Consider the following 278301-nt stretch of genomic DNA (forward strand, 5'->3'; position numbering starts at 1 on the left):
ACATGGCGGGGAAGCTGGGTAATGTGCAGAGACACTTGCTTTATTTGGTGAACTCACTCCCTCACTTTGGCACCAGCCTCAGTACTAAGCAAAGGCAGAAAACTAGGATACAATCTTTAACAGTTTCAGAATGGATCTTAATTTGGGGATTTTTCAATCAATTAATGTTTGTTTAGCTTCTACAAGGTGAGGATCCATAAGGAAGATATTAGGAAACATCTAATTGAAGTTCGAAGAACCAAAATGAGGAAGGCAGAATTAGGAAAGACCCTGTCCGGTGACGCCTCCCCTTCTGGTTTCCATCTGTGCCCCCTCTCAGGAGCCGCGGGAACACAAGTCTCGAGCAGGCAAAGGCTCTTTGGATTTAAAATATAAAACGGTTAAGTGAGGTCCGACCAGGTCGCCGCCCAGCTGTCGCCTTCTTTCTCTAAAGCAGTCATCTGGCAGCTGTTTGGAGAGTCTGAACGCGTTAACAGTTTTTGTTTTTCAGCGCATCCGTGTGCTATCTTCTAATTGGCCAGAAAAGCCATTAATGTGATGAAAATTCTGAATGATCCGTTTTGCTAGAAAAGCTTTTCACTCCACTTTTAGAATCCAATCACTTGATGATTCGAAATCACCACAATGCCATGGAATGTAAAAACTGCTCTCTCCACGTCTAGAGACCGATGCCTCTTCCTCCGCTGGGAACACGGTTCATCTCCACTCTCCGATTTCACGGTTTTATTTGCCCTCTGGGACGCGCTGACATTGTTCTAAGCACATTTTCTAAGTAATTGTGTGAGTGTGGGTGTGTTTTGTTAGACTCGAAGGGAGTCTAATTTCTAGAAGTTCCTTTCAGGAGTCTGCCTTTACTGCAAAGTTGATGTATTCGAAAACATAGTAACTCTTGAGGGCAACAGATTTTGTCACCTAATTAAGTGCAATTCGGTCATAAAAGAAGCCACGGGGTCTGCACAGCTGGCTCTGTGGCTTAGTTGGCTAAAGCGCCTGTCTCGTAAACAGGAGATCCTGGGTTCGAGTCCCAGCGGGGCCTTAGGGTACGCCTGTTTTTCTTTCTTTCCCCTTTTAATAAAGGCCGTCTGTTTTTGTAAATTTATCACAATTCTTAGTCTATAATCCTAATCACAATATCAAATCCACTGCATAGAGCTTTAATCTCTCCAATCTCTCTTCATTACACCTGCATCCTCAAAGACTATTAGTTTCTGATGATCTCTCAGACAGTTATATTGGAATTTCACCAAACTCAGGGGTTCAATTTCAATCACGGATAAAAAATCTCTAAAATAAAATTGTAAAACTTTTAATTCAAAACATTAAAAATATATTCTTCTGGTTTCTCAGACTCCGTGGTAACCTTACTTAAAGTCCACATGGATGAAAAATGGTTGCAATTTAAGGAACATTTACTAAGTTGCACTTTGTGTATTTTCTCACATGCTTTTAATTCCTAGAATATTCACTGAAGTAAACATTATTATGCCAATTTTACAGATAAAAAATGAAGTATCAGAAGTAAATAAACTTGCCCAAATCTTACAGCTGATAAATAATCAAGCTAATATTTAAATCCAATATTTCTCAGTTACTTAAGTCAAAGTTATTTAAGTCAAAGTCTTAAGTAACAAAAAATATTATTTATAAAAACGAACAGTATCCAGTGTGATTTAGAATAATGGTTCTTAAAATTGTATGGCACATGAACTCATTACATTATCTAAAAAAAACTTTTGTCTATAAACACACAGACACACAGACTTATGGACAAATTTTGCATATTCTTTTGAGATTTTCTCTGACCTCCTGAAGTTCTTGGGTGTCCATGTGCCACTGAAAAAAATCCATGACTTTCATAAATCAATAAACAGTAAATCACAAATGAATGTTCAGAAAAATAAGCTGTTTTAGGGACAGGGGTCACATTTTATTTCTTGACATTGATTTTTATAGTACTATCACTCCCTTCTCTTGGTTGATTTAAAGTGGGTTATTAGAAGCAGATGTCCCAACAGGGGTGTTATGATTCTGAACCAGCATGCCAGTTTCAAAAAGTTATATTTCTGGATGTGAGATCACTGAAGTGAATTCTGAAAAGAATTCTATGTGGCCCACAAACACCTCTTAATGCTAACTTCCAGCAGTGGAAGATATGCCTTCATCTGTTTTACGTGATAATTACAGAACTCTAGTCATCCCCTCATTCATTCCCAAAATTATTAGTTCTATGCCTACTCACACCAAGGTGTGGAAAGGCAAGCTGAACAGGCCTGGTCTCTATCCCAAAGGAGATAAGAGCTTAGTTGGGGGTGGGTGAATGGATAGAAGTTATTTATATAATGACAAACATAACATTGTGGCTATGATAAGTGCTGCAAAAAATGAATGACTGTGATTTAGAACACACCGGTGGGATTTGGTTTCATCAGGGAGATAAGAGGAGAGTCTTCAGTTGCAAAGTGTAGGAGAGGGAGACACAGCATAAGAAAACCCAGGCAGAGGAAGTTGGACAAAGTGCACTGGACTGGAAAAAAGCTGGTATGAGTACAGTGGGAGGGCCATGGGCAAGCAGCCTGAGAGATGGGATGCAGAAGGATAGGACCAAACTGTGTCAGAATTTTAGAGGCCATGCCAAGGAGTTTTAATTTTATATTAAGAGCAACCAAAATCCACGTGTAATTGAACATAAACACATTTCAAAAATTATGAGTGAAGAAAAAAATATAAGGTTTGAGATGTATTCTCCTATTTATTGTGTTCTTTTTGGAAAATAAATTTAAAATTAACTAGAAAAGCAGATGACCAGTAACATAATCAGAAGTAGAGAAAGTATAAATGTAAGAAATAATTAAAAGGAATTGGCATCAAGTTCTAGGGGGAAAACCCCCCAAATTGAGATAAAGCCTGTATCTGCAACCTCAGGGGAGTTATTGCTCACAAATGACTCCTTTTCCAGATGTTTTAAGAGTAAAACTTCAGCAGACAAGTACATCAATGCCTTTGTTTAATATTTGATTGATAAGAAATAATCCTATCCTCTTTCTCTTTACTTAGTGGTGATGAATTCACTAATGTTTTAATGAGAATTTGGTTGTGCTTACTGGGAGTTCTCTGGAAAGTTTAGCTTTCTATTCTGTTTCTTATATAAAGTTCCTAGCTGCCAAAATAAGAGATGTTGGAGTCAAGTCCTCTAAGGTCTTTTGATCCCCAAGATGAATTATCTAAGGAGCCTTAAAAGAGCTTTGCAGTCCCCTCACACTCAGCAAAGAGCTGAGTCAGTCTCTGTGCAAACTTAGCAAACAACTTCTAAGTTTATGTACTGGAGCACAGATTGAAAAGTGAAGTGGCTCTCAACTCAATCCAAAGATGCTTTCCTCCCTCTAGTGAAAGCAATGCTCATTCAATGGATCAAGTCACACCAGAGAAAAATCTGTTCACATATAAATGCAGAGAAGAGGCTGGCAATAAAGTGACTGACTGTGCACAGGAGTGAAAGGAGCATGGAGTTGTCAGTGACAAAGTCTGTATGCATGTCCTGGATCCTTCACTACCAAATGTGGACCTTTGGTAAGCAACTTGACTAGCCTGAGGTCTATCTCATTCTTTTCTTTTTAATTTTTACTTTTAAAATAATTTCATTTTTACAGAAAAGTTGCATCCTTCACTCAATCTTCCCAAATATGGACCTTATCTCATATATGTATATATATGTATACATATATATTTTATATATATGAGATATACTTTTACTCATATACATATGAGATATGCTTTTATCTCATATACATGTGAGATATACTTTACATGTGAGATATACTTTTATCTCACATCTCATATGTATATATGTATACATATATATTTTATACATATGAAATATACATATGAGATTAAAGTTCCTATATATATGTATACACACACACACACACACACACACACACACTAAACCATTTGCCATTTAAGAATAAGTTGCCAGAGTGGTGGCTCATGCCTGTAATCCCAGCACAGCACTTTGGGAGGCCAAGGTGGGTGGATCACAAGGTCAGGAGTTTGAGACCTGCCTGATCAATATGGAGCAACCCCATCTCTACTAAAAATACAAAAATTAGTTGGGCGTGGTGGCACGTGCCTGTAGTCCCAGCTACTCAGGAGGCTGAAGCAGAAGAATCGCTTGAACTCGGGAGGCAGAGTTTGCAGTGAGCCAAGATAGCGCCACTGCACTCCAGCCTGGGCGACAGAGTGACACTCCGACTCAAAAAAAAAAAAATAAATACAAATAAAAAAGAATAAGTCGTAGATATAATGATGCTTTACCCCTAAATACTTCAATGTATGTTTCCTAACAGGAAAACACCCTCTTACATAACCACAGTACAATGATCAAAATCAGAAATTAACATTGATACAATACTATTGTCCAATATACGGGCCTTATTCAGACTGTGCTAATTGTCCCTAAAATGTCCTTTTTAGCAAAAGAAAATCTTTGAACATATGTTGAATTGTCATGTTCTGTAGCCTTTCTTTTTCTTTTATAACATTGGTATTTTTAAAATAGTACAGGCCAGTTATTTTATCAAATATTCCTCTATTTGGGTTAGTCTGCTATTTCCTCATGATTGAATTCAGGTTATGTGTTTTGGGTAGGAATACCAGAGAACTGACATTGTGCCCTTTTCAGTGCATTTTATCAGGAGATATTTGATGGCAGTTGTCCCATTACCAGTGGTATTAATTTTGGTCACCTGGTTATGACAGTGTTTGCCAGGTTTCTCCATTGCCATTAATAAGTATCCTGACTTTGAGACTATGTAAATATCCTGTTATCATTCAACTTTTATCAACTTAATTTAGCACCCATTGATGATCCTGGCCTGAATCAGTTAGAAGTATGATGGTTGCCAAATGATGATTTTGTAAATCCATCATTTATTCTACATTTACAAGTTATCTTTCTGCTATAGGAAGAAAAATATTTCCTTCCCCTCCCAGCCACCGGGCCCAGCCCAGTAATGTACTTTCTATTCAACAGTTGACTTTAAATATGATCACTTGTGGCCTGGCGCGGTGTTTCACGCCTGTAATCCCAGTATTTTGGGAGGCCGAGGCGGGTGGATCACGAGGTCAGGAGATCGAGACCATCCTGGCTAACACGGTGAAACCCTGTCTCTACTAAAAAAAAAAAAAATTAGCCGGGCATGGTGTAGTGCCAGCTACTCGGGAGGCTGAGGCAGGAGAATGGCGTGAACCTGGGAGGCGGAATTTGCGGTGAGCCAAGATTGCGCCACTGCACTCCAGCCTGGGTGACGGAGCTAGACTCCATCTCAAAAAAAAAAAAAAAAAAAAAAAAATACATATATGTATATATACACGTGTATATACATATATACATATATATATATAATCACTTGTAAAATAGAAGGAATGAGAAATAAAATACTTGGTTTTAGCCTGGAAACCTAGAAGCACTGTGAAAAGATCAAAGAGATCGGTGAAACCCCGTCTCTACTAAAAAATACAAAAAATTAGCCGGGCGTGGTGGCGGGCGCCTGTAGTCCCAGCTACTCGGAGAGGCTGAGGCAGGAGAATGGCGTGAACCCGGCAGGCGGAGCTTGCAGTGAGCCGAGATTGCGCCACTGCACTCCACCCCGGGCGACAGAGCGAGACTCCGTCTCAAAAAAAAAAAAAAAAAAAAAAAAAAAGATCAAAGAGATGTTGAAAAAACGAAGGGCAGAGGTGGAAACAAACCAATCCTTTTTTCTGCCTAACCTCCTTTCTTACCCCTCCCACTTTCCAGAAAAGGAGTTACAGCTCCAGGGCCTGAGAGACCTTGGCAATAACAGTGAGCGAAAGATTTGCTCGGCAGCACATACATTGAACAAGAATCAGCACTAAAATTTTGGCGTCAATTGGAGATGCCGGGGATCGAACCCGGGACCTCATACATGCAAAGCATGCGCTCTACCACTGAGCTACATCCCCACATATGCAAGATTGCTGTTCCGAAAAAAGTTTTTAAAAAATATACTATATTCGATCAGTTTTTTTTCCCCAAAATAAGTTTTAAATTGTTGTGCAAGAATTGTGTGAATTTTGCAGGTCATGAGTGTGAGAAAGAAGACTTAAATCAATGTCACTAAGTCCTTTAGAGTAATTGGAAACTCACCAGGCCCAACACAGAACAAGGGGTTGCAAAACTGGCTTTTATCAGAGCAGGACTATGTATATAAGCCATTCAGATCCAGTCATTTGAAATGGCCAGAATAAAGAAAAGTAGAACCATAGATGGTTACGGTAAACCACTGGGAAATTTCCTGATGTATTATACAAAGTCTAACTGTAATCAGAAGCTAGTTCAGTGAGTAAAGTACTGGGATAGATTCATCTTGTAAGGCGTACCCAGTCTTAGGTTTTGGGCTTGGAATTATCCACAAACCAACCCTCCACCTAGTCTAAGAAGAAAAATCCCCACTCAGTAGACTGGGTGAGTAAATCTGTATCTTGTTGAATAAAAAGCGTAAGAGAAATGTGAATATTCAAATATAAATCTGGGTTACAAAATGTGAGAAACAGAATTCAGTGTCAGACAGTAGATCGCAAAGTGTGGTCCTCAGAACAACAGCATCAGCATCACCTAGGATCTTACTAAAAATGCAAATTCTCTGGGCCTACTCCAGACCTATGAGTCAGGGACTGTGGAAGTAGGGCTCAATAATCTGTGTTTTAGTAAGCCCTGAGGGTGATTCTGGTACATGCTTAAGTTTGAGAACCGCTGATGTAAGGTATTGATGAATACAACATTGCTGTTTCATTTTCTCTTTTTTTTTTTTGAGACGACGTTTTTGCTCTTGTTGCCCAGGCTGGAGTGCAATGGCGCGATCTTGGCTCTCTGCAACCTCCACCTCCCGGGTTCAAGCAATTCTCCTGCCTCAGACTCCTGAGTAGCTGGGATTACAGGCGACTGCCATCACGCCCGGCTAATTTTTGTATATTTAGTAGAGATGGGGTTTCACGATGTGGACCAGGCTGGTCTTGAACCTCTGACCTCAGGTGATCCACTCACCTCGGCCTCCCAAAGTGCTGGGATTACAGGCGTGAACCACCGCGCCTGGCCTGCTGTTTCATTTTCTAACAGTAACACAGTACTAAGGTGTTTCTAGCATTCAAAAATAAAATAATTTGACATATTAGACCTGAATTTTTATGAGTGTGTATTAAAATATTTAAACGTGAGGGAAATAAAAATGATTTTTAATATATTGTGAAAATAGTATGTGACTTTTTAAAAATTACTTGTGTATTAGACAAACAGTAGCATATATTTCTGTTTATATTTGAAAGCTTTTGAATATTAAAGAATCTATCCACCATATTAAGAGAAGAAGAGGAGTCCGGAGAGAGAGAACTTGTTTCTGGACCTCAGTTATTTTCCCAATTTTGGTTGTTTTGAAGCAGCAACGTTTGTCTCAGTGCACGTGCAATTTGGGCTTTAGAGAGGATGTCCACCAGCTGGCTTCCTAGAGAATTTAAACTTTTGTTTCTTTAATGTGCTGTCCATGGCTGAGTTTATGCAGTAGTACATGGGTTTAGCAACCACAAAATATTTTACCAAGAAACTGTTTAAAAAATAAACAGTTTGGCTCTGCTCTTCTCCATAGAGCAAGGACAACATCGTAAAAGAATCCTATTTTTATTTTAATTATGCAGTGCAAGATGTCCTTGATAGAAGTCTTGTGATATGGTTTGGATCTGTGTCCCAGCCCAAATCTCACGTCTAACTGGAACAGGGTCCTGGTGGGAGGTGATTGGATCATGGGTGCAGTTTCCACCTTCCTGTTCTCCCGATAGTGATATCAGATCTGGGGATCTGATCGTTTAAATGTGTGTGGCACCTCCCCCACCCCTCTGACCTGGTCCGTCCGGTAAGATGTGCTTGCTTCCCCTTCACCTGCTGCTATGATTGTTAAATTTCCTGAGGCTTCCCAGTCATGCTTCCTGTTAAGCGTGTGCAACTGTGAATCAATTTAAACCTCTTTTCGGCCGGGCGCGGTGGCTCACGCCTGTAATCCCAGCAGTTTGGGAGGCCGAGGCGGGCGGATCACGAGGTCAGGAGATGGAGACCATACTGGCTAACACGGTGAAACCCCGTATCTACTAAAAATACAGAAAAATTTAGCCGGGCGTGGTGGCGGGCGCCTGTAGTCCCAGCTACGCGGGAGGCTGAGGCAGGAGAACGGCGTGAACCCGGGAGGCGGAGCTTGCAGTGAGTGGAGATCGCTCCACTGCACTCCAGCCTGGGCAATAGAGCGAGACTATGTCTCAAGAAAAAAAAAACAAATAACCTCTTTTCTTCATAAATTACCCAGTCTCAGGTAGTTCTTTGTTCCAGTATGAGAACAGACTAATTAATCTTCACTCTTGTGTTACAAGGGAGACCTCATTTGAGATCAGCCTGCTGGCACTGCAATGAAGTGCTTTGTATCAGGAAACTGTACACTATTGACCTTTTTTTCTGTTCACAGCTGAGCCACATGTATATAATCTACATTTTGTTTTCATAGTTTTGTACTTTTACAGACTATTTTTGAAGATTAACACATTTGCAAAATGACTGACACGATCTTTGCCTAACCCAATCAATGTTACAGAAAGCTTGCTATAACTAGAACTGTAAATCTTTTTTTTTTGAGACGGAGTCTTGCTCTGTCACCTAGGCTGGAGTGCAGTGGCACGATCTCGCCTCACTGAAACCTCCACCTCCCGGGTTCAAGCAATTCTCCTGCCTCAGACTCCTGAGTAGCTGGGATTACAGGCGACTGCCATCACGCCCGGCTAATTTTTGTATATTTAGTAGAGATGGGGTTTCACGATGTGGACCAGGCTGGTCTTGAACCTCTGACCTCAGGTGATCCACTCACCTCGGCCTCCCAAAGTGCTGGGATTACAGGCGTGAACCACCGCGCCTGGCCTGCTGTTTCATTTTCTAACAGTAACACAGTACTAAGGTGTTTCTAGCATTCAAAAATAAAATAATTTGACATATTAGACCTGAATTTTTATGAGTGTGTATTAAAATATTTAAACGTGAGGGAAATAAAAATGATTTTTAATATATTGTGAAAATAGTATGTGACTTTTTAAAAATTACTTGTGTATTAGACAAACAGTAGCATATATTTCTGTTTATATTTGAAAGCTTTTGAATATTAAAGAATCTATCCACCATATTAAGAGAAGAAGAGGAGTCCGGAGAGAGAGAACTTGTTTCTGGACCTCAGTTATTTTCCCAATTTTGGTTGTTTTGAAGCAGCAACGTTTGTCTCAGTGCACGTGCAATTTGGGCTTTAGAGAGGATGTCCACCAGCTGGCTTCCTAGAGAATTTAAACTTTTGTTTCTTTAATGTGCTGTCCATGGCTGAGTTTATGCAGTAGTACATGGGTTTAGCAACCACAAAATATTTTACCAAGAAACTGTTTAAAAAATAAACAGTTTGGCTCTGCTCTTCTCCATAGAGCAAGGACAACATCGTAAAAGAATCCTATTTTTATTTTAATTATGCAGTGCAAGATGTCCTTGATAGAAGTCTTGTGATATGGTTTGGATCTGTGTCCCAGCCCAAATCTCACGTCTAACTGGAACAGGGTCCTGGTGGGAGGTGAGTGGATCATGGGTGCAGTTTCCACCTTCCTGTTCTCCCGATAGTGATATCAGATCTGGGGATCTGATCGTTTAAATGTGTGTGGCACCTCCCCCACCCCTCTGACCTGGTCCGTCCGGTAAGATGTGCTTGCTTCCCCTTCACCTGCTGCTATGATTGTTAAATTTCCTGAGGCTTCCCAGTCATGCTTCCTGTTAAGCGTGTGCAACTGTGAATCAATTTAAACCTCTTTTCGGCCGGGCGCGGTGGCTCACGCCTGTAATCCCAGCAGTTTGGGAGGCCGAGGCGGGCGGATCACGAGGTCAGGAGATGGAGACCATACTGGCTAACACGGTGAAACCCCGTATCTACTAAAAATACAGAAAAATTTAGCCGGGCGTGGTGGCGGGCGCCTGTAGTCCCAGCTACGCGGGAGGCTGAGGCAGGAGAACGGCGTGAACCCGGGAGGCGGAGCTTGCAGTGAGTGGAGATCGCTCCACTGCACTCCAGCCTGGGCAACAGAGCGAGACTATGTCTCAAGAAAAAAAAAACAAATAACCTCTTTTCTTCATAAATTACCCAGTCTCAGGTAGTTCTTTGTTCCAGTATGAGAACAGACTAATTAATCTTCACTCTTGTGTTACAAGGGAGACCTCATTTGAGATCAGCCTGCTGGCACTGCAATGAAGTGCTTTGTATCAGGAAACTGTACACTATTGACCTTTTTTTCTGTTCACAGCTGAGCCACATGTATATAATCTACATTTTGTTTTCATAGTTTTGTACTTTTACAGACTATTTTTGAAGATTAACACATTTGCAAAATGACTGACACGATCTTTGCCTAACCCAATCAATGTTACAGAAAGCTTGCTATAACTAGAACTGTAAATCTTTTTTTTTTGAGACGGAGTCTTGCTCTGTCACCTAGGCTGGAGTGCAGTGGCACGATCTCGCCTCACTGAAACCTCCACCTCCCGGGTTCAAGCAATTCTCCTGTCTCAGCCTCCCGAGTAGCCGGGATTACGGGCACCCAGCACTGCGCCTGGCTAATTTTTGTATTTTTAGTAGAGAGGGGGTTTCACCACGTTGGCCAGGCTTGTCTCGAACTCCTGACCTCAAGTGATCCCCTGCCTTGGCCTCCCAAACTGCTGGGATTACAGGCGTGAGCCACCGCACCCAGCCTAGAACTGTAAATCCTAAAAAAAGGTATGTGATAATAGAAGCCTGAAATTAAAACCTGCATTAAAAAAAATCACCAAATCTATTTGAAAACAAGTCAATTTGTGTTGAGAGGTGACAACATGCTGGCAGTCATCACAGCCCTTGCTCGCTCTCGGCGCCTCCTCTGCCTGGGCTCCCACTTTGGCGGCACTTGAGGAGCCCTTCAGCCCGCCACTGCAGAGTCCCTTTCTGGGCTGGCCAAGGCCGGAGTCGGCTCCCTCAGCTTGCGGGGAGGTGTGGAGAGAGAGGCGCGGGCAGGAAGCTGGGCTGCGCGCGATGCTTGCGGGCCAGCGCGAGTTCCGGGTGGGCGTGGGCTCGGCAGGCCCCGCACTCGCAGCGGCCCCCCAGTCCGCAAGCCCGGGGTAGTGAGGGGCTTAGCACCTGGGCCAGCAGCTACCGTGCTCGACTCCTCGCCGGGCCTTAGCTGCCTCCCAGCGGGGCAGGGCTCAGGACCTGCAGCCCGCCGTGCCTGACCCTCCCCTCCCCGCCGTGGGCTCCTGTGCGGCCTGAGCCTCCCTGACGAGCACCGCCCCCTGCTCCACGGTGCCCAGTCCCATCGACCACCCAAGGGCTGAGAAGTGCAGGCGCACGGCACCGGGACTGGCAGGCAGCTCCACCTGCAGCCCTGGTGCGGGAACCACTGGGTGAAGCTAGCTGGACTCCTGAGTCTGGTGGGGACGTGGAGAACTCTTATGTCTAGCTTAGGGATTGTAAATACACCAATCGGCACTCTGTATCTAGCTCAAGGTTTGTAAACACACCAATCAGCACCCTGTGTCTAGCTCAGGGTTTGTGAATGCACCAATGGACACTCTGTACCTAGCTACTCTGGCGGGGCCTTGGAAAACCTTTGTGTCGACACTCTGTATCTAGCTAATCTGGTGGGGACGTGGAGAACCTTTGTGTCTAGCTCAGGGATTGTAAACGCACCAATCAGCGCCCTGTCAAAACAGACCACTAGGCTCTACCAATCATCAGGATGTGGGTGGGGCCAGACAAGAGAATAAAAGCAGGCTACTCGAGCTAGCAGCGGTAGTGGGTTGGGGCTTTTCTCCATTCCGTGGAAGGCTTGTTTTTTTGTTCTTTTGCTCTTCGGGTCCATACTTCCTTTATGAGTTGTAACACTCGTTGTTAAGGCCTGTGGCTTCATTTCTGAAGCTAGCGGCCCCACGAGGTCACCATGGAAGAACAAACAACTCCAGCTGCGCCGCGTTAGGAGCTGTTAACGCTCGCCGTGAGGGTCTGCAGTTTCGCTTCCGAAGTTTAGCGAGACCACGAGCCCACTGGAAGGAAGGACAACTACAGAGTAATACTCACCGTGAATGTCTACGGCTTCGCTCCTGAGCCAGTGAGACCGCTAACCCACCAGAATGGAACAAACTCTGCATATGCTATTTTTAAGAACTGTAATACTTATCGCTAGGGTCTGCGACTTCTTTCTTGAAGTCAGTGAAGCCAAGCAACCGCAACTTCCGCATGCAGCGTTATGCTGAAAATTTGCGGGGCTGTCAGAGTTCTCCTTTTAGCCATGTTTCTGAATGTATACAAATACCAATATTTTTCCATAGCTCTTTAGCCGTTTGTATTTAAAAGTACATTTTGTTTCCTGTTTTTTTGTTTTGTGTTTTTCTCTTTGAGATAGAGTTCCGTTCTCTCACCCAGGCTGGAGTGCAGTGGCAGGATTTCGCTCCGTGCAACCTTCATCTGCCGGATTCAAGTGATTCTTATTGCCTCAGCCTCCCGAATAGCTGGGATTGTTAGACACGTGCTACCACACCGGGCTCGTTTTTGTATTTTTAGAGATGAGGTTTCACCATGTTGGCCAAGCTAGTCTGGGACTCCTGAGTTGAGGGAATCCACCTGCCTTGGCCTCCAAAAGTGCTAGGACTACAGCTGTGAACCACTGTGCCCATCCATATTTTTTTTTCTTTGAAACAATTACATGTAATAGAGGTACAATTCATTGGGACTAAAAAAAAAAGTAAAACAGTAAAAAGTTTGGATTTCCAGTTTGGGGTTCTGCATGTAAGTAGCGTGGATGTTGCCACTTTGCTCTGACAACTGAAAAGCTGAAGGAGGTGAAAAATCAGTAACTTTAGATTCAAAAAAGATAGGTCACAGAGGAAACTGGTGTCCCCCCAAACTGGAGAGACAGGCACTGAAAACCACAGCACACTGGAGCAGAAATATCTGTGGGAACCATTGTGTAGGTAAGAAAACCTGAATTCTGATCAATGAACTGCTGGAAGCTAGGTGTGGACAAGTCAGAGTTAAAAACTCCAGGGGGACCCAGTCACAGCAAGGCCCCCATGCTTTTGTGTGTTTTACTTACAGGAACTTGACCAGATTCTTGAAGTAAATATTAGAGAAAAATACCCTTGTGCTTCCACATGGGGAGAGGAAAAGGGACTATTCTGAATAGCACCTGTTTGTCTTAATAAATTCTGCCCTCAGGAGAAACTAGTTAATCAGAGCCTAACCTGCTGAGGTTTTATCCGCTCTTGGAGGAAAATACCCAACCCAGACAGCTCTAACCTTCCATGTCATGGAAGGGAAATATTTAACTCCAGCCCACTCTAGCCATCCTGTCCATCTAAGGGAAGAGAAAAACAATTAAGCAACACTTGTATGATTCACAGTGCAGAGGTGCAGGCTTACTAAAAGACAGGCCTAATTGGAGGACTGCAGAAATCTTCCTGTCCCCCTGCATCTTGCTCTCACATTACTAAAGCTCTATTTGCAGCAGTTCCTTTAACCCAGTGCATCATTTTGAGCTATCAAGAAAAAAGTTACAAGGCAAACTGAAAGGCAAAAAAAAGCTTGAAGATGGAAAGCAAGCATCAGAAACAGACATGGGCAGGGATCTTGGGATTACCAGATGGGGAATTCAAAACAACTAGGATTAATATGCTAAGGACTCTAATGGTTAAATTAGACAGCATGCAAGAACAGATGGGCAATGTAAACAAAGAGATGGAAATTCTAAGAAACAACCACAAAGAAATGCTAGAGATAAAAATAAAATGCTGTAACAGAAATGAAGAATGCTGTTGATGGGCTTATTGGTAGACTTCACATGGCTGGAGAAAGCAGCTTTGAACTTAAGGATATATCAGTAGAAATTTCCAAAACGGAAAAGCAAAGAAAGACTGAAAAGAAATATACCCAGAACAAATAGCAACTAAGCCTGTGAAAAGATGCTCCACACCATATCCCATCAGATAAGTGCAAATTAAAACAAGAGACAACACACACACCTATTAGAATGACCAAACTCCAGAACCCTTACAACACCAAATACTGTTGAGGATGTCAAAAAATAGGAACTCTAATTCATTGTTGATGAAAACACAAAATGGTATGATGTGTTTGGAAGACTTTAGCAGTTTCTTACAAAACTAAACATACATTTATCATACAAGCCAGCAGTTATACTCCTTAGTATCCAGAGAAGTTGAAAACATATGTACACATAAAAACTTATATATGTCTATAGCAGCTTCATAATTGCCCAAACTTGGGAACAACCAAGATTTCCTTCTGTAGGTGAATAAACAAACTGTGGCACATCCAGACCATGGAATATCATTCAGTGCTAAAAAGAAATGAGTTATCAAGCCGTGAAAACACATGGAGGAAACATGTACCATATTATTAGGTGAAAGAGGCCAATCTGAAAAAGTTTACTGTATGATTCCAACTGTATGGTATTCTGGAAAAGGCAAAGCTGTGGAGATAGTAAAAGATCAGAAGTTGCCAAGGGTTAGAGGGAGAGGGAGGGACTGATTAATTGGTGGAGCACAAAGGATTTTTAGCTCAGCGAAAATACTCTGTATACTATAATGGTGGATGTATGTCATTATATATTTATCCAAACCCAAAAAATGTGCAACACCAAGCGTAAACCCTATTGTAAACTATGGACTTTGAGTAATACTGATGTGTCAATTTAGGTCATCAATTTTAACAAATGCACCGCTTTAACTAAACACGCAGGGCTAAACAGTAGACAGGGATTGACATTCCTAGAACCTGCATTGGCCTGTTGGTTACTAGCGTGTCGCGCAGCCCAGGCCGGGGGATGGACGCGCGAGTCAGGTCACCCAGATCTCTCCGCCACCCGTTGCGGTCTGTTAAGGAACCACTTGCGGCAGCGAGGAGCGGCAGATGATGGGTGGAAGGGAGTTAGTCTAGGATGCTAAGAAGCGCGGCAAGAGAAATAAGCAAAGAGCCAAAGGTTTTATCCTCCAGTTCGGCTTTCTTTGCTTATTTCTAGAGATTTATATTTATTTATTTGGGGGCCTCTTTTACTTGATTCAAAAGGTTTCATCTTAGCTTTTGCCTTTTTTTCACATTGGTTTTCTATTCTCCCTTCCCCTCCTCAACACGGCTGCGGCCAGAGGGGTACCGGAAGGGGCAGGGCACCCACCGCTGCTCTCTGGTATTTTTGGGGAGATTTCGAGTGCTGCAGGGGACCCAAGAACATCCACACTGACGACCGAGCAAGGCTTGTTCCAATGACAGAGAGAAGAGGTCCTCCACAGGGAGGTGAACCGGCGAGGACAAGGAGTCCGCGGCGAGGACAAGGAGTCCGCGACATGGAGGAAGGGGCGGGATGGAAGGCGGGGAATAGTATCTCTGCCCGCCACACTTAGGCGGGCAAGAAAGAAAACGGGGATGAGAGGCAGGGCGAGGCATAGGTTGGAGATGTGACGCGGCCACAAAGGCTAGGAGCTCCCCGGAGAAGTCAATGGACCACCCCAAGCTGAATCCTAAGAAGGCAGAGACGAGGCTTGGTCTGCGAGGAATGTTAGTCCGCTGAAACTGCGATCTGCGGGTTAAAATTAACCTCCCGAGAGCGGGGGGAAAGGGCCATGTTTTTATTGCTGAAGGGTAAAAGGACATAGGTCCAAGGCCAAGCTGATAAACGGTTCCGGAAAATACTCAACGGTCCCCTCCTGCTAGCTCAGTGAGCGTCCGACCAGGGAGAAGCGGTGCTGGAGCTCGCATGTCAGCGCTTAACGGTGCCTTACCCATTCTGTCTCTAGCGGGATTATCAAAAAAATCACTCCAGCCTCGCTTCTATATCAGCGTCACTGGGAGGCCAGAGCTGTTCCCTCCAGCGGCAAGCTGGATCTCATTTCTCGGTAGGTCTCTGCTAAGCGTAAATTCAGTGAAAACCAGCTAATGCATTTTAGGCCCGCAAGCTCCTGCCTGAGACCTGCCGTCCGCAAAGCCGCAAAGTTAGCGGGACAGATCGCTACTGGGTGTTCATTTCGGGCAAGGAAGCTCCACCCACCGGCTCAGAGAACTTTGGCCTGAATCCGAGAAGCACAACCCATATTGGTCCTCGTGCGTAACTCTCGGCCTTTATTTATTTGGTCAAGTCTTTCAAAATTCCTGGAGTCGTCAATTTTTGATCAAGAATGTGGTATACTTTCTGCTTAATGCCGTAGTTATATATGCTTATCTTTGCCAGAGCACTTGTCATACGCTATTGGAATGCTCTGTTTATATAATTTTGAATCCTCTCTCCTCAACCTTCACACTTCATTGCAAGTCTCCGTACTGTGAACTATATCCTGAACAGAGGACACCTGTAATTTATTTCTCCCTGCTCTGTGAGTGGCCGCTGTACTCCACCTCTATACTAAGGGTGTGGGAAGCCTGATGAAAGAAAAATAGCCTCTGCCCTCCAGAAGCTACCTTACTAGAGAAGGCAACAAACTTAACATAAATCTACTCTTATAAGCTGTTTGTGGTAAATGAAATTTAGGGAAAGTACAAGGAAGTTATGTATGGCATTGATAATAATTTGTTGAACCGACTTGATTTTCTATGAATATAAATTGAAAAAGCCAACGGAATTGGGTAGCGCTACTCTATATTGTTAAGAGCTATATGAGTAAACAAAGGGAAAAGAAGGTCTCATGTGTAGGGGGATGTAGCTCAGTGGTAGAGCGCGTGCTTTGCATGTACGAGGTCCCCGGGTCCGATCCCCGGCGTCTCCACTTTAGTAAGCCTAAGAATGAGAATACTGGTTTGTTAGTCCTGTTTCTTTAGGCTTGGGCAGAACTTCTGACGTCTTCAAATACTTGAAAATAGGTCGGTGGCTTTAAAGGTCAGATGTATTTAACATGGCACACTTGCATAGTGCCAAACTTTCTCCAACTGTCAAAATCCTGTAACTTCTAACTGCTTTGGAACACCTTTAAATCTTACCACTCATTAACAAAATTGGGTTTACATTGTTATGACTGAAGGTACAAGATTTGTAACCAGAAATATAGTTATTTGGAGCACAGTTGAAGATGATTCTACCTTCTCTCAGCCACGAGGATCAACTTAAGAGTTTTGAGGCGGAAGGGTTGAGCAGGGGCGAGGGCAGAGCAGGCGCCTCCTCGTGGCAGGGGCTCCAGCGCAAACCATTCCTCACCTGCTCTGGAGCTCACGCCGCTTGGCCTCACCTCACTCACGCTGTCCCTCCCGTTGGCTTGCCTGGCTTTGTCTTACCTGACGCGCCACGCCTCGTCTACCCGGGCTCTGTCCTCAACTCTGCCACCACCGCTGCATGGTCCTGCTCGCCCTGCAGCCCGACCCCTGCCTTGCCCACTCTGAGCCTCCGCGCCAGCCCATGTACGCCACGGAAATATGGCTGTTGGAATTGTGGCGTTTTACGACCTTCTTAACACCGTTCTGCATATGTGCTAAGCAGTCTGAGCCAGTTCAGAAAGGAGTAAATGGAAGAAAATGTTGAGCGCCTGTTAATGTCCAAAAAACTTTCAGAAAAAAAAAAAACTGTCTTCATAAACTGTAATACCACATTACAACCATTGTGGTATTCAGTTTCATAACCATCTTTATGATAAAAATTTTGGACTTTTTTAGTACTGTGCATTATAGAGATGTATAGTCAAAAATGTTTTGCTTAAGTATTAAATACAACTGAAGCACTTTAAAAAATTAGCTTTGAGCTTTATATCAGGAACTGTCCGAAGTATTTGCCTTAAGATACATTTTCTGCGGTTGTTACCCTGGTCTTTTCACCAATATGCTACTTTTTTTTGGTGGGGGGGTGGGCTGTCATATATACAATCTATAGTATCGGTTTATATAGCGTATATTGTATTGTAAGCCATTTTTTCAGTTGCTTGTTGAATGAGACCTGGTCTGGTTCAATTGAATTTAAGGTCATTTGAATGACCTAAAGGGTAAACTTTTTCTTCTCAAAAATAAGATCTGAATTATTGACACAACCTTGAAGAAACAGCTATGCAAATTATGTTTATGAAAATTTTTTGGACTCAAGATTGGGGAGAGAACAGAGATGGTTGCAAGGATATAATAAGTGCTAGAGCTTACAATTTGCATGCCTAGGGTTCCCAGTTCGATCCTTGGTATCTCTAATTTGTCTTTCCCACAAGGAGCAAAATGAAGCAAGACTTATTCGGTTTGTTCATAGGTTATTTCATTCCTTTTTCGATGTCACTGCTAGTGTTTACTTTTCATCTTCGTTCCCACTTCCTGCTAGTTATTCTACAAGAAACTATATAAAGACACCATTTTTGTGGCAATTTTGGTCAACAATCAGAACAGTCAGTAATACCTATAGTGGGGATGTGGTTCAGTGGTAAAGATTGGAGGACCCAGATTTGATCCGCAGAACTTCCTCTTCCCACCTATCTCTTTAAAGAGTGAGACATTGCATGAATTCTGTAAACAAAACAAGGCCTTTGTCTTTCTCCCCTTAACAATTTTGAAAATAGATTAAAACACCAGAAGTTGAGGCAGTTGAATACAGACATATATTTAGTTTTTTATTGATGTATCATTCCATGTGCTGGCTGGCTTAGTAGATTAGATGCTGATACTGAGTGGATTTTTGATCTTTGCAAGGAGCTTTTTTTGGTGTGGTGAATTTATTTATTTATTTATTTATTTATTTATTTAGAAAAAGTCTTGCTCTGTCGCCAGGCTGGAGTGCAGTGGCACGATCTTGGCTCACTGCAACCTCTGCCTCCTGGGTTCTAGCGATTCTCCTGCCTCAGCCTCCTGAGTAGCTAGGATTACACGTGCAGGCCACCACGCCCGGCTAATTTTTTGTACTTTTAGTGGATACGGGGTTTCACCGTGTTAGCCAGGATGGTCTCGATCTCCTCACCTCGTGATCTGCCTGCCTTGGCCTCCCAAAGTGCTGGAATTACAGGCATGAGCCACTGCGCCCAGCCTTGTGTGGTGAATTTGATTCTTTTGAAAAGCTCCCAATATCTCCTTATGTCCTGTCTAATATCACATGATGAATGTTTTCTCCCTTTTGGTTCCAGCAAAGAAATTTCTTTATTTTCAGTTATTGTCCTATTATTTCTTTCTTTCTTTATTTTTTTAGACAGAGTCTCACTCTGTCACTCAGGCTGGAGTGCAATGGCGCGATCTTGGCTCACTGCAACCTCCGCCTCCTGGATTCAAGCAATTCTGCCTCAGCCTCCCAACTAGCTGAGATTACAGGTGCCTACCACCACGCCCAGCTAATTTTTTTGTATTTTTAGTTAAGACGGGGTTTTACCATATTGGCTAGGCTGGTCTCAAACACCTGACCTCAGGTGATCCACCCACCTCGGCCTCCCAAAGTGCTGGGATTACAGGTGTGAGCCACCGTGCCTGGCCTGTCCTATTATTTTATTTTCAGTATAGCACACTTGCTCTGGTGTACCAGCTGTTGACCTAAGGGATGAGAACTTGACAAATTACTGATATCACACTGACCCTATATGCCTGTGAGTTCTTGTGTTCTATGACATGTAAACATTGAACATTTCCAAGTAATTTAAATGCAAAGCAACTAAGTCACTACCACCTTTCTTTATCTTAGTTTTAAGTAGGAGTGCATGCAGATGGTGAAATAAAGCCACATTGCTTTCAATGCAAGGACCTCTGGCTCCATCAACTTCTTGGTGGTGGAGGGAGCAGGATAAGGGAGAATAGTGCATGGGTATGTATCCCACTCAGCCATTTGTCTTTTAGTAACAGTATGATTGTTGCCACTGTGTCATTTACTCGTTTCTCCTCTTCCTGGTTTCCCATTATAGCCAACTGCTTTTAAAATATATGTACCATGGAACACACATAAGCTGAAGTAGAATGGATTCTCATGATAGATTAGAACAGGACTTTAATGAAGAGAACTGGTTCTGAAGGAAACAAAAAGCTTCTCATGAGAAAGGTAACTTTGCCAAGCAATAACAAATCTGCCAACTCTTGACATTAGATTTCTTTAAGAAAAACATTTATTGGCCGGGTGCGGTAGTTCACGCCTGTAATCCCAGCACTTTGGGAGGCTGAGGCGGGTGGATCACAAGGTCAGGAGTTTGAGACCAGCCTGGCCAACATGGTGAAACCCCATTTCTACTAAAAGTACAAGAATTAGCTGGGCGCGGTGGCAGGCGCCTGTAATCCCAGCTACTCAGGAGGCTGAGACAGGAGAATGACTTGAATCCAGGAGGCGGAGGTTGCAGTGAGCTGAGATCGCACCACTGCACTCCAGCCTGGGCAACAGAACGAGACTCCATCTCAAAAACAAAACAACAACAACAACAACAACAAAAACAGATTTATTGAGGTATAATTGATATACAAAGAACTGCACACAATGTGTACAATATGATGAATTTGGGCATAAGGAAATACCCACCCATGATCCATCACCACAATCAAGGTAATAGACATATCCACCAATCAAAGTTTCCTTATGTCTCTTTGGGTTTTTTTGGTTTTGTTTCGTCTTTATTTTTTGTATGTGGTACAAACATTTAAAGTGAGAGCTGTCATCTTAACACATTTTGAAGCGTACCATACCTTATTGTTAACTATAGGTACTATGTTGTACAGCAGATCTCTAGAACTTATTCATGTAGCATAACTGAAATATATCCATTGAGCAACAATTCCCCATCTTCTTCAGCCTCCCAGCCCCTGACAACCACTATTGCATTCTCCGTTTCTGAGTTTAACTGTTACAGATACCTCATGTAAGTGGAATCATGCAATATTTGTGCTGTGACTGGCTTATTTCAGTTCCCATAATGTCCTCCAGGTTCATGAATATTGTTGCAAATGGCAGGATTTTCTTCTTTTCTAAGGCCTAATAATTTTCCATTGGATATATATGCCACACTTTCTTTTTTCATTCATCTGTCAATGGATACAGGTTGTTTCCATATCTTGGCTATTGTGAATAATGCTACAATGAACATGGAAGTGCATATATCTCCTTGAGATCCTGATTTCAATTTTTTTGCAAATATACCCAAAAGTGGGATTGCAGGATCACATGGTAGTCTTATTTTTAATGTTTGGAAGAACCTCCATATCGTTTTCCATTGCTGCTTCACTATTTTACATTCCCACCAACAAGTGTACAGGGGTTTCAATTTCTCCACATCCTTGCCAACACTTGTTATCTTTGTTGTTTTTTATAATATCCATCTCTACAAGTATGAAGTGACATGTCATTATAGTTTTGATTTGCATTTTCCTGATAATTAATGATGTTTAGCATCTTTTTGTATACTTGTTGGTTATTTGTATGTCTTTTTTGGAGGAATGTGTGTTCCAGTTTTTTGCCCATTGTTTAATTAGGTTATTTGGTTTTTGTTTGTATTCTTTTTTTGCTATTGTGTTGTATGAGTCCTTTATATATTTTGAAAATTAGCTCCTTTACAGGTATATGATGTGCAAATATTCCCTCCCATTCTGTAGGTAACCTTTTTATTCTGTTGTTTTTGCTATGAAATTATTGAGACTTCTAAATTTTGCTTGTTTCAATAGTGTAAAATGAAGTTTTATTGTTATTTATTGTTCATTACTAACGAATACTGCATCTTCACATCCTCATTAGCTTCTTGTATCTTTTCTTTTTGTAAATGCCTGTTTATGTCCTTATTTGACTTTCTATTTGTTTGTTTTTGGTTTGCACTGCTGGATAAAGTGCAGAATAATACACAGCCATCCTTAGAGAAATTGGCTAGTATTTAGGCAATCATGTTAACACATTCTGTATGACCAAATGTAATAGACACAGATGCTCTGCCCAGATCTACCTGCAAGGAAGGACTTGTTGTTGCCTCCGCTATTACAAGTGCATTCAGCAGACAATCCACAACTGTCAGGACTTTCAGGAATTGTTTCAGCTGCAGAGCTGCCTGCCCAAGATCACATCCTTTTTGAGGCTGTTCATATCAAATGAGTGAAGGGGCAAGAATATATATGTGTGTATATATATATACATATATATGTATAGATATATATATATATTTTTTTGAGGCAGTTTCACTCTTGTTGCCCAGGCTGAAATGCAATCGTGCGATCTTGGCTCACCACAACCTCTGCCTCCTGGGTTCAAGCAATTCTCTTGCCTCAGCTTCCCAAGTAGCTGGGATTACAGGCATGCATCACCACGCCTGGCTAATTTTGTAGAGACGGGGCTTCTCCATGTTGGTCAGGCTGGTCTCGAACTCCCCACCTCAGGTGATCTGCCCGCCTCGGCCTCCCAAAGTGCTGGGATTACAGGCGTGAGCCACTGTGCCCAGCCGAAGGGGCAAGAATATTAAGGCCCCAAAGTAGAACAGATGGACCACTTAGCCTCAGACCTCCCCATAGTGTTAGCTGAGGCTGTCAGGCATGCATCCTACCTTGCATGCATCCTAGCTTGACTTCTTCTCAATCTTGAGTCTACTCTCTGCCTTCCACAGATGTGGATCTCAAAGATACTGCATAATAAACATCCTGCACATTAAACTCTATCTCGCTGGGCACAGTGGCTCATGCCTATTGGGAGGCTGAGACAGGCAGATCACTTGAGGTCAGGAGTACGAGACCAGCCTGGCCAACATGGTGAAAGTCCGTCTCTACCAAAAAAATACAAAAAAAAAAAAAAAAAAAATTAGCTGGGCGTGGTGGCGTGAGCCTGTAATCCCAGCTACTTGGGAGGCTGAGGCACGAGAATCGCTTGAATCTGGGAGGTGGAGGTTGCAGTAAGCTGGGATCGTGCCACTGCACTCCAGCCTGGGTAACAGAGTGAGACCTTGTCTCAAAAACAAAACAAAACAAAACAACTCTATCTCAAGGTCCACTTCACAGATAATCTAACCTGTGACACCAAGCCACTATGCTCCTGTGTATATGTGGAAAATTGTAAGAAAATTCTTACCCATACATGTAGAGGGACATGAGGAAATATTTTTATTGCATCATTTATTATCAGATATTTATATATTACATTTTTATTTATATACATATTTATATATTAGTATATATCATTTATATTTATATACTATTATAAACTCTGTCCTTCTGGGTTTTTATGGAGGCTTCATTACATAAGCATGACTGGTTAAATCATTGGCCATTGGTGATCAACTCAGCCTTTAGTGCCTCTCTTCTCCCTGGAGGTTTGGGGTTGGAGCTGAAAGTTCTATCTCTCTGATCACATGGTTGGTTTCCCTGACAACCAGCTCCTGAGGCTATCCAGGAGCCCACCAAGAGTCTTCTCATTAGAAAAAAAGGTCTTAGGAGCTCTGTGTCAGGAACTGGGGTCAAAGATCAAATATTAGAACAAAAGATTTTCCTACTGCCCACCTAAGGGTTTCAGAAGTTCTATGTCAGTAACCAGGAGCACAGATATATTTTGTTTCAGAAGTTCTATGTCAGTAACCAGGAGCACAGACATATATATATATATATATATATATATACACACACACACACACACGTACATAATACACACACATAATATATATATATACACACACACATATCTGTATAATATATATATTTCTTTTCTTTTTTTTTCTTGAGAGAGGGTCTCTGTCACCCAGCCTGGAGTGCAGTGGTATGACTGTAACTCACTGCAGCCTCAATCTCCCAGGCTGAAGCGATGTCCCACTGCAGCCCCCCAAATAGCTGGGACTACAGGTGCGCACAGCCAGCCATGGCTAATTTTTAAAGAAATTATTTTTGGTAGAGACGGAGTTGCCTAGGCTGGTCTCTGAATTCCTAGGCTCAAGCAATTCTCCCGCCTCGGCCTTCCAAAGTGCTGGGATTACATGCGTAAGCCACTGTGCTGGTCTGTATTTCTTATATCAAAATATCATAGTGGTAGACCTACACATGAACTACTCTGTATCCATTATGCGACAGGCCAGGTTTCACCAACTCAGGCCTGCATCACAACTGTTTCAGTACTGACTGAGTGGTTAAGTTAAATATTGAAAGCTAAAAAAAGCCAGTGCCCTTATACAAAGGCTGGAATGTACCAAAAGCCCCTCAGAGTTTTGCCTAGGACTTTCGTGGGCCTTAAAGCATGACAAAATAACGAAGGAGTTCTTAACAGAACCCATTTAGGATTAAACAAGTTTTATTGGGAGTCTGAAGAAACTCACCAGGCCTCCACAAACAAGTTTATTGGAGGTCTGAAGGAACTCCCCAAACCTCCTTGATTTAGCAGGAGACAAGATAAGGGTAATTTACCCCAGCACCTAGACCCATTTAGATTAAGTAAATTTACTGAGGCTCCAGAGGAAAGTCTTCAAGACTCAGACCTTAGTTATAGATTGAAAGAAGTTAATCGCTTATGTCTTTAGATGAATGCACACTTACACGTAGACATATAGCTTAAAAGGTATATAAGCTCTGGAAAACTTTGACATTTTGAGTTGGTCTGGCAATAATTTCCAGGCCTTCTTCCTGTAACCGGTTACAGGAATAAAAACTCTCTTCCTCTCCAGTTCATCTGCATCTCGTTATTGGGCATAGAGAAACAGCAGCCAGACCCTTAGTTTGGTCCAGAAACAATTAGAAACAATGAAGAAAATATACATGTAGTAACATACAAAACATCATGTTTAAAGAGTAAGAAATAATACTGAACTCTATAAATCACAGCATTTACATATATAAAAAATATATGGACAAAAGCAACACAAGCTACAATAAGACATACAAATAAAAAGGCACATTAAATACATTCAAATTATGGGAGAAATCTGAGACAAGAAAGGCAAAATTAGATTTTTTAAAAGGAACAAATAGGCGGAGCGCCCGTGGCTCACGCCTGTAATCCCAAAACTTTGGGAGGCCCAGGTGGGAGGCTCTTGGATACCAGTCTGGGCAACATGGGGAAACCCCATTTCTACAACAAATACAAAAAAATTAGCCGGGCATGGCGGTGCACGTCTATAGTCCCAGCTATTCAGAAGGCTGAGGTGGGAGAATCACCTGCGCCTAAGAGGTCAGGCGGCAGTGAGCCGAGATAAATAAATAAATAAATAGATAGGCCAGGCACTATGGCTCACACCTGTAATCCCAGCACTTTGGGAGGCTGAGGCGGGCAGATCACTTTAGGTCAGGAGTTCAAAGCCAGCCTGGCCAACATGGTGAAACCCCGTCTCTACTAAAAATATAAAAAATTAGCTGGGTGTGGTGGTGTGCGCCTGTAATCCCAGCTACTCAGGAGGCTGCGAGTGGTGACAGCATGCTGGCAGTCCTCACAGCCCTCGCTCGCTCTGGGTGCCTCCTCTGCCTGGGCTCCCACTTCGGCGGCACTTGAGGAGCCCTTCAGCCCACCGCTGCACTGTGGGAGCCCCTTTCTGGGCTGGCCAAGGCCAGAGCTGGCTCCCTCAGCTTGCAGGGAGGTGTGCAGGGAAAGGCGCCAGCGGGAACCGGGGCTGCGCGCGGCGCTTGCAGGCCAGCTGGAGTTCCGGGTGGGCGTGGGCTTGGCGGGGCCCGCACTCGGAGCAGCCGGCTGGCCCTGCCGGCCTGGGCAATGAGGGGCTTAGCACCCGGGCCAGCGGCTGTGGAGGGTGTACTGGGTCCCCCAGCAGTGCCAGCCCACCGGCACTGTGCTCCATTTCTCACCGGGCCTTAGCTGCCTTCCTGAGGGGCAGGGCTCGGGACCTGCAGCCCGCCATACCTGAGCCTCCCACCCCCTCCATGGGCTCCTGTGTGGCCCGAGCCTCCCCAATGAGCACCACCCCCTGCTCCAAGGTGCCCAGTCCTATCGACCACCCAAGGGCTGAGGAGTGCGGGCGCATGGCACCGGGACTGGCAGGCAGCTCCACCTGCAGCCTTGGTGTGGGATCCACTGGGTGAAGCTAGCTGGGCTCCTGAGTCTGGTGGGGACGCGGAGAACCTTTATGTCTAGCTCAGGGATTGTAAATACACCAATCGGCACTCTGTATCTAGCTCAAGGTTTGTAAACACACCAATCAGCACCCTGTGTCTAGCTCAGGGTTTGTGAATGCACCAATGGATACTCTGTATCTACTCTGGTGGGGCCTTGGAGAACCTTTGCTTCGACAATCTGTATCTAGTTTAATCTAGTGGGGACATGGAAAACCTTTGTGTCTAGCTCAGGGATTGTAAAGGCACCAATCAGCACCCTGTCAAAACAGACCACTAGGCTCTACCAATCAGCAGGATGTGGGTGGGGCCAGATAAGAGAATAAAAGCAGGCTGCCCGAGCCAGCAGTGGCAACCTGCTCGGATCTCCTTCCACGTTATGGAAACTTTGTTCTTTTGCCCTTTGCAATAATTTTTGCTACTGTTCACTTGTTTGGGCCCACGCTGCTTTTGAGCTGTAACACTTACCGCGAAGGTCTGCAACTTCACTCCTGAAGCCAGGAAGATCATGAGCCCACGAAAAGGAACAAACAACTCCAGATGTACTACCTTAGGAGCTGTAGCACTCACCATGAGGGTCCGTGACTTCGTTCTTGAAGTCAGTGAGACCAAGAGCTCACAAATTCCGGACACAGCTGAAGCAGGACAATCGCTTGAACCCGGGAGGCGGAGATTGCAGTGAGCCAAGACTGTGCTACTGCACTCCAGCCTGGGTGACAGGCACCATCTCAAATAAACAAAATAAGAGATGAGCATTCTACCAACTGCTGTGGAAAAGAAGGGAAAACCATGGTTATCTTAAATCTACCTGAAGTAAAAAGAGAATAAAATGAGGCAGAGTAGAAAAGGGGCTTGGCTTCAGGCTACCCCCACTAGAGCATTCCTTCATGCATCTCCACTGATCACAAAACCTACCCCACTGCCTCATTGACGCCATAATGTTAGAACTGCATTTAGAAGAATTCCAGGAACTGACCTTAAGAGACAACCAAGGTTGCCAAGTGTCCCACTTTGGGAAGGAATGTTGAACAATCAATTGATTTACAGTCTGTTGCCTCCGGCCAGACCACAGGGGTGGCTCATTAAGTCAAGATAACCAGAGCAACTTAGTATGCCGCCCTGCACGCCCTACCGCCGATGTCAGTTCCCCCGCTTTGCTTCTTAAAAAAGACTTGGGCTCTGGAGCTCCAGCAGAGGCCGCGGCCTCGGCTCCCACCCGTCGGGCCCCGACTTGAAGCAGCGGGGAACCTCTCCTTACACCTCGGTGACCGGGTGGCCGCCGGGACACAGAGCCTTTGGGTGGCGGCGTGTGTGCGGGGCGGGAAGAACCGCGCAGAGGCCACTGGGGCGCAGGGCCCGGGAAGGCGGAGCTAGGGACTGGCCCGGCCTCCTTTTTAGGCCACGGCGCAGCGCGGATCCTGTCCTCGGGCGACCGCTCTGTCCCAATTGGGCAAGACTACCTGGTCCTGATGACAATGGACAACGGCTTTAACGGCCGGAAGGTCAGCGGAGTCCCGGATGAGGACTAGTGGAACGGTAACGGCCATGGGGCGGTTGGCCTTCCTTCTACCAGACCTCGATGTGGGAAGAGAAAAATGGAGTAACAGGCCACATTTGGCGCTTTGGAGATGCCCACCACGCTTTGGGAAGGTGTACCTATAATGTGAGAAAGCTGCTCTCAGCTTCACCCAAAACTTTTACAAGAAAACATTTGCCACATCTAGCCCTTCCAGATGTAAAGAAGCTGCTGACGTATGATAGACTAAGAATATTACACATCTTGTAAATTCTCATTTGTTTAAAAAAATCGTAGAAAATAAACATCTTCTGGAGATGACTTTTTGAAATGGAGATGTTGCATCACCTCTGGAAGCAACATCAGGAGCAGACACATACACGTTTGTTCACTGGGTTAGACTAGGACATGGAGAAGATCTGAGAAGGAAGAGAAGAAGGTCCTATGCCAGACTGGTCATATTTAGAAGACGTTTACATATTATAATCATTGTCCTGTGTGTGCATTTTATTCCTCACTACTGTATATGTAGCTGACAACTCCAAGTACTTTTTGAAATGTCTAGTCTTTTTTTTTTTTTTTTTTTTGAGATGGAGTCTCTTTCTGTTGCCTAGACTGGAGTGCAGTGGCACGATCATGGCTCACCGCCCATGTACAAGTGATTCTCCTGCCTCAGTCTCCCAAGTAGCTGGGATTACAAGCACGCACCACCATGCCCGACTAATTTTTGTATTTTTAGTAGAAACGGTTTTCACCACGTTGGCGAGGCTGGTTTTGAACTCCTGACCTCAAATGATCCGCCCACCTCGGCCTACCAAAGTGCTGGGGTTACAGGCCTGAGCCACTGCTCCCGGAAATGTCTAGTCTTTCTAGATGTTCTGAAGTGTCTAATATATGTTAAATTTAGAGATAGTAAAATATTACATTTTGTAAATATCTTTTGGTTAAAATTCATATGAAATGTTTTGAGAGGGGAATGGCCAACCACCAGTTCAGTAACAAACATTGTGTTTATGCACTGGTTCAGGGGAGGAGGAGAAGGAGGCTGTGCAGAGAGCGCTATGCCACCAGTGTGCTTATGGTGAGGCAAGATTAACTATTGTCTCTCATGTCTGTGCACTTTGTTTTCCTTATCTGTGTATATACAGTGCTTATAGAGGAAAACAAGTCCTAATTTACATCTAGACTTTCTAGACATTAAAGAGGTTTCCAGTATATGACAAAAGTAGAGTTAGTAAACTAATATATTTTGAACATTTTGTTTTAAAATTCCTTGGGAAGATTGTCTTCTGAAAATTTGAGCATTATTGGCCACTGGGTTGACTGAGATGGGAAGGGTTCTAGGCCGGAATATTTTTATTTGGAAGACTCTTTCAGATTTTAACTATTGTTACATGTGTACAGTTTATTCAAGACTGCTTTGCAGGACCAGCACGGTGGCTCACACCTGTAATCCCAGCACTTTGGGAGACTGAGGTGGTTGGATTGCTTGAGGCCAGGATTTCGAGACCAGCCTGGCCAACATGGTGAAATCCCATCTCTACTAAAAATACAAAAATTAGCTGGGCGTGGTGATGCACGCCTGTAATCCCAGCTACTTGGGAGGCTGAGACAGGAGAATCACTTGAACCAGGGAGGCAGAGGTTGCAGTGAGCCAAGATCACACCACTGCACTCCAGCCTGGGTGATGGAGTAAGACCCTGCCTCCAAAAAAAAAAAAAAAAAAAAAAAACCTGCTTTGTATATGATGGACAAATAAATATACTCTTTACCTGAAACATCTAGCCTATCTAGATGTTTAGAAGTGCCCAGCATACATTAAATGTACAGGTAACATTTAACCTCTAATGTAAAAGTAAGAGTAAATAATCACTTAAAAATATATTTTTGCTAAAATTCATAAGAAATAGTGTCTTTTGAAAGTGGAATTGTTGCCGGGCGTGGTGGCTCACGCCTGTAATCCCAGCACTTTGGGAGGCCGAGGCGGGTGGATCACCTGAAGTCAGGAGTTTGAAACCAGCCATGGTCAACATGGTGAAACTCTGTCTCTACTAAAAATGCAAAATCAGCTGAGCGTGGTGGTACATGCCTGTATTCCCAGCTTCCTGGGAGGCTGAAGCAGGAGAATCGCTTGAACCTGGGAGGCAGAGGTTGCAGTGAGCCAAGATTATGCCATTGTGCTCCATCCTGGGCAACAAGAGCGAAACTCCATCTAAAAAAAAAAAAAAAAAGAAAGTGGAATTGCTAAACTGCCCCTGTGAGCGATATAGTAGGGTCTATACTTGTTTAATGGTTTAGTGGAAGTGGGAGGGAAGATATTGCAAAAGGTAATATACTAGTGTTCTTAGACTTTTTAGACACCATTTTTCTGTATGTTTTGTGGATTCTGTTTTGCCATGTATAAATTTATAATAAACAAATGAGTCATAATTCTGCAACATCTAGTCCCTTAGATGTTAGAGGTTGCCAGTGTATGATAAAGTACTCAGTAAAATTAGCACATTTTGTACACTTTGTGTTGAAATTCACAGGACAGCTTGTCTTCTATAAACGACTTTTGGATGCAAATTTGTTCAACCATCTCCAAGCATTACACGTGCCTGTACATGTGCACTGAATTAAAGGCAGAGAGAAGGAAGTGAGGAGGGAATGGTTCAAGACCAAAATGACCATATTTGGAAGATACCTCAGATTATAACTATTGTTACATGTATGCAATTTTATTTAACAGTGCTGTGTCCATGGTGGAAAAGTTGTATGAAATATCTAGTCTTTTCAGCTGTTTACAAGTGCTTGATGTATTTAAAAGTAGAAGTAGTTGAATAACACTTTGTAAATAGCTTTTAAAGACTGATGGGAAATACTGTATTTGGAAGTGGAATTGTTAAACCACCTCTCTGAACAGTGTGCTCTCTACTTGTTCGTTGAGTTGAGGGAGGTAGGAGGAAAGAAACTGCAAAAGGTGTTTTGCTAGTGTGTACTAGAAAATTTCAGCTTATCCATTGCTTTATATGTTATGTGCTTTTCATTTAACTTTGCTATACTGTGCATATTGTGTGAATACTGGGCAAATGAGTTGTTGAGTGTATATTTTATAATATACAGTCTCTAGATATTAAATTTTTTAATATCTAGTCAATTTTATAACATCTAGTCTCTAGATATTAAAGAGGTTGCCAGCGTATGACAAAAGTAGTGTTAATAAACTAACATATTTTATACACTTTGTGTTAAAATTCATTTAAAGACTGTCTCCTGAAAAGGACTTTTGGAAGTGAAATGATAACATCAGCTAAGTGACACAAGTGCCTATATCCACTGAGTTTGTGGTGGAGGGGAGTGGGAAGAAATTAAGGATTTTAGACTAGAACGTTTCAATTTAGAAGACACTTTCAGATATAACCACTGTTACATATGTGTGGTTTATTCAACGCTACTGTGTATATAGTGGACAAACTTAAGTCCTTAATTGAAACATCTAGGCTTTCTAAATGTTTAGAAATGCACAAAATACATTGTAGACATTGTTTTGATTCATATGAAATATTGTCTTTTGAAAATTGATCAAACTACTTCCCTGAGCAGTACACATTATTATATTTGTGCTGGTTCAGGGAGGAAGGAGAAGAAAGTGCAAAGGGCTTTATACCAGTGTGTTTATGGTCTTTTACTATGCTGTGTATATAGTGTATATAAATGCACAAACGAGTCCTAATTTACAACATCTAGTCTTTCCAGATGTTAAGGAGGTTGCTAGTGTATGACAAAAGTAGAGTTAGTAAACTGATACATTGAGTACACTTTGTGTTAAAATTCATAGAGTGTTCTTAAAAACACAGAAGTGATCAGGGCCCAGTGGCTCACCCCTGTAATCCCAGCCCTTTGGGAGGCCGAGGCGGGCAGATCATGAGCTCAGGAGATCGACAGCATCCTGGCTAACACGATGAAACCCCACCTCTACTAAAAATACAAAAAAATTAGCCGGGCACTTAGTGTCACATGCTTGTAGTCCCAACTACTCGGGATGCTGAGGCAGGAGAATCGCTTGAAGCTGGGAGGCAGAGGTTGCAGTGAGCTGAGATCGCGCCGCTGCACTCCAGCCTGGGAAACAGAGTGAGACTCCGTCTCAAAAAAACAAACAAACAACAACAACAACAACAACAAAAAACCCCACAGAAGTGAAATTGTTAAAATCTCTAACTGGATGCTTATACCTCTTCTGGATGCTCATACCTGTCCACTGGGTTAATTTAGAGGTGAGAAGGGGAAGGATTCTAGGCCATAATGTTCCTATTTAGAAGACACTTTTAAATTATAGCCTGTTATGTATATGCACCATTTATTCACTGCTACTGTATATACAGTGGAAAACAACTCCTATTTGAAACATCTTGTCTTTGTAGATGTGTAAAAGCACACAACATAGGTTAAAATAGATACTAAAGTAACACCTTTCACCAAAATTGCCTAGGAGTGGTTGTATTTGGGAATGGAATTGTTAAACTTGATGTTTTGGAGAGTACACTGACTTTTCACTGGGTAGTGGCAAGTTGTGGAGGAAGAAGTATGTAGGGGGAAGAGTTCTGTGCAGGTGAGTTAGATTAGTTCAGATGGTCTAACCATTGTTCTATATGTGCATTTTAGTTAATATTGTTGTATATTAAAATGTAAGTCCTTTTGCTCAAAGTGTGTTGGAAGTAGAGGTAGCAAAACAATCCATTTATATCCTTTTGTTAGTTTTTAGGAAGGCCTGTCTTCTAGGAGTGACCTTTGTTAGTCCACCTCTTGGAGCTGGACATAGCCACCTGGACGGTGGAAGAGGGAAAAGAGGAAAGGTGAAGGGAAGGGCTCTTTGCTAGTATCTCCATTATCTAGAACATGGTTTTAGATGATAACCATAGGTCTATATAAGCACTTTACTTTTCAGTAAACATCTTTAGAAAAGATGTATCTTGGACATGGAATTGTGAAACCACCACTGGGTAGTGTATATCAGGACTTGTTCATCAGGTTAGCAGTAGAGAGGCAGAAGGAAGTATAAAGGGAGAGATGAATGCAGATGTGTCCATATTTCCATTTTGACAATAGCCATTGATATATGTGCATCTCTTTTGGCTGTACAATAGGAATATATGAAGTAATTAAAAGGAAACATATCTTCTTGCTAATATTTTAATGGTATAGATCTGTTAATGAATTCTCTTAGAAACATTATACTTAGTGTATTCAGTTGCTTTATGTTTTATTTTAAATTGAGCACTAAGGGAATGCAGTATTTTAATCAGAACTCTGCTAATGCTTTTATCCAGAGGCATGTCTCCATTTTTGCCTTCTATAAAATTTTTGTCCCAAAAAAAGCAACATTACATTTTTTTTCTAACAGACTGAGTTGGTGCTGTATATTCTTGGTTATCAGAATACTCATATAGCTTTGCAATTCTGAATTGGTAAATATTTATGATGTGTAAAAAAGCATAAGATATACTATATACTGTAAAATCTCAATCCCATATAACTGGATGTTATGTCTACACACACAAGACCTAGAAGGACACATCAAAGTATAAACTACTTGTGATCGTCGATGACTTTGTTCTTTGTTTCTTGTGTTTTACTTTTTTCTCCCTCCTTCCTTCCTTCCTTCCTTCTTTCCTTCCTTCCTTCCTTCCTTCCTTCCTTCCTTCCTTCCTTCCTTCCTTCCTTCTCTCCCCCTCTCTCTCTTTCTTTCTTTTTTCAGAGTTTTGTTCTTGTTGCCCAGGCTGGAGTGCAGTGGCACGATCTCGGTTCACTGCAACCTCCGCCTCCCAGGTTCAAGCGATTCTCCTGCCTCAGCCTCCTGAGTAGCTGGGATTACAGGCACACACCACCACACCCAGCTAATTTTTTGTATTTTTAGTAGAGACAGGGTTTCATCATGTTGGCCAGGCTGGTCTCAAACTCCTGACCTCAGGTGATCCACCCACCTCTGCCTCCCAAAGTGCAGGGATTACAGGCGTGAGCCACCATGCCTGGCCTCTTGTGTTTTTTAATTTCCTATAATGCACATATTACCTTTTAAAAAAATAAAGGTTATTTTTAAAACCTGGGGAAAAAGGGTCCTACTGACTTTAAGCCATTCTTGTACCTCAGCCTCCTGAGTAGTTTGGATTACAGGCGCCTGCCACCATGCCCGGCTAATTTTTGTATTTTTAGTAAAAACAGTGTTGCAGCCTGTTGCTAAGCTGGTCTCGAACTCCCAACCTCAAGTGATCAGCCCACCTCACCTCCCAAAGTGCTGGGATTCCAGGCATGTGCCAACGTGTCCGGACTCCATGCCATTTATTTCTTGAAGGTCAGTTTGTCCAGGAGAATTTTCCACATTCTGGATTTAGCTGATTGCATCATTATAATGTTATTAAACACATTTCTATATCTCCAATATTTAATCTAAACAAATGGTTTTTATCTATTTGATTATAGAAATTTAATTTTCAATGCAAGTATTTTATTGTGGTCCTGGGTATGTTCGACTTTATTATGGGTTACGTGATATGTAGTTGTCTCACATTTGATGATATAAAATTTAGCTTTGGTTTTAGATGACGTCAGCCTACTCCGACCATTCTAGAGTCCTTCATCCAATTTCACCTCATGGTTACAGCAGCCATTGCCAATTGTGACCTGGATGTGTTATAGCAATACCAGTTGCAAAATGTTGACTCTAATTTTATAATCTCTCCTGCATTTATTAGCTGTTATTTCCTGAGAAGAAAAATCTTTCCCTCATCAACTATATGTTTATCCTGAAATACATTCCATACAGGAGAGATAGGATAAATACTTGATTCTTTTCCTTCATGTGTTAGCTTTCAAAATAAAACTGATATTCAAAAACCTTCAAAGGTTGAATATGGAAAAGCTATTGTGTGTATGTGTGTGAGTGAGTATGTTTATGTTAACTTTGCAACCAGCTTCTTTACCAAATTCTCTATTTATAGTAAGTTTTTCATTTTGAGGGGTGGCTTCCAGATACATAATCCTACCAAGATACATAGATAGCTTTATCCCATTCTATCCAGTAGTTAATCCTTTAATTACTTTTTCATGTCTAAATGCTTTGGCTAATACTGCCATTACAACGTTAAGTAGTAGTGAAGATAATGAATATCCTTGTCTTGTCATGAAAAACAATTTAAATGTATTTGATCACAAAATACCATAAAAAGACTTAAATAGGGAATACATACCATAAACCGTGCCCCCCCCCCCCCAGCTTTTTTTTTTTCAGACAGTGTTTTCCTCTGTTTGCCAGGCAGGAGTGCAGTGGCATAATCACAGCTCACTGCAGCTTTAACCTCCTGGGTTCAAGCAATCCACCTGCCTCAGCCTCCCAAGTAGCTAGCTGGGAATACAGGCATGCACCACCATGCCCTGCTAATTTAAAAGAGATGACGTCTCTCTGTGTTGCCCAGGCTGGTCTGGAACTCCTGGGCTCAAGCAATTCTCCTGCCTCAGCTTTTCAAAGTTCTGGGATTACAGGCATAAGCCACCATGCCCAGCCTCATAAACATCTATTAACATTATATATTATACAGAATAATTTATCAGAATAAAACATAATTTCTAGAAATCAATAAGTTAAAAAGGGAAAAACTGGTTTCTTTCCTCTCATATTATGTATTTGATCAATATTTCATACTAGCTCTGGCATAGGCAAATCACCTTTGATTTGGATTGATTAACATATGTAGGTGTTGTGGCATACTTTTTTGTGTTAGGGGCAGTGGAGGTGGTCATCTAGTTAAATGTGTTTGTAAAATGAGTTCAACATGTGTTGAAGACCAGCCTCAACACCACTCGTAGGGTACCCAAAGTCCGGTGGCGACAAAGGATTGAGAAGAGACAAGTTAAGAGTAAAGGTGGGGAGCCAGGGGGCCAGTTGCAAAATGGAGGCTGCAAAAGGCTCAGAGCTCTGGTCTCCACACTCTTTATAGAGTACAATCACTTAGATCTAAGAAGCAGATGTTCAGGGCGAAACAGTGAAAAGGTGGCAGTGCGTCATAGCTGTAATCTATAGCAATAGCGGTTTAAATGAATCTCCTTTGTGCTCAAACAGCATATCTTTAACCTATCGGAGAGTAGCTAGTGGGAGCGGGCTTAACCTGGAGTCTGTCCACATTCCATTGTTTCAAAGGAGTGTCTTTCTCCTTGAACACAGTGTTTACAGATAAGAGAGGTGGTCTCGCTCTGAGCATGGGAACGTGATGGCAATTAGGAGGCTTTCCTCCTCAGAGGCCTCTTGTGGCTTTCCACAACATATTGTCTCATATTTTTATAGCCAGTTTATGCAGGCACCCCACAAGCCCTTTTCCCACAAGCCCTTTTCCCAAAAACATGTCATTTATTTTTACTGAAATTTTCTTGAACAAGAGATATTTGGATGCCTGGTCTCTCACACTCCCACTAAGCTATTTCAGCAAAGGGGCAGTAGTTCTGGCTTCATTTAACCAGCCAATCCCATCTGTCTCATTCAGGTTAGACTTAGGAGGCACCCCATGCTATGACAGACAGCATTTTATTGTCCTTCGTGTACCTATCACCCCACAGTACTAACGGGGCCCACCGCTTCCATATCTGGTGATTCAAGAAAAGGTAAGATACAGGGTAGTTGGAAGCTCAGAAGAAAGACATCAATAAGATATGTTTCTGCTATTCCACCTCCATGCTGTTCTTTGCTCCAAGAATTCTTCAGAATTCAAAAAAGAAAAGAAAAAAACAGTGAATAAAACAAAGGGTATCTTATTATTTTTATATTTTTTCTGGTTTTTTTTTTTCTGTTTTTCAGTAATACCATAGCGTGAAATCCAAAGAAACCAGGCTGATTAATTAGCAAAAATGCTTGTTACAGAGGGTTGAAGACTTTCCTGGTGTGGCAATGCTGTCGATACAGATATTTAACACCACAAAGACTGTACAGACAAGCAGAAAATTGAATGAATGAGACTAGGTTTATTTAACAGGAGGGAGAAATGAAAGTGGAAAGCCGGTCCATTGAGAGGAGAAAAGTGCGCACTCCCAAAACTGGTGGAGGTGCCGGGGATTGAACCCGGGACCTCGTACATGCTAAGCACGCGCTCTACCACTGAGCTACACCCCCAACCGCAGACAGCTTCCTTTGCATTTCTTTCATGATTTATAATCAGTATTTCTCAAAAATTCAGTAAATTGAGTGAAATCATGAATGCAAACTCCGCAATTTGTGAAACAGCTAGGCTGGGTCCTGCACAAGCAGCGTCCAAAGAAAGCAACACAGTGAAATTACAAAGGAAAGAGCCTGAAAGCAGACAATCTGTTGTCTCTCGCTTTTTCCAGCTTCATTTCCTGCTGTTTTCAACCATAAGGCCCCAGGAGGCCAAAGCCAGTAGCGCAGCCCGGGTACCAGCTGAGACCTACGAGTTTGAAGAGGAACTGTAGGGGGGCGTCAAAGGGGATCCTCGCCTACCGAGTTCCAGTCCCCGCGCCCAGCACCGCCTTTCTTGGAACAAAGACTCTCAAATCACTACTGTTTCCAAAAGCCCCAAACGTCCGCTGAACATTTAGTGGTGATGGCAGGGAACGTTCTTGCGAGCTCAAGATGTAATGAATCAATCACAAGGACAAACTGGAAATCTGGGCCCGGGTGAGAGGCATCACGTAGGTACCCAGTTCCGCACGTCTAGAGTAGTTTACCTCCGACAAAACTCTGAGGGTCCCCTGCTAAGTCAAACTGGTGGCGGTTGGGGTGGGGTAGTAGTGTTATTTGAAAAAAAGATGAATTAGGTAAGGCAGGGCTGGCATCTGTTGCTTGGCGACCAATCTGTAGGAAACCATGGAGCAATGAAAAATTATTGGTTTCTCGAATGCTGAGGGGAGGTGGGGGAAGCTTCCCATATTTTAAAGAGCTGGCCCAGCCCAACGCAGATTCACAACTATTGACTTCTGAGGCACCTCCGTTGAAATCTCTCCCTCTCTCTTTCTCAGTTTATAACTCACTAAAAAGTTGAAAAAATAAAAATGATACAAAAATACCCTTCTATCCTTTACTCAGATTTAGATATTATTAATATTTTACCCCATTTGCCTTATGATTTGCTTCTTCTCTCTCCTGTACGTTGCATACATCACGTCCATTTCCTTTACTTAAAGTACTTTACTGTATACTCACAGTACTATTAGGAACTTTTGTAAATTTAACGTTGATACAATAGCTGTATTTAATCTACAGTCTGCATTTCAAGTTGACCAATTGACCTGATGTTTTCCTCTAGGGTCAGGCGTTGCATTTAGTTGTCCCATCTTTTTTAGTCTTCTTTAATGAAAAATATTTGCATAGTCTTTATTTTTTATGACATTGATATGTCATTTAAAAAATAGTGTTATTTTCATTTCTTTCTTTCTTTCTTTTTCCGAGACAGAGTCTCACCCTGTCGCCCAGCTGGAGTGCAATGGCACGATCTCGGCTCACTGCAACCTCCGCCTCCCGGGTTCAAATGATTCTCCTGCCTCGGCCTCCTGAGTAGCTGGGATTACAGGTGCCTGCCACTACGCCTGGCTAATTTTTTTTTTGTATTTTTAGTAGAGACGGGGTTTCACCATGTTGGCCAGGCTGTTCTCGAACTCCTGACCTCGTGATCCACCCGCCTCGACCTCCCAAAGTGCTGGGATTACAGGCATGAGCCACCGCTCCCGGCCTCATTTCATTTTTAAAAATAGAATGTCTTTCACTGACTGATACTTTCTCATGACTGGGCTCAGGATGTACGTTCTCCATTGGAATACTAAATAGATAATCTTGCGTGCTTATATATTTTTCAGCCATTGGCCTGTACTTTTTGGTTCTTGCTTTAAAAAAGTCTTCTCAACAAAGTCTCTAGATAGTACACTTTTTGTGACATTTCTGGTTTCACAAAGGATTAAGGAATTCTTTAGAGGTCACTCAAAACAAAAATAAACGAATATTTTCTGGGCGCTAAAGTGACTTAGAAACACCTGGAGCCCAGGTCAGTGTAGTGAGTAGTCAAAGCCATAGCTGTGGGAACTCTGCCTAAAGTTCCTGGGAGTTGGAACAGTTGGGAGCAAGAACTGCTGGAAGCCAACTTGGACCAACAGAGGAGTGGGTTTAACCTGAAGTCAGATACCAATAGAAATACAACTGTGAGGATGAATATTTATTATCAGAAAAGCACAGAGTTGGAGGAACTGAGCCTGACATTCTTGTTATAGGCCAAAACCTATAGTGAGACCAAGTGGTTCAGGGTCAAGTTTGTTGCCTACCTCCTGGCAGAAGTAGAAATATATCCTCTCTGAAAGAAAACTTCCCCAAGTTAGGCCTGCAGAACTCTCTTATGTTAAGATCACACAATAAGGTTAATAATAAAGATTACTACAAACCTAAGAAGGTAAATTACTATGCTTGAGACTCAACAGATACAAAAAAGTCATATTGAAACCTAAAGAACTGTAGATGTTAAATTTTAAGATACAAAATGTATAATAGCTATGTCTGACATATATCAATAAATTAAGGATATGATTACAAATAGAAGTATGCAAAACAGTGAGTAAAATTATGTAAAAATTTAGATTCAAGAAATAAAGACATAATAGTTAAATTTTTTTTTTTTTTTTTTTTTGAGACAGAGTCTCACTCTGTCAGCCACGCTGGAGTGCAGTGGCACGATCTCAACTCACTGCAACCTCTGCCTCCCGGGTTCAAGCAATTCTTCTGCCTCAGCCTCCCGAGTAGCTGGGATTACAGGGGTGTGCCACCACACCCGGCTAATTTTTGTATTTTTAGTAGAGACGGGGTTTCACCTTGTTGGCCAGGCTGGTCTTGAACTCCTGACCTCAGGTAATCCACCCGCCTCGGCCTCCCAAAGTGCTGAGGTTATAGGTGTGAGCCACCGTGCCCGGCCAAAAAAAAATTCCTAATAGGCAAGGCTAAATAGCATATTAGCTACAGCTGGGGAAGGAATTACTAAGCTGAAAGATAAAGCCAAAACATTAACCCAGAATACAGCAAAAATAGTTAAGAACATGGAACATATGAAGCAAGCTGAGATAGATAAACATGACTGCGAATTATTTGCATCTCCTCCCATCAGAAGGTGAAGCCAAATCTTTTTCCCCTAACCCGGAATGTGGGCTGCCTTTGTGATCTGCTTTGACCATGGGAACACAGTGGCAGTGATGCTGTGTTACTTCTAAGTGCAGGTCTCAAGAAAGCTTACAGCGTCAGTTCTCAACATCTTGGAACACTATCACTGTATAAGAAAGCTGGGCAGTCCTGTTGGGGAGATCAAATGAAGGAAAACTGATAACTCCAGAAAATAGCCCTTGCCAAGTATCAGACATCCAGGCATTAAGGGCATCCAAGAGCAGGGAGTCCCAGCTGACCTGCCAACTCACACTGAATTTGTAAATCCAGGCGATTTTACAAGGAGATGAGATGATACATTTCAGCTGAGTTCTATGTTCTTTTAAGCCACCGAGTTTGTAGTACTTTATTACACAGCCACAGAATACTGATTTAAAAAATAATAATAATGGAAATGGAAGATTATGTGAAAATTCTGAAGTATATATGATTAGAGTTCAGGAATAAAAGAAGAGAAAAAAATGTAAGTAAGATAATATTTAGATATAATATACCTGGAAAATTTCCCAAACTGGAGAGAAAATTTTCACTTAGAGAGTCAGAAAGCAAATGTGTCACAAGCACGTTAAAGAGAAACAACCATAACTACACATCTCATACTGAAACTGTGTTATACCAAACATAAGAGGATGTCTCAAATCAGCCAGAGAGAATGTATAGATTTTCTGCAAAGAAAGAACAATTAGAATGTTAACAAGCATCTTCATGATAAAATCCAGGAAACAATAAAATATATTTTGGAAGTATTGAAATAAAACAATTGCCAATCTAGACTTGTGTACCCATCAAAGTAAACTTTAAGAATGAGAAAGTGTTTAAAATTTTATGTAAAATTTATTTTGGCCGGGTGTGGTGGCTCACACCTGTAATCCCAGCGCTTTGGGAGGCTGAGGTGGGTGGATCACGAGGTCAGGAGATCGAGACCATCCTGGCTAACACGGTGAAACCCTGTCTCTACTAAAAATACAAAAAAAAATTATCCGGGCATGGTGGGGGCACCTGTAGTCCCAGCTACTCGGGAGGCTGAGGCAGGAGAATGGCTTGAACCCAGGAGGCGGAGTTTGCAGTGAGCTGAGATCGCGCCACTGCACTCAAGCCTGGGTGACAGAGTAAGACTCCATCTCAAAAAAAAAAAAAAATTTATTTTTGGTGCCTATAAATGGGTAAATCCCAAAGTAGCAGCAATACAGAGTATTTAACAATATTTTAATATTTTCTTTTACTCAACAGTCCATCTTTGTGATTTGCTTTCCATAAATACACTAGATTAAAGCAACAATACTCCAAGTTCAATTTGAGTTTATTGAATACTTTATTTCCATTCAGAGTTTAGTAATTACATTATTCTGTCACCAGCGATAATCAAATGGCCTACCTAAGTAGCAAAAATCATAAAGCTATTATAAGCCAAGTCAATGGAATTTATAAAGTTAATATAAAACAGTAACTAGACTAATACACATACGAATTGGGCCCTACTAGAAACATGCCAAAGTCATAAGCTTTATTTAAAGAATGCGGTATTGGGGCAGAGAAGAAAGAGAGGCCATTATCATCAAAAATTATTAGGAAGATTTAGGCAAAAAGAGGCTGGGCACTGTGGCTCACGCCTGTAATCCCAGCACTTTGGGAGGCTGAGGCAGGCAAATCACCTGAACTCAGGAGTTTGAGACCAGCCTGGCCAACCTAGTGAAACCCTGTCTCTACTAAAAACACAAAACTAGGTGGGTGTAGTGGTGAGCACCTGTAGTCCCAGTTACTCGGGAGGCTAAGGCAGGAGAATCACTTGAACCTGGGAGGCCAAGGTTTCAGTGAGCTGAGATCATGCCACTGCACTCCAGCCTGGGTGACAGAGCAAGATTCCGTGTCAGAAACAAAACAAAACATCACTATTTAAGTGTCATGAATTATCATCATCATATGTAAGAAAAGAACCCATCAGAAAAAATAAATAAAAATTAAATTAAATTAAAAAATAAACCAAAGGACCTATACAGATCAAACTTTCAGTGAGTCTCTCTTTCTTCTTCACAGGCATTAGCTGCACTATCAGCACAGCCATAGTTCCCATAGCTGCCAGAATGTACTCCTTCACTCAGGCCTGCATGCCTCATTATGTCAGAAGAGAGAGGGAAATGGAGGGCATAGAGGGGTGGGTGGGTAGGAAAGAGCTAGGGGTTACCCAGATCATGTCTTCAGTACCAGGATCCCACAGAACAACAACTTTCCCCCCCTCAAACACCTCAACATTGGTGGAGCCTTAAGAGTGAGAGTTCTGCCTGGGCACAGTGATCCACACCTGTAATTCCATCACTTTGGGAGGCCAAGGAGGGCGGAAAGCCAGGAGTTCAAGACCAGCCTGACCAACATGGCAAAACCCCATCTCTACTAAAAATACACACACAAAAATTAGCCAAGTGTGGTGGTACATGCCTGTAGTCCCAGCAACTTGGGAGACTGAGGTGAGAGGATCATTTGAGCCTGAGAGGCGGAGGCTGCAGTGAACTGAGATCACACCACTGCAGTTCAGCCTGGGCGACAGAGGAAGACCCTGTCCCCCTTCTCCCCTCAAAACAAGAGTGAGAGTAATTTTGAATATCATTGACAAAAACAGGTAGTTGACAGCTAATGCTTGCATCGAAAAAAGCTCTTCTAGTTTTGTTTATTAAAGCTTTCAAACTTATATAAAGTTAGAGAGAATCGTGTAATGACTTTCCATGCACACATCAACCAGGTTCAACAACAATTAGCATTTACCATTCTTATTTCATTCATCTCTCCTTTTCTCCACTGAAGTATTTTACTTCTAAGCATCATGTAATTTGATGTTTAAATACTTCAGTATATGTCTAAGAGAAAAGAACATTTTAAAAAATGGGCACATGTGGCCAGGCGCCGTGGCTCATGCCTGTAATCCCAGCACTTTGGGAGGCTGAGGTGGGCGGATCACGAGGTCAGGAGATCGAGACCATCCTGGCTAACATGGTGAAACCCCATCTCTACTAAAAATACAAAAAGAAATTAGCTGGGCGTGGTGGCGGGCACCTGTAGTCCCAGCTACTCCGGAGGCTGAGGCAGGAGAATGGCATGAACCCCGGGAGGTGGAGCTTGCAGTGAACCGAGATCGCGCCACTGCACTCCAGCCTGGGCGATAGAGTGAGACTCCATCTCAAAAAAAAAAAAAAGGCACATGTTGTCAGGACCTCCTGAGGCACAGAAAACAAAAAGAACGAACAAACAAAACCATAATTTTAATAACTTTATCACTTCTAAAATATTTAACTAAAATTCTTAATATTATCTAATACCTAGTCCATGTTCAATTTTCCCAGTTATGCAAAAATTTTTTTATAGGTGAGTTGTTCGATTTATGATCCAAAGTAGGTTCATATATTATTTCTGGGTGATAAATTTCTTAAAACTCTGTTTTTTTTTTTATATTTTACTTTTTTGAGACACAGTCTCACTTTGTCACCCAGGCTGGAGTACAGTGGTGCGATCTCAGCTCACTGCAATCTCCTGGGCTCAAGCAGTCCTCTCACCTCAGCCTCCCAAGTAGCTGCGACTACAGTCACGCACCACTGCACCTGCCTAATTTTTGTATTGTTAGTAGTGATGGGGGTTTGCCATGTTGGCCGGGCTGGTCTCAAACTCCTGGCCTCAAGTAGTCTGCCTGCCTTAGCCTCCCAAAGTTCTAGGATTACAGGCACGAGCCACCACTCCCCACCTGCTGTTTTGATTTTCATTTCCCTAGTTACGTATGATGTTGAGAATCTGTAAATAAGCTTAGCTGCCACCTTCTTTAGTGAAGTGTCCAGATCTTTTGCCTACATTTTAACTGGGTTGTTTGTTTTTTTGTTAAATTATTGAGAGTTCTTTGTACATTTTCTTTTCATTCCCTTAACAGTGTATTTCACAGAGAAGTTTTTAATTTTAATAAAATCCAACTTATTTTTTTTTCCAGATGTTTTGCTTGTGGTGTTGTCTTTATAAACTAATTGCCAAAGCCAACACTACCTAGATTTTCTCCTATGTTATCTGCTAGAAATTCTAGAGTTTTGTGTTTTACATTTAGGTGTATAATCAATTTTGGGTTAATTTTTATGAAAGTGTTAAGGTCAATGTCTAAAGTCTTTTTTTTAACATATAGATCTCCAATTGTTTTATTAAAATTTGTTTTAAAAATCATGCTTTTCTCCATTGAATTGCCTTTGCTCCCTTGTCAAAGATAAGTTTTCTATGGGTCTATTTCGGAATTCTCACTTCTTCCCATTGATTTATTTTTCTATTATTTTGACAACTGTATTAGTCTATTTTCACACTGCTGATAAAGACACACCCAAGACTGGGCAATTTACAAAAGAAAGAAGTTTACTGGACTTACAGTTCCATGTAGCTGGGGAGGCCTCACAATCATGGCAGAAGGTGAAAGTCATGTCTCATACGGCGGCAGACAAGAGAAGAGTTTGTGCAGGGAAACTCCCCTTTTTAAAACCATCATATCTCGTGAGACTTATTCACTATCATGAGAACAGCATGGAAAAGACCTGCCCCATGATTCAATTACCTCCCACAAGTTCCCTTTCAAAACACGTGGGAATTCAAGATGAGATTTGAGTGGGGACACAACCAAACCATATCACACCACCACACTGTCCTGATTACTGTAACTTTGACATTGGGTAATGTTAGTTTTTCAGCATAGTTCTTTTGCATGGTGTTGGCTATTCTGAATCTTTTGCCTTTCCATATGAATTTTGAGTTTGTTTGTTTTTTCTACAACTAAGTATCTCACTGGGGTTTTCATTAGGATTGTGTTGAATCTATAGATCAAATGGAAAGAACTGATGTCTTGACAATATTGAGTTTTCCTATCTATGAACATGGAATATCTCTCCATTTATTTGGATTCTCTCTGATGGCTTCAGAGTTTGTAGCTTTTCTCACATAGATCTTGTACATATCTGGTTAGATTTATATCTCAGTATCCTTTTTCTTTTTTGTTTTCTCTTCTGTTTCTTTCTTCTTTTCTTTTTTTTGTGCTAATATAAATAGTGTTGCTTTCTTAATTTCAAATTCCAAATGAGTATTGCTAGTATGTAGAAAAGGAATTGACTTTTATATATTAACCTTGTATCTTGCAACCTTGCTATAATTACTTTCTTTTCTTTTATTTTTTTTTTTTCTTTCTTTCTTTTTTTTTTTTTTTTTGAGACAGAGTCTCACTCTGTCACCCAGGCTGGAGTGCAGTGGTGTGATCTCAACTCACTGCAACTTCCACCTCCCGAGTTCAAGTGATTTTCGTGCCTCAGTCTCATGAGTAGCTGGGATTACAAGTGTGCGCCGCCGCACTCAGCCAATTTTTTTTTGTATTTTTAGTAGAAACAGGGTTTCACAATGTTGGCCAGGCTGGTCTCGAACTCCTCACCTCAAGTGATACACCCACCTCGGACCGGAAAATCGTAACAACTGTCCTCATTCAAATAAATAACTACGATTGTTTGAATCATTAAATAAACAAATCTTTAGTCCTCTAACCCAGGTCAGTTTTCCATGTTGGGTACTTGTGTGGTGAGGATGGATATATGAAATTTGGTAAAGGAACATGATGGGGAGAGAAGACAGTCCCTTCTGCCTAAACAGAAGTAAAGATTTCAAAGGAAGGAAAAACAATACAAAACAAAACAAAAACAAAAACACCCCAGCATTTGGGCAAGAAATAATCTCTCCAATATTTTCCACCAAATATAGAAAAGCCGAGAAGCCCTAGTGAGTAGATGGGTTCCTTGGTGCTGGGTTTATTTGAAATTGCCAAAGTCAGCTTCTTCCTGGATAGATAAAAACTATGGGATGGAGTTGAAGTGGCCCGCCCAGATCACACGGTGAGTGGGACAGAACCCCGACGCAAGCTAGCTGGCTCCTGCTCTAGGAAGGATTGCCCCACCCGACCCTGTAAGTGCTGGTGGCAGCCAGGCTAAATCATCTTAAGCAGTAACATTCCAAACTACTTTAGAACGAAAATGTTCGCATAGGGGAGTCTTGCTACTTTTTTTCCAACCCCGTTTTGACCCATTGCTGCATATCGCAGCAATGCAATAATTCCAAAACCCAGAGAAAGAACAAGAGAGAAATGAAAGCGTCTCCTTGCTGTCCGGCATATTTCCGAAGCAAAAATGTATAAGGGAATCGCAGAGCCGGTTTGTTGTTCGTTATAGTTTACTTGCTAATTTCTGGCACCTCCCAGAAAACAGGAATCCCTGGAGATGTTCTCATCAAGAGAAGGAATAATCCGGTCCCTCCAAAGGGAGAACACAGAGCAGCTAGCTGGAGCCAGGTCAGCAAACCAAGGTTCAAATCCTATGTCCATTCATTCCGGTGTTCAGCAAGGATCTACGTGTTTAATACCTAGGCGTACTGTTTTTATCTGTTCGTTTGATGTGTGCCAAGTAACTGAACTGAACTAGGTGTCATTTATCACTTTTGTGGTTGCTGCGAAATGTACCTAAAAATACCCGATCCTGAGTGTGGTTGTAAGGACTGAATCAGGATTAAGCCAGAAAAAGAGCGATTAAAAATAGTATTATTACAGGACTAACTGTGCGGAGGAAGAAAATGACTTTGCCACGCTTGACATGTGACGAGGTGGCCGAGTGGTTAAGGCGATGGACTGCTAATCCATTGTGCTCTGCACGCGTGGGTTCGAATCCCATCCTCGTCGTTGCCTAAGGTTTTATTTAACCCTCTAAAAGGATGGGTCTGAATGCTGCCTAGTTAGCGTTTATCTTGGGTAGATTAATTTGCCAAGAAACCAAGTAAATTACTAAATGTATCTTAACTGGCCTCTGCTAATTTTCAGTTCTGAGTACAAGATTCTCTCAAATCTCAGGGACAGTTCTTCCTCAGCAACATTGATCATACTTGTAAGTTAAATTAGCCAGTTGAGACATTTGGGTAGTGTTTGCTTTTCCCTCCAGATGGTAACCTTCTTAATGGCGAGGAATATTTGTGTTCTCCATAGAGTTTCCAGCTCTTCTGAAGGAGCAACTGAATAATTAATTGAGGGCTATAGAAAAATACTGTCAATAAACTTAAAATAAATGATAAAAATCATCCACATAAACATGTACAACAAATTATTGATACTATGTGTTGCAGGTATTTTCAGCCTAATTTTAACCTTACTGAAATTTTTACTGTTTGCTAACTTTAAAGTGCCCTCCCCCAACAAAATTCTTAAACATTATTGTCTGCTGATCTCTAGCTTTGAGGAGGATTTGTCTCTGTTTAGAGATGTGACAAAGCTGAAAAATATACTCCTCACGACATTCCCAGTTATATTTAAAGATGCCTCTGAAAGCAAGACAGAGAGTAATGTCCATATGGAATAGTTTCTACTTGTGATTTCCATCGTGGGCCTTCGGAGAAAAAAATATATTTTATTTACTGTATTGAAGTTTTTGAATAGTCACTGCATTCACATGATTCCAAAAGTATAAAGCTATATAAAATCTTGCACCCACCCATAATTATTCCCCAACCACCTAATTACATTCTTTACAGATAACCACTGTTATTAATTCTTTCCAGGATTATACTAAGCACATATGAATATATATTACATAAAATATATATTTCTATTCTTATCTCAAAAAAATCACAAAATGAATATTGTTCCTTATCCTGCCCCATTTCCCTAACCAATATATCCTGGAGAGCTTTACCTATCATCACAAAAAGTGAAAGCTTATTCTTTTTTAAGGATGCATTTATCCCAATGCATACTTTACCATATATTATTTAACCAGCTCTCTACTGGACAATTTGGGTTTTCTGTATCTTTTGCTATTATAAACTATGCTGCAACAAATAACTTTATATATACATACATAAAATTTTGAATGTATATATATGTAATACTGCAATATAAATTTTTAAAAGTGAGTTTGCTGTGTCTTAGGATATACTCATTTAAAATATTTAAGATATTGCCAAATGGCCCTCCAAAAGGATTTTATTAGTTTACACTCTTAACCAGTAATGACTAAAATTCTTGTTCCTCTCACCCTCCTCTGGGCTGTTACATCAGAATGACCCAAAATGTGTGTTATGAATGAAGAATTCTGGGCCTCGATCATGATCTATTGCATTATAACCTCAGTGGCAGGGCAGTGGGGGATGGGATGTTCCTGAATCTGTGATTTAATAAAGTATTCAGATGTTTCCTATGTTGGTCTTAAGGCTTGTACATGGCTGAAGTATCTACATGTTATCTCCATTCATCTAGAATTTTCTTTTTCTTTCTTTTTCTTTTTTTTTTTGAGACAGAGTTTCACTCTTGTTGCCTAGGCTGGAGTGCAATTGTGCAATCTCGTTTCACTGCAACCTCCACCTCCTGGGTTCATGCGATCCTCCTGCCTCAGCCTCCCGAGTAGCGGGGACCACAGGCACGTGCCACCAAGTCCAGCTAATTTCTGTATTATTAGTAGAGACGGGGTCTCGCCATGTTGGCCTAGCTGGTCTGAATTGCTGACCTCAGGTGATCCACCCGTCTCTGCCTCCCAAAGTGCTGGGATTACAGGCGTGAGCCACTGCACCTGGCCTAGAATTTTCTTTATTTCTGTAAATGTTTGCCTCAGGAAAGCTGCTTTTTTCTTCCTCCTCCTCCTCCTCCTCCTGCTTCTCCTCCTCTTCTTCTTCTTCTTTTTTTTTTTTTTTTTTTTTGTTTGAGACTGGGCTTTGCTCTATCACCCAGGTGGGAGGATCGCTTGAGTCTGGGAGGTGGCTGATCTCTGCTCACTGCAACCTCCACCTCCCAGACTCAAGCGATCCTCCCACCTCAGCCTCCGGAGTGGCTGGGACTGCTTTTGTTTTGTTTTGTTTTTGGTAGTGACGGGGTTTCACCATGTTGCCCAATCTGGTCTCGAACTCCTAGGTTTGACCTGACCCTCTCAGCCTCTCAAAATGCTGGGATTGCAGGTGTGGGATTACCGCTTCTGACCAGTTTCTATCTTCGATGTTCCCAGGTACACATCTCATAACTTGGACAGGTTTTTTCTTTTTAATTTAATTTCACTTTTTAAATTATTGTCTATAGCCACCCTACTGTGCAATAGATCTCAAAACATTCCTCTTGTCTATCTGAAACTTTGTACCACTTTAACTAACAACTCTATTCTTTCCCCAACTTCCACCCCATCTATAACATCTGGTAACCATTATTCTAATCTCTCTATTTCTATGAGTTCAACTTTCTTTTTAGATTCCACATATAAGTGAGATCATGAAGTATTTTTCTTTTTGGGTCTGGCCATTTCTTTTAGCATAATGTCCTCCAGGTTTATCCACATTGTGCAAACTGACAGAATTTCTATCTTTTTAAGGTCTGAATAGTATTTCATTGTATATATAGCACATTTTCTTCCTCATTTTTTTTTTTTTTTTTGGAGTTTTGCTCTTGTCACCCAGGATGGAGTGCAATGGTGCCATCTCAGCTCACTGCAACCTCCGCCTCCCAGGTTCAAGCGATTCTTCTGCCTCAGCCTCCCAAATAGCTGGGACTACAAGCATGTGCCATCATGCCCAGCTAATTTTTGCATTTTTAGTAGAAATGGGGTTTCACCCCATTGGCCAGGCTGGTCTCAAACTACTGATCTCAGGTGATCCACCTGCCTCGGTCTCCCAAAATGCTGGGATTACAGGCTTGAGCCACTGTTCCCGGCCTAGCACATTTTCTTTATATATCCATCTGATGATGGACACTTAGGTTGATTCCATGTCTTGGCTATTAACTGCAGTGAACATGAGAGTACAGATATTTCTTTGATATATTGATTTCAATTCCTTTGGATATATTCCTAGATGTGGGACTGCTGGATCATAAGGTAATTTTATTTTTAGTTTTTGAGGTATCTATATACTATTTTACATAATGGTTGTACTACTTTACATTTTCACCAACAATGTACAAAAGTTGCCTGTTCTCCATGGCCTTGTCAACGCTTGTTATCATCTTTCATCTTTTTGATAAAAGCCGGCTTTTATAAAAAAGATTTTGTCAAAAAGATGAAAGATTGTTACAGGTGTGGTGGGTCACGCCTGTAATCCCAGCACCTTGGGAGGCCAAGGTGGAAGGATCGCTTGAGCCCAGGAGTTTGAACCCAAGTGTTTGAGAGCAGTCTGGCTAACATAGGGAGACCACCATCTCTACAAAATAAATAAAAATCAGCGGGGCGTGGTGGTGCATGCCTGTGGTCTCAGCTAATTGGGAAGCCGAGGCAAGGGGATCGCTTGAGCCCAGGAGTTTGAGGTTGCAGTGAGCCGTGATCTTGCCACTTCACTCCAGCCTGGGCGACAGAGCCAGGCTCGGTCTCAAAACAAAAAGCAAAACAAAGCAAAAAGCAAAAAAAAGTCATTCTAATGGGTGTGAAGTGATATTGTGGCTTTAATTTTCATTTCCTCAATGCTTAGTGATGCTGAGCATCTTTTTTTCATATGTATTGCCATTTGTATGTCTTCTTTTGAGAAATGTCTGTTCAGTTCCTTTGCCTATTTTGTAATCAGGTTGATTGTTTTCTTGCTATTTAGTTGTTTGAATTCCTTATATATTTTGCATATTAACCCGTTATTAGATATAAGGTTTGCAAATGTTCTCCCATTCTGTGGTTTGCCTCTTCACTTTGTTTCCTTTGCAGTGCAGAAACTTCTTAATTTGATGCAATCCCGTCTGTCTGCTTTAGCTTCTGTTGCTTGTGCTTTGGAGTCAAAAAAAAAAAAAAAAAAAAAAAAAAAAATCATTGCCCAGGCAACGTCATGAAGCTTTTCCCTTATCTATTTATTTTTCAGTATATAGGTTTATAGCTTCCAGTCTTGTATTTTAATCCATTTTGAGTTGATTTTTATATATGGTGTAAGATAAAAGTCTAATTTTATTCTTCTTCATGTGGATAACTAGTTTTCCCATCACCATTTATTAAAGAAGCTGTCCTTTTGTGTGTTCTTGGCACCTTGTCAAAAATCAATTGACAAGAAATACATGGGTTTATTTCTGGGCTTTCTATTCTCTTTCAAAGGTCAGTATGTCTGTTTCTATGCCAGTACCATGCCTTATTACAATCACTTTATAATAGATATAAATAGTGAATGTGATGCTTCCAGCTTTGTTCATTTTTTTTTTTTTTTTTTTTTTGAGACAGAGTCTCGCTCCATCGCCCAGGCTTCAGGCTGGAGTGCAGTGGCGCGATCTCAGCTCACTGCAAGCTCCGCCTCCCGAGTTCACGCCATTCTCCTGCCTCAACCTCCCTAGTAGCTGGGACTACAGGCGCCCGCCGCCACACTCGACTAATTTTTTTGTATTTTGTTTAGTAGAGACGGGGTTTCACCATGTTAGCCAGGCTGGTCTCGAACTCCTGACCTCGTGATACGCCTGCCTCGGCCTCCCAAAGTGCTGGGATTACAGGCGTGAGCCACTGCACCTGGCCAGCTTTGTTCATTTTGCTCAAGAGTTTTTTGTCTATTTGAGGTCTTTTGTGGTTCCATACAAATTTAAGAATTGTTTTTTCTATTCGTGTAAAATATGACATTGGAGTTTTGACAAGGATTGCATTGAATCTGTAGATAGCTTTGGGTGCTGTAGACATTTTAAAGATATTAATTCTTTCATTAACATGGAATATTTTCCATTTATTTGTGTTTTTGTCATTTTATCAGACTTTTATAGTTTTCAGTGTACAGGTCTTTCATCTCTTTTGTTAAATTTATACCCAAGTATTTTATTTTGTTTTTCTTGCTATTGTAAATGGGATTGTTTTTTTAATTTCCTTTTCAGATAGTTCATCATTATATAGAAATGCTACTGATTGTTTAATGTTGATTTTGTATCCTGCAACTTTACTGAATTTATCATTTCTAACTTTTCTGTAACATCTTTAGGGTTTTCTATTTGCTGATCTTGTCATCAGCAAATGGAGTTAATTTTAATTCCTTTCTTATTAGGATGACTTTTATGTCTTTCTCTTATCTAATTTCTCTGGCTCTATAAAACTAATTTTTGAGAGTTTTTATGATGAAAGGGTGTTGAATTTTGTCAAATACTTTTTCTGTATCTATGGATATAATCACGTGGTTTTTATCCTTCATTTTTGTTAATGTGGTGTAACACATTTTTTGATATGGACAGATTTTAAAATCGGTTTTAATTTCCTCAGGAAATCAGCTACCATTAATTGGCTTGGTCCTCTATTCTGAACACATCTTCTCTGGGCAGCTGATCATATTCTCAATCCTTAGCTGGATGTCTTCTTTGGAAAAGAAGTTTTCCCAGGATATGCCTATACATTCTTTGATGAAACTGTCAAAGAAAAAATGTACCAGATGGAGTTAAATAGGCAAGGAAGACTTTATTCCAGACAATTGCAATAGGGGAGAGAGATTAAATAAACTCAGATCCAAATACATCAGGGGCAGCTGGGGATCTATAGCCAATAGTAAGGGTTAGACAACCATTTGATAGAAAATGACTACGAGGAACTTGATTAGATATCAAGGGTGGAAAAAGGAAACTTGATAGGATTTTGAGGTGAGGAATTCTTACTGAATTGGCTTAGCAGGATTTTTGCTAAAACTAGGCTCAACTGGATTATTTGCTGAAATTGGGCTGGGCAAGCCAAGGATGGGACCTAGTTGAGAGGAGGACTCAGAGGAACCTAACTAAAGTTTGTTCAAGGATGGGGTTTTTATAATACCCACGGGAATTTCTTCAGCTTTCTAAAGGGATTGGAGACCCACAGAACATGTAAGGCATCAGGGAGAGCATGTATGTATGCTCCCAGCCTCTCCCAGTGTTGGTGGCTGCTTCTGCCTCCTCATAGCAGCTGCTCCTTGGCCTTCTGTTCAGTTCTGGGTCACGTTGTGCAGGCACCATCTCCAATCAGGTCTTGTCCATTACCTTAATTTAGAGGCTTGGGATAAACTCTGAGTTACTGGTTTCAGCTAGGATAAGTGGATGCTTGATGATGGGTGTGATCATAATGATTAGGTACAGTACCACAGGCTGGCTATGGTGTTAGGTGGAAGGATGGCTGGACTTATAAGCATCCCAAACAGGTAGAAGAGGCTGTTAGGCCATTAGGAAAAGGGAGAACACTTTGGGTGATATCTCATCATGCTAACATCAACAAAGTGGAAAGAAGGTGGGGCCACACTAGCTAAGGCAACACCACAAGAAAATGTTATTTCCCTCTGCAATTAGCACCATTACAGACCATATGAAATACAATCAAGCACGCCTAATGGGAGCCAAAATAATGCTTTCATAAATTTTGTAAACTTAGTTACAGAGTCTCTGTGTAACCAATGGTAATTCATAATATGAGCTAATGAATTATTAATGGTTTAATGGACTTGGTGAAAGTAGGATTCGACTTGCTTTTTTGGTATGTATGCGAAAATCAAAATGTCAAAGTAAGAAATCTGAAAATAAATAATTGGATTTAAAGGTTGTCTCTTACATCATAGAAGAGATTAATTTGTACAAAACACAAATGCTTGTTTCTAATTTAGTTCTTGTTCTCTCTGTCCTCTAGGGCACATCTTTCCCTCACCTTGCCACCTCACATTTCCCACCTCATTCTAACAGCTAAATGAGTGTCTATCAGGAATTTTCCAGACCTTCCAGGTTTCATCACCTCTATCTCCAATTCAATCCTGGTCTACACACACAGTTCAAGGGAGGCAAGATAGCGGGTACATTTTCTGTTCTTGACCTTCAGCTCCAAGGGACTGTTTCCCGGGTGCTTCGGACCGAGTGTTTGGGAGTGTCTGGGGAGGACTCTGTCAGGGATCCCCCTCCTTTCACCCTGGTACTAGGAGCTGAAGAGGCGAGATGCCAGGCGAACGGCCGAAGGCAGAGGTCTTTTTACCCCCATCTCCCTTGTCTCCCACACAAGTTGTAGGGCCCCTCCACCGTGTCTAGTCCTGAATTGGGAATGCCAGCTCCCGGCGCGGCGAGGCCAGGGTCCGGTCCCTAGGTGAGTTTTCTCTCCGCTGGAAGACCCGACACCGTGGATACCAGGGACCCGAGCCCTCCAGGGCTGCTGGCTTTGGAGGGATTTCCAGAGGTTGCAGTCGGGGTGAGCGGAGAGACTAAGAAGTACAGGGGACTAGAGAAAGCAGATGAGGGTGAATTGTCTCATCAAGATGGGGGATAGGGAAAAGGGCCGAGAAGTAACCCGGGGCGCGAGGTCCACAGAGAAAAAAAAAAAAAACAAAATAAAACAAACAAACAAAAAAACACGCCCGAGACCAAGGCTCAGCCACTTTACACGCAGGACTTAGTTGTGGTAGCGAGGAGGGCTTCGAACCTAGGCACTTTTGAGGAAGCGTTTGTCTCCATCACAGGAATTGGGTTTCCACGTTGCTGCTGGAGCGTTTCGTAAGTAGGTAAGAGGAGCATCTTTCTCTTTGTCTCCAAACCCGTGAATTTGATACGCTTTGAAAGCGTTCTTCTAGGCGAAAGCGCTTGGTACTTAATTCATGCTTGGATATAAGGGGAGAGTCCAATACCGTGCACGCGGCCACAAAGGTGTTTTCGACAAGAATTCGATGGGAAGCGGAGGAACGAGTTTTTCCCACATTCAGAGGCCAAGCCAAGAACTGTAAAACGTTCACCTTTGAAAGGTCCCACCGAGATTCGAACTCGGATTGCTGGATTCAAAGTCCAGAGTGCTAACCATTACACCATGGGACCAACCGCAAGCATAGAATAGGTATATACAGTCGTGCTTAAATACCTCTTTGATAATAAACTTTCTAGTTGCTCCAATCCGGAAGAGTTAGGTCAGGCTTCAGTGAGACCACGCTGACAGGAAAGCTGACGCTTTGTTGCTGAAGAAGGAGTAACTGTCAAAATAAAATTCAGGGAGATCTGTTCACTCTTTCCTGTGCTTTTCTTGGGAGCATAAATTAGCTTTCAGAAATCAACCGGGGCAGATTTGTGAGGTCTGAAACTTAACAATTTAGAATGTCCTCTTTAAGAAAAAGAATAGCTGTTATCAACATAAAATTATGGGTACTCTAAGGCCTGTATGATGTATCTGAGGATAGGCTGGAGTAGGGAGAGGCAAGTGTCTTAACTAATTTTCACCATACTTGCATACTTTTGCAAATTTTACAAAATATGTTTCATATAGAGCAACCTCTTCCCAAGGCCTTGGAAAGCACAGCGCAAGGAAAGGATCTTAACACACTCATGTGTGTTAAGACTCATGATAAACATCCTTCTGGGGTGCAGATCTTTTAGCAATATCTTGTCAAAATAGTCTCTTCTACAGCCACTAAAAAGAATGGGATAGACATGTAACACATGTTGGCTTGGCAGTTTCTGGGGGAGGATTTAAATTTAAAACAAACAAAAAAAGCCCAGTAACTTGGTGAATTGTAGTCTAGTATGATTTAAGTTTTGTAAATTATAATGAATTATAATTGTGACTCAGTTATATTTGTACATAATAATATTGTACTCAATTTTATATATACATTTTAAAAATAGGTTGGAGGTACATACAACAAACTCTTGGCATCAATTTTTCTGAGGAATGGAACTGAGGATGAAGAAACTTCACTTTTTGCCATGTTGACTTTTTAAATATTTGACTTTTTTATAAGTGTCTATCACTGTTGTAGTAATTAACAAATGCAAATCTACAAAACAAAACAAAAAAAGAGTAAGGCTCGTCAGTAGAGGAATTAGAAGTCATGTTTACTCCATGTTAACTGCCTACTGTGCTCAGCATGGCAGAGATCACTGCCTTGCAGAATGAGAAAAAGGTAGTAGAATCCCTGACTGCAAAGGATAGTTAGGGGGGAAACACAAAAGATAAGTTCAGCACGTTAAAAGTGGCTGGGAATATGATCCTTTCAGGGTTGGATGACACAGGCACACAGACAAAAATTTTATACACCATGTTACTCAAGACCATTCACGGACTCTAAGCGTAAGATTTCTTTTTTATTTAGAGATTTCTGAAAGAAATGTTCTGATTATTCAAAGCCTCTCTACTCAGAAATGCCAAAATACGAGAAATCAACATGAGGACCACAGCAGAAGGAAACAGAGAATGGAGAAGGGAACCAGGCAGCAATTCAACAAATATTCCTTGGGCATCTCTGCGCTACCAGAGGTATGGAGGATCCCAGTGACTGCTTGAAGGGAATGTTCTGGTTACTCCACTCCAGTGATTCTCTAGGCGCTGATCAGCCGTCCAGATTTTGTTAGATTTCTGGGACCAGTTTCCCACAGTTGTTTAGTCACGGCTCTGTGCTCCGGGACTAAACAACTGAGGCTCATTCTCGGTAGTCTTGGTTTTCTAATCCGTAAAATGGAAACAATGGACTAACTCTTACATTTCTTTTTAAGTCTGATTTAGGGTGAAAGGGAAAGGTGAAAGTGGCCCCAAATTAACGAGGAAAGGCGGGGGAGGAGCCTACAGATTCGCTGACGTGGTAGTCCTTAGGGATGCTCCTCTCCGTTTTGTTTCAGGTTGCTGCGGTGAGCACCGCGGGTCTGAGTGCTAGCGGTGGTTTATCATGGTGACAGGAAAACACAGACCAGCAGCCTCTACTCCAACACTACTCACGCTGTGAAACTCTTTTCACCGGGATGCCAGATAACTAGGTAATTCCGGAGTTAATTCTCCGTAGTTTCCAGAGTACTTGCCTCCCTAGAATTACTGGTACCGTAGGTGTTTGCACAACCAGTGAGAAGACTGCACCACCTGGAATCCTAGAGCGGACCGGAAGTGAGCGTGGCTCACCGGGCCCGGCCGGAACCTACGGGCACAGCTGCGGGTGTGTCTGCGGAACTGCCACCTGAGCCGTAGAGTGTTTCCCTCGACCCACTAGTCTGGGTTCGACAGGGTCTGAGCTCCTCAGAGGTGGGAGCTGCGGCCGAGGGAAGGGTGCATGTGCGCGGCGACAATCGGGCCTCTTCCCCAGGCAGCTTGTGAGCCCCTCTCCCTCTCCGCCCTCGCCCAGGCTGCTCCGATCTTCGTTTCCTTGCCTAGGCTCATACACCCAGGCTTTATTTAGGGCCAAAGTATCCTTCATAACCTCAGTTTTCTGTCTCGCAAGTATCTTGCCGCTCACTTTGTGACCCTGAAGCTTTAGTGAGTCGCTCTGTGCTCACTATTTCTGGTCTTTTCAGAGGATGGCTTCACTTTCAATGGAATTGCCCCAGTAACTTGCCCTGTGTTGTCACGTAAACAAGTCCTTTTAAACGGAGTCTGTAGTTGTCCTGTGTTGAGTGTTTTCTTATATAAAAAACTTTCCTGACCAAGAACAAAAAAGGAGCTCAAGTAAAATCACCCATTTGCCTAGACCCCAACTGGAGAGAGCCTTTCCCTGAGCTGTCTAAGCTCGGGATGGAAGCAGTCTCTAGGGTCTTCCCAGCCTTGGCTGGCCAGGCTCCAGAAGAACAAGGGGAGATTATCAAAGTAAAGGTTAAGGAAGAAGACCATACTTGGGATCAGGAATCAGCCCTATCCAGGAATTTGTCTTATACCAGGGAACTCTCTCGTCAGCGCTTCAGGCAGTTCTGCTATCAGGAGACACCTGGGCCCAGGGAGGCTCTCAGTCAACTGCGGGAACTTTGCCGTCAGTGGCTGAACCCAGAGGTACATACCAAGGAGCAGATCCTGGAATTGTTGGTGCTGGAGCAGTTCCTGACCATCCTGCCTGAGGAGCTCCAGTCTTGGGTGCGGGAGCATAATCCTGAGAGTGGAGAAGAGGTGGTGACTTTGCTGGAAGATTTGGAGAGGGAGCTTGATGAACCTAGACAGCAGGTGAGAAATTGGAGGTGCCATCTTCTGTGGATGGATCCAGAATGGAGTAATGGGAGTAATTTCGCACTGGCGGTTGCAAACCCTGGTTTGGGGCATTATTTCTTATTTGATCACTGGTGTAGTTGAATAGATGCGTGCATATGAGATAACAGTCTTTGTGTATGATACAAATAATTAAATGATTTAACCAAATGGAAAAGCTTGATCTATTTTTTACCAGTAGAAAATATATTTTATGTAGTGACTATGAGATTAAAGAAATATACAATAGTAAATTTTTTTAAAAAAATTACTGTCTTTTGACGCTATCTAGGCTCTGTCACTAATTAGCTGTGTAACCTTGGGCGTATTACACCTTCTCTGGGACATTAATGTCTTCATCTGTACAATGGAAATACTAATTGCATGATTTCCTTGGTTCTTTTCAGTATCTAGAGTTGGTATGTAAAATGTTTTGAGCTCAAAATTATTTTTAGAAGAATTTTAAAAGCTTTTTGCCATTACAGTGGAGTTGTTTCTAAAGGAGTATATTTGCCTTCTTTGACAGTAATTTTAGAACATGATGGATATTGCCAGACATTCTTATATTTTTTAGTGATACTATTCATACATTTATCTGAACTCTTTCAGAATATGAACCCTTTATGTATACAGTGTGATCTGTTAAAAACGCATGTTTCTGGGATGCAAAATCTTTTAAAATGAGGTCAGTATGCCGGAAGTGAGTCAGTATAATGCTGAAATTATGTAGGCTCATGTATGAGTTTTCCCAGCAAGTTGATGTTTGGGGCCACCAGGTGGGAATAGCTGAATTCAGAGTATCTGATTTAGCTGAGCACAGCAAGTCCTGAATACATACAGTACTGTACATAACTCCCGTTTGCCCCCACATCCTTCCTCTGGCTGTCTTGGAAGCGCTTATTTACATTGTTCCCTCCCATCTTTGTGTATTTTTTGCTAAACTTTTTTGTATTCCAGAAAAGGAGCAAGCAGAGGTTTTGTAAGTGCCATGGAAGTGTGCTTGTGATAAAATTTCTGCTAGTGAGTATAAAGGAAGAAAAGCTTTAACAATTGAGGACAAGTTTGAAACTATACAGTGTTTTGAAAGAAAAGAAACTGTGAGATTGGTCATGCGACTGGCATAAAGGAGTAAATGTATGTACAATTAGAGACAATGATGGGGAAAATAAAAGAAAATTATCTAGCTGGAACAACTGCCAGTGTTAGGAAATCTACTGGAACAAGGCATAAGGAAATGGAGGAAGTGGAGCATTTGTTTAGTGTGTGGATTGAATTCCAGACAAGGAAGCAATCCAATGCAGTCTTTCTCAGAGTTAAAGAAAATACCTTCACAATGTATGGAGACATTAAGAAAAAAAGATGAAAGTCCCGCAGAAGTGCCTTCATTTAGTGGAAGTAGTGGCTGGTTTAGTGGCTTCAGGAACTACTGTACTTTCCACAGTGTTAAAGTGTCTGTGCAGACAAAGTAAGTGCAGATGAAGAAGCTGCAAAGACATTTTCCCCAGCATTAAGAAATTAGATTGATAAGGAAGGCCATTCCCTGGCTCAGATTTTTAGTTTTTATGAAGCCAGTCCCTATTGGAAGCAGATGCCCTCAAGGGGATATGTGGAGAATTTGGGTGCATGGATCCACAATGGAGTAAGCAGGACTGGAAGTACTCTAGAAACACACTGTGGGGTTTAAGGCTGCAAAGGATCAACTGATGGTGATGCTGGGTGCAAATGCCAGTGGAATTTTAAAGCTAAAGCCTGTGGTTATCATTCTGCCAATCTATAAGCTTTAAAATGAATTGTAAAGACTAGCCTTGGTGCCTACTATAGGTCTAGCAAGAGAGACTGGATGACAGGGCAGACATTTTCTGATCTTTTGGGTGATTTTTTTTTGTAAATTAAAAAAAAAAGCATTGCAAGAGAAAAAAAATTGTCTTTTAAAATTCTTATAATTCTCAGTGATACACCAAGCCACCTTCCAGTAGTCACTGAGCTTTCCTCAAATATCACAGTTCTCATTTTACCTCTCAATACAACTTCTTTACTGCAGCCCCTTGATCATGGTGTGATTGCAATCTTTAAAGCTTATTCTTTAAAGCAAACATTCAAGATATTGATTGCCTATACAGGGGGTGAGAGTGCCCTAACATTTTTTGAATTCTGTAAATGATTCAACATTAAACTTATTATTGATATTATTGTAGAGGCCTGGAATGATTTCACAAAAGCCTGTTTGCATGGGGTGTGATATACAATTCTCCCTGATTTAATTTATGATTCCAAAGCCTTTGAGCCTTCAGAAGAGCTCCCCAAAACCAACCCAAGCTGTATTGCTCTTGCAAAGGGGGTTGGATTTGAAGAAATTGCTTGTGAGGATAATGCGGAGCTGCTGTAATCTTGACACCCAGGATCTTTCTACAGAAGAGTTGCAAGTTAGTTGCTGAGGCACAAATGGAAGGTGTGGAGGAAGAAGAACATGCAGTTCCGCAAGCTACAAGCCGCCTCCCAAGAGCTTTTCACTTCTCAGTTATCTTCTGCTTCAAGTATGATAGAGAAGCAGTTGGAGTGGATAAAAGGTAGTGACTACAATGCAGAATGCAGCATGATTTCACTTCATGACATAAAGTCCTATTTGGACCCATATAAAACAGCTTCTTTATGAAAGAAGGAAAGTGTTAAAACAGCAAACACTGGGTATCTTTTTATAAGCCGGTGTCAAATAAATAAAAACAAGATGATGAACCGGAACCCACATCATGTTTCTTGTAGTATCACTATATCCAAGGGTGGAAGGATATAACATCAAATGTTTAAGCCTCTTCACTTGGACTTTTGATGATTATGTCTTTCCACCTTTGAATTTTTGTTGTTGTTGTTGTTTGTTTGTTTGTTTGTTTTGAGACAGAGTCTTGCTCTGTCCCCCGGGCTGCAGTGCAGTGGCCCGATCTCGGCTCACTGCAAGCTCTGCCTCCGGGGTTCAACCATTCTCCTGCCTCAGCCTCCCGAGTAGCTGGGACTACAGGTGCCCGCCACCATGCCTGGCTAATTTTTGTATTTTTAGTAGAGACGAGCTTTCATCCTGTTAGCCAGGATGGTCTCAATCTCCTGACCTCATGATCCACCCACCTCGGCCTCCCAAAGTGCTGGGATTACAGGCGTAAGCCACCGTGCCCGGCCCACCTGTGAATTTTTGATGATTATATCCTTCCAACCTTGCCTCGCCCTTTCCTCACACTTGTTTCTAACAAGATAACATCACCTTTCTAAGGTAAAATCCTATACTTAAAGTAAGATTTATTAATGTCTTATATTTTTACTAGAGTTGTTATAGTGTTTATTTTATTTTATTTTATTTTTATTTTTTGAGACGGAGTGTCACTCTGTCCCCAGGCAGGAGTGCAGTGGCGGGATCTTGGCTCACTGCAGCCTCTGCCTCCCTGGTTCAAGCGATTCCCCTGCCTCAGCTTCCTAAGTAGCTAGGATTTACAGGCACGTGCCACCACGCCCAGCTAATTTTTGTATTTTTAGTAGAGACATGGCTTCACCATGTTGGCCAGGATGGTCTCGATCTCTTGACCTTGTGATCCGCCTGCCTCAGCCTCCCAAAGTGCTGGGAGTACAGGCATGAGCCACCACACGCCGGCTGGGAGTTGTTACTGTTTCAATAGTGCTCTGGTGACAAAGTTGTGTAGGTGTTAAAATAGTCCACCCTTTAACCATATTTTCCCCATAAATCTTGTCACTTTTCTGCAGTTTTACAGAAAGCATGTTTTTTAAAAATACATTCATATATTACGTTGCAGCACAAATGCCTATATAAGCAGTTTCTCACGTCTAGTCAGCACACCCTTTTCCCTTTGCTTTAAATAACAAATACTGTGGGGTTTTTTTCCCCTTAAGATATGCCTGTTACTTTAGAATAGGGGTATCCAATCTTTTGGCTTCCCTGGGCCACATTGGAAGAATAATTGTCTTGGGCGACACTAAAATACACTAACACTAACGATTGCTGATGAGCTTAAAAAAAAATCACAAAACAATCTTACAATGTTTTAAGAAAGTTTACAAAATTGTGTTGGGCCACATTCAGAACCGTCCTGGGCTGCATGTGGCCCGCAGGCTGCAGGGTGGACAAGCTTGCTTTAAAATTTCCCCTTCTAGCTTTGTTGAAAAATGTAACTTCTGGTAGGACTTGGTGTTTGGTCAGTTCCTTGGGTATTGTTCAGGTTATACGCTGATCATGTTTGATAGTTTTTTTTAATGTGGTCAGAGTTATAAATATCTCTTAGTCTTGTTGGATATCAAGTTTGTATAAATGTTTCTCATTTTTCTTGTTTTTGTGTGATTTCCCCCACAGGGGAAATACCACTGTGGCAGACACTTTTAGCTGCCAACCCAGTGTCTATTCTACCCTTCTTTCTTCCCGACAAAATGTTGGTTTTGTTCATACTGGCAGTATATCTAATTAAATTCTTTTCCAGGCATCCTTGTTCTAGAGTTAACTATGCAGCAGAATTCTGGCCAGGGAGAAATAAGCATATTTTGGGGAGGAGGTTCCTGGGGAAGCTTTTATTTTCCTGATAAAATAGGGGAGATGAGTTTAGTTTCACCTTTTCCCACTTCCAGTCTTGAACATTAATGTGATATCTGGCCATCTTGTGACCATTAAGTGATGGTAAGCATGAGGCCAAATGCTAGTGTTAAAAGTGACAGAGCAGAAATATGAAGACAGCTAGGGCCCCTGACAAAACTGTTAGATAAATGAGTTGGTGCCAGCAACTACCTTCTTCTAGACTTCTTGTTATGTAACAAAAATAAACCCCTATTTGTTTGTGCCACTATAAGTTAGGTGTTCTAACTTATTGGAAATATGTGTATTTCTAATGAACACAGCAATATTTACTCTTACCATATTACAACCAAAAGTTTCTTTCCAGCATTTTTATTTATTTATTTATTTATTTATTTGAGATGGAATCTCACTCTGTCACCCAGGCTGGAGTGCAGTGGCACGATCTTGGCTCACTGCAACCTCCGCCTCCCAGGCTCAAGCAATCCACCCTCCTCAGCCTCCTGAGTAGCTGGGACCACAGGTATGTGCTACCACTCCTGGCTAATTTTTTGTATTTTGGGCAGTGATGAGGTTTCACTATGTTGCCCAGGCTGGTCTCAAACTCCTGAGCTCAAGCAATCCTCCCACATTGGCCTCCCAAAGTGCTGAAATTATAGGTGTCAGCTACTGTATGCAACCTCTTTCCAGTATTAAAAAAAAAAATCAAACCCAGGAATTGAATACTGAAAGACTAATGACTGTTGTGACCAGTTTGAAGTAACTTCAGTTTTGTAATTTATTACCGTCCCCCAAGGTACTCTTCAAACTTCTGTGGTAGAGGCAGAAGTGGAGTTCCTCCCAGTTCTAAGACCAGGCCCACCCATTTTGGTCTAGTCCAGCTGGTGGAAAAGTAGAGGAATCAAGAGGCTAGACTTGTGTTTGTGCTTAGAGGGTGTGGGGGGGTGGGGGAGAGTCAGTGAATAATTCAGCACAATGAACCATATCCGTATTTTGTTTCTTAGTTGCTCCAAAAGCTGGGATTGTGTGTACTAACATTACAGAATTGATACATTGTTTAATTATAAACAGCAGGTGGCCCTCTTTCACAGATTCTGTTTCTGGCAGTTATGCCAAGATTGAGACGAATTGAAATTCATGCTATTATATTATACAAAGCAATTTACATAAGATACCTTATTAAGCTCAGAGAAGGGAAAAACATACCAAAGGGAACTGGCTTAACCATTTTATGAATTTTGAGAAAATTGATTTTTTCAAATGTGCTTTGCACAGTTTAAGAATTTTTTTTTTTTTTAAGACGGAGTCTCACTTTGTCGTGCAGTGGCATGATCTTGACTCACTGCAACCTCTGCCTCCTGAGTTCAAGTGATCCTCCTGCCTCAGCCTCCTAAGTAGCTGGGACTACAGGTGTGCACCACCACACCTGGCTAATTTTTGTGTTTTTAGTAGAGATGGGGTTTCACTATGTTGGCTAAGCTGGTCCCGAACTCCTGACCTCAGATGATCCATCCACCTCGGCCTCCTATTTATTAGTCCCAAAATGCTAGGATTACAGGTGTGAGCCACCATGCCCTGCAAGAATAAATTTATAATGTGGTATCCAAGTTGGAGAAAAGGAGCATGACACAGAATCTTAAATCCCAACATGATATTCTAATAATATGTAGGCTTTCATCTCCTCCTATGTCATTGGATATTCCCTTTTAGAATATTCTGGTTTATGTGCAATTTTGGGATTCACTATCCATGGACATTTTCCAACTTGATGTAGCAGGATGAGTGTAACCATTAATAACTCTGTAATCCTTTAACAATTTGAACGTTTTCTTAGGCCTGGTGAATCTGCATTATTAATAGTAGAGACAGGATTTCGCCATGTTGACCAGGCTGGTCTCAAACTCCTGACCTCAGGTGATCCACCTGCCTTGGCCTCCCAAAGTGCTGGGATTACAGGCATGAGCCACTGTGCCCGGCCCAGTATTTACTTTTAATTAACCACACTGAAACTCATTTACAATTTTTTTCAGTCATCACAGTTTAGGAGATATTTCTTTAACATGCTTTCATTGTTATTCCCAGAAACAGAAACCAAAGGGATGTGTTTTAACTCCTGTGCTATAGAGATATCAGTTTCTGTTGTATGGCTCTGGCTTTATTAGTCCCAGCATTTTTCATTTCTCTTCATGTTTTATCTTGTGCTTAAGAATTCAGTAAAGACTGATTTTTTTTCTTCTTACATTCTATTTTAGTGGAAGAATACAAGTTTAGCTATGACAAACCACAATTATTTATATTGTTTACCAAATGCACTTATTTGTCCACAGGTCTCACAGGGCACATATGGGCAGGAAGTTTCTATAGAAGAAATGACCCCTCTGGATTCTGCAAAGGAGTCTTTAGGCACCCAGCTTCAGTCTATAGAAGATAGAATGGAATGTGAATCTCCAGAGCTACACCCACTTCAAGATAATGGTGAGAATAATTTAGTTCTAAGAAAGAAGGTGAGACTTGGAAGAGTAAAGGGTCTAGTATTGAAAATTATCAAACCTCATTCCATTTCAGCTTCTACTGAATGTATTAATAGTTGAAGGAAAAGTCAACCAGTATAGTGTAATGTTATTAAGGGAGTTGAATTAAAACAGTCAGGTAATAATGTCAAAAATACTTGAACATAAGATTTTTCATGGATACTTTGTAATGAAGTTAGTAAGTGCCTGTGGATAAATCAGATACCTCTGTATGTAAATACTGAGCACTTGTCAGTGTAGTCATGGGTCCCATTGCTGTAGCCTCTGATTACAGTTTTTGTCACATAATGACTGTGTATACTATTTGGAAATTCTACCTTAGAATATGGAATTTCTGAAGTCTATGTTTATTAGTGTTCTAAGGTCTGTTATTAGTGTTCTAAGTCTATGTGTAGAGGCGGAGTCTGGCCTGGTTCTGGAACAGCTATCTTTTCCATTTAAAAAGGATTAGGTAAACTGGATACAATGTTTTTCTCCTCTTACAGCCCTAACAGTTTTCTTAGACATTAATATTGATTCTACAAACTTCTGGGGCTCATATTTTCCTGATTCTCTTGACATTGCCCTGTATTTCTTCTTCTAATTCATTCTTGTTTGTTTTCCTTCTCTGCTTCTAGTTCTATAGCATGGCACAAAATGGATCAGCATGGAAAGAAATGCTATCCATACGATGGTCTTTTTCAGTCACATTTTGAGATAGCACTTACCATTATTGTTATTTTATTATAAAGTTAATTAACAATTTTCTATTGAACACTCGATGTAGTAACGTGTTAGATAATGTGAAAGATTTAGAGAAATAAGTGATCTCTGTTTCTTTAGAAACTTACAGTCTTGTTGCATCCACCTATCAAACAGTTAAAGAAGAAAGTGCTATAGTGCTAACTTGTGTTGTAAATAGATTATGATTTTCAGGAAAGGAAAACTCACAGTGAGTTTAAACTCAATGATCAAAGAAGCCTTACGGGAACAATTGAGAGTTAAATGAGGCCAAACCACACAGTAACATATCATTAATTTTAACCTAGTTTTAGAAAATATAAACATTTTAGATGATTTAAATTTACTAGTTCACTACTGCTACAGAACCAAACTGGGGTTCACTTGCCTGGCACACGAAAGCCAAACATCCACATCAGCGGGAGAAAGGAGGGCATTTATTTGCAGAATGTCAAGCAAGGAGAATTGGGCCCCTCAAAATTAAGACCCAGTCTCCCCGATGGTTTGCAAGTAAAGGTTTTTTAAAAGAAAGGAGTCAGAGGTTACAAGCAAGGTCATAAATCAATACGTGGACACTGTACATTTGTTTGACCTAAAAAGGTAGGATGGACATCTCAAAGAAGGGGCTTACAGGTCATAGGTAGATTCAAAGATTTTCTGATTTGCAATTGGTTAAGGAGGCAAAGCTTTGTCTAAAAATTTGGGATCAGCAGAAAAGAAGGTTAGTTCTGGCTTGTGGGTGTGACTTCTTCCAGGCTGCACAGGAAGAACTTTAGAACAAAGCAGCAGTTGGAGTTTAGTCCTCAGTTCCCCATTATCTGAGGTCTTCAGACCAGTGGATCCATTTGGTGGAGGTATGGGTTTCTGAAAAACAACTTAGGGATATATGTTAAGATGCTATCTTTAGCTAATATAGGGAACATCTCATGACTAACTTTTTTGGATGTTGTTTTAAGGTATTACCTTCTTGTTTATCAAGTTGCTCATTTACTTCTTAGAGATAGTTAGATGCCTGGAATTTCCCTTGAAGGAACTCAAGATTTTCTGTTATTACCATGCTTGGGGTTAAGGGTGGCTGACAGGCCCCTAAGAGGGGTCCCTGCTCTGTCTCACTATTTGGTATGCAAATTGATAGTATAAATGATGTTGACTTGAGTGAAAGTATTTTTCTAAGCAACTATAAAACTATCTAGAGATGTTGTGCTAATTCTAAATTATTTGTTTTTATTTTTTCCAAAATAGTTTTTTTCTTAACGCTTAGCCAAATTTGAAGTATTCTTAGTGTTTCTGTTATTATGAGTATTCTAGAAATTTCTTTTAATAAGCTTTATTAAGTCAGAAATTTTTCACGGATTTTGACTCATCCACTACTCTTATTAAAATTAGTAATGAAGCTATTTGTATTAAGTTTGTAGTTAATAGCCCTGAAAGGGAGCTGATATGAATATATTAGGTTGGAACTTACTCCTCAAATGTTGATATAATAGCTACTCTTATTAAAATTAGTAATGAAGCTATTTGTATTGAGTTTGTAGTTAATAGCCCTGAAAGGGAGCTGATATGAATATATTAGGTTGGAACTTACTCCTCAAATGTTGATATAATAGCTAACCTGACTGAATAAAAGAGAAAATGTGTAGTGTGGAGATTTTTAAAAAAATCTATTATTGTCTTGCTGAGCTTCCTCCAAAAAAAAAAGTCTGGGCCCGGGCACGGTGGCTCACGCCTGTAATCCCAGCACTTTAGGAGGCCAAGGCGGGTGGATCACGAGGTCAGGAGATCGAGACCATCTTGGCTAACATGGTGAAACCCCGTCTCTACTAAAAATACAAAAAAAAAAAAAAAAAAAGTCTTTGCATAGTAAACAAACAAATAAACGTGAATTTGCATCCTATTTTACATAAAACAGTGCTTCAATCCTGAAAACTGCTCTGGAAAGTCATGTCCTGGCTTTCTACTCTTTATTGTATGAAACTTTTTGTTACTGGCTGGAGTTTCATTTATGCTCTTCATTCCACTAAGGTTGGATTCCTTAATCAAAATGGTATCCCCCGGTCTGGTGCAGTAACTCACGCCTGTAATCCCAGCACTTTGGGAGGCTGAGGCTGGCAGGCAGATTGCTTGAGACCAGGAGTTCAAGACCAGTCTGGCCAACATGGTGAAACCCCATCTCTACTAAAAATAAAAACATTAGTCAAGTGTCATGGTGTGCACCTGTAGTCCCAGCTACTTGAGAGGCTGAGATAGCAGAATTGATTGAATCTAGGGGGCAGAAGTTGCAGTGAGCTGAGATTGTGCCACTGCACTCTAGCATGGGCAACAGAGTGAGACTCTGTCTCAGAAAAGAAAGAAAATGGTATCCCCTTTTGTGTGTCCATATTCCCTGCTTCTACCTCAAGCACTACTGGCTCCTTTGGCAATATATGTATTTTAAATTATATTCCTGAATATTCTAATTGATTTTTTTCCGTTGTTTTTAGGGTCATTTTTGTGGTTTTCCATGATGTCTCAAAGCATGGGTGATGATAACCTCAGTAGCTTAGATACTAATGAAGCAGAAATTGAACCAGAAAACATGAGAAAAAAGTTCTTCAGAAGCTTAGCAATGTTACTGGAAAACAAAAGTAATAATACTAAGATATTTTCTAAAGCAAAGTACTGTCAGTTGATAAAGGAAGTGAAAGAAGCTAAAGCTAAGGCGAAAAAGGAATCAGTTGACTACCGTCGCTTGGCTAGATTTGATGTTATCCTTGTACAAGGAAATGAGAAGCTAATTGAGGCTGTAAATGGGGAAACAGAAAAAATACGGTATTACTTACACAGTGAGGACTTATTTGACATTCTGCATAATACACATCTCAGCATTGGACATGGTGGACGTACTCGCATGGAGAAAGAGTTACAAGCGAAATACAAGAACATCACAAAAGAAGTTATAATGCTGTATCTGACCCTCTGTAAACCATGCCAACAGAAAAATTCAAAACTCAAGAAAGTTCTAACATCAAAACCAATTAAGGAAGTTAGTTCAAGATGCCAAGTAGATCTTATAGACATGCAGTTGAATCCTGATGGGGAGTATAAATTTATTATGCATTATCAAGATCTCCGTACAAAGTTAAGTTTTTTGCGGTCATTAAAGTCTAAAAGGCCTACGGAAGTTGCACATGCTCTTTTAGATATATTTACAATTATTGGAGCACCCAGTGTCCTACAATCTGACAATGGAAGGGAATTTTCAAGCCAGGTTGTCAGTGAACTCAGTAATATTTGGCCAGAATTGAAAATTGTCCATGGGAAGTCTCAGACCTGCCAAAGCCAGAGTTCTGCAGAACAAACTGAGGATATCCGAAAGAGGATTTTCTCCTGGATGCAAACTAACAACTCATCACACTGGGCTGAGTTTTTGTGGTTCATCCAGATGTCCCAAAATCAGCCCTATCACAGAAGCATGCAACAGACTCCATGTGAAAGTGCATTTAGCTCTGAAGCTAAACTGGGCTTGTCCCATTCTCAGTTAACTGAAGAACTTGTTGCCAGCTTGCATACAGAAAATGAATTAGATCAAGTTGACAAAGAGTTAGAAAATACTTTAAGGGCCCAGTATGAAGAAAACATTGAGACTGGAACAGATAGTAGTGATATTGAAGAGAATCTTTCTGTCACTCCTAAGGTGGCTGAAAAAAGCCCTCCTGAGAGCAGACTAAGATTTTTATCCTGTGTAGTTTGTGAAAAAGAATGCACAGGTGTTAATAGTTGTATATCATGTGATGGAAATATCCATGCAATTTGTGGAGTGCCCTCTCAACATGGGACTGAGGGCTGTGGTCGGCAAATAACTTGTAGCCTTTGCTGTGAAACCAGCACAATGAAAAGGAAACATGATGAGATTCAAAGAAGTTTGCCTGCTCAACCTTCCAAAATGCTAAAGCCATCAGGGACACCATTTTCACCAGACAAAGCAGGAGATTGGGTAAGATTGAATATCTGCCATAGATGAAAGCAGGGGAAGAATCTCATTACACTTTACTGTGAATAAGTGTTGTGTTACAAGGTATATGAAAGCACATTTTTATTACCTTGGATATATTTTCCCCAAAGAAGGCCTAATTACTTTTAATGCTTCCTCTCTTTTTTTCCAAGTTGGAAGTTGTAAAGTTGTAACCTTGAATGCTGCCTTTTTTATTATTCTGGGGGTGATGAACAGTATCTCTTTTACTCCTTTTTGATGTCACACATTTTTTGGGGGAATGAGAAAGCTAATATTGAGGGAATAAGTAGTGTGTATGCTGGTATGTTTCTACAGAGAATGAATTTGGTAACAGATGAATTTAGTGTTTCTCTGTTTCAATCATGTGAGTTTGGGTTGGGGGTAAGCTAAGAAAGGACATGTCAAGTGAAGTATTTGTAGGGGTAGAGGATGATAAATTTGCTTGGAAGATATGGGTTTGTGTTGGGAAAGACTTCAGTTTGGGAATTTAAATGGAAAGCATGAAATAGAACCAAAAAAAATTTAAAATCAGTAGGCTTTATGAGGTGGGGTTAATGTTTTGAAATATGGAGGTTACTCATGACTTAAACTAGTGGTACTCAAAGTATGATCAGTAGACCAGTACTGGTATAAAAATTCTAGTCCATAAGGAAATAAGTATAAAAATTAAGCATAAGTATTTAGAAACCTTTATAACAATTGACATTACTGCAACATCCAAGCACATGATTAATGGACTCATCTTACTGAATAGAATATAGACCAATTTAGATATTGTTAAACTCTCAAGGTGAGTCACTTGTGGTGGCAGTTACACATAGGTCCCCATTACAACCTGTGATACTTTATGCTTCGTTTATCAGCCATAACCCAAAGATGTATAAAACTCTGAGAAAATATAGGCATTTATTTATTTTTATAACTTAACTTTAAAATAATTTTTTATTTTAATCAAGTCTAGTTTTTAACTTGTGGTTTAACATTGTTAGCTAAAGGAAGAAAGTAAAATTCATATTATTTACTTTTATTCCTAATTTCAGATGGCGAAACAAGCTTCACTGGACTTTTTTGTCAAGAAAAGACATGCCTTTTCTGAACACGGTAGTAGTAATAAAAGAAATGTTAACAATAGAAGTTATCCTGAAGAAGGGAGAACCAAAAGAGTTCATGCTAGTTTCACTCGGAAATATGATCCTTCATATATTGAGTTTGGTTTTGTAGCTGTAATTGATGGTGAAGTACTAAAACCACAGTGTATTATTTGTGGAGATGTACTGGCTAATGAAGCAATGAAACCATCAAAGCTTAAGCGACATTTATATTCAAAACATAAAGAAATAAGTTCACAACCAAAAGAATTCTTTGAAAGAAAAAGTAGTGAATTGAAAAGCCAACCAAAGCAGGTGTTCAACGTTTCTCATATAAACATTAGTGCTTTGAGGGCTTCGTATAAAGTAGCACTTCCGGTTGCTAAGTCTAAAACACCATACACAATTGCTGAGACACTGGTGAAAGACTGCATCAAAGAAGTTTGCTTGGAAATGTTGGGTGAATCTGCAGCAAAGAAGGTAGCTCAGGTACCACTTTCCAATGACACCATAGCTCGACGTATTCAGGAACTGGCTAATGATATGGAAGATCAACTCATAGAACAAATAAAACTAGCAAAGTATTTTTCATTGCAACTTGATGAATGCAGAGATATTGCTAACATGATAATTCTTTTAGTGTATGTGAGGTTTGAACATGATGATGATATAAAGGAAGAGTTCTTTTTTTCAGCGTCTTTGCCTACAAACACAACTAGCTCAGAATTATATGAAGCTGTGAAGAATTATATTGTTAACAAATGTGGTTTGGAATTTAAATTTTGTGTAGGAGTATGTTCTGATGGTGCAGCTTCAATGACAGGAAAACATTCTGAAGTGGTAACCCAGATTAAGGAACTTGCACCAGAATGTAAAACAACACATTGCTTCATTCATCGAGAAAGTCTTGCTATGAAAAAAATATCAGCTGAACTAAATAGTGTACTGAATGATATAGTAAAAATTGTGAATTATATAAAATCTAATGCATTGAATTCAAGATTATTCTCTTTATTATGTGATAATATGGAAGCTGATCATAAGCAACTGTTACTGCATGCTGAGATACGGTGGTTGTCACGGGGAAAAGTTCTGTCAAGAATGTTTGAAATACGAAATGAACTCTTAGTGTTTCTGCAAGGCAAGAAACCCATTTGGTCCCAACTTTTTAAAGATGTGAATTGGACAGCCAGACTTGCTTATTTGTCTGATATCTTCAGTATTTTTAATGATCTTAATGCTTCTATGCAAGGGAAGAATGCAACTTATTTTTCAATGGCAGATAAAGTTGAAGTACAAAAACAGAAGTTAGAAGCTTGGAAAAACAGAATTTCTACAGATTGTTATGACATGTTTCATAATTTAACAACAATTATCAATGAAGGAGGTAATGATCTTGATATTGCACATCTGCGAAAAGTTATCAGTGAACATCTTACAAATTTGTTAGAATGTTTTGAATTTTATTTTCCATCAAAAGAAGATCCACGCATAGGAAATTTGTGGATCCAAAATCCATTTCTTTCATCAAAAGATAACTTAAATTTAACTGTAACTCTACAGGATAAGTTGTTGAAGCTGGCTACCAATGAAGGATTGAAAATCAGTTTTGAAAATACAGCATCACTTCCTTCATTTTGGATAAAAGCTAAAAGTGAATATCCTGAGCTTGCCGAGATTGCTTTAAAATCGCTTCTTCTTTTCCCCTCAACATACCTCTGTGAGACCGGATTCTCTACTTTAAGTGTTATTAAAACAAAACATAGAAACAGTTTAAATATACATTATCCCCTGAGGGTAGCATTGTCATCAATCCAACCTAGATTAGACAAATTAACAAGCAAGAAGCAAGCTCACTTATCACATTAAAAGCTTTAAATATTGATAGGTATTTGTTCAAAGTATGCATATAAGCATTGAGTGTGAGGAATTTGCTATTTCACTTTAAACTTTGTCAAGTTACAGTTATGGAAGTATGAAAAGTTATGAGTGAAACAGCAATTTTCTATATAAATTGCCTATATGTATATTTTCAATTAAGAATGTGTACAGCTTTTATAATTCTTTAATTTTTCCTGTTATATTTGTCATATTTATTAAAATATAATTTTAAATCTGTTGATTCTACTATTAAAACATTTGATCTTATATTTTGTGTCTTATTGTATTTCATTAGCATGTTAAGATTGTAGGACAACTTCAGGATGGGAGATGGTTTCTTTGAAATAGACTAGGCCAGTGAAGGGAAGTGAATTCAAGGGGGTAGGCTTAGAATTCGAATGCAGGGGACAGGTCAGTAGCATATGAAGTTTGTTAAGCTGATCCAGAGTGGTTAGGTTGGAAGTTGATGTTAAGTTTGTTTTGTAGGTTCATGTTTAGACAAAGTGTGTGAGTGGGATGGAAGGAAACACTTATTTTGTAATGGTGTTATGGCCTTAGATTCATATTGATAAATTCTGATTTATTTTTATTTATTTTTATTTTTTTTTGAGGCAGGGTCTTGCTGTGTTGCCCAGGCTGGAGGGCATTGGTGCAATCTCTGCTCACTGCAACCTCCACCTCCCGGGTTCAAGTGATGCTCTTGCCTCAGTCTTCCAAGTAGTTGGGATTACAGGCACCCACCACCATGCCTGGCTAATTTTTGTATTTATAGTAGAGACGGGGTTTCACCATGTTGGCCACGCTGGTCTCGAACTCCTGACCTCAGATGACCCTCCCACCTTGGCCTCCCAAAGTGCTGGGATTACAGGCGTGACCCGCTGCACCCGGCCAATAAATTCTGATTTCATAAGGATGGGCGATTGGGCCATGCTGACAAGTTTATGTTAGGAGGTTTCTAGATTTTGCTAGAGCTGATTGCCTTTAAGGTGCTCTGGGACAAAGTCAGAAATTATTGGCACCTCGATTAGATTTAACAACTTCTATTTTGTTTGGAGATGATTCAGAAAAATGCCACAAATATCTGCTCTTGTGTCTGAACTCATTTAGAATGATCGAAAGCAAATTAGTCAGATAAAACAGGTTCTTTAGCATAAAAACATGACAGAATCCATGAAGAAAATATCTTTTCCTAGACAGGGTAGCAATTTACAGTAAGTGCTTCATTTCAAATAAATGTAATATTCAAAGTTAAGGAAAGGAAGGCTATTTAGTGATTCAGAATGTTACTAATAATTTAACCTTTTGGTAATGAAAGTTTCAATAATCCTCCAAACCTTTGAAAATAGACGAAAGGTTCATATTTAGTCCTGAAACCTTGATTGGATTATGTTTTATTGTGTGTTTGTTTTAATATAATCTTACAGCTTTTCAAAAACAAAAAACCTTATAATGGTGGATAGATTTAGAAGATAGTGGTTTAATTTCTCCCACTGACAAATTATATGCCCTCTTTCCTATCTGACCATATTTTGGAACTAAGGGATTTTAAAATGTTTTACCATTTGTTTTATTGATTGAATAAAGTATTGTGTTTCCCATTTTTAATTTCAAAAGGCAACGTGGTGATTTTATATTTATTTCTATAAAAACTTAAAGTAGTCTGGAAGAAATTAAGAGGGAATTAAGAGTACATATTACAAGAGAACTAAATTCCCTTACTTTCTCTCTAAGAAATATAAAGTATTGGATGTCTGAGATTGGTACAAAGCCTTCACTTTCTCTCTAAGAAATATAAAGTCTTGGGTGTCTGAGATTGGTACAAAGCCTTCTAATATACTTGAACACCTATTATTATTTTTTTCTGCAAATGATTCAGTGCCAGGAGGCTAACTTGCTTTACCTTTTTTTTAAGACACAGGAATATTTGTCTTTCCTCCCTTACCTCCCTGTTTTATTGTATCAAAGTAAATTTTTTTAGGGCAACAGCTTTATTGAGATTTTTATTGAGATCATGAAATCTTACTGCCTATTCTTAACATGAATTTGATGACTAGTGATTCTGTAGATAACCTGATTTTCTCTTCCTATTTTCTGCTTGTTTTGCAGCAAGTTCACATGTCTATAAACGTGGTATATGAATACACTGCAAAGGTATCTTTATTTGTGTATACTTATGACTACTCTATGCAGTAATGTTTATTTCCATCTATCATGTATATATGTGCTGGTTTTAAAAAATTGTATTTATATATAACAGGAGGTTGTGTTGGGCTTTTCCTATTACTCAAAGAACAGCAACTAGGGAGGAGTCAAAGATGGGTGAAGGAGATGCTAAGTACTTCACTTTTTAAAGAAATCTGACAATGACTAGAATCAGAAAACCCCACCACCCACTGCCTCCATGCACAAACCCAGACTTAACTTGGATGATTAAGAAGTGGTAGAACTAGCTCCCAAAATCGTGCTTTCTGCCAAGGGAATCACTGGTAGTGATTGAAGATGCCTTCAGGAAGGAGAGACTTGTATTTTATTTCCAGATTGGGTGTTAATTTAGGCAGCAAACTTGTTCATCTGCTTTCTGCCTACTTGATCAGGAAAATAAAAGGGAAGGTAGGGTGGGGAGGGGAGGTGATTAGACTTGCAGTAGTTCAGTCTGTAGTCTCACAATTTGGGGTGGCAAAGATATGCAAGTTTCCTGTGGGTCAGGTGACACCAAGGAATGTAATTAATTCTGACCTCTCGGCTAGTGTCACATTCAGGAAAACTGTCCTTCAGCCTGGAGAACTCTCCAAAAAGCCTGTGGGCATTTATAGCTATTGACAGATGAAGGAGGTAAAAGCCATTAAGTTACCTATCTATTTATATATTTGTGGGTAAGTCCCCCACAGATATCTTGGAGAATTCTCACATGGTCTCCATGAAAGAACAAGAAAGCTTGAATTCTGGGCCTTGGAGGCAAATTACAAATTTACGCTTGGTGCCCGTGTGTGTGTGCGCGTGCACATATTTTGAAGTCTTTGGTCTAGCCCTGGTTTGCGGAAGCAGGATACAAGAGGGAATTGCACCTAAAGGGCCTGATAGCCTTTGCAACTTTACACCCAGATTCCTCTATATTGCCCCAGCCACCTGGGTGAATGACCACTTCTTCAGCTCTGCTGGTGAGAAACTTGAGAAAGAACCAAAGTGAGGGGAAACCCAGGGTGGGGCTTTTATGGCAGAGGAAGGAGGGTAGAGATTACTTGAGTGATCTCAGTGGTACAGTCAAACTCTGGGCTTTTGGAGTTTGGCTGTTCTGGTTTGGCTGGCTGCTTAGATATTTCAAAGACAAAAGAATCTTGAGTCAGGTTCTAAAAGGATCCCTGTTAGAAAGTGTCCCTTCTCTGATGTATGGCTGTGTACTTTCTGCAGTGAATCTCTCCTGAACAACTCCCAGAATGTCTTTGCCAGTGTTCACCAAGATAGAAAGATTGCAAAAGTTTCAAACATTATACAATTAGAAATTATTATGATAAAGAATAAGACATGTATTTACTGGTTCAAAGAACATACTATGTGCTTTGTATTCTGACATATGTGTGTTAAATCGAATTTATGATCAATTTGTTATTATGATTGAGAGAGTTATAGGAGTTATAGTCGTTTTCATAATCAAACCTTTGGCTCATTAAAATTATATAAAGGGGAAAAGCCTGAGGTTGTTATGGATTGAATGACTTTTTTTCTTTCTTTTTTTTTTTTTTTGAGATGGAGTCTCACTCTGTTACCCAGGCTGGAGTGCAATGGCACGATCTCAGCTCACTGCAACCTCTACCTCCCAGGTTCAAGCGATTCTTTTGCCTCAGCCTCCGGAGTAGTTGGGACTACAGGCATGCACCACCACACAGGCTAATTTTTGTATTTTTAGTAGAGACAGGGCTTCACCATATTGGCCAGGTTGGTCTCAAACTCCTGACCTGGTGATCCGCCTGCCTCAGCCTCCCAAAGTGTTGGGGTTACAGACGTGAGCCACCATGCCTGGCTGGATTGCATGACTTTTAAGAGTTTATGCTGAAAGAATGCTGTGCTTTATTTTAGGATTTAAATGCAAATGAATTTGTGGCTGAAATCTCTTTTGCATTTTGGGAGAGCAAATTTTTCAAATTGCCATTTTCTTCTTCCACTTGAAAGCAAAAAAACCTTCTTTCAGTTGAAAATTAGCAAAATAGGCACTTCAAAAAAGAAAAAGTCTGTATGCCCAACAGACATATAAAAATATATTTGAAACCAGGTTGGGTGTGGCGGCTCATGCCTATAATCCCAGCACTTTGGGAAGCCGAGGAGGGTGGATCACCTGAGGTCAGGAGTTTGAGACCAGCCTGGCCAACGTGGCGAAACCCCATCTCTACTAAAAATACAAAAATTAGCTGTGCGTGGTGGCACACGCCTGTAGTCCCAGCTGAGGCTGAGGCAGGAGAATCACTTGAACCCAGGAGGTGGAGGTTGCAGTGATGCTGGGCAACAGAGTAAGACTCCATCTCAAAAAATAAAAAGATATTCAAAATAATTTGTAATCACAGAAATACATATTTAAATTACAATTACACTCACCAGACTGGCCCAAATTAAAAGTATCAAGTGTTGGTAAGAATGTGAATCAAACTCAAGCTCTTACACTCTGAATTTTATGTACATGTTGGTACAAGCATTTTAGGAAACAATATGACATTATCAAGTAAAGTTGAAGATGTGCATGCCCTACAATCTTTCAAATCCACTCTTATTTACATACATCGTGAGGAGCCATGTCTTTGAGTGTTTATAACATCAATATAAAACCCATATTGGGAACAACCCAAATGTTCATTCACAGGACAGTTGTAATATATTTATTCAACAACTAAAATTTGTACTATATTCAACAACTAGAATATAGTAGTAAAAATGAATGCTTACTGAGAATTTTGGGGGGTAATGAAATGGACTATAGCTTGATTAAGTAGTGGGTATATATATATGTAAATGCATATATGTCAAAAGTCATCAAAGTATATAAAATGGGTGCATTTATTCTATGTAAATTATACCTCAATAAAGTCAACTTTAAAAATAAATGACCTACATTTACATGCATCAACGTGGATTAAATTTAACAATACAATATTGGAAAAGAAAACCAAGTTGCAGAAGAATACACAAATATTGTACCATTTATATTAAAAAATCTTTATAAAAATTTTATATATGTGAAGAAACTAAACAGCATAAATTAGAGATGCTACGTGGTAAAACTATAAAGCAAGAGAAAGCCCACAAAATACAAAAAGAGAATTTTGGATAGGGATTATCTCTCTTGGGTGACAGAAGAAGGGAGGGATTGTGATTTTGGCAGAGCCACCAAGGTCATATTGTTTCTTAACATGGGTTGGGGGAACGAGGATGTTCAGCTTATTATTTTTTGTAAATGGCTTATAAATATGTTATAAATATTATTTTATATGTTTTTGAAGTTTAAAATATAAAGGAATTAGTTAAATATATATCTGACAAAATTATGCTGAAAGCAGAATAGAAAGAATAAAAAATAATGAAAGAAGTGAAGTTATCAAGGAGAAACCAAAGTGTTCCAGTATCTGCTCCTAAGGAGAGAACAGGGAGAAGTAATTGTCAAGATAAAGGATAAGAATATTCTAGAATTGATCAAAGTAGTTTAAACCATAAACACATATTTTATGTCACAAGATAAAGTGGTCTGAACATTATTTCAATGGCCCAGAAATGTATGTCAGCAGGGACAGAGTGTTTTTGTCCTGTTTTCTCTTCCTTCCTCCATCTGTTGGCCTTTGCCCTCAGGTTCATCATCAGAGGTCACAAGCGGGCTTTGTCACCCTCAGTGTTAGCTACTCACAAAAAAGTAATTAAGAATAGGAGTGTTATGAGGCAAAAGAGCTTTTTCTTGGAACTCTCTTCCATCAATAAGGAAAGTCTTTTTTAAAAATCTCTAGCAGATTCCCCCTTCAACTAAGTAGCCATAATTGTCTCACATAATTTACCCTACACATCTTTACTTAAGGGGAATAAGATTGCCATAAAAAATACCTTAGCAAAATCATGATTCACCCCCAATGCCAGGGTACTTTACTATGCAGTAGGAATCCTGTTTCCAAGAAGAGTAGAAAATAGCTCTCGGGTTGGCAACCCTCAGTGTCTGTCAACATTGATAAATACAAGGGCAAACGTTTTCTGGACACTTGCTGGACAGAGTGAATTTTTACAGCCTTTCAGGAGGATGATTTAGAAATAAGTATAGAAAAGTTTTAAAACAGTTGACCAACTATAATTGTTAGAATTATATAATATATATACAAATCTAATTATGAGATTAAAACATTAGGATAGTTTATATTAGTCTAAGACAGAGAAGGAAAGCATCTACACAGGCCAACTTTAGAGGAACTGCTTACTCAAGTAGTGTTTCTTTCATATATTTAAATACTAAGCAATCCTAATAATAAAGATTTAGATGCATTTTCTTCCATGAGAAGCTGGTCAAAATATTGTGCTGACTGGGAAAAGGAGATTATAAAACAGTTTACACAGTACAATCTTAATTTGGAAATTGTATTCTATGTGTATTAAGAATATCTGAAAAGTTATTTCCCAAAAATGTCAACAGTGCAAATCAAGACTGAGATAGCAGAGTTTGCAAAATCATTAAGTGATGGATGGGTCTAATGAATATACATTTATAGGCTTAAAATACTCTAATTGAGCCAGGTGCTGTGGCTCACACCTGTAATCCCAGAACTTTGGGAGGCTGAGGCGGGCAGATCACGAGGTCAGGAAATCGAGACCATCCTGGTGAAACCTCATCTCTACTAAAAACACAAAATTTAGCTGGTGTGGTGTTGTATGCCTGTAGTCCCAGCTACTCAGGAGGCTGAGGCAGGACAATTGCTTGAACCTGGGGGGCAGAGGCTGCTGTGAGTCCAGATCACACCACTGCACTCCAGCCTGGGCAACAGAGCAAGACTCTGTCTCAAAAAAAAAAAAAAAAAAAACTGTAATTCAACTTTGATTAAAATAAAATTTACTTTTAAAACTATAATTACAATGAGTTTAAAAATCTTGAAAGATGATTGTTGACTCAAGTACTTTTGAAAAAACAGTCACTACTCTTTGTTATAAAGAAAGGGGAGAAGTTGGGGAAATATTTATATCCTAATTGTCACAAAAGTATAGTGCATTTACCAGGTGAGGTTCCAGTCATACTTAAGTTTTATATATATAGTCCTCATGAAATTTAATTTCTGGCTAATTTATTTGCTGAGATGACCAAGAAGTTTTTATGTAAAATTTAAAGATTTTAATATTAATTGCCTTCAATATTTGTTAGTAAAATGTTTTATCACAGGAAACTGTGTTTGTTAAGGATACATGTTAAAGAATTTGGAGATTTTTCCTTAAAGTTATAAATTATGCTTTTTTCATGAATTTCGATGCTAATCCTGGTTAACTAACCCTCTACGAACTTACTGATAGTAGTATAATTAATTCTACTGTATACAAAACCAAAAATTATCTTGTAGGTTAGGAAAAGTATACTGTCTAAACCCTTGACATAAATACATGTCTTTCATTTTTTAAAGGAGAAGAAGATTTTCTTTATGTTGAAAGAGAATAAGCTGAAACAAGTGTCACAGAGATGAAAATCTACTTCACAAAGAAAATATCTGTAATTATATGTATAAGTGGTCTCTTTTAAAAAGCTTCAAAATATCTGCTTTTTTAACATGGATACTTCCATCATACCAGCATAAGAATTTTGCCTCGTCCTTATGATGGCCTATATTTTACCTCAGTGCAGTTATAGTTGCTATTTCACTGATTTGGGATCAGAGAACAAGGGAGGAATTGATAGACAAAAGAAGGTAATCTTGGCTGGGCACATATAGAAAAAAGAGGAGGATGCTCATGCCTGTAATCCCAGCACTTTGGGAGGCTGAGGCAGGTGGATCACGAGGTCAAGAGTTCAAGACCAGCCTGGCCAAGATGGTGAAACCCTGTCTCTACTAAAAATACAAAAGTTAGCCAGGCGTGTTTGGTGGGTGCCTATAATCCTAGCTACTTGGGAGGTTGAGGGAGAGGACTGGAATTGCTTGAACCTGGGAGGCGGAGGTTGCAGTGAGCTGAGGTCGCACCATTGCACTCCAGCCTGGGGGACAGAGCAACAGAGCGACTCCATCTCAAAAAAAAAAAAAAAAAAAAAAAAAGAAGAAGAAGAAGAAGAAGGAAACCTTTCTCTGACTTGATGAGTTTGGAGCGTTTGCTGGGAAATTCAGGTCTCCAAACAGAGTCTACATCATGAGTTTGGAGCTAGGGGGAAAATTTTTGGTTAGCATGAAACTGAATTAAATAATCTAAGATAGAATGTATGAAGTGATAGGAGAAATATTCTAGGACCAAACACTTGATAACACCACATATAATGTTCAGAAAGAAAAAGAAGACTCAAAAAAAAAAAAAAGATACCGAGAAGAAAATGGTAAGAAGTCAGAAGACAGCTGGGAAGTAATAATTTAATGGTAGCCATGAAATGAGAGATATGCATGTGAGTAATTGTCAACCATATAAAATCCTTGATAAGATAAAGTCTTGGTAAGATGGGTCTAAAGTGAACTTGGACAGCCGCTCAGCAATTCTCCTGCCCTTCTCCTGGGAACCCTTATCTCCTACGTACCCCACTCACATCCTCTTGGATACTTTGGCAAGTACCTTGATCTTACACAAATCCACTGACCTGACCAGAATTGATTGTTTCATGTTGCACAGCTGATATAAGCTAGGCTTGTGATGGACTTTCAAGGATTTTGGATGTGAGAGCAAATAAAAGGATCAGGATACATTCTGTGTCTTGGCTTAAGTCAAGATGTAAAGCTTGAGAGTTTCTTTTTCATGTTAAGACAGCGATTCTGTAGAGAGTACGGAATAGAGATAATTCAAGAGACGGAGTAAAGCCAACTTGCAGAAGGACGTAGATATAATAGAAAGCCCTTGACATCACTAGAGTTCCAGGTTTCAATTGATTCAATTGATTCACCAAGAATCAGCTATATTCTTGTTCTTTCCAAAGTTCAATTATTTGAATTTTCCTTGGATTCTATCAATAGGACCTAGTAAATTCTCCTTTTTGCTTAAGCTAGTTTAGGATTTGTGCCATTTGACACCATAAGTTTTAATTAATACAGTTTATTAATTTGGTAAAAACAGAGGTCATTGATTACTCTGTTCAATTCAAAGTGGTTTCAGTGGAGTAGTAGAAATGAAAACATTACAGTGAGTTGAATTACTAAGAAGAAAGAGGTAACAGCTAGTGTAGACAGATTTTAGCTTTGTTCATTTCCTTAATAAATATTTATTGAGGGCTTACTATATGACTTTACCAGGGATAAAGATGAATCAAAAGATGAGTATGATATAGTCCTCTATTCAAGAAACTCTCAGCCTTTTGAAGGAAGCTGATAAGAAGGTATTTTCAATGCAGTGTATAAGAGTATGGCTCAGAGAGGAAGGGGAGAGAGAGAGAATGACAGGAAGAGACTGGAGACAGAAACAGGGATTACTGATGGATTTAGACTTCAAGGAGGCAAGTAAAAATAGAGTTAAAATTACAAGTGGACAGATTTACTTAGATGATGAAAAAGGACCTTCTTTTGAAAAAGGAAGTCTGAGTCTAAGATGGCATAAAAAAAAAAAAAGGAAAAAAGAAAAAGGAGGGAAGCAAGGATACTTGGAATCCACTGAGGATCACTTTAGAGACTATATTCTCTGCAAAAGTTGCTGTGGTAATTAATCCTACTTTTCTGTCTTATGAAATGGCTGTTCCTCTTCCTAAATAGACTGTCCTTATTCCTGTGAGCACTTCTACCCAGGTAGCTTGCCTCCTTATGTGCAAAGGGAAGGAGAGAGCAGAAAACAAATACTTCCTAATATTCCAATACTGAAAACCAGGAATAACTTTTTCATATTCACATGACAGTATATTGTCAGTAAGAGCAGGATCTCATACTTTCCTTTACACCATCTATCACATTAGCAGCAATACCATTCAGTAAGCACTCAACAAAAATTTAATCTAGTGATACCCCGTGGATTAAAAAAAATTTAAGTAATACTGGTGGAATGAATGCCCCTTCTCAGAAATCCTTGTCTTTGCTGCCAACTTCCTATCCAGATGGTAGAGCTCAATTATCTGTGTGGAAATGGGTAGAGACCAGGGAATGGGGTGACGAGGGTCACAAATACACTGTTTCAATAGGATCATGATTCTCAAAGGGTGATCCCAGATCAGTAGCACTTGGAAATTTGTTACAGATACAAATTCTTGGGCCCCACCCCAGGACCTAATGAATCAGAAACTGCAACATTTGTTTTTAAAAGCTCTCCAGGTAATTCTGCAGCATACTGCCTTGTCTGTTCTGGCTGGTATAACAAAATATCTTTGGGTAATTTATGAACAACAGGAATTTACTGCTCATATTCTGGAGGCTGGGAAGTCCAAGATCAAGAGGCCAGCAGATTTGGTGTTTGGTGAGAGCCTTTTCCTCATAGATCACACTTCCTATGTGTCCTCACATGATGGAAGAAGCAAACAAGCTCCTCAGGCCTCTTTTATAAGGGCACAAATCCCATTCATGAGAGTGGAGGGATCATGACCTAATCACTTCCCAAAAGCCCCATCTCATAATACCGCCACACTGGGCATTAGATTTCAATATATGAATTTTGTGGGGATGCCAACATTCAAACCATAGCACACATCAAAATTTGAGAACCACTGTTTTTGGGCAGTGATTCTTAACTGTAATGGGTATATGAATCACCTGGGAGTTGTTGAAATGCACATTCTGATTCTTTTGGTCTGGATGGAATTCAAGATTTTGCATTTCTAACAAGTTCTCAAATGGTGTCGACATTTATTTTCCGCAAACTATGCATTGAGTAGCAAGACATGAGGACCCTGAAGTGGGGAGGGTAGTTCAAAGCCAGGAGTAGTGACAAGGCTGCTGCTCAGCAGCAACTGAGGTACCTATTGGCTTTATGCAAAGTTGTCAAGCAAGGTTTCAGATGGGGATGCAGCTGGATGTACAGGGGACAGCAAGGTCTCAGATGGGGATGCAGCTGGATGTATAGGGGACAGCTGCCAAAACAACCTTGTTTTTTATTCCTCTTAGTTAACTGCAATTCCATTTATCATCCTTTCTTCTACTCCTCATCCAAGACACATATCAACAATAGATTTTGTTGACTGAATTTCCACAGTGCCTGCACTAGCCTAGTTTATCAATTTACAAAACTGATACTCATATTTTCCAAACTACAAGCTTAAAAGCCCCAAAATTGAGCATTTTTAAACACAGGGAGATGAAAAAATGTAAAAAGAGGCTGGGTGCAGTGGCTCATGCCTGTTACCAAGGCTCCACTCATTAACTAAAATGCCGTGATTTCTTTTCAAACATTTTTCCCCTGGAGTATGTTGGCAAGAATTAATTATTTTGAGAACAGCCAGTGGAGAAATTTCCTAGAACTCAATTTTGATAAATGTCAGGTTGCTATTCAAGGACTTGTTTTTTCAATGACAAATTGTAGGGTTGGAAAAGAGCCCCAAATCCTCTGTTTCAAAAAGGGATTTAGATTTATTTGAGCATCTCTGAACTCACTGTGTTTGCATGGCTTTGCCCAGCTGCTGTACTTCTTGGGCCAACTATGGTTTGGTAGTATTTTTTTATTTATTTTATTTCATTTCTTTTTTTTTGTTTTTTTCTGAGACGGAGTCTCGCTCTGTCGCTCAGGCTGGAGTGCAGTGGCGGCGTGATCTCGGCTCACTGCAAGCTCCACCTCCTGGGTTCACGCCATTCTCCTGCCTCAGCCTCCCGAGTAGCTGGGACTACAAACGTCCGCCACCAAGCCTGCTAATCTTTTTTTTTCTTTTTTTTTTTTTTAGTAGAGACGGGGTTTCACTGTGTTAGCCAGGATGGTCTCGATCTCCTGACATCAGGTGATCCGCCTGCCTCGGCCTCCTAAAGTGCTGGGATTACAGGCGTGAGCCACCGCGCCTGGCCTTCATTTCATTTTTGAGATGGAGTCTTGCACTCTCACCCTGGCTGGAGTGCAGTGGTGCGATCTCGGATCACTGCAACCTCGTCTTCCTGGATTAAAGTGATTCTCCTGCCTCAGCCTTCTGAGTAGCTGGGATTACAGGTGGGTGCCACCACGCCTGGCTAATTTTTTGTATATTTTAGTAGAGATGGGGTTTCACTATGTTGGCCAGGCTGGTCTTGAACTCCTGACCTCATGATCCGCCCGCTTCAGCCTCCCAAAGTGCTGGGATTACAGGTGTGAGCCATCACCCCTAGCCAGTAGTATTTTTAAAATTGTCTTCTAAGATAGGCCATTGATAATATTCAGTCATATCCTGTACCTCATTTGGGTATCCAGGTGGCTGTTGTCCAACCAGATTTTAGCATTTTCCCCCAAATCTTCCATGTCATGCTCTAATTAATTAATAAAAATAGGAACCACAATGCCACTCCCATTTGTATTGGCATCTGTAATTCTAGAGTATTATAAAAAGATCTGAGCCAAGAAGAGTCTTTGTAAAGAAAATCCTAACATCCTGTAGGATCTGGGCTCCTTCCTTTATTTCTCTGATTTCATCTTCTATCCTACCCTCCTTTACTCCACCCCAACCTCATTGTCTCTTTGGGGTTCCTTGGACACTGCAGGCTCATTCTTGCTTCAGAGCATCCTCACTTTTCTTCCCTCTGCCTAGAATGCTCTTTTCTTAGATATCTTCATGGCTGGCTCCTCTATTTTTTTCAGTCTTTATTCAAAAAATCATCTAAATGAGGCTTTTCCTCATTTAGATAAAATTTCCTCATTTAGATAAAACCACACTAGATAAAATTTCAAACCTCTCAGCATATCTTATTCCTCTTTTCTGCCTTTTCTCATTAGAATTTATTATTATTTAACATAATATATTTCATTTTTATCTGATTTACTTATTCTGTCTTCTTCACTAGAATATCAGCTCCATGAAGGCAGGAAATATATCATTCATTTCACCCTACTATTGTATCTTTAATGTCTAGAAAAATGTCCAGCACATAGTTGGTGCTCAATAACATTTACTACTGAATGAATATATTAAATGAAAAAGTAAGGTACAGAGAAGTGTAAATAGCACTCTATCATTTGTGTAAACATGGGGAAGATAATATACACATGTTTGAATTTATATGCCAAAAATTGCCCTGTAAGGAGACACCTGAACCTGATACTAGTCATCTGAGGTTTTAAGAACCCAGGACTGGCAAGGGCACTGGGGTGGGGGAGAGAGGAAGACATTTTACTGACTATTGTTTTACATTAAAAAAAATTATAAACTATGTCATATTATCTATTCAAAACATTAAAGTTAAAAACAATAAGAAAGAAAATAATTTCCCTGGCCAGGTGTGGTGGCTCATGCCTGTAATTCCAGCACTTTGGGAGGCCGAAGCAGGAAGATCACTTGAGCCCAGGAGTTCAAGAGCAGCCTAGGCAATACAGTGAGACTCTGTCTCAACAAAAAATTTAAAAATTAGCCCAGCGTGTGTAAACCCAGCACTTTGTGAGGCCGAGGCAGGTGGACTGCTTGAGGTCAGGAGTTTTCAAGACCAGCCTGACCAACATGGTGAAACCTCGTGTCTACTAAAAATGCAAAAATAAGCCCAGCGCAGTGGCGGGTGCCTGTATTCCCAGCTACTCGGGAGGCTGAGGCAGGAGAATCGCTTGAACTCGGGAGGCGGAGATTGCAGTGAGCTGATATCATGCCACTACACTCTAGCCTGGATGACAGAGTGAGACTCTGTCTCAAAAAAAAAAAGAAAAGAGAAAAAAATTAGCCCAGCATGATGGTGAGTGCCTGTGGTCCCACCTACTTAGGAGGCTGTGGTGGAAGGATCGCCACTGCACTCCTACCTGGGAGACAGAGTGAGACTCTGTCTCAAAAAAAAAAAACAAAAGAAGAAAAAAAAGAAAGAAAATAATTTCCCTTTGGACTCAATATAGGACCCTCTGATATGTAAGAGAGGAAGAGATTGTAATAGATTATTTCCCTTTGAATTTTTAAAATGTATACATAATAGATGCACCTGTTTTCAGGATACATGTGATAATTTCATGCCATTCATATAATTGGTAAAGATCAAATCAGTGTATCAATTAATTATTTTAGAAAATATGTTCCAGGAAATTTTTTAGTAATCTCATAGCAATAAGAGTGCCAGGAGCAGCACAAATGAGAAGATAAATCTAAGCAACCACATCACCTCACTTTCTATGTCTCAGGTAAGCATCGGTTCCTGAGACATTGGCTGAAGGCTGTGGTGAGGACCTCTTTGACAGTCTTGTTTATTTACTCCCAGAGTGTGGGAGAACTAGGGTCATGCTTGCTCAGGAGGAAAAAAGAACAGCACATTATCCTCACAGGGCAGGCCAGCTGATTCAGAGGTCGTTTTTGCCAGCTCCTGTGTGTTTCATCTGAAAAGGGGGTGGCATATCAGCAAGACAACTCTCTTTCATAAGCTACTTTCTTTCATTTCACTCTAAAATTACTGATCAACTATGATGCACAAGAAGAGGACTTCATCTCCATGGGCATCAAATAAAAGAGAAAATGATTCTATCCTTTGTAGAGTTAAGGAGCTGAACTAAGATAACTCACATTCACTACACTGTGGCTATATTCTCAGAAGGAGGCTGAAAGACTCCTTCTACGGACTTGATTCTGATCCAAAGTCAGAACATTTTCCATCAAGCTGTATGGACCCATACTAATCACTTCAACTTTCTACTTTATTTCTTTTGCCCTCCCTTTCATTTTTCCTTCTCTCCCAGCTTCCTGCTCTGTTATCCACTACTTAATTTAATCAGTTAAGATCTAGCCAGAAGGCAGAAACCTCATGGCAATTTGAACAAGAAATGTTCAACTTAAAGAATTATTAACTAGTAGCAGGACACTGTCTAGTAAGAGTAGAGAACTCTCCGGAGCAGCCACTGCCTCTAGGCCTGAGGCAGAGCATCCAAGACAGGAACAAAGCGGAAGAAGCACTTCCCACTGCCATTGGCTGAAAAGTTCTCTGTGCCATAGGCTGGAGCTGGCATGCAGGCAATCACCCATTATTAGAGTGTGGAATGAGCTCTCTGGGGAGCCGCCTGCTAGGGCTTGTGTAAGGTTCGTTGGAAAGTCGTCAGGCGGGAGTTTCACAAACTCGCTGGGCATGGTCACCCTGGGTGTCCCACAGCCCCACCGCACACAGCAGTGTTATTGACCTGGTTTGTTCTGTCCACGCACAGAAAATCAATCACTGTGATTAGCAGTTTGCGCAAAAGAGAAAAGATTTATTCACAGGGCAGCCCAGGGAGAAGGCAGAAGAGCAGCTCTCAGATCCGTTTCCCGAAAGAGAAGCCTTAGGGATAATTACGAGTTAGGGAAGTGGGGTGGTCTAAGGTATGGGGAAAAGTGATTGGCAGTTAGGGAAAATGAAGTAACAGGTTCGTTCTGCGCAAAAGTTCATGGTATTGCATTGGACATAATGTACAGAAAATGGCGGTGTTAGTATGATCTGAGGGTGGAGTTTTTGGCCACCTCTTGGGCACTTGCGCAGGTCCAGTTGAAAGGTCGGTGGTCTCAACCGGTTTAAACTGGACAGGAGTTGCTCCAGGTTACTGAAAAACAACTGAAGCGACCGTTACCATGGTGCCTTATAGACGTTATCTACAAGGTCGCCGGTAAGGGTTAAGTTCTAATGTTCAGCGGAGCGGCCCTCAGCTTCACAGGGGAAAAAAAATCACAAAAAGACAGCGGCCAAAAGCAAGCAGGGCAGGGTAAGTTTGGCATACCCGATCAGATTAACACCTTGGTTTCAGCAGGAACAAGCAGAAAAATCATGGGGTCCGGAGGCCCCTTCCTCTTGCAGTGTACTCCCGTAGCACAGCTTAAACATTACTATTTGGCCAAATAGAAATGTTTTCAGGGTCCACCTCCAGTATCACAGAGCAGGGCAAGGAAGGGGCGATTTGGAGCTGGCAGCCAATACATTGATAACTGGGCACACTGTCTTTCCCTTTGTTGCTCTTTCCTCCCTTTTCTTTCTGTCTCATCCCTCTCGCCCTCACTTTGTTCTCTCTTTCCCTCCTTCTCTGTGTAGCTTCCCGCCTTCTCCTTCTTCTCTCCCTTGCGCTCTGGCTCCAGTCATCGCTCTCACTATCCCTCTATGTCCTTTTCTTTCACTGTCTCACCTTCTTTTCCTTTACCTCCCTCTCTCTTCGTTTTCCACTTTGATATCAAAACTTTGTGTTTCACCTTGACTCTCCTCCTCTTTTTTCTATATGAGCTTACTGAATTAAATGATAATCTATTGCGCTTCACCTATTCAACCCTCCTCTCCTCCCCACAAACTCCTGGCAATCAAGAATCATTTAACTATCTCTGTAGTTTTGCCTTTTCAGAAGGTCAGTGTCATATAATTGGAATCATAGTCCGTAAGCTGTTCAGGCTGACTTTTTTTTCACTTAGCAATATGCACATAAGGTTTATCCATGCCTTTTCACGGTTTTATGGCGCATTTTAAATTTCTGTATAAAATTCCAAGGCATGAATGTACTACAGCTTGTAAATATATTTGCCCATTGAAGGACATCTTAGATGCTTCCAGTTTTTGAAGAATACTATGAATGTTATGAATAAAGCTACTATAAACATTCATGTATAGGCATTTCGTGTGGACAAGAGTTTTCAAATCAGATGGGCAAATACCTATCTAGGACTGTCCTTTTTTCCAATGAATTATATTTGCTCCTTTGTCAATGATCACGTGGCTATATTTGTGTGGGTCTATTTCTGGAGTCTCTATTCTCTTGTTCTACGTGTCTGTTCTTTTACCAATACCACACCGTCTTGATTACTGTAGTTTTACAGTAATTCTTGAAGTCTGGTAATGTGAGTCTTCTTACTTTTTTATTCTTCAATATTGTGCAGAATCTTTAAGAGCTAAAGAGAATGATTTACCAAACAAATCTTTGTTTCACTTATTTTCAATTTTACTTTTGAACATTGGAGTTTCTGTAAAGCTCCCAAAGATGAGACAGGAATCCACATAGGTGACTTCCTGGTGTTTACCCAACTCAGCAACAGGAGGTGTGGACAGCGGCGATGGGGAATTCAGCTCCATGGGATAGGGCAGAGGTCGGAGTGGGGAGGACAAGGAAAGCTGTCTCACTATTGTCCTATTCAAGTGGTACCTATGCATCAGGAAAAACATCTAGGACACCTTGTGCCTTAGAACTGCAACTGTTTTTCCTCTTCCTTCTCTTTGTCTTATCTCCTTGTGTCAGAATTTTTTTCTTTCTGCCCACTACCATTTCCTCAAACTGTGACAGCTTAACAAATATGACAAAGCTAGTTTATACATGACAAATTAATGTTCCTATACCAAAGTTCTTTAAAACATTTCAATTTGAAACCTCATCTCTTTTCTCATAAACCCAGATTCATCTTTATAACTTTGTTTGCTTATAATCAATATATTTATTGCTAGAGCTGGAAGGTGACCTATAAGTCAGTTATTTTAATATCATCATTGCATAATTGATAAAACAGAAATAATGTTAACTGCTCAATGGTATCATCTCCTGTCATATTAAATGGAATATATCACTCAAAAGAATATGTGTTTGTGTGTGTGTGTGTATTACATAGGTAACACTTGCTTATTCTTCCCTAAATCCACAGCATGTCTCTCTAGGGCCACTCTTTTAGAGGCAACCATATTCAGCAGTTCCTTGGTTTTCCTCTCTGAGATTTTTAATTTATATATTAAAAAGTATCTAGGTATATATAAGCTCCTAAAAGATCCTGCTTATTGCTTAAGAAGATAAAAGTGGAAGGGCTCACACTACCTGACTTCAAAACTTATCATAAAGCTACAGGTAGAAAGTTAGGTCACTGATTTGACATCTTTCTTCTTTTTTGATACAGGCATTTACAGCTATAAATTTTCTTCCAAGCACTGCTTTATCTGCATCCTATAAGTTTTTGTATGTTGTGTCTCCATTTTTATTCATCTCAAAGTATTTTCTGGTTTCCTTTGGTATTTCTTATTTGACCCACTGGTTATACAAGAGTGTTGCTTAATTTCCACATATTTTTGTGTTTTGCACATTTTTTCCCTGCCATTGATTTATAATTCCATTACATTATGGTAAGAGAAAATACATCGCATCATTTTCACCCTTTTAATTTTTTGAGGTTTGTTTTATGGCCTGGAATGTGGTCCTCATGGCGAATGTTTCATGTGTGCTTGAGAGGAATATATCTTCTGTTCTAGGCAACTCAACAGGAGAATGTCTGTACCTGCCAAAATCAGTCTATAAGATTGGAAGAAGTTTTTCTTCCTTCAAATGCACAGACACCAATGCAACGCCACACAGATTGTGAAGAATTAGTCAAACATGATTTCACTGAAGAAAACTATTAATGCTTCAGTAACTGAACTGTAAGAAATAAAGATCTACACATTACTTGATAGTAACTGAACTGTAAGAAATAAAGATCTACACATTACTTGATAAAGAATTCAAAATAATCATCTGAAACAAGCTCAATAAGCTATAAAAGAATGTATATAGACAACTAAATAAAAATGAGGAAAACAATGCATGAACAAAAGGAGAAGTTTAATAACTAGAAACCATGAAAAGGAACCTAACAGAAATACTGCAGCTGTAGAATACAATGACAGAACAGAAAAATTAAATCAAGGATTTCAATAGCAAACTCAATCATGCAGAAGAAAGAATCAGTGAACTTGAAGACAGATTATTTGAAATTTTCCAACTAGAGGAATTTCTTGATCCGTTTTATGTTGCTATAACAGAATATCACAGACTGAGTATTTTATAAAGAAAGGAAATTTTTTTCTTACAATTCTGGCAACCGGTAAATCCGAGATTGAGGGTGCCATATCTGGCATGGGCCATTGGGCTGCATTATCTCATGGCAGAAGGCAGAAGGGCAAAAGAGTATGCACGTGAATGACAGAGAGTCAAACTCAACTTTTATAACAAATTTACTCTTACCATAATGAGCCCACTCTTGCAATAATGAGCCTACTCCTGTGATAATGACACTCATTCATTCATGAGGGCAGAGCCCTAAGACCTAATCGCCTTTTAAAGGATCCATCTCTCAACAGTATTGCACTGGGAACTTAAGTTCCCAACATGTGAACTTTAGGGGACACATTCAAACCATAGCATTCCACCCCTGAATTTCAAAATTTATGTCCTTCTCACATGCAAAACACATTCACTCTATCCCAATAGCTCTAAGATCTTAACTCCTTCCAGCACCAACACAAAACTCCAAAGTATCATCTAAACAAGATATGGGTGAGACTCAAGGCATGATTCATCTTGAGGCAAATTTCCTACAACTGTGAGCCTATGAAATCAAAACAAGTAATCTGCTTCCAAAATACAATGGTGGCCCGGGTGTAAGATAGATGTTCCCATTCCAAAAGGGAGAAATAGTCAAAAATAAAAGAATAACTAATGCCAAGTAAGTCTAAAACCCAACAGGAAGAGCACATTAAGTATTAAAGCTCCAGAATTCTCTTCCTTGACTCCATGTCCCTCCATCTGGGCACAGTCGGGTGGTGGTTAGGTCCCAAGGCCTTGGGCTGCCCCACCCCTATGGTTTTGCTGGGTGCAGGCCATGTCACAGCTCTCACATGTTGGAGTCTCATGCTTGAAGCTCTCCCAGGCTGGAGTTACATGCTGGTTGCTCTACACCTCTAGGGTCTTGGAGGCAGTCCTGATCCCACAGCTCCACTAGGCTTTGATCTAGTGGGAACTCTCTTTGGTGGCTCTAACCCTACAACAAGTTTCTGTCTGGGCCCCCAGGCTGCCCATTTGAAATCTGGGTGGAGGCCCAACATCTCTTGCACTATGCATGTCTGCAGAATCAACAACATGTAGACATCACCAAGGCTTACCATTGCACCCTCCAGAGCCATGGCTGGAGCATCCAAGGAGCTCTGTGCCAGAGTGTGGCAAGCAGAGTCCTGAAGCAGCCCTGGGCAGCAAATGCTGAAGTCTCCAGAGCACCTCTCTGGAAATTTTGCCCTCAATTCCCTGCTCTGGGCCTATAATGGGAGGACAGACTCTTCCACATGTTGGGAAGACAGCACATCCCAACTTCATAGGAAGGAAAGCTCTTGTGCTCTGGACCCTTTCAGATCACACCCTGTTTATCTCTTTATCTGGCTGTTCGTTTGCATCCTTTATTATATCCTTAATAATCAACCTGTAAACTAAGTGTTTCCTTGAGTTCTGTGAGCTGCTGTAGCAAATTAATCAAACTCAAAGAGGGGGTCTTGGGAGCCCTAACTTGAACCTGGTTGGTCAGAAGTTCTGGAGGCCCAGACTTGTGGCTTGTGTCTGAAATGGGGGCAGTTTTGTGAAACTGAGCTCTCAACCTGTGGGAGCTGAAACTATTTCCAGGTGGATAATGTCAGAATTGAACTGGGTTGGAGGATGCTGAGTTGGTTTCTGCTACAAAATTGATTGCTTGTTTGGTGTGTGGGGAACACCCCCCTACACACAAACATTTGGTCACAAAAGACGTTGGTTGGTGTTGAGGCTGCTGGGTGAGAGAATAGAAAAAAACAACACTTTGAGTGTGTTTTTTTTCCACTGACAAATACAAAGGATTGTAATCCACTACTATCAATAATTATATGCCAACAAATTGGATAACTTAGAAGAAATGGATAATTCTTAGAAACATACAATCTACCAAGACTGAATCATGAAAAAATAGAAAATTTGAACAGACCAATAACAAGTAAAGAGGTTGAAGTAGCAATCAAAACCTCCCAACACAGAAAATCCCAAGACCTTATGGCTGCACTGCTGAATCCTACCAAACATTTAAAGAACTGGTACCAATCCTTCTCAAACTCTTCCAAAAACTCAAAGAGGGGAAAATACTTCCAAACTATTTCTATGAGGTCAGCATTGCTCTGATACCAAAGCTAGACAAGGACATTACAAGAAAATTGTAGGCCAATATCCTTGATGAAAATAGATGCCCAAATCCTCAATAAAATAGCAGCAAACTGAATCCAACAGTACATTAAAAGGATCATGTGCCATGATCAAGTGGAATTTATCCCTGGAGTGCAAAGGTAGTTCAACATATACAAATCAATGAATGTGATATATCACATTAATGGAATAAAGGATAAAATAATATGATAATTTCAATAAATGTAGAAAAAGTATTTCACAAGATTCAACAACTTGCATGATAAAAACTCTCAGTAAATTAGGTATAGAAGGAATGTACCTCACCATAACAAAGGCTATATATGATAAGCCCAGAGCTAACAAACTCAATAGTGAAAATCTGATTTTCCTCTAACATCAGGAACAAGCTGAGGAGGCCCACTCTCACCATTTCTATTCAATATAGTACTGGAAGTCCTAGCCAAAACAATTGGGCAAGAAAAAAGAAATAAGATATCCAAATCTGAAAGGAAGAAGTTAAATTGTATCTGCAGATGACATGATCTTAGTATTGTTTTTTATTTCAATAGGTTTTTGGGGAACAGATGGTCTTTGGTTACATGGATAAGTTCTTTAGTGATGATTTCTGAGATTTTAGTGCATCCATCACCCAAGCAGTGTACACTGTACCCAATGTGTAGACTTTTATCCCTTACCCTCCCCCCACACCTCGTGAGTCCCCAAAGTCCATTATATCATTCTTATGCTTTTGCATCTTCACTTAGCTCCCACTTATAAGTGACAACACATGATGGTTGGTTTTCCATTCCTGAGTTACTTCACTTAGAATAATGGTCTCCAACTTAATCCAGGTTGCTGCGAATGCCATTATTTCATTCCTTTTTATGGCTGAGTAGTATTCCATGGTGTATATTTAATACATAACACATTTTCTTTATCCATTTGTTGATTAATGGGCACTTGGGCTGGTTCCATATTTTTGCAATTGCAAATTGGGCAGCTATAAACATGTGTATGCAAGTGTCTTATTCATATAATGACTTACTTTCCTCTGGGTAGATACCCAGTAGTGGGATTACTGGATCAAATGATAGATCTACTTTTAGTTCTTTAAATAATTTGCATACTATTTTCCATATTGGCTGTGCTAGTTTACATTCCCACCAGCAGTGTAAAAGTATTCCCTTTTCACCACATCATCGCCAACATATATTATTTTTTATTTTTTTTATTATGGCCGTTCTTGTAGCAGTAAGGTGGTATCACATTGTGGTTTTGATTTGCATTTCCCTGATTACTAGTGATGTTGAGCATTTTTCAAGTTTGTTGGCCATTTGTATATCTTCTTTTGAAAATTGTCTATTCATGTCCTTAGCCCACTTTTTGATGGGATTATTTGTTTTTTCTTGCTGATTTGTTTGAGTTCCTCGTAGATTCTGGATATTAGTCCTTTGTTGGATATATAGTTTGCAAAGATTTTCTCCCACTCTGTGGGTTGTTGGTTTACTCTGCTGATTACTTCTCTTGCTGTGCAGAAGCTTTTTGGTTTATTTATCTTTGTTTTTGTTGCATTTGCTTTTGGGTTCTTGGTGATGAACTCTTTGCCTAAGCCAATGTCTAGAAGGGTTTCTCTGATGCTGTCTTGTAGCATTTTAATGGTTTCTGGTCTTAGATTTAAGCTTTTGATTCATCTCGAGTTGATTTTTGTATGCATGATCTTATATATAGAAAACCCTAAATACCCCACCAAAAAAACTGTTAAAACTAATAAATGAATTCAGTAAAGTTGCAGAGTACAAAATCAACATGCAAAAATCAGTTGCATTTCTATACACCAACAATGAACACTATCCAAAAAGGAAATTAAGAATCCCATTTACAATAGCATCAAAAAGAATAAATGCTTAGGAACAAATTTAACCAACTATTGACATTGATGAAATTAATTGGTGAAGACGCAAATACATGAAAAGATATTTCATGTTCATGGATTGGAAGAATTAATAATGTTAAAATGTCCACACTACCAAAAGTGATCCATAGATTAAATACACTTTCTTATACACTGACCTAAATGTGAGGCAGATAGATCAAAGAGAATAATGGGTTTTGAAAGCTGTCAGCACACATTAAAAATCGATTTATTCTCTTTATTTTAATACCCAGTAAAACTTGTGCACACATATGCCAAAAAAAAAAAAAGCAAGTCCAAGAGTTTTCCTACAGGTGCGGTTTATAATATCCCCAAACTGGAAACAACCCAAACATCCATCACCAGCAGAACGGGTAAACAAACATAAAAAATTGGTATATTCATATTGCGGAATATATACACAGCAGTGAGAAAGAACAATTGTTAAATGCAACAACATGGATGAATTTCACATATTCCTGCATAAAAGAAGCCAGGCATAAGAGAGTATTTATTATATAATCCTATTTATATGGAGTATGAAAATATGCAAAATTCAAAGATGATGTTAGATGTCAAGAAAGTGGTTACCCTTATGGAGAACGTGATTAAGAGGGGGCATGAGAGTGGTTTCTGGAGGGACTGATAATTTTCTATCTCTTGACACAGCTCAAGTGACAAAATTTAGTTCTGGGATCTATTTGATGGAAACAGTGGCAATACATTGAAACAGAAGATCTGAGTGGGAGTTCAAAGATATATTCTCTTCATATACATTCAATGATCTATATATACTTGCATTTGGGCACTTTTCTGTATGTTTCTTATATTGCAATTAAAAATTTTCTTAAAAAATATGAAGTCACATTAAGAAAGACAGCATTATCATTATTTTAGAAACTCCATTTACCCCACTCTATAGTATACCTCTCTCATTCTCATGCTGAGATAACCACTATAATAATGTTTGAAATAATCATTCTCTTGCTCTTATTTGTTAGCTTCACTAATTATATTTGTATCCATAAACAATAGATATTTTAGGATGCTTAGTTTGTAGTTTCTATAAATGAAATTATGCCATATTTTTGTGTTTTTTTGTTATTGAAATATCAAAATATCTCATTTCCTGTGACTTCTAGGTTTTTCTGCATTGCATGTCCTTGCTTTTGTAAATTGTTACAGCTATCAAGGGAAAATGTGTTGAGACTCTTAATAATTATAATAATTTAATTTTAAATTTGTTAATTTTTTACACAAACAAACTGTTAAAGAAAAAACAGAAAGAAAAGATAGTTCTGTTTCTTCCTAAGAATTATAACTTTTTTACTTTCCTTATGTCTGGGAAGGAATGGAAGTCGCAATTCCTGGTATACCATTTGTAGTCCCAATCTCAAGTAAAGTGTTTTAAACTTTTTACCTTTGAGAATTGTTTTTCTGTAGATTATTTTTATCTTTTAAAAATTAAGTAAAAGAAATTTCCTTCTATTTCTAGATTGTTAACAGTTGCATTGTGAGCAGACAGTGAAATTTATCCAATGTTTTTCTGCCTCTTTTGAGGTGAACATATTTTTTTCCTTTAATTTCTTAATGTACTGAATCATAACACTGTTCTTCTCACGTTAAATTGACATCCTGATTTTGGTATAAATCTGGATTTGTTATGATTTTTTAAACATTGGTGGATTCAGCTTTTTTTTTTTTGATTTCTGATTTTATGTTCATGAATGAGATTGACCTATGATTTTTCTTTCTCTCATTGTCTTTTTTCTGGTTTGGTATTAGGATGAAGGTGAAAATGAGGTGAAAAGTCTTCCCTCTGTCACTATGTTTGGAAAAGTTTGTATCCAATTGAAATTATTCTCCCTGGATTGTTTTGAAGAACTTTCAGGTGAAAATATCTGGGTTTAGGACTTTCTCTGTAGGACAATTTTTGACTATTCAATTTATGTAACAGTTACCTGTTATTTCCTCTTGAATCGAATTTCATAATTGATAACTTTTGCAGAATTTACTGTTTAAATTTTCAAATTAATTGGGTAACATTTTTTATACCATTGCATATACTGTGGATCACCTATTTGGCTTTTTTTTTTTTAAGAGAGAAGAGAGAGAGGTTCGCTATGTTGCCCAGGATGGTCTCAAACCCCTGGCCTTAGGCAATCCCCCCCGCCACCCGCCAACTCCCCCCTCCAACTTCTCCCTCCAACTCTCCCCTCCACTCCCCCACCCCCCTACCGCGTCTTGGCCTCCCAAAGTGTGGGGATTACGGACGTGAGCCACAACGTGCAGCCTCTTTCTGCACTTTTTTTCTTTTAAAACTAATTCTTTCTCATCTTTTAGGTCTCAGAGTAAGTTTGCTTCCTAGGTGTTCACTGAAGCCCTTCAGGCTGGGTTAAGAACAGATCCCTGCAAGCTGACACTTTGACCAGGTGGGTGAGAGAATCCGGGTGGTGCTTTCGTGGAGGGCAAGAGAAAGAGAGCGCAGCCTCCTCAGGGTGCAGTTGCTGAATAGAAGAGCTTTTCGTTAAATAAATATTTCTCCAGCCCTTCTGGAATATGAAAAATCTGTGTAGCAGACTTTGAGAGAGCCGGAAGCCAGGATGAAGAGGCAGGTCCCATAGAGACTCAAATCAGGCTCTCCAAGAGTTCCCAGTAATGGGGAATGAGACCACCATATGCATCCTGTTGCTTTCACCACGCCTCCGGCACTCACAGAAGGGGGCCCACACAGGCGTCGTTCTTTCCGGGGGCAGGCCTCGCGCGCGCCTTTCCTTCCTGTGTGTTTCCCACCGGCACATCACTAGCGGGAGGTCAGAATCCTGCGAGTCAAGGATGGCTGGGTCAAATGAAGAACTGAAATGAAAATACACAACCACTACGAAGTGGTTCGAACCGCAACTTTTCGGGCCTAAAGCCCGGCTCCTGCCCCCTCTACCACACAGCGCCACCACCGAGTGGTTGCGCAAGATGATAGGCATTTTCTACATTATTCTCCAAGTGCCCGCTATACTCTTGGGCTTTTAACAAACGTCTCACTAGAGAGTATTCAGCAGGGTCTAGTTTTGGTTACCAAGCGGAGCCAGGCCTAGGAAGATGCCTCTATTTAATGCTAATTGCAGCTGTTGCAGCTGAATTGGACGCCAAGCTGAGAAGGTCGCCTGAGGGGTCTTTCTCGTTCACCTGGTGATTTTCATTTATTTCCAGAGGCTCTCTATGCTGAATGCAAGCTGATCATGCGTAGTAGTGATTATAGAGAGACGTTCAATCCTTTTTCCCTTTCTTTACAACTTTTTGTCACCAGCTGAGAGAAGCAACGTGGTGCATGTGCAAAATTTGGTGTAACATTTGGTGTCAAGTTAAGGGTAGGAGTTTGGAGAAAATCGAAATACTCACTTTGCATTACCTTGTTATTGTGTGACACTGGCAAGTTATTTAGCTTTTGTATTACTTACACTATCTTTGAAATTAGGTTAACAACAGAAATCATGTCATATAAGTAGAACCATACAATAGATATAAAATCCAGGTTAATAGCCAATCTTACAACATTTCTTAAATTTTTTGCAGTTGCAAAGGCGTAGGACCACGTGGCCTAATGGATAAGGCGTCTGACTTCGGATCAGAAGATTGAGGGTTCGAATCCCTTCGTGGTTGATTCTCCATTTTTCACTCTCAAGCAACACTGCACAACCTCCCACACCACCAAATTGTAGCATCCAATTAATTTCGGAAAGTGAACGTGAATTCTCTGCAGTCCTTTCCCGTGGAAATGGGAAGTTGCATCACACACCTCTTTGGAGTTGCGAGTGATTCAGGTGGGGCCAGCACACCACCTTTCAGCTGTTTGTACTTTGGAGGAAGCGCTTGGCCAGGCTGGCACACAGCTGCCTGGAGTCCGGGGTGGGATGGGGAAAGCGTGCGCCCTGGTCCAGGAGTATCCTCTTCCCGCCTGTTGAATGGGCTCAGTGAACTCAGTTGAGTGCATCTTAAGGAGCTTTATTCACCTGGTCCCGCAGGGGGCGACCATCACGTTTCCTCTGGTCCTCAGTAGGCGCTCGGTTACAAGTTTGACTCGCAGACACACAGTTTAAATATCAGTTTAAACATCAGTTTAAATCAGTTAAATATCAGTTAAATATTTAAATCAGTTAAATATCAGTTTAAATATCGCCCCCTTTCTAAAATTTAGAGGAGCCGAAGAAACACACGTCTTAAAACCTGCTCATGATTCAAGTGGACGTGGTCGTTGAACGGAAGCGTTCTTTCTCTGCCAGACCCCGCTCCTGGGTTCTCCCTCACGTCGCGGGGCGAATTAGACTGTCCGCAATATCTGAGGAACTAAGGTGTTAACAGAGACCTGAAAACAGGAGAAGATGCGAGCCAGGAAAAGATCTTGAAGAAGAGGAAGCAGCTTCTCCAAAAGGCGAAAGACAGCCTTTGTAATGCCCTTTATAATAAACCAGTGAAAGTAAAAACAATTGTCTGGTCAGGAAGATATAAAAAATAGAACAAAAAAAATTAAACCAGTAAACGTTAAAACAAAACAAAAGGGGAAAGAATCTGGCCAAATACATTTGGATACTTTTATGAAATGGAGAAATTATTAGGACGACATGACTTATTAAGTACGATTCAAGAAGGAATAGCAATAATGAATAGTCAAACTACGAAATAAATTGAAAAAGTTGTCAAACATCTTCCTACGGAGAAAACCCCATGTCACATCACTTACCCAGGGTTTATGAGGTCAGGAGACCGAGACCATCCTGGCCAATATGGTGAAACCCTGTCTCTACTAAAAATAGAAAAAATTAGCTAGCTGGGCGTGGTGGCGGGCCCCTGTAATCTCAGCTACTGGGGAGGCTGACGCAGGAGAATCGCTTGAACCCGGGAGGCGGAGGCTGCAGTGAGCCGAGATTGCACAACTGCACTCCACCCTGGCGACAGAGCGAGACTCCGTCTCAAAACAAAAACAAACAAACAAAAAATCCAACAAGACACGATCTCCTCCATAGTATAGAAAAAAGAAAAAAGAGGGAAAAGACCCACAACTATACTTGCAGAATGGCATCATGATATTTTTCCAGATAACGTACTCTGAACAGTTTTATTGAGGCATAATTCCCATGCAATAAACTGCACAAGTTTAAACTATGTGTAAGTTTTACACTTATATGCAATCATATATGTGTAATGTGTAATCATGAAACGACCAGTACAATAAAGATAATGAACATAGACATCACCCCCAAAAGCTTCCTCCTGCCCTCTTGTAAGCCCTGTTCCCCTCTTACAACCAGATATGCTTTCCATCATTACATGTTCATAGTTTTCAGAATTTCATGTGAGTGGGATCATACAGTATGGACTCTTAAAAAAATTCTTTCATTCATTATTTTGAGGCTCAAGCAATTCTCTTGCCTCAGTCTCCCGAATAGCTGGGACTACAGGCACCCACCACCGTGCCCAGATAAGTTTGTATTTTTAGTAGAAACAGGGTTTTACCATGCTGGCCAGGCTGGCCTCGAACTCCTGACCTCGTGATCCACCCGCCTCAGCCTCCCAAAGTGCTGAGATTACAGGCGTGAACCACTATGGCCAGCACTTTGCCAGAGACTTTTAAATGGTTGATTTGAAAGAAATAATTTTCACCAGTTTCACTTGGGAGCTGGTCTGCAGGGCTCTTTTCACTTCATGTTGAAAGTCAATCTCTGGAGGTACCTCTCATACATTACTCATCCCTGCGTATATATTTCCCCTCCCTCATCCTTCCTACTTAATTTCATCATAATTCTAAATTCAGGATTTATTGATTATAAAAAATTATTCACAGATGTGCCATGTAGTACTATGATTATATTTCTTATGTGCCTTTTAGTTTTCTGCAAAGTTATTAACTGCCTTTTACTTTTTCTTTTATCTTTTATGATCATGTAACCAATTCATTCTCAATTGATTTTCCTTGAATTTAAGCAACTCTCAATATGGTGAAATACCTCAAAGAACCTATCAATTTTAATATTTTCCTTAGTGGTCTCCTCTCTGGAGACTTCGTCCCCCTGCTTCAATCTGGACTGGTTGTTCTCTAGGCATGTTACACAGGTGTCTTCTTGGGGCTTTTCTTCCACCAACCTGGGATATACTTTGCCTTCTTCCTGTTTTGGACCCCTATGTTTTCCTTTTTTTAGTGTTGTACCATTTTGATGGAGAATAACCTCTAGGAACTTTCTGAGAGAATGACTCTGTCTATAAATGGCTTTATAACCTACTCAGTTTTGATTGATAGTTTGACTAATAAATTAGACAGGAAATTCTTTCTGTCATAATTTATGACATTGTTCAATTGTCATTTTCAACTCTTTCTTCTATCAAAGGAAACATTTCTAAATAAAATACACAGATGCTGCTTTCTGTTCAGATTTAGTTTAAAATCCAAAGCAAAAAAAAAAAAATTTTTTTGCCTGATTCTGCTATCTTGCCTGGTGGGAAGGTACTCAGGAGTTGCTGGAAAAGAAAACTGTATACTCCGCTTCTAGCCACCATGATGACAAGTATGTCAAACATAAGAATTGTCTGTTACGGAATTTTCTTGAAAACATATTAGGCAAACTGGAAACAAGCTACCAAGTATGACTGTCTGGCATCTCTAAACTACTACAATTATTTAAAATTAAATATTCAAATGTTTCTCAATATGGATATCAAACCCTTTTCTCCTTTGTCACGGGTGACAAGGCAAATCAGCACACCTACCAAAAGGACAGCCAGCACTAGGAAAATGCAGCTAGAAAGGACTGTAGACTCTGCAGTTTAGTTTACAAAATCAGGCAAGGGCTGTAGGACACCTCTATCCATTCATACCTCAACTCACTCTAGAGATCTGGAAGCTCTGGGTCTTTCAGAGCAGGCACTCTGACCTTGGTGCAAGGACACAGGGAGTCAGAAGCTTACTCCAAGGATCAATTTGAACTGCCCAGGATTCCAAATGATTCTGGAGTTTCCTTGTGGCAAGAGGAGAGAAGACCCACTTCTTGGGGCAATGAGAAGATCCCCAAAAGTCATAAACTCCTAACTTACCCTAGGCTCTTACTTTGTACTCAGAACTGTGCTTACTGCTTATATCCGTCATTTATATCTATGTAACAAACCTTACTCAAATTTAGTGGCTTAAAACAACAATTGTTTCTTCTGTTTACAATTCTTCAGGTCAATGATTTGAGCTGTGTTTAGCTGGGCAATTCTTTTGTTGGTTTTGTCTTGGGTCGCTCATGTGATTGTGGTCATCTAGCAGCTTGACTGAGATTGGATGGTCCGAGATGGTCCCACTAACATGTGTGGGGTGTCAGCTGGACTGCCTGGGATGGCTGAGATGGCTGAGACTCTTTCTCTATGTGGTCTTCCACCTAAGATGCTTGATGAGGTTTCCATATACAGTGGTATCAAGGTTCTAAGAGGTGAGTGACAAGGTTTCTTGAGGCCTAATTTTAGAACTCCTACACCACCATTTCTACACCATTTCACAGAATTCTATTGGTCAAAGCAAATTACAAAGTCAATTCACATACAACAGGGAGGGAAACAGACTTGGCCTCTTGATGAAAGCTGCTGCAAAATCACATTACAGACCTGGTGTGCTGGTTCACGCCTGTAATCGCAGCACTTTGGGAGGCTGAGGCAGGCAGACCGCTTGAGCTCAGGAGTTCAAGAGCAGCCTGGGCAATATGGCGAAACCCTGACTCTACTACTATAAAAATACAAACATTAGCCAGGCATGGTGGCACATGCCTGTAATCCCAGGTACTCGAGCAGCTGAGGCACGAGAATTGCTTGAACCCAGGAAGTGGAGGTTGCAATGAGCCAAGATTGCACCACTGCACTCCAGCCTGGGGGACAGAGCAAAACCCTGTCTCAAAAAGCAAAACAAAACAAACACACATACACACACACACATTACAGAGGGATATGCATACAGGGATGGGAGGAACTTGCGGCCGTTAATCAATTGTTAATTTATTATCAAACAACACGGTGAATAGCTCTCCTATTGATATGTTCATTGTACATCTTGTTTAAGTAAATTATCCACTATCACTTTTTTTTTAAACCAAGTGTTAATTCAAGTTGGTCTGTAGGTCTTGTTTTGAACCCACTTTTACCTGGTGGGCAGCTCAGGATGGGACCAGGGAGAATGTAAACATTTCAAAATGCAGCAGCAACTAGAAAAGAACGGGTAGTGCTGAGCATTTGCACATGGGCAGTCATAAATCTGTGAAAAGGGAGAGCGGTATTGTGTCTCCAGCACGTCACAGATATTTAAGATCCAGAGGGTGAGATTAGTGACCCATATGTAGGCTTCCTGCTCAGCTCCGAGGCTGTAATGGGTCGGTTTATCTTTTGAGACTCGATACCTGTGTCTCTGTCATAACTACAGACATCATAGACTCATTAAGAATCCCAGAGGAATGGAGAAACCGAGGTAGAGATAGCAGATTCAGAGACAAGAAAATTCCCACTAATACAGTGATTTTAAAAACCTGAGATCGTCCTTGTTTCACAGTGTTGAAAAGTCACACAGAAGTACTTGTCATGAATTTTTATATATGCCTGATCTATCTGGGCCTGAGACTGTGAAGGTCAGGTTTCTTTGTTTGAGACAGGTTCTCAATCTGTCACCCAGGAACCACAGGCACACGCCACCACGCCTGGCTAAATTGTATTTTTTGTAGAGACGGAGTTTCATCATGTTGCCCATGCCTGGTCTTAACCTCCTGGGCTCAAGAGACCAGCTGTCCTCGGCCTCTCAAAGTGCTGTGGTTATAGGAGTGAGCCACCACGCCCGGTTAGTTTCTTATTGAAAGGCATACTGTGAAGAGCTGTTTCAGCGACTGTCATACGCTTGTTGCCGAGGTATTGGACAAATGCAAGCATCAAAATGGACCGTGTGACGACATTTATCACCCATGACCTTAACCGGCGAATTTTGAGTCAAATCACGCCAAGGTTCTAAGTACAGTCTAAATCACAACGGTACATACGTCGCTGAAAGGAATCTTAGACGCAATAAGCTCTCCCCGTTTTCGAATTTCTACAGGTCTGAGAATAGTAAAACTGCTCCAGGTGAGGCTTGAACTCACAACCTCGGCATTGCTCACGGGTGCACTGTCTTATAAGTACCGCGCGCTAACCGATTGCGCCACTGGAGCCACGGAAGTATCAGAGATTTGGAAAGATATAAGAGAAGATGCTTTTACAGATTGAGGATGAACTCTTTAAACATTGTTTTTTAAGGTATTAAATAATATGAGCTTTAGGCACCTTCTAATACGGGACTTCCACGAATGGGATTAAAAGCAACAATCAAGGGAACCCCGGAATTAGCTGATCCGGAGCCCTTTTCCTTCCAACTCAGAGATGCCCTGGGGACTCAGGGTTGACGTCACCGGTACCTTGAATTTCTGCTCAGATTTTCCCACGGCTTCTCTAAAGTCAGACAATAATTTAAAAAAATTTGAATGAAAGTCACATCGGTTCACCAAAAGCAGGAAGCTAAGATGGCTGCATGTAAAATAGACGTATCAATCACTACATTCCAAGCGAAGTTTCCACCAAGAAGTGCGTATTCCGCCCGCACAAAACCAGGGAGCGCATTTTCCATTGTTTCGGAATCCCGCGGGCTTTCCATTTTCGCCATTCTACTTCCTGTCTCTCCACTGCGTTCGGCTACACTATTTGCTGCTTTAAATGAAATGCCAACCTCCCACTCCCATCCAGACACTCGCTGATTTTAAATCTAATAATGTTAAAATACTTTGCTACTCGGAAACACTCAGAGAGTGAATATTTCCTTTACAAAAATCACTGTTTTCGACGTATAGATGCAACGCAGGCTAAGTAAATGCAGAAAAACAGTAATATAATTATTTTAAAATTTGCCAAAGTCTCGTATCTTGAGAAATCCATTGTTTACATTTGTTGTATTTCATGTCAGGCTTTTTCTATGAAGGTTTGACAGAGAAAGATTAACTATTTTTAAAATTTTTGTTAAAGTAATTGAACAACATAACAAAATGGCCCCTCTCACCAGCACATTCCTTTTTTGTTTTTTCAAACTGAATGTCTTTTGGCCTTCCTGTGATGTACAGTTATCTAGTGGGGTTCCCAGCACTGCGTGGTAAACCACTTGAACCTGCCCACTTTTCTGAACTTTTGATCCCCTATTTCTACCACTTGCTGAAACAGTTCTGGTGTTTCTACTACATTGAGAGAGAGAGAAATTTTTCTTTCTTTCCGAATAGGAGCCATCGAACGGTGTGTTGGGTTCTTGACAGAGTGTTAAAAAATTCTGTATTCAGGGAGAGCGCTCCCATATCAGTGAAGTCTCCTTATCTAACTTTACGTTGCACTCCCCTTCTTCAGGAACTCTGAGAACCTAGTTCCATATGAGGCAGATTCTGAGTGGGGGCAGAGGCACATGATATTTGGCCGGACAGAGTCATCTGCATTGTTTTCAAGCAAGAAGGATATGCTAACCCTCAGTAAGAAGGGATGGGCCACTTCTAAAAGTTTTGGGGGTCCTGGAAAATTTGGGGATTTGGATATTCTAATACATCAAACCAGATGTCTCCATGTTGAGATCTCAGCTCACTGCAGCAGCCTTGACTTCTGGGCCTAAGTGGTCCTCTTACTTCAGCCTCCCTAGTAGCTGGGATCATGGGTGTGTGTGCCACTATGCCTGGTTCTGTTTTTTATTATGCAGATGGGCTTTCCCTATGTTACCAGGCTGATTTTGAGCTCCTGGACTCAAGAGATCCTCCTGCCTCTGCCTCCGAAAGTGCTGGGATTACAGATGTGAACCACCATGCCTAGCTGGAAGCTAACATCTTTTAGAGTTTTACATACTATTCCTATGATTAAGTCTTGAGCCTGAACTTTAGGTTTTGGTGCTCTTAAGTTGCAGATAGGAGAGGTCCTTTATACATCCCATGGAGAAACACTTTTACAGTTAGCCTTAATTTAATAGTATATCATCCTCAGTCTTTATCTCTCTCCAAAACATCAATTTCCTCTGGCAACGACCATCCAATTCTATTACGTTATAATTACCATTCCCCTAATGTTTCTCAAGCACCTAAAACTTCATGTGTGCTAGTGCGTATTCTTCCACCAGTTTACCATACCAGTTCAGGTTTGGCGAAAGTTTTGACAACCGCACTGCTACTTGTGCCAGTAGTTGTTTGTGCTCCACCCATCTTCTCATCATCAACCAGATGGTGAATAATTCATCTTCAAAATCTCCTCTTAGCATATTCTTTCTCAGATCATATTTGGTACCAACAATTACTGGTTGGATTCCCTAGAAAGTAGACTCTAAGATGGATATTTGCATTCAGAAAGTTTACTAGGGCATTAACTGAGAATCAGCATGGAGGGTTGGCGGGGGTGGGGGTGGAAAAGAAGAGAAGCAGAATTTGTCAGAGGGAAAAATCGGGGTGCAGTGCAAGCACAAAATGCCACTGGCCTACCCCTTGTGCATGTCTAGAGCTAGTACGGCCCTTCAAAGTTGTGCTAAGTTGAGCAGTCAGGGTTTGGCCTCTATGCCTCTCAGGGACCAGTAACTGGATACAGGCTGCCCTGGAAAGGGGACAAATTTAGGTTTAGGCAATTCCTGAAGAGGAATGACAACTGAGAGACATCAGGTGACAACCTTCCAAACATAAATCTTTCTGTCTGGGGGGCTCAGGTCATGTGGGCAATACATCATTTGTGACAGAGTAAGAAGGAGGAGGGAGATAAAATGAGTTCAAGCACCAGACAGGATTTTAAAACCACCATAGAGATTGTTGATGCTGCAGAAAACATTTTATTGGAGACAGTGGCAGGGCTCATTCTGAAGATGAGGAATCCAGGGTTGAGATGAGGAATCCGGGGTTGAGATGGGAAATCCCATCCTTCAAAAGATGAAGGGCATTCCTGTCCAGGTGCCATAACCCGAATGCACTAAAGATCAGACAATAACGAAAACTTTTGTAGGGCCAGAGACAGATTCTGGGTTCCACCAGCATGGAGATGGGCCTCTCTTCTTGTGAAGCAATGTTCTTGCTCCCACAGGAGAATGGCTGGTGGGGGGAGGTGTCATGGATGAAAACAGAGCCAAAACAGTTGGAAACTGATGATACATGTTTGTCCTAGGAGACAAAAAATGTAATAGTCACACCTAAATTGTGTGACTATGACCCCATTGCTATTTCTACACCTCCAGGGTGGAGAGAGATGGAAGAGTCAGAATGTCTAGGAATGTTCTTCTTCAGGATGTGATGGCCAACTGAACCATTGTCGTGGAAGGATGGTTTCCGTCTGGTGGATATGAATGATTCAACCTGTAACAGAGGTCTGGGGATCTTAGGTTTCCATTTTTTTTCAGTCTTCACCCACATACTCTTGAGAGGCAAAAGAGCAGTAGCCTTCCAAATATGAATCTAGTTTGTGGAGAGTGGGAACTCTGGCAGTATGTGGAGGTGATTTACTCAGGTGGAGCCCATGCAGGAAGAGAGTGTGGTGAGAAGATGGATATTCCTTTTTTGGGGGGAAGGGGGGAGCAAGTCATTAGGTGAGAAGTAGGATTGCTCCTGCCCTTAACTCCACCTTCCTATTTGGTTTTGAATTGCTTCAAGTACGCCAGGATGTCTGTCTTCACTGAGCTGACCGTAGCCCGGTGGGACCAGCGCATGACAGGGATTCCATCAGGCCCCACCAGGAACTTTTCAAAGTTCCAACGGATGTCATGGACCTTTACAGGGTCCCAGGATATAGATTTGAATGTGCCCAAAATCTCAGAGGGATGAGGACAGGAGTGCTAAAGCAGAGAGATGGAAAAGAGAAACAATGTTATTTCTGCTCCTGGATGATCCAGGCTATTTTTACCCACAGGTAATCCACCCCCTCCTATACCTAGATATTTTAACTTCCTGTTATTCCTTAAAAACTCCATAGATTCTTGAATCAGCACTATGCCAACTACCAAGAATATTATAGATATTATAGCAAAATCTACTTTCTTTCGGTTTCTCCCCATAGCCCCATCACAAAATTTTGCTGCCATGGATAAGACATGTTACCTTTTATGCTTTTGGTTTCCTTTTCTTCAAAGTAAATAGCTTGGATTGGAATGTGGTTTTCCAGGTCTTAGGGTTCCATGGGCCACTAATATTTCAATAATTATCTTTTGGGACCAACACTGAATTACTAATATTTTGTCAAATAACAAAAATATTTAAAACACCATCATTTTGTCACTTAATTTAAAAAGACCATTGGAAGAATAAACTGCATGTGGGTCATAATTTGTGAATAAAGGGAAGCCCTATAAGTTAGACGAGTTGAGTTTATAAGAAACTTCCTACACTGTTCTTTTTTGTTTGTTTTTGAGACTGAGTCTCGCTCTGTCGCCCAGGCTGGGGTGCAGAGGCACAATACTCTGTTCTATTGTCTTCAGTTTATTGAGGATATGTAAAGTCTTAACATAGACTAGTCTTGGTTCACAGTCCAGCATTTAGGAGCAATTCACTTTGGTAATCTTTAGGGTTCTTTCAGCTCTGGCATTCTCTATGTCTAAAAGTCAGTGTTTCATAAAAGGTAACTACTATACTGTATCATACCTGTTGGTTTGTTACTTTTTTTGTTCTTGTTTTTTTGAGACAGTGTCTTGCTTGGTTGCCTAGTGTGGAATGCAGTGGCACAATCATAGCTCACTTCAGCCTCCAGCTCCTGAGCTCAAGCAGTCCTCTGGCCTCAGCCTCCCGAGTAGTTGAGACTACAGGTACATGCCACCACACCCAGCTAATTTTTTGATTTGTTTTGTAGAGACAGGGTTTCACTATGTTGCTCAGGCTGTCCTTGAACTCCTGGCCTCAAGCAATTCTCCTGTCCTGCCTCAGTCTTCCAAAGTGCTGGGATTACAGGCATGAACCACCACACCCAGCTATATAGCTAATGGTTTCTAACTCTCTCTCCAGTATAAACTCATCAAGGGTAGAGACTATGCCTTATTCATCTTTATATCCTTATTATTTAGATTGCTTTATAAATAGTGGGCATTCATCAAGTGTACCTGGAATGAATGAATGAATGAATGAATGAATGAATGTCAATGAGCAAAAGAGGGTGGTCCTAGTAAAAGTTGCCATTCCACACAACTCTGTTCACCACGCAAAGTTAGAGCCCCATAGATACTCACAGATTAATATTCAGATCAGCATGTGCAATGTGGAATGCTGATCTGGAGGTTTTTCTCCACAAAGACCAATCCCACCTCCAGGCATGAGCCCTTGGATCCATTTCTGCCACACCAACTCTATGCTAGGAATATTGGAAAAGAGGAGGAGGCTTATGCCAGGAATTTACTCACCTTCAAGAAGCTGAAGACTTTCTGTTCTTTTTCACCATTCACATCACCTTTCTCAAAAAGCTGGAAATTAGGTACAAATCCTCCCCCTGGACGGACATACCTACAACAAGCCATAATGTTCCCAGGAAGCTCCAGGATATGCAAGTAAAGGTTATAATGGGACACTAGGATTTGAAGTCATGAGAAAGGGGAGAAAGAGGGAAGTATCGTTGTGGATGGGGAGGAATATGGCTGTGTTTTGACTTTGGGCTCTCTGACTCACTTTATTTCTCTCTATCCCATGACTCGTCTCTTTTCCGCCATCCCTTCTGTCCTCCATAGTCCATCCAAGTCTCAGCCAGGGATGGAGAGAGAGTCTCTGGAAACTGCCAGACACTCATCAGGGTAGGCCAAAGTTAAACTCTGCTTGTGATGCCCCTGAGCCTATTAATCCATAACTCCCCAGGAAGTTCCTGAGCTGGAAGGGCCTCTGGAGACTGAGGAAAGGTACACAGGCACCTCCTATTGGATTTCAAGAGGACACTTACTTGAGCCCAGGAAGAATCTCTTTGTTATCTCCCGGTTCTTGCTTTCCAAATTGGTTGCAGGGAAAGCCCAGCACAACTAGACAATAGGGCTTCAGCTCTTCCTGGAGTGCATTTAGTTCTGTGGTTAGAGGAGTGACAATTTTGGTCTGGGTAGAGATTCTGCCTTGTGCAGGGATCTTTCCCTGGGGTTACCCATTTTACAGAGAAGGAAAAAGAGGCCCAGGGAGGGAAACAGCTCTGCATCAGAAGGGCTGTTAGTGGCATAGCTGAAGTTAGAGGCCGGATCTTCAGACATGCACTCAAAAGCCCTTTGTCATGTTGCAGTGTTTCCCATACCTGCAGCACATCACAATCAGCTGAAGGCCCTTTCCTAAAAATAGGGATGCCCAGGTCCCATTTCAGAGAGTTTTCTGTTCCTCTGAAATGGGGCTTAGTCATCTTTTTTATTCAAAAGCTCAACAGGTGATTTTTCTTTTTTCTTTCGTTTTTTTTTTTTTTTTTTTTGAGACAGAGTCTCACTCTGTCGCCCAGGCTGGAGTGCAGTGGCGCGATCTCGGCTCACTGCAACCTACGTTTCCCGGGTTCAAGCGATTCTCCTGCCTTAGACTCCTGAGTAGCTGGGACTACAGGCACATGCCACCATGCCCAGCTAATTTTTTTGCATTTTTAGTAGAGACGGGGTTTCACTGTGTTAGCCAGGATGGTCTCGATCTCCTGACCTTGTGATCCACCTGCCTCGGCCTCTCAAAGTGCTGGGATTACAGGCGTGAGCCACCGCGCCCGGCCTGAATCTTTCTTTTTTAAAGGAAAAGACACAGACAATGAGGGCTGAGCTGCTCTCCTCTGTGCAGCCTGGCTCACCCCGAGTGGAGTGGAAGTAAAACTGACAAAGGCAAAGCAGAGAAATTTGAAATCAACCATCCTAACATTTTTCAACAATCCTCAAGATGCTGAAGATGCATTCTTCCTAAAAATCCTCAGTGATATGCTGAAAAACAAGCTTCAGCTGCCTTCGTCCACTACCAGGAAGTTTTCCAATTTGTCTGCTCAGACTTTTATAATCATCTTCTTTGTTAACCCTTTCTGAGCCAGATGCCTTTCCCTTGACAAACACTAACCAGTCCCACTCAGATTCAGCTCAGCCAACTGGTACCTCCTCTAGTCCTTTTTAAAAAAACAGAGATTGCCTTCCTGTTTTCACAGGGTTCCTCAGTATCCCTCCCTACGTCATTCTGTTATCTGTTATTTGCAGGGTGGAAACTGAATAAATCAATTCTTAAAGTCCCTATAAACTGGGAAAATAAATTATGGTCCAATAAATATTATTCAGTCTTAAGAAAGAATGAGGAAATGATCTGAACTCAAATGTATTTTATTAACTAAAAAATCAGGGCAGCAAATAGTATTTATTGTGTCTCATCAGCTGGGGAGGGGGGAGCAGAAAAAAGAATATCTATGTATTCTGTAAACATGGTAATATTGGTCTACTGAAGGGAGGGGAAGAAGGTGGAAACCTTTGGTTCTAAAGCTTTTTCCTTTTGAACTTTGAGACTTGTGAATATAATACTTATTCAAAACATAATTAAAAACAAAAAATGAAGGTCTTATTACTTTAAATATAAGAAGTACATTTGTCTCTGGTATAATCCACCCTGATTGTTATTCACTGATTTTTAAACCACATGCCCTAAAATATGAGAAAATTCTTCCCTGAATAATGTAAAAAAAAAGGGAGGAAAAACTACATCCTAGAAAGGGGTTGAGGTTGGAGAGGGAGTATTTGCTTCTATTACAGCCTCATCCGCCAGCCCTCACTCTAATCAAATGCAGTTCCAGGTATAAAACTCCTTTTTCTTGTCACTGTAAGTTACCTGTAGAACCTTGCAAAAGTCTCAAAAACATGGGTCTTCTGTCCTGTATTTATCAAGAAGACTTCTGGAATCTTCTGAGAGGCTCCTAGTTCTCAAGTATATATTGATTCCCCTGGAAATCTCAGGGAAAAGCAGAGGCAGGGCATGGGGAAGGGGTTAGCACATTTTTTCTGTAAAGGGCCAGATAGGAAATATTTCAGACTTTGTGGGCCATATGGTTTCTGTCATTACTACTCCTACAACTACTGACCTCTATTTTACAGCATGAAAGCAGCCACAGGTGATGTGTAAATGAACAGGGACGGCTGCATTCCGATAAAACTTTGTTAACAAAGCCAGGCTGACCAAATTTGGCCTGTCCACCCTTGCTTGCTGACTTCTGATATGGGGGATGAAGTCACTTGATTGTGAGTATTTATTGTGGTACATAATTATAATTAAAATATAATTCCAAGTATAATTTAGAATATGATCAGCTGGAAAATTTAGTCCCAAAGAGAAGTAGCTATGAATTCTCTTACCAGGATATTGCGCTGTCAGACCACAGTAGGTGGCCACGTTGATGAAGAGGATGTGCTTGCCCACATACTGCTTGAAGGAAACATATTCATTCTTTTTTTTTTTTTTTTTTTTTTTGAGACGGAGTCTCGCTCTGTCGCCCAGGCTGGAGTGCAGTGGCGCCCTCTCGGCTCACTGCAAGCTCTGCCTCCCGGGTTCACGCCATTCTCCTGCCTCAGCCTCTCCGAGTAGCTGGGACTACAGGCGCCCGCCACTACGCCCGGCTAATTTTTTTGTATTTTTAGTAGAGACGGGGTTTCACCGTGGTCTCGATCTCCTGACCTCGTGATCCGCCCGCCTCGGCCTCCCAAAGTGCTGGGATTACAAGCGTGAGCCACCGCGCCCGGCCATATTCATTCTTATTAAGTGCGATGGCCTCATAGTCATAGATGGTGGCTTTCTCATCTTTGTGGCAATCCATCTGGAAGTTTTTTTTAAGTGATAATATTGGTAACAATAATTCCTGGCATCTGTGTAATCTTTCAAAGAAGTCAAAGAATAGTTATGTTCTAACCAAGACCTAGAAAACAAATAAGAGTTGTCTAAAGTGTCAGTGACAAGACTGAAACTTGGTTCTTGTAACTTGGAAATAAAAAATCAAGTCTCATAAGCCAGGCAGAGAAAGACAAGCATTGCATGTTCTCACTTATTTGTGGGATCTAAAAATCAAAACAATTGAACTCATGGAGATAGAGAGTAGAACGATGGTTACCAGAGGCTGGGAAAGATACTAGGAGGGTGGGAGGGAGGTTGGGATGATTAATGGGAAAAAAAAGATAGTTAGAAAGAATAAATAAGACCTAGTATTTGATAGCACAACAGGGTGACTATAGTCAATAATAATTGTACATTTTAAAATAACTAAAAGCATATAATTGGATTGTTTGTAGCACAAAGGGGAAATGCTTGAGGGGATGGATACCCCATTTTCCATAATGTGATTATAACACATTGCATGTCTGCATCAAAACATCTCTTGTACTCTCTCTCTATCTCTATCTCTCTGTATATATACACACTTATTATGTACCCTCCCCCCTCCACACACACACGTAAGAATCAAGTTTCCTATTATTTTGAAAGATGTGAGATACCAGGAAATGCACGGATAATGGAAAAGGGTATTGATTCATAAGCTGGAATGGTAGGAGCTGGAAGTAAGTGGGGCCGAAGAGAAAAGCACACTTGCCTTACATGCTTCTGTAAAAAACAGGCTACTCCTTGGCTCTGGATTGAAGGCCTCCTGCCTGGAAGGGAGGGTTTTAAATTGCTGAACTATTTTTAGGATAGCTTAGTTGCTTCTCTTTCCCCAGGTCTTCTGACCTCTTACTCCACTCATCAGCAGGTAGAGTAGAAAGAACACTGCCCTGGGAATCAGAAGCCAGCTCCATTGTTAAATTCCTTTGTGAACCTGGGCAATTCCCATCCCTGGCCTTCAGTTTCCCCATGAGTAAAATGAGGATATTTATCTAGATTCTTACTAGAACTCCAAGTGGGCTTCCATGTTTAACATTCTAGAATCTAATATTATCCCCACCTTGAATAACTTTCTGCTGTCACTGTCTTACTAACATGGTGGTCGTGTAAGCCAATACTGTGAAATCCCAGCTTTTGGTAGCTCTCAAGAAAGGAGATGGAGAACCCTAAAGTCCATCTGCAAGTGAGTCCCTGAAATCTCTCGGGCAGCATCCAACCCACCACCCACCCAGCTCATCAGCCCATTGTGCTCTAGGTGTCTAATATCCACTTTCATCCTCCATTCCACCTATCCCATTCCTTCTCAAATCTCATGAATATATTAATATTTGAGCAGACTTCCACACAACATTTCTTAAGTTCCACCTAACAAATTAGTCCTGCCTGAAATTCTTATTGCATGTTCTTTTATTAAATTCCTCTACAAGGCAAGTCTCATCTTATTGCTCCTTTGTCTCTACCCTTACAGTGTTCATGCAGTACCCCAAGTGTACTGATGCCATAGTGTTCACCAGCACATGCTGATCCCTTTTCTTATACTGGGGAAGCTGCCACAAATTGCTCGTGGAATACAGAACATATATGACAGGAATATGAAAAGGAAGCTATATGTCCAAACCATCCAGTGAGAAAAAGGTGGAAAGGAACTGGCTAGAGAAAAGAGAGAAGGGCATTATCAGATAAGGAATGTCCAGACAAACTACAATTAAACTAAACTTCCTGGGAATGCAGTAGTCTAGTAAGAATTTTGGTTGAACATCATCTGCCCCCATTCAGAGAAGGAGTAATGCAAAACAAAACAAAACACAACTTTTTTCTAGTCCTGCAATCCCACTGATTTATCACCAGCATACTAGGTTGTAGCTACTCACTTCTTACTCTTGAGGAAATAGATATTTTTCTATGCAGGTTTTTACAGCTTTCCCTAAATTTATACACATATACATGCACCAGCAAAATTGAGGGATCTATAAAGAGAATATTGTGTGAAAGTATCTGTTTCTATCTCCATGTTACATAGTTTCAAGTTAAACATTTGCAAGAATTTGCCTTTTTTTTCTTTTGCTACTGCAATGACAATCACTCACAGTCATGTTGGGTACCAGTACGCAAAAGCTTAGAGAGACTCTCAATTCAAAGACTTCTTTTAGTCCAGTTTACTTCTGATATTGACTGTTGTTTCAAATTTATTGAAATCCATATAACATGTCTCAACTCTCTCTAGACGCGGCTTCTATTAAGCAAATTCTGCAGCCCAGAGTCTCCACACTCAATTAAGCACCACGGGTAACATAAAAACCATATCAATTCTCAAAATAGAAGTTCACCCAGGATATTATCTAGTTAATTTTAGAGGCGAGGGGTGGGGAGATCTTATTAGAACTGCATTTTGTAGAATGTATTATATGCACAATAATTGTTATTCACCCACCCATAAGGTAGTTACTGTTACCCATAAATTTACAATTAGAAAACAGAGGTTAATTTGTCCAAAGCCAAAGTGGTAACCCATTATGTAAATGAAAGTTTGCCTTTACCTAACTTCATGATTATTCTTTGCCTCCAAGTTGTCGCATTCATTATTATCCTTTCCTGAACTGCCCCTTTTGCTGCCAGACACACGTGTCTTATCAATAAGGTAATGAGCCATGAATTGGGCATAGAACCAAGGCCAGAATCCAAGATGCCTGACTCCAAATCCAGTTGTTTTAGGGCTCTGATTTTTTTTTTCATGTTTTATGTTTCTCTGATAACTCTCTGACTTTATCCATCCTTAAAACTTCCACATTCACTTTTTCCTCCCCTTCAAGGGGTTGTTGCTGAGCTGTGTCTGAGACAAGTCCACTCAGCTTCTCCTTCAAACCCCAGTCCCCACCTGCTCTAAGGCCCATCTCTGTCCCAGCCTCAGACCCAGCTCTGAAGCAGAGACTGATGTGGCTGGAGAGGTCTCCAGGGGGCCTCCACCTGAAGAAGGAGAGAAAGGACTACAGTGTGGAGACCCGTTCTTCCCTAGTCATATTCAACGCAAGGAATACCCATCCACAGGAGTGAAGAAGATTCAAGGAGAAAAAAAGCAAGGTTTAGGGGAACCAGCAAAGAAGAAGAAAGCAGGAGTTGGAGTCTTACAAGAGGGACTGGAGGGCAGGGTCTAGGAGTAGGACAGAAGAGTAACTACCATGCCCTCGCTGGAGCTCACTCACCTTCATCTTCTCCTGCTTGGCACTTGTTTGTACAAAGCAGGCTAGGAGAAGGGGAAGCAGATAGATGACCCTTAACTGTGTAGTCATGACTAGTGTTTGTAGATTGCTAGTCTGGGGGCCTGAGGTCCTTGCCCACCTCCGCAGTCTTTTGGTATCTTGGCAGGGACTTAGCCCAAGCCCCCACAGGCCAATCACAGAGCTGCAAGGATTCCTGACGCATTAGATCGGGGTGAGGATCGCAGAACTCAAACCACATCCTGTCCCACACACACCCCTGTGCGCTCACCAGTGCAATGAGGACCTGGGACTCATAAGTTCTGGGAAAATTATAAATGGGTGATGACAAGCCCTTTGAGGTCCTTAAACACTGCTGTCTGTTTTTTTTTTTTTTTTTTTTTTTTTTTTTTTTTTTTTTGAGACGGAGTCTCGCTCTGTCACCCAGGCTGGAGTGCAGTGGCGCGATCTCGGCTCACTGCAAGCTCCGCCTCCCGGGTTCACGCCATTCTCCTGCCTCAGCCTCTCTGAGTAGCTGGGACTACAGGCGCCCACCACCACGCTTGTCTGTTTTTCCTCAATGTATGGAAGTGTCTGGATGCTGATGCAACCTCCCAGTAAAATCACTGCAAAAGGGTTGGTCTGGACATTTCAAAGTTATTTCTAATATTATTTGAGCTTAAAAATAAATCAAAGGATGGGCCAGCCATCTAGGATCTCTCAAAATGAGTTAGGAGGAAACTGGCCCGAGGAGGGGAAATAGTCACAATGTATGCGAAGGACAGCAAATTAACACAAATCCTTAGAAATGATTTCAAGTGCTTATATATCAGTAAGAAAAAACTACCAGACCAACAGAAAAAAATGGGCATGAGGCAGAAAATCAAATGGTATCTGTGGTAGGATACAATGTTCTCTCTTACCAATAATCAAAGAAGTGTAAATACGAAAAGACACATTCCACACTTATCAGATCGGCAAAAGTTAAAAGGAATGGTGATTCCCAGCCTGGGCTCCGTTTGGTATAGGAGGCTCTTACACGATGGGTGGGGGAATGGTGAATACTAATGTTGCCAACTTTCTGGACAATAATCTGACATTCTGAATACAATGCTTTAAAAAAGTAAATAACTTTTACAAAATAATTATATATTTACAAAAATTGCAAACATTCCTCTTTTTTTTCTATTTTTTTAACTTTTATGTTAAGTTCAGGGGTACATGTGCAGGTTTGTTATATAGGTAAACTTGTGTCATGGGGGTTTGTTCTACAAATTATTTCATCACTCAGGTATTAAGACTAGTACCCAGTAGTTATTTTTCCTGATCCTCCCCCTCCTCCCACCCTCCACCCTCTAATAGGCCCCAGTGTGTGTTGTTCCCCTCTATGTGTCCATGTGCTCTCATCATATCTTCCACTTATAAGTGAGAATATGTGGTATTTGGTTTTCTGTTCCTTCATTAGTTTGCTAAGGATAATGCCCTCTAGCTCCATCCATGTCCCTGCAAAGGACATGATCTTGTTTTTATTTATGACTGCATAGTATTCCATGGTGCATATGTACCATATTTTATCTAGTTTATTATTGGTGGGCATTTAGATTGATTCTATGTCTTTGCTATTGTGAATAGTGGCAAGTACTCCTCTTAATAGCCTGGAAGCCCAGAGCCCAAAAATAATCATGGAAAGCCCCTCTAAAAATAAAGTTGCTTTGCCTTTTAACTGGTATACAAGCCCCATTCATTCAGCAACAGTTTCCAATGACCTCTCAGTAGTCTTGGCTAAAATTTTAGACTATATGAGTTGATGAATGCAGGCCTGGAGCCCCAGGAATTTCTGGGTTTCTCACATAAATAACATAGTTAATCACTGCTGACTTCACAGGAGATGGACCAAGACATTCTTCCCTTTTGTCTACCATACAGGTTTAATTTTTGGATCCCTAGCACTAATATTTAATTAATCATGCTCCTAAGTTCACAATCGTTTGTCCTTGCAAAGCCCTTCTCTTGTTTTATTTTTTATATCCTTTGATTCCCAAACTCCACTCTCCTTCCCCTATCATAAGTATATTTAATATGTTTAATATGCATATTATTTGTATTCTTGAACAATTTATATATTCCTCATTAGATTATTAGCTCTTTAAAGTTTAAAAAAATTAGTTACTCATTTTTTCCCCCCATTTGGACCTGAGTTTCAAAGGGTTGAGCTATGCTCTTAAATTTATGGCGTTTGTCATCATTAGGCTGTGCAGGGATTCTCTCATATTAATTAAAAATTTTTTTTTGTCTCCAATCCACTGCCATTTTCCTACCTTTTAGAGAGAAGGAGTGGCAAAGGAACAGATATTACAGACTGGAAAGTGTTGGTGCGTTGGCTGTTTCTAGTGCTTTGAAACTACAAAAAAGGAGTGAATTCAGGAACTAAATGGGCTCTAATGAGATAAAGAGATGCTGAAAAATCTGTGGATTAGTGAAGAGGCTCAGGGTTGTTTCCCTTACTGCTCTTCCCACACATCTCCCCTCCTCCCATAGGATTGGCACTGCCAGCCCAGCTTTGCTGAACTTTCATGTTTAGGAAATGATAAATTCTTCCTCTCCAGTTCTAAGTTCGTTTCCAACCAGCCCCCTCCACCAGCCCTGCCTCTTCCAGGTTCACACAAAATCTTGCCTCCACCTCCTTGTAACTGAAGTATAAGTGAGGTTTTATTCTTGAAGTCTCACTGGGTTTAATTTTCCACCAGTCTCAGGGAGTCTGGGCATTCAAGAGCTCTCTTGGAAAACAGAAGCTTTTTGTTATCTCGGATTTCTGATCTCTTCTTAGAGCCCTCTAATCTAAGAGCCCTCTAATCTAAGGGGAGGAGCCCATGCAATGCCTCACCCAGCCACAAAACACCCAAAGCCCTTCAAGTTTCCTGCTTTGTGGCACCTCTTGGCCCCAGATGTTGACTCGCCTGCCCGTCTCCCCTCTATCACAGTTCAAAGAACTGTGGAGATCAAAATATCAAACCTCATTCCTTCCCAAGTTATGTGACTTTGGGCAAGCTGCTCTCTGTGCCTCTGGCCCTCATCTGTAAAACTGGTAGAATAATAAGAACTTCATAGGGCTAATTTTAGGGGAAAAAAAGAGATTAGTTTAAACTTACCACTGGACCCAGCCCAAGAAAAACACCCAGTGTTAATTCAACAGATGAACAAACAGGTGCTCGGATAGAAAATCCAACTTACCCAAAGCTTGTGTTTAGTGATGGCTGCTCCTCCCTTGCTGTTATAAATTCCTACTTTCTTCGCCACTTTATCTTTGCTTGTCACACAATAACTAACTTCTAGAGCAGAAGAGAAACTTTCATCATAAACCATGCCTCAATGGTCAGATCAAATGGCCTTCTCAAGCCCCTAGTTCCATTGTTTCAGTTTCCCTGGAGGCAAGAACTCTGTTCAGGGAGCTCATGCGCAGCAGGAGGCCACGTTGAGGGACTTCTTGTCATCATCCCCTGACTGTCTCACATAGTGGCTGCCTCCAGAGCCACATATCAAATCCCTGTTGCCTCTTTTCTGGAAGCTGAAATCATCTCCTACTTGTCTTCTCTCTTCCAGACTCTTCCTTTCTATACTTTTTCCTTTACCCTATTGCCACTGGAAACTCTAAACATCTATCTGATATCTCTCCCCATAAAAAGAGCCAGCAATGCTAACCAGTTTATTATAGCATCAAATCCAGAATCTCCAGCAAGGTATTTGAAGGTCTCCTGATGTGCTCTTTTTTTTTTTTTTTTTTTTTATACTTTAGGGTTTTAGGGTACATGTGCACAATGTGCAGGTTTGTTACATATGTATCCATGTGCCATGTTGATTTCCTGCACCCATTAACTCGTCATTTAGCATTAGGTGTATCTCCTAATGCTGTCCCTCCCCCCTCCTGATGTGCTCTTAACCTCCTTCTGGTCTTCACTCCCAGTCGCTCCCTATGTGAATCTCTCAGACAGCTACATTCGTTCCATTCTTCAAAACACACCTCCTTGGATTTAGATTTTTGACCTTGGAGGTCAATTGTGCTGAGAACATTGAGACCCCACTTCCCCTGGTCCAAATTATATACATTATGCAAATTATACATACATATATGTAATTTGACAGGAGAAGGAATTCCCACTGAAAGATAGGAAATACAACTTTATCAAATTTTACCTACCAAGTTTTTTTTTTTTTTTTTTGAGACACAGTTTCGCTCTTGTTACTCAGGCTGAGGTGCAATGGCGTGATCTCGGCTCACGGCAACCTCTACCTCCCGGGTTCAAGAGATTCTCCTGCCTCAGCCTCCTAAGTAGCTGGAATTACAGGCATCCACCACCATGCCTGGCTAATTTTTTGTAATTTTAGTAGAGACAGGGTTTCACCGTGTTGGCCAGGCTGGTCTCAAACTCCTGACTTCAGGTGATCCACTCTCCTCGGCCTCCCAGAGTGCTGGGATTATAGGTGTGAGCCACCGTGCCTGGCCTACCTATCAAGATTTTAGGTGCAAATGTTTGTAGCCTGAGCCATAGATTAAGGCTGAAAAGCCAATCCAGGCCTAAATTAAGCCATAAGGTCTGTCACTTCCTGACTTTAAAAATCCTATAATTACAAGCAGTTCATGATCTTACACATGGTGGGACACCTGGGTGGGAAAAATCAATGTCTGAATCGCTGCGTAGTTTTCCCAACCAGACTCCAATTTTTCCAATATGAGGTCATATTCTTATGAGAATAAGTTTCTTGCCCAAGGTCATGTAGTTAGTGAGTGGCAGTTTACAAATTGAAATGAGGGCTTTCAGACTCCCAGTCCTAGTTTCTGGTAATGACTTAATCCTACCTGAAAGTCAACATCAGGTTTTTTGTTTTTAGTTCTTTTGATTAGAAAGGAAATAGGTTTGATTCTTTCTCAGGGACAGTACACCTCTTTATTCAGATTCAAACCATAGCCTCTGAAACCACCCAAATCTAACTTAGAGATCTCTGTCCACCCTTTGGTTTTACTTGACTATTTTCCATGAATTAGAAAATCTCCCTTGGCATCTGGCATCTCCATTCAGGCCTCCAGGATTTTTCTTACTCTAGTTTTGTAAGCATGAGGCATAGGATCTACTCCAAGTCTGCCATTTTAAGTTACTATTACTTATGTTTATACAGAATTTATAGTTTACGAGCCTCTTTCACATCAATAATTTCATTTATCCCTCATAATCAGCCAGTTGCAGAGGTAGGATGGGCATCTTCAGCTTGAATTTGCAGTGGAAAAGTAAGTTCAGAAAGGAAAGGCGACTTGGTCAAAGATTCACAATTGTGTAAATGTACACCATAAACTTGAGTTTCAATTTCAAATCCACTTGTTGCTTCACCCTCAAGGCTCAATTACTCATAATGTATGTGTTCAGAAATGGAAGCAAATTCTAGAGAGATCACTGAATGTCCTTTGCCATTTAATTTTCATTCTCGTGTGTTCTTAACTTTCTGATCTTCTTCCCCCAAACATGATGAAGTTTGGGACTCACCTATGGTTGAAGCTGGCTCTGGCTCTAAACCTGAGCCTTTACTGAGGCAGCTGGCCCTGACACGCAGTCTTCCTGAATGGTCTCTTGTTTACGCCAAGCTTTCCTCCTCCAACTTGCTCCAGGAAGAACTCTGCTTCTTGGAGGTTGGGGTGGGGAGGTGGTGAGAGAAATAGTGTGCACTCCCCTAGACGGTGTTCCTATTACTCCTGCTTTAATGGATCCGGAAGGACATGGGGGAGAGAGAGCACTGTGTCCTTGCCCACACACAGGAATTTGAGTGACCCACACCATCCAAAACCAGATGCCCTCCCACCTGGAAACTCTGCAGTCTATGACTCAGATCCTTACTGCTCCCCAGGAAAGAATAAATATGCCTCACATCACCAGCACATACTGCAGACCATCACCAACAACTCGATAGAACTGTGGAACATGGAGAATGCCGCTCCTCTACAGGCCTGAATTTACCTATTTGCACAAAGAGGGAGTTGGATCAGAAAAATCACCAAAGTCCCTTTTAAGGCAGACAGTTTATTTTCTCAGCTTTTGAGAGATTCTTATCATTGGCACTTATCTGACTAATTCTTACTCCTAGAAGACTGGGAAACACGAGTAACAATCATACATTTTGAGTTCAAACATGTGTCTTATAGTTCATGTTTTTCAGGCCACAACAATATACATAAGAAGCAGATGCTAGTAAGGTTTCGAGATTGTCTCATCCAAGTCACAAGGCCTAGGCAGATAAATCTACAACTGTGTCCCCATAACAGTTGCAATCAGAATCTGATTTAGAACAAATTAAAGGCTGAGACAGTTTGGCTTCTCCTTTCCCGCTCTGCAATCCCTCAGCCTGTGGCAACTTGTGAAAGGCATCAAAGCCAGTTATAAAACACCAGGTTTTGATATAGAAACACCCTGTAGACATCCCAGAGATATCCCAGGGACAAATATTGGCTGTCTTCCTGGCTATGATCAGAAGGGGCAGACAATATTTACAGGTGAAGTGATATGTTGTTTGGAATTTACTTCCAAATAATTCAGTAAGGATGGGTATGTGTGCAAGGGTGGGGGCTGTGGTAACAAGCTTTTTCAGATGTAGGTAAAATGAAATTGGCAGTGAGTTGTATTGATTATAGATGCAGTGGGTAACAGGTAGGTGAGCTTAATTATACTCCTCTCTACTTTTTATATATGTTTGAAATTTTCCTTAATAAAAAAGTTGAATTAAAATGTAACAAGCTGGGAGCTTCAAGGTTAAGACCTTCTTTAACTGACAGATATAAAAGGAATAGAGCAGATAAGAAGATAAATAAGAGATAAATGAAGCAGGAAGGGAAATGAAAAAAGAAAGAAGAAAAAGAAATAATGGGAACTTATATCAGCATTTATTGAGTTGTTACTGTGTGTGCCAGGCATTTCCAGATATAAATTCTTAATCTTTATATTAACCGTCATTACTGTTATGTTGTTTTACAAAAAAAAAAGAACTTGATACACTGAAAAATTAAATAACTTGCCCAAAATTGTGTAGCAAGAAACAACTTAAAGCCAGGATTGTTTAAATCCTGAATCCAAACTCTTTTTCTCGTACACAATGAGGAGAGAGAACAGGAGAAAGTAATGAGAGGTAGCAAAGGGTAAAAAGTGTAGAAATGAAAAAAAAAAGAAAAGAAAAAAGTGAGATTCAGTGAATTCAGAATCAGGGAAGCAGTTAAGAAGCCTTCCAAAGCTATCACTGGAATAGGAGGTAACTAGGGCTGGCATTGCTCAAACCTTGACCGTTCTGAGGGATGATTAATCTTTCATTTAAGGCAAGTTAGTAGAAAATTCATTACCTGCCTTCTGCTGCGCTTGCTGCTGGGAAACAAGAAATTTTATCGTCTTCAAACAGTGGCAACAACCAGGAGGATCCATGATCTCCCAAACATTTGTGCCTCCCCTCTGATGGCCCTGCACTGACTTCTTGTGAGTGTCTGTGTGTGTGTGTGTATGTGTGTGTGTGCGTATGTGTTCAAGATAAATTAAAACAGAACAGGAATAAGGAAGAGATAATACAGAATTTGAGTAAAATGATAGTGTTACACCTTGACAATGATAAAAAGCTACACTATTTAACACATCCTTTGCTTCTTTCTTCTCCAGTGAGAAAAACGCATTTTTTAAATTTAAAAGAAGAAAAAAATGTAGAACAAAGAGGAAATTTAAAGTTAAACCTGAGATATTAATAAAAGTCACCTACTTGTTCTACGTGAATTTATTGACACAGCACAAACAAGCAGATCTCAAGATAAAAAATTAAAACCTTACATTGCCTGTATTGGTTCTGCAAAGCTGACATTAAAATATTTAGCAGGGCTGGGTTGGATGGCTCATGTCTGTAATCCCAGCACTTTAAGATGCCTAGGTGGGTGGATTGTTTGAGATCACCACCTCGAGACCATCCTGGGAAACATGGCAAAATCCCATCTCTACCAAAAATACAAAAATTAGCTGGGTTTGGTGGCATGCGACTGTAGTCCCAGCTACTCAGGGGGCTGAGGTTGGAGGATGGCTTGAGCCTTGGAGTCAGAGGTTACAAGTGAGCTGAGATCACACCACTGCACTCCAGGCTGGGTGACAGAGCCAGACCTTGTCCCAAAATGTGTGTGTGTATATATATTTAGAAGTGTGCCATGGGCACAACCAATCAGAACAAATCCTGGGCTCCAACAACTGCCGTGCATATTCCTGTGTATACACACTGAGGACCATCCCTGCCTGCAAGCACGAATGCTAGATGTCTTGGTAGACATGCAAATGTTTTGACTTTCCAAAGTAGGGGAAATGAACTTCAGAACCTAAGAAAAAGCTCCACTTGGGGCTTCTACTACTTTTTAAGACATATTTTAAACAAGTGAGTTATGAACATATGTGAGTGCTGATCACTGAATGGGAGCATAGCTTAACCAAAAATCAACCACAAGCATCTTGATTAAGAAATAAGGAATAAGTTAAACTCTAGTTCTGGGCAGAAACTTCTGCACTTGGCTTCTTTCTATCCGATAAACTTTAATGTATTTGGTGGAAGACACAAAAGGTATGCTGATCAAATGTGTAGATCATTGATAGATGATAAATATAGCTAGTCTGATAGATGACAGAATTCAGATTTAAAAGATCAATTGCTTGGGTGGATAGACAATAATAGGCACCAGCATTGCAGTGGCAATTCATATAAACTTTGATGTTTATTTGACCTTAATTTAAAAGTGAACAAATAAAAATTAAAAACTAAAATAAGTAAACCGATAATGTTTCAAAGATACTAGAGAAAATAATGCCATCTTGGACTCTACTGATTAGTATCTAAAGAGTATGCTCTTGATTGATGAAATCAGACCTGAAATAATGTTTCTATCTGTGGACAGAATAGGTTTTAAAATGTAAATTAATAAATCAAGCCAAATTCTAAGTAGGAGGGTGAGGATGTGAACTGGCTCCTAATATATATTAAGGCCTGGTCAAGCTCACCAGATCCCTGATTTGTGACTCAAGTTTCAGAAAGTTACCTCGGAAGTCTTGTTTGATAAAGCTATATCCATTATTTTGAATAAAAATACGTAATTTGTGTATCATAAAATCTCTCAGGAATGATCCCAAAGTACTTGCCAAGATTTGATCTAGAGTCAACCCCAGATAGATGGACTCTGGTGATGAAGACAGTTCTATCTACTAGAATCAGAACATTTCTGGAGGGAAGGTTACATCAGGGAAATCTGGCTGGCGTCAAATCAGAAAGGACCTTGAGTGCTTCATGGAAGAATTTCAAACTAAAAGTGTAAGAATTCAAGAGTAATTGGGGCATTTTAACATGAGTGATATCAACAAACCTGACCTTTAGAAAAGTCATAGAGGCAGAGTGTGAAGGAAACAGGGACTGGAGAAGATCCTGGAAGTGAGGAGACAGCTAAGGGATGAAAGCAAAATTCTTGGAAGGAGATAACAGGGAACTAAGGCTCCAAAAGAGGACGGGTGAAGGGCAATTGCAGCCCCATGGTACCTTTGGGTGTACCAGGGACATGAAGTGTTCCTTGTTTCCTCCTGTTCAGTGTGTGCTCCTGTACCTTCACTTCTCATTGCTGGAGGCAAGGACCCAAGGTACTCAAAAGTCTATCAAGAATGTGGGAACACCAAAACCTATGAAGTTGGGGTTTTAGGCCATTTGACCTACTGATGAGGTCTATAATGAAATGTCTCCTTACCTCTCAAGGGCTCATTACTACAAGGTGAGCAAATGTAAATTGTCTGAGATAGTAAAGATTTCATCACAATAATTATGATCCAAATGGAACCAGAGCAAGAGCTCTGGAGTAGGACGGAGAAGTTGCCTTCATTTCGCTGTTACCCACCCTGTGACTTTTTATATGTTATCTGTCTCTCTGAGCTTCAGTTTTCTCATACATGAAACTGTGTGAATACAGTTCTAGTTGTTTACCATTATCAGGCCATGTGGTAAGTGTTTTATAGTTATTATCACATTTAATTGTCACAGCAGCCCTAGAAGGTAGATAATATTATTATTCTGATTTCACAGATGAGAAAACTGGGGACAGACATACTAACTTTGATTTCAGAGTCAAGGAGCTAGCCAGTGGCACTGACAGGTATTGAATTCAATGGTCTTTATAGCCTCGTAGTCAAAGCTTCAGCCATTTTTTTCAGCTAAAAGCAGGAGAAGGGTAAAGAGCTTGGGAATGTGTGTAGGTCTGTTCCATAAGAGGAAAGCATCTGACCTGCTGCCCTAAGGAGCTGCATAGCTGGATCAGGTATCAGTGATCAGGACATAGATTATAGGCTTTTGAAAAGGCTCAGAAATCTGAGATAACTAAAAGCTTGTCTTTCAAGAGAGTTCACAAGAACTCAACCCCACCCAGATTGTAGTTTCAAGAGGCAGAGAATGCCTTTTCTGTGAAGCTGGCAGAGGCAAGGCAGGTGGAGCAGGCTTGATGGTGAGGGGCTTACAACTGAAGAGGAAGGGGGTGTGTAGGGAGTGGAGGTGGGTGTGTATGAATGCCACTCTGCAATTGGAGGGTGCTTCTTCAAACTGGTCCTGGCCAAGGGCTCAAAATGGGCTGAAATCCTGGGGACCTCAGAGTCGTCTAAAACTCCTAGCCATGTTCCGTCAGTTCCAGGCCTCCTGTCTTGTCCCGTTGTTCCTGGTTGGCTTTGCTCAGCAGACCTTAAAGCCTCAGAATAGGAAGGTGAGCATGGGACAGGGGATCCAAGCTGATTCCAGCACATGATGACCAACCTGACTGCCAGAGTTATGAGGAGTTCTCTCCTCTCTGCTTTCGAAGGACAAGATCTGCATTCCCAGCCCTTCTTCACAAATCCTGACATTGCTATCCTTAGCAGGCTCTCCCTAAATCCACTGTCTTTTACTTGCATCTTTTCCTCTGCACCTAGTAGCTCTTTGAACTGAATGTATGTGGAGTGGGGTTGGGGGGCTGCCTCAGCACATTCCCCTTTGCCACTTCCCCCTGGTGGCCCCTTGAAAGCCTAGAGCCTGTCCCCTTCATGCTGGTCCGTAGATCCCAACAAATGAGGCATGAAGTAGCAAATGGATTGAGAGGGAGCCTGCCCTGGTTACTCCTGGAGAGGCTGTTCAGCCAGAAACCCAGACGGAGACATGAGAGAATCTGGGGTTGGGATCTGCACTAGGAGTTTCAAGGCCACGGACAGAGGAGCTCCCCCACCCCCACACTCCCTAGAAAAATAAAACACATAAGGCCAATATGGTTGTCCACCAATAATAATTTTAGGGAAGTTCATGAGGTGAGGTAGAGACAAAGCTCAGCTCAGAGTAGGCTTTGTTCTCAGATCTTGGTGTTGCTCCCAAATCTCCTGATGCCATTTAGAAAAGTCCCCCCACTGGATGTCGATAGCCACCCCTGTAAAAGATGTGTATATATGTCTTAAGATGCAGACTGAGCAGATCACCTGAGGCACCCACAAATTTTAACTTTAAAATCAGATGAATTTATTCAAAAGCAGCCTCAGTGGTGGCCATATGCTAATTATATATCTTTTGTTAGTTCCTTTCTCTCCTCTATAAAAGGTGGCAAACAATGCCCATCATATAATGCAGTGATTCCCAGACTCGAGCTTACCTAAGAGAGAGCTGGTTAAAGCACAATTGCTGGGCCCCACCCAAGAGTTTCTGAGTCAGTAAGTTTTATTAGGGGGAGCCCAGGAACTTGCATTTCTAAAATGCTTCCGGTTGATACTCATGCAGGTCTCCAAACCTGAAGCTTTGAGCTTTAATCTCTGTTATTGTGTTCATATGAAGTGTAAGATGGTGCCTATTAAATGCCATAAGACAGCTTACTTACTTACTTTCAAGAAAGGTAACAGATCACTTGAAAGGGACAACCTCCAAGGGTCATCCAGATCTATGTCAGCCACTGCTGCCTCGTTGGGTGTGGAATTCTCAATGTAAAATATCATCTTGTGAATTAAAAGCTGCGTTCTAGGGTATTCTGTCTTCTTCAAACAGATGTAAGCAAACTAGAGCAGAACTGAAAACTGAGTAGGAAGGATTGAGCTCTTCAAGTCTGCAGTTTTCTTGGGATTCTGCATCTCATTTCACAGAGTGACATCCACATGAGAAGCAAATCTTTGGAAGCTGTTGCACCCAGAGCTAAGGTGGCACAAAGGCAAGAAAATTGAGGCACACAAATGACAGCTCACATGGTGATTTCCGTGTGACTTTTTATTATAGTAGTAAGAAAGACAAATGCTGGAAATTATTTAGCTCAGACGTAAGGTGTCATGAAGGCAAAAAGAATGCAGGCACATAGATGACAACCCCATCATAGTGGGTTTCTTAGGCTAATGTTCCCAAATATTGTGACTAATGTATATGCACAGATGTGTACAGAAGTATGGACTCAGAAGGAAAGGGCTTGCCCCTAGGTCAAGCCTCCTTCTCTCCAAGAATAATGAAGGAGAAGCTATGGCCTCGTGTCCTGGTAACAGACTCAGAAGATGATAAAGGGTTTCTTGCCCCACTCTCCCCACAGTAGCTCACCTACAGGCAATTCCTTCACTGCATGGGGTATGCTTTTATGGACTGAGATCCTGTGAAGCCCAGTTTAAATTACTCTAAAATTCTATGACTTTTCTTCATATGACCAGGAATAAATATAGCCTCTCTTAGCAGATAACATCTTAGCCTTTTGTTCCAGGTTCTGTATGCCTTTTATTCTTGGCATGCTTGTGGGTAGAAAGTTTTTCCGCTCTGTGCTTTCTATTTTATGAACTTTAATTCATGAGCAGTCCAGGCTGTTTCACCACAATATAAAGATGAGAAGTGGGTGTCATGGATGAGTTTTGAAGGTACCAGTGAAACCGGAAAAGTTCCCTTGTTCCTCTCACAGGGCATGCGATGGGGGGTGTGGCTCGCTTTTTCAGTTCCCCGCTGCTCAAACCTCTACGGGAGCAGAGGGGGAGCATACAGACGGGCAGATTGTGGGGCTCCGACCCCAAGGCAGTGTCTAGGGGTGAATGTTTACAGCTGAAGCCCCAGTAGGCGTGTGTTACAGGGTGCTCTTAGTTCAGCCACCCATAGGCGGCTTGTGTTAGCTCCATTAGACCCCTGCCTTATCAGAAAGACAGAGAGGGCTTTCCGTATCCCAGGGATCTTGCCTTGGTTTACAGGTAGAATCAGATCACACGTGGGCTTGGAGAATGAGTGCAAGGTTTTATTGAGTGGAAGTAGCTCTCAGCAGATGGGGCAGCCAAAAGAAGGATGGTTTTTCCCTGGAGTCCGGCCAAACTCCGTGTCCTTCCGCTGTCAATGGCCTTCCGGTGTGCTCCTACGATGGTGCATCGCTCCTACGATGGTGCATCGCTCCTACGATGGTGCATCCGTCTCCACGTCCAGCCAGTCGAGTGTGTTCCTCCGCTGATGTGCTCCTCTCCGCATCCATCGCCTGTGTCTCAGGGTTTTTATAGGCCTGCTAGGGTCTCAGGGTTTTTATAGGCACAGGATGGGATCATGGCAGGTAACATTTGAGTGAGAAGGCAGGAGTGCCTGTCCTCATGTAGGTCCGTAGGCACAGGCCCAAGAGTGGAGCCCTAGTCAGGTACCCGCCTTTCTCTATCCAGCACTTCCCTGCCGCCCGTCCCCCCATCACTAGTGATTACCCCAGTGGCAAGCCTGGAAAGGCCCTTCAATGGCATCTGGAGAAGTTATGGGCCTGATTTGGGGGGACAGGAATTACAATATAAGAACATGTAGTTGAGAAGTTTGTGTAAAGGTTACTTATGAGAAATCCTGCAAAAATCTGTTAAGAGTATCTGAGAGAGGACAGCATGACTTGAATGGGGAGTTAGGATGTCGGGGGAGAATGCAGTGTCAGGGAACAGAGGTAAATGGTATTAATCTTCTGGAAACGGGAAGAATATTATGAAATGCTTGTCTTGCCACACACACACAAAAATGGATTATAATTTAGAAGACATAAATTCTAGCTATGGCATCAGCTCTAACTAAAAATTTTACTTGGAAAGATCCTTTCAGTTCTTAGAATTTCAAGATATTACATGAAGGGTCTTTGAGTGTTTTGAAAAAGTCCACAAACGTTGGGAATTATTGTTTATCTTATATCGTTATGGTTATTTTTGTAACATTCCAAGTGGATTGCAACAAAGGGGTGACAGGCACTATCTATGAGTATGGAGCCCTCACTCTCAATGGCGAGGAGTACATCCAGTTCAAGCAGTTTGCAGGCAAGCACGTCCTGTTTGTCAATGTAGCCACCTATTGAGGCTTGGCAGCTCAGTATCCTGGTAAGAACTCATGTTTCAACTCTTTTGGAAGCAGCATTGCCAGATAGCCATATTCTAATTCCAGAAGGTTTTACCAATGTGTTATTGGAGGATGCGATGGGAGAACTGATCAGGTGACTCTACCTCCCTAAATGCTGCTCCTGCTTTGCTCCTTAGAATATCAGGATAATTATTTCCAGATTTGAGAACTAAGACCTTCCCAAAGACTTAAAGACCACCAGGAGCACACTTGTAGTTGAACAAGTTGAATGTGTTACTCGGTGCCCTGAAGGAGAACATGTTCTGTAGAGAACCATGGGGTTTCTTAGTAAGAAAGTATTAGAAAGGACTTACTATAGAATCTGAACTTTTGTTAGGTGATTTGGAGATGAGTTCAAGGAACTGAAGTTCTGTTCTGGATTGGATGCCATCCAGAACTGTGAGCAATTATATGATTCGGTATCTTAATCAATCATATCTACATGGGGAGAGAAACGGAGACTAAAGCTGTAACTGGGAAAGAAGCAGCAGTCACTCATATTGGCAAGAATAGGGTGGCACCTGGTCATTGTTGTGATTTGGACAATGTTCATGCTTTGTCTATGTTCAGTTACAATTATGCAGTGGCCTTGTTTTTGTCTTGATTCATCATGATCACATGTTATGTGATATTGAGGTTCTATGAAATTGTTTGTTTCCTAGGAGAGTGCTAAAGACTAGCTGTAACTCCCAGGCCAGTTACCTGGCTTTCAAGGACTGATTTTATGCTTCTCATCAATTACTTCTGATAAAAACGGGAGAGATGAGTGATCTTTGATATTCTGGAAAATGCCCTTGGGTTCTGTAGGCACCTGCAAATGACAAAGAGGGAAATGAAGTTTTCTGTCTGGGAAGCCTTTGATTGGTACAAAGGCTGTGTAGTGTGACTGGCAATGTAGAAGAATGCTCTATCTCGCCAACCTTGGCCTAACCTTCTGTGGTAGCTGAGGTGTGTTTCCATTTACTTTGTGCCCTTATCGGAGAAGAGTTTGGTATTACTGTTGATCCAGAAAAGGTTATTTAAAATTCTAGATCAATTATACTAGAGATAGATACAGCTTTGGACAGGCCAAGAACTTTATTCTATGCTTTTAAAAAATGGCTCAAGATAAATTTAAAAGATTTATTGCACCAAATGCCACAGAGAAATGGATCAAAATAATACATGAACAAATTTTGTTTTGAGACAGTCTCGCTCTGTCGCCCAGGCTGGAGTGCAGTGGCGTGATCTCAGCTCACTGCAACCTCTGCCTCCCAGGTTCAAGTAATTCTTGTGCCTCAGCCTCCCGAGTAGCTGGGATTACAGGCGTGCACCACTATATCTAGCTAGTTTTGGGTTTTTTTTTTTTTTTTTTTTTTTTTTTGCGTTTTTAGCAGAGACAGGGTTTTGCCATGTTGGCCAGGCTGATCTCGAACTCCTGACCTCAAGCGATCCACAAGCCTTGGCCTCCTAAAGTGCTGGGATTACAGGCGTGAGCCACCACACCTGGCCTATACAAAAACAAGTTTTAAGAAAAATTTTCCACACATTGACACTGTTATCTGTTCAACTGATCAAAAATATATAAACCCTATCAATTTTTCTTAATGGATTTTCAATAATAAAAATCCCAGAATTGTATCCGTTTTAAGTAACACTTAAAGTCAAGCATATTGTAATCTCATGTCTAAAAGACCTGGATCACCAAATTTTGCCATTTTAAAATTAACATTCAGAGGATGCTACATGATTTAAGCAAAAATTCTAATAAAATGCCGGCTCCTCCAAAGTACAAACGGCTCACATTTACCAAGAGAAGCTAAATACTTTTCCAATTTAATGGTAAAATTATGCATAAAAAAATGGTCTCAAAAGGACAGATTAGGATAAGAATCACATGTTTAAAATAATTTGGGGGTCACTTTGTTATTATTATTATTTTTGAGACAGGGTCTTGCTCTGTCGCCCAGGCTGGAGTGCAGGGGCACGATCTTGGCTCACTGTAACCTCTGCCTCCGGGATTCAAGCTATTCTCTTGCCTCAGCCTCCCAAAGAGCTGGGACTACAGGTGCATATCACCTCGCCCGGCTAATTTTTTTTTTTTTTTTTTTTTTTTTTTAGTAGAGACTGGATTTCACCGTGTTGGTCAGGCTGCTCTCGAACTCCTGGCCTCAAGTGATCCAACTGCTTCAGCCTCCCAAAGTGCTGGGATTATAGGCATGAGCCACCACACCCGGCCTCAATTTTTTTATTTTTATGTACAATCAAGTCTATGGAAAACCTGAAAAGCTACACACTAAATTTTTATTATAAGAGCCCAAACAACAATTTAGTATCATTTAGTAAGTGAGAAAGTTAAAAGAACTTGCCAAAGGAATAGAATCAAGTTCTGCTAAGTGTGTCTACTATAGGACCTCAGGACCTAGGTATTAGAGCCCAAAGAACAGTTTTGTATCATTTAGCAAGCAAGAGTTCTCCTCCCTTCCAAAAGTTAAATTTGAAAAATACGGTAAATTTAAAAAGTTGTGATGTGTAAACAGCAATTCCCTAATTCCATGGAATGTGAAGCTGCTCTTAAATTTGTTTTAATTTAATTTTAACTTAAATTTGCTAAATATTGAATAGGCAATATACTTCCAACATTCAAAATTCAAGAGATATAAAAAGGTTTAACAGTGGCACTTGCCATGTTCCCTTCTCTTTAGGCAACCATTATTATAAGTTTATGGTGTATATTTCCAGAAATCTATTATGCATATACAAGCAAACATTTCTCTCTCACTTTCTTTCTCTCAAGCACATACACATACACAAACGTACACACAGAAATGATTATGCACATTGCTTTTTCACATATATCACATACAATGGGGACAGGAGTGGTGGCTCACACCTATAATCCCAGCACTTTGGGAGGCCAAGGTGGCCAGATCACTCTTGAATATCAGGCGTTTGAGATCAGCCTTGCCAACATGGTGAAACCCTGCCTCTACTAAAAATACAAAAAATTAGCTGGGCATGGTGGCACATGCCTGTAATCCCAACTACTCAGGAGGCTAAAACACAAGAATCTCTTGAACCTGGGAGGCGGAGGTTGCAGTGAGCTGAAATCCTGCCACTGCACTCCAGCCTGGGTGACAGAGAGACTCTGTCTAAAAACAAAACAAAAAAAAATGGTGAGTTTCCTCATTCATTTTAAGGCATAGTATTCCATTGTGTTGCTGTGGTATAATTTATTAAATTAGTTTATGAGAATTTTAAAGAGCATCTCATTCAAATTTTACTCCAGATGAGGAAATTGAGAGAATTAAAGAAACTTGCCAAAGGAATAAAATCAAGGTCTGTTAAGTGTGTCTGCTATAGAAAGGAAATATTCTTGATGGCCAAAGATAAGAGAGAGATGAGTTTCGATAGTAACTGAAGAACTGTAGAAAAATAGGAAGGCACTCTCTATTTAAGAGGAGGTTCTTAGGGGACATTCCAGCAGGCAGAGCTGAATCTGAATGAGAATGGCCAGTACATGTTCTGAGGTCTGAGTAAATCTGACCTGAAAATAGCTGAAGATGGAAATTATGATTCAAGTCTAAACAGACAAGTTGGAAGGTTCCTGACAGTAGTAAAGAGCAATTTGGAGTTTGTGGCCTGGCATCCCAGGGCATGTTGCAGCATCAGTTAGGTCACTGGAATTGAGGAGAGGGTACAGAATACTGTAGAGGATAGCCTTGGAATTTCTCTTTCTCTACCACTCCCAGGGTGGAGCACCAAGGAGTACTCCTGGGAATGTGACTGGAACTGGAGTGTCTGGTTGTGTCACCATGGGACATTGTATGAGTGGGGCTGCGGGGATGCGGGGATAGGTGGGTAGGATTTCCATTTTGTTTGCTTTTTCCTTAGAAATTTTTTTGATCAATTCATCAACGAAGGAAGACAGTGGCATTCAAATCTGACTTCTCTTTAGAACCAAACAGGACTCCCACACAAGGCTACTAACGTGTGTGTGTGTGTGTGTGTGTTTAAAAAAAAATAAGAGTTCTCCTTGGATGGTAAAGTGTAGCCAGGCATGGGAGCTACAAGAAAAACAGCAGCCATTTAGATGCATTTCTGGAAACGTGTGCTCTAGTCTTTTTTTTTTCTCTACTCCTTTGATCTCTGTAATCTTGAATCTTTCCCTTCTTAGTCCTCGGTTTATTCATGTGATAAATGGATACATTCAGTGATCTTTCACTGCTTGAGGTAGGCCTCCTGACCAGGCCACCCCTGCTATTCATTCTCCACTTACAGAACTGAATGCACTACAGGAGTTGCTGAAGAATTTTGGTGTCATTGTGTTGGCCTTTCCCTGCAACCAGTTTGGAAAACAAGAACCAGAAACAAACTCAGAAATACTTCTTGGTCTCAAGTGAGTGCTTGCATGGGTCCCTGCAGACGCCCTGTCAGGATTTCCATTCCTCATTCCACCTAGATCCCTGACTATTCTGGAAACTTCTGGGATAGGCCATACATACATGGGTTGAAGCATATCCTTATGATGTTTTGAATTCAATCTATTCTATTCGCAGTGCTCAAATATTATCTTTACTTTTGAATTATTTGATAGTGAGGCTAAGGGAAGATTGAATGGAAATAAGCATAGAGAAAAGAAGGGAGTATAAGAAATGGAAATGAAGCAGGAAACCTAAGCTCAAAATATTGCCTTCCAATTTTCTTAGAATTCTCTATTGGCTCCACAAAGCCTATTGCATAAAGTCCTGCTTCCCACAGACTATCTTTTCTTATCTTCCCTGTGCACAGCCTCTTCCCTTTATCTTTAATTTCCTGTGGTAGTGAATGGTGATGGCCATTATTTTCCATCCATGTCTTAATTTGTATCTTGCTGGGAACATTTTGATTCACTGCAGGTATGTGTGTCCAGGTAGTGGCTTTGTCCCCAATTTCCAGCTCTTTGAGAAAGGGGATGTGAATGGAGAAAAAGAACAGAAGGTCTTTACTTGCCTGAAGGTGAGTGAGTATAAACCTGGCATGGATTTGTTAGCTAGAAATGCTCTGAAAGCAGTGGGGCTCATGTCTAGGGTTGTGGTTGGACTTCTTGGAAAAGAGATGCTCAGATAAATTCAAGGCTCATGGCAATATCTGCTGTGAGGCTTTAGCTTTAAGTAGAGGAAACCCATGATGGACAATAGCTCTGACATGGACTACCCTCCTGTACTGAATGGTAATGATTCATTCATTCAGCAATCGTTTATCAGATCTCCAGTATGTGCTATATAATGAGTTAACAAACATTAATAGCATAGTCTCTTCCCTGAAGGAACTCACATTTAATCAGGAGACAGACATGGATGATACAGAATACCATGTGGTAAATGCCTTTAGAGTCACAGAGTGTTAGAAATACAGAATACCAGGATAGAAGGACCCCTGAGGATCTGTCTACTCAGCCCCAAATGCTGGTCTGCAGAACAAGGCTGGTCCTGCTGAAATTTTCACTCATCCACAGCAAACAAGGGAAAAAAGACAATGCAGAATTTTTCATAAAGCTCAACTTATTGAATATAAGACCAACATTTATTCTGACTTTAAATTACTATTATGTTTACCCATATAAATTGTCCTTTACTTACTCAAAAATGGTGCTATAATCAATTTTATGTGGTTCAACAAGAGTATTTAAAAATCCCTTAATTTTTAAATGTATGCTTATAGTAGACTTTCAATTTTTCTTATTGGCAAAATGAGTATTGGTGATTCTATGTTAATCTCCAAGGAAATAGTTATTGAAATTTTACTGGCTTATGAAGCCTATGAAGCCCCAAACTCTGGGAGCCACTACTCTAAATCAACCTCTTTTTTTTCTGCTAAGGAACCAAACTGTAGAAATGATATGACTTGCCCAAGGAAACAGAAAATAGTCTTTTACTGAATCACCGTGATGAAATCATGGGAATAGAGAAAAGGCAGGGAAAGGAGGAATGCTATTTACCATTATACTCTCTAACTCTCGGTTGTTTGGTAGTTGGTGTATTAGTATTGATACATTGTAGTGTCTGTGGTTGATTGGAAGCATGCAAAGTAGTTAATATATTAAAATACATAATGGTGAGTAGACTTTCTAGTCTAGATATAAAACTGTACCACACAGAAGTAGAAATAAAGTAGAAATAAATGTATCTCTCTACTTTCTATATCTCTGCTCCAGAACTCCTGCCCTCCGACCTCTGATCTTTTGGGCTCATCAAGCTAACTCTTCTGGGAGCCCATGAAGGTTCATGATATCTGCTGGAACTTTGAGAAATTTCTGGTGGGGCCCGATGGAGTCCCTGTCATGCACTGGTTCCACCAGGCTCCAGTCAGCACAGTCAAGTCAGACATCCTGGAGTACCTAAAGCAGTTCAATACCCACTAGGAAGGGCTAGCGACTGGCAGAAGTAATTACCCTGTCTCCCACCTGCAGGAATGTCTAACAAAGCATCCATCTTCCTCCATCTTTGCTCCACACTCCTGCCTACCCAGCCTCCTGATGACCAAACCATCCTGTACTACCCAAGCAGCTGCTTAGCATGTGTGTGTAGCTGTGTGTGTATGTGTGTGTGTGTGTGTGTGTGTGTATGGATATGTAGAATTGTATTTGTTGGTATATGCATAGGTGTATGTATGGGGTGTGTGTGTGTGTGTGTGCACGTGCGTGTGTGTGTGTTTGAAGATTAAGGAAAAGAACACCTATCTCTCCAACTCTCTGATCCTGAAATATCTATTCCAAAGGAAAATCATATTTTAGGGTAGATGAATCAGACTATCCTGTGTCCCTAAAAAAGCAATCCCCAGAAGTTGTGACATCTATCCTTTCCCCTTCCTGAAAGTTTAAAGAAAGCAGGAGCTGGCCGCAAGACTCTAGGCCTCGTTCATAGCCTCTCTCCTCTAAGATAGGCATGCATTGTTAAACTCTTCTCTCCTTAATTCTTTATTCCCATGCCACCTAGTAGTTCTCATGTAGGACTTCTGAAGGCAGAGTGAGAGCAGAAACCCCACCTCACATGAAGGGAAGGGCATCTCCGTGATGGTGGATCCCAAAACCCCTCTGGGTCGGACCCTGCCAGAGCCTTCCTTAGTGCCTGTCCCTTAGTGCATTCAGGTCATGGCACCTGGGCAGGGATGTCCCTGTATTCGGAATGATGGGCTTTGTCCTCACCCTGAGCCTCCTCAGCTTTAAGCTTATTTTGGTCACTATCTCAAATTTAAAAATTCTGCAGCAACCTGGCTCTGTGTGGTGTTTTCCCAGTCCCATATTATGTCCAGTCATGCTTCTTTCTCTGTCACTTTGTCCCTGCTTTCTTGATTCCCTTGCCTTGTTCTTCAGTATTTTGTTTTTCTCAAAAATGCTCTAGAACTTTCCTTGGCACATATAAAAGCACTGGCTGGAACTGGTTGCTCAGAGCTGCTGTGACCGTGAGCACAGATCTCTTCGTGTCAGGTCCCTCTGCACCCTCCCGTTCAGGTCTCTTGACCAGGCCCCTACATGACAGGAATCCTTGCCTCTCAAAGAATCCTCTCTCTCTCTACAACAAATATGCATATATTTCTGTTTCTAAAATTAATTCATGCTCACTGTTAAAATCTGAAAGCATATAAAAGTAAAAAGGCATAACAAAACAAAATGGAACAAAACCCACTCCTAATCAGAGGTGCAAAGGACCTGCTAGGAAGCCCTATCTGCCCCGTGCCATTTTATAGCTAAAATACAGTGTTTTGTAATTCAAGCAGATTTCAGAAAACCAGATATTAAGGAAAGAAATTAGATGAGGAAGTAAAATAAAATCACTGTTTTTCTCTTCCTTTTTACAAATTACTTGGAACATAGGTATTAGCACTTAAAAATATTTTTTGCACTTAAAAAATGCAGGAAATTTAAATATCAGTGAGTAATTTCAAACATTATAGGGATCGTAATCCTGCTGTGTACCTAAATAGAAATGTGGGCTGGGCACAGTGGTGCACACCTGTAATCCCAGCACTTTGGGAGGCCAAGGAGGGTGGATCACCTGAGGTCAGGAGTTCGCGACCAGCCTGACTAACATGGTGAAACTCTGTCTCTACTAAATACAAAAAAATTAGGCGGGCGTGGTGGCATATGCCTGTAATCCGAGCTACTTGGGAGACCAAGACAGGAAAATTGCTTGTTCCCTGGAGGTGGAGGTTGCAATGAGCCGAGATCGCGCCATTGCTCTCCACCCTGGGTAACAAGAATGAAACTCCATCTCAAAAAAAAAAAAAAGGAAGAAAGAAAAAGAAATGTGATCTATGACTTAATCTTTATTCAGCAACATGAAAATTGACTAACTAAACCAAAAACTGTTAGGAAAATGATTCTTAAGACCTTAAAATTCATAAGTGGTGGATATTTGATACATGAAAAATGGGAAATATTATCAAAATAGTTGGATGCTTTCTTTTCTTAAACTTAAAATCTAGTAAGAAAAAATGAATTTAAAAAAATCTGGCTTTCCTTGGCTGTAAACCATAGGATTTGAGATTTCTATAAATCTTTTACTAACCACTATGGCGGTTGTGAGGGCAGTGAGGAGATTACAGAAACAGCTACCAGTGGTGTTAAGAAATATGTTTCATTTTTTAGCTTCTTTTAAATCTCTGAAGTGGTTAAGTGCCTCTGGGACCTTAATAGTCTTCAGAAGGGTTCCAGACCTGGTAAGATCTGGATAACCAAGGTCCAGAAAGTAGGTGGAGGAGGATGAGTTGACACAATGTATAAAATTCTCTCCAGTTACTGGTTCAGCCTAACCCAGGAACCTGCAGTTGCTCCAGGTGACCAACATTCCTATAGTAATGAAGAAAGAAGACTGCAGCCTTCAGCCTGAATGCATTGTGCCTGAGTATGCAGGAAAGGTCTTCATCCTGCCACTGCTCTGAAAATCCAGGTTCTATATTCCTAACGCCTTCCAGTGGCTGTCCCTGAAGAGAAAATAAACATTGTTCTGGAGAAAGCCAAGACCATAGAAATGAGAAACAGAAATGTCCTTGCAGTGGGAGGTGGGCATAGGTGAGGGGCAGGTTTGGGGGCCAGCAGTCCAGATCAGAATGTCACAAATGATAACGATGATGATGATGGCAATAATAATAATGTAAAATATAATAATAGTGTAAAATGTCTTTATAAAGAGAGGATCAAGACATAAAATTTTCCACTTCTCTCCTCCTCAACCAATCCCTATAGCAGAGCTTAGTCCCCAAGGAAAGTTACACTTACAACCTTCTGGAAGTGGGTGGACTTCTCAGGAGTGTCTAAGGAGCTCCAGTCTGTCATAGTAGTTAAAAGTTTACTATCAGGTGATTATCATCATTACCATCACAGGCACTATTATTGCTGTGGAACTTTTTTCTTCTAACCAGAAGTTCCCACAACTTATTACGCAAATCTGGTACACTAGAGCTAACTGGGTCCACAAATCCCTACACCACAAAAAACCTACCAGGTATCTAGAATCATTAAGGCTCCACTGATTACAAAACTTTTGGAGAGAGTTCTCAGGCAGGATGGAAAGGTTCTAAGGTCCTAGAAAACCAGGACTCAGACCCTCTCTAATCAACCTATTCCCAGATTTGCAAAGCAGCCCATAGCAGGAGGTAATAAACCACTGTGGTCTCCCCTGTGGCAGTTAATCTGTGGATGTAATATATTTTCTGTGGACTGTGTGGACACAGGTGGCTCTTAGCCTTGGAGAGTGCCCGTGTCAATTCTGGGAGGTGAATTCTCAAAATATGAGAAGTAGGATGCAGTCTATCCCAGAGCACATCAAATCTTGCTCCTGTGGTCTTATGAACACCTCTTGACTTGGCTTCTGTTCTCTGTAAACAGAATCTGAGACAAGAATTGAGGCACATATAACTTATTGAAAGAATGGTTTCAGAAGAAAGGGAATCTGTGAAGCAGGATAGGGCCATGAAAAGAGAGAATTAAAATGCAATTTCTGCTGGAGTTTAGCTTCAGAAAAAATCACACTATAATCAATCCCATCTTGAAGGATGAGACATAGCCTCTTGCAGCCTATGTGAGTCAGTCATTGGCTTATGGGCCCACCCTTGAACTCTGGAGGCATAAACTCCCAGGTGAGGTGGCTCCCTTTGGCTGAAGAAAATTCTTTGGAGAAGGTGGCCACTGAGAATAATACTCTGGAGAAGGGGCAGCTCTGAGCCATTAGCAGCCAAAACTCAGAGCAAGTGGAGATGCAGTCACTGGCCCAGTAAAGCCCGTCTGGGTAAGGCTGTGGAGACCACCTATTACCCTCCACAAATGAGTCATTATTGAGGGAAATCTCGAGTAGAGGCCCTGAGAAAAGGACATTGACAATCAGTCATCATTTTCCCTTTCTTGACTTCTATCTCTAGGAAATTGGTTCTCAAAGCATAGTCCTCTGGCCAGCAGCAGTAGCATCACTTGAGAACTTAGAAATGCAGTTTTCAGATCTCTCCTGGGCTCACTGACCCAGAAGCCCTGGGGTGGGTCCAGCAGTCTGTTTTCAAAAGGCTTCCAGTTGATCATAATACATGCTAAAGTTTGAGGACCATTGCTCTAAGGAATAGAGAATTTGCAGAAAATATTGTCATGTTGACATAGGATGAGTAAGGAGAACTTCTCTTGTACTTCATGTGGCCACTGACTCCTCTGCACAGTCAAGCCACACTGCCTCTCATTCAGTCCTTAGGTGTCCCCAGGGTTAACATGGACAATCCAGCCGTGCCCTTGGTTTATTAGTTTCCTCAGTCTCTGATCCACATCATCTTCATTTAGGTCCAAATTCAAGATATGTTAACTGACAAAACTCTCTCCTTGACCCAACTTTAGTCAGGGTTCTGTGAGCCTTTGTGACATCATAAGAAATATGTATATTTGGTCTTTCCTCCCAACTCTTGGCACAGAGCTTCTAAAATCCTTGTAACTTTCTGAGTGACAGGGATGATAAGAGGTTCTTTTGTTACTTTTGGTCTTAGTCCCTGGTTCCCAACACAAGAGCTTTTAAGACCCTTGGAATCTCCTAAATAATAACTGTCTTTGTGTATCTTAATGAGATGACTGGTGGCTGAAAGTCCCCAGATAGCTTCAGACTGAAGTCTGGTTGCCAGAGAAACATCCATGGCGATTAAAGATTTGGAACTTTCAGCACCCCAGCCCACTTCGGAGGAGGGCAGAGGAGCTGATAATTGACCCAGTCACCAAAAGCCAATGATTTAATCAATCACGCTTGTGTAATGAAATCTCCATAAAACTCCTAAACAACAGAACTCATAGAGCTTCTGGGTTGGTGAACACACGGAGTTACTGGGAGTGTGGTGCCCCCAGAGAAGACACGAAAGCTCTATATTCCTCCCCATACCTTGCCAAGTGTATCTCTTCATCTATATCCTTTGTCATATCCTTTATAATAAACTGATGAACGGAAGTAAATGTTTCCCTGAGTCTTGTGAGTTGTTATAACAAATTATCAATCTTCAGGGGGAGGTTGTAGGAACCCTCAATTTACAGCAGTTGGTCAGAAATATGAGTGACAACCTGGGACTTATGATTGACATGTGAAGTGGGGGGCAGTCTTGTGGAACTGAGCCCTTGAGCCCTTGAGCCCTTCACCTGTAGAGTCTGCACTAATTACAGGTAGTTAGTGTCAGAATTGAGTTGCAGTGTCAACACCCAGTTTGTGTCTGCAGAATTGGAGAATTGCTTGGAGTGGAAAACCCACACATATGGTGTCAGAAGTATTGTGAGAGTATAGAAAAACAGTCTTTTCTTTTAGCCTTCTCAAGTAGGCCTTGGCTTTCGACTGCCTTCAGCAAGACTCCTCCTATCAGTTTACTGAGAATCTCCCCAAGTCTGGTATCTGCACAGATTATTAATCCTCTACCCTTAACTTCTAAGTCCTTAGCCTACCATTAGCAAGAATCTTGTTAGGCCAGTTTAGCAAGAATCTTCCTCCCTTTGATAATCTGTGCTTAGTAATTTTCCATCATCTATGACACCATCACTCTGCCTGTTGGCTGTAAATCCCTATTTGTCCCCATTGTATTCAGCGTTGAGTTCACTCTGTCTCCCTAATTGCAATAGTCTTAAAGTCTTTACTAGCACTTTACAAAGTGCCAAAATAATCTTTCTTTAATATATCTTTTCAAATACATTGTGATTTGGAGTAAAATAAAAAGTTCTCATTTTCTCTTCTTTCTTTACCCCTTCCCCTCCTGACCTCCAGCTGGCATTGCTCTGATTGCAAGTTTTCTCTTGCTCTTTCAAGTGTTAGGTTACAAACTTTCTTTTCTTTGAATCTCTGTGAAGTTCCTGGATAGGGATTCCATGCCCCTCTAAAACTTTCCTTATGAAACCATATTGACTGTCTACCTTTTCTTGATTCCTTGTAAAGGGAAAAGCAAACTAGTTTTAATTTTTTCAGACTCCTTTTGGCCTTTAAAATACAGTGGGGTCAGGAGTGGTGGATCATGCCTGTTATCCCAACACGTTGGGAGGCCGAGGCAGGAGTTTAAGACTGGGCAACATAGTGAGACCCCATCCCTACAAAAAATAAAATTAGCCAGGTGTGGTGGCACACACCTATAGTCCCAGCTTCTAAGGAGGCTGAGGTGAGAGGATTACTTGAGTTCAGGAGGTCGAGGCTCCAGTGAGCAGAGATTGCACCATGTACTCCAGCCTGGGTGACAGAGTGAGACCCTGTCTCAAAATAAAATAAAATAAAATAAAATAAAATAAAATAAAAATAAAAATAAAATAAAATAAAATAAATAAAATAAAATGAAATAAAATGAAAAAATAAAATGAAACAAAACACAGTGGTCTCAACTCACCTATGAACCATTTTATAACCTCAGAGTGCCACCTAGAGTGTATGTAGCGCTTATACCAATTTTTAGATTATAGCTCAAGGATCTTCCCTTTTTCCAGGTCTTTATTCTTTTCTCTCTTTCCAATTTCCTCTGTGTTTCTTTGCCTCCAGCCAGACAAGTTAATAGAAATGGAATTATCACCTAATAAGTTATGTTTGAAGACACTCTACACCTGGCAAAGAGAGCTTCATCTTTATCTGTAGAGCCTCAGAGTCATTTCTATTCAGAATACTGACTTTCTAGGGTTCTCCTTCCAAAAACAAAGACCTCTAAGTTCAATGGCTCCTGAAATATGAGTTTGCTGTATGATTTTATTATATTTAGATATAGGAAATAGGAAAACAAAGTGGATGGATAAAACCAATTTAGATAGTACGTAAGCTAATAGCTTACAAGATGAGGCAAAATTCACAAGATGTGTTAACTATAGATAAATTAATAAGTAGCTTCTGAGACAGAGGCAGCATTCATAAGTTGTGTTAAATACACATACAAGTACAGTAGTAACATGGAAGCTATGTTACAGATAGAATAAATAGAATATATGATGGAACAAACAGTAGTGTTATTTGGAAAGGAGCAGAAAGATGAATGGTAATCAAAACTAAATGACATTCAATTTTTCTATTCTCTTATTAGAGAAAAATTGAGTCCTCAAACTGTAACTTCCTGCCAAAAGAGGAGAGGAATTATTAATGGCTTTAATAATCTATTTTAAAAGCCTAATATAAAGTTTAAAAAATTGGTCGGGCATGGTGGCTCACGCCTGTAATCCCAGCGCTTTAGGAGGCCGGGTGGGCAGATCACTTGAGGTCAGGAGTTTGAGGCCAGCCTGGCCAACATGGCAAAACCCCGGCTCCACTAAAAAATACAAAAATTAGCCAGGTGTGTTGACAGTGCCTGTAATCCCTGCTACTTGGAGGCTGAGGCGGGAGACTCTCTTGAACCTGGGAGGTGGAGGTTGCAGTGAGCCGAAATTGCGTGACTGCACTCCAGCCTGGCTGACAGAGCGAGACTCTGTTAAAAAAAAAAAAAAAAGTTAAAAAAGTTAATTTGCATCAATCACTGTATTTTAAGAGTTATAAGGGCACATGAGTACCTTCTGGCTTCAATCTATATTCATAATTTGCAACATTATGTAAAAACCAAGCTCTCAATGTCTGCTGTCAAGGAATTCTGAAACCAGCCACTTCATGCCTTCCTAAACCAGCACTGCATTTTCAAAGACCCTAAGTCCCAAATATAAATAAACTTTCAATTCTTTTTTCTAACTTGTCTTCTCTCAATTTAAGAGTGAATGAACAATTGATGTGGGCCTTGCATTTTATGCATGGGGTATAAGGCCCGGGGGAAAAAAAGACTTCCATAACTGGGTCCTTTGTTAAGAACCAAAGCTCAAACCCATCCTACATTTTAAGGGGACCCATCAGCTGGGGGACAGAAGGGACAGAAAATAGCATTAATGTGGGGGATGAAAAGCTTGTCTCAGGATTTGGAGGTGCTGTGGGGATTATGTCAACTCTGCTCTTGACAGTCCAAACTAATCAGGTCAATTTCCACAATTCCCTTCATGCAAAAAAGAATAAATTTGGCATAATATATGCCATCATTTATGATTATTTCTCATAAGTTTTTTTGGCAAATTTAAGTATCTCTTTATGCCAAACTTGATTCAGATTTTTTAATGTGTGCACCAAAATACCAGGTTTGTATCTCTCTGTTTAGAATAAAAGCTTCTCGAGAGACAAAACAAATATCAAATTAAAAATAGAACTTTACATTTGGCATATTTGACTCACTAAGAGTTTAACTGAAAAGCAAAAACTCTCAATTCCATCAAATTATGTTTTCACAATAGCAGGTTCTGCTTAGACTATCATACTAATTGCCATGGCTAGTTAGGGAAGGATCACTATTTGAATCTAAACAGCAGTGACATCATATTCACTTGATGAAAAAAATGCATGAGGGGACAAAGAGAGTCATCTACAGTAATCACACAGTTTTCACTTTAACAGACTAGTTGTGGTGCTACTCAAAAAGAAAAGCGATAATAGGAGAAACTTGATGAGTCCAGGGTATCTATGAGATACTAAGGTGGAAATGTCTTGTAGGCAGTTGGCTATAATCATATGGCATTCTAAAAAGGTCTATGCAAGATATTTGGAAGTTATCAGTATTCCAAATATGCAAGATATTTGGAAGTATTTTGGAAGGTTCAAAGATATGAGTGTATGGAATATTCCTTTGAGTACCATCTCAGAAAAAAGGGCAACCAAATATGGAACCTAGAAAACATCAACGTTAAAAGGTTGAATCTTCTACTTGCACTAGATTTTCAAGTTGGGAACATTTTACTCAAGCCTCTGGGAAGTTCTTGGTTAGAATCAGAGATTCCAGTGCCACAATTTCTCTACAGAGCTACCTATTTGATATATTCAATATCTCAACTGTAATTTTCACTATGACCACATAAACCAGTGGAAGATTAAGTATCTCTTAATTAGGGTCATTGGCTTTTAAAATGCTGTGAAAATAAAAAACTAGTCGTTCTGAGCTCTTTGTTTCCTGCATATACCTTGTCACACTGCCTCCCCACAGCTTGCCACTTACCCACAGGCTTGGAAACAATCAGGAAGTTTGAAAACAAAGAACAGACAAAAATATCAGGAAAACTCACAAAAAGAAAGGACTCAAGGACTTAAAATCATGTGAGGTGGGATTTTGGACAACATTCGTTAAATAAAACAAAGAAGGGTACTGCAAAATGCTAAAAATTACAGTTTAAGTGGAGATAAAGATTTTTGGTTTTTTTGATACTCATGCTCAAAATAAAGCAGCAACTTTCATTCAGCAGAAATTCAGTGGAGACACAAGTAGAAAGGCAGAGACAATTTAGTAATTGACTTCAATTTATTGCTCTAAGTTCAAGAAATATCAGTGGACAAAGAAATAAGTAATATAAAAGACAAATAAGAATAAAACGTTGACCTGATAGATATCATAAAATTCTTTATAGAGAATGCACAATTTTTAAACTGCCCAAGAAATTAATGAATTGACTATACAATGATCTAATAAGAAAATATCAAAATACTTTTTAATTTAGAAAATTAATACTGTGCTAGAAAATAGAGATAGAAATCAGCATCAAAATATAATCAGAAAAGTATAAAATGTTATATTTAATGTCAAATGCTTCTAAAAATATTTTTGCTCAAAGAGAAAATCAAAACTAAAATTACAGGCTAGGTATAATAGAATGTCAATAAGACAACATATATCATTACTGTGGAATGCTACAAAAGCAGGTCAGAGGGGAACATTTGTAACTTAAGTGCATTTTTAAGTAAATGAGAAAGACTTTAAATGACTGAAATACTGGTGAGTATTTCTCTTCAGAAGCAAGTAAAAGACCAACAAAACCTACCAAATGAAAGCAGAAGAAAGGAATTAACAGAGAAAATCTGTTTACATGCTAGGAGAGCTAAGAAAGTATTTTTGTAAATAAAACTGAAATACAAATCTGTGGAATGTCTAATTAAGGGAAAATATAAACTTAGAATTCAAAATTAGTGATGAGAGAAGAGACATTTACAAATAGAGATGAGACATGTATCTTAAATAAAAAGCATTTTTTTACGACTTTATACCTCTGTATCTGATAATCCCTGATAATCTAAGCATAGTGAATGAGATAGGACTTAGGACAATATAAATTACCAATATTGATGTGATAATAATAAATAACATTGATTGAAGGCTTGCATGGCCCAGGCATCATGCTAGAATTTTATAAGCAGTAAGTCATTTAATCTTCAGGGTCATTATGTCTCAACAAATAAGAAACAGAATCAGAGACACTATATGACACACTCAAGTGATACATCCTCATAGAATAATAACCACAGTAATAGATGAAGAGGCTGTCAAAAGTCTCTTTCCATTTCTAAGCCCCATGAAAAGGCCTCATTCTCTTAGGCCAAGTGCTGTCAAATTGTCAAGGATCAGGTAATTCTTGTGGGTTGAATAGTTTCAGGGCATAAGAAGTGGAAAACTGCCAAATCCATTCGTTAAGGTTACCAAAACCTGACATAAATAGAACCCAAAGTAAAAACAAAACAAATCAAACGAGAACAATCCAATTCATACATCTAAAGATCAACATATCAGATAAAATATTAATAAGTAGAATCTGGCTAGTGTGTGTAAGAATAACAAATTCAACAGAACCAAACAAAATTCACTCCAATAATTCTATTTTATTTTAAGTATCAAAACTCATTATTTAACAAATACCACATAGTGGTTTCATGACTTCTGTGGCTAAACAGGCTAGAACCTCCACACCCCAAGAGATTAGAGACTTCATCCAGCCCTTTGGACTGCTTAGCCATTTTGCCTCCACGAAAAGCAATTATTTTAGAACGTTGTGTGTATTACGTTCTCTATTCCCTTTTAACATACACTCATCAGGAATTTCATGTCCTCCAAACTGGCAAAAGTAGAGTTAAAATTGTGTGCACAGACCGTCTCAAAGATTCCCACCTGCCAAACATCCATCCTGATTATCTACCCTATAATGAGTCCTCCCAGATACTGACAAAAGACAGAATTCTTTTCGGGGCGTTCATTGCCCCTCTCTCCAGCCAACCAGGACCCAGGAGACCCGAGTTTCGGTCCCAGCACTGTCTTTTATGTTACCCGGGTGTGAAGCAGGCGGTAGCCTTTACACCTGGGAGAATAAAATCCATTAGCTTCTAGAAAAATCAGTCATTGAGAAAACGCTTGAAAACCCCCATGGACGACCTGGCTCTGGGACTGAGACGGCGCTTAGTTGACGTCTCATTTTTGTCGGCTGCGTTTAGGAGTAGGCGGCAGAGAGTTATTTTTAATGTGCACAACCATGAAACAGAGGACGTCCCCATCCCCAGTCCCGGCCTCCCATCTACCCACCTAGGATTCGAGTCCCTGCTTTTTAATAAAGTCCTTACTATGAAAGACGTGGAAAGAAACGTCTGTACAGACAGATCTACTTTTTGCTGAATGTGTTCAGGCCCTTAATTCCCAAAGTCCAGGACGGGAATCCTTTTGCGTTATGCATGTCTTCGCATACTACCAGGCCCAGAGACGCTGTGTCCTACCCTCTCCAACCCCACGAAAGCGTTCTGGGCGGGTCCCGGGTCTCCCCTCCCCAGTCCCAGCCTCCTTGTCCCTCATGCCTCAGTCGTCTCAGTCCCCGCCTGCCCTGGGGGCCCTGGGCCCCGCAGACGCACCTGAACTCCCCCGGCCCTTCCCCGGCCCTACGCGGGGCCGCAATCGGTTCAAAGCCTGCGGGCGGGGCTCCTTGCAGGTCCCCGGAGGGATGAGAACCGGGACCCCCGCCCCAGGGCGTGCAAGGACGGGTTACGGAGAAGAACGCGTTATCTCCTCTGGGAGGCGATTTTCAGAACTGACTGCGCGGGGGCGGGGGGAAGAAAAGAAGAAATAACTCAAAAAACCAAAAACAAGACCAAGAGGAGCAAAAGAAAACAAAGGGTGGGAGAAAACTGGGACAAATGACTTTTTCTTGGTCAGTCTTCAAGTGTCGACCAAATTCCTTGAGGCCAAAGCAGCAGAGTCCTGCTGCTCCGCCCCTCCCCCATCCCCGCATCCCTCCTGAGGGGCCCCACGTGACACAGAACTTCACTGTCCTCTTGAAAATGACATCACAAGACCTGAAGAGGAGCTAAACGGGCTGACACCTGTAGCTGAAGAGTGCCTTAACGCCAAGTCCCACGGCTCCATACGAGAGATGCCTGTTGCTCCTCTGACAAATTTGGCAGCTTCGCGCGCCCTAAGTGAGTGACTTTCAAGATTCAAAGGCTTTTTTAAAATTATGTATAGATCTATTCCTTTTAATCGTCTTCACGAATTGTATAGCTTTCTGTAATACTCTTTCTTGGATTAATAGAAAAATCCTTTGACACTGTAAACTGCCGAATACGTTTCCCCGTGTATTCGCATGTCTTCAAAAGATACTGAGGAAATGAAGTGTTTCTCGAGTTGGCATATTTTTTGAAGACAGCAGATAACGCTCAATAAACTCATTTTGTCAAAGCAAAATGAGATAGATTCACTTCCAGATGATCATTCTGCGTGGCTCTATGGCTTAGTTGGTTAAAGCGCCTGTCTCGTAAACAGGAGATCCTGGGTTCGACTCCCAGTGGGGCCTGATGTTTTTCCAGAGAAAATCAGCTGTTTCTGAAAATTGTTTTCTTGACGAGGAACTGCGTCCTCACACTAATTGCCAAACATTCTCACCAAACTTAACAACAGTAGAACACAATTGGATAAATCCCAAGTTGGTTAAATGCATCCTGCTCAGATTCCTTACTTTTAAAAAGTAAATTTTTAGGAGGAAGACAATGCAAATGCAAAACACTGCGAAAGAATAATACATGTGACCCACCTCAATCAATTTCGTATGTCTTGCTTTAAACTGTGGTAAAATGTTTTTGAGCACTTACAATGTGTTACAGTTTAAAGCATGTAGATAACTGTTGTAGGCATGCAGATAAATAAAATCCCTCTAGATTCTAAAAATCTCCAGCTCTATAATTGAGTTCATAAGATAAGAAATTAATGAACAACAAACCCATTAGTAGCTACAAACAAAAATTAGGACATTTGCTGGGGCATGCTTGCCTTTTATTTTATTTTATTTTATTATTTTTTGAGATGGAGTCTTGCTCTGCTGCCCAGGCTCCAGTGCAGTAGCGGTTCTCATGCCTCAGCCTCCAGAATTGCTGGGATTACAGACATGCACCACCACGCCCGGCTAATTTTTGTATTCTTATTAGAGACGGGGTTTCACCATGCTGGCCCAGCTGGTCTCCAATTCCTGCCTCAAGTGATCCTCCTGCCTCAAGTGATCCGCCTGCCTTGGCCTCCCAAAGTGCTGGGAATACAGGTGTGAGCTACCGCGCTTGGCCTGTTTTTCACTTTTTAATGAGAAATATTCACAATGTGGCTACTATGTTACTCTAAGTATCATTAAGTAGCAAGGTAAAATATTGGAAAATTGTCCCTATGTTTGGACCTCACTGCTGTTCATTTTGATTGGGACCTTGTTGAACTAGGTCACATCAGCTGTATTCAAACCTCAGGGGCTCCATTTGATGGCTAAGGGACCTTTAGCAAATTGCTCTAGCTCCATGGGCATCACTTTCTTCACATGTGGAATGGAAATAGTAATAAGCCTACCTAATATAGTTGATGGGAGGGCTTGTTGAGTAAGTACACACAAAATATTTTAGAAGGATATTTGGCACCTAAACAAGCAATAAAGTTCAGTATATTGTTGCTTTTTATAATTTTTCTTATTTATTGAACAATTAGGGACAAGTGTTTAATCGTTTTACTCTGAAACTGCCTTTGCAAACCTATGACAGTAAGAGAAATTTGACATGGCTGTGGCTGACTCCATCTTGCTTCTAGCCTCATGGGCTGGCTGTCTTTGCTCATTTCTGGGCATGGACCAAGTTAACTGTGGAGTCCTAATTGGGAAAAGGAGTCAGGCCGAAGGGACCAAGGGAAAGCAAGAACAGAAAGCAGATAAGCTATAAGTCTGCCTTTCTTCATGGTCCAGGACACATAGCCCTCTTGTACAAACAACTCCCAATCTTCCTGTGCTCAACTATCACCACACACCTGCAAGGCAGCTCACTTCAACTTTGGCATTATCAGTACTGCACAAAGCCCTCTTCAGTTTACAGCATAAACACTATTCTATAAAATCTCCAGCAAGCCTTTGTTTCTTTGCAGTCAGCTTCTCTCATGCTGATTTGGCCACTGCTTTCTTGCAACCTATTTTCATACTTTCTCTAATAAATCTGCTTTTCTAGGGTCTTTGCAGAAGTAATCAAGTTATGACGAGGACATTCTGGATTAGGGTGGGGCATAATCCAGTGACTGGGATCTTTATTCGAAGAAAGAGAGGGAGGTTTGGACACAGAGACACAGACATACTGGGAAGACGGCCCTGTGAAGATGGAGGCAGAAATTGCAGTTACTGGCCACAAGCCAAAGAATGAGACTGCCATTGCAAAATTATAACTGAGAAAATTATTACAGTAAAAGAGCTCTGACCTAACTGACTCCATCTTGCTTCTAACCTCCAAGCTGTCCTTGTTCATTCCTGGGCGTAAGCTGAAGTAACTTTGGGAGGAACTTAGTTTATAGTTTAACTTTGAAACAAGGACAACAGCCCTTTCCCAAAACAAACCCCCTTCCTGCCTAGGGACTAGACTGCTTTTTTAGGACTAACAAATTAGCCACAAGATTAGAAATTATGGTTTAGGAGTCATGCGGCTGGAGGCCACAAGATTCTGACACTCCCCAAATTGCTACTGGGGATAACATCACTATTCTATTGTAAAACCTAACAGACCCTACACTCAATGGATCAGCTGTACCACCCAGGTCAATAAACTGGCTCATCTGATCTTGTGGCCCCCACGTAGGAACTGACTCAGCACAAGAAGACAGCTTCAACTCACTATGCTTTCGTCTCTGACCCAACCAATCAGCACTCCCAACTCACTGAACCCTACCCACCAAATTATCCTTAAAAACCCCAATCCCCATGTTTTGGGGGAGACTGATTTAAGGAATAATAAAACTCCAGTCTCCTGTACTCCTCTGCATGAATTAAACTCTTTCTCTATTGCAATTCCCCTGTCTTGATAAATTGGCTCTGTCTAGGCAGCAGGCAAGGGGAACCTGTTAAGTGGTTACAGGAACACCAAGGATCTCTGGCAATCACTACAGTTGAAAGAGGCAAGGAAGGGTTCTTCCCAAGAGCTTTTAAAGGAGCTTGACCCTGTCCACACCTTGATTTTAGACTTCTGGCTTCCAGAACTGTGAGAAAGTAATTTCCTATCACTTTAAGCCACCCAGTTTGTGGTAATTTGTTATGACAACCCTAGGAAACTAACACAAAACATTAAAACAAAATTAGTGATTTATATTAGCAAGTAAATGAAATCAATTATTTTTCCTAAATAACAGATGACATCTGGGACATTCACACCTCAGCTTAAAATTACAAACCTAGGGTATTCCACTTCCTTAGTTATTTTACAGTAGCACAGAATCTTGGAAACTCTCTCAATTCTTTTTCTTCTTCCTAGTTTGTTTTTTACAGGCCACTACACCTGAAACAGCCATTGCAAAATTATGACAGTAAGAGAAATCTGGCATGCTGACTTCATCTTGTTTCCAGCCTCACTGGTTAGTTGTCTTTGCTCATTCCTGGGCATGGGCCAAACTAATTTTTGGAGAAATTTAGATTATAATTTAAATGGTAATACCCCTTCCCAAAGACTAAACTGTTCTTATAAAACTAATGAAAGGCCACCAAGTTAGAGGATGAGAAGGGTCTGAATTCTAAATAATTACCAGCCATTATTCTGGAGGTGATATGATTTGCAACCTCCCCAATTACTCTTGCAGATAACATCACTATTGCACAACCTACAATATGGTGATGTCTTTTCAGGTTTTTGCATTTCTGACACCCACATGTCCTCACCTGGACCCGCCAACCCATCTTGTGGCCTCCACCCAGGAACTGACTCAGCATGAGAGGACAGCCTCAATTCCCTATGATTTCATCTCCAACCCAACCAATCAGCTTTCCCCCTACCCTGGTCTGCTGCCCACCAAACTGTCTTTGAAAAACCCATAACCTCCATGCCTTCAGGGAGATGATTTGAGTACTAACGCCATCTCCCCTGTGGCGTGGCTGACCTCGTGTTTATTAAACTCTTTCTTTACTGCAATGTTGTGGTCTTTCTGGGTGCAGTGGACGGGAAGGACTCCTTGGGAAGTTACACACCTATCCCCACAATGGTGTACCTCCGTGAAGTTCTCCCATGAATTGCCCTTGGCTGTTTGGAGACATCTAGTAGATTACACCACCATTCCGTTCCCAGCAGCTAATAACTGATGGATGGGGGAAGGAGTATAAAAGTCAAGTCCCTTGACTCAGTGACCACTCTGCTATGCAATTTATATTCCAGAGCCCCTGTCTCATGGGTCAGGCCAAAGCTAGACGTTATGTGAGACCACATCTTTGTTTTGTTACCTTTCCTTCCCCAACCGGAGGATCATTTCCTCAATAAATCACATACTCATTAAGGCACATCCTTTGTCTTGGGGTATGCTTTAGAGAGTCTAACTTTGTTTCCCAAGCTGGAGTGCAGTGGTGTGATCTCAGCTCACAGCAACCTCCACCCCCGAGCCTCAAGCGATCCTCCCACCTCAGCCTCCCAAGTAACTGGGGACTATAGACACAGGACACCATGCCCAGCCAACAAGTCCGGCCTAAAAAGACTTTCAAAATAAATTTCTGGCCAGGCATAGTGGCTCACGCCTGTAATCTCAGCACTTTGGGAGACTGAGGCAGGCAGATCACTTGAACCCAGGAGTTCAAGACCAGCTTGGGCAACACGGCAAAAATCCCTCTCTATCAAAAATACAAAAGTTAGCCAGGCAAGGTGATGCATGCCTGTGGTCCTAGTTACTGGGGAGGCTGAGGTGGGAGGATCGCTTGAACCTGGGCAGGTGAAGGTTGCAGTGAGCCAACATTGCACCACTGCACTACAGCCTAGGTGATAGAGTGAGACTCTGTCTCAAATAATAATAATTTAATAAATTCCTTTTACTAATTCTCCATACTCAATCAATTGAACAAAGTTTTCACATGGTAAAGTTCAGCCCAAGAGCTTTACACATGAGGAAGGCATTCACATTGTGCATCAGATCCTGAAAATGAAACCTTTTGAAAATCCAGTGTGGAGAATGTGAGGGGTACCAAACAAATTGGTGGTTGATTGACCTTCATTGTTATGCTATTATAACTCTGTTTTCTTTCAGTGTCTTTTTTGCTTTGAATCAGAAAAACAAATTCCATTTGAAAGTCATTACTCAGGATTTATCTTCATTATTGAATTTACAAGGTGCAAGATCCTGTAAGGTATTCAATAAAGTACTATACATTATGACTGAGTATGAGCCCTCAAGTTACGACAATCTAGTACACGAGATAACAGCTTTAAAAAAATAAGACCTACATTGTAAGTCCGTAAAATATTAGTTTCACGGATATGATGTAGAAAATAGAAATAGTGCTATTCTTCAAATAAAAAGACATATAATACAGTATTTCTATGAAATTATCCTTTAAAAATGAAGGAGAAATAAAGACTTTCTCAGAGAAACAAAAATTGAGGGAATTTGTAGTCAGAAGAGCTGCCTTGTAAGAAATGATAAAAGTTCTTGAGAAAGAAGGAAACGATACAGGTCAGAAACTTGGATCTACATAAAGAAAGGAAGAGTGTTAAAGGAGAATTAGAGAAAGTAAAATAAAACATTTTAGTTTTCTTATTCTTAATTGACCTAACAGGTAACACTTTGTTCAAAATAATATCAACAATGTTTCAATGATACAGCTTACAGATGCTGTGAAATGACTGACAATAATGTCATAAGGGGCTAGAGGGAGGACCTGGGAAGACTTATTAATGCCTGTGTAGTGGTATAGTGTAATTCGAAAACAGAGTTGAATTAGTTGTAAGTGGATATTGCAAATACAAGGACAACCACTAAAAATGACAAAGTAAGAAATATAGACTGGGCACTGTGGCTCATACCTGTAATCCCAGCACTTTGGAAGTCCAAGTTGGGAGAATCACTTGAGGCCAGGCACCACTGTACTCCAGTCTGGGTGACACTGCAAGATCCTGTCTCTAATAAATAAATACATTCATAAGAAGTACAGATGAATCCTGCTGGGCGTGGTGGCTCACGCCTGTAATCCCAGCACTTTAAGAGGCCGAGATGGGCGGATCACCTGAGAGGTCAGGAGTTAGAGACCAGCCTGGCCAACATGGTGAAACCCTGCCTCTACCAAAAATACAAAAATCAACTGGGTGTGGTGGCACATGCCAGTAATCCCAGCTACTCGGGAGGCTGAGGGAGGAGAATCACTTGAACTCGGGAGGCAGAGCTTTCAGTGAGCCAAGATTGCGCCACTGCACTCCAGCCTGGGTGACAGAACGAGACTCCGTCTCAAAAAAAAAAAAAAGATAGACTGGATTAAGAAAATGTGGCACATATACACCGTGGAATACTATGCAGCCATAAAAAATGATGAGTTCATGTCCTTTGTAGGGACATGGATGAAACTGGAAATCATCATTCTCAGTAAACTATCGCAAGGACAAAAAACCAAACACCGCATGTTCTCACTCATAGGTGGGAATTGAACAATGAGAACACATGGACACAGGAAGGGGAACATCACACTCCGGGGACTGTTGTGGGGTTGAGGGAGGGGGGAGGGATAGCATTAGGAGATGTACCTAATGCTAAATGACGAGTTAATGGGTGCAGCACACCAACATGGCACATGTATACATAACATACCTGCACATTGTCACATAACAAACCTGCACATTGTGCACATGTACCCTAAAACTTAAAGTATAATAACAAAAAACAAAGCCGGGCGCAGCGGCTCACTCCTGTAATTCTAAAACTTTGGGAGGCCAAGGCGGGTGGATCACGAGGTCAGGAGATCGAGACTATCCTGGCTAACACGGTGAAACCCTGTCTCTACTAAAAATGCAAAAAATTAGCCGGGCATGGTGGCGGGCGCCTGTAGTTCCAGTTACTCGGGAGGCCTAGGCAGGAGAACCGCTTGAATCCGGGAGGCAGAGGTTGCAGTGAGCCGAGATCACACCACTGCACTGTCGTCTGGGACAGAGCTAGACACCGTCTCAAAAAAAAAAAGAGAGAGAGAGAGAGAGAGAGATAGATGAATCCACTATTAGAGCTGGAGAGACTTCAACAACCCTCAATCAGTAATTGACAGACCCAGCAGGCAGAAAATCAGTAAGGACACAGTTCAACAGAACAGCACCATCAATCAACTGTAAATAATTGACATCTATAAAATACTTCATCCAACATCAGAATATACATTCTTCTCAAGCTCACATTCACCAAAGTAAACTACATTCTGGACCATAAAACACATTTTAGTAATTTTAAAAGAAAAGAAATAATGCAAAATATGCTACCAAACCACAATGGAATTAAACTAGAAATCAGTAACAAAAAGATAACTAGAAAAGTCCAAAATACTTATAGATTAAACAACATGCTTCTAAATAACAGATAGGTTAAAGAAGTTTCAAAAGAAATTTTAAAAACGTTTCATAATTAAAGTGAAAATACAACTTATCAATCATTTATGAGATGAAGAAAAAACAGTGTTTGGAGGGAAATTTATAGCATTGAATGCACATATTAGAAAAGAAGAAAGATCTAGAATCAACAATTTAAGGTTGCACCTTAAGCTACTAGAAAAAGAATAAGTTAAACTCAAAGTAAACAGAAAAAAAGAATTAAATATTAAAGCAGAAATCAATGAAATAGAAAACAGAATTAATAGAGAAAATTAACAATACTACAAGCTGGTTCTTTAAAAAAAAATCAGTAAAATTGATAAACCTCTAGCCAGTTAACTAATAAAAAGAAGACAGAAGACACAAATTACTAATATCAGAAGTGAAGGAGAGGCCACTACTGAGTCTGTGAACGTTAACACAATAATAAAAGAATTTTATGAACAACTCTGTGCGCACAAATTTGATAACCTAGTTGAAATAGACCAATTTCTTGAAAGATATGGTCTACCAAAACTAACATGAGAAGAAATAAATAACCCAGTTAGGCTTATATCTACTAAAGAAACTGAAGCAATAGGAGAAACAGGCCCAGCTTTCACTGGTGAAATCTACCCAATATTAAAGAAAGAAATTATACCAATATTCTAAAATATCTTCCAGAAAATAAAAGCAGAGAAAATACTTCCTAACTCTTTCTATGAGGCCAGCATTACCCTAATACCAAAACCAGATGAAGACATTACAAGAAAGGAAAACTACTGACCAATATCTCTCATCAATATAGATGCAAAACTTCTCGACAAAATATTAGCAAATCTAATCCACCAAGGCATAAAAAGAATGATACACCAGAACAAATTGGGATTCATTCCAGGTATGCAAGACTTGTTCAACCTTCAAAAATCAAGGCAATTTATTACATGAAAAGGCTAAAGAAGAAAAATCATGTGATTATATCAATAGGTGCAGAAAAAGCATTTGACAAAATTCAACACCAATTCATAATAAAATCTCTACTAAACTAGGAATAGAGGGTAACTTCCTCAACTTGATAAAGCACATCTACAAAAAATGCCACAACCAACACCATACTTAATTGTGAGAAACTAGTTGCTTTCCTGCTAAGATTAGGAACAATGCGAGAGTCTTCACTCTCACCATTCCTATTTAACATTGTACTAGAAGTTTTAGCTAATGCAATAAGACAGGAAAATGACATCAAAGATATACAGATTGGGAAGGAAGAAATAAACTATCTTTATTCACAGATAACATGATTATCTATGTAGAAAATCCCAGAGTTAACAAAAACTCCTAAAACTAATATGAAGACTGTAGCAAGGCTACAGGATACAAGGTTAATATACAAAAGTCCATTGTTTTCATATATGCCAGCAGTGAACAATTGGAATATGAAATTTAAAACAAAATACCATTTATGTTAGCACCAGAGAAGAAATACTTAGACATAAATCAACAAAATATATGCCATACCTGCATGTGGTAATCTAGAAAACTTCTGATTAATGAAATCAAAGGAAATATATTAATAGAGAGATATTCCCTTTGCATGGTTAGGAGGACTCAATAGTATCAAGATGTCAGTTTTTCCCAATTTGATCTATAGATACAACATAGTCCCAATCAACATCTCAGCCAGTTATTTGTGGATATTGACAAATAGATCCTAAAGCATATGTGGAAAGGCAAAAGATGCCGAATAACTACACAACATTAAAGAAGGACAAAATTGAAATACTGACACTATCCCAGTTTCAAGACTCACTATAAAGCTATAACAATTGAGACAGTGGCAGTGACTCAGGCCTGTCATGGTAGCACTTTGGGAGGCTGAGGCAGGTGGATCACCTGAGGTCAGGAGTTCGAGAGCAACAAGGCCAACATGGTGAAACCCCGTCTCTCTTAAAAATAAAAAAATTAGTCAGGCCTGGTGGCACACGCCTGTAATCCCAGCTACTCGGGAGGTTGAGACAGGAGAATTGCTTGAACCTGGGAGGCGGAGGTTGCAGTGAGCCGAGATGATGCCACTCCAGCCTGGGTGACAGACAGACTCCGTCTCACAAAAAAAGAAAAAAGATAAAGACAGTGTGATATTGTCAAAGAACAGACACATAAATCAATGGAATAGAATATAGAGAGTCCAGAAATAGGCCCACACAAACATAGTCAACTGATCTTTGACAAAGGAGCACAGGCAATTCAATGGAGAAAGGATAGTACTTTCAACAAATGGGGCTGGAACAACTGGACATCTACATTCAAAAAATGAATCTGGACACCGACTTTACATCTTTCACAAAACTTAACTCAAAATAAATCACAGACCTAAATATAAAATGCAAAATTATAAAACTCATAGAAGATAACACAGAAGAAAATCAAGGTAACCTTGAGTTTGGCAACAGCTTCTTACATACAACGTCAAAAACATCTTCGATAAAGAAAAAGATTGATAAGTTGAACTTCATTAAAATTCAAAATATCTGCTCTGCAGAAGACAAATAAGAAAATGAAAAGGCAAGCCGCAGGCTGGGAGAAAATATTAGCAAGACATATATCAGATAAAGGACTGGTATGCAAATTATACAAAGAATTTTTAAAGCTCAACAATAAGAAAACAAACAACTCAATGTAAGAAATAGGCAGATCTAAACATATATAAGATATACAGATAGCCAAGAAGCATATGAAAATGTGCCCCAAATCACATGTAATTATGGAATTGCAAATTAAAGCAACAATGTGATACCCCTACACACCTATTAAAATAACTAAAATTCAAGACATTGACAACACCAAATGCTGACAAGGATGTGGAACAACAAGATGGTAGATGATGGCTGAAGACTGCCAGTGCAAGTGCCCCAAGAGAAAATGGTAGATGCTGCAAAACCTTTTTCTAACCTAGACTTTAACAGTTGCATAACATTGTGTTTACTGCATTCTATTAATGGAGGCAGTCACCAAAGTCCATGTAGGTGTAAGGAAAAGTGACATACAATATAACTTGATGGGAGGGGTTGCAAAAAAGAAAAAGTTCAGGCATGTTTTAAAACTATGAAGTCCACATCTTTATCTGAGTGACTGCACGCATATATGATAACATAGAAGACAACATATATATATATACATTCTTTCAATGTGTGTGTGTATATATATATGCATAATCATTGAAAAGATTAAAATCACAGAGAGTTTTTTCTTGTACACAGCAAAAATAACCTGAACATCAATAACATTTGGAGATATTTGAGAAAGCCACACATATCTGGAGATTAAACCATGGAGTTCTAATAACCCATAAGTCAAAGAAGAAATCACAGATAAATTAGAAAACACTTTAAACTGAATAAAACTGAAAATACAACATATCAAAATTTGTGGGATGCAGCAAAAACCATACTTAGTGGGATAATTTTATCATTAAACATTTATATTAGAAAGGAAGAAATGTCTCTAATCAATGTTCTCATCTTCTACCTTAGAAACTTAGTAAAAAAGATGAGCAAATTAAATCCAAAGCAGGCAGAAGAGGAAAATACTAAGGAGTAAATGCCAATGAAATAGAAAACTGAAAAACAATAAGGAAAAACAATAACGTCAAAAGCTTGTTCTTTGAAAAGATTAACAAAATTGATACACTGCTAGCCATACTCTTCAGGAAAAAAAGAGAGAGGAGACACAAATATCACAAATGACAGTAGCCTGGGCATGGTGGCTTACAAACTAATTCCTGAGCAACATAGTGAGACCCCATCTCTATATTTAAAAAATAAAAAATATATTAAAAGAGAAAAACAAAAGAAACAAATGAAGGAGTAGATATCACTAGAGCTTCTACAAATAATAAAAGGACACAAGGAAATGTTATGAATGTATTTTACCGATAACTTTGACAACATAGACGAAATGGTAAAACTCCTTGAAAGACACAAGAAGTGTATTCAAGAAGAAATAGATAACCTAAATAGCCCTACATCGATTAAATAAATTAAATCCATGTGTTATAATATTCTTACAAAGGAACAAAATCTGGCTCAGAAGCCTCCAAAGTAAATTCTACCAACTTTTTAAGCAATAAATAACATCAATTTTACACAAATTATTTCAGAAAGCAAAAGAGGAGGCCACACATCTGAACTCATTTATCAGGCCAGCATTATCCTAATACCAAAACCAGACAAAGCCATACAAGAAACAAAACTGCAAACCAGTGTTCCTCATAAGAAGAAAAAAAATCCTTAAAAATTCAGCAAATCAAATTCAACCATTTATAAAATGATAACACATCATGACGAAGCAGGACATTCCCGGGATTAAACTCCAAGAATCCAAAGTTAGTGAAACATTCAAAGGAAAGACAAATTGGATTTTTAAAACAAAAAGATACCGTTTACAGGAGCTTCAAAACTATCAAATACTTAAAGGTAAGTTAAAAATGTGTGCAAGACCTGCACACTGAAAAACTACAAAAGATAACTGAGAGGAATTAAAGAAAACTTAAACAAATGAGAGAAATACCATTGTCACTGGGTGGAGGATAACAAAGAGCGTAACACAGTCTACTACCAGAAGCAATAGTCCAGGATGTCAACCTACTGCATAGATTGTTTTGGTTTTTTGTTTGTTTGTTTTTGTTGTTGTTGCTTGCTTGTTTTTTTGAGACAGGGTCTCACTCTGTCACCCAGGCTGGAGTGCAGTGGCTCAATTGTGGCTCCCTACAGCCTTGACCTCCAAACACTGTGGTTGGATATACTGAGATAGGGATTCCTCAGGCTTAGCCATGTCAGGCAACCACACTTCCAAAGTCAGCATTGCCCAGCAGGCATTGCAATGCCATGTTTCCCTTTCACTGGAGGGCACTATTTAAGGTCCAAATACTTTCATTAAGCAGGAGTACCACCCTTCGTTGAGTTGTCCTTCCTGATGGTCCTTTTGTAGTTGTTGCTTGAGTTATTAATTCCAGTGCTTTAACACCACCCCTCCCACTCTGGGTGCCTGGAAGTGATGGAGTAAATCAAGGTCATTGTACACCATAGGAACATGCCCATTGCTGCATTATCTGGGCTGTGAAGAAGGTGCCTTGGTCAGATTGGGGTCTGAATGGATATCTGAACACATGGCAGAGGTGTTTCTCCAGTATTTCAATTTTGTTCTTCTTTAATGTTGTGTAGTTATTCTGCATCTTTTGCCTTTCCATATACACTTTAGGATCTATTTGTCAATATCCACAAATAACTGGCTGAGATGTTGATTGGGATTATGTTGTATCTATAGATCAAATTGGGAAAAATTGACATCTTGATAATATTGAGTCCTCCTAACCATGCAAAGGGAATATCTCTCTATTAGTATATTTCCTTTGATTTCGCCATGTTGGCCTGGCTGCTCAATTATCCATCCACCAGTCACTGGACCATATGACTAGCCCATTTATAACAGCCCATGAGTCTATAAATAAATAGCAGGGAGTTGCTGTTGGAGTGGCCTGCACAGCCATCAGTACCTCACAGAGTTCAGCACATTGGGCAGAGGGCCCTCATCCACTCTTAGTCAAAACGTGGCCACCCTTGGGGTGGAGGACCACTCTTCTTGCATGTGTCCTGACTTTACCCCCTCCAGAAAGAACAATTAGGGATGGGGCCACGGTCTCCTGGTTTTTGCTGTGGTCGAGTGACCCTACATACCAGCAAGAGTAGAAGGGGAGAAAGGAGTGAGGGTTCAGATGTTTATGGGGTTTTTGAACACTGAGGTTTAAAAGACAAGAATCCTGATTTCTCGCAAGGGTAGAGGTAAGCCGATAGCATCGGAGGGCTTCAGGAGTGACACCATGATCCATGGCAGGCAGGTGCTCATGAGCTATGGGTGGGGCCCTTTGGTCCATTTCTGATGGGGCAGGAGGACCTGCCTTTGAGGAGGATCTTGTCTCATAAAATCCTCCAAGTTCACTGGGACGGGACCACGTTGTCCACATCTTGTCGGGGAGCAGGATCCTATTTCTACCTGTCTATTTCCTTCCCACATAAGATAGTTATGACTTCGTGGACAGTTTTCTAGAGGGGTCTTCCTCTTGGGGAAGCCTCCCGCAGTAGGGAATACAGCCTTCTTGTTCCTGTCAATGCAAACTAAGAATGGGATAGGTTTATCTCGATCCCTGTCCTGCTGGTTCTGTCATTGGGTGAAGGCAAAACTAAAGCTGCAACACCAGGGTTATGGTCAGTTTTCTCAAACTGCACCAATTGGGTGACATTGAGTTTGCACTCCCCGTCACCAAACGGATGCATCAACCAGGCTGCATGAGACTCCCCAGAGTTAGAGAAGATGTAACAGCAGAAGCAGAGATCAGTGATGCAGCCATGAGCCAAGCAATGCGGCAAGGAATGGATTCTTCCCTGGAACCTCCAGAAGGAAAGCAGCTCTGCCACATATTGATTATAGCTCCCACAGACCCATTTTAAACTTCTGACCCCTAAACATTTAAGGTAATGCATTTGTGTTATTTTAAGCCACTAAATTCATGGTAATTTTCAAAAGTTGCCATAGGCAACTAATACAGATTTATGGTATTTGGTGTAGATTGTGGTATTGTATAATACTGCAGTCAGTGCATTAAAACAGCATCCAGCTCACAAAGGAAGTTGGTAGGGTTCTTGAGGGACTGCAGCCTCATTTTTCAGTAGTGTTGTCTGTCAGTGATCCAGGAATCCAGATTTCATACCGAAAAGTTTAAAGGGTGGGATATTTCTTTCTCAAGCAGAAGTATATGGAAACTACAAAATCACCATGCCCTCTCTGACGTTCAAGCTCGGGACCTTCAGATTACGAGACTGATGTGCTGCCTCCAGGGCTAAGAAGGCACTCCTAACTGTCTTAGCAAATGCATTAATTATACTCTTTCAAGTTTATGTGAACTTTCTGAAAAGTTAGATTTTCAAAATAGAGTGTAAAATGAGAATGTATGCTATGTCATGTATTCACTGTCCTTCCAAGTATGTCATATGACTTATAAAAATCATCTCGGGACTTTCCCCTTGATTAAATAAATGTAAAACACAGTGGATTTTCACACTGTGCCTTAAACACCACTTTCTCCTGGGAGATGTTAGACTTCATTAGATTGCACACTACCCCCCAGCACAACACATGTAAAGATGTAACTAGAAGGTGACACACAGACGCAAGGGGATTCAGCTGGGTCCACAGCCTGAAGATTCCCAGCCGGAAGCAATGATAGACACAGAAAGCAGATAAGCTCTAACGAGATCATAGCTGCAGGCTTACCTGGGTCTGAAGCTACACCTCCTTGCCTGCCAAAGTTCTCCTCAAAATCAATGTCCCTAACCATGTCACCTGAAGGATCTTTACAGGTCTAGAGCCCCAGAATAGCGTAAATAGAGGTGAGACAAGGGGGAAGAGATGAGGTGAAATGATTGAGAAGGGAGAAACAATATACAAGGTAAAGCGATCTGACCAAGCGAAAATTGTCCGACGTTTGAAATTGTAGGGTTGAGGTGTAAATTTTCCATGTGCCATCTTAATTTAGGAAAAATAATTCACTCGACTGTCTCGTAAATAGGTTAGTTTAAAAAACTTCACTAACTGTAAAATGAGATATCTCACTGTCATTCATGAGACTGAGCACTTGATACAAAAAGTTGTTCACTTTTTATCACTAATAAGTGATTGGTGATTGGTATCACTAATAAGTGATACCAATACTGATAGTAAACTTTACTGAGTGCTTATTATGAGCCAGGTGCTGTTTTAAGCAACTTACATGCATTTGCTAAAAATAAACATTCTGCTATAGTTTTTTAACTCTTTTATTTCAATAGGTTTTTGGGGAACGGTGGTGTTTGGTTACATGAGTAGGTTATTTAGCGGTGATTTCTGAGACTTTGGTGCATCTGTCACCAGAGCAGTGTACATTGTACCCAATGTGTAATCTTTTATCCCTCACCTTTCTCCCACCCTTTCCCCCGAGTCCCCAAAATCCATTGTATCAAAACATTCTGCTATAATTTTTTAAGGCAAGTTTCATTGTCTCGGTTTTACATATGAGGAAAGTGAGATCCAGTGAGCTTAAGTGACTTGCCAATGACCCTGCAGCTATTAAGTGGAGCTGCTGGCATTTGAAATAGTCCAACTGGGGCTCGTTTAAAAACGGTCAGCATCTAATGGGACAGGTCGGACTAAATAAGAAGATGAGCGGCGTTGGGGCTGCAACAGGGAAGAAAAGGTCGGAGTGCCAGCCCAGACGGCGTTTGTGGGGTTGGAGCGAGCAGGCGACACATCCTCTTAGGGTCCGGAGAGGATGTGATGATCCGCACCAAATACAAACTGGTCCTCGCCCTGAACTTAAAAAACTAAGGTCATGAACACATTCAGCAAAAAAAGCAGGTCTGTTTGCATAGTTCTTTCCACCTCTTTCACAAGAGGGAATCACGCACAGACACACAAACCAAGTCGCGAGTTCCGGGTGGATGGAGATGAGAGCTCCTCTGTTTTCTGGTTGCAAACATCAAAAATAACATCTTGCTCCAGACCCCCAAACGCAGCTGACAAACTGGAGACTCGATCTCAGAGTCCTCAGAGTCCCCGTGCTGCGTCGGCCTAGGCGTGAGATTTCTAACCATGTTCTTAAGAACCGATTCTCTTGGGATTTGTTGGATATTAGGTACTGGCTTCCTGTCCCTTTACTCTCAGGTATTAGAAACAGCATGGGAGGCAAATGCGAATCTCAGCTGCAGGACAAAGGACTGGGACTGGGAACCTATTTGCAGATTTTATCGGTGGTTGAGACCGCTACGGAATTATTTGTGTAGAAATGCTCTGAGAAAAAAAAATAGTAACACGCAGAAAAATCTTGTGTTTTTTAAATCATTAAGATGAGTTCTAAAGCCGTACTGGCGTGGTAGCGTGGCCGAGCGGTCTAAGGCGCTGGATTAAGGCTCCAGTCTCTTCGGGGGCGTGGGTTCGAATCCCACCGCTGCCAGATTTATTGCAAAATCACGAGGGATATCTAAAGCTCATTGAGGTTTGCAAAAAAAAAAAACATTTTCCACTGCGAGCACAAGGTAGGTGTTTAATCCTGTTAATGGTAGGTTGAAAACCAAATAGCAGCTGCTAAATCAGGCTGCCATCAGTTATTTCTAAGACCTCTTCTCCAAGGGAGTATGTTCCTTTTTATGTTTTAAAAATGCTCATACAAAAAGTACAACTCACATGCATCAAAATTACAAAAATTCAAGAATACATACACAATGACAGTCTATTTGTGCCCCCACCCCATCCTGCCAGACACCCAATTCTGGACCCTCAGGCAAATAACCATATTAAAATCTGGAGTTCTATTCAAGGCATATTCTTTGCATATAGTTTTTTCACTATAAATATGCTTTCCAAACCTATTCTATTACACCTTGCCTTTTCCACTTTATGTACGTTGCAGCAATTTCCCTGTCAACAAAGAAAGAGCCTCTTCCCTCTTTGTTTTGTCTGCATAGCATTCAGTTTTACAAATGTATCTGAATGTATTTCAGCAGCCATTTTTAACAATATAAATAACGTTGCAATAAATTAACTTGTATATCCTCATTTAATAAGTGCCTGGGATTAGAAAACTTTCTAAGAGTGCGATCGCTAAATCAAATCATATGTATGTGATGATTATTTTGGTGGCTCTTGCCTTATTCTCCTTCCCTAAATATTACTAATTTATTCTCCTATAGGGCCCAGAAAGGACCTGTTTCCTCAACACCCTGACCAGCACAAAACGTTGTAATAATGACAGTTATCAGTCATTTAGCTCCAACTAAGTCCCAGATATTGTCATAAATTCTTTACATATATTAAGTCATATAATAATCTCAATAATATATAAGGATGTTCATATAATCCACATTTTACAGAAAAGAAAATTGGAGTTGTGACCAATTAATCACATAATCACAGTCGTCTAAATCACATAGATTGTAGATGGAGGAATAAGAATGTCAGTGCCTGTGATTGAATGAAAAATGCCCCAAAAGATATCCACTCTCTAATTCCTGGAATCTCTGAATATTACCTTATTTTGCACAGACCCCCAAAAGGGGGGTCTTCGGAGAAGACGTTAAAGATGAGGAAATTATCCTGGATTATCCAAGTGGAGCTCAAATACCATCACAGGTGCCTTCAACAGGGAGAGGCACAGGGAGATTATACAGTTACAGAAGAGGAGAAGGCAATGTGACCACACGGACACAGATAGGAGTGATGCCACCTCCAGCCAAGGAATGCAGGCAGTCACCAGAGGCTGGGAAAAGGTAAGGACATATTCTTCCCTAGAGCCTCTTTTATTAAATTTATTCCTATAAATTTGATGTTTATGTTATTATAAATTATATTTTAAAATTTTTATTTCTACTTTTTTTTTTTTTGGAGACAAGGTCTCACTCTGTCACCCAGGCTGGAGTGCAATAGCGCGATCTCGGCTCACTACAACCTCCGCCTCCCAGGTTCAAGCGATTCTTGTGCCTCAGCCTCCCGAGTAGCTGGCATTACAGTCTCATAGCTTTAAGCTTTTCTTTTCCTAAGTGGCTGTCCGACTAGCCCAACACATGTTTTGAATAATCTGCCTATTTCTATTGATTTAAGTTGCCAATGATTACAGTCTTAACCATTTTTTCCCTCAACTTTTGGGTGTTTCCATTGGAGAAAAAAAACTATTTGGGTGGCCCAACAATGGTTTGTTCACTCTCTCATAATACCTGAGCATGTCATTTACTCAAGGCATACATTGACAGAAGATTCAAGTGTGGGAATTCAGTGTGTCTGTTGTTTACTATTCTATTTATGAAGCAGCAGAGTTAGCCTCAAACATATTAGCAATCTCTGTTAATGTTTTTATACATACAAATATTTGTTATTTTTAATTTTCTAAAAGTAATACAAAGTTGTAACTAATTTAAGCTTTTATTATTAAATTAGTTGCACTGACTGGTGACAACAGATTTTATTGTGTCTGCTGTCAACCTCATTTCAGGCATAGATAGAAATAAAGGTGAATTCCTTTATTTTTAAAATCTAATAAATGTAATCCTTTATTAAAATTGTGTCTGTGGAAGATTCAAAGTAATCTACAAACTATTAGAATTAATAATTAAATTTAACAAGGTGTCTTTATACAGGGTAAATATAAAAATGAATTGTACTTTTAAACACCAGCTGTAAACAAGGGCTGGGCGCGGTGGCTCACGCCTGTAATCCTAGCACTATGGGAGGCCAAGGCGGGTGGATCACCTGAGGTCAGGAGTTTGAGACCGGCCTGGGCAGCATGGCGAAACTCCGTCTCTACCAAAAAATACAAAAAAATTAGCTGGGCGTGGTGGCATGCGCCTGTAATGCCAGCTACTCGGGAGGCTGAGGCACAAGAATCGCTTGAACCTGGGAGGCGGAGGTTGTAGTGAGCAGAGATCGCGCTATTGCACTCCAGCCTGGGTGACAGAGTGAGACCTTGTCTCCAAAAAAAAAAAAAAGTAGAAATAAAAATTTTAAAATATAATTTATAATAACATAAACATCAAATTTATAGGAATAAATTTAATAAAAGAATAAATGGAATGTTATGCCATATGTATGGATTAAAAGTTTATCAGTTCTCCCTAAAATTTATCTAGCAATCCAAAGGAATTCCCATCTAAATCCCAGGATAATTTTCCTTATTGCTTTTGTGGCAAAGAAATGAAGGTGATTTCTGATTTTCACCCTGAGCTCTGTAATTATAAATCTTGGTAGAAACTTCAGAATTAATTGCTCAAATAATTCATTTTGGAAACAAGATTGAGATTCCAGAGAACGTTCGGAAGTTTCCTTTAATCAGCTCTAAATGTAGTAACCTTTCCTAACCCAGAGACACATTCAAACCTATTCCCCTGTCTTGCCAAGCGCAGCCCAGAGAAGTAAGATATTATAAAATAGAACCTGACTGGTCCTGAGAGCGAGCTGAGATCAAGTCTAAGGAAAAATAAGCCCAGAAGACAATCTCTAGAGCGATGCTCACATTGGGAAGGGGTTGAAGCTCCGGTCCTCTACCCTCCAAATAGCTGCCTCCTGAGTGCAAATGACTGTCAGAACACCATATGCCCAACTCGGTAGCCTACGAGTCTCTTGTGGAGTTCTTTTGTTAGAGGTTTCCCTTAGGACATTGGAACGACGAATCATTAAAATGATAAAGAGTAGTACCTGCGAAATTTAATTTTAGGAAACTTTATCACATTTGGACAAAGTGAGTAGCCTTGACTTTTACTTGTGGTTATCCTTGGATTAATTGAAGCATTAATGGTCCTAATATTTAAGCTGCCCGAAAATTTTTTCGTTTGTATTAGTTCCGCAGTGCATCTAAGTAAGCAAAACGTATTTTTGGAGTTTGCCCCTTTTCTCACGGCAAACTGTTGGAGAATGTAGAGACGGTATGCCAAGAATCTTTTACTTAAAAGCAGGAATAGATTCAATAGGCAACTTCGGCACGAGTGCAGGCTCTATGGCTTAGTTGGTTAAAGCGCCTGTCTTGTAAACAGGAGATCCTGGGTTCGAATCCCAGTAGGGCCTCAAGGTTTTCATTTTCACTAGAAAGCCAGTTCTTCATTAACCTCTACTGTACCTAAATTTTCACTGTATTCACTATACTGCAAGTTCTAATGCAATCAACTATAGGTAATGTGAAGGCAAAATTCCCAGACTCAAAGAAGAAAACGAGAACTTTGTGAAGTTTTGAATTAAATTCTGGCAGCAGATCCTTTTTTCCAACAAATATTTATTGAGCTTCTGTGTATGCACAGATTCAAAACCTATGTAGACGTAGATTATGTCATCCCTAGAATCCAATAATGTCCAGCTCTATAGCTGATTTCAGAAGAGTTCATATAAATTAATATACTACCATAAATTAATAAGTCTACCATAAAACAGATGGGAAATTAGCATATTTGCAGGGTCCTACTTGCCTTTTGAAGAGAACAGGAGGAAAATAATTTTTAAAACCTTGTTAACCCTCTTATAAAATGAACTAGGAACACTTTATAGTGACAGCCAGTTAGAAGCTACATTTGCCAGAGGCTGGTGCATCTCTGGGGCTGGAACAAAAGTGCTGAAGGAATAGAGCAAATCAAAGAAAATTTTCAAACATCCAAAGCTAATAAGGGCCAACCTTACTTGATTAGTTTCATTTGCATGTGTTTGCATATCTCATTATTTTGACCATTAATTCAACACAGATGTATTGACTGCCTTCTATGTGCAAGGTACTGCTCCAAGTGCCAGGGGTAGGGCAGTTTAATAAATGCCAACCCCTCACCATCCCTCCACCCCAACAAAATCTTATCCACATGGGCCTTATTATCTAGAAGCGTATGGAAGATAACGAATAGATAAAAACATAAAATAAATATTATGTCAGATCGTGGTGAATTCTATGGAGAAAAATTAAGCAAACAAAGAAGATGAGGAGTGTATGAGTAGAAACCAAGAAGATTTCTCTGCCCTTCTTATAAGGCACTAGCAGATCTATTTTTTGTTTTCCTTTATCTTTTATGAGAAGTGATCATAGGATGACTCTGATCGCCATGTTATTGTAACAACCCTAGGTAACATCCTTAAATAGTTAATTGATTTTCAGCTTTACCTTTGCTGCACCCTATTACATGCTGCCCCCATTAGATCCCGACCCTGGACAGGGATCCATTTGAAGTCACATCAAAATGCCTGGGTACATTCCTCAGCTGTCCTCTTTAATAACAATGTAGTTTTGGCAAACTACATAACTTCACTGGGCTTCACTTCCCTTGTTTGTTTAATGATAATGGAATTGTTGTAAGAATGTTTTCAAGAATAAATACAAATAAATTACTTTTTAACAAAAATGCCTTCAATAAGGGTCAGCATTATTATTATTATTTGAACAAACTTTTTTGGGGCCAAGTGTTTCGTTCTTTAAACCACACTTTAAGCTCTTATTTCATTTTATGATAAAAATCCCAAAGCTTAACAATTTACTAACTTCTACTAGCAAGTAAACAAAATCTACCATTTTTCTTCTATTCATATATGTACAGAAACAATACAGAATTTTACAATAATTAGGGAAATAGATCAACAGTTAAATAAAATATTTAAGAGTGCATAAAAATGTTAGCCTCATATATTCTAATTGAGGTAGCAAACATATATAGAAATTTACACAATAATAAAAATCAGGATCATCATGATTAAATTCCATGCCTAAAAGCTCTTCTCTGAATTAAATTGTGCTATGCACAAAAAATTTGGTGCATAAATATGCATTTTGGTGCATTCAGTGTGCTTTTGACTATGGCCACCAAGTATTTGGATATGTAGAAACACCTCAAAGCGTTTCTAAGTTTAGCAATATATCTGTTTAACAGATAGAATTATGCTTCTGTTTTATTTGCTTTTTGTGAAATTTCTGAATCTCAAACTGCTATCAAAAGACTACATCTGGTTAATAAATTATTTGTAGAATAGAAAAACAATGAAGAAAACATCAAACAACTATCATTGACAGTGGAACACTATGTATTCAGAAAATAATTGTAGCACATCATAATGTAATAGATTCTGGCTGTGTATGCTCATAGTGGCCAATTTCATAATTTTTATTTATTCAAAAACATAGTAGACAATCCACACATGATTTTGCAACTGTTTTCTTTTTTTTTGTATTTTTTTTTTGTTTTTTTAGCAGAGATGGGGTCTCACCATGTTAGCCAGAATGGTCTCAATCTCCTGACCTCGTGATCCACCCACCTTGGCCTCCCAAAGTGCTGGGATTACAGGCGTGAACCACTGCGCCCCGCCACAACTGTTTTCTTATACAGTTGTAATGATGTTTACATACAACGGAATAGTTGACCTAACATATTTTAAAAGTTGCATCTGATAGTCTCAATACTTCAAAACTTACTGATAATCACAAATTATTTGCCCCAAAACTAGATATATGCTGGAACTTGCTGAAAAAGTAACCAAAATAATAGGCCTTGGGGGCAAACAGTTTTCTTATACATCACCTATTAAAAAGATTCTCCTATCAGCATCCCAGGATGGAACTCATACTGTGACAAAAGAATATAACTGTGTTACAAATCTATAAAACAACTTCATTGAAGGAAGTAGAGTAGAAAGCTGCTGAACTAAGTAACTTTGGAAATATAGTCGAGTCTGCAAGACTAAAGTCAAAAAGAACTGTATATAACATTGTACTCTAGTTGATTAAGTCGTTTACCAGGGGAGTATGGATTAAAAATTGTGAAACCCCTCTACATGGGTACTGGAATTGAACAATTAAATAAATGAATGCTGGATGGTGAGAGCCAGGCTTCTCACTTTGGGAGTGAAATTTTATAGACAAGCAAGGGAAGAAGGCTAGAATGATCCAGGTTGTAATGGATTAGAATTGGAAATATCAGTATGAACTCAAATTTAGCTTAATATAGATACAAATGGATATATATATTTATAGATATTTGTATGTATATAATATGTATATATATTATGTATGTCCACATAAAACACACATGCATGTATTTTGTTGGTCTGTCAGCTGAGAGGGCCTAAAGGCAACAATATCCCATTAGCAATAAGTCCTCTATTGCCCAGATCTTGGTTTCTAAAACCATTTTCCTATAAAAGGAACCAGGGCTCCTTGAAGAAGTGGTGAATGGTAGGACTGGGGAGGAAATATACAAGATGAGCCTGGAGAATCTTGTAGTGCCAGAAAGTATGAAAGTGCTCAAAAACAACACGATGATGAGGGTATGTCAAGGGACATAGAACCCAACTAAAAGTCTTTCTAATTGCCAAAGAACCCTCTGCAGATCTTCAGAACTCTCCCTCTCTGTAGCCCTCTTCTCCTTGGTACTTTGCCTGTGAATTTTAGTTACTTTGGCTTCCTTGAATGCTAACTCCCCAACTGTAGAAGATTGTTGGGCTCTGTTTATGTTTCTGTGACTAAATGAGTGGTACTTTTTATTTACTGATACTGGATTAAATTTATGAAGTTAATATAATTTATATTAATTCATAAAGAAAAGTGATATATTTATGATGACCAATCCAAGAACATAGAATGAATGTCCATTTATTTAGGTCTACTTTTACTTCTTTTTTCTTTGTTCTTAGTTGTTTAATGTGAATGTGGCATTGTTTTGTTTTTTGAGATGGAGTCTCTCTGTTGCGCAGGCTGGAGTGCAGTGGCGCTATCTCGGCGCACTGCAGCCTCTGCCTCTCTGGTTCAAATGCTTCTCCTGCCTCAGCCTCCCGGGTAGCTGGGATTACAGGCACGTGCCACCACTCCTGGCTAATTTTTGTATTTTAGTAGAGACGGGGTTTCGCCATGTTGGCCAGGCTGGTCTAGAACTCCTGCCTCAAGTGATCTGCCCACCTCAGCCACCCAAAGTGCTGGGATTACAGGCATGAGCCCCTGCGCCCTGCCATGGTGTGGGTTTTTACTATAGAAAGTTCCTTCATTTCAAGGGTTCACAGGGCCCAGACAACCTGGTCTCCTTGCACTTACTTATGAATCAGAACCTGTAAAGACTCTCCCTTTTAGCCACTGTCACTAGATCAATTTGCTGAGCTTCTATTCTTAGGTGGAGCTCTCTCCTCCTTTTAGCAGGCGAATGCCCGTTACTAATTTATGGATTTTCCAGTTCTGAGGGCCATCAGAAGTTCATTTTCTTTCTCCTCATTTCCTCTCTTACAGGTGTTGTACCTTGCATTTGTTGGTGAGTAGTTCCTACTCAGTCATATTTGAGAGTTTGTGAGAATACTTAATTACCTCATTTTGTTGAGGATATTGCTGATGGGTTTTTGTTCATTTGTTTTTTTATCCTAATAGTAGAGTCAAGAATGAAGTTTCTGGCCACACAGCTAAACAAAATTAAGCAATTTAGACTGCTCTCAAACCTTAGCCCTGCAGGTTAGGAAACCTGAGTTAACTTTCCATTTTCTGTGAGGAGAAGATAGCAGCCTAATAAACAGCTATTTAGCCATTTTAGTGTTGGAGAAGTTAAATAGAAAATAAAATCTTAGATATCTATGTAGGAGGTTCTCCATGAAGAATGAACAGGCCATACGAACAAGCTGTATTCATCTCTATCTCTTGGGCTGTGTATATCTGCTTCCGTTTTGGATTCATACTCCATTCATCTTCTGATTGTTTAGATTTACAAGCAGGAAGAAGGGGGAATTGTGTGACATAGCTCTGAACAACTTAGTGACAGCATCTAAGAACTTCTGAAGGGCAGCTTAGAAAGGGAGCTTTGTGGATGAAAAGAAATGTTGAGGTAAAAGTATTGTCAATTAAACAAGGATTTGGCCTTTAAAGCACTTTTTCAATTGCTTCTGTTCTACCTTGTCCAAAGGAGTGATTCACTTTGAGATATTCTTCATGTGATAGAATGACTTAAAATTAAACCAGCCTGCTTAAGAAATAAAAGTAGGACCTTAATTTGATTAGCATTGTGCATAAGCCAGTTGAAAAAGAACATGAATCTTTTTTTTTTTTTTTTTTTTTGAGACAGTCTTGCTCTGTCGCCCAGGCTGGAGTGGTGTGATCTCGGCTCACTGCAACTTCCACCTCCCGAGTTCAAGCTATTCTTCTGCCTCAGCCTCCCAAGTATCTGGGACTACAGGCAAATACCACCACGCCCAGTTAATTTTTTTGTATTTTTAGTAGAGATGGAGTTCACTATGTTGGCCAGGCTGGTCTCAAATTCCTGACCTCAAGTGATCCACCTGCTTTGGCCTCCCAAAGTGCTGGGATTACAGGCATGAGCCACCGCACCTGACCAAAAGAACATGAATCTTGTCCTCAAGAAGCTTTTAATATGATTGAAAAGACCAAATAAGCACATACCCCAAATACTACAGACATAAGAAAAACAATTGTTTACTCATAACGTGTGCAAAGCATTCACCTAGTGTTTGAATTCTGGAAATGTGTGAGCCTTGCAAACCTTGGACAAATTACTTACCTTCTTTAAGTTTCAAATACCTCAATGAAAAAGACAATTAATAGTGTCCACCTCAAGGAGTTGTTAGAAAGCATTACATAATTCATGGAAAGTGTCTAGGATATATTAAGCTATTATTATCATTATTATTAACACAATATTTATTTGCTTTCTGAAAATTGATGGGGTAAATCTGCCTTCCCTTGCTATTAAGATGAGATTAATGAGTGGAAAAACTGATGCAATCTATAATCATAACCAAAATGGTAAATTCAAGACTGGGTTAAATGATGTTTCTCCAGGGAGATTCACTCACAGTGACAGTCTGTAAGGGATCACTTATACACTGGGTAAGAACTGGTTTTAACTGCCTTTAATCAGACTTGGAGTGAGAGAACGTTCTCTGCCTTCAGAATTACATTCACCCTACCTGCTGTATTAAGACCTTTTGTGGCTCTTATTGAAGCCTTGGCCTGATCGTACCTGCTCCCATCTCTCAGAACTTTCTCCTGAGACTTTTCTCCTATCTAGACTTCAATAGCCAACAATGCCTGCTTATTACAAGCTCAAACGAGAAGAGGTATGTTCTAGTGATATCTCTTTCTACTCACACCAGCCTACATAGCCTTGGATTTAGTTTTATTTTATTTTATTTTATTTTATTTTGAGAGAGAAAATGAAGGTTCTGAATGCTGGATAAAATCAGCCAAGGTAAGATGCCTCAGTGAAGCATTATGCCAAATCAATGACTGTCACTTGTTCATCTCAATCCCAAATGATGTCCAAAAGATCCAGTTATCTAGGAAAAAGAAAGGCATGAGAGAGCAAGTCAAGTCACTAAACATCAATTCTCTAAAAGCCAACACTCTGAAGGTCAATTTGAGAATCAAACAATATAAACAATGAATAATAAACAAAATATGGAGAATATTTTTGAGCGGGAAGGATCTTGTTTTGCTTTTCTCCTCTGCCATTCTATATGTTAATGCATTGACTTTCTGTCAAATGTAGCTTATTGTCTTCTCTGTTTGTGGAGGCATATTCCTTTGCCACTGCCTCTGCCTCTATATTTGTCCTGGTCCCTGCACTTGGTGATTCACCAGCGGCAACAAACCATCCTAGCCATGGATTCAGGTAGTTGTATGATGTTTTGCGGATGCGTGGCTGGTCAAATTGACCTAGAGGTGTCTGGAAGAGGCAGGAATCCAGCCTAGGATGAATAAATCCTCAAGCTAATCCTTACAGGCCAAGCTTAAAATTTACCATTTTTAGGAGGTCTTTCTTAATTTAATCATCTATTTCAATCACTCCACACATAGGGGCCCCTTTCTGTTAATTGTGTTTCTAATCTCCCAGCATCTCAGATGAAAGCTTCAGTTTCTTTTAACTCTTTCCTTTTATACCCATGCCTTGTTGTTGATTTTCACTGTCGCTAAACAGCTGATCCTCTCAGCCTCTCTCCAGCAGCCTTCCAGACTTCCAGATGACCTCCTAACTTCCTGGCTCTTATTTATTTATTTATTTATTTTTCCACAAGAAAACATCTACAAGTACCAGGCTCTTTTTTAATTCCCCATTTTGTTGCCATAAGAAATGTTCTAAAGTGCTGATCCAATCATTGCACATCCCTCCTAAAAAATCTTTGATCAGACTCCTTAACCTAGTATTTAAGATTTTCCATATCCTGAATCCAAGTTACTTTTACAGCCTGATTTGCCATTACACCACTTTATGCATGCTATGCTGCAATAATCAATGATGTGTGTTTTTCATCCTTTCAAACAATGCATATCCCTCTAATGTTCTTCATAATCATTTATAAATATTAAGATACCTCCTATTCCTTATTTTTTATTTTTAGTAAATACATGTATGTTCAAGGTTAAAAAGTAAAATAATACTATGAGTTTGCAATGAGAAATAGCAGTTGTCTTCCTTATCACTCCTCACCCTCAATTCCTGTTCTCCTGAAGCAACAAGTTCTTAATAATTTCAATGTTTTCTTCTATTTGCCCATTTTTCTTTCTTTTTTTTCTTTTTCTTTTCTTTTTTTTTTTTTTTAAAGTCAGTGACTCACTCTGTCGCCCAGGCTGGAATACAGTGGCAACATCTCAGCTCACTGCAAACTCCACCTCCCTGGTTCAAGCGATTCTCCTGCCTCAGCCTCCCAAGTAGGTGAGATTACAGGCACCTGCCGCCACGCCCAGCTATTTTTTTTTTTTTTTTTTTTGTATTTTTTGTAGAGATGGGGTTTTGCCATGTTGCCCAGGCTGGTCTTAAACTCCTGACCTCAAGTGATCCGGCACCTTGGCCTCCAAAAATGCTGGGATTACAGGCGTGAGCCAGCATGCCTGACCTATTTGCCCATTTTTCTAATAATGAGCTTTACTCTATTTGAATTTTTCAGTTTTAAATATTGTTTCTTACTTACCATAAGAAAATAAGATTTTTTAAACCCTTAATAACAAAGACAGCAAGCCAATGAGCAAAAGAGAAAAATGTATGCCTCACCTTTCAGATACTCACATATCACACTTTGGGCTAGATCAGCATTGAGGGTTTACACTTTTTTTGTTGTTGTTGAGATAGTGTCTCATTCTGTTGCCCAGGCTGATATGCAGTGGTGTGATCACAGCTCACTGCAGCCTCGACCTCCCAGGCTCAGGTGATCCTCCCACTTCAGTCTCCAGAGTATCTGGGACTATAGGCAGATGCCACCTCAGCTAGCTAATTTTTTGTATTTCTTGTAGAGATGAGGTCTTGCTATGTTGCCCAGTCTGGTCTCAAACTTCTGGGCTCAAGTGATCCTTCTGCCTCGACCTCCCAAAATGCTCGGATTATAGGTGTGAGCCACTGTGCCCGGCCCTACACCTTCAAAATGCATAAATATTAGCCATAGTGGAATCATGTAATGACCTATAGTTACCTAAAAATCTCCTCTCAGTGAGTTGTGTCATTCTAAGTGTGACAGATGTTACTGATTTCATTCTTATTCTTTTCTTGGAGACATGGCCCCTGGTGCCTGTTCAGTCCTGGTTGTTCTCTAGCAGTATCCAGAGCCCTCCCTTCACCATTGCCTTGGAAGTTCCTGTCATCCTCTTGTGTGGGTTTTCTGTTTCTTGTATGTCTTCCTCTTTTTCTACTTAATCCCTCATTTTGGTGACACATAACCTCTGAATAGTGGAGTTCCGGCGAAGAAAGAATTAAAAAAAATAGGGCAGAAAATTAGCAAAGAAATTCATAATAAAAATATTATGGCAGGATAATGAAGGGTTAAAGATTAGAAGAGTTGGAAGTTGAGGGGTCATCTGGAAGGCTACTGGAGAGAGGATTGTGGCAGTGGAAATCAAGGACAAGTCATGGGTATAAGACAGATGAAGTAGTTAAAAGAAATTGAAGCTTTAATCTTAGATGCTGAGAGATTAGAAATGCAATAAACAGAACGGAGCCTATATGTGAAGAGTGATTGAAATAGACGATTTAATCAAGAAAGACCTCCTAAAAATGATAAATTCTAAGCTTGGCCTATAAGGATTAGCTTGAGGATTTATTTATCATAGGCTGGATTCCTGCTTCTTCCAGACACCTCTATGTCAATTTGTCCAGCTACCCAACTGGTGTCCCCACGCTGGTGTCTCTAGTAGCTTCCTAGAAGCTGTTTCTGGAAAATAAAAACTACCTAAAAATCTTATTCTCATTTGATTGATTTGTTGCAGATAGAATTCTAGGTTGGAAATTATTTTTTCTTCAGAATTTTTCAATCATTACCCCTTACCTTTTCACGTCTAGTGTTGCTGCTAGTCCAATATAATTTTGATTTACACACACACACACACACACACACACACACACCCCTTCTGGAAGTCTTTGGGATCTTATCCTGATTAGTCTGAAAATTCAAAAATAACACAACTAGACGTTAGTCTTTTGCCTTTCAATATGCTGAATACATGGCCACTCACGTCCTTAGTTTGGGAATATTTTTTTACTGTGAATTTCTTTGCTAATTTCCTGCCCTGTCTTTAAAATGCTTTCTTGGTAGAACTCCACTATTCAGATTTGAACTTTGATGAGGGAGGAGGGAACACTGATTGTCTAATGTGCATTTTTCATAGAGTACAAGCATTTTTATTACATTCACCAGGGAGGAAATGTCTGGGAACAATGTTTCTAGTTTTTCTCAACTCTGTCATTCAGTTTTGAGAAAGGAAAAGGAATTTATCAGATTGGTAAATTTGACAGATGCAACTGAGCATGTTTGACTCAGCCACTTCCCTTTTGTCTGGTTGAATACAGTCTGTCTTCAAGATTCATTCTGCTCTGCTTCTCCATACCCCGACCTACATACAGATCCATTTGGGGTGTGTGTGTGTGTGTGTGTGTGTGTGCATGTGTTGAGGGGGTGGCCATCCAATTGAGTCAACGACTGACAGGTACATCCTCTCAGGGGTAGAGAAAAAGCAAGATGATTTGATTGCATAACTAAAACCATGATCTTCAAACAGCACTAACAACAAGGCGAACATTTTGACCTCTGTCTTTCTGGCATCAATGTCCATTTTTCATTTTGTTCTAAATTCAGGAAAAGAAGGCAGATGTGTTATTAATTAATTCCCCTAAACTCTGACAAGTCATGTGGATAATCGTTTTTCATATATTTTTATTCATTTCTATATATTTTTGTTCTACTTTCTGAAAAATTTCCACAACATTTCAGCCTTTTAAATTTTTAAATTTATATCATATTCTTAAGTTTCAACTGCTATTTCATGTACTTTGTGCCCTCACTTTTCCAGTAATCCTGTTCATGTTTCAAGGTGTCAGTATCTTTTATATGTTATCTGAGAACCTCTCCTCCCCACACTGTTTTCATTCTATTTGAGTTATTTTTTAATTATGTATTTATTTTTGCATCTCTAATCAGAAGCTTTCCTAGGACATTCAGTTATCCTGGTCCATTCCTGCTTAAGAGTGAGACGCTACCATGCTAATTGACACCTCTGTGTTAATATGTGGAGCTTGGTGATGTGTGGGTTTTGCTGTTGGGTGATCAAGTGCAGATGCAGATTTTCATTTTAAAATCTTCATTTGAAAATGTAGGTCTTTCCAGAACTGTTTCTCAAATGATAAATCCTCAAAATTCTTATTTAGACTGTATAGGCATGAATACCAATGTTCTAGTTATTGAAAGGGGTTGAGAGTTGGGGGTCTCACAAGTCAGCAGGCAGACTGCCATTTAATTGCCCCATTTTAATTCGGCTCCGTTACTCCTGTTCTCAGGTTTGCTGGTGTCCCCAAGCCTAGGGTGCCTTTAATTCACCCTTACAAAGGAGCAAACCTGCTGCCTTGTGCCAGGGTAGGGGAGGAACAGATATTTGGTATCATTGAAGTTGAGCATCCAGGGCTCTAGCTGTTCTTAATACAGTCTCTTAGACAATGCTTTTGCTTTCAAGTCCATGCCACACCCCTCACCTTCAGTGATCTGGTTCGTCCAATTCTTATGCCTTTCTGGGTTTCTCCCATATGAATCTACGTGCTTGTTGACTCCCGGCATTGCTGAGTAAGTTTTCTGCTTTCTCAGGTCTTCTAAGACAATTACCACTGAACCATCTAATTATCAGCTTCTACAAGGTTGTTGACATTGTGTTTCTGCTGTGATCTCCTTTCTCATTCTCTTTTTAGGAGTTTATACTTTTTTATTCTTTTACCCCCATTTTAGTAGGTATAGACAAATACATATGTTATATATGCCGTATTTAGCCTGGAATCTGTATCTTCAAGATCTAGTTAAATAGCACTCACAGGCCAGTCACGGTGGCTCACGCCTGTAATCCCAGCACTTTGGGAGGCCGAGGCGGGCAGATCACAAGGTCAAGCGATCGAGACCATCTTGGCCAACATGGTGAAACCCCGTCTCTATTAAAAATACAAAGATTAGTCGAGCTTGGTGGCGAGCGCCTGTAGTCCCAGCTACTTGGGAGGCTGAGGTAGAAGAATCGCTCGAACCCAGGAGGCAGATGTTGCAGTGAGCCAAGATCGCGACACTGCACTCCAGCCTGGAGACAGAGCAAGACACTGTCTGGGAAAAAAAACAAAAAACAAAAAACAAACAAACAAAAAAATAAATAGCATTCACATTCATGATCCCACCATTGGCTGGATTCCTACTAACAAGTAATTTATTTCATTTTCAAACTCTCCTTGTCATCGAGGATGACACTTAGCACATTCTTGGTTGTTGTTAGTTATTTATGCACATGTTGTAGAAAGGTCCTGGTGTATAGATTTCTTGGAACAGAGGGTGGGTATGGTTGGTTTTTCCTATCCCACACTGCATGATATGGTGCCCCATGCTAGGTAGGCATATAAGTAATATTAATTTAATGAGTGAATGTATAAATAAATGACTGAATAATCAACTAATATATTCTCTGAATTTAAACATTAAGACTACATTCTATGTTTTGGGAATTGTAAGTATGATAATTTTCTTTTGAATGTATTTCATCTTATGAAATATTTGTCTCTAAGATTAGTTTATAAGGTCTTTAAATGGAGGAGCCATGTATTTCATATCATTTCTTGCAGTTACTACTTTGCTCTTTAGATACAAAATGCTCAAAATTAATTCCTTCTGAGTGGGAGGCAGAGGAGATGCAGGGCAAATTTAGCTGTCCCATTCAAAGGGTGATCTTGACGGATACCTGCACCATCTGAAAACTGGATTTGGAGACATGAACTTACTCTTGGTGAGTAAGGCTTGTGATTTAGAAGAAATATAAAATTACCTATGACCTTTTATTCATTCTTTCTATTCTCATTTTCCTCTCTAAACAGACAGCTAAAATTTTTACTTTTTCTGACAAGCAGTCCACAATTACTGAGCTCTTATTGCAGTATATTTTTGCTTCTACTCAGTCACACCCAGTACACCTCTGTTTCAAGATTTATGCTGTACCTTCTACCTGAATGCTCTTTCCCCAAATTTCACGTCTCCTTCCTTCTCTTTATTCAGGTTCAGGTCTCTACTCAAAATGTCACTTTATCAGAGAGGACTTCGTCAACTTCCTCATATAATAAAAATCCTTTTAGCATGCCTTATATCCCTTTGTGCTGAGTTATTATTCTTTCTAGTACTTATCACCACATGACTCATTAGTTATTTATCTATGTGTCTGGCTTCTGTTCCCTCCAACTACACTGTAAGATCTGGAAGGGCAATATCTATTTTGTCCAATCCTGTATCCCTAGCACCTAGAATAGTGAATAATCCTTAATAGGTGCTCAAATAATTCTTATCGAATACATAATTTCCTAAAGTATAAATATTTCTAAAGTATGGTCCAAAGACCACTTGCATCATCTGAAGTACTGGTTGAAAATACAAATTCCTGGGTCCACCAATGACTTACAGAATCAATATCTATGAAGATGCAAGGCATGAATGTATATTTTGAACATTTACATTAAACAATTACAACACAAAGATAAAATGGCCTAATTAAATGCATAATCCAAAACCCAATAAGAACAAACTAACATAATGAAGAGTAGATACATTGGTTCATAGGTGGATAAAACAAGAAAAAATAAAAGAACAAGCAGATTTGCACAGAATTAATCAGAAGAATTTCTTGGGTTTGACATAGTTATCCAAAGTGGCATAAATAATGTAATTATTGGCTTGGAGCTGGATGAAAGGCAGACCAGCTGGGTAAGGAGTATGTGATTTTTATAAAGAAATCTGCTCCACCTTCAAGTACAAGTGCAAGATAAGAAGAGACGCAGATCTAGATCAAGTAGAAACCTCTCTCAGTGTGTTCATTTCAAGAATTCTTTCTAATTATACTTGCACATAAATGTAGTTAACTTCGCTGGGTGCAGTGGCTCACACATGTAATCCCAGCACTTTGGGAGGCCAAGGTGGAAGGATTATTTGAGTCCAGGAATTCGAGACCAGCCTGGGCAACATAGTGAGAACATGTCTCTGAAAAAAAAATTTAGTTAATCATGAATTAGATGCCTATCTCTTGTTTTACATGACACAAGCATGTATCACTATTACTCACATTTCATACAAAACATTCTCCTTCATATACTATAAAGATAGAATTGATAAAAGTCAAGGTTTCTTGTACTTTGAGTTGCTTTTTAAGGAGGGGGTTACTTTGTGCTGATCCATCATCACATGATATCACTCATTTAAAATAGCTTAGAATAAGGGTGTAGTCTGATTGTAGATATGGTCCTTTCCCTTTGAAACCAACTGAGCCATGTGCAATAATGATCTTGTCTTCATAGCCAGTCTGTTCTTATTTATTGACTTAACTCATGTGTTACATACACCCACAATCCCTTCAGGGTTCTTATACCACACACTAAGGGAATTCTGATAAATCAACATTGTTTAGGTGGATCACTTTAAAACCAGATTTTAGTCACCCAGCAGAGAAAGAAATTAAAACCACGCTTATAGATCCAGACAGCAGACTGAAACAAGTCTCTCTGGTAGAGGCAATCATGATAAATAAATATCTACTTTCTTTGGTAAAGCACTCTCAGAATTCATTCTCACATCTAATCTCCAAATCTCTGCTCCAAACTAGCAAATTCCTACAATGTTTCTTATGTATTATCCTTTTTCCCAGCTTTGTCTTTTAATTAGCCTTGGAAGAGCCTGCTAGAATCTAACCCTGTTTACTTGATAGGTATGGAGAGAGCCATGAGGAGACTCGGCTTCCTTTTACCCTGTGTCCGTCTCAGTAAGGAGGTACAGCATTTTTTAAATACTTCATTTTTTAGAGCAATTTTAGGTTCATAACCCTCTGCCCCTACAAATGCATAGTCTTCCTCATTATCAACATCCCCACTAGGGTAGTTCATTGGCTACAACTGATGAACCCACACTGACACATCATTATTAACCAAAGTCCATAGTTCACATTGGGATTCACTCTTGGTGTACACATTTTATGGGTTTGTACAAAGTTATAATGACATGTGTTCACCGTTATAGTATCTTACAGAGTAGTTTTGGTGCCCTAAAAATCCTCTGTGCTCCACTTGTTTATTCCTCCCTCCCCCTTAATCCCTGGTGACCACTGATCTTTTTATTGTCTGTGTAGTTTTGCCTTTTCCAGAATGTCATATAGTTGAAATCATATGGTACGTAACCTTTTCTTATTGTCTTCTTTCACTTAGCAATATGCATTTAAGTTTCCTGCAAGTCTTTATATGACTTCATAGTTCATTTATCTTTAGCACTGAATAATATCTCATTGTCTGGGTGTACCATAGTTTATCCATTTACCTACTGAAGGATATCTTGGTTGCTTCCAAGTTTTGGCAATTACGAATGAAGCAGCTATAAACATCTGTGTGCACATTTTTGTGTGGACATAAGGTTTTAACTCCTTTGAGTAAATACCAGAGACTGCAACTTCTAGGTCATATGGAAAGATTATGTTTAGTTTTGTGAGAAATCACCAAAGTGTCTTCCAAGTGACTGTATCATCTTGCATTCTCACCAGCAATGAATGAGAGTTCCTGGTGCTCCACACCTGAACTGGTATTTGGTGTCATCAGTGTTCTGAATTTCGAACATTTTAGGTGTGTAGTGGTATCTTATTGTTTCAATTTGCATGTCCCTGATGACATACGATGTGGAACATCTTTTTATATGCTTATTTGCCATCTGTATATTTTTTTTGGTGAGCTGTCTGTTAAAACCTTGGCCCATGTTTTAGTTGGGTTGTCTGTTTTACTTATCATTGATTTTTTTGGTGTTTTTGATGTATTTTTAACAGTCTTTTATCAAATACGTCTTCTGCAAATATTTTTTCTTTCAGTCTATGGATTTTCTTTTCATTCTCTTGATGGTATGGGATTTTCAAGCAAGGGAACTTTATCAGACAAAAGAGGAAGACCATCTTGTCTAGAATAGGAAGGTTGGCGTGGGGTACCATGAACACTCTGTATGTACCATATACCCTCATTCTAATTCTTGGGTCCTACTCTTTATCATTAGTGCTCTGACTTACAAGGGACCTGCAGAATATTTTTAATTCATTATCTGGTGCCATTTTCTGTATTAGTCAGTTGTAAACAAGAAAAGCAAGTCTGATAACGTAAGCAAAAAGAAAATATCAGAAGAGTAGTAGTTCATAGAATCAATGAGAGGGGTAAAGAATACAACTTGGCACACACACAAAAGGCAGAAATGAGGAGAAGCAAAACAACCAAGATCCCACCCCTGGAAGAAAGCATACAGGACACATCCTTTGAAGTTGTCATTATGGGACATCAATCCAGGAAAGCAGCTTCTCTGTACTTTTGACAATCCCTTTCTCCTTCTTCATTCTTTTGCATAATTTCTACCCAGACTCAAGTCAGGGGTAGAATCATCTGATTAACCAAACTGAGGTGACATACTCCCTTTGCTGCCAGGCATCTGGGAGAATATGCAGCCTACCTTCCACTGGTTTCTTTAGTCAGACACAAAAGCCATAACAACTAAAGTCTACTAACCTATCACACATGGTTTTGAGTTAGGGGGAAAAATGTGAAACCACTTTCTTTACTGAAAGAGCTTTTCAAATATTACTTCATAATGTTAATTATAATAATTATTATATTCATTCATTCACTGATTCATTATTCATTATTATTGTTATGATTTCTATTGACGGTATGTCCCATCTCTCCCTACTAAAACTATTTTTTCCTAGAAAAAGTTCTGTCTTCAGAACTTCTACCAACTCAGAACTTTTTTAAAATCACTCTTATCTTACTTGATTTTAGCAGGTTGGTGTCACTGAAATTCAGTGAAGTACTTGAATGAAAGTTTCCCAGAGGATTTCATTCTCATGGGCTTTATCAAATATCCATGGCTGGATTTTCTTCTCTTCTGTGTCCTCTTTACCTTCTGCATGTTCACATTGTTGGGAAATACTGCTATTATTCTGGTCTCTCAACTAGATTCCCAACTTCATAGTCCTATGTATTTCTTTCTCACCAGTCTTTCCTTCTTAGATCTCTGTCTCACCACCACAACAGTACCTCAAATGCTGTTCAATTTAGGGGGCCCCAACAAGAACATCACTTAAATAGGCTGTATGGCCCAGGCCTATATATTTCACTGGCTAGCCTGTACTGAATGTGTCCTTCTTGGCATCATGGCCTTAGACCGCTATGTGGCTGTCTGTAAGCCTCCGAAGTACACTATAATCATAGACCATAAGGTCTGTCTGCACCTTTCCAGCACTGCTTGGCTAATTGGTCCGGCCAATTCACTGCTGCAGTCAACACTCACAATTCAGCTGCCCCTGTAGAGGTGTATAGCTCAGATCTTCCTTTAGTTAGTCTGTCACCTAACAGTCTCTAACTGTAACAACCTTTGAGATCTGCTACAGCATTCGTTCTGAGGTCAACTTCATGCCAGGGAGCTCCAAACCAAAGATTGAAGATGGTGGAGATACCAGAGCCTGCCAATTTCTCGCATACCTGGGACTTCTCTAGTGAGAAATCTTTATTCTAGAGCTCCCCATTGGCTGGCAATGGGGATGTGAAATAAAAAAGTAGAGCTTAAACACCATCAACCAAGGGACTGCAATTATCATAACAACCAGCAGACACACAACTAGCACAATGAGCATGTGAATGGAGTGGCCAAGGTGGCAGAGATAATGACTACACAAGAGTGCAATAGAATAAACTCCCATTTACTAAAGCAGAAATAATAGGTGTTGCCTGTAAAGGTCCAAAGTGCCAGCAATAGATAGCAATGCTAAGACTTTCAATGTCTTAGCTATTCCTGGTATGGATTTAACATTCTTTTTCATATAGCCCTGGTCAAGACCACTATCTAGGGATATTTGGGTTCATATGCATGGAATCTCACAAAAGCTAGTGTGTGACCATACAAACTGGCGAGGAGACCCGCTTCCAGTAAGCCCACAATGATGGGACTCACTGGTCCTGTTCCAAACCACATTATCTAGAAGCACCTGGTCTGACAGAGAGTTGAACTGGCTTGCTGAAGGCACAGCTGCAGCACCAGCTCAGAGGTAATACAGCATTCTCCAGGATGCAATGTATGTACTACTGAATTAGAGCTCCTAAATGGTGCTGTGTCTCCAAAAGGAAGAAAATGTGAGTCCAGGAACCAAAACGTGGAAGTAGGAGTGGCCCCATTCATCATTACTTCCAGTAGACCACTTGGGGATTTGTGTTTCCCATTCCCGCAATTCTGAGCTTGGCAAAGTTAGACTCCTAGTCTCAAAGACAGTCCACTCTTGCCAGGGGATATAGCAAGAAGCCCATTGAAGTAAAAGCTACAACTGCCACCTAGGCATTTTGAGATCCTCGTGTCCAGGGATCAGAAGAGAAGAGAAGGTAGAGCTGTTTTTACATAGTGAGGTCAGGGTGGAATACATATGAAGCTCAGATGGTTCACTTAGTTGCCTCTTGATATACTCTTGTTCAACTGTAGTCATAGATGGACAACTAGACAAACAGAACAAAGAACCAAGAGAAAAAATCCTTTTATTCATAAATAAATGGGCCTGAGGATTAGTGAAGAAAAATGAATTATTCAATAACAAGTGTGAGACAATTGAGTATTCATGCAGAAAAATGCAAATAAAATGGAATTGCTGACTCATATCATACCCCTCCAAAATGTATCCTAAATGTAAAATATTACTTTATAAAAGCAAAATTTTAAATCATTTGAAAAAATATAAGATCATATTTTAATCTTATAGGGTTAGAAAAATTTTTCTTAAACAATATCCAAATAGTACAATCCATATAAAAATAAAAATAAATTTAACTAAATTAACCATAAAATCTTCTGCGCCTCAGAAGACACCATAAGCAAAACAGAGAGATGGGCCTCCAATTGGGATGTCAGAGATGGATCCAGGTTTTGTAGAACCTGAATCCTGTATAATCTGGGAGATCCTTTTGAAAAGTAGAATACAAAATCATGAATGTAGAATTACTACAAATGCTCTTGCAGCCTTCAAAGCAACCCAGGCAAGTGAAGAATCCTAAATATCAAAGATTTATAAAGAGCTTTTTATAAAGCAGTAATAAAAAGACCGGCAGTCAAAGAGGAAAGCATATAATGATATGAAACCAGTAATTAACAAATAAGAAAATACAAATTAGAAGATTCTCCCTAGTAATAGAAAAACGCAAATTTTAAAAATCATATATAAAATTATACCAATAAAACTGGAATAAGTTTTAAAGTCCAGGGATATCAAAAGTCAAAGAAGCCACTGCACTCCAGAGGCGACAGAGCCAGACTCTGTCTCAAAGAAAAAAAAAAAAAGGTCAAAGAGGATGTTGACCAGCAAGAACTCTCACAAACTACTAGAAAGAGTATAAACTGAGAGTAATTTAGCAATATCTAGTGCACAGATTTCCAACTAGCACATTGCGGCACATAGTTGGGCTATGAATGTGTGACAGGTGTGCTGTTGAGATACGGATCTCCTTAGAGAGGCCAGGCAAGACCATGGGAAATTAATAACTATAGTTCTGGTTGCTTCTAGCCACAAGCAGCTTTCTACATCACTTCCAGTTTGTTATACAATTATCACTTACTTATGTACCATGAGAGGAGAAGGGTTGAGAATAACTGTTTCTGTCAGAATTCTTAGTTGCAAGCATCAGAATCCAATCTATAGATGAAATAGTATAAGAATTTATTAAGAATATCAGTTGACTTAGAGTCTCCTGAAAGGCCAGAGAAACACTAGAATTATGCAGTCAGGACAAAAATGCCCAAATTTCACTCCCAGACTGCTCAAACAAGCAATCCCACAACAGCGGATAATTATCATCACTTTCAATATGATCATGAAACACAGGACACTACAGCATGGATCTTGGTCACTTTTGCTTCTAAAAGTTCTTAACATGACCACACTGCTACCTCATTTACAGAATTCTGCATAGCATCCCCTTCCTCCCAGTGCTCTCTTCTAAATTGAAGTTTTTCATGAATGCATCTTATTGGCAAAATCCATGTTACATGCCTGCTCACTACCTGCAGGGGAAGTTAAAAAATGGGTTTTTCTAGCACCTACCTTAAAAAGGTAGGAGTTATAATGGGGGAAAGTCACAGCTATAGGAAGGGTGCTCCAAGTATTCTGGGTAGCCACAAATATGACAAATATTCACAACATCCAATACAATAAAGAGAAACATATCCCTTTAGCAATTTCACTACTGGGTAAATGTCATTTTAAAAAAGCTAAATGCACTAGTGATGTCCTCACACATGCACAAGAGAAGATGTACAAGAATGTTCATGACAACATTGTTTGTAAACAATTTAATTCACACCAATAGGAGAATGATGAATAAATTGGGGTACATTTATAATCTGGAATAGTGTACAGTAGTGAAAACGACCAGGCGCGGTGGCTCACGCCTATAATTCCAGCACTTTGGGAGGCTAAGGTGATCACGAAGTCAGGAAGGAGTTAGAGACCAGTCTGACCAAAATGGTGAAATCTCCGTCTCTACTAAAATACAAAAATTAGCTGGGCATGGTGGCACGTGCCTGTAATCCCAGCTACTCAGGAGGCTGAGGCAGAAGAGTCGCTTGAACCCAGGAGGCGGAGGTTGCAGTGAGCCGAGATTGCGCCACTGCACTCCAACCTGGGCGACAGAGCAAGACTCCTTCTCAAACAAAACAAAACGAAACAAAACAAAACATGCAAAGGGTTAAGCAAAAAAGATTAGTAAAGAAATATTTAAAAAATATATATATATATACACACACACACCCACACCACTTACGGATTTTTTTTTTTTTTTTTTTTGAGACGGAGTCTCGCTCTGTCGCCCAGACTGGAGTGCAGTGGCGCGATCTGGGCTCACTGCAAGCTCCGCCTCCCGGGTTCACGCCATTCTCCTGCCTCAGCCTCCCAAGTAGCCGGGACTACAGGCGCCCGCCACCCTCCTGGCTAATTTTTTTTTTGTGTATTTTTAGTAGAGACGGAGTTTCACCGTGTTAGCCAGGATGGTCTCAATCTCCTGACCTCGTGATCCGCCGGCCTCGGCCTCCCAAAGTGCTGGGATTACAGGCGTAAGCCACCGCGCCCAGACCAATTAACGGATATTTTTAAAGTTATAGATAGATGCACAATCTAAAATGCACGAAAATGAAAGCCACCAAATTCTGGGATGATGGTTGCCATTTCTTTTTTGTCTTTCTCTCTTTTTTTTCTTTACCTTTTCAGACAGGGTCTTACTCTGTCGCTCAGCTGGAGTGGAGTGCAGTGGCACAATCACGGCTCACTGAAGCCTCTACTTCCTGGCCTCAAGCGATCCTCCCACTTCAGCCTCCTGAGTAGCTGGGACTACAGGCATGCACCACCTCAACATTACTAATCATAAGGGAAATGCAAATCAAACTACAATGAGGTATCATGATTCCAGTTAGAATGGCTATTATCAAAAGACGAAGAAAAAAACAGATGTTAATGAGGATGCAGAGAAAGGGAAACTTTCATGCACTGTTGGTGGAAGTGTAAATTGTATAGCCATTATGGAAAACACTATGGAGTTTCTCACAAAACTAAAAATAGAATTATCAATCCAGCAACCCCACTCCTGGGTATTTATCCAAAGGAAAGGAAATCAATATATCAAAGAGATCCATGGACTCCCATGTTTATTGCAGTATTATTCGCAATAGCAAAGATACCAAACCAATGTACATGTCCATCAGTGGAGGAATGGATAAAGAAAATGTGGTATATTTAAGTAATGAAATATTATTCTGCCATTAAGAAAGAAGAAAGTCATATCATTTGCAGCAACATGGATAGAACTGGAGATTATTGTGCTACGTGAAATAAGCCAGACACAGAAAGACAAGTATCACATATGCTCATATGTGGGAACTAAAAAAGTTGATCTAATGAAGGCAGACAGTAGAATGATAATTAGAGGCTGGGAAGGATGTGCGTGTGGGGGTGAAGAGAGGTTGGTTAATGGATACAAACATACAGTTACATTAAAGGAATAAATTCTAATGTTAGTTGAGTGGGGTGACTATAGTTAAGAATTTATCATACATTTCAAAATAGCTAGAAGTGAGGACTTGAAATGTTCTCAACAGATAGAAATGATAAATGCTCGTAGTGATGGATATGCTAAATACCCTGACTTGAGCATTACACATTCTATGCATGCAACAAATTATCACCTGTACCCCATAAATATGTACAAATATTATGCATCAATAAAATAAATAAATACATAAATATTTTGAAGATAAATTTGATAAGAGTTTGATGGATTTTATGTGAGGGTTAAAAAACAGAAATGCCCAAGTTTCTGATTTGGACAAGTGAACAAAAGGGATGTTGGAAGAAGATCAGATTTGGGTGCAGAGATTACAAGTTTAGCTTTGAACATGTTTTGTTTGAGATGCCTTTAAGGCACTTAAACATAGAGGAAAAAACAATCATGACATTCAATCATGGATTCAAATCAAATCTGGAGATGTGAATTTGAGACATATCCACAAATAAAATGAGATACCAGTAAACTGACCAAAAATTTAGAGAAGTTCTAACACTTGTTGCTCTTTGAAGTGTGAAGTGGTTACAGCCTTTTGGAAAGCAAACTAACAGCATCTATTGCTAAAAATACATACGTTCTTCCATCTAGCAATACTACTTATGAGAACCTATGTCCTATAAATAAAATTGCCTGGGCAAAACAGGCGTGCATAAGAATGTATATTGCTGGATCACGAGGTTAGGAGATCGAGATCATCCTGGCTAACATTGTGAAACCCCATCTCTACTAAAAATATAAAAAATTAGCCGGGCGCGGTGGCAGGCGCCTGTAGTCCCAGCTACTCAGGAGGTTGAGGCAGGAGAATGGCGTGAACCCGGGAGGCGGAGCTTGCACCACTGCACTCCAGCCTGGGGGACAGAGCGAGACTCCGCCTCAAAAAAAAAAAAAAAAAAAAAATGTGTATTACTAACTTGTTCATGGTGATACAAACTGGAGTAGTATGACTGTTAATAAATTAGCTATTAAAATAAACACATTGGGGCCATTTTAAATAATGCTTAATAATCATTCCAGATGACTCATAACACTTTCTAGTAGGATTCTAGAGGTATAAAGAAAATATGGCCGGGCGTGGTGGCTCACACCTGTAATGCCAGCACCTTGGGGGGCCAAGGTCGGTAGATGGCTTGAGCTTAGGGGCTCAAGACCATCCTGGGCACATAGTGAAATCAGCCTGGGCAACATAGTGAGACCCTGTCTCTACAAAAAATACAAAAATTAGCCAGGCGTGGTGGCCTGCCTGTAGTCCCAGCTACTCGGGAGTCTGAGGCAGGAGGATCTCTTGAGCTGTGGAAGCAGAGGTTGCAGTGAGTGCCTTTGCACACCAGCCTGGGTGACAGAGCAAAACCCTCTCTACATGCAAGAATTTGTATATATAGTATTACCTCATGTTTACAAAACAAAATTATCTCCCCTTCCCCTCCCCGCAAATCCCATATATGTATATTATTAGACCTTGGTACCTAATGGTGCTCCTGGGGCTCTTTCTATGTTAATCGTTCAATACTAAACAGTAACTCTGTGCTATACATACCACTATTATTCTTTTACAGGTAAGGAATATGGGGCATAAAGAATTTAAGTAACTTGACCCATAGCACAAAGATATCAAGATATACAAGTTAAGCTCAGAAACCAAGCTCTTAAACACTACACTGTCTTTCTGTATTTGCTTACAAATGTGTACGTCTGTTTACCGTACAGGGAGAAAAATATGGAAGAATGCATACCGGGGAACTGACGTAGGTTGGGGGAATGAGAAGATGATGATTTGGATGGCTGGGGATGGAGAGGAGAAGATAAACGTGGGCAAAAAAGAAAGAAAGAAAAAAGATCAGGTTCTCCAGACTGGACAGCCATTCCTAGATTAACCAGGTATTGATACGGGAGGGAGATGCTTTGCTGCAGGAATTCTCAGGTAATAGGAAGAGACCACGGAATGGTATCGTAGGATGATGGCTGGAAGAAGCAAACTATGGAGATGAACATTCCTAGAGTGCTGCCCCAACACTTCTGGATGTTGGCTGGTCCTTAACGACGGGAGTTTTCAGGGCTTCAAGAGAGTAGGACCTGGGCTCTAGGCTGACCTTGGGTCGGGTGTAGACCCCTTCTTCTCCTTTCCAGTTTGAGCTGCCATTAACTGGTCTCCTGGAGTGACCCCCAACGAAGAGGACAGAGCTTCGTGCCAGACCCTAACCCCGGCTTCCTTACCCCTAGGGCCTGTCTTGGTGACTTGGAATCAGGCTCCTCTTCTCTGGAAGTTTCCGAGAAGCAGGACTCTTGAGTTTAAGAGGGTGGCCTTCTTGGAATCTGGTGAGGCCTTGACACATAGAAAACAGGGAAACTTTTCCCCAATCTTTAGGGTCAAAAGTGTTTTGGAAATCAGATTTTGGAGAATTTTTTAAAAGCAGTATGATGCATATGTGCTACATATGCATAATACCCCAGAGATCTGGGGAAGCCCCGTATTCAAGCCTATTAATATTTCTGTAATAAAACATGAATATTTATGTATGAAGAATGTGGGAGAGTCTTCAATCAAAACACAATCCCTTTTAAACACCTCAGAATTGACACTGGTGAGAAACCTTATCAGTGTTATCAGTGTGGTAAGTTTTAGTCGAGGCTCAGTCCTTATTAAACATCAGATAAATCACGCTGGGGAGGAGCCTTATGAGTACAGTGAATGTGGTAAAACCTTCAGTAACAGCACGGGACTTCCCAGCAGCAGAGATTCCATACCTTAATAAAATGTTACCAGTGCAATGCGTGTAGGAAGGCTTTCAGGGAAAGCTCAAACCTCACTAAACATCAGTGAATTCATACAGGAGAAAAATCATATGAATGTGACAAATGTGGAAAAGCCTTTGGTGGAAGTTCTGATCTTACTGGACATCAGATAATTCACACTGGGTAGAAACCCTATGAATGTGATGAATATGGGAAGGCCTTCCATCTGAGCTCACATCTCACTGAACGCCACAGAATCCACAAGAGTGACCTCACTTTCCCAAGCCACCCTATGTACACTGAAGCTTCCATGCCTTTTTCTTCCATTTCTCCCCCTTTACATCCAGAATGCCCTCTTTGTTGTTTCCCCAGCCAGATTTTATTATTTTTTTAGGTCTTCTTAGGTTTATTTTATTTTTTATTTTTTAAGATTTTATTTTATTTTGGATTCAGAGGGTACATGTGCAGGTTTATTACATGAATATATTGCAAAATGGTGTTTGGGCTTCTAGTGTACCCATTACCCAAATAGTGACCATTGTACCAAATGAGTAATTTGTCAACTCTCACTCCTATCCCAACCCTCCACCCCTAGTTTGTAGTCTCCAGTGTCTATTGTTTCCATCTTTATGTCCATATGTCCCCATTGTTTAGCTCTCACTTATAAGTGAGATCATGTGGTATTTGATTTTCTGTTTCTGATTTATTTTGCTCAGGATAATGGCCTCCAGCTTCATCCACGTTGTTGCACAGAGCATGATTTTGTTCTTTTTTATGGCCGTGTAGTATTTTGTGTTTGTTGGCTGCTTGGATGTCTTCTTTTGAGAAACGTCAGTTCATGTCCTTTGCCCACTTTTTAATGGGGTCGTTTGTTTTTTTTCTTTTTGAGTTGTTTGAGTTCCCTGTAGATTCCAGACATTAGTCCTTTGTCAGAGGCATAATGCAAATTTTTCTCCCATTCTGTAGATTGCCTGTTTACTCTGTTGATTGCTTCTTTTTCTGTGCAGAGCCTTTTTAGTTTAATTAAACCCATTTGTCTATTTTTGTTTTTGTTGCATTTGCTTTTGGGCCAACCAGATTTTACATATGTCTTACCATAACCATGTTTAGAATAAACAAGCATTCTGAATGCTGAACCTCCTAGAGGTTGTGTAGCAGTACCCCTAATGTGTCATTAAAAATGGGCTTGGGTGAAATGTTAGTGACCCTCTTGGGCTCCTACCCTGTGTGCTTTCAGTTAACTTGGTGACAATTGGGTTTGCCTTCTGAAAATAAGATATTGCTTCTTGAGGAAGAGAAGAGCAATCCCTTTCTGCAGATATTGGAAAGCACTAGTACTCAAGTAGGCATTGGTCACCTTATGCGGGAGGGAGCCTGTGATGCTGACCCAGACATACACCAGGCTGCAATGAGAGTCAGAGGAAGATCCTTTCTGGATGGTATTCTGTAAATGGCTGATGCCACTGTACACCAGACATCCAGTTAGGCTAGACCCAAGAGGAAGTGCTCCTTATTCAGGCATCTTTATTTTAGCTAGTACAGAAAAAAATAAGATGGGCTGGACCTCAAGAGGAATTCTGAGATCCCAAAACAAAGTGATGTGTGATGCAAATAAAAAGATAACTAGAAACTTCACTGGATTAGAAAACAAGTAGCAAGGTTCAAAGCAAGGAAGGCCACAAATGACAAGAGTACAGTATGCCCTAGGATGGATGAACTAGAGAAATATTGTTTACCATAGCTCCCACATGAATGTTATTTTAGGGACTGAGTGACTCTGAGGACATTAGCTATCATTTTTGTTGAGTCTGATATTACTATCAGTTAATAATGGAGCTATCATTTTCATATGATTGGCCATATACTTATAAGTGAACAGACCTTGAACTTCCTCTAGGTTTCTAAGCAAGGGCTTAAACCTCCAAATGTGACACCCTCGAAGGGTAATTCAAGCTATGGACACTTAAGACCCTGAGACGATGATAGAATATTTTGAACATAATTTGCCGAATGTCTGTTAAACCACCTGATGCAATGGAACTTGTGCTTCCTCTCTTACTCTTTATTTGCACTTTTTCCTCCCTTATATTCACCTCTCTTTTTTCTTTTATCTGTTGTCCCTTTTTTTTCTGATCACCTACACTCTTTCTAGCACATAAGCATAATTTCTTTATAACTCCTCACCTTCTCCCCGCTAAACTTGTATTTCCCAGATATCAGTTCTTGTAGGCAGGAAGCAGAGACAGTGGGTTCAGTTAGAGGCGATGGGGGTCACATTTTTTAAAAAGGGAAAGAAAACCCTAGGTAGGTAGTCAAAGCATAGAAATAGAACCGTTACCTGTGCCCCAGAAGGCCCCAGTTGTGCTCCCTGCTAAACTCTGTTCCTTTCCTCCTCCCTGTTGTGACTTCTAACATCAGATATTGGTTTATTCTGTTCTGAACCTTATATAAATGAAATCATGAAAGATGTGTTTTTTTGTCTTTTTTTTTTTTTTTTTCATTTTCTTCTCTTTATTTTAGAAGAAAGTGGATGATCAGCTCACTAGCCACATCAAAGGTACCAATTCTCTAAAGGGTAGACTCTGTGCAGCTTTGAAGCCTGGAAGACAATACCTACCAACATGTCAAAGCAACAGTGGAACATTTCTGCTATAATGAAGATTAAATAGAATAGTAACAGTTCCAGGATAACATTGATTCCTGACAACAGCGTGAGATTTCAACAGAACTTGTTTGGAACAAATACTCACTTAAAACTTCAGCAGAAGAAAAATTACTTAGTCCTTAGGCCAACCAATTTAACTGCAGTGTCATATGTTTCACAGGCCTTCCTACATTTAGAAATCGTCACACGGCTAAGAGTAGATTATTTTACTACAGAATAATTGTGAATAGATGAAAGCATAAAATATGAGAAACTGAATGTATTATTCAGGAAGAATACTGAGTGCCTTCATTTAACTAAAGTTGAATGTAAAAGTCAATTTGCACTTCTTTATAATCCTCTGGTTTAGAATTATAAATTGTTAAAACCTTGATGATTGTCATTTAATTATATTTCAGGTGTCCTGAACAGGTCACTAGACTCTACATTGGGCGGCCTTTAAATATGATTCTTTGTAATGCTAAATAGTCTTTTTTTCTCTTTTTACTGCAACTTAACATTTCTATTTGGAACACAGAAAATGAAAATATTCAGAATAAGTTGTACATTTGATGACAAATAAATCACTATTAAAATAATTTAATACTTTTTTTTTACAAAGGTTTGTTTCCAGAAGAACTTTTGATGTCAGTAAATCTTCACAATCCCACCTGTACATTTTAACATTCATGGACTTGTAATGATGATGCTTTGGCTAGCAGCCTAGTAGATATATTTTATTTCAATTTCATGATACTACAATTTCAAAGTAATTATCTATTCAGAACTCTGAATATAAAATAGTCCTAAATCTTAAAGGACAAATCAAATTTGAAATAAGAATTTAAATCTTTGGACAAGCTGTTAGGGCTTAGTGACTCCTCTTCTACTTTGAGCTTTTAAAATACTGACTGTTCATAATGAAGGAAAATAGCAACCAACTCTTTTAGACATAATAAACATGGTCAGAAGTTCTGGCCTATGACTTGAAACAAATAACCCTGAGCATACATTTTTGGAAAACATTGTCAGATTCTTTGCTATAAGTGTGAAGAGTTAATAATCTGGAAGGAAACTATAGAATTAAGCTGAACCCATGCCTGCATATTTAAAAAACAAAGCGGCTTATTTTAATACTATCAAACTCTTCAGTATGATAGAGATTGAATAGTCGGTCATATATTCTAGCTAGGCATGTAGGTTTCTTATGATAAAAGCTGAACTTGTTCTCTCAATTTTAAGTGAAATAAATTAGTTGAGAAAAAGTAATTATTTAAAACATAAGGCTTCATATTATTGTACAATATTTCTCCTTTGAGAAGATAGGATACATGATTTTCCCAAAAATCACAACTTTGAAGGAAGAATTAGTTGCTGACTTCAATTATATCCTGGAACTGGCAACTTGTACCCTTCCTTTGCTTCAAAAAAAGTGTAAGAAAGAGTGATAAGATCAACATTAATCATTCTTGGGTCTTTAGCAAATTCAGGATCAGTGTAGAAAAACACTGGCATATCTACTTCCTCTTGGGGATTAAGCCTTTGTTCTTCAAAACAGAAGCACTGTATTTTAGTGAAATACTGTTCAAATGGAACAACATTGTATGTAGAAATTCCAATTATTGGTTTGTCAGTAGGATTCTTAGCTCTGCAAAACGCCAGTGCAGTGTCTCCTGGCACCACATATATTTCTGTTTGCTGAGGTCTAAAGTTCCACTGGAGACTTCCATATACATCTGTATCACAGTTAATTTTAATGATTCGATCCTTAACAGGCACCATGTTTTCAATCTGGTCTGAGGCATGACCTGCAACTGCTCATCCTCCAAGTCCAGTAGTCTGGCAATAGAGCCAATAAAGGGGTACGGCAGCGTAGGAGGCCCCCAGCGTGCCCGCGGCGACAGCGGCCAAGTGAGGGTCGTCTTGTTCCACCGCCGCCGCTCCTCCTCCTGCGCTCGCGTGAAAGGATTCGAGCTCTTTAGGCCGCGGCGGCGGCTGTAATGCTGGATGCCGGGCTCGAAGGCTGCAGCACTTCCATGTCCCAAGCCACCACAGTCGTCTCTCGGCACCTCCTGTCCCACTCCACACTGGCCTAAGAAACGGCTCTACCCTCTCTGCAGCCCTAGCTGGAGACCCAGGGTGGATCCAGCGCCAGCCACAGAAAGCGACGCGCCTCCATCCCGGATGCCAGAGCCCTCCCATAACCCCCTGAATTAACACCCACCCGCCTCTCAGGGACAAGAGGTCAAATCTCGTGTTTGTTTGTCTTCTTTTACTCACTATTCTGGCTGCTTTTACTATTATGTTTGTGAAATTTATCAATGATGTGGTTTGTAGCTGTAGTTCATTCATTTTCATTGTGACATGGTATTCAGTTGTCTGAATAAACTTTTTTTTAAAACCCATCCTACTGTTAATGGACATTAGGGTTGTTTCCAATTTAAAGCAATCACCAAAAAATGCTTCTAAGACATGTCTTTAGATGCAAGCACATATGCCTTTCTGGTGGCTGGGTGATAGAATATGCATACATTCAACTTTAGTAGATATGCCAGAGTTTCCCCAAAATGGTTTCACCAATGTACATTCTCATGAAAAATATGTGAAAATTCCCATTGTTCCATAATCCTTGCTGAAATTTGGCACTGTGAATCCATTTCTAGCAGGGATTTCAGCATTGAGTTTGTGATTCCTTAAGAAATATCCAAGGAGCTATCATACTGGCAATATGTAAAAGCCTGAAAACATACAGTTCATGAGGCTGTGTGAAAACAGGCACACTCACATTTTGCTGTTGAGAGTACAAAATAACACAACCCCTACAAAAGTCTCTCTCTTATTGTTCATTGCAGCATTATTTGTTAAAGCAAATATTGGAAGTAATCCAAACATCCACCCCTAAGAAACTGGTTAAAAAAATGGTACATCCACACAATGAGTTATTACGCAAGTGTGAAAAAAGAGGACTACTTCTATAAACAGGACATTTCTAGGCTTTTCTGTTAGATGATAATGCAAGGCATGAAAGAATGTATATAACATAACTTATGGGGTAAAGAAGGTAAATACTTATTTTTGCAAGAAAAAAGAAAGAAAAAGTAGGGAAGGGAGGAGGGAAGGAAGAAGGAAAGGAAGAGAGGATAAATAAATAATGAAAATGGGATATGAGTATATGGGGTAAACGGACTAGGGATGGAAGCAGAACGCCTCTAAATATACCTTTTTATATAATGTGGATTTTGAGCTAAGTAAATGTTTTGAAATTTCAAAAAAGAATCAAAAAGAGATGAAAGCAAACCCTGAAATGGAATATAAACAGAAACAAATGATCCTAACCATATATCGTTTAAAATATAACCTCAGATAAAATAATTAATTCAAATAAGGTATTTATACAGCTATACTCCCTTAATGGGATATAATTCAAAAACAAAACAAGCAAAGAAATTTTGAACTCTACATAATAGATATGTTATTGCTAGTGGTGTATTGGTATTATAATCTTGAAACTATTTTGTTTATAAAAAACTATTTTGTTTGAGTGAATTTATTTATGCTGGTGGGAGCCAGAGTTTTCACTGTGGGTGAAAAGAAAAAAAAAACAAATGTGCAATAGTGAAAAATGAAAAGCAATTCTGTGGAGTTGTTTTTGAACAGAAAGTATCTTATAAAATCCTCCATAAATATATAATATATATTATACATGTATATGGAGGATTTTATATATTATATACATATTATATAGTATATAATACATTATATATATTATATATAATATACATATTATATATAACATATTATATGTTATATATAATATACATATAACATATATATAACATATATAACATATTATATTAAATATTATATATTATACATAATACATAATATAATATAATATATAATATATTATATATAATATATTACATATAATACATAATATAATATTTTTTTATATTATTATATATTATCTATATTATATTATCTATAATTATATTATCTATAATTATATTATCTATAATTATATTATATATATTATATTATATATAATTATTTATATATAATTATATATAATTATTTATATATAATTATATATAATTATATATAATTATTTATATATAATTATATATAATTATATATAATTATATATAATTATATAATATAGATAATACATTATATATACATAAAACATATTCATATATTCTAGCTCTTGTCCACTGAAGGATCCTAGAGGCAATAATATATCCTAGTAGGGAGAGGTGAAGCTGGCTGGGCTTCTGGGTTGGGTGGGGACTTGGAGAACTTTTCTCTCTAGCTAAAGGATTGTAAACACACCAATCAGCACTCTGTGTCTAGATGAAGATTTGTAAATGCACTCAGTAAAATTGCACCAATCAGCGCTCTGTGTCTAGCTAAAGGTTTGTAAACGCACCAATCAGCACTCTGTAAAGATGGACCAATCAGCACTCTGTAAAATGGACCAATCAGCAGGATATGGGTGGGGCCAAATAAGGGCATATAAGCAGGCTACACCACCCCTCCCCCACTCCGCCCCCAAGCCAGCAGTGACAACGCGCTCGCGTTCATTTTTGTGCTGTGGGAGCTTTGTTCTTTCTCTCTTAACAATAGATCTTGTTGCTGTTCAGTTTTTGGGTCTGCACTACCTTTAAGTGCTGTAACACTCACTACGACGGTCTGTGGCTTCACTCCTGAAGTCAGCGAGACCAGGAACCCACCGGGAGAAACAACTCCGGATGCCCCACCTTTAAGAGCTGTAACACTCACTGTGAAGGTCTGCAGCTTACACTCCTGAAGTCAGGGAGGCCATGAACCCACTTGAAGGAAGAAGCAACTCTGGGCGCGCCATCCTTAGGAGCTGTAACATTCACTGCGAAGGTTTACGGCCTCACTCCTGAAGTCAAACGAGACCGTGAACCCACCGGAAGGAAGAAACTCCGGACACATCTGAACAGCGGAAGGAACAAACTCCAGACACACCATCTTTAAGAACTGTAACACCGCCGGGGTCTGTGGTTTCGTTCTTGAAGTCAGGAAGACCAAGAACCCACTGGAAGGAACCAATTCCGGACACAGTGGACTGGCAGGATCCAATTCCGGGCACAGTAGCAATGAGGTTATTCATTGCCTGAAATCCAGATCTTGGCTTCTATGTACCATTTTTCACTAATAAGTACTGTAGCTTCATGAAGCAACGGTGATTCTAGGTTTAGGGTAGGAATAGTATAAAATGGGACTGAAATATCTTGTATGAGAAAGTGAAGTGCACAAAAACTGTTGGCAACTTATCAAAGGACATAGAAACCTGTTTGCGGCCGGGTGCGATGGCTCACTTCTGTAATCCCAGCCCTTTGGGAGGTCGAGGTGGCGGATCACTTGAGGTCAGGAGTTCAAGACCAGCCTCAGTAAGGCATGGTGGTGTGTGCCTGTAATGCCAGATACTCAGGAGGCCGAGACACTTGAACTCGGAATGCGGAGGTTGCAGTGAGCTGAGATCGCGTCCACTGCACTCCAGCCTGGAGACTTTGTCAAAAAAGAAAAGAGAGGGAGCTGTTTGAAAGGGCTCCATCTGACCAAATTTTAAATAATTTGAGCATCAACATAATAATGACAGTAATTATTTGTAAAGGAATCCATGAGTTCATCGTGATAAAACGAGACAGCAGGGAGAAGAAAAGGTATTCTTTGCAGGAAATGGCAACTAATAAATGTATAAATGTGCTTCAGTTTCCTCACCTGTTACATGGAGATAATTATACCTAACTCACAGGGTTGTTATGCGGACGGAGTAAATGAATTAATACGTGTTAAAACAGTATGTTAGCCGTTATTATATTGCCCCCTAGACGACAATGTGCCACCTAGCATCTCACTAAGACTACAGACGGGATTCAGCGTGACGACCACAGAGGTGAGGAAACCTCCGGCCTTCCTAGAAGGAACACAGCCAGAACCGCTGTTACGCGGAGAGCGGGCCGCGGTGACGCATTTCCGGCCTTTGTAGTTTACCATTCTGTGGGCTGCGGTTGTCAAGGATTCAGAGCCGATGTGATCTGCGCTAGGTGGCTTCTCCTCTTACGGATGCCTCGGTGAGCTTCAGAGTGGGGCTACCGCTGAGGGGCTTCGGAAGGGCCGGTCTGTGCGCTGCGACCTGGACTGGGTGTGGGGATTTGGCGGCGGGGTCTTCTTGGCCAGAGATGGGCCGGGCAGGTGGAGGGCAGAGGAGGTTGCTGCGCAGCCTGGAAGGGCCTTGTTAACCAAAAGTCAGCATCGTTGCCCCTACCTCTTTCCCCTACCCCATGTCTATTCCTGAGCTCTTCAACCTCTCTGCCCTGTACTGATGGCACTCTGAACTCTCCGTATCTGCATCTTAGGATCCGAATGGATTCGGATATGAAGAAATGTTTGTATTTTCCGATGTCTTATTCTCTACTGTGGACTTATTTTAAAGAATGAGCAGGGATAGTTTTAAAATATGCCACAGCCTTTCTTAGTCTAACTCACATAGTATAAAGACTCTTGCTGCTATCGAATTTTTTAGAAGAATAAATAGCATCTACTATGTGCCAGCCCAGCACTGTTCTAAGCACTTTCCAAATATTATCTGCTTCTCATAACTCTATGAGATAGGCACTGTTATTATGTAGACTACACCCCACCTCCCTGTCCCGCCCCTTTTTAAAATTAACATACAAGAAGAAAACGAAGTTAAGTAACTTGCCCAAGGTCATAGAGCGAGTAAGGGGTGTAAGCAGGATTCAAATACAGGCAGTTTGGCTCCAGAGTCCATTTTTTTAAAACTTTTGCCATGCTAGCTCCACTCTGTTCCTGTATTAGCTTTACAGCTACAACCCGAGAAGTTACTCGCTCATTTGAATCCTGTCCTCGTTTTGTACCTCAGTAGTCCTGGGCTTCTATTTAGGATTTGATTGGAGAGAATATATCTGAAGACGTATGTCTTTCAGAGTGTTTCTGCAAACCTGATGAAACAGCCGTTTTATTGGTTTGTGTGCATGTTTTCACCCACCCATCTTGTTCTTTGAGCAATAGAAAAAGATTACAGTCTTGGCCCTAAGGGAAAGTAGCAACTATTAATTAACCCACCATTGTACCAAAATTGTACATTATCTTATGAAAAGATTAATTTGCACGTTTATATGCCAGGCTTTGTGCAAAAACACTTTCTATGCATTATCTCATTTAATATTCTCAACAAGTTGGCAAGGTAGTTGTTGACCTCATTTCATACATGAGCTTGAGGCTTAGAAAAATCAAGTAACTTGCCCAAGATCACTGTGTTAAAATTCACAGATGGCCTGGCACTGTGGCTCGTGCCTGTAATCCCAGCACTTTGGGAGGCCGAGGTGGGTGTATCACCTGAGGTCGGGAGTTCGAGACCAGCCTGACCAATATGGTGAAACTCCATCCTACTAAAAATGCAAAAATGAGCCAGGGGTGGTGGTGGGCCCCTGTAATCCCAGCTACTCCGGAGGCTGAGGCAGGAGGATTTCTTGAACCTGGGAGGCAGAGGTTGCAAGTGAGCCGAGATCACACCACTGCACTCCCGCCTGGGCAACAAGAGCAAGACTCTGTCTCAAAAAAAAAAAAAAAAAAAAAAAGAATTAACAAGCAGATCTGCCTGTGTTCTCTGCTACCTCATAATACCTTCTGCTTATCTAAGGTAAATAAAATATGTGGGCTTATATCAACTCTATGTGTGCACATGTGTATACATGTGTATGTATGATTGCAAATGCATAGAAAAGGACACATTCCAGTATTTAAGACTGTTTATTTCAGGGTAGTAGAACTTGGTGAAAGAATTCTATATTCCTCTCTACTTTTTGGATTTAAAAAAATGGTTCTGAAGAGAAGTAATGGTACAAGATAAATTATGACTGAGGGTGAAAGGTGGGACTCATACAGTACATGACATATGAGTGGGCAGGAGGAAGAGGGTGAGCTGAAATGGATAAAGAAGACTTCAGAGAGGATGTGAGATTTGAATCAAGCTGCAGAGATTGGGTGGGGTTTGAATAAGGGAAGAAGGCAAGACCAAGCTCATGGCACAGGGATGAGAAATGCCTGATTAGAATAGTGAGAAGAAAAACCTGACGGGAGCTGAGAGTTTTTGCTTGTGGAATAGAGGAAACCAAGAGTGGAGCCAGACAACAGAAGCTAAAGGTCTGACTGGTTTTAAACTGTGCTTGAGAGTTTGGGAATTCATCCAATTAGTGAGGAGCCATAGATGGTGTCAGCGGAGGTGAGGGTCATGGGATGTATGATGATAAAGGCACATTTGTATTATGTGCTGCTTAGTCTTCACCTACGTTCATGTCCTTGGTAAAGAGCATCCTTCCATGAGGATGATGGTGGATTTGGGGGTGTTGAGCTTGCTGAGGCTCTAGGAGGAACCAACTTTAAAATGCAGATGTATTTTTTAAGGTAAGACTTATTATGCTAATTATATACCTGGCATATACATTGAGGTTGTGATCCTGAATGGAAGATTAGGAACTCTGTGTTCGTGACGAGGAGGGCAGGATTACGAAAAACTGGGGAAGTCTTTTGGAGACACTGGGTTCAAAGAAGAACTCAGGTATGCTGGTGCAAGGATGTGGGTATTAAGGCCACCAGATAAAAGCAAAATCAGGTGAAGGAAAGCAAAAACGAACCCAGAGTATACAGAGAAAATAGGGAAATTTATATTTGGGAAACTGTATAAAGATTTGAAACACCACATCCTAGAAATGAATTTTTCTGGGCAGCGCTCTAAGCTTCAGCTGCATTGTCTTTGAATAGAAAAACTTTGACTTGAAACCAAGCGGCACAGGTGGTAAATAAGAAAAAGACATTTTAGGACCCTAGAAGATTGAAAAAACAAGAAAGCGTAAGTGGCTGTTTCATCCTTTGAATCCATGGTACGTTTATTGAGTAATGTGAGAGTACATATTCTGAATTTAGCTATTTGATATTTGTACCACAAAACTTTCTTACCCTAGAACAAATTCAGCAGACCATGTTTCAAGCCATGATGATCTCTTCCCTGGATGATTATCATAGCATCCCTCTCTGCCTCCACTTAATCCCAAGGTCATTGACACAGCAGCTAGAGTTATGCTTTTGTATTAAATGTAAGTAAATTAACCAGTTGACTCAAAAATCTCCAGTGGTTTCCGTATCTCATAGAATACAAGCTAAAGCCCTTACCACTGCCTTTCACGATCGGTTCTCAAGCTCCCTGCTTTATCTCCTGTCACTTTCCCTTTTGTTTTCTTTGTTCCAGCCGTTGTTCAACTAGCTATTACCTGAAGAATCCAGGCGTGTTCCCACCTGCAAAACTTTGCACTTGCAGTTACCTTTGCATGGAACAGTCTTTCTCCAGATAGCCATGTGACTTGCTCCTCACTTCCTTCAGGTCTGTTCAACCATTACCTTATCAAGGCCTTCCCTGACTCTATAAAATAGCAACTTTTCTTTCCCCTTACTCTCTATCTCCTTACCTTTATTTTCTCCATAGCATTTATCACTACTTCACAAATACTTAATTATTATCTGTTTCCTCTGACCCCTTTTCCTCATCCTGGCCCCTCTTTTCCCCAACAGAAGTTAGTGTTGTAGCAGTGGAGACTGTAAATTCTGACGTTAGATTTGTTGGGTTTGAGTTGCAGCTTCACTGCTTACTATCTGTAACTGACTTGAACTTTGGACGAGTAACTTAAACTTTTCATATCTCAGTTTTCTCATCTGTGATATGGGGGTAATAATAGCACCTTATTCATGGTTGTTTTGAGGATTAAATGGGTTAATATATATATAAAGCATCTGTAACAATACCTGGCACATTAAAAGCACTGTAAATGTCCGCTATTATTAATACTGTTACTAGGATGTAAATTCCATGAGACTAGGGACTTTGTTATAATTGCAGCTGTATCCCCAGTGCCTAGAACAGTACATGGAATATGGTAGGCTCTGAATAAATATCTGCCAAGTGAATGAGTGGTATATGAAAAGTTACAACAGAAAAAGATAGTATGGTAGTCACAGTGGTGGTGAGTTGCACCAAGAAAAGTAGAGGAAGGCTGGGCGCGATGGCTCACACCTGTAATCCCAGCAGTTTGGGAGGCTGAGGCAGGCAGATCACAAGGTCAGGAGTTCGAAACCAGCCTGGCCAACATGGTGAAACCCCGTTTCTACTAAAAAAATACAAAAATTAGTTAGGCGTGGTAGCAGATACCTGTAATCCCAGCTACTCAGGAGGCTGAGGCAAGAGAATCATTTGAACCTGGGAGTCAGTGAGCTGAGATCATGCTGTTGCACTCCAGCCTGGGCGACAGGGTGAGATTCCGTCTCAAAAAAAAAAAAAAAAGTGGGGGAAAACATGAATTTGCAGATTCTGTCTTTAGAGAAAAAAATCCTCTGTACACTTCCTGGGGTAGTGATTACAGAAGGTAACCAAACCAAAGATGTCAGAACTTTATGGAGAGGATTATGTGTGCAGGTTATCCAGAAGGATGCTGTCCTATGCCAGTAGTTTTTTTCCTCTTTGATAAATATAACCAATAATCACAATATGAATCTAATTTTTCTTCTGGTTGTAATGTGATCAGTGTTCACTTGTAATTTAAATACCTGATATGGTTTGGCTGTGTCCCCACCCAAATCTCATCTTGAATTATAGTTCCCAATTTCTCATAATCCCCATGTGTCGTGGGAGGGACCCAGTAGGAGATAATTTAATTATGGGGGCAGGTACCTTCATGCTGTTCTGGTGACAGTGAGTTCTCATGAGATCTGATGGTTTTATAAGGGGCTTTTCCCCCTTTTGCTCGGCACTTCTCCTGCTGCTGCATGTGAAGAAGGACATGTTTGCTTTCCCTTCCACCATGATTGTAAGTTGCCTGAGGCCTCCCCAGCAATGCTGAACTGTGGCTCAATTAAACCTCTTTCCTTTATAAATTACCCAGTCTTGAGTATGTCTTTAGTAGCAGCTTGAGAACAGACTAATAAAATACCCTATTCTTAGTTATTTAATTTCACAATGCATGTCAACACCTAAGAATAGTGTAGGGTTGCTGGGCGCGGTGGCTAATGCCTGTAATCCCAGCAGTTTGGGAGGCCAAGGCGGGTGGATCATCTGAGGTCAGGAGTTCGAGACCAGCCTGGCCAACATGGTACAACCCTGTCTCTACTAAAAACACAAAAATTAGCCTGGCATGGTAGTGGGTGCCTGTAATACCAGCTACTCAGGAGGCTGAGGCAGGAGAATTGCTTGAACCCAGGAGGCGGAGGTTGCAGTGAACCAAGATCACGCCACTGTACTCCAGCCTGGGCAACAGAGCGAGACTTTTCTCAAAAAACAAAAACAAAAAACAACAAACGGAATAGTGTAGGGTTATTTTTGCAATAGATTACAGTAATTTTACTTAAAACAAAAATATTTTATTCTACAGGTTATTATTCATTTGTGGGTCATAAAATCTATGTGGTGTGTTACAACCTACCACATAGATTTTATAACCCACAAAATCTGTTCCCAGGCTTTTTTGTTTTGTCTTTTAATGAAATAGGTTTAAAAATAATTGTATGTCACTATATAGAGCAAGGATACATAGTGTTTTGTGAAATTATTATTTTAGGTATTTGTGTATCTCATAAATGCACAAACATATACTTATATACATATGCATGTGTGTTCTGGGTTATAATATAAAATATTTCTTAATAAGAGTCCTGGTCAAAAAAGTTTGAAAGTCTCTGCTCGAAGATGGTGCTTAGAAATCGCTGGGTCATATAATTGTTTTTCTTTCAGAAAATTGTCTTCATTGATTACTATTCTGGTTAAGATTGCTCATAAGTTTGTTTGTGTTTGTTTTTGTTTTTGTTTTTTGGAGATGGAGTCTCGCTCTGTCGCCCAGGCTAGAGTGCAGTGGTGTGATCTCGGCCCACTGCAACCTCTGCCTCCCAGGTTCAAGCGATTCTCCAGCCTCAGCCTCCTGAGTAGCTGGGATAACAGGCGTGTGCCACCACGCCCAGCTAATTTTTGTATTTTTTAGTAGAGACGGGGTTTCGTCATGTTGGCCAGGCTGTTCTCAAACTCCTGACCTCAGGAGTCATAGACATTTGTCTTTTTATTAGCAGTAATTTTATTTTACATAAAATTGCCCACTCTCCACCTTCAAGTAGCTTCAAAGAGAAAAAGTTTCCAAGAAATTAAAGGGCAAGAAAAAGCTCAAATTCTACTCCTGTTTTAAAGTACTGGAACCAATATTTCCATCATTTTAGTATCTCTGAGCCTAGACCACTGCAGTCAACTACTTTGTGATTCTTTTGCCTTAGCCTTAAACCACTAAGATATTCATTTAATCATACAATAACATAAGAAAAATAACAGTGTTACCACTTTGGAGTTTACTAAGTAGCCAACTTCTTTGTGCTCATTATCCTCGTTTTATCTTTGTATCAACCTAGAAAGACAGGCAGTGTTGGTTTTAGGATTCCTGTTTTATAGATTGGAGAGACCAAGGCTCAAAACATGAAGCCCAAGACTCTGGAGGGAATACCTGCAGGGTGATGTCTCAGTCCAAGACCTTCCACACTTTAAACCTAGATCTGCCTCCTGCATACCTCCTATGGCTGGAGGGACTCTGCCTCTCTCTAAATGCATTTCTTACGGTTCTTATTCTTTTTATCTTCTTTACTTTCCCTCCATCCTCCATTTGTTTCCCTTTTCTTCTTGATTCTTGGTGTCATCTGTGACCACTTGGGCCCAAAGTGCTTTTTTACCTTCATACAGCTAAAATTTACCCTGAATTTAGTATCTTGCTATTCAAATGGAAACCAAATATACTCAAGCTAATTTGAGCTGTTTCAGTCAGGATGATTGAAACAGTACCTTCCTTCAGAAAACTGTAGGAGTTTTTGTTCCATTTCTTTTTTCTTCCTATATTATCTGGATTCATATTTCTAAAGTATCTATCAGTAGTCATGTTTTGGTGTTCCTTCATGAGACAGAGTGACTGATTTTAGTGTAAATACTCCAGTCCCTCCTTGTCCTGAGGTTTTCTGCATTTTTATATTTTTTTCTTCGTAAATTATTGTCTAGATCTCGGGGTTTCCAGAAGAAAAGATCAAGGGAGAATTATCAAGAATAGATTCTTTTTCCGAATAGTTAAACCTTTGATGGCCATAACCTTGACCCTTCAGACTGCAGAGATGCAGGAAGGACTTCTGGCAGTGAAGGTAAAGGAGGAAGAGGAGGAACATTCCTGTGGGCCAGAATCAGGCCTGTCAAGAAATAACCTTCATACCAGAGAGATCTTTCGTAGACGCTTCAGGCAGTTCTGCTATCAGGAGTCCCCTGGGCCCCGGGAGGCTCTTCAAAGACTCCAGGAGCTCTGCCATCAGTGGCTGAGACCAGAGATGCACACCAAGGAGCAGATCCTAGAGCTGCTGGTGCTGGAGCAGTTCCTGACTATCCTGCCCGAGGAGCTCCAGGCCTGGGTCAGAGAGCACCGTCCTGTGAGTGGAGAGGAGGCAGTGACTGTGCTGGAGGATTTGGAGAGAGAGCTGGATGAACCAGGAGAGCAGGTGAGAAGATGGGAGAACAGAGGTTTGTACCTGTAAGAACAAGTATGGGGTTTCAGTGCAACAAGAAAAGGTAGAGGAGGAGGATTTTTTTTTATGCCAGACTTGATCTTCTTCTGTAGGCTTTTAATCTCTCTGCCTCTTTTTTTTCTTTGCGAGCTTCTTGGTCCTTCTTTTCTATCGAGTGGCCCTGAGAAGGCCTCCTTGCCATGTTCTTTCTGATATTTGGCTTCCAACTGTCCTTGATTTCCACCAGGTCCTGAGCCATGCTCATGAACAGGAAGAGTTTGTAAAGGAGAAGGCAACTCCAGCAGCAGCTCAGGAGTCATCAAATGACCAATTCCAAACCTTGGAAGAGCAACTTCGGTATAATTTGCGAGAGGTGTGCCCAGTTCAGGAGATTGGTGAGGATTAGAATTTCCTCAGAGAGCCTACCTCATTCCCTGAATATTTATCAATTCAACACATTTAGTGTCTGCTGTATGCCAGGCACTGTGCCAGGTACCAGGGATACAGTGATAAACAAGGCAGATGTGGTCCCCACTCTCATGAAGTTTACAGTCTAGTGGGAGAGGCAGACAATTAAGTAAGCAGTTATAATACCGTGCATCTTTTCCCTGAGGTCTGGGTATAATAGCTTTAGAGTGGAAAAATAAACAGAAAAAGTGGCTACTTGTCCCCTTCCACCCATTCTCCTGGCCACTTTTTTTCTTTGGTCTTTGGAAAGATAATCTGTTATTTTTCATACTTCATGTTATCTTTCATGTTATTATTATTTTAGATGGCAAGGCTGGGACTTGGAATGTGGAGTTAGCCCCAAAGAGGGAGATTTCTCAGGAAGTGAAATCTCTTATACAAGTTCTTGGAAAACAGAATGGTAATATTACTCAGATGCCTGAGTATGGAGATATCTGTGACCATGAGGGCAGATTGGAAAAGCAAAGGGTGAGCTCTTCAGTGGAGAGACCCTATATTTGTAGTGAATGTGGAAAAAGCTTCACCCAGAATTCCATCCTTATTGAGCACCAGAGAACACACACAGGTGAGAAGCCTTATGAATGTGACGAGTGTGGGCGGGCCTTCAGCCAGCGGTCAGGCCTATTCCAGCATCAGAGACTCCACACTGGGGAGAAGCGCTACCAGTGCAGTGTTTGTGGCAAAGCCTTCAGCCAGAACGCCGGGCTTTTCCATCACCTCAGAATTCACACTGGGGAGAAGCCTTACCAGTGCAATCAGTGCAATAAGAGTTTTAGTCGACGTTCAGTCCTCATTAAGCATCAGAGAATTCACACTGGAGAGAGACCTTATGAATGTGAAGAATGTGGCAAGAACTTCATTTACCATTGCAACCTAATTCAGCATCGGAAAGTCCACCCTGTGGCTGAATCAAGTTAGCTCCTTGGAAAAGGTAGGGAATAATATTTCTTTCTTTGTCCCTGCTGTGTCCTCTAGCATAGAAAAGTCCAAGGGAAAGCCAGTAAAAATTCCCTTATTTTTATGCAGAGAGAAGCATAATATCTTAAATACATCTGCCGAGTTCTCTGATCAGTGACATCCACAGCTTTGTGATACTGAATGTTGCCTCTTGTGTTGATTTCATCATGTATGCTGTAGACCTAGTTTCACACACATCTGTGCAAGAAGTTTTCTAAGTATATTTCAGGAAAACTTCTTCATCCTAGTTTTTAAAAACTTTAAAAAAAAGTTTAAAATAATTGTATGTAGGCTGAGTACAAAATAATCTCAAAGGCAGTTCACTGAGTATTTAAAAATTAACTTAAAAATAATTGTAATAAAATTCGTAATATAGGTTTACTGACTTCTTTACATTCACATAAAATATGATAATTTGCTTTGTAACCTACAAAAAGGGGCAGATGAATCCTCCTATATAAATGTAGATTTATAGTAAGTTAGATTTCTGTAGATTTTTTAGTAAGTTAGCCTTTAGGAACCAAGGAATTGAAGCAGCCATATGTTATTAGCAGCTCAGTGGCTCTTCATAACAAATATTGCTCGTGATTTTAAATTTACGCAGAGGCTAATAAACTTAGCTAAAAATCTGATATCTCGCCTCAGATTTTTTATTGGAAAATATAGGCCTCTTTGTATTTTTCCTGTAACATATGAGCATTTTTTTGTTTTTGCCTTTTTCTCCTTTATTCAATATTTTGTATGGAAAATTTGAAACATATTCAAGATTGAAGAGTATGATCACTCTTTCATGTTGATTTTTTTATAATCTCCACATTTCTCAGCATTTACTATTGATTACCACCAAGGTCATACATAGGAAAATTTATTTCCCTTAACATTGACTTAGTAACTCTTTACAAAGCTTTACACAAGGTCCAGGAGACAAAGAAATGGAAAACCTATGGTGAAAACAATGTGGTTTAGAATACACCCAAATACCCAATACATAGTAAGTAACTTAAGAATAACAGAATCACTCTAAGGGACCTTAGAGATCACTTCTGCTTGCTCTTATTTGACAGATAAGAGAAAAGGAAGTTCTGGGAAGTAACTAAGATCATAGAGCCAGTTAAAAGCAGAGCTGGAACTAGAATCCTGTCTCCTAGTTCCTAGTGTAACACTCTATTAAGCCACTGGGGGCATTATATCACCAAATAAAAATTATAAGTATATGGAATTTATAGGATTTATAAGTCACTGAAGTTGCTCAACAAACCCGCCCATTTATGTTTCAATAAATGCACAACTCCTCTATTTAATTTACAGTGGAGTCCAGGAAAGACTCTTCTCATTTATTCCTCATTGAAAACATTTTATTTATTTTTGTAATTATTATTTTTAGCTTTTAAAATTCAATTTACTTAGTAGGACTTTTTAAAAAAGATAATTCATTCTTCACCTGGTTCAAAATAATACAAAAAAATCAAAATAATACAAAAAAGTCTACTTTCTCTTTATAAGTAGCCATTGTACTAGTTTCTTATGTATCTTTCAGTGTTTCTTTATGTAAATATAGGCAAATATGAATGTATAATCTTGTTTCTTCCATTACTCAGGAAGATGGCATATTATTTATACTCTTCTAATACCTTGCTGTTTTCATGAAGGAATATAATCTTTAGAGATATCCACATCCTAACATAGAACTTCTTCATTCCTTTTATAAGTGAATAGAATTTTATTTGTTCATACTCCATAGTTTATTTAACAAACTCCTATAGATGAAAAAACTCACTATTTTAAAATGTTACATGTTCTGTTTCATTCTTCTCCCCAGTTTAGTCCAAGTTAAGTTCCTTCTGTTTAAAAGCTAACAGCTTTCATATGAGCTAGGAAACAAGGTGTGGGCAACCAGAATTGCACATAATTCTTCTACAGAGAAATGGAGAAGTAATGGGTGGTATTTTTCAGTTTAGTGTATTTGCTTCTATCACATATTCTTACACCTGACGTCTCAAACTGTTTGTGTCACTACTTAAGGCTAATTGTGGGTATTATAAAAAATCTTACATTTCCTCAAGAGTATTTTCTATTGTGTCTTGAGGTTAAATTATTTCCAAGAGAAATAGCTACAGATTTGTGAGTGAAGTTAAGAAAAATATAGTAGACTCGAGTTTGAAGTAAAATCAACTTCTCAAGTAAATACGTATTCCATAAAGTGATATAATACATATTCTATAGTATTCTGAGTTTATAAATATCTTAAATGCCTCTCCATTTAAGATACTGAGAAAAGTTGGCCGGGCGCGGTGGCTCACGCTTGTAATCCCAGCACTTTGGGAGGCCGAGGCGGGCGGATCACGAGGTCAGGAGATCGAGACCACGGTGAAACCCCGTCTCTACTAAAAATACAAAAAAAAAAAAAAAAAATTAGCCGGGCGTGGTGGCGGGCGCCTGTAGTCCCAGCTACTCGGAGAGGCTGAGGCAGGAGAATGGCGTGAACCCAGGAGGCGGAGCTTGCAGTGAGCCGAGATTGTGCCACTGCACTCCAGCCTGGGCGACAAAGCGAGACTCCGTCTCAAAAAAAAAAAAAAAAAAAAAAGATACTGAGAAAAGTCGAAAGTGCTTAAGCACTTGTAGTAATCTTTGTCTTTTATTGCCTTAAAAATTTTGTAAAGGAAACCAATTACGAACAGACATAACTGTGAATTATATATGGTTTCATAGACACTTAACACTTGGAGCCCTGAGACCCATTGTAGGCATCTGCAAACAACAGCAACAACAAAGTGGGATGGAAAGAAAAAAGAACAAAATATGAGAACATAAAAAAGAATCAGACAGAAGGTAAAATTAGATGCTAAAACTCTAGATTAGGCAAAAAATGTTGACCAAAGGAAAAATAAAAAGATAGATGCAGAGACAGAGTGTTGCCAAGAAACATGCTTCATCTTCATAATAATTATTAGAAATCTCTCTTATTTATCAACTGGTCCAAGTTTTTAGATACTATTGTCTTAAGCAGTGAAAATAATCTTACTGCCTTTTACTACTCACACTTTTTATTACTTTCCATAAAATGGAGGATAGGGAGAAAAGCATAGTCTATAAACCACTGTGATTTTTAGATCTCCTTAAACCTATCCCCAGTTTTCTATGCCAGCTGCCAATGGGCAGTGTTGAAAGCACTATTTCTTGATGATACCTGCACTAGAATCACCTGGGTTGTTTGTTTGAACTGCAGTTTTCTGAGCCCCACCCCAGACCTACTGAATCAGTTTCTGAGGCAGAGCCTGAAAATCTGTATCTAATTAGCATAGCATATCAGTGGTCCACACACATAAGGTAACTATATAATTTATTGTCCAATCTGGGACACTTGAAAATGAAAAGGAGTGCTGTTAATAATTACACCAAGACAACAGGTATAAACCAGGAGGTATGGTCCCCATACCAATAATTTTTGCAATAGGCAATATTTTTTCAACCAAGGATATAGAAGAGACAGAGAATCAGAAAGATTACAGTGTTCTGTCATGAAAGCTAAGGCAGAATATATATGAAAAAGGCTGTTGGAGACTTAGGTGTAGCCACCTAGCCTGAGGTAACCCCCAGTAATAGATCTATTGAATTAGGAAAGAAAGGATGGGATAATATGTCTGCACAAACAAAACAGAGGGCCCCGCATCCCGCCCCCATTAAGACGAACTCATTGTTATCATAGCTAGTTACCTAAGATGAACCTATTGAGTGAATGGTTTACCAGACAAGATGGACAACGTCCTGGAAGCACAGGAGTGTTTCAGTGGTATAGGGACCGATGGAGTACAGTGTTCAACCTTATACTGTAGAAGAAAGTGAGAAGATAGAGTACTGGATCAGAGCTTGCAGTGTTAAGGCAAACAGTGAACCATTTTAAGCAGGTAGTCGGGTGAAGGGGAAGGGGGCAGATATTGTACCAAGTAGTTTCATAATTTATCACATTCACTCCACATCATTTGTTGGCTGTGGAGAGGAGTCCTCTTGCCACTTGATGGTACCAAAGACAGCTGACCCTGCCTTAAGCGTGTCAATAGATCTTCATAGCTATTCAGCAATTGCCTCAAGATCATTGACTGCAGGCGTGGGGGTGGGGATGGTGGCCTCCCCTCATCACCCCTGACTTCTGCTAATTCATTGTAGAGGGGTATGTAGTCAGGGATCTGTAAGCCCCAAACTTGCTAGTGGTTAAGTTACTCGGGGGGACCTGATTTACTTAAATGGGTTTAAAGCAATGGAGAGCAAGCCAACATCTTCCCCTTTTTCCTCAGGTGGGTGTTGATTATTGCATTTGACCCTTGGGGGCAGAGTGAAGGTAACTGGACAATTTGTGTGGTACAGATAATACCAGACCTGGGGTTGGTTGGTTGGTTGATTTTTTTGTTTGGAAAGCCCTTTATCTTCTGAGAGACATGACCAGGGCTGTGGGAGGAGCTCTGAGTGTGCCTGTGCCTAGACTGCTACATTCCCATCAGCCATCCCAGGAGCTTGGTTGGGGTCTGAGGTGCTCGTTGGGGCCGAATTGAGGAATCTCCCTGAGGATAGAGGGAAAGACCCTGATGCCTGAGACCCCAGAGGACCGGGGACCTAGGACCTAGGGAACGGAGGACGCGGCAGGATGCAGTGCGAGCAATCAAGTGTCTTCAGCAGGGGAGAGAGAGAAGTCAGCCCAGATTGAGTGGCTGTTGGACACAAGAGGTTACGACCCCTGTCGGCCTGAGCCTTTTTGAGGCGGCTTCTGCGCTCACAAAGGCGAGCCAGGTGGTGTGCACAAATGAACCACTGAGATTGATGGGTCCTCCAAAAATCCTAGAGAGGCGGCAGAGGAGCCGGCCGAAGTGCGTTGGAACATGGACGTTCTTCAGGTATCCTGTGCGTTGTGGACCAAGTATTTCCTTTCTCCTAGAGAACTGTTCAGTTTTTAGTGTCCCGGGACTGTGTGTGTAGGCGGTGTCCTGGTCTCTTCTACCCATGCAAGATGCTCTATACTTTCTCAGCGATCCAGAGATCACGGTACTTGGAGGTGGTGCTGTTGCCCCCTTTTCCAGGGCTTGCTCGAGTTCCCCTCTTACGTAGATCTCTCAGGATCAGGATTTTGTGTTTTGTGTCGGCTCCATCAGACATTTCAGCGATGCATTTCAGAGATGCAGAGAACTGAACAAAGCGCTGTACAGAGCTGGGTCTGTATGGATCACCCTCTTCTGAGATGAGGGCACAGACTTACCAGCAAGGAGGCCTCACTGGAATCCATCAGCTGACAGGTCCTTATGGCCAAAAGCTGGCTTCCGTATACTTTTTCTGAATCCTGCAGCCATTTTAACCTGAACAGTTTTTTCAGAGTTTTCATAAAAATCCCCTATACTAATGGTCACATTGTGTATCTGTAAAGGATTAGTACTTAAAAGAAAAATACTTTACATGATCCCCACAATTCTGCAAAACAGAAGTGGTACGTGAATTTCTCTGAGTAAGAAAACATTCAGAAGTTAGCACATTCAAGTAAGCATTTATTGAGTGCCACATAACGGGCCAGGCTTTATGTTGCAAAACTGGGAATAAGCCAGATAAAAGGCATTTCTTACTGTATAGTGTAATGGGAAAGACATGTTGCCTTGAGGAAAATAAACTTCGTACATAGGGACTTTGGAGGTGGAACGTTAAAGATAACTTCCCTGAGTAGGCAATAGCAGAGCTGTCTCTGGACTATCAGAAGTTGGATAGCAAAGAAGAAATGGACCTTGAGGGATAGTAATAGTATGTGAAGGAGGGATCAGAAAACCATTTCAGAAAACCGCAAGTAAATGAAGGTGGGTGCATTCCAGCCTGGGCAACAAGAGTGGCAGAGGTGGGGCAAAGAGAGTAGAGAGTAACTGAAATATGCTGAGGAATTTAAAGTTTATAGGGCAGTGTGCTTTTCCATTTTCTTAATGTCACAGCACATGAAGAAAATTTGTATGCACACTTCCTGGCCACCCCGGTAGCTGAAGAGACCAGTATGCCGGTACTCCTATAAGCCATTTGAAGCACCCAGTAAACTGTGGCATTGCACAGTAGTGGGGCAGTTATATGCTCTGTCTGGATTTAAGCAGAGGAGTAATGTAATCTTACTAGCTTTCTAGAAATATTCTAGAAGTGGTGTGGTGAATGAATTGGAAGGGGGCAAAACTGAAAGCAAGAGAGACAAGAGACCTGTAGTTGTTAAAGAAGGAACCAAAACCATAAGTTGGTGAAAGTAAGTCACTGGCTGTAGAAATAAAGAGGGCACCAAGTGGAACTGTGTTAAAGATTACAGATTTAACTAGACCTGATAACTAATTAGATTGATGAAAGTGAGAAAGAAAAGGTACTGAGAGCACTTCCTGTCACACACTAAATACTATATAAGTATTCTTTAAATATAATAAATGTAGCCAGGGATAAATAGGCAGGCTTTTGGATTAAATTATTAGGTAAATGTGGCACAATTTTATAAGAGATGGCTAATATTGGAGAATAAATTGGTCACAAGGGGAAAATGATGAAGTTTTGGTGGTGAGTTGAAGATGCTTGTAAGACATACAAGTGAAAAGGTCTAATGCACCACTGGACTGTAAGGGCCTGGAGCTCCAAAGAAAGATTGGTATGAGAGAATCAGGCTTAGGAGTTTTCAGGTGAAAGCTGATGTCATCGAATGGTTGAGATTGCCCAGAATGAATATGGGATGAGAATAAGGCTGGATTTCAATTTAGGATACTAAACATTTTTTTTTCTTGACAGAGTTTTGCTCTTGTTGTCCATGCTGGAGTGCAGTGGCTTGACCTCGGCTCGCCACAACCTCCGCCTCCTGGGTTCAAGCAATTCTCCTGCCTCAGCCTCCCAAATAGCTAGGATTACAGGCACGCGCCACCACTCCTGGCTAATTTTGTATTTTTAGGAGAGATGGGGTTTCTCCATGTTGGTCAGGCTGGTCTCGAACTCCTGACCTCAGGTGATCCGCCTGCCTCAGCTTCCCAAAGTGTTGGGATTACAGGCGTGAGCCATCGTGCCCGGCTTGATACTAGACATTTTTGACAGGCAGAATAAGAGCCAAGAAGTAGACTAAATAATAGTCATTAGAAACATATTTAACAGGTACTTATATAATACAGTCATGTGCCACATAGTGATGTTTCAGTCAACAGCAGACCACGTGTACAATAATAGTTCCGTAAGATTGTAATAACATATTTTTACTGTAACTTTTCTGTGTTGACACGTTTAGATATACAAATACTTGGCTTTGTGTTATAGCTGCCTACAATATTCAAAACAGAAACATGCTGTACAGGTTTGTAGCCTAGGAGCATTAGGTCATACACTATAACCTAGGTGTATAGTAGGCTCTACGATCTAGGTTTGTAGAAGTACAGTCTATGATATTCTCACAATGATGAAATTGCCTAAAGACACATTTCTCAGAACATAACCATGTGATTAAGCAATGCATAACTGTTCTTCCTCAGTGCCAAGCATTAGGCTAAACACTACAAAAACCAACTTGTGGAAAAACAACCAGAAGAGCATAGTGTTTCTTAGAAGATTGGGAGTAGTTAGCAGTGTTAGGTGCTGCAGGGGCATCTGGTAGGAAAAGGACTGAAAAATACCCACTGGGTTTGTGTACCAAGGGGGCCCTGTTTAATTAACTTGGGACTGATAAGTCAGATGTGAGGTCCCCTGACTGACATGCACACTATTCTAAAATTAAAAATACTTTTGGGCCAGGCACGGTGGCTCATGCCTGTAATCCCAGCACTTTGGGAGGCCGAGGCGGGTGGATCACCTGAGGTCAGGAGTTTGAGACCAGCCTGACCAACATGGTGAAACCCTGTCTCTACTAAAAATACAAAATTAGCTGAGTGTGGTGGCACATGCCTGTAATCTCAGCTACTTGGGAGGCTGAGTCAGGAGGATTGCTTGAACCCAGGAGGCAGAGGCTGCAGTGAGCCGAGATCGTGCCATTGCATTCCAGCCTGGGCAATTGGAGAGAAACTCTGTCTCAAACAAACAAACAAACTTTTGAAATCATCTAGCACAATTCTTGGCAAAGAGAAGTTGACTTATACAGGCATATGTCATTTTACTTGCACTTTGCTTTATTGCACTTCACAGATACTGTGTTTTCTGCAAATTGAAAGTTTGTGGCAACCCTGCATCAAGCAAGTCTGTCAACGTCATTTTTCCAACATCATGTGCACACTTCGTGTTTCTGTGTCACATTTTGGTAATTGAGTATTTCAAAATTTAAAATTATTATTATATCTATTATGGTGATCTGTGATCAGTGATCTTTGATGTAATTTGCAATTGTTTTGGGGCACCACTAACCACACCCATATAAGATGCCTAACTTAACTGATAAATGTGGTGTGTGTTCTGACTCTTCCACCAACCAACCATTGCCCCATTTCTCTCTCCTCAGGCCTCCCTGTTCCCTAAGCCACAACAGTATTGAAATGAAACCAGTTAATAACACTACAGTGGCCTCTCAGTGTTCACGTGAAAGGAAGAGTTTCACATCTCTCTCTTTAAATCAAAAGCTAGAAATGATTAAGCTTAGTGAGGAAGACAGGTTGAAAGCTGAGATAGGTTGAAAGCTAGGCCTCTTGTACCAAACAGCCAGTTGTGAATGCAAAAGAAAAGTTCTTGAAGGACGTTAAAGCCACTCCACTGAACACATGAGTGATAAGAAAGCAAAACAGCTTTATTGCTGATACGGAGAAAGTTTGAGTGATCTGGAAAGAAGATCAAACCAGCCACAACAGGCCCTTAAGCCACAGGCTAATCCACAGCAGGGTCCTAACTTTCTTCAATTCTGTGATGGCTGAGAGAGATGAGGAAGCTGCAGAAAAAAAGTTAGAAGCTAGCAGAGGTTGGTTCATGAGGTTTAAGGAAAGAAGCTGTCTCCACAATATAACAGTGCAAAGTGAAGCAGCAAATGTTGATGTAGACACTGCAGCAAGTTATTCAGAAAACCTAGCTAAGATAGTGGATGAAGGTGGCTATACTAAACAACAGATTTTTAATGTAGATGAAACACTTTATATTGGAAGAAGATAACATTTTGGAATTCCATAACTAGAGAGAAGTCAGTGCCTGGCTTCAAAGGACAGTCTGACTTTCTTGTTAGAGCTAATGGAGCTGGTGACTTGAAGTTGAAGCCAATGCTCATTTACTAAGCTGAAAATCCTAGAGTCCTTAAGGATCATGCTGGCTGGGCATACTGTAATCCTAGCACATTGGGAGGCCAAGTCAGGAGGATTGCTGAGCCCAAGAGTTTGAGACCAGCCTGGGCAACATGGAAAAACCCTGTCTCTGCAAAAAAATACAAAAATTAGCTGGGTGTGGTGGCACACACCTGTGGTCCCAGCTACTAGGGAGGCTAAGGTGGGTAGATTGCTTGAGCCTGTGAAGCAGAGGTTGCAGTGAGCCAAGATTGCACCACTGCACTCCAGCCTGGGTAACAGAGAAAGACCCTGTCTCAAACAAACAAAAAGAATCATGCTGAATCTACTCTGCCTGTGCTCTAAAAATGGAACAACAAAGCCTGGATGATAGCACATTTATTTACAACATGGTTTACTGAATATTTTAAGCCCGCTGTTGAGACGTACTGCTCAGAAAAAAAAAAGATTCCTTTCAAAATATTACTGCTCATTGACAATGCACCAAGTCACTGAAGAGCTCTGAGGGAGATGTACAAAAAGGTTAATACTGTTTTCATGCCTGCTAACACAGCTAACCATTCCACAGCCCACAGATCAAGGAGTAGTTTCAACTTTCAAGTCTTATCATTTAAGAAATACATTTTGTCAGGGTATAGCTGCCATAGATAGTGATTCCTCTGATGGATCTGAGCAAAGTAAATTGAAAACCTTCTGGAGAGGATTCACATTCTAGATGCAATTAAGAACATTTGTGATTCATGGGAGGAGATCAAAATATCAACATGAACAGGAGTTTGGAAAAAGTTGATTCCCATCCTCATGGATGACTTTAACAGGTTCAAGGCTTCAGTGGAGGAAATAACTGTAGATATAGTGGAAATAGCAAGAGAACTAGAAGTGTAGCCTGAAGATGTGACAGAATTGCTGCATTCTTATGATAAAATTTGAATGGATGAGAAGTTGCTTCTTATGGATAAGTAAAGAAAGTGGTTTCTTGAGATGAAATCTACTCCTGGGGAAGATGCTGTGAAATTGTTGAAATAACAGCAAAGAATTTAGAATGTCATATAAACTTAACGGATAAAGCAGTGTCAGAGTTTGAGAGGATTGACTCCAATTTTCTGTGGGTAAAATGCTATTAAACAGCATCACATACCACAGAGAAATAGTTCATGAAAGGAAGAGTCAATTGATGCAGCAAACTTCAGTTTTGTCATGTTTTAAGAAATTGCCACAGCCACCTGAACCTTCAGCAGTTATCACCCTAATCAGCCATGAGTCAGCAGACATTAAGGCAAGACCCTGCAGCCTCAAAAAAATTATAACTCACTGAAGAGTCCTGCATTTTTTATAGCAATAAAGTATCTTTCAATTAAGGTATGTGCATTTTTTAGACATGCTACTGCACACTTAATAGACTGTCATGTAGTGTAAACATAACTTTTATATGCACTGGAAAGGCAAAAAAATTGTGTAACTCACTTTATTGTAATATTTGCTTTTTTGCAGTGGTCTAGAACCAAATCTGCAGTATGTCCAATGTATGCCTGTAAATGTTAATTGACCCATCTGACATGCAATATAAGCATGCCAAGTTGTGTGCATTACTTTTTGCACCTATTGTTTTTGATAATCATCTGAATATTTCACTGAATTTTCTAGATCTAAAAGCTAATAGTGTCTTATTCTTTACTCTCGAAGTAACTAAAATGTCTTTTAGTTAATTTTATGTCATTTTTTGCTTATTTATCTTTCACAGAAAATTTTTTTTTACCTTCAAATCATTGCCTTGATACAGCCATTCACTCTGAGTAAATATGTTCCAGTTTGGAGTTGATCTTCTTTAACAATGATGTGTTATGCCTTAGCATCAGCCTGAAGCATACGCACTACTGCAGTGAGCCAGTCTTCTGAGCTGTTTCACCCAGGAATGCATTCAGACCAACTGCAGAAGAACGAAAGAAGTGTCAAATAGTTAAAGAATCTAGCCCGCACAGAAAGGGAGCTTCTGGTCAGGAGTTCTTCAGAAAGGGTACTATGGGTATTTACTTGGGCCTCAAGGGTCCAGCTTCAGGTTCTTTGCCATCAGTGGTGGAGACCAGTGATACACAGCAAGGAACACATCTTGGAACTACTGATCCTGACCATCCTGCCCAAGAACTCCAGGCCTGGGTATAGGAGCATCCCAGAGTATAGGGAAGAGGCTGTCTATACTGAAGAACTTAGAGAGGAAGCTAAATGATCTGGGAGGAAAGGTAAAATGAAGAAATATCTTATCAGGTAGCAGGTATTATCTCCAGAGAGAGATAAGAGAGTTGAGATAATTTCTCTAGGGTGGTTAGAGAAAATGGCTAACATGTTACTGGCCAGAGTTATTTATTTTTGTTCTAGTTTGGTGAGTTTTTTTAACTTGTAGGCCCTGTGTATTTTCCCCTCTTTGTCCGTTTATCCCTGCCCTTGCAGATAACAGAAAACTGCTTTCTGCCCTCCCATCATGTGTTGCACAGTAATAATGGGATTTTAAGCTCTAACTTTCAGCAAATGTCACCCTCATTAAACTCTATCTAATTGTCCCCAGTTCCCCACCATCCTACAGGGGACAAGAAGTGTCCGAACGCAAGTAGTGTATCTGGCAGCCTCATAGGACTCACCTGGAGTCCGGCTCCAGCCAGTAAAGGGTCAACTCAGCTCTGAATGTTGGCAGTTTCACACTGTTAAGGAGAACGTTGAGGAGGAGATAGCAAAGAAAAAGTTAGGAAATGTTGGTGTCTTTTTGCATTTTTCCAAATGAACCTTGTCACTAAAATCTCTGCATATCTTTCATTTAATCTCTTGCCTATTCCACTTTTAACCTGTTCCTCTAAGCATACCACTTTAACCTGGATTATGATTCTTTTCTTTCTTTACTTCTTTGCCTTAAAATTGTTTTTTTTTTTAAATCCTGCTACTCATGTTACCTTGCATGGTTCAGTTTCTCCCTTCTAATACTGCCAACTTCCTTAACCCAGACCCCTTATCACAAAGACAGGAGAATGTTTTCTATATTGAAGCCAATAGAAAACTACTAAAAGGCTACATGCAATAAGTAAATTTTTAAATGTACATTTTTTAAATGAGTGTAGGAAACATAAAACTTTAGTAGGTGCATGCTTACTGGGAAAGCACGCATACATGCTAAAATGTCATACTGTACATATTGTTTATTACTTGTTTTTTAGTTTAATATTACATTACAGACATCTTTTCAAGTTACATATAATACCTATATGTAGCTGACATACATTTCACTGCAAGGGTATTGAATTATTTTGTAACTGGCCTTAGAGGGTTTTTACATTGCTTCTTTTTTCTTTTTTTTTTTTTTAATACTACCAACTAAAAGCCATAAACTCTTTTCTTTTTCTTTTTTTCTTCACTCTGTACTATGAAAAAAGTTTAAGCATATATAAAAGTACAATTGTACTACTTTTAATAAATCCCCACGAACCTGTCACCCAGCTTCAACATTATCAGATTATGGCCAATCTTGTTTCAGTTATAATGCTATTCATATCCCATGCTTTTTTATATATATAATTTTAAAGCATATCTGAGCTAGCATAGTCTTTCAAATGTAAATATTTCAATATTTGCTGTAAAAGATATGAATTTTAAAAATGTAAACATAACACTATTTTCATACCTAAACAATTAACAGTAATTCCTTAATATCAATTTTCCAGTTTTCCCAAAGATGTCATAAACTTTTTTTTCATTTTTTTCATTTTGTTTTTTAATTTATTTGAATCAAGATCCAACATTGTGATGGGTTGATATGTCTCCTAAGTTTCTTTTAATATACGGGTACCCTCTCCTGTTTTCTCTTCCCTTACAACTCACTTGTTAAAGAAAATGAAGTTGTTTGTCTTGTGGAGTTGCACACAGCCTGGGTTTTGCTGTCTGCATCATGTGCTATAGTCTAAGATGTTCTGTTGTCTTCTGTATTTTCTGTAAATTGTAGTAATGTACAGCCTTGATCAAAATCATGTTTTAAGTTTTCTTGACCAGATAAATTTAATGATTTTGGCAAGATGATGTGTTCTATTTGAAGCCTATATTTTCTGTTTGTCTCTTTTTATGTGGTGTTAGCAGCTATTGATCCTCAATACCTATAGCCAGTAATCCATTAGGGGTCCCAAAACGGTGACATTCTAATTGTATCCTTCTTTCTTCATTTAATAAAGCTGGAATAGTTATATAAAGAGACATTTCCCCTGATTTTCTGTTTAGTTATTCAATGGTTTGTTTAGGAAACGCAAGATAATTGCTTAAGTCACTCCCCACTACCTTGCTTTTTAAATCAGTTTTCAAAACAATGAATTAGTTTGTAATCATCCTTTAAAACAGTGGCCAGTTGTTAGTAATAGTATCATTAGGAACTCTTGGATTGAAGCATTATTTGATGTTTTTCAGTCCATAATACTATCCTTACTAAAGCTCATTTGTCTCCTCTTTGAGCAGTAGAAACCTTTTCAATTTGGCATGTGAATCCTTAATGACATGAACCTAGACATCTTTGATAGTTTTCTTGCTGACCTGTATGATAAGATGTACCAGGCCCATCTTATGGTTTTCCTTACATAGTCCTAGAATTAATACTTTTTCCAAGGACCCCTGATTCTGCCTAATGGGAAATGGTATTTCAAAACCAAAAATAGGGCATTAGGAGTGCTTATGGCTTAGTCATTGGTACTAAGCCTTTCCAGTACTCAGAGTTAGGAAAAAATTTAAAAGAAAGTGTGTATCATGAGTTCACACTGATAGTTGTAATTCACATTTACTACTTCAGGGTCTTAATCTCTTATCTTCATCTGTATCTCCTTTTAGAGGATTCTCAAAGACACCAGGAATGATAGAACATCAAACAATTACTCATTTACTGTCCCACAATATATACACAATAGCCTCATAATAAAAAACATCAGCATTACCCACAAATATGATTACTGTAAATAGCTTAATGGTGGCGTGTGTGTGTGTATACACATGTTTTCTATTCTTTTTATTCTTAAGATATATCTCACTTGGGCTATACAAAAAAAATTTACTGCTTTAAGGACATATGAAATAATTACTCTTTTATGTGGTTATGCCACCAGTGGATATACATGTAAGTTCCTTCTGTTATCTCTTTCTTCTGGCATGTAGTTCTAAAAAGTGAGCAAGTGATTGAGTAAAGTATATGTGAATGAGTGAATTATGCTGACATTTTCAGTCTCTTCTTTCAGATGATTTGATCAAAATGAAGAATGAGAATGTTCTTCCCAAGCAAAAGAAATGAAGAAATAACATGCCAACAGGAAAACAGTGTCAGATTTGATGGCAGTATTCCTGAGAACTTTGTGTAGATGTCCAAATGTATGAGGAAAGACTAGGAAAATATCCAGAAAATACCACAGTGATGAATGTGGAATAATTTTTGCTCAGAACTCTGTCCTAATTCAGCATCAGAAATTCACACTGGTGAGGATTCCTATGAATGCAACAAGTATGGGAAAGCCTTTACTCAAGAGTGTAGGCTTCATGCAAATAAGAGAATTCACACTGGAGTTAGATATATAAATGAGAAGAATATGGGAAAGCTTTCAGTGCAAACACTGTACTTATTCATCGTAAGAGAATCCATAATGGAGAGAGACCCTATAATAAATGTGACAAGTGCAACAAAGCCTTTGGCCAGTGGTCAGTCCTCAACCAGCACCAGAGGCTTCACTCCAGAGAGATATGTTACTACCAGTGTAACAAGTGTGATAAAGTTCACAGTCAGAATTCAGCTTTTTCATCATATCAGAATCCATATTGGAGAGAAACCCTTTCAGTGTAATCAGTATAGTAAAATTTCTCTTTAACGTTCATTCCTTATTCAACACCAGAGAATCCACTCAAAAGAGAACTTAGGAAGTTGATAAATATGACGGAACAGGCTTTGCATAATAGCTCCTCACCTGACATTGAAATTTTGTGAGTGTCCAGCATCTGAAATTGGCAAGGCAGAATTTCTTCCCACCAGACCTTGAACTTGGTTTGGATGAGAACTGGCCCTTCAAAGTGGTCCCCACCAAAATCCTGTCATTTAATGGAACAAACCATTTACTTTTCCCCTAACCGCTAATCAAATAAAACACTTTTGTCATTCAAGGAGTGGCCTGTGGACCACCAGTTCAGTTTCCAGATGTTTTACTAGTTGTTCCAAAAGACAGTTCTCACGAAAGCTTAGACTGTTGTTTAATAATACTTTTTAGTGAAAACTTAAGTTGTACATAAAATACAAATAAGAATATTAGATGATTAATGTATTTTAAATGTAGCTGCAGTGATGATAATTTGTCAAGTCAAACATGTTCAGCATCCTTTTAGGGACAGCACAGTGAATTCTTGGGCCTTCCATTCCTATCTGAGTTCTGATGTATAACATGTACCTCCCAGCCAAGACTCTAAACAAGAAAGATGCTTTTTTTTTCCCCTCTCTCTGTCTCTTAGAGACCGGATCTTGTTATGTTACCCAGGCTACAGTGCAGTGGTACAATCATATAGCTCACTGTAACCTCGAACTCCTGAGCTCAAGCAGTTCTCCTGCCTCAGCCTCTTGAATAGGTAAGACTATAAGTGTATGTCGACATGCCCAGCTAATTTTAAAAATTTTTTTGTAGATGGAAACTGTGTTGCCCCGGCTGGTCTTGAACTCCTGGCCTCAAGCAATCCTCTCACCTCAGCCTCCCAAAGCGCTGGTATTATAGACATGAGTCACTGCACCTAGCTGCATCTTTTTTTTTTTTTTAATAGAGGTGTGTTAATTTTAATTTGCATTAGGAAAACATCGGAGATACCCAAGCTGGTCTTCAGAGGAAGGGAATAAGCAGACTCAGATTTTGCTTATGGGCCAGGCAGGTAAATGAGTGAAGTAGTCCTAGAGTCCAAAAAAAAAAAAAAAAAAAAAGGTGAAAACAAAAGTTTTATTTATTATTATTATTAATACATTTTATTAGGGGTTCAGGAAAATTGCCAAAATCCTCTTCATTGATTTTGAGTTCTACTGCAGGAGAAAGATGATCAAGTTAATTGTTCATTTTGACCACCATAAACATAATGATCTTTTTATACTTTTGAGTATAGTGTAGAAAAGCTTACTAAGTTTTACTGCTGAATCATTTAATCAATTAATAGTTTTTGAACCATCATTAATTTTAATACCAGTCTTTAAGTTATGACGTATGTATCCAGATGTGGTGGCTCATGCCTGTAATCCCAGCTACTTCGAAGGCTGAGGTGGGAGGGTCGCTTAAGGTCAGGAGTTAGAGGCTGCAGTGAGCTACATTTGTGCTGCTGCACTCCAGCCTGGGTGACAGAGTGAGATCCTGTATCTAAAAATAAATAAATAAATTGGCCAGGTGTGGTGGCTCATGCCTGTAATCCCAGCACTTTGGGAGGCCGAGGCAGGCAGATCACAAGGTCAGGAGATGGAGACTATCCTGGCTAACAAGGTGAAACCCCATCTCTACTAAAAATACGAAAAAGTAGCCGGGCGTGGTGGTGGGCACCTGTAGTCCCAGCTACTTGGGAGGCTGAGGCAGGAGAATGGCGTGAACCCGGGAGGCGGAGCTTGCAGTGAGCCGAGTTCGCTCCACTGCCCTCTAGCCTGGGAGACAGAGCAAAACTCTGTCTCAACCAAATAAATAAATAGATTATGGATACCCCATTCTCCATTATATGCTTATTTCACATTGCATGCCTGTATCAAAACATCTCATGTACCTTATAAATATATATACCTACAGTGTACCCAGAAAAATTAAAAAAATAAAAATAAATAACTTACATAATCATACAGTGTTTCACAACTTGAAGTCAACTCTAGCACAAGGGATCTTTCAAACAAACAGGTTTTTTAAATTACCATTAAGAAAATGTTATCTTCTTAGGTATGAGGACCTTAATAGGAATCGTGATGTAAGTAAAAATGTATTAGCTATGAGACTAATTTTCCTTTAACAAACCTAGCCAAAGATCATATTCTAATTAAAGAAAGGCCTCTTTTAAAGGGAAACTCATATTTTTAATGTTAGATATTCTTCCTAAGATGGCAAGGCCTAGCTAAAGGGACTGCTCCTCAGATCCAGTGGATAATTAGGAACACATGCCCAGTGTTGTCATGTTTTCCAAATTTGACTTTTATATATACTCTTTCTACTTTTAGCCTTTGCACCTTTTGAAAAAATACTTTAGACCAACAGTGTGCCTACAAGCTATTAGTTTTTCAACTCTGCTTATAAAAATGTATATTTTATCCAAAAAACTGCTGTAATTGTTAACAGTGATATTGGGAATGTAGAGATGAGGGCCATGATACTTTTTATGCTCCTGGGCTTTTAGTACCTTTGGGGCCTAGAGATTACCAACTGCTGATACATATTGCTCAACAGAGTTGCTAGATCACTTGCTTACCACCTTCTCTCTGCTTCAGTGTCTCCTTGCAGCAGATATCTGCCAGCTGTTAGGTAGCTACTTTCCCTTTACTGTAAGAATGAAGACGTTGGTTGCCCTGGTATAAGAACCACCTTCATGAAGCACTAAGCTTCTCATATCCGCCTTTTAAGTCCTATAAGAATATAAGCCTGAGGCTATAATTGGACCTAAAATTTTTTTTCCCCTTAGCTGAGCCAGTGAAATGTTTGAAATACCACTAGGAAAAGGACATAATAAAGGCTAACAAGATTTGTCATTAATCTGCACCACACTGATGGCTTTCTATGTATTTCACATAATCTCTACAGTGAATCTATGAGGTCAGTGCTGTCCTCATTCCCATTTTGTACATAAGAAATCTGAAGAGAGGTTTTGAACAACTGCACAGCAAGTAACAAAGTTGCTATTCAAAACAGTGTGACTTCAAAACTGGCACTCTTGCTTCTAATTCTGTCACCCACGTTGTGGAAGAGGTAAGTAATTTAATATATGCCAGAATTCAAAGTGTGGCCAATTACGTTTTTTAATTTTTTGAACTTGAACAATGTGATATTTAACAAATGTATATTTAATTTTTTCATAAAAAGCATTTTTAGCACATTATATGCTAGGTGCTGGAAAAGTGGTCTCTTTCCATAATACAGTATAAATTTAGAGTTTAGTAATCATTCATACATATATTTGTATTTGAATATTTGCTTTTGGAGTGCTTTTTTCCCCTCATCCTTGCATTCAGCTACGTATGAAGCTTTAAAGGACCACTTTTAATTATTCACAATTGCCAATTTCTTGGATTTTCAAGAGTATAAAAGCTTGATTGACAGCACAATCTTCAGTTTCTATACTGACCTTGGAAATCTGGATAACTTATTGTGATAGGACGAATAATGGTCCCTCAAAGATATCCTCATCCTAATCCCTGGAACCTATGAAATCCCTCGATTTGGCAGATATGATTAAGTTAAGGATCTTGAGATGGGAAGATTATTCTGGATTATCTGGATGGGCTCTGTATACAAGGCCCTTATAAAAGAGAGGCAGGAGGATCAGTATCTGAAGATGTAACAGCAGAAGCAGAGGTCAGAGGGATTCATTGCTGGAAGGGGCCATGAGCCAAGGAGTGCAGGCAGCCTCTAAAAGCTGGAAAAATAAAGAAAACAGACTTACTCCTAGAGCCTCCAGAAAGGACCATAGCCCTGCTGGTATCTTGACATCTTTAAGCCCTGTAAGACCCATTTTTGACTCCTGACTACAGAACTCTAAGATAATATATTTGTTTTGCATTGAGCAACTAAGTTTGCAGTAATTTTTTATATTAGCAATAAAAAACTAATATACTGATCATTAGTATTCTATTTTATTTTATTTATTTATTTATTTAGAGACATGATCTTGCTCTGTCACCCAGGCTGGAGTGCAGTGGCATGATCATGGCTCACTGCAGCCTTGACCTTCCTGGCTCAAGTGATCCTCCTACCTCAGCCTCCCAAGTAGCTTAGACTATGGGTGTGTGCTACTAGGCTGGGCGAATTTTTTAAATTTTTTTGTAGACACATGGGTCTTACTGTGTTGCCTAGGCTGATCTCAAACTCCTGCCTCAAACTATCCACCCATTTTGGCTTCCCAAAGTGCTGGGATTACAGGCATGAGCTACTGCACCTGGCCTTAACATTATTTATCATGAATATAATCTGTATTCTTATGTGAATGCAAAATAATAAATTGGAAGCTCTGGAAAAATAATTTGTCTTTTATCTTTGATACTCAAAATCACTTAGTAAGAAATTTTCCTGAATGGTCATCAGTATAAATTCCTCCAGAGGCATTTGTTTATTCCTCAGTCTAGTTTTGAAATGAAACCAGAAGAAGGTAAATAATACACAGCTATAAAGAAGTGAAGCTGGTCTGACTCCAGAGTCTGCATTCTTTACCATTATACCACCTCACACTTCTAACAGCCTTGAAGAAATATTTTTACATATATTACCTTTTGATTCGCATAGTTACCCTATGAAGTTGTCAGGACCAGTTATTCCCATTTTGCTGATAGGAAGTTGAGACAGTTAAAAACAAAATATGTACATACATACCCAATGCTAGGAAGCAAATTAATAAATACTAGGGCTCTGTATCCCAGTCCATTGTTGTTTCCACTAGATGTCCATGGACTTCAATATCAGAAGCCCCCAGATTAAGATGATCTGCCTCCTATGTAAACTTTATCTTAAAGCAATTGTTTTCCCTTTCAGGAGTTGCACAGGGAAGAAAATTATCTCTTAACAAGCCCTCAGAAGTGCTTCCTTCTTAAGCTTTTAGCCTCCAACTCTCAGAAAAATTGTTACATTTTCAGCAATTGTTCCAAGTGTCATGAATTCACAACTGAACATAGAGTTTTTAAAAATTACGTAGCCTACCTACTAGTTATCTCCGTAGGAAAACAACTTACTTGGATGCTATCTTTAATCATAAGCATGAACAAAATGATTGTTTACTATCTTTCTTCAATAGGTTTAGACCCTTTTTACTCAAAGTGGTCAGAAGATCAGCAGCCCTGGCATCACCCCAGACCAACTGAATCAGAATCTGCATTTTAACAAGATCCCCAGTTGATTGTTATATACCTTAAACCTTGGAAAACACTGCTCTGCCCTATTTTCTAGATTTCCCCATGAAAAACCTCACAAGTATACTGTTTTTAATTGCCAAAAGTATGTGAACTATTGAACAAAATCTCTTAGGTTGGTTAAAGAACAAATAAATTGTTCTACTTCATGAAACTTTTTTTTGGAGGCACAGGGGGAAAAAGTTTATCAAGATAGTTCCCAATTACAAACGTGCCTAGCACTAAAACCTATTGTGAACAATTTGGAATTTACATCTTTATTTTTTTTTAAAGCTTCTAAAATATTTTCAGATGTTCTCCATTAATCATTACAACTCTGTGAACTAGTTATTGTCTGTTTTCTACAGATAAAGAGGCTAAGAAAGGTAAAGGTTTATTTAATGTTAGAAAGTAATAAGCCAGAGTGAGAACTGGTTTAAGTTCAGTGGATTCCAGGTCAGTATTCTGCAGTCCAGATCAAACAATTCAGCAGCGTCTATAAATTCCTAGAACATAGGCTGTGAGCAACTGAAGACATGTAAAAAAGGTTGAGTGCCTATTGTATGCACAATACTATGCAAAATGCAATAATATCTTGCTAAATTTTGAAAGCAATGTGAATTGGGTATGTCAAAGCCATGAAGGAGGGGTACCAAATAATTTGGTTTCTCTTGCCATTTAAAGTGGATTTTTCCTCCCAGAATCATGAGAGTGTATACATTTTACCTACTGAGTGAACACTGATAAGTAGCACAGGAAGTTGAACTTATGTTTTATTTAATCAGTTACTAACTAAAGTGATTGATTTATGATTAAATTGACTAATTTCATATTTGAGTATTTCTGTATCTCACAAGTTGTTTTATTAGCTGTGCATTTCAAAGTTCTTGTTAATTGATGAAAACGTTTTGCCTTCTAGAATAATTCTCCAAACTACCACTTTTTCTGTTACTTCCACACCTAATTAGGGACTACTCATTTGAGTTAAATGAAAACGATTTGAACAACTATGTGTAGTATAATGTGAGCTGCTACAGGGTTGCAAAGATAAACATGGTGTGATGCCTGCCTTTCAGGAAATCTAAGTTATAGTATATGAGAGTCAATATTAATAATTACATTTGCTTTGAAAGTCCTTTCAATTATATTACTAATCTGATCTGTCATTACAGTGCGTTGGTAGTTATATCTCCTCGCCTAGGAGTAGGTCTCAGTCTATGCCACGTGGGATGACTGAAAAAGGACTGGAAAATCCAGTCTTACTGGTTTGAAGAACCAAAGGACAGAGTTTAGGGGATCCCAGCAACTGGAAAGGGAGTGGGGTGGGAATCCTAGGAAGGCAAAAAACAGATAAGGGGAGCCCCAAGTTCTATATATAAAATCCACCCAGATTTCCCCATGGTTCCTGAACCATGCATCACAGAGTAGATTTCAAGTAGCTTAGCTGTGGCTAAAATGTCAACTTAGGTTTCAGCTGCCATCCACTACGGGAGTGACAATTTAAAGTTATCTACCTACGGCCAGGCGCGGTGGCTCACACCTATAATCCCAGCACTTTGGGAGGCTGAGGCGGGCGGATCAGCTGGGGCAGGAGTTCAAGACCAGCCTGGCCAACATGGTGAAACCCCGTTTCTACTAAAACTACAAAAATTAGCCAGGCGCCTATAGTCCCAGCTACTCAGGAGGCTGAGGCAGGAGAACAGCTTGAACCCGGGAGGCGGAGGTTGTGGTGAGCTGAGATTACACCACTGCACTCCAGCCTGGGAGACAAAAGCAAGACTCCATCTCAAAAAATAAATAAATAAATAAATAATAAAGTTATCTACCTGCTTAAAAATACAAAACTCAATACTCTTTGGAAGAATATAACAGAATGCAGAGAGCCTACAACATATTCCCTTTTCCAGGGCTGCATCCAAAATTAGTGTATTAAAATTAGTAAATTGTGGTTAATTTTCAAGAGAAAATAGAAACCACCTATAAGATGACCAAGTTGTAACATGTGAAGTGTAAAAATCCACATGGAAACTTATGTTTCTGAAATCCTTAGGTGACAAATATATTGAGCACATATTGGATACCATCATCTCATTATTAATCCCTTTTAGATTAGGGATTCCCTTTCCTCAAGGAATACACATTTTAGGGAGAGAGAACCGACAAACACAGAAGTATTGATAATTTTAGGTACTGATAAATGCTATAAAGAAAATAGGATGTTGTTATGGTGACTGGAGTGTGGTTAAAGGCTACTTTATGGTAATCAGGAAAGGCCTCTATTAAGAGCTTAATAATTGACTGTATACTGTTTTTAAACCTCACAAATTTATTTTTTTAATGTTCCCAGACAATGATAAGCAAGTTTATTTTTTAAAGTACAGACACTTTAAGCATATTAAAGGCCTTTAAAAGGCCTTTAAAAATCAGCACAATCATTGGCTTTCAAACTGTTGTCCAGAACCTCAGGTGACTCCTCAGATGTTACCTGGCAGTCAGCCATGGGCAGGATCAGGTCAGTCAAGCAGGGTTCTGGCATCCAGCCCCCTTTGCTTCACCTGAGGAAAGGCTCTGCTTTTTTTTAGGAACTTATTCAAATTCCTAAAAATGGTTTTTGCCAATTGCAGTAGCTCACACCTGTGATCCTGGCATTTTGGGAGGCCAAGACAGAAGGATCACTTGAGTCTAGAAGTTCTAGACCAGTGTGTGCAACATAGTAAGACCCCGTCTCTAAAGAAAATTTAAAAATTAGCTGGTCATGGTGGCGCATGTCTATAGTCCAGCTACTCTGCAGGTTTAGGTGGGATTGCTTGAGCCCAGAAGGTGAGGCTGCAGTGAGCTGTGATCGCACCACTGCACTCCAGGCTGGGTGACAGAGCAAGTTCCTATTTAAAAAAAAAAAAAAAAAGATAGAAAAACAATTATTTTACTGGTCTATAGAAAGGAAGGGGGAATGGGATTAAAATCTAATGGCCTAATTTCTTGTTTCATAGGTTACAAAATAGACTCAGAGTTTAGGTGACTTGCTCGAGGTCAATTTTTTAGTTGGAGACAAAATGAGGACAAAATAATTGAGACCCCAGTCTGGTGCATATTCCATGGCAACCTTGTCTCCATATTCATCAACCATGGCTAGTGAGTCTTCTCATTTTTGAGCCTGATTGGGTTTCTATTGTCTTTTTTTTTTTTTTTTAAAGATGGAGTCTTACTCTGTCACGCAGGCTGAAGTGCAGTCGAGCAATCTCCACTCACTGCAACCTCCATCTCCTGGGTTCAAGTGATCTCCTGCCTCAGCCTCCCGAGTAGCTGGGATTACAGGCAAGCACCACCATGCCCAGCTAATTTTTGTATTTTTAGTAGAGACACAGTTTCACCTATGTTGGCTAGGCTGGTCTCAAACTATCAGGCCACCCAAAGTGCTGGGATACAGGCATGAGCCACCTCACCCAGCCAGGTTTCCATTGCCTTTCATACATTATTTCACTTCCATTTCCTTAAAAATTTCTTATTTTGGTGAAATTACTACTTTTTTAAAAAAAATTTGCTTTATCACAATGTATACTGCTTCTATGGTCTGAATGTTTGTATGTCCCCAAAATTCATATATTGAAACCTAATCAGTCATCACTGTGATGGTGTTAGGAAGTGGGGCCCCTTGGAGATACCCTTTTAAATAAGATTAGTGCCCTTATAAAAAAAAAACGGCCACAAAGAGTTGCCATACCCTTCCACTGTGTGAGGACATAGCAAGAAGGCACCATCACTGACCGTTGCCAGACACCAAATCTGCTGGTGCCTTCATCTTGGACTTCTCCACTTCCAGAACTGTGAGAAATAAATGTTTGTTGTTTATACATCACCAAGTTTATGGTGTTTTTGTTATAATAGACTGAACAGATTAAGACACATGTACACTTTTTTCTTTCTTCCTTTTTTTAAGAGACAGGGTCTCACTCTGTTACCCAGGCTGGAGTGCAGCGGTGCAACCATAGCTCATTGCAGCTTCAGACTCCTGAGTTCAAGGCTCAAGGGATCCTCCCACCTCAGCCTCCTGAGTAGCTAAAACTACAGACATGTGTCAACATGCCCAGCTAACTTTTAAATTTTTTGTAGAGACAGGATCTGACTATATTGTGCAGGCTGGTTTTGAACTCCTGGCCTCAAACGATCCTCCCTCCTTGGCGTCCCAAAGTACTCAGATTATAGGCATGAGGCACCACACCCAGCCACATGTATACTCTGCTTTCATTCCTCCTTTCCTTCCTCCTTTCTTTCTTTCTTCCTTTTTCTTTTTCAACTGAACCATCTAAAAGCAAGTTGTATGCAATCCCGTTTACAATAGACACGAAAAGATAAAATACCTAGGAATATATCTAACCAAGCTTCAAAGACCTCTACAAAAAGAACTACAAAACACTGCTGAAAGAAATCATAGATGACACAAACAAATGGAAAAGCATTTCCTGCTCATGGATTGGAAGAATCAATATCACTAAAATGACCATACTGGCCAAAGAAATCTATAGATTCAACACTATTCCTGTCAAATTACCAACGTCATTTTCACACAATTAGAAAAAACTATTCTAAAATTCTTATGGAACCAAAAATAACCCAAATAGCCAAAGCAATCCTAAGTAAAAAGAGCAAACCTGGGGACATCACATTAGTTGACTTCAAACTATGCTGTAAGACTACAGTAACCAAAACGGCATGGTACTGATACAAAAACAGATGCAGAGACCAATGGATCAAAATAGCCCAGAAATAAGGCTGCATACCTACAGTCATCTGATCTTTGACAAAGAACAAAAATAAGCAACAGGGAAAGGGGCTCCCTATTCAATAAATGGTGCTGAGATAGCTGGCTAGCCATATGCAGATGAATGAAACTGGATTCCTACTTTTCACCATATAGAAAAATTAACTCAAGATGGATTAAATATTTAAAAGTAAGACCACAAACTATAAGAATCCTAGAAGAGCGTAAACCCAGGAGGCAGAGCTTGCAGTGAACCAAGATTGCACCACTGCACTCCAGCCTAGGTGACAGAGCGAGACTCCATCTCAAAAACAAACAAAAAAATCCTAGAAGAAAACCTAGGAAATGGCATTCTGGACATCAGCCTTGGGAAATAATTTATGACAAGTCCTTAAAAGCAATTTCAACAAAAATGAAAATTGACAAGTGGGACCTAATTAAACTAAAGAGCTTCTTCACAGTAAAAGAAATGATTAACAGGTAAATAGACTACAGAATGAAAAAAAAAATACTTGCAATCTGCATCCAGCAAAGATCTGATATCCAGAATTTATAAGGAATACAAACAATTCAACAAGCAAAAAACAAATAACCCCATTAAAAAATGGGCAAATCACATGAACAGACACATCTCAAAAGAAGACATACAAGCATCCAACAAACATATGAAAAAATGTGCAACATCACTAATCATCAGAGAAATGCAAATAAAAACCACAATGAGAACCATCTTACACCAGTTAGAATGGTTGTTATTAAAAAATCAAACAATAAGAGATGCTGGTGAGGCTGAGGAGAAAAAGGAATGCTTATACACAGTTCAGCCACTGTAGAAAGCAGTTTGGTGACTTCTCAAAGAACTACCATTCAACCCAGCAATCCCACTACTGGGTATGTACCCAGAAGAAAATAAAGCATTCTGCCAAAAACATATGCACTCATATGTTCATCACAGCACTATACACAATAGCAAAAATGGAAGTAAACGTTCCCCATGTACCCCATGCTCCATGGAATCAACCTAGATGGCCATCAATGGTGGAGTAAAGAAAATGTGGCAAATACACACTGTGGAATACACGTAGGCGCCACCACGCCTGGCTAATTTTTTTGTATTTTTTGTAGAGACAAGTCCTTGCTATGTTGCCCAGGTTGGTCTTGAACTCCTGGGTTCATGCGATCTGCCCACCATGGCCTCCCAAAAGGCTGGGATTACAGGAATGAGTCACTGCCCCTGGCCGAATTACATATTTTTTATGTTTTTTTTTACATTTAAATAAACGTGTAAATGTTTTTATACATTTAAATAAATGAGTGTTTTCATACATTTAAATAAACATGTAAATGTTTTTATACATTTAAATAAACGTGTAAATGTTTTCATACATTTAAATAAATGCCAAAACCACAGTATACTTTTGTTAGACATATTTAACTTCCTTTCTTATACTAAGTAGCAAAAAAGGATCTATTTAAGAAGTCTTGGATAAAAAGAGACTCCAGGGCACCATCAGTTGTTGACTTAGAATAATAAGTATCCCAAATGGAGCAAGACTTCCACTAAACCTTGACTTGCTTATTTCTAGAGTGTCTCTGTCACATACTCTCATATTTACTGTGATCCCCTTTTTATGGCTGTCCATTATTAGTGAGTATAAATCAACCTCAGAATCATCATCTTTAATGGTCCTTTCCTGCTCCTTACCACTGGTTACTTTTCCAAAGTTTTTATACTTAGTCCATATTTCTACACTTACCCATATGCATCACTTTACCACTGCAAAAGTTTCAGACAATGTCTCCTTGCTCTCAAATATTGTCCCTTCTACACATCTTGATTGGCTTCCTATTGTGCTTTGCATTTTTTCAGTGACCTTCATCAGTCTTCTTGCTATTTCCCTCTCCTACATGCAGAAGCCCTGTTACCGACATCCTAAAATACTTGCCTCATAAATCTGAATTGTACTCATTGAATTTATGTTCTTCCTTGGATAGTTCATCTACTTGTAGCTTCAGATGGTGATTCTAGAAGCAAATACAGAAATATGTGTCCAAAGCAAGAAACATGAAGAAAGGGAACCACACAGGGAACTATCTGGCAGACCCAAAGGAAAATTTTGCAGAATCTGAAGGAGCAGTTAGGTACATTCCACGATTAAGAAACAAGTCATTCTCAATGACTCCAAAATGAACGTTATCCAGAATTTAGCACATAATCAGCATCAGAGGCCCCTCTGAACACAGGAAGTCTTGGAGCATGGAGTACATGGGGGAGACTTTACTCCAAATACAGACCTCACTGAGCAGCAAAGAAAGCAAACTCTGAGCCCACCCACTGTATGTAAAGAGTGTGGGAAGACCCTTAGATCAAACAATGGCCATATTCGTCAAATGGGAATCCAGGTGGAAATAAAAACCCTGTAATGTGATGGGTGTGGAAAACTGTTAAATATCAGTTTTTAGTCGACATTGGAGACTTAACACAGGTGAAAAACACTTGTTTAAAAGGCTTTACTCAGAATGCAAGAGTTTTTGATGATCTTGAAAAACATTCAGAAGAGAAATGCTTTGGTTGGAATCAGTGTAGTAAAACCTTGATTCATCGGTCTGCCTTGATTCAGCATCAGGTAGTTTATATAGCAGAGAAAGCTTGTAAGTGCCATGATGGCGGGAAAGCTTCTGTACACAACTTATCCCTCTTCAGGAGATCCACTAGATGAAAACATTCTTTAAATGTATTCAGTGTTAGCCTTCAGTTAGAGAGCAGGCCACACTGAGCAGCAGAGATCCACTACAAGGATCCATTATGAGGTCCTATTTGCAGGATTTCTCCTGCGAATAGGACCTGCATGGGAAACCCAGCATCTGTACTAAGAATGCTTACCCAGAGGAGAAAGATACCCAGTAGGAAAGTGAGAGTCACAATGGGGGCCTTCCTGGAAATGATTTTCTGAAAAACAAGCTCTGTGAGCATAATGAGATTGAGACTAGTGACTCAGTAAAAGTCTTGTGAAACATCAGAACATACACTCTTCAAGGGAGAAATACCTCGAAGGTAGTGACTGTGGGAAGCACTTGAGCCTAGGGTTTACTGAACATTAGAAAACTTATGCAGGAGACCAATCCTACAATCTTCATTTTACATGAAGAATGTAAAAAACTTTAAGTGCAAATGGTAGCTGTATTAGACATTTTAAAAAAAACACACTGGAGAGAGGCCCTACAAATGTAATGAATGTCAGAAAGCATCCTGCCAGTTGTTAGCCCTTAACCAGCACCAGTTTTTCCATGCTGGAGAGGGGCACTGTTATTGCAATGAGTGTGGCAAACACTTCAGAACACAGGCCTGTTTTATCATCTCTGAGTACAAACTGGAGGAAAAGCCTTTTCAGTGCAAACTATGTAATAAATTTAGTAAACTATTGTTAAATTTGAGACTATCATAAAACAGCATAGTAAACAATATTGATTAAACATCAGGAAAGATTTTATGATTGCTTTTAAAGTGGGAAATCTGCCTTTACTGTAAATACCTTATTTATCTCCTAGATTATTGACAAAGAAATTGAATAAACTGGTGTCAGACATCAAAGCAAGTTGTCTATATTATTGTAAACTCCATTTATTGTGAATGTATTATAACTAGGTACTAGTAGAAGATACTTCACACATGGAAATGTTTTAGAGGTGAGGCAACTGAAGCTCAGTGGAGTGGTCATGTGCTCAAGGTCACTGTGACATATTCCACAAATGCTATCTTGACCCAGTTTGTAAGTTACGGCTAACCAATCTTCAATTCCCCTTTGCAGATAGTTTGCTAACCCCATCCCAGTCTCTTTACTTGTTGGTCCTCCACTCTCTGAAGCCACTGTGCACACACCACATCTGCCTCCCTTATTAGGGTCTCATTCTCTGAGGACAGGTACTAGACAACTAGGGACAGCCCCTATGACCCAGAGGCTATGAAATTAACCAATCCACAGGGACCCCCTGAAACTGAGCTAACTCCACATCCTTGCCATATATACACTGCCTTCTGCAGCTTCAGCTTGCCGTTACTTTGTCCCTGGGTCCAACTCTGTGTAGCCCCGCATGGCAGCTTCTCTCTTTTGGAGTTGTAAGTAACAAAGTTCTGCTTTTCATCATCAGTATGTTGTGTCTCTTCATCAAAGAATCTTTAAATTTTATAAAACAGTCACTCGGTTATTAAGTGCCAGAAGTGAGGTTCAGACCTATATCAAAATCTCTTAGATTCAGGCTCTTTCTCTTAAATCAGTGCTCTGCTTCTGTGTCACACTGACTTTCTCCTCGTGCTATCAAAATTACCTACTGTTGCAGCTCCCAACAGTGTTTCTTTTAGTGTTTGTTGAAGATATAGATTGTCGCCTTCCCCTTTTCCTTTATTCATACTCATATTCTTAATGCTTTGATTCAATCCTAGATGGAACTCAACAGTCTTCAATGTGGGAGTAATTTCCTATAGGGCCTCTAAGAGGTCATGCAAAAATATCAGTTTTATCAAAAGATCAAAGTCTATGTTACAAACACACACACACACACACACACACACACACACAGAGCAGATATTGTAGATGGGCCATGAGATCTTAGTGATCTGTGAATTTCAAGACCTAAAGACCTGTAACTCAGAGGACCATCCAGCCCTCCCAAAGGAACCATTTGTGTTAAACAACAGAACTGCCTAGTTGATGCTTCTAGGATAGGTACATTTTACTATTTTGTTAATATGTTCATATTGTTCATCTTGGGTATTGTTCACCTTGGGGAGTAGCATCTGCATTTTGACAAATACTCGAAATGTTAATTTTCCTTTTTCGGGGATGGAGTCTCATTCTGTCACCCAGGCTGCAGTGCAGTGGTGCAATCATGGCTCACTGCAAGCCTCAACTTCCTGGCCTCAAGTGATCCTATCACCTTGGCCTCCCAAAGTGCTGGGATTACAGGCATGCGCCACTGCCCTTTAATTCTTCTTTTGTTGTTGTCTTTTTCTTCTCTTCTTTTTTTTTAAACATGAAATTGCCAACATGCTGTTGTCTTTTTCTTTAATCAAAGTAAGATAGGCTTATAATTTTTATCGACCACTTTGCACTGAAAGGTTTATAATATTTAAAAAATCAAACAGCAAACCAGGTTTTGTGGTGAAAAGCAACAGACCTACTTTATCATTTGACACACTCCCTGGTACTCCTGAGGGGTACCTGTTCTATCTCTGGTTCTCCTAATGGTCACCTCCATATCACGAAGCAATTTAGTTCTATTACTTGTTGATTTTTTTTGTTTATTTACTCTTAACACTGCCTATTGAATATTTGCTATGTTCAATTGGAACTTCAGTCACAATCTTCAATATATGATATGTTACTATTCTCACTTTCTACTTTTGTCTCCTTGGGATGAAGGGCAGCTTAAATTTTTACTCACTTTTTACTTTTTTACTCGCTCACTTTTTAAAACAAGGTTTTATTCAATTTATGCCCAGTTATATGGCTCAGTATCTGCTTACCAGCATGGACCTATTGAAATAGTTTTCAGATTTTTTCTCAATCTGTCACACATTTCTTAAAGGTAGATGAGAGATGACCAGCAAAAAACAAATGATATCAATGATTCATCAATTAGATATAATTTGATTTTTTTTTAAACAGCTCGTTACGGACTCTCCCATTAGAGCTGTAGATAGGAAACAAAACATTCTACTATATCCATGTGAACCCTGAAAGTTCTTCCTTTATTGACATATTTACCTGTGTTCTTAACTATATGCTCTCTCCAAAGTACCTGTGTTCTCAACTATATACTTTCTGAAGCTCACAGAATTCACATCACAAAACTTTGTTTGCTTTTGGCTTCTGATTTCAAATCTGTAAATGAAATACTTCCTTTATTATCACTAATGATGATTTAGAGTTAAGAAATTAGCTTTTTGTTTTGTTTTGTTTTGTTTTGCTTTGAGATGGAGTCTCACTCTGTTGCCCAGGCTGGAGTGCAGTGGCGTGATCTTGGCTCACTGCAACCTCCACCTCCCGGGTTCAAGCAATTCTCCTGCCTCAGCCTCCCAAGTAGCTGGTATTACAGGTGCCCACCACCATGCCCAGCTAATTTTTGTATTTTTAGTAGAGATGGGGTTTTACCATATTGGCCAGGCTGGTCTTGAACTCCTGACCTCAGGTGATCCTCCCCCATTGGCCTCCCAAAGTGCTGGGATTACACGCGTGAGCCACCATGCCTGGCCAGAAATTAGTATTGTTTAATAAATATGGAATTTAAAATTTGGTAATATGTTAAATGTTTATATATTGAGTTTAAATACTAACATTTTTCCAGGTGAGAAATATGGATTTAAAATACAAAAATGTGATTTGACAACAACTGTTTTAGTATAGTTACCACAGGATCCCACAGTTTGATTTTTTAAAAAGGTTTCAGGTCTATCCCTGATTTGGTTTAGTGTCTAATGTGATTAAGAAATTGGTTAGTAACAAGAAATGGGGAAAGGATTCCCTATTTAATAAATGGTGCTGGGAAAACTGGCTAGCTATATGTAGAAAACTGAAACTGGATCCCTTCCTTACACCTTATACAAAAATTAATTCAAGATGAATTAAAGACTTAAATGTTAGACCTAAAACCATAAAAACCCTAGAAGAAAACCTAGGCAATACCATTCAGGACATAGGTATGGGCAAGGACTTCATGACTAAAATACCAAAAGCAATGGCAACAAAAGCCAAAACAGACAAAGGGGATCTAATTAAACTAAAGAGCTTCTGCACAGCAAAAGAAACTACCATCAGAGTGAACAGGCAACCTACAGAATGGGAGAAAATTTGTGTAATCTACCCATCAGACAAAGGGCTAATATCCAATCTACAAAGAACTTAAACAAATTTACAAGAAAAAAACAAAGAACCCCATCAAAAAGTGGACAAAGGATATGAACAGACATTTTTCAAAAGAAGACATTTATGCAGCCAACAGACACATGAAAAAATGCTCATCATCACTGGTCATCAGAGAAATGTAAATCAAAACCACAATGAGATGCCATCTCACACCAGTTAGAATGGCGATCATTAAAAAGTCAGGAAACAACAGGTGCTGGAGAGGAAGTGGAGAAATAGGAACACTTTTACACTGTTGGTGGGAGTGTAAACTAGTTCAACCATTGTGGAAGACAGTGTGGTGATTCCTCAAGGATCTAGAACAAGTACCATTTGACCCAGTGATCCCATTACTGGGTATATACCCCAAGGATTATAAATCATGCTACTATAAAGACACATGCACACGTATGTTTATTGCAGCACTATTCACAATAGCAAAGACTGGGAACCAACCCAAATGTCCATCAATGATAGACTGGATAAAGAAAATGTGGCACATATACACCATGGAATACTATGCAGCCATAAAAAAGGATGAGTTCATGTCCTTTGTAGCGACATGGATGAAGCTGGAAACCGTCATTCTGAGCAAACTATTGCAAGGACAGAAAATCAAACACCGCATGTTCTCACTCATAGGTGGGAATTGAACAATGAGAACACTTGGACACAGGGCAGGGAACATCACACACCAGGGCCTGTAGTGGGGTGGGGGAATAGGGAAGGGATAGCATTAGGAGAAATACCTAATTTAAGTGATGAATTAGTGGGTGCAGCAAACCAACATGCCACATGTATACAGATGTAACAAACCTGCATGTTGTGCACATGTACCCTGTAACTTAAAGTATAATAAAACATAAATAAATCAATAATAAAAAAAGATAAAAAGGAAATTGGTTAGTAACTATAGCCCATAAAAAATTACCTTATACTGTACATAATAATTTCCATAAAAATTGGAGCTATACCTGGCCTAAAATTTAGTGCAAGTCCTCAACATCAAGCTTTTTCCTAACTGGAAATTTAAATATCAACTACAAATTGAAAATTGCATGTTGACTATGTCATTGAAACGAAGGAAAGTTAATATTCTTAGGAAATAGTCTAATCAAACTGTTACAATCTAGTAAACATCTGATCTTGTTATCTATTGCTGCATAAAAAGTTACTCCAAAACAGTGGAAAAAACCACGCCATCATGTTTTGGGCCAGGAATTTGGGGAGGACTCAGCTGAGAAATTCTTCTGTTTCATGTGGTGTCAACTAAGATCACTTGCTGGTAGTCATCTGGCAGTATAATTTGTCTGGAAAATCCAAGACAACTTCACTGTCATGCCAAGTGCCTTGGCAGGGACAGCCAGAAAAGTGGGCTTAGCCAGGCTAATCTTCTCCATGTGGTCTCAGAGCTTCTTTATGTGGTCTTGGAGCCACATAAAGCTCACTTTGGGGTCATTTTTTTGGCATCTTGAAGGATTCTTGCAACTCAGTCACTGGAAAGCAGGGTTGGCAGACTTCTTCCATGGTGACTCAGGACTTCAAGAGCAATTGTTCTAAAAGACAAAAAATGAAAGCTGCTGCTCTCCAAAGGCTCAAGCCTGAAACCACAGCATCACTTTTGCAGTATTTTATTGGTCAAATTAATGATTAACCCCACTCAGATTCAAGGGAAAGTGACATAGACCCCACATCTTAATGGGAAATGTCAAATAATTTGTAGCCATCTTTAACTTTCCACAATACCTTTATCCACCTCAGATTTAAAGTCTGAAGGAAAAATAAGCCTTTTTTGAAATATTTTCCTAAATAACTTTTTTCTCAATTGTCTCCATCCCCTTTCAACCTCACTAAATAAACCTGACACAATTATGAGCTAATCAAGTTTATACATGTTTTCATTTTCACAAAGTAACAAAGTGAGCTTCCAATATTACAGTTTTACCTTTTCTCTTAGTCTTTGAGTCCTAGATCTCAACATCTGCTTTTTTTCCCTTTTAAGTAGAGTTAGAAGGCTTATCAATATATCACAGGAAACTTTCTCCTTTTTAAATGTTAGAGTTATTTGGTTAGTAAAATGGCCAAAAACTGTTAGTAATAGCGTTAGACGAAAATTGTTTAAAATAAAGATATTCTGGAGATCCATTTTGTCTGCTCTTTGTCTCTATATCCTTGTGTTTCTCTAGTGCCAAAAGACAGAGATTGGTTTTACTCAGAGTTCTGTCTTAAGCTCTCTTTGTGCTTAGATGTTCTTTTCTTGTGGCTACATTGCATCTGTGACAAAAAGTTGACTGTTTCACCTAGGTCCCTGGGAACTATGCCAAGTCAATCATCCTTGGTGCAAGCTAACTTTTTAAGTGAGACTTTCATATCAGCTTCTTGCAGTAAGTCATGCCAAGTGGAACTTGGAAAACAACTGCGTTGCAAAAATCCTTCAAGATGCCTAGAAAAGGACCCCAAAGTGAGCTTGACGTTCACTTCCAGGTTGAATTCAAGTTGTTCTCCAATAATTTCTCTGTCTATTGTTTTCTGAGATGTTCTACGGTTTCAGGTGAGATTTGAGCCCTGGCACGGTGTGAGGAGGGATCTCTCTCTCCCTTCTCCTCAGATGCCCTGAAAGAAGAATCTAAAGGGCTGGCAGTAGGGGGCAAAAGGCACTCCAGAAATCTGTCCTAGGCTGTCTTTTAGCACCACACACTTCAGGAGATATCTTAATCGTTTTAACCATTAGTGAAAGGTGGAAGGCTCCAAAATATGGATCTCAAGCTAACTCTCTTCTCATGACTCCTAGACCCACAAATCCCTAAACCAATACATTAACAAATAGCAATATCTACAGTGTAATGCTTCCTAGGATTTCAAACTTAACATGGCCAAGCTGTGCTCACAAATTTCTTCTCAAAATGTACTTGTCATTTAGTGTCCCGTCTTGGTGGAGGGACCACCATCCTCTGATGACACCAGGCTTTTTTTTTTTGTTCTCTTATCCCCCACATAATCAATGATGAAGCCCTGTTCCATTTTTCCTCCTATTTCTCAATTTCATCCCCTCATATTTGGCATTTTAAAAATCAGGCCTCCCCCAATCCCACTTAATCTTGTGTGTGTGTCACTTCATATTTTTGTCAAAGTATCTTTTAAATGGATTTCTAGAAGTGGTATTGCAGATACAAAGGGTAAACTTACATATATAATTTTGCTGTATAGTATTATCTTTCCTACCTATGGGTTGTACCATTTTGCATTCCCACTAGAATGTTAAGAGTTTCTCCTTCCCCACGAGTGGAGTATACTGTCAAACTTTTGTACCATTGCCAATCTGATGACTAATCATACCACAGTCAGCATAGTTTTTAATTTGTATGTTCATATTTTGAGTGAAGTTGAACATCGTTACAGATGTTTGAGGGCTGCTAGCGTTTCTTATTCTGTCAACTATTTATTTCTTTTGGCCATTTTCTCTATTGGGTTATTGGTTATGCTCAACTTTTAGGAGCTCTTTAGATATTTGGAAAACTAGCCCTTGCCTGTGATATGTTGCAAGCCTTTTTCTTTCCTTATTTTTTTTGACAAGCAATACATTTTATTTTCATGTAGTCAGATTTATTATTTTTATGGGTTTTGGATTTTGAGTCATATGGTTAGATAATGTTTCCCCATTCCAGCGTGTTAGAATTATTATTCATGTTTTCTTCTAATATATGTATAGGTGGATTTTTTACATTTAGATCTCAGATCCATTTAGAATTTATCTCTATTGTGATGTGTGGTGGGAAATACAAATGCAGTTTTACCTTTGCCAAATTGTTGTCATCCCAGCACAACTTCTAAGTTCTTCATTTCCCTGTTGATATGTGGTGTCACGTTCATCATTTACTCAATATCCTTACATACCTGGATCTATTTCTGGTCTATTCTTTCTCTCTGTTAATACACTAAAATCATATGGGTATGTTCCAGTATCTGATAAGGCTGACCCTCACCATTGTTCTTTTTCATGGGTTTCCTGACTATTCTTATTTCCCCACTTGAACTTTGTAATCAGTTTATCTAATTCCAGAACAACATTTGTTGGTATTTTTGTTGGAATACTACAGTTGCATACGTATTTAGGGAGGACTGACCTTTTTGAGTCTTTCCAAGAACCTCATGTTGCTTTCTGTTTGTTTAAACGTATATTTGGCCTTTTAGGAACGTTTTAAAGCTTTCCCCATAGAAGTTTTGTTCATTTCTTATTAAGTTTATTCCTAGTTTCACTTTTTTGTTGCTATTGTAAATATGGTCTTCTCTTCCATTATATCTCGTAACTCGTTATCATTGATTATTCACATATATGAAGGCCGTTGATTTTAGTGTGTTAATTTTATATCTTGCTAATTTACTAAATTATCCTTTTTTTATAGTTTTTCCATTGAACCTGGTTTTCTGACATATAATCATACGTCAGCACATAAAAGAGAACATCAAGAGAATCGTGGATGGCGAAACAGCCGGCAGAAACCAGCTGGCTGGCCCTTGAGAAGTCTGTGTGGAAGAAGTCCCTTCGCCACCGCTAAGCGCGGATTTGGGAAGGTCCCCCGGCGAACATCCCTTTGAGGCATCTCTAACCTCAGAGACACAGAATCCCAAAGTGAATGGAGACGCAAGGGATTTCCCTGTCTTAAGATCAGTTCTACAAGCCTCGAACACCCATCGGGTCGGGGGAAGTGTGGACAATGGCTGGGTAAAGAAGAGGAGAAAGGTAAACCCGTTCCATTTACCAGCGGGCCTGAGAGCCACCAGTCTTCCTTTCACGTAGACGCGCGGAAACACTACCGAGTTGAAAGCCCCTTTCGCCCCCTTCCTAGAGCGGCCGCGGAAGTGCGCCCCGCGCGGGCTGGTTCTCAGGGCCCCGTGACCGCTTCCGGCCTTTGTGGGTCACTTTTGATGGGTTCCGGGTCCTAAAAGGGTTCGAGGCCTCCTGCCTTCGCTCCGTAGAAGGGAGTTCTCTTCTGGACCTGGGGGCCGCAGGTGAGCGATGTTGTGCTCTGTACGCTGCGAGCAGGTGGGCGGGAGATTTCTATATTCCAGCTGCTGGGCCCCTCAGGCTCTGGCCGGTGCAGAGTGGACCCCGGTCCTCCCAAACCCAGGCGGATCCGCGGGAAGCTCTCCCTCCCCAAAGTGCGTTGGGACATTAGGATGAGGGGTTGGCTCCCAGTCTCTGCAGCAATTCCAGGCTGTAAGGCCCATACCTTCCGCGTTTGCTTTGAGCTGTGTATCCTTAGGTTCAGCGTTTACCGACATTTCTGGACAGTGGTGGGTCACAGACGCTGGCCGGCATCCTAGGGATCCTTTCCTGGGCCTTCCTCACTTCAGATTATAATCACAGACCACGAGGTTAGAGGGAAGCCTTAAAGAGTAACCTCTTCAGCTTTCTCACTTTATAAATGAAGAATGAGGAGCAGAAAGATTAAGTCCCTAAGGAAATAAATTTACATGACTTTGTTGCTTTTGCGATTTCATGGTTTCCACCAGACATCTGGACATTCAAAAGATAAAAGTAACTAATCAAGGATGTCCTAACCTTTTGTCATTATTATTTACTTGATCTAAATGTTAGTTTTATTCCATTTGTCTTTCATTTAGGACCAAATGAGAATAAGTTTACCAACAAGTCTTACTCTTCCTTCTTGAAGTCCTGAAACAACTTGGCACCTTTCCTCAGACTTTCTCTTTAAATTGGTCTATTGGTCTAATCTTTTTTTTTTTGGAGACGGAATCTGGCTCTGTCTCCCAGGCTGGAGTGCAGTGGCGCGATCTCAGCTCACTGCAAGCTCCGCCTCCTGGGTTCACGCCATTCTCCTGCCTCAGCCTCCCGAGTCGCTGGGACTACAGGCGCCCGCCATCACGCCCGGCTTTTTTTTTTTTTTTTTTTGTATTTTTAGTAGAGACGGGGTTTCACCGTGTTAGCCAGGATGGTCTCGATCTCCTGACCTCGTGATCCGCCCGACTCGGCCTCCCAAAGCGCTGGGATTACAGGCGTGAGCCACTGCTCCCGGCCTAAATTGGCCTAATCTTAAGTCTTTTCTATCAGAGTATTTTTCTGAGTAAGTATCGTACATTAACCTGGAGGCCAGATTTCAAAGGTCATAGTTAAGTTCTCAGAGTTTGCAGTTTTACTTTATGGTGGACTGTGTATTAATAATGATGGCTTATTCTTCAGGACTGTCCAGGAATACATTTTCCAGGTGAGATCTTACTTGAAACACCGGTAGTTCTAACACAGCTAAAATGGCATCTACTTGGGCTATCCAGGCCCACATGAACCAGGATGAACCTTTGAAAGTAAAGATACAGGAGGAGAAATATACCACCAAACAGGATTGGGACCTGCATAAAAACAACACCCATAGCAGAGAGGTCTTCCGTCAGTACTTCAGACAGTTCTGCTACCAGGAGACATCTGGTCCCCGTGAGGCTTTGAGCCGACTCCGAGAACTTTGCCATCAGTGGCTGAGGCCAGAGACCCACACCAAAGAACAGATTCTGGAGCTGCTGGTGCTGGAGCAGTTCCTGACCATCCTACCTGAGGAGCTGCAGGCCTGGGTGCAGGAGCAGCATCCAGAGAGTGGGGAGGAGGTGGTGACTGTGCTGGAGGATTTAGAGAGAGAACTGGATGAACCAGAAGAGCAGGTGGGAAAAAAAGATGTGACTTCTGTTTGAGAAAAGATAAATTGTGGATTTCTAGGCCAGAGTGAAGAACAGCCATTTTTTCACAAAGCATGTTTTTGATAGTTTGGTGCATCAGAAAGGGGCATGAGTTTCACGGAAAGTTGGCTAATGTGGTCCCAACTTATTTATAACTTTTCTGTGGAAGGATTTTATATTTCTCTATTAAGCTACAAAATTCTGTTTAATTAACATGTTGCTCATCTTAGAAAACTTCTAAGACGAGAAGGTATCAGAGAGATGAAAGTAGCAGGATGGGAAGCAGTCTCTTGGAGGGGCATCACTCTGTTGCACAATAGAAATAACTAAGAATTAAGGTTTTGCAGATATATCCATTGCTCTGACTCCATTACAGGGTTTTAAAATGGAGAAATTAACTATTTCAGGGGAATGAGATGTGGGAGTACAATGGAAAGTTAGTGAGGAGAGCAGGGTGGGGATCTGTGTTTCTTTGAATAGTAGAAAGCCCAGTTAGGTTGGAAAGGTGAATTCTGAATAGCAGGGTTGAGATAGTGTCCAGGACTTTGAATCTCAACCTCTGGAATTGAGATTTTATTCTGTAGGACAGACGCCCCTAACCTTTTCTCCTTGAGTCTAAATGAGCTTTACTAATTGTAAGATGTAAAAGAGAACCAAATTATGTAGAACGTTTTTGTTTTGTTTTTAATACTAAAATGAGACAGTGGTTCTCAACCAGTGCCAATTTTGTGCCCCAGAGGGCATCTGGCAATGTCTTGGGACATTTTTGGTTGTTATAACTCGGGGAGGTGCTGCTAGTATCTAGTGGGTAGAGAGGGCAAGGCTAATGCTAAACCTCTTAGAACTCACAGGACAGCCCCAGACAACAAAGAATTATCTGAACCAACATGTCAGTAAAGCCAATGCTAGGAAACCCTGGTATAAAGAGTTTGAAACTTAGGGAAATAATGAAACGGAAGTATAATCTAGCACTGTGATACAAAATACAATAGAGGGGGTAGGAACATGTGGCAAAAATATCTAAGTTTGAAATAGGATCATGAGGCCAGGCACGGTGACTCATACCTGTAATCCTAGCATTTGGGGTGCCGAGGGAGGTGGATCACCTGAGGTCAGGAGTTCAAGGCCAGCCTGGGCAACATGGTAAAACCCTGTCTCTACTAAAAATACAAAAGTCAGCCGGGTGTGGCGGCACGTGCCTGTAATCCCAGCTACTTGGGAGGCTGAAGCAGGAGAATCACTTGAACCTAGGAGGCAGAGGTTGCAGTGAGCCAAGATTGTGCCACTGTACCCCAGCCTGGGCAACACAGTGAGACTCCGTTTAAAACAAACAAACAAACAAAAAAGAAATAGGATCACGAAAGTGTGATTACCAAGGATGAGTCATGTATTAGGTAAGAATTGTTTGGAAGTGATGACAGATTAGATCTATTAAATAAGGAAGAACCAATGGAGAACTCTTTACAGAGCAATGTATTCTAAGCTAAACACTAGGGATTTTAAGCTTGAAAGACTAGTATAATGGAGACACTCCTAATAAACGTAAAGACTAGGAAATAATTAAGCACATATTTACTGAATGTCTGTTTGGACTAGGTACTGTTTTAGGCACTGTGAATGCAACATTGAACAAAACACAGGGGGTTGCTGCTCTCATGTAGATTCTGGTCTACTGAGAAGAGACAGATAGTATATTAAATATCAACAAACCAGCCTAGGCAACATAGTGAGACCCCCATCTCTATAAAAAATACAAAAATTAGCCAGGCAGGTGTGTGTAGTCCTAGCTACTTGGGGGGCTAAAGTGGGAGGATTGCTTGAGCCCAGGAGATCGAGGCTGCAGTGAACCGTGATCATACCACTGCACTCCAGCCTGGGTGACACAGTGAGACCCCATCTCCAAAACAAAAAAAATCAACAAACATACAAGATGTAGGTGGTAATAAATTCTGTTCAAACAACAACAACAATAAAAGCAGAGAAAAGGAATAGTGAAATAAGTGGGGATTGTGCTGTTTTCTGTAGACTTGTCAGAGAAGGTTTTTCAGATAGGTGACATTTACAGGAGAAATCTGAATGAAAAGAGCAAGCCATAAGCTATCAGGGATAACAGCATTCAGGCAAAGGGTCTTAAAGTGAGAATGTACTTACCATGGTGGAGATGTGTTTGTCAAGGAGGAGATGAAATAAAATGCTTATAAGATTATATTATATCAGAACTTGTAGGCCATTATAAGAATTTCAGGCCGGGTGCGGTGGCTCACGCTTGTAATCCCAGCACTTTGGGAGGCCGAGGCGGGCGGATCATGAGGTCAGGAGATCAAGACCACGGTGAAACCCCGTCTCTACTAAAAAATACAAAAAATTAGCTGGGCGTGGTGGCGGGCGCCTGTAGTCCCAGCTACTCGGAGAGGCTGAGGCAGGAGAATGGCGTGAACCCAGGAGGCGGAGCTTGCAGTGAGCCGAGATTGCGCCACTGCACTCCAGCACTCCAGCCTGGGTGACAGAGCGAGACTCCGTCTCAAAAAAAAAAAAAAAAAAAAGAGAATTTCAAATTGTATTCTGAGATGGAAAGTCATTGGAGAATTTTGAACAGAAGAGAGATATAATCTGACTTGAATTTTAAAATAGTCACTCTGGCTACTGTGAGAAAGTTCCACAGTGGGGCTAGGGAAGGCATAGGAGTAAAAGGTAGAGGCAACGAAACCATTTTAGGAGCAATAATAATAAGCAATAATCCAGGCAAGAGATATTAGTGACTTGGACTAGAATAGTAGCAGTGGGAGTGGTAAAATGTGACTGGATTCTGGATTTATTTTGGAGGTAGAGCTCGACAGGGTTTGTTTTTATATAGAATATGGAATATGAGAGAAAGTAAGTTAAGGATTATGCCGAAGTATTTGGTCTGAACATCAGATAGAGTGGATTTGTCATTCATAGAGATAGTAAAGACTGGGAGAGAAGTGGGTTTGGGGTGGAAAGACAGGAATCAAAAACTAGGGTTTGGGCCAGGCACGGTGGCTCACGCCTGCAATCCTAGCACTTTGAGAGGCCGACGTGGGCAGATCACCTGAGGTCAAGAGTTCAAGACCAGCCTGGCCAACATGGTGAAAGCCTGTCTGTACTAAAAATACAAAAATTAGCTGGGTGTGGTGGCAGGCATCTATAATCCCAGCTATTCAGGAGGCTGAGGCAGGAGAATCGCTTGAACCCAGGAGGCAGAAGTTGCAGTGAACCAAGATCTTGCCACTGCACTCCAGCCTGGACGACAGAGTGACTCCGCCTCAAAAAAAAAAAAAAAAAAAAAAAAAAAAACAGGGTTTGGACATGTTAATTTTGAGATTCCTGTTAGAATCCAAACAGAAAAATTGAGCAAACAACTAGATATAATAAACTGGAATTCAGTAGAAGGGTCTGTGCTAGAACTACAGAATTGGGGCTTTTCAGAATACGCATAGTATTTAAAGCCACAAGATAGGATGAGATCATGAAGGGAGTGATGAGCAGTAGAAACAGAGTAGCTAGGGAGGTACAAAGAATGGGATTCTTAGATGCAGGCAAAAGTAATTTGGTTTTAAATGTGCTGAATTTGTATTGCCAACCAGTTCTTTCTCTGAAAGCACTGCAGGGGGGCATCTAATGGAGTTTACAGCTTGATTTCTGAGGCCTGACCAGAGATCCCGGAATAGAAGGCACAGCTCACAGTACTGGCCTTTTCCCCCTGCTTTCTTTTTTCAAAACGTGAGATATCCAAAACACCATTTTCTATACATCTGAGATAGCATTTTGCTGACTCTGGCTTTTATTCTGAAGACTGAGGCTACAAAATGAAACTGTGTCAGGGAAATAGAGGCAGTATATGGTGATTTCTTATTTATAAAATTTAACCTTTGAAGGGAATGGGGGAGTAATTTGAGAGCCTGTTGTATGCCAAGCCTTGTGCAAGGTGCTTTATACAAATGTTATTTATAATCTCAGAGAGAGTAACTAGCCCAAGGTCACAGAGCTACTAGACTAAGAGAGAGAGTAAGTAATCCATGTGATTTCAAATCCCTGCTTTTTACAATACCTTGCTGAAGAAACCTGTTATTTTTAAATGCAAGAGGAAATAGGCCCATGGAAGAATGGGAGCCACCCAGTGGCTGAAATTGCTGAATAAATGAGTTAGTTAACTGAGGGAGCAAGGGTCAGAGGGAAGCCAAAAGTGATGGGACTGAAGGCAAAAGTAGAGATGTAAGCCTTGAAAAAGAGAAGACGTCATCCTATAAGATAGAAGAAATGGAGAGGAGTATGAGGGTGGAGATAGATAAAATGAAGAGTAGATGATTTTTGAGATGATTGTGATCTTGGATAAATAGAAAATAAGATAATCTTCCCAGAGAGAAGTGGCATGGGCACCTCAGAAGAGCAGAGACTATTGGGAACAGCTTAGGGAATGAATATGGAAGAGATTTCTCTCCTTCCCTTCTTTTCCCTTTCTTTCTCCTCATTTGTTCCCTTCGACTTTTTTTTTTTTTTTTTCGGAGCTACGGTGTCTCTGTCACCCAGGCTGGAGTTCAGTAGTGTAATCATAGTTCACTATAACCTTGAACTGGGCTCAAAATCCTCCTGCCTTAGTCTCCTGAGTAGTTAGGACTACAGATGTGCGCCACCATGCCCAGATCATTTTTAATTTTTTTGGAGAGATGGGGTCTTGGTATATTGCCTAGGCTGTTCTCAAACTTCTGGCCTCAAGCAATCCTCCCACCATGGCATCCCAAGGATGCATTTTTTTTTTTTTATCATTTCTCTACATTATTTACCTTTACATATCCGCTTTCCTTTTCCTCTTTCTCTTTTAATGTTTTATTTTACCCTAAGTTCTATCTTATTTCCTCCTTTCTGCCTCTTTTCACCTTTTTCTTCTCTCCTTTGTTTTGTCATTCTCCCTTTCCATTCTCCACTTCTTTGAGCATAAGATAAAGAAGTAAAAGTGGCACAACCAACATACTTTAGTGGTAACAGCAGAAGAAATTACATCTGGGTGGAGAAGGAAAGATTCCCCAGAGGAGGCGACATTTATATTGGCCTTGAAGAGTGGGTAGGGTTATGGCAGGCTTATATCTGGGAAAAAGGTCATTTCAGGGTTCAGCCACTGCCATAAACAGTATACTTTTTGTTTTCTGTTATCAGAGTGAGTCTGTCAGCTACATCTCATTTTCCTCAGGTCTCAGCCCACACTGGGGAACAGGAAATGTTCTTGCAGGAGATGGTGCCTCTAGGAAAAGAAGGAGAACCCAGTATGTCCCTCCAGTCCATGAAAGCCCAGCCAAAGTATGAGTCTCCAGAACCTGAATCCCAACAGGAGCAAGGTAAAGAAGAAAGACCCATCTTGGGAGGAAGGGGAAGATGGGTAACATAGGACATTGGGGCTTTTTTGTACTTGCTACTGTTTCTGATCATTAAAGTCAAAAAGGCCCTCTCAGAGTCTGATGGCTCACATATAGGCTCTCAGACAGCCTAGTTTGTCACTCTTCAACCCTTACTTTTTTGTATATTCATATTCTTCTAAATTCTGGCTTTACCACTTAATTTAGTCCTTCTGATATTTATCTCTCTTTATACTGACCTCCTTGCTATTTTTAACCTTTATCCTATCAGACAATACCTCTATCTTCCACTTGCACTATATCCTTTCTGCTTCATTAAATAAGACTTTGCTCCATTATGTCTGCAACTAACTTTCAGATGGCTCAAGAAAAAAAAATTTGTATACTTACAAAGAAAAGGAATACTAGGCTGGGTGCGGTGGCTCACACCTGTAATCCCAACACTTTGGGAGGCCAAGGTGGGTGGATCACGAGGTCAGGAGTTCGAGACCAGCCTGACCAACATGGTGAAACCCCATGTCTACTAAAAATACAAAAATTAGCTGGGCGTGGTGGCACGTGCCTGTAATCCCAGCTACTCAGGAGGCTGAGGCAGGAGAATCGCTTGAACCCAGGAGGCGGAGGTTGCAGTGAGCTGACATCGTGCCACTGCACTCCAGCCTGAGCAACAGAGCAAGACTCTGTCTCAAAAAAAAAAAAAGAAAAAATAATAAAACAAATGTTGCAAAATATTAAAAGTTGGTGAATGTGTGAAAGATCCACTACCTTATTTCTACTTTCTCTGTATCCTTTTCATTTTCATTCAATTTTTTAAGTAGGTAAAAATGTACATGGCTCAAAGCCAAAATTTTTTAAGTTATTTAATGAAAAGTTTCTATTCTACTTGATTTTCCAAGCCACCTACCTAGTCTCTTCCTCCTACTCTGAAATAGGTTGCAACTGTTAGTAATTTTTTGTGTGTCCTTCCAGATATTTTTTGATGCATATATGTTTTCCATATTGAAACAAATATATTTTGCTCTCTTTATCACTAAGATGATAGAGTCTTGCATTTTTTATTTCTTAACAGCTGCTTAATATTAAAATGTATGGATACATTTTAAAGGTAGAAGAGGTAACATTTATGATCCTTTCTTAGTTTTAGATGTTGAGACTGGAAATGAGTATGGGAATTTAAAGCAAGAAGTTTCTGAAGAAATGGAACCACATGGGAATACATCCAGTAAATTTGAAAATGATATGTCCAAGTCTGCTAGGTGTGGAGAACCTCATGAACCTGAAGAAATAACAGAAGAGTCCTCTGCATGCTCCAGAGAAGATAAACAACCTACCTGTGATGAAAACGGAGTAAGCCTGACTGAGAACTCTGACCATACTGAACATCAGAGAATCTGTCCAGGAGAAAAATCTTATGGATGTGATGACTGTGGAAAAGCTTTTAGTCAGCACTTACACCTCATAGAACATCAGAGGATCCATACTGGAGACAGACCCTACAAATGTGAAGAATGTGGAAAAGCTTTCCGTGGGAGAACTGTGCTTATTCGACACAAAATAATACACACTGGAGAGAAACCATATAAGTGTAATGAGTGTGGCAAAGCCTTTGGCCGGTGGTCAGCTCTTAACCAACATCAGAGACTTCACACAGGAGAAAAACACTATCACTGTAATGACTGTGGCAAAGCCTTTAGTCAGAAAGCAGGCCTCTTTCACCATATCAAGATCCACACAAGAGACAAACCTTATCAGTGTACTCAGTGTGATAAAAGTTTTAGTCGGCGTTCCATACTTACTCAGCATCAAGGAGTTCATACTGGCACGAAGCCCTATGAGTGCAACGAGTGTGGAAAAGCCTTTGTTTATAACTCATCCCTTGTTTCCCATCAGGAAATCCACCACAAAGAAAAATGCTATCAGTGTAAGGAATGTGGGAAATCCTTCAGTCAGAGTGGCCTTATTCAGCATCAGAGAATTCACACTGGGGAAAAACCCTACAAATGTGAGGTATGTGAAAAGGCCTTTATTCAAAGGACAAGTCTTACAGAACATCAGCGAATTCACACTGGAGAAAGACCCTATAAATGTGATAAGTGTGGGAAGGCATTTACTCAAAGATCGGTCCTCACGGAACATCAGAGAATCCACACTGGAGAAAGGCCCTACAAGTGTGATGAGTGTGGGAATGCCTTCCGAGGAATCACCAGCCTCATTCAGCATCAGAGAATCCACACTGGGGAGAAGCCCTACCAATGTGATGAGTGTGGAAAAGCCTTCAGACAGAGGTCAGATCTTAGTAAACACCAGAGAATCCATAATAGAGGTGGTCCCTATGTATGTAAAGAGTGTGGGAAATCATTCAGGCAGAACTCAGCTCTTACTCAACATCAGACTATCCACAAAGGAGAAAAATCTGTTTCTGTGTGATCACTACAGGGAAGTTATCTCACAGAGTTCAGGCCGGTGAGAAATACTACTTAGCTTTACAATTATTGGGGCAAAACTTCAGTCACCATTGTTATAAGGAAACCTCAGATATTTAATAAGAATTCACTACGTGCTGCCCATTGTATTAGGTGCTGTGGAGAGCAAGAAGATAACCCCAAACTCTTTTCTCAGAGAGTTTATAGCCTAGTTTGGGATAGAAAAGATCCGCATATTTAGTTAAATAAGACTACAGGAGAGTAGAATAGATGCACAAGACGGTGTCAAATGAAAGTGGTACTCTGTAGACCGTAAGTGCTGTAAATTCTAAAGGACAGGTTACTTTTGCCTGGAGTGGTCAAGAAAGATTTCATTTAAAATAAGGATTTGATGGGCAGACTTAGCAGTCAAAAGGGAGAAAACGAGTAAAACAAATGTAAGCCAATGTAAGAGTGCATGTGGTTTGGAAGCATCAGGGAAATGACTAGCCAACCTGAAGTAAAAGGTTCATGCAAATTGGGCAATCAATAGCGTTACGTTGGAAACAGCTTGGGGGCAGGCTATAAGAGGGCCACAATGTGAATAATTTCATCGAATACTTTATAGCACTTGGACATTTACAGAGCACTTTTCTCATTTAATTCCTAAAATACCTTGGTAAATGAAAAGCATTCTCCATTTTAAAAATGAGAATACGCTTGCCTATGGAGATGGCGACATAGCTATAATCCCACACAAAGAAGAAGACCAGTCAGTAACCTAAGTGCAGGTCTCTTGACTTCTAGTCCTGGCCATTATACTAGTGATCCTCCAACTTTGATGAACTTCAAAATCACGTTTGGAGCTTGTTTAACATCCCTGAATCCCACTCACATTCTGCTTCATTAGGCCTAGGATGGGAGTTGAGAATCTTCATTTTTATAGCTCCACGGTTACTTAATACACTTTAAAATTTGAGAAACGTTGAGTTGAATGACAGCTGACTTCATGGCTGTCTGCAAAGTGGGGAAGCCTGAACACAGTCCTGTAAACTAAAGGCCACTGCAGACTTTTAGCACAAGGAGATCCTTACAGGGAACATGTGCCACCAGCTCTTTGGAGTGAACAGGGAATTAGACCCCCATCATGCCAAAAAACTAGGGTTTTAAGGTAGTCTTTCCATCCCTTCAGATTTAAGTATTCAAAGAAAAAGAGACAGACCTACATTCCAAGGGTTTTCTGAGTGCAAGGCCTTGTGTTGTTTGTTTATTTAGGGGAGGGCCTGGTGCTCTTCTCTGTTTTACGCTTTACCTTCTTTTATTTCCCAGATCTCATGTTAGCACTATGTTCTGAGTTCCCTAATAATTGCTCTTGAGAACTGACTTACATTTTGTTGGTTTGTACACTTCTAGAGCACATAAAAGGACCCCAAATTAGAGATACTGTCCCTTGGGCTTCTGAAAAATGAATCAACCAAAACTGGTTTGACTCCAACCTTGTTTTGCTGAGTAAAAATTCTGCTTTGGATGAGAACCTGTCTTGATTATTTTAGTGGACAACAGGCAAGACACATGGAAGTACACATGGCTCCTGATCTGTCTTTTTATTTACAGAAATCATTCTTAATCACTACTGAGATGGCCTGTTACTTCCTTCCTTTTCTACCCTGCCACAGCAAACTCCACAATTTCTGGGACTAACTTCCTACTACACCCCAACACAACTCCAGTCCTCTCTTCTCTTCACACTTCTAGCTGGTTAGTGGGTTTGAAGTGGTGAGACAGTGACAAAAGGGGAAGGGGAAAAATAAAAGAAGGGTAATCTGCATTCTTCCTTAGTAAGTCCCACTCCTAATTACCTTTCTATGCAGCCCTGTGTCTTTGTCCCATCTTCTCTTCACTCCTGTAATATACTTCCCACCCCCATTTTCTTAGTGCCCCTGTCTCTTGCCTCTAGCCATAAACCCTGTACAGAATTTCATCCCTGGGTTGGAACTAGAAGGCTCTCTGGTCCTATAGGAATATTATGTGTCTAGCTAAGTTGTAAATATGAACACATATTCCCATAGAAGTCACAATGGTATAAGTATTATAATTCAGGTATATTAGGTGTCAAATTGGCTTCTGGGATTGGAACTTACATGACTTTCTGTGTGGAAAAACCTTGAGTTCACAAGAGAGAAAGGCAAATGAACAGTTGAAAAACAACTTACTTATAAGTTGAGGACTGCTTAGTTAGGCTTTTTTCATAACCCCAGCATTGGAGTTGCACACATGAGGCACTGAGGCAACTGGGATTAGAAACCTAGTTTTTTTCCTCCAGGAAACAAGAAACCCAAAGTGAGCCTGGGAGCACTGTAGCTATAAGTATGTGAGGCTTATGCTTTACTTAAGTTTACCCTGCCTCCCATTTCTCACATAATGAGAATGCAAACTTGTAACCAAACCAAGGTTCAGCTGCTTGCGGCTCCAAAGCCAAAACTCGGGAGAGAAGAGAGTTGGTGCGAGGAAAAGCAGATTTATTCGGAGAGCCAGCAAACTGAGACGATGGTAGACTAGTGTCCTAAAGTACCATCTTAAGTCAGTACAAATTTTGGGCTCGGCTCTTTTTATGTTAAGGGCAAAGGGAAGAGGACAGAGTTGGGATGAAGAGGTAACCTATGACCACAGACATCTGGGTGCAAGCAAGAGTCCAAGGAGGTTGGAAACTTCTTTGTCATTGGTTGGGTCATAATTCTCCTATAAATCTTTAACAAAACATAATTGTTATACATACTTATTTAATCCCAGAGTTAGTTTTTAAAACTACATGATTGCTGTTTTTGCATATTATCTCTGCTCTAAAATTAGCCTACATGGAGGAATGGGTAAAGGCTCCTTAAACAAAAATGGAGTTAGTTATGTTAGTTCTTTTGCTGTTTCACTGTTAGAAACTCTTCTCAGTGGAGGGGACTTTACTTAGTGATGAGAACCTGTGTGAGAATGTTCTCCTTACCAAACATGCTATGCATACTTCTTGTCTAATCTGATTTTATAGACTTGTTATCCAAACTGAAATTACTGTTCATAGTAACTTCAGAGCCTCTCTTTTAATCTGACTGCTCACTGGAATGCAATCCTTGTTTTAAACTTGCCTTCTACTCCCCTGAGTGCCTTTACTTGGGGTCTTTCCAGTTCATTTTCTGCTTAATATGTTCTGTCATTGCGCACATTCCTCCATTTGCCTTTCTGCACACTACTTAATCTTTCTTATATACCTAATATTATAAAGGGACCATAAACAAAGACTCAGAACAATGGAATATGCCTATTATAGGAAGGTACAGTTCACACTTGTTTAAAAATAAATGTGGAGGCTGGGTGTGGTGGCTCACGCCTATAATCCCAGCACTTTGGGAGGGCGAGGTGAGCGGATCACAAGGTCAAGAGGTCGAGACCATCCTGACCAACATGGTGAAACCCCGTCTCTACTAAAAATACAAAAATTAACCTGGCGTGGTGGCGCATGCCTATAATCCCAGCTACTCGGGAGGCTGAGGCAGGAGAATCACTTGAACCTGGGAGGTGGAGGTTGCAGTGAGCCGAGATCGCGCCACTGCTCTCCCGCCTGGTGACAGAGCAAGACTCATCTCAAAATAAAATAAAAATATAAATACATGCGGGGGTTTTGTTCTGGTTATTTCTCATGCTTAAATACAGTTGTAGTACCAAAAAACGGTGGAGTGACATGGAATTTCCAGGTAGGCATCAAAGAGGATTAAACTAGCTTTCCAGGATAAAGAGGAAATGTAGTAGAATAAGGCTACTAATTGGAGCTAAATTGGCAATATAGTGAAATTGAAGGCCCTGAGGGGGAAATGGAGGATGTGACATGTTAGATATGGAATAGGAGTACTACACTGGGGAGTGCACTGAAGAGAGAATGCTTTGTGATGAAGTCAAGAGTACATTTTATGGATAAAATATAGATGTGGTGTGACAGTGACAAGATCCTAGGAAACCAGAAACCTCTGAAGCATTTTATGTATGTGGATTTTGAAATAACAATAACAGGGGGTGGGATGGAAAGAAAGAATATAAAAGCGAAGCAGGTCCAAGGTAGAAATAATGGTCATCAATTGTAGTAACAATGGCCAGATAGAAGTATCTGATGTAAAACTCAAATGAATTATAAAGCTTGCAAATAATATTAAGGATAAGAATAAGATTGACTGGCTTGTCTTTTCTAATTGGTTCAAGGTAAACAAGACATTAAGTGTTTAAGGCAAAAAGCATGGAGAGGTTGGGGAAGAGCCAAGTTTCTAAAATAATGAAAAGTGAAGTGAGTTTCAACACGGGCTGTGAATGAAAACGTAACCTGACAATCAAACTGATTCCAGAGAGTGCAGTGGGAAGGGACTGCAGAGGAAAAAAGAATGGGGCCCTCCTTCCAAAAATAAATTGTTTTAAGAGGTTGCCAGAGTTTGAGGTATGAGATGAAGCTAATGAGGAAAGACAGTGGGATGAAGCTAATGAGGAAAGACAGTGGGATTGAGCAGGGCTCCGAATTGAGACATCTCAACTGTATAATGAGGTTGGTTGTAGAGAGCACTAAGATACAAGAACTTAGACAAGTCTGCATTCCTGTACTCAGTACAGAAGTAGCCTCTTTTGTTAATATACAGATTATTTGTAGAGTTGTTATAGTCAAAACAAAGCTGTTCTTATTGGCCATCTTTTGGAATTGAGAAAAGGATTTATTAATGACAATACTGCACACTTGTTAGCTGCTAAGGGCCAGACGTTACTAAATGCTTTACTTACAACATTTCACTTTCAGCTGGGGAAACTGAAATAGATAAGCTAAAGCTGCTCAAGGTCCCAAAGTTAGTATGTGGTGATGCCAAGATGTGAACCCAAGCAGGCCAGTTCCAGAGTCCACACTTTTAACCTCTGTGATACATTTCCTCTCTTTATTTCAGTTGAACAAACCATGTGTTGCAGTGATAATTCAGTGTCTTGAGTAATTATCTGTAAAAACTTTTTATCTCCAGTCATTATTCTGAAAAATGATTCAGAAAGTCCTGGAGTCCAAACACCTCAGGTAATAATATTATCATTCCCTCTGCATACCAAATCTTGGATGAGGTTTGGCCAGCATAAACAGCTCTACTTCTTGTTGCCTGCACAGTGAGGGTGTCACAGGAGACATTCCACTTTAAAAATGGGCTCTTTATATGAAAAGATCACCCTTCTTAGCTTAGAATCATAAATCACTCTGCATTATTTTCACAGAATAAGGAATATTTGGCTAATTTAATACAGAAAGATTTAAAGATTTGTCCCCAAGTGTTGATAACCCATTATGGATCTATCTTTAATGCGAGTTTTTAAAAGTGATTTTATATTAGAAGATACTTCTTGGATTTAAAAATGCACACACACACATATATGTGATATATGATATTTTTCTTTGCTTAAGACTTACCAATTTTACCATTCAAATGGTGCCCCTCCTAACTCCACAAGGCCAGAATTTGGGCAAATGCGTGTTGTTCAACCTAGACATAATCATTTGATAGCCTTTAATTGAATCTCTTCCCGACCTTTATCCTTTAAACCAAAAAGTTATATACCACAGTCACTACAGCAGCTCATTTTATTGGAATTTCTTTGGATCCTCTCCCTCTCAAACGTTCTGCGTGTGTTTGGTAAGGAGTCCTCACACATTATTTTTTACTTGTATTTCTACATATATATATAAATGTGTAAAAAGTATGTATGAATATTTTTATGTGTTGTAATTTGTATTTTATGTGTATATATATATGACCTCATGTATATAATTTGATGTTGACAAAGCCAACTATGATAAGTGTTTTAAACTTTTCAGTTGATTAGCCCCCTAGCTTACATTGTAAGACCATCATTTAGAGCCAGCAGTTTTCCCTTGATTTCATCTCTTGAAGAGACAGTTGATTCTCTTCATACACGTTAAAAACACCATTTAGGTGTCTGAAACCCATCAGTCAAGGCTCCCAGAGCTTTCACCTATCGTAGTTCAAGTTGATCTCTAGGGTATATGTCTGTCTGCTCCTGCCAGTCATTTTCCTAAGCCCAGTTGGCCTGCTCCTGGAAGTCCCAAGAGGGCTCCATAGTGGAAGCCATTTGTTACTTCTGATTTATGATTACATCATCATTACTCCTCTTCAAGCTTGGTGGGCATATCTTAGTGTTTTGATCCAATGCCTTAGTTCTGCCTACTTCAATAATGAATTTAGGAGTAGATGTCTCCTCATTTCATCCCTGATAAAGATTGAGGCAGTTTAGGGACTCTACAGCTTCCTCTGGCCAAATTCCCTACTTATTCCTGAGATAGGGTTTAAGAACCTGGATTCTAGAGACAGATTGCCATGGTTCAAATCTCAGCTTACTAGCTAAGTGACTTTAGGCAAGCGATTTAACCTCTCTTGTCCCTCAGTTTCCTCCTATGTAAAATGACAAGGATAATAGTACCAGCCCAATGTAGATTAAATGAGTTTACAAAGTGTTAGAATAGTGCTTGGCACATTAGTGCTTTACAACTATTTTGATTGTTGCTGTGGGCTCTCTCAAATGCATTGCCTCTAAATGCCAGTGCCCCAGGTCAAAATTTACCTTTAACCGTGCTGCAAGTTTCCCAGACTGCTGCACAGTCCTCCTAGCCCAGAGATAAAAGCTCTCACCCAGGTATGCTTTTACTTTCCTGCCTGGAGAACTGATGCGCAGTGGCCAGCAGGGGACACTTACCGCCCAAGCTGGAAAAGAGAGATTTCTTCTCTTTTGTCTCCGCCCCGTTAGTTATCAGAGGTACCTAGCAGCCCGTGCTATCCGCAGTTTGCCTTCGGAGCTGCTCTTCCGACGTTCTGCAGCTGGGCAGGCCGGCCTTGCGCGGGTCTGACGCGCCCCGGCCTGGGAGCATGGGCCCCTGGGGTTACCTGACTGCTCAGCTGGAACTCGGGCTGCTCAGCTGGGGCGGGGTTCTGCCGGGCAACCACAGAGAGGAGAAAGCCTCCACAATCCTAGAGAAGCTGAATGCTGAGCCAGCAGTTGACTGCAGCTGCAAGTGAAAGTACCGACCTTTCTGGCCTTTGTGACGGACCGTTGGAGGAGGGTGGTCTCAGGTTCGTGCACTCCGGCCTTTCAGTGTCTGGTGAGGTTGGGCCTGATAGGTTGAGAGCTGCCAGGGGAAGTTAAGGATGACTTCCAAGTTTTGAGGTATCAGGAAAACTGGCTGTTGAGAAAAAGGAGTCTAGGTTCCCTGTTTGGTGAAAGGAAGGTTGGGTTCATTTGGGGAAGTGATGTGATTCATGATTTTCCCAAGATCGACGCTGAGTACAAGAAAAGACAGAATCCACCTAGCTGTTTTGTGACTTTGAGCAAATTACTTGATCTCTCTGTGTCTCAGTTTTATTCCTCTGTCAGTGAGATTATAAGTGTCTACTTAAATGGCTGCATGCATGGTGCATTTTAAATATTAGCTGTTGTTATTTTTCATTTCTGATGTTCTTATCTCTGCCGCTTATATGGGATATTTTGAAGTGGGGGGGAGCCAAGGGAAGAGGGTCATGATCTTTAAAGTTTTATTAATAAAAACTTTTAGAGAGTAAAAGGCTAGCAGATGGGGCTAGCTAATAATTTGCAGTCACTCTTGCTTTCCTAATTTATTTACCTTCGTGAAAGAGTTCCGTGTTCTTTCAGTGCCTTGTTCAGATAAGTGAGTTCTTGGCTAAAGAAGTAAACAAAATTTAGCTTCTGTTAACATTGTTATTTTATGCCCCAGGAAGAAGACCAGCTACAAGGAAATACTTCTGAAAAATCACTCTGAACCCCAAGCTGGAGTGAATCTTCTCCTGAGCTCTCTCATTCCGGAATGGCAATCTTGTTGCAGGAAAGATCTCTAATAGTGACTGATGGTAAAGGAAGAAGGCTGTGCCTAGAACAAAGAATCAGGCTGGCAAAGAAATCGCAAACTTTAAATTGTTACTCTCTGGAGATAGCTACCTGGACTTTACAGAGCTGTCAGAAGACTTGGGAAGGTTTGCCAGCATTGGAAAAAGCCACTTGGACTTCACAGAGCTGTCAGAAGACTTAGGAAGCTTTGCCAGTAGTTCCTGAGACCAGAAATACATATTATGAAGCAGGTGCTGGAACAGGCCCTGGCCCCTACTTGTGAAGCTGCAGATATAGGTAGGATAATATCATCCAGAATGTGGAGATGAGGTAATCGATGATGCTGGAAAAGTTGAAGAGACAGTTTGAATGAAGGACAAACCACAGGTGGGAAAGGTTGGGAGGATCACTTATAGCTTGACTAGCAACAGGTTTTGGGAATAGGATAGAAAGCAGCAAACCTGAACTTTAGGATCCACCAGATGTCTCTGGAGCCGTAACCCAACATTTCCCATAAATAGTAGTTTTAATTCTCCTGCTATTTAGGTGCACCTCTAGGACCTTCTCTTTCTATGTTGGGTTTTTTGTTTGTTGGGTGTTTTAACTTAGGATTTAGCTTCAAATTCCATTTCCCAAGACCAATTTTATCACATTGCCTTTAGGTCTAAGGCTAAAGGATAGAACAAGATATGCTTTTGGCAAAGACAATACCTTGGAATCAAAGGTTTCACATCAAACCTAAGATCCTATCTTAGTTTATCTCTCAGTGTTATTGCCTTTTGATATGGAAAGCTGATGAGAGAGCATCTCTGGAGAGAAAGAAGAGGAGAGCCTCACAGGGGAAGCTTTTAGAACTTTTAGTAGCATCCTCTCCCCAGAAACCTTGCCTCTACTCATCTCCTTCTCATTATCTACCTGATTCTTTAAGCAGGAAATCTCAGCCGTATTTGTAGGGGCTTGGGGTTTTGTTTTTTTGACCCACTTAACTCCTTTAGCTTCAAAGTGTTGCTTTCTTACATTTTAGACATGAATATTACCTAGAAAAGTTATTTCCCCACTGTTAATTTTCCAGTTTATTGATTTCCCCATATCAGATTAGTATGTATTTTGAAACTGATTTAGCTATTCTTTCAAGTTAACTTTGATCATATCCCGTTGTTTACTGATCCACTCAACAAATATTTATTGAACATTCTGTGGATCTATAGTAGTAGCCAAGATACTTATCAGTGAGTAGAAATAGTCCTTTTAAGTGTCCTTAACAAATTAAACTTTCTCTTGGTTTCATGATATTCCTTGTTTCTCAGCTTTGCATTCAAACTGATCTTCTCTTTTTTGATTGTACTTTCCTGATTTCTTTTATTGTACCATTTTGTGAAAAGTCTTCCATGCACTTCCAGTCTTTTTCTGCCTAGCTGTCTCTTCTCACCCAAATTGGACCCCCCTACTCCTACCCTGCCACATGCCTTCACAAAAATGAGATGCTTGTTTAGAGACTTAGAAATGGCGTGCACTTTAGGTAAAAGTGGGTTTTATTTTTAATCACTGTACCCTCTCATAAATCTCATTTCAGAAGAGACAACTGACATTTGAATTGTCTGTGCATTTTGTTTTAGATGGTGTTACTGAGAAGGAAACTAAGGACTTGGCTCCAAAACAAAAACAAGCAAAAATCTGGAGATGCTGAATTTTGTTGGGGGGAATGTCTGTAGAACTGCAACATCAATGCAGTAAGGGTAGTAAAAGCTTTAGTTTCTGGTGAGTCATTACTCAGCATCATGGATGGAGTCCACGATGAAGAGAATCTCTTCGCAATCTCTGCAATCAACAAGTTTTGAAAGGCTTTTGTTTATAGTGGAACCCTCTTTTCCCCCCAGAAGAACCACCACAAGGAAAAATGCTGTCAGCATAAGGAATGTGGGAAAGTTTTCAGCCACATGGCCTTATTTGACTTCAAAGAATCCAAATGAGAGAGAGACTGCATAAATGTGATAACTGAGGAGGCCTTTGTTCTGCAAGGAAACCTTATACAAACATGTATGAAGAATGTAGGAAGACCTTCACCCAGAAGCCAGGACTGACTGTGCACCAGAGAATCTGCACAATAAACGTGATGAATGTGGAGATGCTTTCTTCAGCGTTGGAGAATTCACAGTAAAGGGAAACCCTGCCAGTGTGATGAGTATGGAAAAGTCTTCAGAGGTTGGAACTTGGGAAAAATCAGTGAGTGAATTCATATTAGAGAGGCTCTTATAAATGAGAGGATTATGGGAACTTGTATAGACAGAGATCAGACCTCAATAAGGGAATCTCCACAGTATTGAAAAGTTAATATAATTAGTGTAAGTGGGCAAGTTGTATGGGGAATGGGTAGTCTAAATTGCTCATTTTAGCTAGTAAAAACATTAAATGAATTTCTTAGATCAAGAAAAGGAAATGTTAGAAGTTATTTTCCCTTCCAGAGGGGTCTATATGTGTAAGCAATCAGGACTTTTGAAATAAGTTGCATCTCTGGATTTGTGATCTGTCTCCTGGATGATTATCTCTGTTTTGGGGGACAGGCATTTTTTCTTCATGCCTGTTCTAGTCTCATCTCATATCTTTAATTCATTCAGCAAGTATACACAATAGTATTATCGTCTACTGTTTGTTGTAAATATATATATATATATATATATATATATTATTTTCTTTATGGTCTGAGTAGGCTTGTATTGGTACCCTAGGACACAAAAATCACATATATCCTGTTTCAGTAAATGTAGTGAAAGGAACTACATTATTAAATTGCTGGGCATTTCTATAAATTTGGGACTACCTTTATATTCTCCAACACAAGACCATGTAGGTGTCCGTTCAGAGAGTATATTTTTCCAGCTTTGGCTTCTTTATTTTCTTTCTTTCTTTATTTTTTTGAGATGGAGTCTTGCTCTTGTTGCCCAGGCTGGAGTGCAATGGCACGATCTTGGCTCACTGCAACCTCCGCCCCCTGGGTTCAAGCGATTCTCCTGCCTCAGTCTCCCGAGTAGCTGGGATCACAGGTGCTTGCCACCACGCCCAGCTAATTTTTGTATTTTTAGTAGAGACGGGGTTTCACCATGTTGGCCAGGCTGGTCTCGAACTCCTGACCTCGTGATCCGCCCACCTTGGCCTCCCAAAGTGCTGGGATTATAGGCATAAGCCACTGTGCCCAGCTGTTTTGTTAAGATAGAAAAATATACTTCACATGTAGCGTATTGACAGGTAATGACTAATATTTTTTCTTATAGCTAACACATAATAAACATTGTGAAGACTGATATGTTAAGTAACTTGCTTATTCTTTTCAGTTCTAAAACCTATAGGAAAGAATCTTTAGAAGCTGTCGACAAGTTGATAATGTAGCCCAATCTCTACCCATGATAGGAGAGTAAGGCTTACATATTTTATAGTAGGGCACTAAATACAGGAACCGTGTATTTAAAAACTTTTTAGTGATTTTCTCAGAATTCTAGGTTTCTCTCTGCTGTACATCCCTAAATCTTTTGCATAGGTATTAATACATTCATTATTTTTAAAGATGGACTGCATTCTGTAAAAGGCTTTTCCAGTATCTGCAAATCACACAGTTTTTTTTAACTCTATTACTATTATATAAAATGATTTCTTAATATTGAACCAACCTTGCATTCCTAGAATAAACCTCACTTAGCCATGATATGTTATTTTCTTAATGTATTAATGGGTTTACTTGTTAATATTTTACTTAGTACATTTCCTTCAATATTCGTGTAAAATTGGTCCATAATTTTTATACTATATTTTTCAGGTTTAGATTTCACTCTTTTACTTGCTTCATAAAAATAATTTAAGTCTGTGTTCATTTTTAATGATCTAGAACAATTTATGAAGCATCGGAACTAGCCAGTCTTTGAAGGATAGATTCTCATGTGAAACCTTCTGGGTCATATGCTTTTTTGTGGAATAATTTCTTGGTAACTTCCTCTATTCTATGAAAATTATCTATTCAGGCTTTCTATTTATAATGGGTTCCATTTTGGTAATCTTTATTTGCCTTGGAAATTATCCATTTCATCAAAACTTTCAAATTTATTTGCCTAGAATATGCAATGTAACCTAATGACTTTTAAAACAAATTTTATTTTTTTAGAAACAGGGTCTTGTTCTTTTACCCAGGCTGGAGTGCAATGGTGCAATCATAGCACACTGCAGCCTTGAACTCCTGGGCTCAAGGAATCCTTCACCTCAGTCTCCCAAGTAGCTGGGACTACAGGCACACACCACCACACCCAGCTAATTTTTTTGTTTGTTTTTGTAGAAACAGGGTCTCCCTTTGTTGTTCACACTGGTCCTAAACTCCTGGCCTCAAGTGATTCTGCTGCCTCAGCCTTCCAAAGTGCTGCGATTACAGGCATGAGCTACCATATCTGGCTTCCTTATGACTTTTTAAACAGCTTTATGGAAGGAAATTGATATGTAGTGAACTGCATAAGTGTACAGCTTGATAAGTTCTAACACGTTTACACCTGTGAAACAGTCACTACCATCAATATGTCACCCAAAAAAGCTTCCTCATGTCCCATGATAATTCCTCCCACCCTTACCTGCACTCTTCCCCCGTCTCCAGGCAACCTCTGTTCTGCCTTCTATTGCTAATTTAGTTTGCATTTTCTGGAATTTTATATCAATGGACTCATAGAGAATGTTCTGTTTCAGGTGTGGGGTCTTGCTTCTTTTATTCAGCATAATGATTTCAACATTCATCCATGTTGTTGGATGTATAAATAATATATATATATTTTTTGAGATGGAGTCTCACTCTGTTGCCAGGCTGGAGTGCAGTGGCATAACCTTGGCTCACTGCAACCTCTGCCTCCCAGGTTCGAGCAATTCTCCTGCCTCAGCATCCCAAGTAGCTGGGACTATAGGCGCGTGCCACCACGCCCAGTTAATTTTTGTATTTTTAGTAGAAAAGGGGTTTCACTATATTGGCCAGGATGGTCTCGATCTCTTGACCTCATGATCTGCCCGCCTTGGCCTCCCAAAGTGCTGGGAATACAGGCGTGAGCCACCGCACCCGGTCTGCTTTTGGAATAATTTTATCAGCTATGCACCAGGTCTCTTGCCAAATATTTGCACTACAGAAGTGTGAAATATTTACAGTTTATTGGCTTGTATTTCCTGCATTGGTCCTTTTATTTTCTTTTATCATGGGCTCCGAATTTATCTATTCTTAGAAGGTTTTGCATTCACTCTCAATCTAATGTATATATCTTATTCAATCGAGTTATTTGGTCAGCTTATTTTGTAATTGGAATCGTTATTGAACTCCTACTTTAATGAAGGTAACACTGAAGATTCATAATAGCTACTTAGTCTAATTTTATTTAGATATTCTAATCTGTTTTTCTTTCCAGTTCAATATTATACTAGTAAAATCATCTACATAATATCTCTATTTCCTCGAATATACTGAGTTTAATTTTTTCTCATAGGAATTCTGTACAAGTTAGTCATTTAAGATATAAACAGTCTTCAGAAATGGTAGAAGAGTTCCCAGCCATTTTACCACAGGACTGATGCTCTCTTCCCCCACCCTATTTTTGAAATATTGTGTCTGTTAAAATATAATTATTTAAGACTGGGCACAGTGGCTCATGCCTGTAATCCCAGCACTTTGGGAGGCCATGGCAGGCGGATCACCTGAGGTCAGGAGTTCAAGACCAGCCTGGCCAACATGGTGAAACCCCGTCTCTACTAAAAATACAAAAATTAGTCGGATGTGGTGGTGGGTGCATGTAATCCCAGCTACTTTGGAGGCTGAGGCAGGAGAATCACTTGAACACAGGAGGCGGAGGTTGCAGTGAGCCAAGATCAAGCCACTGCACTCCAGCCTGGGTGACAAGAGTAAGACTCTGTCTCAAAAAAATAATAATAAAATAAAAAATATATATATAATTATTTAATATCTTTAACTTACTTTCCTGTTTCTTATTAACTCTAGAAAAGCCAAGTTCAGTCACTCTCATTATCTGATGTATGTCTATAATAACAATCCATCAGCCACATAAGCCACCCAATCCGAATTACCTGATTTACTCATTCAACAAATATTTACGTGTCAGGAAATGTAGGTATTGTTATTAAAGTGGTAAATAAAACATGCAAAATTTCTAGTTTTCACAAAGAATCTACATTCTAAGAGATGTAGGCCAGTTGACCAATGAACAAGTGAAAAATAATGTATGGGCATCCAGTTCCTGACAAGATGGAGCAGATACACTTCTCCCTATTTCTCACACAAAGTACAGCTAAGACCCCTAGGCATTATATGTAAAACAAACAAGACACTGCAAAAAAGGCATTTAGGACCCTCAGGATGCAGAGAAAGACACAGGTGAATTCCCTTGGTATTTGTATTTTTATATTTTTGTTTCTGCCTCATATATCTTCCAGTGACAGTGGAGACCGCATGAATTGAGTGCTAGAGAAGCCTGTAACTCAAAAGTGCTGCAGTTGATTCTACCCAGCGAGTTACTTCAGTAATTGGATTTTTCAGTTATAAAATTTCTATTTGCTCTTCTTTGAAAATATCTTCTAGTTTTTGCTGAGACTATTTCTTTGCTGAGACCTTTTTTTCAAACATTTAACTAAATACTTCCTGAAGCATTTTTATGGTGACTGCTTTAAAATCCTTGTCAAATAATTCCATCCAACAACAGCAGAATACATTTTTTCTTTAAATATCCACAGAACATTCACAAAGAATGACTACATACTGGGCCATAAAACAAACCTAACCAAATTTGCAAGATTGAAATCATACAGAGTATATTCTCTGGCCACAATGGAACCAAACTAAAAATAATAGACAACAGGAGAATCTCCAAACATTTGGGACTAGACAAAACAGTTCTAAATAATGCCTAAGTCAAGGAATAAGTCTCCAAGGAAAAAATAAATTAAACATAGGCCTGAATAAAAATACAGCTTTTAATATGTGAGACATAGCTAAAGAATGCTGAAAGGGAAAGTTAGAGCTCTGACTGCTTATGTTAGAAAAGAGGAATAGTCTCAAATCAATAATTAAGTTCCTACCTCAAGAAACTAAAAGATCAAAGGCAAAGCAAACCTAAGGCAGCAGAAAGAAGGAAATAACAAAGATAACAGAAATCAATGAAATTAACAGGATAACAATAGAGAAAATAGTTGAAGCAAGAAAACCTGTTAAAGTTTATATCATAGAAGCAGAGAGCAGAACAGCAGGTTGCCAGAAACTGGAGAGGGGAGGATGGGGAGAGGCTGGTCAACAGGTACGAAGTTACAATTAGATAGGAGGAATAAACTCTGGGGTTCTATTGCACAGTAGGGTGACTGTGGTTAACAGTAAAATACTGTATATTATAAAATAGCAAGAAGAGAGGCTTTTGAGTATTCTTACCACAGAGAAGTGATAAATGCATGAAACGATGGATACACTACACTGATTGGATCATAATACAACATAGATATTTATGAAAATGTCAAATTGTACTCCATAAATACGTAAAATTACATTGTGTCAAATACATAAAAAATTTTTAAATCGATAAAACAGATAAACCTCTAGCAAGACTGGCAAAGATAAAAAGAAAGACCAAATCACTAATAACAGGAATGAGAAAAGGGATATTATTACAGATCCTGCATCGTTTGAAGGATCATAAAGGTAAATTTGAAAATTTGCACTCATAACTTTGACAACTTAGAAGAAATGAACCAATTCTTCAAAAAGTCCAATTGGCCAAGATGAAACAGATAGTTTGAGTAGTCTTATAATCATTAAAGAAATTGAATTCATAATCTAAAAGTTTCCAAATCATCAGGCCCAGATGCCTTCATTGGAGAATTCTACCAAACATGCGAAGAAAAATTAGCACCAATTTTACAAAACATGTTCCAGAAAGTAGAAGAGGAAAGTATACATTCCAACTCATTTTATAAGGTTAGAATTACTCTGATACCATAAGCAGACAAAGGCAGCACAAAAAAGAAAACTACAATCTAGTATCCTTCATGAACTTAGATGCAAAAGTTCTCAACAAAATATTAGCAAATTGAATCTAGGTATTTATAAAAAGAAGTATACACCATGACTAAGGGGGATTTTTTTCCATTACAAAAGGTGGTTTCAATATTTAAAAATCAGTGTATTTCATCACATCAACATATATATATATATAACAGAAATATTGTATAACCATACCATTGGCACAGAAAAAGCATTTGACAAATCCAACACCCATTCATGACAGAAACTTACAGCCCACTAGAAATAGAAACTTCCCATTTCATAAAGAACATCTACAAAACATTTACAGATAACTTCATACTTAACAGCAAAAGACTATGCTTTAACCATAACATTGGCATCAAGGCAAGAATGTCCACTCTCACCACTCTTATTCAACATAATACGGAAAATATAAGCCAATGCAATAGGCAAAAAATGATTAAAAGCATACAGATTGCTTGTAGATTTCATGTACACACATTAAAGAAAAGACAAATTGGAAACAAACCTGCTCCTATTTGCAGATTATATAATTGTGTACATAGAATATTCCAAATAATCTATTACAATTTTTGAATCTAATACAAAATATAGCTAGAACTAGTAAATGAATTCAGCAAGGTTGCAAGATATAAATCAACATGCAAATAACAATCCTATTTTTATGTACTAATAATGAACATTCGGACATTGACATTTAAAATGCAAAGCCATTTGTAATCACTCCAAAGATAATATAGAAGTCTAACAAACATGTACAGGATCTGTATGCTGATAAAATGCTGAAGAAAGAAATCTGAATAAATGGAGAGACATATCATGTTTGTGGATTAGAAGATACAACATGGTGAAGATATCGATTCTTCCTATGTTTATAGGTTTGACACAGTTCCTATCAAAATCTCAGCAAAAATTTTTGTAGATATAAATTTATTCTAAAATTTGCATGGTAAGGCAAAGGACTAATAACTAAATTTTGAAAAAGAATAAAGTGAGAGGAATCACTGTACCCGATGTCAAGGTATACTATAAACCTACAGTGATCAAGAGAGTTGGATATTACAGGACAGACATATAGTTGAATGAAACAGACTGGAGGACCTAGAAATAGATCCAAACAAAAACGCCTAATTCTTGACAACGGTGCAGAAGCCACTGAATGGTGATAGAGCACTGAACATCCGTAAACCAAACAACAACAACAAACTCAAAATGGGTCATGCGCTAAAATAATACCTAAAACTTGAGACCTCTTAGAAGCATCAGAGCCTAGGACTAGGCAAAGATTCTTAAAATTGACATCAAAAGCATAATTCATTAAATGAAATGTTTATGACTTTGTATTTATCAAAATGTAAAATTTATGCTCTGAAAGACCCTGTTAAAAAGATGAAAAGACCGCCGGGCGCAGTGGTTCACGCCTGTAATCCCAGCACTTTGAGAGGCTGAGGCCGGTGGATCACGAGGTCAGGAGATCAAGACCAGCCTGGCCAACATGGTGAAACCCCATCTCTACTAAAAATACAAAAATTAGCTGAGCGTTGTGGCATGTGCCTGTAGTCCCAGCTACTTGGGATGCTGAGGCAGGAGAATCACTTGAACCCGGGAGGCAGAGGTTGCAGTGAGCTGAGATCGTGCCGCTATACTCCAGCCTGGTGACAAAGTGAGACTCTGTCTCAAAAAAAAAAAAAAATGAAAAGAAAGCTACAGACAGGGAAAAATATTTGCAAGCCAAGTCTTTGACAGAGGACTTGTAACTAGAATATAAAAAGAATTCACCAAATCTCAACAGTTAAACAGCAAACAATTTAACTAGGTATGGGCAAAAATCATGAATACACATTTTGCCGAAGAGTGTCCAACAATGGGCAGCTACTTGCGTCATTCACTGGGCCATTTATGCCCCAGTGATTAGCGTCTTCCGGGCACCCTCACTCACAAGGTTGCTTAACTTTTTTCTCTTCATTGCAAGTTTTCCCCAAACTCTTATAAGCTGAATGTAGACACTTAAAAGAAAGAAAAAAAAAACAGATAAAAGAAGTTTTGTGCAGACATTTAAAAGGTTACAATAGCAACTGTCAGGAGAGCACATAGTCTGTTGGCCGGGAGCTCGCGGAGTGCCAAGTAATGTGGAGGAGTCCATCATGCAGAGTTAGCTGGAGCACCAGAGAATCTTCTTTCCTTAAAAAACTGAGGTTGCGATATAGGCCAGAGAGAAATCAAGGGAGCACAGAAAGACCTGTTCCACACTGGTAAGCACAGATTTGCACTTTCATTTTTAAGTGCAAATCATCCACTCAGTCATAACACATTTTTTTTTTTTTTTTGAGACAGGGTCTTGCTCTGACGCCTAGGCTGGAGTGCAGTGTCACCATCACAGCTTGGCTCACTGCAGCCTAGACTTCTGGGCTCAAGGGATCCTCCCACCTCAGCCTCCTGAGTAGCTGAGACCACAGGCATGTGCCACTATGCCCAGATAATTTTTTTAATTCTTGAAATTTTTTGTAGAGACAAGGTCTCGTTATGTTGCCCAGGCTGGTCTCAAACTCCTTGGCTCAAGCCATACTGCTGTCTGGGCCTTCCAAAGTGTTGGGATTAGAGGCATGAGCTACCATGCCTGGCCTGCAACAAACTTTTAATAACAACTAAGGCATTGGGCAACTGGGTTCAATCCTACCTAAAGTAACTTAACCGCTAAACATTCATCAGCAGGTGGCATATGATATTGGATCCTGGAGAGTCTATTCACATCCTATAATCTAGCCAATGCAGTATAGGTATTAATACAATGGGAACACTCTTACTCCTTCCTTCTTGCCCACCACTTAGGCAAGAACATGTGCTACCAGATCCTGAGAAGTCTCATCATGTGTCCTATCCAGTCCTGTGGGAGCACATCTGTCTTTCTTCTGAAAGGGCATTGTAATGTCACCAGCCCCATGTTTGGCCCCAATTTGTCAAGGAAAAGCTAGCATATAGTCATATGTCGCTTAATGAAAGAGGTTATGTTTTGAGAAATGCATCATTAGACAATTTTGTCATTGTGTGAACATCGTAGAGTGTACTTACACAAACTTAGGCTGTTACTCCTAGGTTACAAACCTGTAGAGCATGTTACCATACTGAATTGTAACCCAATTGTGTTTGTGTATCTAAACATAGAAAAGGTACAGTAAAAATATTATTATAATCTTTTTTGTGTGACAGTGTTTTGCTTTGCCACCCAGGCTGGAGTGCACTGGCACAATCATAGCTCACTGTAACCTCGAATTCCTGGGCTCAAGTAATTCTCCCACCTCAGCCTCCTAAGTAGCTAGGACTACAGGTGCATGCCATCACACCCAGCTAACTTTTATTTTTGTTAGAGATGGAGTCTCGCTGTTTCCCAGGCTGGTCTCAAACTCATGGCCTCCAGAAATCCTCCCACCTTGGCCTCCCAAAGTGCTGGGATTACAAACGTGAGCCACCACACCTAGCCTGTCATTATAAATTTATGGGGCCACTTTTGTAGGTCTGTTATTGACCAAATTATCATTGAGCCAAGTGTCATTATGCAGTGCATGAGTGTATTTGATCAGAAAAGAAATAAGCCCTTTCTGGATTAAAACAGTTCAGCTCTCTATGTCTTTTTCCCACAAGATGGCACCAGAAGAAGCCATGTGACCATGTGACTGCAACACATATGGTGAAACATTTTGCTGCTGAGGAGCTGATGTTGTTCTGCAGATAAGCAGTTTATAGCTTGCAGTTATACCTTAAATGGGGGGAGGTAGAAAGCCTCATTCCTCATCAGAGGACACTCTCAGGACAGCCTCCATGGTAGGTAGGGAGGTGTGTGAGAAATGGCATTGTATCAGCTCCTCACACAACCTACCATGCACTCATGTTCCAGGTGAGTTATAGGGCTTACATCAGCTGGTGTTAAATCCTGGTCTATGTGGCTCATATGAAGAGATGCAAGCTGCCAGGCAGCCATGGTGCAGTCATTCCTCTAAAGGAAGAACTATTAAGTCGGCACCCAAGTGAGAACAGAAATGGATAAAATACCTTATAAGACAGAAGATGGTTTAGGTCTTATGTTCTTCAGGGGCAGAGATAATGTCTTGTTCATCTTTGATTCCTTAGCACCTGACCTAACACAATCAGGTTTGCTGAATGAATGGCTATAAACACATAATTTCTTTAGAAATAAGGGAAGACTTTTATATCTGGAGATATGAATATGAATACTTTGGTCTCTGGCACTCAGTGTCAGGAGGTTTTATGTTATGTTAATAACACAAAAGAACAAATAGAACCAGTCAATCTTCAGAATCATTCATGTATCAGGAACTCTGCTAGATGCTGAGGATGAAATGGTGATCTAGTTGTTTATCTCTTGTCCTTCAGCCTGCCTCATACCAGCCGTTCCTTATCCTGATCTGTAAGCAGGGTAGGGAGGCT

The 278301-nt window shown here is 40.1% G+C and overlaps 5 protein-coding genes, 4 long non-coding RNA genes, 11 other non-coding genes and 1 pseudogene across 45 annotated transcripts; 15 read left to right on the forward strand and 6 right to left on the reverse strand.

Annotated features, from left to right (window-relative positions):
• Window positions 1–962: 962 nt before the first annotated feature.
• TRNAT-CGU (transfer RNA threonine (anticodon CGU)) lies at window positions 963–1036 on the forward strand. Its single transcript has one exon. It is a non-coding gene; the product is annotated as a tRNA-Thr (tRNA).
• Window positions 1037–5907: 4871 nt separating this feature from the next.
• Window positions 5908–5979, reverse strand: TRNAA-UGC (transfer RNA alanine (anticodon UGC)). Its single transcript has one exon. It is a non-coding gene; the product is annotated as a tRNA-Ala (tRNA).
• Window positions 5980–16797: 10818 nt separating this feature from the next.
• On the forward strand, window positions 16798–16870 carry TRNAA-UGC (transfer RNA alanine (anticodon UGC)). Its single transcript has one exon. It is a non-coding gene; the product is annotated as a tRNA-Ala (tRNA).
• Window positions 16871–26292: 9422 nt separating this feature from the next.
• LOC134735792 (uncharacterized) lies at window positions 26293–29784 on the forward strand. The gene is made up of 2 exons (XR_010119280.1): window positions 26293–27297; window positions 27432–29784. It is a non-coding gene; the product is annotated as an uncharacterized lncRNA (long non-coding RNA).
• Window positions 29785–36613: 6829 nt separating this feature from the next.
• On the reverse strand, window positions 36614–36685 carry TRNAA-AGC (transfer RNA alanine (anticodon AGC)). The gene has a single exon. It is a non-coding gene; the product is annotated as a tRNA-Ala (tRNA).
• A 9675-nt stretch (window positions 36686–46360) lies between these two features.
• TRNAS-GCU (transfer RNA serine (anticodon GCU)) lies at window positions 46361–46442 on the forward strand. The gene has a single exon. It is a non-coding gene; the product is annotated as a tRNA-Ser (tRNA).
• Window positions 46443–54395: 7953 nt separating this feature from the next.
• On the reverse strand, window positions 54396–54467 carry TRNAQ-UUG (transfer RNA glutamine (anticodon UUG)). Its single transcript has one exon. It is a non-coding gene; the product is annotated as a tRNA-Gln (tRNA).
• Window positions 54468–55861: 1394 nt separating this feature from the next.
• On the forward strand, window positions 55862–72618 carry SCAND3 (SCAN domain containing 3). 2 transcript variants are annotated; one of them, XM_055262830.2, is made up of 5 exons: window positions 55862–55899; window positions 56259–57558; window positions 64468–64615; window positions 67872–69364; window positions 70423–72618. In XM_055262830.2, the coding sequence occupies exons 2-5, from the start codon at window positions 57139–57141 to the stop codon at window positions 72337–72339; spliced, it is 3978 nt and encodes a 1325-aa protein (XP_055118805.2). In that variant the 5' UTR covers window positions 55862–55899; window positions 56259–57138; the 3' UTR covers window positions 72340–72618. The 2 variants fall into 2 exon arrangements, with proteins under 2 accessions (XP_055118805.2, XP_063489327.1); XM_063633257.1 differs by lacking the exon at window positions 55862–55899 and having other exon boundaries at window positions 56249–57558.
• Window positions 72619–88058: 15440 nt separating this feature from the next.
• On the forward strand, window positions 88059–99646 carry LOC129473435 (uncharacterized). 2 transcript variants are annotated; one of them, XR_008654255.2, is made up of 3 exons: window positions 88059–88260; window positions 97721–97809; window positions 98948–99646. It is a non-coding gene; the product is annotated as an uncharacterized lncRNA (long non-coding RNA). The 2 variants fall into 2 exon arrangements; XR_008654254.2 differs by lacking the exon at window positions 88059–88260 and adding an exon at window positions 97177–97268.
• TRNAR-UCG (transfer RNA arginine (anticodon UCG)) lies at window positions 98962–99034 on the forward strand. The gene has a single exon. It is a non-coding gene; the product is annotated as a tRNA-Arg (tRNA).
• Window positions 99647–104489: 4843 nt separating the features above from the next.
• On the reverse strand, window positions 104490–104583 carry TRNAI-UAU (transfer RNA isoleucine (anticodon UAU)). The gene is made up of 2 exons: window positions 104546–104583; window positions 104490–104525 (listed from the first exon to the last, which is right to left on the reverse strand). It is a non-coding gene; the product is annotated as a tRNA-Ile (tRNA).
• Window positions 104584–107225: 2642 nt separating this feature from the next.
• On the reverse strand, window positions 107226–116504 carry GPX5 (glutathione peroxidase 5). Of its 3 annotated transcripts, none has more exons than XM_055263914.2 (6): window positions 116418–116504; window positions 113102–113161; window positions 112704–112797; window positions 110312–110429; window positions 109785–109884; window positions 107226–108233 (listed from the first exon to the last, which is right to left on the reverse strand). In XM_055263914.2, exons 1-6 carry the CDS (start codon window positions 116502–116504, stop codon window positions 108027–108029), a joined length of 666 nt encoding a protein of 221 aa, XP_055119889.2. In that variant the 3' UTR covers window positions 107226–108026. The 3 variants fall into 3 exon arrangements, with proteins under 3 accessions (XP_055119889.2, XP_055119891.2, XP_055119890.2); XM_055263916.2 differs by lacking the exon at window positions 116418–116504 and adding an exon at window positions 113935–114137 and having other exon boundaries at window positions 112704–112784; window positions 113089–113161; XM_055263915.2 differs by lacking the exon at window positions 116418–116504 and adding an exon at window positions 113930–114137 and having other exon boundaries at window positions 112704–112784; window positions 113089–113161.
• A 10597-nt stretch (window positions 116505–127101) lies between these two features.
• Window positions 127102–137260, forward strand: GPX6 (glutathione peroxidase 6). The gene is given in 6 exon segments (XM_055263913.1): window positions 127102–127188; window position 128368; window positions 130628–130780; window positions 135060–135177; window positions 135677–135776; window positions 136975–137260. Coding segments are annotated over 6 exon segments (666 nt in total). The 3' UTR covers window positions 137182–137260.
• Window positions 137261–149352: 12092 nt separating this feature from the next.
• LOC129473434 (uncharacterized) lies at window positions 149353–153496 on the forward strand. The gene is made up of 3 exons (XR_008654253.2): window positions 149353–149512; window positions 152846–152945; window positions 153168–153496. It is a non-coding gene; the product is annotated as an uncharacterized lncRNA (long non-coding RNA).
• Window positions 149813–149886, forward strand: TRNAT-CGU (transfer RNA threonine (anticodon CGU)). The gene has a single exon. It is a non-coding gene; the product is annotated as a tRNA-Thr (tRNA).
• Window positions 153497–154588: 1092 nt separating the features above from the next.
• LOC129473436 (uncharacterized) lies at window positions 154589–196906 on the forward strand. Its single transcript, XR_008654256.2, has 3 exons — window positions 154589–154692; window positions 192760–192930; window positions 196306–196906. It is a non-coding gene; the product is annotated as an uncharacterized lncRNA (long non-coding RNA).
• On the forward strand, window positions 165845–165926 carry TRNAL-AAG (transfer RNA leucine (anticodon AAG)). The gene has a single exon. It is a non-coding gene; the product is annotated as a tRNA-Leu (tRNA).
• TRNAT-UGU (transfer RNA threonine (anticodon UGU)) lies at window positions 169449–169522 on the forward strand. The gene has a single exon. It is a non-coding gene; the product is annotated as a tRNA-Thr (tRNA).
• Window positions 196907–197206: 300 nt separating the features above from the next.
• LOC129473431 (cytochrome c oxidase assembly protein COX11, mitochondrial-like) lies at window positions 197207–198631 on the reverse strand (annotated as a pseudogene).
• A 3154-nt stretch (window positions 198632–201785) lies between these two features.
• Window positions 201786–235631, forward strand: ZSCAN23 (zinc finger and SCAN domain containing 23). Of its 16 annotated transcripts, XR_010119291.1 has the most exons (10): window positions 201786–202533; window positions 205731–205862; window positions 209553–210037; window positions 210291–210438; window positions 210816–219728; window positions 219927–222048; window positions 222431–222926; window positions 225939–226173; window positions 229482–229646; window positions 231682–235631. XR_010119291.1 is itself a non-coding variant. In XM_063633258.1 (6 exons), the coding sequence occupies exons 3-5, from the start codon at window positions 209630–209632 to the stop codon at window positions 211427–211429; spliced, it is 1170 nt and encodes a 389-aa protein (XP_063489328.1). In that variant the 5' UTR covers window positions 201786–202533; window positions 205731–205862; window positions 209553–209629; the 3' UTR covers window positions 211430–211442; window positions 225939–227660. The 16 variants fall into 16 exon arrangements, 2 of the variants coding, with proteins under 2 accessions (XP_063489328.1, XP_055119062.1); XR_010119294.1 differs by lacking the exon at window positions 222431–222926 and having other exon boundaries at window positions 225939–227304; XR_010119284.1 differs by having other exon boundaries at window positions 210816–211442; window positions 219617–219728; window positions 219927–227304.
• Window positions 235632–248335: 12704 nt separating this feature from the next.
• On the forward strand, window positions 248336–277050 carry ZSCAN12 (zinc finger and SCAN domain containing 12). Of its 7 annotated transcripts, none has more exons than XR_010119297.1 (6): window positions 248336–248446; window positions 249639–250108; window positions 255330–255474; window positions 256631–257777; window positions 265696–266135; window positions 267422–277050. XR_010119297.1 is itself a non-coding variant. In XM_055263955.2 (5 exons), the coding sequence occupies exons 2-4, from the start codon at window positions 249707–249709 to the stop codon at window positions 257917–257919; spliced, it is 1836 nt and encodes a 611-aa protein (XP_055119930.1). In that variant the 5' UTR covers window positions 248336–248446; window positions 249639–249706; the 3' UTR covers window positions 257920–257955; window positions 267422–277050. The 7 variants fall into 7 exon arrangements, 5 of the variants coding, with proteins under 5 accessions (XP_055119930.1, XP_055119932.1, XP_063489330.1 ...); XR_008654265.2 differs by having other exon boundaries at window positions 265696–266056; XM_055263955.2 differs by lacking the exon at window positions 265696–266135 and having other exon boundaries at window positions 256631–257955.
• Window positions 277051–278301: the final 1251 nt, after the last annotated feature.

The sequence above is a fragment of the Symphalangus syndactylus genome, chromosome 23 (assembly GCF_028878055.3).
Source record: "Symphalangus syndactylus isolate Jambi chromosome 23, NHGRI_mSymSyn1-v2.1_pri, whole genome shotgun sequence".
In the NCBI taxonomy this organism is placed as follows: Eukaryota; Metazoa; Chordata; class Mammalia; order Primates; family Hylobatidae; genus Symphalangus; species Symphalangus syndactylus.

Coding starts and splice junctions, on each gene's coding strand:
- SCAND3 (XM_055262830.2), top strand. CDS start 57,139: ATGGAAGCAGTCTCTAGGGTCTTCCCAGCCTTGGCTGGCCAGGCTCCA. Junction 57,559..64,467: donor TTGATGAACCTAGACAGCAG/GTGAGAAATTGG, acceptor ATTTGTCCACAG/GTCTCACAGGGCACATATGG. Junction 69,365..70,422: donor CAGACAAAGCAGGAGATTGG/GTAAGATTGAAT, acceptor TCCTAATTTCAG/ATGGCGAAACAAGCTTCACT.
- GPX5 (XM_055263914.2), bottom strand. CDS start 116,504: ATGACTACACAGTTAAGGGTCATCTATCTGCTTCCCCTTCTCCTAGCC. Junction 113,162..116,417: donor CCAAGCAGGAGAAGATGAAG/GTGAGTGAGCTC, acceptor AAAAACTTCCAG/ATGGATTGCCACAAAGATGA. Junction 110,430..112,703: donor TCTGACAGCGCAATATCCTG/GTAAGAGAATTC, acceptor CTCTAACCACAG/AACTAAATGCACTCCAGGAA.
- ZSCAN23 (XM_063633258.1), top strand. CDS start 209,630: ATGGCCATAACCTTGACCCTTCAGACTGCAGAGATGCAGGAAGGACTT. Junction 210,038..210,290: donor TGGATGAACCAGGAGAGCAG/GTGAGAAGATGG, acceptor GATTTCCACCAG/GTCCTGAGCCATGCTCATGA. Junction 210,439..210,815: donor GTGCCCAGTTCAGGAGATTG/GTGAGGATTAGA, acceptor TTATTATTTTAG/ATGGCAAGGCTGGGACTTGG.
- ZSCAN12 (XM_055263955.2), top strand. CDS start 249,707: ATGGCATCTACTTGGGCTATCCAGGCCCACATGAACCAGGATGAACCT. Junction 250,109..255,329: donor TGGATGAACCAGAAGAGCAG/GTGGGAAAAAAA, acceptor CATTTTCCTCAG/GTCTCAGCCCACACTGGGGA. Junction 255,475..256,630: donor TGAATCCCAACAGGAGCAAG/GTAAAGAAGAAA, acceptor ATCCTTTCTTAG/TTTTAGATGTTGAGACTGGA.